Source organism: Balaenoptera physalus (assembly GCF_965194825.1).
Source record: "Balaenoptera physalus genome assembly, chromosome: 17".
Classification (NCBI taxonomy): domain Eukaryota; kingdom Metazoa; phylum Chordata; class Mammalia; order Artiodactyla; family Balaenopteridae; genus Balaenoptera; species Balaenoptera physalus.
In genome coordinates, this window is record NC_138895.1 from 23,890,040 (window position 1) to 24,178,397 (window position 288,358).

General features: G+C 39.6%; 3 protein-coding genes and 1 long non-coding RNA gene across 11 annotated transcripts; 1 reads left to right on the top strand and 3 right to left on the bottom strand.

The window, feature by feature from the left end:
• Positions 1-2,036: 2,036 nt before the first annotated feature.
• MRPS28 (mitochondrial ribosomal protein S28) lies at positions 2,037-103,916 on the bottom strand. 5 transcript variants are annotated; one of them, XR_014255398.1, is made up of 5 exons: positions 101,266-103,916; positions 83,477-83,770; positions 83,180-83,361; positions 81,246-81,581; positions 2,382-2,458 (listed from the first exon to the last, which is right to left on the bottom strand). XR_014255398.1 is itself a non-coding variant. In XM_082432872.1 (5 exons), the coding sequence occupies exons 1-4, from the start codon at positions 101,479-101,481 to the stop codon at positions 75,783-75,785; spliced, it is 765 nt and encodes a 254-aa protein (XP_082288998.1). In that variant the 5' UTR covers positions 101,482-103,916; the 3' UTR covers positions 67,517-69,510; positions 75,748-75,782. The 5 variants fall into 5 exon arrangements, 4 of the variants coding, with proteins under 4 accessions (XP_082288997.1, XP_082289000.1, XP_082288998.1 ...); XM_082432872.1 differs by lacking the exons at positions 2,382-2,458; positions 81,246-81,581 and adding exons at positions 67,517-69,510; positions 75,748-75,855; XM_082432871.1 differs by lacking the exon at positions 81,246-81,581 and having other exon boundaries at positions 2,037-2,458.
• Positions 103,917-104,014: 98 nt separating this feature from the next.
• On the bottom strand, positions 104,015-226,260 carry TPD52 (tumor protein D52). 4 transcript variants are annotated; one of them, XM_082432883.1, is made up of 8 exons: positions 225,868-226,260; positions 133,353-133,468; positions 123,917-124,065; positions 122,239-122,340; positions 121,181-121,207; positions 113,512-113,553; positions 111,042-111,090; positions 104,015-107,383 (listed from the first exon to the last, which is right to left on the bottom strand). In XM_082432883.1, the coding sequence occupies exons 1-8, from the start codon at positions 225,884-225,886 to the stop codon at positions 107,264-107,266; spliced, it is 624 nt and encodes a 207-aa protein (XP_082289009.1). In that variant the 5' UTR covers positions 225,887-226,260; the 3' UTR covers positions 104,015-107,263. The 4 variants fall into 4 exon arrangements, with proteins under 4 accessions (XP_082289009.1, XP_082289006.1, XP_082289008.1 ...); XM_082432880.1 differs by lacking the exon at positions 225,868-226,260 and adding an exon at positions 147,351-147,649; XM_082432882.1 differs by lacking the exons at positions 113,512-113,553; positions 121,181-121,207 and having other exon boundaries at positions 225,868-226,017.
• A 24,575-nt stretch (positions 226,261-250,835) lies between these two features.
• Positions 250,836-252,419, top strand: LOC309646494 (prostaglandin E synthase 3). Its single transcript, XM_082432889.1, has one exon. It carries the CDS (start codon positions 251,049-251,051, stop codon positions 251,529-251,531), a length of 483 nt encoding a protein of 160 aa, XP_082289015.1. The 5' UTR covers positions 250,836-251,048; the 3' UTR covers positions 251,532-252,419.
• A 17,690-nt stretch (positions 252,420-270,109) lies between these two features.
• LOC309646513 lies at positions 270,110-281,567 on the bottom strand. The gene is made up of 3 exons (XR_014255411.1): positions 281,235-281,567; positions 270,916-271,152; positions 270,110-270,248 (listed from the first exon to the last, which is right to left on the bottom strand). It is a non-coding gene; the product is annotated as an uncharacterized lncRNA (long non-coding RNA).
• Positions 281,568-288,358: the final 6,791 nt, after the last annotated feature.

Sequence of the window (288,358 nt, forward strand, 5' to 3'; positions counted from 1 at the left end):
CAATTAAAGGCAATTCAATTCTTCTAGTTGCACAGGCCAAAAACCTTGGAGTCATCCCTCACTCCTCTCTTTATCACACACTCCATATCCAATATGTTAGGAAATACCACGGTCTCTACCTTCGAAATATACCCAGATTGCAATCACTTCTCACCACCTCCACTGCTACTCCACTGGTCCAAGCTACCAGCATCTCTCGCCTGGATTGCTGCAAAGTCTCCTAACATTTTGCTGCTGCCGCCCTTGTTCATCTTCAGTCTACCCAGCTAGTAAGGGATCCAGTGAAATTGTCAGATTATACCCTTCCTCTGCTGAGAATCCTGCAAAGACCCTCCACCCCAATCAGAGTAAATAAACGCCAAAGTTCATACCAGGACCAACAAGACCTCCCTCACTTCTTCAGGTTCATCTCCTATTCCTCTTATGCTCAGTTACGATGGCTTCCTCGCAAGCCCCTTAAATGGGACAAGCACAATCTGGTCCTTTGTAGTAGCTGTTCCCTCTGTTAGAATACTCTTTCCCAGGGACTCATGGGACTAGCTCCTTCAATCCTTCAGTTATTATTCAAGTGAATTCCTGGTAACTACATACAGTGATGGATGTTAACTAGACTTACTGTGGTGATCATTTTGCAATATATATAAATATTGAATCATTCTGTTATATACCTGAAACTAATATACCATTATATGTCAATTATATTTCAATTTTAAAAAAAAGCTCTTTAAAGAGCTTTTTCTAAATACCGTATCAGTGGAAAAATAAAATCTTTTACATCAAAAAAAAAAAAAAAGTAAATTCTTCTGAGGGTTTCTATTGACAGCACAACCTAAATTTCAATCTATCACTCTGATACCTCATAAACCCATTCTTTGCTTTATTTTTTTTAATTGAGATATAATTGAAATACATTAGTTTCAGGTGTACAGAATGATTTGATATTTGTGTATATTGGGAAATGATCACCACAATAAGTCTAGTTAATATCCATCCCTATACATAGTTTAAAATTTTCTTCCTTGTAATGAGAACTTTTAAGATCTACTCTCTTAGCAACTTTCAAATATACGATAGAGTATTATTAACTATAGTCACCATGCTGTACATTACATCCTCATGGCTTATTTATCTTATAGCTGGAAGTTTGTACTTTTTAACCCCTCTCACGCATTTTGCCCCCTCTCCCCATCACCAACCCCTGCCCTGGAACTACCAATCTCTTCCCTGAATCCATGAGCTCTTTTTCTTAGATTCCACATATAAGTGCGATCTTACGATTTTTATCTTTCTCTGACTTATTTCACATTGCACAATGCCTTCAAGGTCAATCCATGCTGTCAAAAATGGCAAGATTTCCTTATTTTTTAATGGCTGAATAATATTCCATTGTGTGTGTGTGTGTGTGTGTGTGTGTGTGTGTGTATCACAGTTTCCTTATCCATTAATCCATTGATGGACACTTAGGTTGCTTCCATACCTTGGCTATTGTAAATAATGCTGCAATGAACATGAGGGTGCATATATTTTTGAGTTAATGTTTTCATTTTCTTTGGAAATACCCATAAGTGGAATTGCTGGATCATGTGATAATTCTAATTGTTTGAGGAACCCCCATACTGTTTGCCATAGTGGCTGCACCAACTGACATTCCTACAAACAGTGCACAAGGGGTCCCTTTTAAAACTCCACATCCTCGCCAACACTTGCTATTTCTTGCCCTTTCATTACAGCCATTCCAACAGGTGTGGGGTGGTATCTCGTGGTTTTGACACGTTTCCCTGACATTGAGCACCTTTTCATGTACCTCTTGGCCATCTGTATGTCTTCTTTGGAAAAATGTCTACTCAGATCCTCTGCCCTTCCTGCTCTATTTCTGTCTTCAGCACACATCCCTGTCTAACATACTATATATCAATATTTTACTTATTTGTTATCAATTTCCCCCAGCCAAAGGTAAGCTCTACTAGGCAAGCAATTTTGTCTAATTTGTTTACTTCTGTTTCTTTAGTATTTAGAACAGTGCCACGCACAAAGAGTGCACTCAAAACATATTTATTGAATGACAGAGTATCTAAGTACAGTTTACACTATTCCAATCAAAGGAAAGAATGGGTATAAAAACAGGGGGAGGAGAGATACACCTAAAGAAAATTCTGACAAATAAGAGCTATAATTATAGCTTGCATTTACTATGTCTTCTCCAATCATTTATTCATAATTGTCTAATGGCATTCGTGATGAATACCTGGGTTCAACAAAAAAGGAGTGAATACACTAAGCAAAGTTCATTTATTTTTCACGACGTTCTTCTTTTGATTTTGAGTCTTTACTCTCCTGGATTCCTAACAGAATTGCGTCAGCCTCTAGGATAGTTGTATCTGTTGTCGCTCCCAAGAACCTAGATGTAAGTTCAAGATCTAACAGCCGCAGCCGGACTCTGGTTCCTTTCTGGTATTTCCTAAACAGTAAGAAAAAAAATTCCATTAATTCTGAATATCACTAAATGAACAACTACTTTAAAGTAAAACCCAAATTCTAATTTTAATTTGTGTTGGCTCAAGATAACAAAATTAACACTAGTATATGAGAAATAGTTGTTTTTGACAGAAAAGTAATTTAGTTGTATCAGAATTTTCATCTTAAAGCTGCCTTTAAAGATTTTATAACCTAAATAAAAACGTATTCCAAACTGAAATTCAAACAAGTTGGTTCTTGAAACTGACATTTATTTTAATGTCAGTTATTTTTAAAGTCAAAAAGTATCAAGGGGAAAAAATGTTTTCAGAAACATTTTGTCTTCTAAAATTAAAATCTTCTTTTAAAGTAAAAGAAATTTTACAAAAACAAAATGGAAAACAGTCTAAGTGCAAAGTACTTAGTACTGGGGATTGATTGAACTGTAACTAAAGTATAATGCTGGCCATAACATGCATGATGGCTCAATTTGGTCAAAAAAATTATTCAAGTATTTCACAATACCAAATGAAAACTGATACTCATCTGTCTTTCTTCCTTGATCAATTATTTTAAGAGTTTAACATCAACATTATGAAAAGGTACGGGAGAGTGAAAATATGGCTACTGAATGAAAACCACAAATCTTTAAAAATCTAAAAATATATACCTCGAGTACTCTAAGTTAGTCTTAAAATTAAAATTAAAACAATTTTATATAAACAGAAAATGAAGAAACAGAGTTCTCCAAAAAAGTCACTGGAAAATGATTTTAGTAGACCATATAATGAACAATGTTTGATTAGGTATTCTGGAGGAATTTATAAGTGGTCCATCAAGTAAACATTTAGGCTATTTGGCTTTTTTTTTTAAAGTTATTTTTCTTTCTGGTTACAGAAGGAAATGTCCTTTTGTAAAATTTGTAAAATCATGATGTAAGTCACATTTCCTAGTCCTTCTATATGTATGTTTATATATATGTACATGGGTGTGTGTATCTGACGGCATAGACCTTACTTTCTGTCTTTGTTTAAAAAAATTAAAGAGATATCCTAGAATATTAAGGCATAGCTTTATATTCTTAGAAAACAGCAATTATAGAACACACTCCGTATGAATTAACCACTGGGAAAACAAGCTAAGTTCACAGACAAGGTAAAGCTGAACACTATTTTCTGCATTACTTGGAGCTGTAACCTGTGTTCTAATGGATTCTTCTCATTTGTCCTTACAGCACTACTCCAGTGATTCATTTAATCAGCTTTGATTCACGTTGACCCCCTTCCCTGCCCCCCACCCTGCAACATCCAATTAGTTATCAAGTTTCGTTCATTTTTTAACAGATATTTCTTGAGCTTAGCCCTTCAGGTCTCATCATCCTTAGCTAAAGCTTGATGTAGGACCTGGTCTTCCCGGAGCCCACCTTCCTAGTCCGCCTCTCACGATGGTTCCATATCTGCTCTGCTTACGTGGAAATGGCCTAACGTCCATTCCCACACACTTCTACTCCTCTGCACCTTTGCTTCTGTTGTAGCACTGCTTGGACTTTCCTTCTAAATAAATCCTATTGATTCCTAAGTATCCAGGTAGAATGCATCAAAGGCAGCTCCTGAGAGCCTCCACAGTCCCCTTATCAGAATGCAGATTCTGTCACTGGAATTCCCAAGGAAGACAGAGGTTTTGCAGTCACAGACTTGGATGCAAATCTGAGCCCTGCTACTTACGAGTTGGGTAACCTTGGGTAACTTGCTTTCTCTGAACCACAATTCCCTCATCTATATAACAGACTTCGACCACTTGGCAGGTTTGCTGGGATGGTTAAATGGGATAATATTATATATTGAAAACGCATAGCCCAGTAAGTGCAAATGTCAGTGCCCTTCACTCACCTGTATTGGTTAACTGTGTAAATCTCTGATTTCTCATTAGATCGAATACTCCCCAAGATCTGGCACTGTATTTCTCTCTGTATCCTTCCAGTGCCAATGCAGCAGGTACTCAAATGTTTGTCAATAAGTTAACAAGACGCTTGCTGGCAAAAGCCACCACCTCACCGACTACCTAGGCTTTCCATTCTCTTGGCTTTAGCAGCTGTGTGGCCTGGCTCATTTACTTAACCTCTCTGAAGTTTGCCTGGCACAGTGCCTAGTGCACAGTAGTTAATAAAGTTAGTTCTCTTCTCCTTCCATTATTCATATCTGGCCTATAAACAACCATGATGAAAGGGAACAGTGACTTTTTATGAAAAGGGATGAACATTCACAAACACTTGGGACACAATTTCTGGGCACAGTCTCACTGAAGGGGAAGCTCTCAGTGTAGATGGTTCTGTGTCATAAAATGCTAGCAATCTCCTGTTAAAAAATAAAATCAGAAATACCATGAGTGCACAGTATGCTTGGTAGTTTATGGAAAGGAAAACTTTTTTTAGGTGTAGTAGCCTTTAATAATATGAAAGTTTTGTCTTCATCTCTAAAAATTATGCAAATTCTAGAAGTTATCCAGTGAGTTGGTAAAGGAGATGAAAAATGAACTGCAGGACTTTACATGTGCTAAATGAATGAAGAATCACCCACATGTACATACCTTGCACTAAACAAAAAAACCTCTAGAAGATTCTCTGACTTCTGCTACCTGGAAGTAGCTGTTTCTACTTTCATGGTACTTAATTTTCACTGTGCATTATTTCTATATGTTATCTTCCCTAGCAGACTACAGGCTCGTCATGGGCAGGGCTTTAATCACATCTGCCTCTCTTACAGTACTGAGATGTATACATTTCATTTAACGTAGCCTTTTGAACAGTGGTTTTTCACTTTCCAGTACATCAGAAGCACCTAGGGTGCTTATTAAAAATGCAAATGAGGGAAGCAACCCCAGAGAGTGAGCTGGCAAATGTAGGGTGGGACTTGGGAATTTCCCTTTTTAACAAGCTCCCCAGGTGATTTGGATGCAGTCTTCTCTGATCAGCATTTGAGAAAAATCTGGCCTAGAATTACCTTTATTGTGTACAAGACACAGCATCCTACACACATACAAAGGGCCAGTAAAATGAGGACCTCTGACAGGAGTTTGTGGCCACCATTAACAGCCTTTGAGGGTAACAGATGTTTTCTATAAGTGATGAAAAAGCCAACAGACTTTAGGGTGAGTAATTTAAACAGATCAAAAAAAAAAAAAAGGTCAGGCAATGACAATATATAATGGAGAAAGGCACCTAACAACAGTCCCTTGAACAAAGCCTCCTGACAGCTGGGGTGGGGCTGCCTCTCCCAGACACAGACTGTCCTTTCTGGGAGACCCCGGACATGGAAAGGTTAGCAAAGTCCTCACTCAACAGGAATACCAGCCATACAATTAATGTGGAGTTTATCCGCGCTTTAACTTGGAAACACTTTATTAAAGGGAAAAGTAAAGAAATAACTAATGTATTTCTGAGAACTCCATTTCTGCCAATGAAATTTGAGGTGAACCTTCAGTACTGCAGTCTTTGACAATCACTTAATACCACTTAGTCTTCCCATGTGGGTTTCCATTGTTCCACATAACAAGATTTAAAATGAAAATGCCAGTAAACTCTTTCCCAAGCTTGTTCACGCAGTTCTTAAATGGTCTATTTATTCAAAGATTTGGGCCTAAGTATAAATATCCAGAAGAGGCAATGTGGTGGGCAAGACTCTAGACTCTGGAGCCAGATGGCCAGATGTGTGCCCAGCTCTATCCATAAATATGCAACTCTGAGCCAGTTACTTCATCTCTCTGTTTCAGTTTCCTCCTTTGTAAAATGGGAATAATTATGCCTTCTAGGTTCCTATGAGCATGAAATGAGTTAACACCTGCCAAGCCCTTATAAATGCTCAATAAATGTTAGCTACCATCATCAATCACCACCACCACCACCACCACCACCACCATCACCATCAAAACAAACCCGGTGACACCTGATGCTCCAGCCTTGGCGTGATGGGGAGTACAAGAGCAGTCCCAGATATAATTCCAAGTAATAATTAAACCAATGAAGGATTTCTGTAGAAGGTATGTTTTGGGGGTGAGTTTTCTTTCAATAATTTGCTTCGATTCAAATCTTACTTATTTTAATGGTATAAGCATTCCTCTCTTAAAATGTATTATATAATATATATAACATGCAATATATATAAATACATTATAAATGTCCTACAAAAAAGAAAACAATTTCTTTTGAAATGAATGCTGAATCTCCTTTGAAGATGTGAGGCAAAATAGCACTGAACAAAAGCAAGTAAAATTCAGAGAACTACACATTTAACAGTCCACACTTCCCAGCATTAACCGCAATATAAATGAAAACAAGTAGAATATATTGTCAGTCATAGTGACTTATCTATTCTAGTATTCTTTTTGACAGTGGTTCAAGGAACACTGAGGATTGAGGGGCAGGTAGAGCTGTCTAATTTTACCTATTTCCTATCACTCTTCCTTAATTCTTGATGGAGTTAAGCCGTCAATGAATCTATTTTTAGCACATACTATTTCTTGGAAGGGGAAGATAATCATTTCAATAGGTTCATTATTTTTTCTTCCAAGAAGCATTTTTTAGCTTCCTTTAAAATTTACCATTTCATGCTGGAGAGGGTGTGGAGAAAAGGGAACCCTCTTGCACTGTTGGTGGGAATGTAAATTGATACAGCCACTGTGGAGAACAGTATGGAGGTTCCTTAAAAAACTAAAAATAGAATTACCATATGATGCAGCAATCCCACTACTGGGCATATACCCAGAGAAAACCATAATTCAAAAAGACACATGCACCCCAATGTTCACAGCAGCACTATTTACAATAGCCAGGTCATGGAAGCAACCTAAATGCCCATCAACAGATGAATGGATAAAGAAGATGTGGTACATATATACAATGGAATATTACTCAGCCATAAAAAGGAATGAAATTGGGTCATTTGTAGAGACGTGGATGGACCTAGAGACTGTCATACAGAGTGAAGTAAGTCAGAAAGAGAAAAAGAAATATCGTATATTAACGCATGTATGTGGAACCTAGAAAAATGGTACAGATGAACCGGTTTACAGGGCAGAAGTTGAGACACAGATGTAGAGAACAAACGTATGGACACCAAGGGGGGAAAGCCGTGGGCGGGGTGGGGATGGTGGTGGTGTGATGAATTGGGAGATTGGGATTGACATGTATACACTGATGTGTATAAAACTGATAACTAATAAGAACCTGCTGTATAAAAAAAATAAATAAAATTCAAAAATTAAAAAAAAATTACCATTTCAATAGTAGACTTAACTTCTAACCTAATCAACCATCCCCCTTCTTTATATACCAGACACTATCTCCTCTATGTCTTCTTCCTATAATGAGGTTTTATTATTTTTAAATTTTAATTAGTTTTTCCTCATTCCTTTGATTACATCAATGGACTTTTCCTTCTAAAAGTGCACAAATACCCATAATTTTGCTACAATTTTAAGAGGTTCACAGATTACCTGAAGGTCATCTACAGACCTATAAGATTAAAAAGTTTTGTGCTAGATTTTAAGTCTGTTTATATTTTTTGAGGTAAAAGAAATGGGTTCTCATTCCATCTACACAACAACATGGCCTTGTGATAATTATGTCTGTTGTTTAATTCCCAATGTGTTTCTTAATGAAACCTAGGACTTCAATGAACAAGCTCACTGGGCCACTGCTCACAGCCACACAGTTGGTAAGTGGTAGACCCAACCTCTACCACGGCCTCATTTTCTAATGGATATAAGACAAAAGTCCATGGCATATATAAAGAAGGAATTTTTCTTTCATTACCCTGGTCACTTCCTTAAGTTTAAAACTATTAGGAATGAATAAGGACAGGTGTTAAAAAGAGAATCATGTCCACAGAAGCATAATATTTTCACTTTAAAAAATATGGAAAAGGGGGGTAAGGGGGGAGGGATAAATTAGGATTTGGGGATTAGCAGATACAAACTACGGTATATAAAATAAATAAACAAGGTCCTGCTGTATAGCACAGGGAACTATATTCAATGCCTTGTAATAAACTATAATGGAAAAGAATATGAAAAAGAGTATATATACATGTATAACTGGATCACTTTGCTGTATACCAGAAACTAATACAACATTGTAAATTAACTATACTTCAATTAAAAAATAAATAAATAAAATAACCATGGAATAAAAAGATAAATCAATAAAATGTATCCAACAAAGGAACAGGCTTGAGATGACTCTTAAGAAGCTGAATGGGTCCCACCATCTTGAATATTTATACCATAAATGTTTGTTTATAGCAAATAATTATACCAAAATGTGTTGGAAATGTTCAGAAGTACTGTACGGTTGTCACAATGATCAGGTTGACATTTAGTAGGGGTGGATGGGATGGAGACATTGTGTAATGCACAGAACTCTTCCATACAACAGAGTTGTCCTGGATCTGTGCTAGACATTGATGTGGGTGAAAAACCTGCTTATAATTATCTAAGCCTAAAACTCTGTCTGCTAAATACAAAGAGTTGGTTTTTTAAAAACAAGAGTTTAAGTATACACTAAATTTCCAAGAATGTGATTACTGTGTAAACTAATGGAAGACTGACTTTGTCGACAATGTTAGCAAGAGTTGCTCACTATTTCAGAAAATCACACTGCCATAACAACACCACCATTTCATTTTTGTGTCTTGCTACATGGGTTAAATGTATCTTCTTTACAGCTTAAACTTTGGCTTATTGTTTGCATTGGGAGGAGATCCATCTCCTCTACACCTGCTGTCTAAAAATATATGATTTATCTTCTCACCTTTCAATGAAATGCATTGATAAAAACTTAACTAAAATACCAATAATACCAAAACACCGTTGCCCAACATAACTTTCTGTAATGACAGAAACATTCCATATAAGGTGGTCACTGAGCACTTGAAATATGACTAATGTGAGTGAGGAACCAAATTTTCAAATTTTATTTAATTTGAATTAAATTTAAATAGCCATTTAGTGCAGTTATAGACAATTTCAAATTGACAATAAAAATAGTAAGCATACTTGTCCTACAATATATAACACTGGAAGAAAGGCTAGTTTTACAGGAAAAATAGAACTCTGAAATTTGTTATAATAAATAGCTATTACTAATTAGATTCCAGCAATAATAAACGATCAGATCCATGTTTGCCATTCTTAAGTCCTCAAATGTTTCTTTCCTTTCTGTTATTTTTTGTATTTTTCCTCAAATCTGTGTGACACTGTACTAGACACACACCAACTGAACTGTCTTTTAGATATTTAGGGTTAAAACAAAATTCTCTGTAAAGAGAGCTTCTTCCATGTTACAGATAGAAAATTAAGATACATGGAAGTCACTTGCCAACACCACAAAGCTGTATAAGAGGATTCACAGATTTTTTTTCTCCTCTTCCTTTTCTTAAGTTCTCAGTTACCTCTGACTTCTTGCAAGAACTGTAAGCTTAAATCGCTTTAGGAGTGATAAGAAGTTACCACTTCATATGGTCTCATAATGTCTTCCCTTTGAAATAAAATGTAAACCATGTTGCTGCCGCCCAACTCATTGTTTTAACTGTTCCCCACTAGAAAAATGGTTACTTTCAGTGGTAACAGATCATAAATTATCAGAAAAAAGTCTCCATGGCTTAATGCAAGGTTGTCTATTTTTCATACCTTTTTTAATTAGAAAAAAAACTTAGGATATTAGTTTTTCAGAAATGCTGTATTTCATATTATCAAACATTGAATACTGCTGTCTTGAAAGCAAATAGGATGTCTCCAGTGAGCATGTTCAAATGAAAATAGCCTGTGTTTTCACTGCTTGGTGTGTTTCTTTAACTTCAAGTGCTTGCCTCCGACTGATCTTTGTGAACTCCAGCCTAAATGGATTCAATGCCAGCCTTCACCATCACTGCTCTCTTCCACTGTGCATTTTCGCAGACCATATGCTGCAGTAAATGAGCCTGCATGTCTGAGCTGTTTAGGAAAAGGGCAATTAAATCTGGTTTTGCATTTCTGTATTAAGGACATGGTTTAAAGACTTTCCTTTGGAGAGGTTTTTGACATTCTTTCCACAGACATTCTTTAACATCTGTCAGTGCATGCTGGTGACGGTTCTCGTAGACTTAAAATAGAGACAGTCTCTCTGACTAGTTCTTTGATATATGTATATTAAATAATACAAAGCCGACAAATACAAGGCTTGGATTGAACCTCAGTATCCAAAGAGAATCTTGTAAGGAATTCTGACTTTGCTAGTCAATTTAGCTGTCTTGCTGTAATCATAGTTCTCAGAGGTTTTAAAAATAGTTCTCTTGAAATCATTAACCATCTATGTTTTCATCCCAGTAAGTTAAAATAGTTTAGAACTTTTTCTGATTTTCTTACAATTCGTTAAAAGTTTTAAGACTTTAGAAGTAAAATTTTGTTTTCTGAAGAGAGGAAGCTAAAATGTTTCTAATGGTTCAGTTACCACCTATTTGTCTTTTCTAATTCATACAAATGTTCACAGTAACGCTGATCTCTATGTGAAGCCCATACTTTGTCCGTGTGTGTGTGCGTGTGTGTGTGAGGGAGAACATTTGCATGTGAGCATGAGGGAATATATGTACTTTGTTCTTCTTTAAATGAACTGTCTGGGCATCAATTTCCTCATCTCTGAAAAGCACAATGTTAGAAGAGACCTAAGGTCTTTTGCAGTTCTGTGATTTTATTCTACTTTTATACAATTTTAAGTGTTTGAAAACAGATATAGTATAGAGAGCTATTAAGTGCAAAATTGATTAAATATACATATAAAATGCAAAATTTTAAGACTTTTATTAGATACATAAAATATTATTATAGTCTTAAATATTCAATTAACAAATGAACTTTTATATGCAGACTCTGTGGTGTATTTCAGATTTGTCTCCCTTTTTCAAAGTACCATCACTGTGTTTCCTTGACAGTGTTTCTAGTCTATTGCTTCTTTCTGTTCAATCTGTAAGATGCCTGTCAAGACTGACTCACCACATACTATCTATACTGTCTTATCAAGCACAGCAGCCATGGTTAACAACATAAAGGTAGAGAGTGCTCATAAAGTTCTGTAGCTCTCCAATAATTCAACTCATTAAAATTTAAAATGTTCATAATACTAAAATGCATTCCCTCAAATTGCTATCATCATGGATAAGAATTTTAATCTTTTTCTGCAACTCTACTATAAACGTATGATTTTGTTTTTCCCTTAAACCAAATTCTTTTTAAACTTGCCCTGCCAGTTAAGTATTTTGTGCCACAAACGGAAGTTTTGTCTCTTGTTCAAACATTGATTTGTTTTATGAAATGTGAAAATGGAACATTTTTAAATGTCCAATAAATAATTTCACTTTTTAATAATGTGGAATATGTATATAATGTAATATATTACATATAGCATCAATAATGATAGTCATAACTTTTTCTTAGAGTTAACAAAATAAGATGTGTCAAGAAATTAGGGAAAGGAAAACCCTATAATCTAATAACTATACCAAGTCTATATTTATTTTTTAAAAAACCAAAATGTTTGTTGCTGGTCAGACTATACATATATCATAAAAAAGAATATACACATATTTATATTTAGAGGGGCCAAAAACTCCCAAGAAAACATAAGGAATAAATGCTTTCAGGCACCTGAGATACGCTGATGACTAACATTAGATCAAAGTTGGAGCCAGAATTACAGCATCTAAGCAAAGAATACATTTTGTAGTATACAAGTTTTGTTTTATGAGAAAAGAAAATATACACATTTATTGCCAGAGATAAGTTTTGTCAGTGTAGAACAGAGGAAAGAATATGGGCTTTAAACAGTTATAGAGGGGTGGAGTCAAGACAGCGGACTAGGAGGACGCAGAATCCGCATCTCTGCACAACTAGGGCACCTACCAGGCACCAGTGGGGGACCACGGACACCTAAGGGGATGGAAGGAATCCCTAGCGACTGGGTAGGATGTGGGGCGTGGGGGGGGAGTGAAGGGGGAGGAGAAGTGGAGGCAGGATGGGACTGGTGCCCTGAGGGGCGGCTGGGGGAGGGGAAGGGGTCCCACGCCCGAAGGGGGAAACTGGGGGAACACTGGGAGGGCAGAGGATCAAAAGGGAGCGTGGTCAGGCTTCCCCCACCCACTTGGGCCCCTGGGAGCCTGCTGAGATCCCAGGCCTGACCCTCTGCCCACCGAGGCCCCCTCCAGCTGCGTGGGTCCTGAGGGAGTGGGAGGGAGGGAAGGGGGAGCAAAAGTAAAGGTCAGACCTATGGACCAGCACCCCTGAGGGGCGGCTGGGGGAAGGGAGTTCCTACACCCAGCGGGACCCACCCATGGTTAGGGGCCCAGCAGCAATGGGGGAGACCCTGGGGGAGACAGTAAGGGAGGGGGGGCATGGAGGAACAGAAGGGAACACGGCCAATGCTTTCCCTGTCCACTTAGGCACCGGGGAGCCTGCTGGGCTCCCGGGCCTAATCCTCTGCCCTCAGAGTCTCCCTCCTGGTGCAGAGGCCAAGCCCCGCCCCTACACCCCCACCCAGGGCCCTACCTCTACACTTGGAGACACCCTCTGAGACACCCTCCGACCACTCTGGGCCTAAACCCCACCCACACACCCTCACCCAGGGCCTTACCTCCAAACTCTGGAACTCCACACTATGTAGGCCCCCCTTTGGACGTGCTGCCTCTCCCCTTCTGCATAGGTCCTAAGCAGAGGCCCCGCCCCACGCTCAAACGTCAACCCCACCCCCACCTAGGCCCCATCCCACCCTAAACCCCACCCCAGCCTAAGAGCCAACCCCACCTAAACTCTGCCCCCCATAGCCAAGGTCTTTTTTTTTTCTTTTCTCTGTTGTAGTTTTGTTTACCTTGCTGCAGTTGTTTCAATTATATTTTCATTTTTCCTAATATATTTTTTATCTTTCTAATTTATTTTTATTTTTTATTCTTTGTTATTGTACTGCTCCTTTTTTCTTTTTTCTTTTTTTGCCACACCATGCAGCATGCGGGATCTTGGTTCCCAGGCCAGAGATTGGGCCCAAGCTCCTGTGGTGGGACACCAAGTCCAAACCACTGGACTAACAGAGAACCTCAGACCCCAGGGAATATTCATCAGAATGAGGCCTCCCAGAGGTCCTCATCTCACCACCAAAACCCGACGCTATCCAACTGCCTGCAAACTCCACTACTGGAGTACTGGCCTCAGGCCAAACAACCACTAAGACAGGAATACAGCCCCACCCATCAAAAATAAAAAATAAAAATAAAAAACGACAAAAAAATGTTACAGACAAAGAGCAAGGTAGAAACCTACAAGACCAAATAAATGAAGACGAAATAGGCAACCTACGTGAAAAAGAATTCAGGGTAATGATAATAATGATGATCCAAAATCTTGGAAACAGAATGGAGAAAATACAAGAAACATTTAACAAGGATCTAGAAGAACTAAAGAGCAAACAAACAGTGATGAACAACACAGTAACTGAAATTAAAAATACTCGAGAAGGAATCAATAGCAGAATAACTGAGGCAGAAGAATGGATAAGTGAGCTGCAAGATAAAATGGTGGAAATAACTGCCGGGGAGCAAAATAAAGAAAAAAGAATGAAAAGAATTGAGGACAGTCTCAGAGACCTCTGGGACAACATTAAACGCACCAACATTCGAATTATAGGGGTCCCAGAAGAAGAAGAGAAAAAGAAAGGGTCTGAGAAAATATTTGAAGAGATTATAGTCAAAAAATTCCCTAACATGGGAAAGGAAATAGTCGATCAAGTCCAGGAAATGCAGAGAGTCTCTTACAGGATAAACCCAAAGAGAAGCACGCCGAGGCACATATTAATCAAGCTATCAAAAATTAAATACAAAGAAAAAATATTAAAAGCAGCAAGGAAAAGCAACAAATTACCTACAAGGGAATCCCCATAGGTTAACAGCTGATCTTTCAGCAGAAACTCTGCAAGCCAGAAGGCAGTGGCAGGACATATTTAAAGTGATGAAAGGGAAAAACCTACAACCAAGATTCTCTACCCGGCAAGGATCTCATTCAGGTTCGATGGAGAAATCAAAAGCTTTACAGGCAAGCAAAAACTACGAGCAAGTTAAAGAATTAACTTAAAGAATATTAGCAAGTTAAAGAATAAAAACAATATGATCATCTCAATAGATGCAGAAAAAGCTTTTGACAAAATTCAACACCCATTTTTGATAAAAACTCTCCAGAAAGTGGGCATAGAGGGAACCTACCTCAACAAAATAAAAGCCATATACGACAAACCCACAGCCAACATCATTCTCAATGGTGAAAATCTGAAAGCATTTCCTCTAAGATCAGGAAAAAGACAAGGATGTCCACTTTTGCCACTATTATTCAACAAAGTATTGGAAGTCCTAGCCACAGCAATTAGAGAAGAAAAAGAAATAAAAGGAATACAAATTGGAAAAGAAGAAGTAAAACTGTCACCATTTGCCAGTGACATGATACTGTACATAGAAAATCTTAAAAGATGCCACCAGAAAACTACTAGAACTAATCAATGAATTTAGTAAGGTTGCAGGATACAAAATTAATGCACAGAAATCTCCTGCATTCCTATATACTATCATAAAGAGAAATTAAGGAAAGAATCCCATTTACCATCACAATAAAAAGAATGAAATACCTAGGAATAAACCTACCTAAGGAGGCAAAAGACCTGTATTCAGAAAAGTATAAAACATTGATGAAAGAAATCAAAGATAACATAAACAGATGGACAGATATACCATGTTCCTGGACTGGAAGAATCAACATTGTGAAAATGACTATGCTACCCAAAGCAATCTACAGATTCAATGCAATCCCTATCAAATTACCAATGGCATTTTTCACAGAACTAGAAGAAGAAATTTTACAATTTGTATGGAAACACAAAAGGCCCCAAATAGCCAAAGCAATCTTAAGAAAGAAAAACGGAGCTGGAGGAATCAGGCTCCCGGACTTCAGACTATACTACAAAGCTACAGTAATCAAGACAGTATGGTACTGGCACGAAAACAGAAATATAGATCAATGGTACAGGATAGAAAGCCCAGAGATAAACCCACACACATATGGTCACCTTATCTTTGACAAAGGAGGCAAGAATATAAAATGGAGAAAAGACAGCCTCTTCAATAAGTGGTGCTGGGAAAACTGGACAGCTACATGTAAAAGAATGAAATTAGAACACTCCCTAACACCACACACAAAAATAAACTCAAAATGGATTAAAGACCTAAATGCGACGCTGGACACTATAAAACTCTTAGAGGAAAACATAGAACACTCTGACATAAATCACAGCAAGATCCTTTTTGACCCACCTCCTAGAGTAATGGAAATAAAAACAAAAATAAACAAATGGGACCTAATGAAACTTCAGAGCTTTTGCACAGCAAAGGAAACTATAAACAAGACGAAAAGACAACCCTCAGAATGGAAGAAAATATTTGCAAACGAAGCAACTGACAAAGGATTAATCTCCAAAATATACAAGCAGCTAATGCAGCTCAATATCAAAAAAACAAACAACCCAATCCAAAAATGGGCAGAAGACCTAAATAGACATTTCTCCAAAGAAGATATACAGATTGCCAACAAACACATGAAAGGATGCTCAATGTCACTAATCATTAGAGAAATGCAAATCAAAACTAAAATGAGGGATCACCTCACACCAGTCAGAATGGCCATCATCAAAAAATCTACAAACAATAATGCTGGAGAGGGTGTGGAGAAAAGGGAACCCTCTTGCACTGTTGGTGGGAATGTAAATTGATATAGCCACTATGGAGAACAGTATGGAGGTTCCTTAAAAAACGAAAAATAGAACTACCATACGACCCAGCAATCCCACTACTGGGCATATACCCTGAGAAAACCATAATTCAAAAAGAGTCATGTACCACAATGTTCACTGTAGCACTATTTACAATAGCCAGGACATGGAAGCAACCTAAGTGTCCATCAACATATGAATGGATGAAGAAGATGTGGCACATATATACAATGGAATATTACTCAGCCATAAAAAGGAATGAAATTGAGTTATTTGTAGTGAAGTGGATGGACCTAGAATCTGTCATACAGAGTGAAGTAAGTCAGAAAGAGAAAAACAAATACCGTATGCTAATGCATATATATGGAATCTAAAAAAGCGGTACTGATGAACCTAGTGGCAGGGGAGGAATAAAGACACAGACTTAGAGAATGGACTTGAAGGCACGCGGGGGAAGGGGAAGCTGGGATGAAGTGAGAGAGTAGCACTGACATATGTACAATGCCGAATGTAAAATGGATGGCTAGTGGGAAGCAGCTGCATAGCACAAAGAGATCAACTCGATGCTCTGTGATGACCTAGAGGGATGGGATAGGGAGGGTAGGAGGGAGGCTCAAGAGGGAGGGGATATGGGGATATGTGTATACATATAGCTGATTCGCTTTGTTGTACGGAGGAAACTAATGCAGCATTGTGGAGCATTTATACTCCAATAAAGATGGGAATTTTAAAAAGTTATAGAAAGGTCTAGATTTGACTGTGACTGAGTACAAGAAACTTACCTCGTATGGACTGTTTACTTATCTGTAAAGCAATACATAACACCTGGCAAGGCTGCTTTGATGCCTAACACATTATAAGGTATGGAAAGTGCCTGTCACATATATACGAACTCAATAAATAGTAGCTATTATGAAATTCACTACGTTGATACTTATATAAAGTATAATAGATAACTGAAAGGATAGTAACTTCAAATATAATTTTATTAAAGATAACTAGAATACTGTTCAAATGGATAAGCCTGACAGCAACCGTCAATATATATAAAAGAAACAAAAGGAAAACAAAACTCATTGAAGGCGTTCTTTAAGTCTGAATTTGGGGCTGAGGGAGGAGGGTAATAAAATCCAGGGGTTACTTTATAAGGACAGACTTGGTGAGTCTGCAGGGAGTCAGAGTTGAGAGGCAAAACACAATCAATTGCCTATGGAAGCTTTTTACAGTGTTTTCTTTTTAAAAAAATACTGATGCCTGGGGTCCAACCCAGACCTACTCCCTCAAAATCAATAGGGTAGAGCTGGAGATTCATGCATATTTGGGGAAAAACTCCTCAAATGGGTCTGGTTCAAAAAGTATTGGTTAAAGTGTTCATAAGTTACATTCTCTGAGTCTGTCTCAATCAAACTCCAAATGAATGGTTCATGGCAGTTTGGGGGCCAAGCTGAATCTTGCTCAATTCAAGCTTTAATTTCCCTAACACGTGCATACAGTACAGACGTTATATAGAAGGTCAAAGTTAGAACTGCACATTTTAAATATCAAATATGAGACGAGCAAAGTTGTTTTTCTATTATGAAAACTGAAGAGATTAATATGTATTTCCATCTATACAAAGGGCTGGATCATTTTAGGTTGGCCATATAAGGATTATTGCAGTTAAGGATATATTTTCACGACCGAAAGATTTTCAAAATCACTTCCATGGCGCTTGAAAACCTAACACTTGCTGGCATATACAACAACTGTCAAATTTAGCTTGAAAATTATCTTATGGCAGATGTCATCTCCTGATCCCATCCCTAAAATGTCCTTAATAATGTCCTTCAATGGCAGAAACTCTGTCTCCAGATTCCTAACTCCTGTAGTTTTGACTACATTAAGAGAACAGAGGACTTCTAAATTCACTGTTACCAACCCATTTTCAGAGTTTCCTTTTTTCTTTTAATCTTGTTTCTGTCTCTCTGAATTAGTTACTTATTAAATAAGTATTACTGAATTTTCAACAAACACCTGCTCAACTGGGGTAAGGGGGTACCAACAAGAAAGAGAGAAACTATCCTGCTCCCTCCCAACCCATGGAGGCAACAATGGAGTGAAAACCCATTTTCCATCAATTCCCTTGGTGGGAGGTAGGACTACTTTAGCAGGTCAGTCCTGATTTCTGTGCCCTTTCAATAAGACATGAGACTTTACCAGATATCTTTTGGAAAGTCAAATACTTAAGAGATTGTTACCTCAGTAGCCTCTGTGGGTTGGCAAGAGTCAGAGAGAAAAACCTTTCATAAAAGAATCAAATACATGCCTGCAGGTTTCATGCAATCCAGAGTGTTTCAAACAGCCTCCTCTGCAGGACAAGACTCAGTGTCTGGGGTTGGCGGGGGGTGGGGGCGGTTAGGGAGGGGGTAGTGGAAGCAGGGAATGGAGCACAAAGACGCCTATCACATGCTGACAAGGCTGAAGTCAGGTTGGTTTTAAGAGAGACCCTTAGGGCTTGGAATAGAGCTTGCGACTTGGCACTTTACAGTCCCGGGTTGATATTTGTCCTCTGCACCCCCATATCTGGGTATATGCATTAAACACTCTGGTTCATGCCCTTTTAAAACTGAGGGCAATGAAGCCTAGAGAAGTTCTGTGAAATTAAAAATAAAACAGAAAACTGACTACATAAGTTCAGAAAAGCAAGTCGTTTAAAGGCATTTCATGTGATAAGGTGCTTTTACATCGCTGAAAGCTCAATAAGAGTCACCAATGTGATTTTGTTCCCCCCAAAGTTAATGTAATTTAGGCTGAATTAGGACAAGTATATATTCCACATTTCCCACATAATAATCCCAATCTCCTTGCACTTTTCTGACCACTCTAGGGAATTGTCACCTGTTTGGAAAGAAGACAGTGAAAGAATCTTGTATTATGTGAATGAAAAATTAAGGGAAGGAGAGCAGTTAACAGGTTGAAAAAAAAGTAGAAAAAGGACCTTATACCTGTCAGAAGAATTTGAAAGGCAAGGATTAGATAATGATATTATTAAAGAGGTCATAATATTTATTTTGTGCATCTACTTTCTATGCCTCCAAAAAGCAGAAATAAGAAAAATGGTTAGAAGTTACAGAATGGCAGATTTAGCAGATTTCAGCTTAATATGAGGAAGAACTTCTAACAGAGTTTGGCTGGAAGAGGAACTGGGTGTTTTGGGCATTCATGGAGGAAATCACAGGGAATTTTCAAGACGGATGAGCACTGTGGCAGTGATGGAGTTGGAATTCAGTAAGGGCTGAATCAGATGACTTCTAAAATTCCTTCCATTTCTAAAATTTTATGATTCTATGACTCAGAATACTTATTAGGTCTTCCACCATTCAGGAAACATGAAAGCTGGAAAGCAAGTTAAAAAAAGAGCAGCCAAACGGTCAGACAGTAGGTCAGATAGGCAGTAAGAAAGTTAAAATCCGATCACTTTTTAGTTTACCTTTCAGCACTTAACTGTTTCAGACCATGTTGGTGCCTTGACTTATTTCTGGATAGCAAGATGCGCTAGGCACGATTAACTTATTCATCCAGCTCAAATCCGAAGCTAAAGATGATTCCTGACACAACTGCTGGCTAGATGACAAACTAAATTTTGTTTCAGATAGAATACACAGTTAACTGACCAGGAAAAACAGATGTTTTACCCCTTCTATTTGTCACTTCCCTAGGTAGGCCATTTCTAAATCACCCTCTGCTTGGATACAAATGAGAAAAGTGACAGGTCAAATATAGCTACCTCTTTCTGTTACTTACGGTGCTCTCTTTAATAAATCTATGTTAATGTGATACTTTTGAACTTGCACTCTGTAGCACTGCACTGCACTAGAAATAATAGGCACCTGATAAACACTGGTGGAAGACTACAGTGAATATACATTCTCATGTGCTACACAAAACTTCTGCAACTGGAGTTGTACACTGGGAGTCTACATTTGACCACAGTGCATTCCACCACTAGACATATGTGCAGCTTACCTGGGTTCCAATCTCAAGGCCACACTGATGTACTTCAAATCCTGAGCAGCAGCCTACATGTTGACAGAGTGTTACAGAATGCTGCCAGTGCTCCCCGATCGCTGGGTCACTCCTATCAGTACAGGAGCGTGACTGCACAGTGACCAGGGGGCTTCTGCTCAGCCAGCTGATGGTTTTTTTTGCTTCTGATTTGAGAAAAGAAATTGTTTCGGAGCAAATTGGTATCTCTAGGGTGACTTTATTCTAAATGCTAATAGAGTAAAATATTGTTAAGAGTCAAATATCTTTGGAATAAAATTCTGCAAAAAAAAAAAGAAATATTACACACTCTGGACTCTCCGAATCAAAATCAAAGCATCTCTTTGTGATTAAAAATTGTAAATAAGAGCTTTTTTTTTTTTTTTTGCTTTTATTTTTATTTAGTAGGAGGTTGTGGCTATTTCCTTGGGATTAGATAATGATATTATTTCAAGGCTTTTACTACCCAGAAACAAGATTCAAAAAATACTAAAATTCCAAAAGAACTGTGTTAGGATAGCATTTTGACTAATATTAGCATCTCTGAATAAATTCTTATGCTTTTAAAGTAAAGCAAAACAGGGAAGAATAGTGATTAAAATTTTTTCCTTCACTACTAAAAAGGGATTAAGAAACTCAACTTTGATGAGCATTCATTTCCCCTCTCAAATTCTACTTTATAGAGGTTATCTGTATATAGCTTTCCTTGCCCATGTAAATGGACTTCCTAAATCAGTGCCTACAAAATGCGGAAAAAAAGCTCAAGATCCTAGAGCTTTTAAACTTGCCAGAAAAGGGTGAATGAACAGCACAATTCTGTTCAAAAAGCATATATCATGTCATATTAATAGCTAAAGAAAGCCATGGTTTATTGGTTTATTGTTTAGTGATAACTAGGACCATGGATAACAAACTGACAGTGTTTAAGAACAATTCTGTTCCCCAATTTACTCGTTTTATGCGAACAACTCTATGACCATTATGTAATCTTGAGCAAGGTTACCTTTATTGTAAAATGGGAATCACCATAGTACCTACCTCCTAGGATTGCTGAGAAGATTGTACAAGAGAATGTACATACAGGACTTAGGAAATGCTCAGTGAAAGTCTAGTCAGGACAGGCCTGGATTTAACAAAGAAGTTTTTCAGGCATGTAACTAGTTCTGTCACAATCAATGTAGGTCTGGCTGTAAGGCTTACTGGGGCTGGCAAACTGACTTGGCAGGCGGTTGATTCCTGTTGGGGATGGACAGAAGTTGACAAAAAAGTTTTCAAAGATCTCCTGTTCAAAGAGATTGGGTTTAACTTTAGATGGCTGTCGATTGCAAATCTACTGGATAAGCAGCTGGACTCTTGACCAAATGTGTTTCTAGACCTAGAGGGCCTTTCTGTTGAAAGTAGGACCCCTGTGACGAAGGATACAGGAACAGAATATGAGCCCTGAGAAAGGTGGGCCCAGCATGAGTGCTTGCCCTGGGTCTGGGGTTCCAACCTGTCAGTTTTTCATTGCTTCATTGCTTCATTCATTCATTTATTCAACAAATATTTCTTAAAGGCCCATCTGTGGCAGGCACTGTTCTAGGTGCTGGAGTAACCAATGTACAAGAAAGACAGGGTTCCAGCACTCAGAGAGCTTACATTGTGGTAGAGAGGAAAAGACAATAAACAAACAAATCAGGTAGGAGGAAGTGCTGTGCAGAAAATTTAAATAAGGTGATATGACAGACAGGGGTGACATTTGACTGGGTGGTGAAGGGAGGCATCTCTGAAGAAGTGACATTTAAGTGGAGCTCTGAATGACAAAAAAGGAGCCAGCTGTGTAAAGATGGGGGCAGGGCATTTCAGGCAGAGGCACAGTTAGTTCAAATACTCAAAGGAACAAGTTGGCATGTTTAAAGAAGCAAGAGAAGGCCAGCTTGGCTGGAGAGCACTGGGTGACAGGGACACTGGGAGGAGTGAGAGGGCAGAGAGGAAGGGAGGAGGCAGGCCACCCATAGTGCTTCAGACCCCAATAGAAATGGTTTGGGGTTTACTTTGGAGAAATGCATGATCAAATTTCTGTTTTTAAGATCACTCTGGCTACTCTCTGGAAAACGAACTGTAGGAAATGATGATGGAAAGACTCTGGGTGGGGAGGATTGAAGTGCTAATTACGACACTTATCCATGGGCAGGGGTGTTGCAGTGAGATATAGCTGTGCTGGCACACCAAATTCCAGGATCAAAGCAGCTGGATTTAATCCTACCGATAATACTGTGTGTCTTGGTTATAATTCATCCAGGATCACAGTAGAGCTGGGCTGAACCTTTTAATATACTGCTTGTATTCTTCTTGTTTTAACAAACAATTTATGCACGTGTAGAACCACCTACTTCCTGTTATAATTGGCAGAGCCTGGCTGTAACGTCCTCTGGGGTGGCAAACTGCCTTGGAAATAGAGTTGGATCTTTATGAAGACAGACAGCAGTTGACAAAGTTTTCAAAGATGCGTGGTGCAATCTGGGGAGGCAAGACTTGAAATTTCCTAAAGCAATGTCTACTCCTACATTTGCTGGTTTATATAAGTGTATTAGTGTGCTTGGGCAGCTATAACAAAACTGGGTGTCTTAAACATCAGAAATTCATTTTCTCATAGCTCTGGAGGCTAGGGATCTGCAGTTCAAGATCAAGGTTCTGGCTGATTTGGCTTCTGGAAGAGACTCTCTCCCAGCTTGCAGACTGCTGCCCTCTCACTATGTCCTCACACGGCCCCTCCTCAGTGCGCACACAGCAAGAGAGTACTCTCATGTCTCTTCTTCCTTTTATAAGGACACCAATCCCAGTGGATTAGGTCCCCACCCTTATGACCTCACTTAACCTTTATTACCTCCTTATATCCCATATAGTCATAATGGGGGTTAGGGCTTCAACATATGAACTTTGAGTGGACACAATCCAGTCCACAACAATGTGTTATTATGAATTCCTACTTGTGTGAGTACAAGCAAATGTTAAATTTATTTGAAACACATATTTATGGCCACTATATAACAATGAGATATTCAGGATATGAAGAATAAATCTGTGATCTCAAGGAGTTTAGAGTCTAGCAGGGGAGATAATTACAGTGAAATGTGGAATACTATACTAGAGGTAGTATATGTAAACACAAAGAATTCTATTAGGGAAAAAAATGTCAGGAAACCATAAGGAGAAGAGCTGACGGTTATGTTAAATTTTATAGAATGAGTGGGAGTTCAACAGTGAGGTAGACAAGAAAATCCAGACCTACCTCAAAACCCAACCTCTATGAAATAGGTCTTCCTTGGACTCCCCCAGCCTGAAGACATATATCCTTTTACTGAGTTTCAAGAATAGTTATTGTTTGCACAGTTCCTTTGGCCATTAAAGTAGTGCTCTGAGATACAGCTTCTACTATTCTCTTGAACTATTTAAGTCTTTTGTTATCAGTAAGTTTTAATGAGTGTATGCCTATGTTTCTTGAAGGTAAGGAACATAGCTGATGAATCCTTCAATAGTAGTAAATGAAGGTTCTTTGATTTGAGGAGACTAAAGGATGTATAAGAGAGAACTTAGATGTGAGAATTAGGAGGGTTATAATCAGGTTCTGACACCTCATTAACAAAGAGAATATTCCAGGTTAATTGCTCTGGGTCTCACTTTTTTCTTTCAAAAGAGACAGCTGACTAGGTATATATGGTCTGACAAGCTCTATGAACATACTAGTTCAATCTCCATGAACCTCCATGAACATACTATGAGAGTTCAATCTCTCATTCAACAACCCTGTCTAGTTAGGGGTTTCTTAAAGGTACCAGTCTTTACTACTTAAAAGAAAAATCTCCTTTCCCTTCTTGTTCAGATTTTATACAAGCAATTAAAAGGCCATAAAAATTCATCCAATATTATATTTAACATAAAAGGGGGGAAGGAAGGAACAACAAAAAATTCAATTATCAATCCTTCAAGTTTAAATGTTAACCTTAAAATACAGTTAACATCTAGGGTAATTGTTCTACTTCAAGTAAACTGTAAGGAAAATCAGGACAGATAATAGTGGCAGGCAAATTAAATACTCACCTTTGCTTTCTAGTGATTAGATTTAAACATATGGTTTAACCATTTCACAATATAGTATTTATATTTAAACAAAAACACACTCTAGCTATACACAAAGAGATTGCTAAAATGTAAAACATGTAAATCGTGCATCTTCTGTTTTATAACAAAATCTCATCCCAAATGAACGAGTGGGTGGAGGAGAAACAACTCAATTAAAAAGATATTTTCTATAACAATTCCGAAATAGACTAGTTTATTAGTAATTATCAAAAAAAGAAATAGTTCCATTTGAAAAGTTGGTTACAGTTCTAACTTTACAGTCACAAACTCTCTTGTCAGATCAAACTAGTGCTTGCAAAAGTAATTCCGATGCCCAAGTATGGGACAGGCTCCATGACCACAAAACTATGCCAGCTCTACCTTTTAAATAGAGTTTGCCAAGATGAGTGTGTTATTAGCCAGGCTTGGCTCAAACAATCCACTGCCCACAAAGCTACTTTAATGTACTGTCTCTATTGAAAATCACAGAGGTCCAACAATACATTACGATACTTTCCCATCACTGCAGCAATTCCCACCACAGGCAACACTTTGTCTCCAACAAAGAAGCCTCACATTCTATGTCTGCACAAACCCCGATCCTGACTAGTACTGTGCGGCTGCCAAGAGGAACATCTGTGTGCTCGACAGTACACAAAACTGGCTCTTTTCTTTTTTCTTTCTCTTACTTTCTGTTTTCTTCTTCTTTTTAATTTCCTAGACAATAAACTATGTGATTGCTGGTAAGGAAACGGTCTTTCATTCCCGTCCTCTTCCCTTTTATTTGTTTGTTTGTTTAAAGTGACAAACAACTACATCTGCCATCTACTATTATTACTTTAAATCCAAATCCTGAAAACACATTAAGTCCAAATCCTGATTCCCTATGAGCTTAGACTTGTGATCATCTGAAGAGTATTGACTTTAAAGATGAAGATCCTTAAAGGTATGTTAATAAAAAGAAGTTATCCAATTCCGAGAATATTCGAGAACTTTACTTATATAGAGAGAGTGAAAAATCCAAATAAAAACTAAAAAATGGTAATATACTCATGAGAATAAAAAACTTGTAAACTATATGTTCCCTGTAGAAAGTTTACAACAAAAGCTATTATTTCCATAAGAATATTACATTTTGGTGTTTCATGCCAAAGAAAGACTTTTATATTATGTTTACCTTCACCTCAAATCAATATTTGGGCTTAAAGAGGTAAAAGAAATTAAGGTGCACCAAGAGACAAATGCACAAAGAATATGACTAGGAATTGACCAGAGGAAAATTACATATTATAGACCCACAATTTCTATCTGCTCCCTAAACAAAAGAAAAAAAAAAAGGCTCAATTTCATTAGTGATCAAATAGATGCAAATTAAACCTAGATACTTTTGCTATCAGTATGGTTAATATTTGAAAACAGACTACACATTTTTGCAAAGGAATGGAATAGCTGGCATTTTAAATGAGTACTACCTTTCTAGAGAGCAATTTGGCAGTATGAGTGTTTATACAAATTGGCCCAGCAATTTCACTTTTCGGATTTTATCCAAAACAAGTGAGAAGAGATGGGCATCCAGATGTTTACTGTAGCTTTATTTAAAATAGAAACAATTTAGAAACAGATAAATATCCAATTATAGAGGCTCTGTTAAATAAATTATGATACAACTCTTCAAGAAGTACTATACAACCAAGAAAAATGAAGTATAAGAGAATATATAATAAAAAATTTCACTACATAGTTAAGTGAAAATAGCAGGTTATAAAATATGATATATAATGGTAATCCACCTTTTAAAAATGTATGCATGCTTAGGAAAAATAAAAAATGTTAACAATAGTATTCTCTCATGGTGGTATAATAATAAATTTCTCTATTTTATAATAAACATGCCCTTAGTTTTAAACCAGAAAAAAGTCCCTGAATTATTTCTTCTTAGAATTGATGGAAAATTTTAATTTATTATCATTAAATAAATAAAGGGTAATTCATTTCTTCTCAAAGATACATTAACATTTTCCCAGGTTTTCAAAAACTGTTCCATTGAAAATCATGTAAAATTTCACATGAAAGCTGTAGCAAGAGACAAACAGGAAGAGGGAATCACTACAATAATTTAAGATTGAGAATGGAAAAATCTCTTAGATTTATCACTTTAAGTAGTAGTTGGCAATCACCCAATTGTAGCTCAAAAAGCTTAATGAAGATAGTTAGAGCTGACACTGATTTCATAGCCTGAAAGACCAGTCCATGTGAAATGTATCTCTAACTTTTAGTAGATTAAAACAATGAAGCAACATAAACAAGAAACAACTGTAATTTTATGTGTGTGTGTGTGTGTACTGATTGGTAGAAATGGAATAAATGGAAAATAATGAAGTTTTCTATTCTTTAAGTCAAAGATAATATGGAGAGCATTTTTTACCTGTCTTACCTTATACTACAAAACTGGATTAATAAGGAAATCACTTTCCAGTTTTATTCTAAAAGGATAAAAGGATTTCTCTACTACTTTCCATTTAATCTGTTCACTCTCCTCTGACATCTTGCACAGGAGCCAGGAAGCTACAAAGAGAAGATCTATGAATTCTGAAAGCAGACAAAGTGTGGGCTTTATCCTTTGAGTTATAACATTCTTTTTCTGCGATACATTCTATAAACCAGTTTTAAATTACATAGCTTGTTTGTGATTCTGCTACAGTAACCTATGTATTTCTTTTGAAAAAAATAAAATTATCTGCTTAAAATGGCCACCAAAAAAAAGTGTTTGCAAAGCAGCTGTTAAATAAATGAGACAGACAGAGCTGTACTCTGTTAATTGACACCACTTTACTACATGGTATTTAAAAACCATCACTGGAAAAGCAATAAAAAGTGTCCTGCTTTGTGATCTGGATTTCCCCTCACTGTACACAAGCAGGGTTTTCATGTGATATTTTTAAAGTGTTATTATTCTAGAAGCTAACTGGTCCATCTGTTCTTTATGTTCACTAGTATATGACCAAATATGTTCATAAATAAAATTAAAGGCAGAACAGTTATCTAGATATGTGAAGACCTGTCAACAAATAATACAACTTTTAAAGGATATACAGATTCCTTCTGGTTTAATTACTGAATAAACATACTGCAGAGGAATGCTTGTCTATCAAGTGAAATGTGAATGCCGTATCACCAAGACGCAGGTGGAAGGTGTGCCACAGAAACAAAGGCCTATGCTGAACACTGGACTTTATTTTAAGTGGAATTTAACTAAGTCTTGTTATTTGCCACGCACTGTACTTCTTGTACTTCTTGTACTTTACATGTTATTTCATTTATTCTCACACAAACAACTTTAGAGGTAGGTGTTACTATCATCATTTTCCAAGTGAAAAAACTTTCCCAAAGTCACACAGCTAGTAAACAGTAGAGCTGGGATTCAGACCCTGATCTCTCTGACTCCAGTCTGTGCTCTTTTTACCACGTTATAGGGTCAAGAGAAGTAGATTGACCGAATGCTGAAATTATGGGACACCTTATGGTTGAAGTTTCAGCAGTGACACCACCAGATCAAAGATACCTTACTTGTTACCAGTGTCGCCCCTCTCCTCAAGACACTGGCAAAGTCCATTTGTTAACACAAGTTAGATCCAAACCAACTGTCTGACATAAGAGGATTTATAGATAACTGGACAATTTTTTTTTTTTGCAAATCTGTCAAAAATGCACAGTAGACTATCAAGTCATAACCTGATTTCTAGGGAAGCTGAACTAAAAGTTCAGTGATATAAATAGGTTTCCTGTTCAAGGAACTTTGATTTGATCACATAAATAAATGAAAAAGAAACAAAATTAATCTTTATATACATTCACAAATATTAAGTAAGTGAAACCAAACACTTAACGTAAAATCTATGAATGGAGGATTCTCTGCCTGTGGAAAGGGGGAGAGAGGTGGCAGGATGTCTGTGGTGACTACTGCTTCCGCTTACAGTTTCTATAGACAGGCACCAGCAATCACAGTTTCAGAGATGCTTACTGAAAGATCGGGGCAGAGTTTCCCTACAAATTCCTTAAGACTGGATTCAGCTACCTGGTTTCACGAATGATTTTCATCCTTCCCTTCAAAGTGATTTTGCTCACATTGAAAAAAACATCTTTTGTGGTCACACCACATTCTTACACATTTCAAAGCGGGTCAATACTCCTTTGACAAAGTCATTGCTTGCTGAGAGGCATATTGATTCCTAAAGTCTCATCATGATGCAGTCATGCAATCAAACATTTTCCATGTCATCAATCAGCCCATTGTTATTTTTTAAATACTTTGCCTGCATGGTGATTTTAAAGCAAAAAGTATAGCTAGTCAGAGTTGCCTACAATACACGTAATTCCTTGCCTTTTTTAGGTCACTGAGACTATAACTGCATTTTAAATTTTATTGTACAAGCAATGTTGTAATAAGAAATAAAACAAAAAACAAAAATACAAACAAAAACAAACAAAAAGCCCAGCCTGGTCTCAGTCGTCATTAAGATGACTTGGTACTTGTCTCAATTTCCCACATGGTTTTAGAAGTAAACCACTTCTGATCTTCTTAGCTGAGAAACCAAAAACTCTTATTAAGAAATATAGGTTAATGAGGGCTGGTGAAGCTCTTTAAGAGGGTTGGAAGTATACAAACATTCATTTTGAGTTAGCGCTTGAAGTAGTTGGGGGACGTGTTGAAGGCTGATTTCTGGGCCTCATCCCCAGATATTCTGATTCTTTACATTTGGGGTGAAATTAAGGGATTACATATTGGGCAGAAAGGTATTAAGAAGAGACCAGGTTTTTACAGAGGTTTTGTGGTCACTGTTTTTAGAATTCCACATTACTTTCAGGTTCTCTGCTCTGTTCTGAAGAGCTGTCATTATAGGAGTCTTATTCTAGATAAATGATTTTTAAAGTTTCTCTTATAAATTTTGCTCTTGACAGCAGTCTTGCAGGATGGGGTATATACTATAAATTTGGAAAGAACAACAGGCAAGTGATTAAGAAGCCCTGCCTTTATGTCACAGCAAAAGAAACTATACAGCAGAATCTTTCTTCTTTCACCGTCTCCAAAGGTGGTGTATAGCTTTCCCACAGTATCAGGTTGCTGGTCTAGGTACACACACAACCTAGGTGATAATTCACTCAGATTTAAACTACTTTTTTCAAAGCCAACTTTCCCAAACAATGCATCATCTACATTTTAAATGATAGGTGAAATTCTACCACCACTCTCAAAAAAAGGGACAAGGAGGTGTATTGTACTGGACAAAAGAAATGGAGAAAAGTATTGACAGTATAAGCAATCTATAGTACCCTTGGGGTAGAAAGAATTGTTGAGAGTTTTCTCACACATGAAGAAAGCAATGAAGCATATAACATTGATTATATTTCATTATTATTTGGACCTAGGTATTGAAATACCTGAAAAGAAGCTATCATTTGTAAGTATGTATAATCCCTTCCCCCCACTAATAGAGAAATCAGTGATATAATCCTATGCTTAAATATAAAATTAAAATGTTAAATCAGATTAGTAGGACATCAGAAAAATATGTGTCTTTAGAAGAGGTAAGACATAATCTTTGGCTGTTACTTTATAAATTTAATCATTTGGCGAAATATATGAAAATCCTCAAATATTCCAGCTCTTCCTAAATTCCAGATGTGGTGGTATAACATCTTGATCCATTGTTCCCTCTATTCTTCCAGATCACCAACTGAAGAAAGATGGTCCAAATAGCACAAAGATGTAACTATTATTCTCCACATCCTCTATTATTCTCTGTATATAAAATATTGAGTTTGTACAATATTTTTTTTAATTGAAGTATAGTTGATTTACAATGTTGTGTTAGTTTCAGGTGTACAGCAAAGTGATTCAGTTATATATATATATATTCAGTTATATATATATTCAGTTATGTATATATTCAGTTTATATACACACACACAAACACACACACACACATATGTTCTTTTCAAGATTATTTTCCATTATACGTTATTACAATATATTGAATTTAGTTCCCTGTGCTATACAGTAGGTCCTTGTTGTTGCATTTGTACAATCTTAAAGCCAGAGACTTTCAACACTCAGTTCCCCACACTAAGCCATTATTGATTAAGAAAGCTATCTGCAGAACAAAACAAACGAAATATAGTATAAAATTTACATTCTTGAAGCTCTCTGAGAAGTCACCCAGTCAAACCTCCTGCTCTTAGCCCTCCTAAATCAACAGGAGCTTGAAATACAGCTCTTCCAAGATTTTAGCCTCAAATTTTTCTTTAGGTCAAACTAGCTAGCATGAACTAATGAGCTAGAAATGAATTTGGAAAGTTTGGTTTTAAATGTTGAAAAGTTAAGTTCATTGTTACTTGCAAAAGAAAGAGAAAACCGTCAACAATTTATTCAGATATAAAGAGAAGATAGATTCATATATCTTCCATTGTACCATCCATCCTAAGAATTTATAACTTGAGTATTGTACAGTAGGGAGAAAGGGATTAAGATGAAAAGTGTTTTTCATATTCATGCTCATGCTAATTACTTTGACCATTGCTATGGAAGAAGGAAAAGCGTAGTATGTTTATTGAACTTAGTTTAATGTGGTCAGGTGGCAAGGAAATTTGTTGAAGTTAGTAAGTAAGCTACATCAGCTAAAGCTCCTGGAGGTCTGAGACTCAACGTAGACCCCCTAGTGCACACAGAGTTTCTTACTGAGGGGACAAGATGTCTGAGAATAGTGAACTTAAAATTTTGGGGTAAAAATGAGAACATTTCTGATTTGCTTGAGGATGTTCTGGGACTGCATTTTAATCCTGTAGGAAAGCGGGTAGAGATATGGTGACAGAGACTGCACTGACTCTCCCTGGCCAGGCCAGGCTGCACTTCAGGAAGCAACACATTTGGAAGATGGGTAAAAATAAAGTCACAATTTCAAGAGAGCCACAAATTGTCACCAGCATGAACTATGCTTTGTGGCTATCTCAGGATGGCTCAGGTTCAAGAACTGACTCTGCTCAAAGTGAAGGCAAGACATCTCTGGGATTTTGAAGATGAGTCTCAAAATCCCGGAATTATCCCCAAATTTCTGGCTAAATAACCAATTCCAGGCAATACTTGTATCCATCTGGTTCTGTGACACTAGTTTCTTTCATGAAATTTCTGTGAACAAAGCTGAGAGGACCAGTACCAGAAGCCTGGAAGTCAGAGTTGTTACGGGTCAATGTGAATTTATCCAAGAGTTCTCAAGAATACCAGCATGTTCACTGACTTCATCAAAACGCATCTCTGGGCAACACTAGGCCACTATTTGTACACTTTTATCACCTGAAGTTAATTAGACTGGTCTTGAGATTGTTTTAAAAATACTAAAAAAATTAATAAATATTTTAAAGTTTCTAACAAGTTATCAATAACTATGGCTAATATAAGATAAAATCTCATGTGCTGTCTACAGATAAAAGGAATTTTGAATATGTGGCCTACTTTTGAATAAAACAAACAGTTGTATGTCCCTGTCCTAAATAACTCAGGAAGGGGAGATTTGGGGGGGAAATAAAAGGCTAGCAGGAAACTCAATGAAAACTACTTCAATATCCTTCCATTAATTATCTATATTTTTAGGAGAAATCAATAGCCCTATTCCATTTGAATTGGCCAAGATCTAAGATTAAAAGACCCACCCCCCCCACCCAGCCCCCGCCAATTGTCTTTTTCATACTTCTGTTAAATTTTGTTGTTAATTTCAAGTGCTATTTCCCCAGCTGTGAAGTCAGGCTAGCAGCTGCCTTAGCAAACCATGCCAACCAACGCTACACCAATACATAAAGACAGCTGCCTTGCCTGTCCTTACAGATGAAAGAAGAGTGCTAAAGGCCTAGAAAAATCTCTAGTACTGGCAATGGCTGTGTAGGCAGCTGCCTGCCTGTCATACTGCTGTAGAGTGTGCTGTGCGACAATAGCTACGAGAACAAGGAAAGGATGAATACAACTAATTTCTACCAATAACGCATTCTGTTTCCAAATTGTTTCCTTTATGAGATATTACATTGTTTTTGATATTTAAAATTTTAGATTCTTCAGCATTCTATGCACAGAGGCAAATCCTCACTATTACATAAACAGTACTGATTTCTACTTTCATTTTAATAAATTAAGCAATAAAGAATCTTAAAGATTTGTGTCCAAAAATTTAAGAGTTACAAACAACAACTGAGTTTTCTAACATTAACACTGTTATAAAGCTTCAAAATAATCTGAGAATCATCCCAGGGTACAACTGAATTTGAGACTGACAATAATTTGATGGGAACTAACATTTGTAAGAGTGTTTCTGTTTCATTAAAATGGCCCTCTTTGAATACATTTAATATGGATTAAAAGTCTAGATAGAGTTTATAAGCAGAACTAATATTTATATTTCCTTTTTAGAAAACATTTTTACTTTAATAAAAATATTGTATACCATACTTGATCATGATGTCTGCAATTTACTTTGAAATATTTAAAATATACTTACATACATTTCAGGGGATGGTCAATTGTAGTCATAATAAAAATCCATATTCTAAAGGTGGCCCCTATAAGTGCCTCTATTATCTGTATTTCAGTGGACAACTGACTTTTTGCTAATCACCCTACTGAATGTCAGAAAAGGTTTCATTGGTGAATATAGTGGCCCATAACTAGCATGATGAATATTAAAAATGGGCTCCCATTTGTGAAATAAAAAGCATTCAAGAAATATGGGCTGGCTGAAGAGTATTTTAACAACTTGTTCCATCCTTTCACGAAAAAAGCCTAGGAACCAACTGGGCATGGATACTTTTCCTTGATGGACGATGTCCTCCTTTAAATCAAACACTCCTCTATCAGCCTGAAACGTGGAGGATTCTGATTGCCTGTTGCTGGTATGAAGGAGACAGAATTCCCCTTTAAGTGACCCCTTTACTGCAAGGTGTTGGGCAGAGCCCCTCGGAGGACTGAGAACAGGGATTTCCTCCTGTTCCAAGTCCTGCCCTGTGCCTGCTTGTTAATACTTAGTTAACAAACCTCTCTATGTGTGTCTTTATGTGCAGCAGAATTGGGTCTGAGATTTGCTTTCATTATAACTTGATAATGATGTTAAAGGAAGTAGCTAGTCCTTAACTGCTTCAAATTTCTTTAGAGGTTACCATTATCTACAGAAGGAACCCAAGAATAGGGCATGACCACACTTGCTTAGGTCAGTGTGGAACAGTAGTAAGATATGTATACTTAAGATTAATCCTATTTAAAGCTACAATCTTGTCAAATACAAAATTTCAAATCAACTAACTATTACTATCAACAAGGGGTGTTTATTAATAATATAGTTAGATTGATTGGCATAGGAACATATGACTTTATACAAAACATATGATAAGTTTCAACAAAGCCAGTATGTAATTTTGGAAAGTCCTAGCATCCTGCTTACATGGAAAGCCATTCAGAGATCTGTTATTGTATTAAAGAAAAATATATATACATAACTGTACAGAGAGAACTACTAAAGGGATGTCGGAAAGAAGCCTACCCAAAAGGCAGTGTGTTTATAAATATAAATTTACTTTCCTAAAATCCCTCAGCAAGAGAACTGAGAAGAATAAATTGTCCTGAAACAAACCTAAGCATACATAGGGAACTTAGTATATAATAGAGAAAACATTTTAATATTGTAAGAAAGAGGAAGGGCCATTCAATAAAATGTATTGGGAAAATTGGTTTACATCTGGAAAAAAAAACTACGTATATCTCCATATCAAACCATACACAAAAATAAGCTGTATAATAGATACAGGGTTTCCTTTTAGAGTGATGAAAATGTTCTGGAAATAAACAGTGATGATGGTTGCATTACAATGTGAACATACTAAATGCCATCCAATTGTATACTTTTAAATGATTAAAATGGTAAATTTTATGTTATATGTATACTATCACAATAAAAACAATGTTACCGATATATTACAGAAACTAAGTGTGAAAAATCAAGCTTTGAATACATTGTACAGAAACAGTGGAAATATCTTTTTGACCTCAGAGTAGAAAAGGCTTTTCCAGATAAGACACACAGAATACAACTATTACAGCTGGATAACAAATTATCCTAAAACAGTGGCTTCGAATAACCACAATCATTTATTTTGCTCAAGAATCTGAAATTTCGGCAGGACTCAGCAGGGATAGCGCACCTCTGCTCCACACCGTGTCTGCTGGGGTGACTGGGCTGGGATACTTCCCAGACGGCTCACTCACAGAGATGGCAAGTTACAACTGACTGCTCGTTGTCGTCCACATGTAACTTTGTGCGGGGCTTGGGCTTCCTCACAGGATGGTGGTTGTATTTCAAAAACATCCCACGAGACAGGAATTGCAAGTTATAAGTTTCTTAAAGCCTGGGCCCCAAAACTGGCACAATGTCACCTCTGCTAATCTATTGTTCAAGGAATCATATAGCCCAGATTCAAGGGGGGGATACAGACCCTCCTTGATGGGAAGAATGTGCAAAGAATGTGTAGGCTGTGTTTTAAGACTGCGAGAGCCATTCCTGAAGGAAAAGATGGGCAGAGCTGACTATACGAAAATTTAAAACCCTTGAGTGACAAAAGTCACTGTGAAAAAGGTACAACATAAGACATTTTGAAAAGAGGTAATTTGTAACATATATAAGAAAGAATATCTAGAATATATAAAAATATATAAATCAGTAGGAAAAGAAGTCAAATAGAAAAATGGATGAAGAATATGAACAGTCAACCCATAGGAAAGGAAACCTGATTGGTCAATATTTAAAAAAGATGTTCAACGTCACTTTATAGTGATGAGGAAAAAGCAAATAAAAATATATCATCTATTAGACTGTCAAAATAAAATAAAGTCTAAAAAATAAACCCCAAAGTTTGATGAATATGAGGGAAAATGGGAACCACCATAAGCTTTGAATTTAAAATGGAATAATAATGTTAGAAAGCAATTTGGCAGTATTTTAATAAAACAGAAAATGTATATACAGTCTTCAATCCAATGATTAAGTTTTCAGATAATATAAGGAAACAAATGCATTTGTCTCTGGAGATATAGATAAGAATGCTAATACTCATAATATTTATAATATTAAAAACTAGAAACCACCTAAAGTTTCATCAATAGGGAAAAGTATAAACAATAATTGAGGTATATCTATAGAGTAGAATCTATATAGCAGATAAAGTGAATGAACTAGATCTCAATGTAGATTCTTGGACAGATGTCAAAAATACAGTGTTGAGTCAAAATGTTACAAGATGATATAAAATAAAACATTTTTTTAAATAAAATAACATGTTTAAAAATACACACAAAAAGCAATATCATATATTCTTTATGGCTACTTACACATAGAGTAAAAATATTAAAAAGTATACATTATATGTTATATATTCAAGATGATAGTTACCCCTGGAGAGAAAGGTAAATGGTATGAGGGAGTTAAACAAAGTAAATATACCAGAGAAAACTGGCTATTCACCACAGATTTCTGAACCCTCTTCATGCTGTTGCTGGGAGGCCAAGGATTATATTCCCAGCACCTTTACGTCGAGGTGGGGGTCATGTGACATTTTCTCACCAATGGAAGGAATATGAGCAGAAATGAGGCTGGTCACACAAAGACCAAGGAACTTAATCAACGGGAATGCCTTCCACAGTTTCTCTTTCCTTTTCCATCAGCTTGATCCACATGAGCACTGTGACCTTGGAACACGTGCTGCAGATGGTGGAGCCATAAAATGGAAGGAGTCTGGGTCTTTACATCGCCAGCCATTACCCATGAACAGTGACATGGCAGTGTTATATGAGTGAGAAATAGTGGTAAGCCATTAGAATTCTGGGGTTTGCTTGGGTTTATCTCAGTTAGCTTCACCCAACTATACAAGAGGGGGTTTCAGTTTTTTTTAACCTATTGATTTGTTTCCTTGATTAAAAAGAAATCTGAAGTAAAACAATAACAAGAAGAACAACCACCACCACCAAAACCAGTGTTTTGTTAATTCTAGGTGGTGGACATTCAGGTAGCTGTTTTATTTCCCATAGTTTTTCAGTTAAAAAGAGGTTTTATTAAGATATACTTAACAAAGTTAACCATTCCTTTACTATTTTACAAGAATGCTGTATTTTTACAGCAGTTTACATTTCCATTGTGGCATATTCTTAAAAGTTACATTCTCCTCTACTGGCTAACCAACTTTTCTCCAGATTTAAATATTGCTTTCATGTCAAGGAGTCAACTCAATGGACATGTGCAGCTCCAGAGCTTTCCTCCTTTACTTCTATGTTACCTGAATAAATATAATACCCCATTAATTGTCAATATAATGAATGACTTCAAATTTTTCAAAATTATATAGAAAGAAACTATACAGTCTAAAAAGGTGGGAGAGAATAAAAGAAAAAGCAAGTCCATACAAGTAATCCTGTGCAAATCAGAAGAAAAACAGCTAACATTTACTGAGCACTTAATATGTGCCCAGTACAATATTCTTAATAAGTCAATATTCTTAATATTAACTTATTAAGTCCTTCAAACAACACTACAAGGTACGTACTGTAAAGCCACATTTTACAATGAGAGTGAAAGAGATTAGTGAGAAATCTTCCTAAGACTACTAAATCTAATTTTTGTTAGGGACCAATCCAAAAAGGTCTAACACAATTTCAAGACCAAATTTTTCTTATCCAAGGTTCTTAAAATAGAAATCTAAAAAGCCTTTTCGACCCCAATGCTCCATTTTAAATATCAATTCCACTGCTTACTATTTTCTAAATATTTCATGAGCCCATTCTTTCCCTTATATACCCAATACCACTGTCCAAAGTTAAATCGTTAAGTCAAAGTTAAATCACACCTTGACTATGGCAATAATCTGTTACCTCTCTTCTGGGCTCATCTCACCCTTGCTTCCACCCGAAAAAAAACTTAGGAAATTCTATGACAATAGTCATGCTTTGATATACTACACTGTGGCATTCTTGGATTACTCTCTTAATATGTGTTTGCTTGAAGTGAAGAAGAAATAGATATTGGAACATAAGCTCTTTCCTACTAATGAAAATACAAACAATCCTCCTAGCCAAAAGAGTCTTACTTTTTTTTGACAGAAATCCAATTTAATATTTACTCCAAGGTTCAAAATCTTATAGGAAGAGAACCAATTTGCCAAAATTATAGCTAGCTTTTAAAAATATCATTCAATACATATTAAAATACACCTTCTCTGTTCAAGATATCCTACTTGGGAAACAAATCCCTAGAATGCAACACACCATTATATTTCCAATGACCACTTGCAAATGACAGGATTCATTTTCTTCTTTCTTTGTTCTTACATAATTTCTAAATTTTCCAGTTACTTTTATAGAAAAGAAAAAAATGTATCAGCAAGTCACTAATCATAGATCTACAAAATGATTACTTTCTAATTAAAATTAGAAGCTTTTCTTAAAAGGCATCATTTCAATTTAAAATTTCAGAATGCTCTCTAAGTATTAAAAAATCAGCTTGATAGGGCTTCCCTGGTGGCGCAGTGGTTGAGAATCTGCCTGCCAATGCAGGGTACACGGGTTCGAGCCCTGGTCTGGGAAGATCCCTCATGCCGCGGAGCAACTAGGCCCGTGAGCCACAACTACTGAGCCTGCGCGTCTGGAGCCTGTGCCCCGCAACAAGAGAGGCCGCGACAGTGAGAGGCCTGCGCACCACGATGAAGAGTGGCCCCCGCTTGCCACAACTAGAAAAAGCCCTCGCATAGAAACGAAGACCCAATACAGCCAAAAAATAAATAAATAAATAAATAAGTCAGGAGCTCTAAAAAAAAAAATCAGCTTAACAGACAAAAAAGAAAACCTGCAACTTGGTACTCTTGTACTTTAATAACAAGAAGTGCCAATGTAGCCAATGTATTTAGAAAACAAAAAGAAACAGAAAAACATAAAAATTGGAAGGGGGTGACACATTTTCATTGTTCACAGTGATGGTTATGCTGTGGAAAACCTAAAATAATCAAAGTAATAAGTATTACAAACTATAAATTTAGTAAAGTGACTAGATACAAAATTAACACACAAAAATCAAGCAGTCATCATAGATACAAACAAAAATTAGTATGAAGACATAGTAGATGAAAAGATATCACTAGCAACAACAACAAAAAGATCAAATATCTAGGAATAAACATAAAACATGTGCAAGATCTCCATGAAAACCAACCAACAAACCCTTTCAAACTTTGATCTATATGTCTCCTCTTATGTCAGTACCATACTGTGTTCATTACTGTAACTTTATAATAAGTACTGAAATCAGATAAGAAGCAATCAAGATTGTTTTGGTTATTTTAGTTCTTTTGCCTTTTCAAATAAATTTAAAAATCAACTCATCAATTTCTTCATAAAAGTCTGCTAGGACTTTGAGATTGCATTGAATTGATAGATTAATTTGCAATACTGATGCCTCCATTTATGTAGGTCTTCTTGAATTTCCTGTTGTGATCTTTTGTGTTTTGGTATGGAGGTTTTGTATATCCATCTTTCATTAAATTTATTCCTAGACATTTTTATGCTATTGCAAATAAAATTTTAAAAATTTCATTTTCTAATTGTTTATTTCTTAGTATACAGAAATATATTGGTTTTTGTATACTGATCTTATATCCTGCAACTTTGCTAAGTTTACTTTTAGTACTACTAGGTTTTTGCTGATTCCTTTGGGTTTTCCACATATATGACAGTGAGTTTTGCAAATAAAGACAGTTTCACTTCTTCCTTTCCAACCTGTATGTCTTGCTTTACTACTCTGACTAGGACCTGCAGTATAATGTTGAATAGAAGGGGTGAAAATGGGGACTTCCCTGGTGGTCCAGTGGTAAAGAATCCACCTTCCAGTGCAGGGGACACGGGTTCAATCCCTGGTTGGGGAACTAAGATCCCACGTGCCGTGGGGCAACTAAGCCCACGCCGCAACTACTGAGCCTGCGTGCCTCAACTAGAGAGCCCACGCGCTCTGGAGCCGGCACGCCATAACTAGAGAGAAGCCCATGCGCTGCAACGAAGAGCCCGCTTGCCAAAACGAAAGATCCCACATGTCACAATGAAGACCCCACGTGCCTCAACAAAGACCCCATGGCAGCCAAAAATAAAAATAGATAAATTAAATAAATATTAAAAAAAATAAAATTACTTTAAAAAAAAAGTGGTGAAAAGGGGACATCCATGGACGTCTGTGTCTTACTTCTGATCTTAGAAAATATTGAGCCTTTCACCATTAAGTTTGATCTTAGTTGTAGGTTTTTCACAGATGCCTGTATTAGGATGAAGAAGTTCCATTCTATTCCTAGTTTGCTGAATGTTAATTAATGAATGTGTGTTGAATTTTGTCAAATGCTCTGTGTCTGATAATATTATTCTATTAATATGATAAATTACACTGAATGAACTTACATTCCCAGAAAAAACTCTACTTGAGTCAGGACGTATTACTCCTTTAAAAAAATTACATTTGGACGCCTAGCCTTTCATTAAGGATTTTTACATCCAAGTTCATGAGATATTGTCTGTAGTTCTCTTTTCTTGTGACACTTTGGTCTAGTTTTGGTAGCTGGTATTTATTTTGTTATCATGAGTTGGTAGAGAGTGGGAAATCAAGTAGCATGGGATGTGTCTGACAATTATTAGTGGAGTAAAGATAATTACATCAATCATACAGCATAAAGTAGTGGTTTGCCTGAACCTTGGAAGCAAAAACAGAGCTCTAAACTTTAACACTTAGAGGGACTGGTGCTGTCACCATGATTATATTTCACTAAATACTATCTTGAATTGTACCTTCCCAGGTATCTCTTATGACCAAATATTATATAGCATAATATGTATATTATAGTTCTTGGCATAATATACCTACTTGAAGGTTGGTTCATAGTAATTGTTGCTCCTCTCACATGACAGAAAATCATTTTTTGTGACTTTGTTGATGGGAAAACGATTTGCCAATAAACACCAAGTCTCCGGGATGCAAGGGAGGCTGGCTTAACAGAATCACCAGCTAAAAATAAGATACTGGATGTGACCATAAAGTTTGACTAGTATTTCCATATTTCATCTTTTAGATCTCACTCCTTCACCCCAAGGGTACAACTAAAAAGGTTTTCATATTTCATACAATACTCTTATATTACCAATAGGACATTTGCTTATCTAATATTTTGGTGTTGATCTTTACTTTTAGGTAGTTTGGATGAAACAGTAACAAAGCCGTTGGTCTTCAGTGGACCCTCTAGCAGCCTTTCTCAACTGGGGTTCAGCCAGAGACAGAAGCCCTACAGACAATGGTTTGAATGACTATTTTATCAATTCTCCCAGGGATCATAAGAAGTTAATTCTTTTTTAACATCTTTATTGGAGTATAACTGCTTTACAATGTTGTGTTAGTTTCTGCTGTATAACAAAGTGAATCAGCTACATGTATAGAAGTTAATTCTTTATATACAATGTGCCTCAGGACATTAGGGCATAATTCCCCTGTACATCCTGGCACACAGGCAGCAATCTCCTGGGGTTGCCCTCCATGGTGAATTAGGGTTGTGGGACCACGGGAAGGGAAGATTAATTTCCTTGCCCCTGGCTTGGGCATCACATTTTCCCTTTGCAGTGAATCCTGCAAATTTTGCAGCCAGACTAGCAGATCCTGACAAGTCTGAATCAGTCATGGTGCTCTCTCCCCCTGTCAATGATTGCTTTGTATCTTGGCATGTGATGAAATTCCAACCAGTAATATACAGACTAATATCTGCAGGGGAATTTCTGGGAAAGTTTTCTTACTCTTAAAAGAGACACAAGGGGACTTCCCTGGTGGCGCAGTGGTTAAGAATCCGCCTGCCAATGCAGGGGACACAGATTCGAGCCCTGGTCCGGGAAGCTCCCACATGCCACGGAGCAACCAAGCCCGTGCGCCACAACTACTGAGCCTGCGCTCTAGAGCCCACGAGCCACAACTACTGAGCCCACACGCCACAACTACTGAAGCCCACGTGCCTAGAGCCCGTGCTCTGCAACAAGAGAAGCCACCTCAATGAGAAGCCGAGTAGCCCCCACCCAAAGCCCGTGCACCGCAACGAAGAGTAGCCCCCGCTCGCCGCAACTAGAGAAAGCCCACATGCAGCAACAAAGACCCAACGTAGCCAATAAATAAACAAACAAACAAAAAAAAAGAGACACAAGAAAGAGATACCCCCTTTTCTACATCTTTGTCAATTCTGGACGTGATACCTGGCATTGTCACCACTATTTTGCAACCATAAAGGGATCAGCCTGAGGACAAACCTATATGGAGAGGAGGGCTAGTCTAGACTAGAGAATTACAAAGAGGAGGACCCAGGGCACTTATCACAACTAAATTACAACTGTCCTACCTCTGAATTCCTTGTTATTTTAGTTAATAAATTTCCTTATTGTTTAAGACAGTTAAAGTGGGTCTTTCTGTTAAATGCAGCTGAAGAATTCTAAGTGCTGAAAACATCTTGGTACATAAGATATTGAACTTTTGGTAGTAATACAGATCTCACAGAACCTATTTTATCAACTTTGGAAAATAACTGCCTATTCCCCTAAGTGAATTTTATGTATTACATTGTCCATATTTTAAATCAAACCATTCAAAAACACCCCCTTTCAAAACTTGCTGGAATATTCTCAGTGGTTTCTAGATCATAGCTAGATAGATAGAAACAATTTTATTCATATAGATCGAGGGATATCATCATGATGGATTTAACATGGTATATTAGAAAGAAACTAACTTTCTAGTAAGCCTATTTTCTTTCCCTTCCTACCCTGGCCTTCCAAAATTAAGCTCATCATCAATGAGCTGTGTACCAAATAAACAGAGAATAGGAACAAACGTATTTCCACTGGGAACAGAAATGTCACTGTATTCTATCTGGCAAAAGAATGACATTAGCTTTCGTGCAGAGGTAGAAATGTTCTTCCTATGAAGCATTCTGGTGCCAAGATCCAAATGGTCTGGAATTTCATCTCCACATAACAAAGCCACCATCGGAGAAAGAGCAACAGCAGATGCACCCCTGTCCTCACTAGCTCAGCTCTTCCTACATCCTTGGATCTGGGTCCTCCACATAGGGAAGGGTCCCACACCCTCAACAGAGTTCCTTATTTCCCATGAGCAGTTTCTCTGCTACAGGGAACCAGCTGTTCAATACGATGGATGACTGGGTGTCTCTTGAGAGCTGCCTAGGTCTGCAAAGCAAATGATCTATTCCTGGATAATAATAAAGAGAAGACTGGATAGTAACATTCACAGTTGGATACATTTGATAAATTTATGTTAGGTAAAGCATCCAAGAGCTTTAGGGACAAAAATTTCATTGGATTTGGGGGAAAATGATAACCGATTACAAAAAAAAAAAAAAAAACCCAGTTAAGACACATGATTACAGCTTTCTCAGAGATAACTTTTGGTAGTGAGAAAATTAATTAAACATTCCTTGGAAGCCATGGAGCTGAAGTCAGTGCACTGACTAACGGAGCAGCTGTCAGTGCGAAGTGGGTTCCTGTCCTAATCCTGTTCTGACCTCAGACTTGAGCCTGAGAACCTGTCAGAAAGGTGCTCTCACAGTGGAAGACATCAAGCAGCAGCTGCTTGCACTCAGCAGGCTGCAGCCGTTTTCGCTTGCTTTAAAAAAATACAATGCCACTCTGCTTGCATATTTCATGACACAAGCGGTGTGCGTAATTCTCCTGCTGCCACAGAGGACAGTAAGGTTTCAATTCCATTAGTACACTGCTGTCCAGTGACAAAAATGCATACACTACTGTCACACTCAGGAATATGGTCATCTCAACAGGCTAGCAAAAGAAGCCAGACCAAAAAAATCACCTACTCTATGATTCCACTTACATAAAGGTAGAAAGCAGCCAAATTAATCTCTGGCATTGGATGTCAGGATGGGGATGACCTGTGTAAAGGAGAGAGGAGGTAGTGATTGGGAGCGGGCACATGTGAGGCACCTGAGGTACCAGTGGTTTCCTATTTCTTTTTTTTCTTTTTGGCCACGCCATGCTGGCATGCAGGATCTTAGTTCCCAGACCAGGGATCGAACCCGGGCCCCCTGCAGTGCAAGCACAGAGTCCTAACCACTGGACCGCCAAGGAAGTCCCTAGTAGTTTCCTATTTCTTAAACTGGGTGATGGTTACATATGTGTGTTCACTTCGTGATAATTGAGCTGTATACATAGGATCGGTACACTTTTCTTTATGAATGGTATTCTTCAATTAAAGGATTGAAACAAGAAAAAAAAAAAGATTAACTGCCAAACAAGACAAAACTCATAACCACTCTGACCAAGCAACTTACCAGCCCCAAACTAGCTAGCAGTTCTCACCCAGGGTTCCCCACATCGCTTCCTCAGACACAGGCATGGCACATGACAATGGATGTGGCTGGGGCCTAAGCTGGGACTGTCACCCAGAATACTACCTACCTTTGGCCTCTCCATGCGGTCTGGGATCCCTCACAGCACGGCAGCTAAATTCCAAAAGAGAAAGCGAGGTAGAATCGTCTTACGACCTAGCCTCAGAAATCATGTCACTTCCTCAGTCACTTCCACCGCATTCCATTTGTGAAAAGTGAGTACTGTAAGGCAAGCCTATATTCAAAAGGAAGGGAATTAGACTCCACCTCTAGATTGGAGGAGCACCAGAGAATTTGTGGATATGTTTAAAAATCACCACAGGCTGATGCTGCCCACAAATTATTTACATTCCCCTCACAAACAAAATACACACATTCCCTCCTCCCAAGATCTCCACAAAGTCTCATTTACTAAGGTGGCATCACGCTAAGGCTCAAAGTCCAAGATCTCATGATCTAAATCAAGTCCAGGTGCAAATGAGACACCTTTAGTGTGGTTCCATGGGAACAGATCCTTTATTGCCATTCCCCTTGATATGAAGCCCTATAAACTAAAAAAACAAAGTACATGCCTCTATACATAAACACCCAACATACACTGGTGGGACAGGCATAAGATAACTGCTCTAGACCCTCTGTCCTAAAAAGGGGGGAAAAAGGAGGCACATAGCAGGTTCTGGCCCATAACAACTCCGAAATCCAGTCAATCTTGCCAGTTGCTTGATTAAGGCTTAGTCCCACTAACTGGGAATGACTCTCTAGGGCTCTTCTCTGCCCTCTGGGTTCTTGGTTCCATCCTCTGAACTATGTTTCCTTTTTCATAAAAGGTAGCCTGCATTTGCAGTGGAATAGTAGTTTTCTCAGCCTGCTTCCTCCCCTTGGAAATCCAGGAGTCCAAATACCTCTTCATTTTAGACAGTCTCTGTCCCTTTTAGTCACAGCTAACAGTGTCTTCTCCAATACAATTCTCTTAAAAATTTTGTGAGTTTTCTGAGTAATACTGGAATTCACTCCATTAGACCAAAGCAAAGTCACACCCACAAATCTTGTTGAGATAAGCCCTTCTCTAAAACTGTTACCAAATAATGTCCTTAAGAATATCAGAAGGTCTATTTAATCTATTTAATGAAAGAAGATCAGTGAGGCACACCCTTTAGATTTTAAGAGGGCCTTTTGTCTATTTGAAAGGGTGTATAAGATACCTCCTTATTAAATCATTCTGAGGTCTGGATAAAGGGTTTTACAGTGACATCTTTGACTTCATCTTTAGACCATGTTTCCCTGACAGCACCCTTGGATTTCACCTTTGCCCATAAGCCATTTCTTAATTTTAGAATCATCTACTATCTGGAGAGGCAAAGAATGAGAAAATAAATTTATTTTTGAACCCAGCAAGTCCTGGCTGATTTTACAGTTAGCATCTTGTATTTTAGCTTATCTCTCCTCTCTTCTTATTTTATTATAAAGGGTAGAAGAAGCCAGGGGGCACCTTTAACCTCTGCCTGGAAAGCTCCTTATCTAGGTCATCTAGTTCATTAGGTACATTTTCAAGTTTCCATATTATTGTGATTATGTTGCCAAATTTCCTCCACTTTACAACAAAGATACCCTTTCCTTCAACTTCCAGTAACATCTAATCCCTCACTGACAGTCTCCTTGATGCCCGTTAGGCTCCTGCTAACATGTCAAGGTTCATACAGCTTCCATCCACTGCCTGGTCCCAAAGCCAAAGTCACATTTTTAGGTTATTTTTATATCAGTATTCTATTTTCAGGTACTAGAATCTATGCCAGTCATCTTTTTCTATGTAAGATACTACTCCAAAACTTAGTGGCTTAAAACAAAAACAGTCATATACTTTATAAATCTATGCTTCTAATCAAATTTCAAAACAAAAGTTTTGGTCGAAACATTTGTTCTATGGGTAAAGTTGACTTTCTATGTGTAAAGATGACAATTTTTCAGTACTTCTTAGTTATTACTGGACAGTATTAGAAATGTTGCTGAAAATTAAGAATAGCTAACATTTACTGAGGGTTACTAAACCTTTCAGCCTCTGATTTTCCAAAGGCAAGTGATATAGGACCAAACCTGTTGGAATGGGACTCAAAGAGTTCTAGCTGTCAGTCCTAGTTTGAACAAAGTTCTCTGGCCCTTGGTCTAAAAAATGAAAGGCTGAACTGAATACTTCCTTTCTGCACTTAAATTGTGATTATAAATTAACAAATTTATAACAAACGAACAGTTTTTAAGAGCTGTTCTTTTGAGAATTTAGCAAAGCCTATCAGGCCCTTGGTACTAGGACCTCTGCCTGCCTTCCTGGCACAGCTGGCCTCATGTGGCAGCTCCCACCACATGAACTCTGACCTCAGATGAGACCTGGGCCACTTGTAGTTCTTGAATTGTCTGGGCTTGTTTTGTTTTTGCTTTGTCCCCTGGGCTTTGGCATGAGCCATTCATTCGCTCTGCCTAGAAGCCTTCATCTCTCTGGCCCGTTGTCTTTTTCCTCCAATTAGACCAAACTCCTATTCTCAAAGAAACTTCCCAAGTGCTTTGAGGTAGACACAGCATTCCCAAAACCCACTCTAGGATGTCGAGTGTGATGACACTGACACACGTTAGGAATGCTTTTGCTTTTGCCTGTCCACCCTCCTAATGGTGAGACTCTGGAGGGTAAAAACTATGCTCTGGTCATCTCTGTGTTTTTAACGTGTAGGACCGTACCTGGAATATAGTAGAAAGTCAACAAATATTTGTTGAATGAATGCATTTTAACTCTGCTGATAATGATGTGGTCCAAGAACACAAAAAGTCTTTTAAATGGTCAACTTTCACGACTGTACAGATTAACTGCTATATTGTGAGTATTATTACAAGCTAGGCTAATGGTTTAGATCACATACAACTTATATTTACTATGCTAAAGTGCGGTACTTTGGGAGAGGTTAACTATAAGCATAGAATATTAATAAATTTTTTATCTACAATATTTCCCATTATTACAGCTTTTTAAAACAGCTTTTGAGCTATAATTTACATATCATAAAATTTACCCATTTAAAGTATACAATTCAGTGATTTTTAGTGTATTCACAGAGTATATTCAGATTTTTAATATATTCACAAAGTATATTCATTTAGTGCCACTACGGTCACACCTAATTTTAGAACATTTTTATCACCCCAAAGAGAAACCCTGCACTCATTAGCAGAAACTCCCCATTTTCCCCTCTCCTGGCCCCTCGCAATGACAAATCTACCTTCTGTCTCTGTGGATTTGCCTATTCTGGACGTTTCATATAAAGAGAATGACACAATATGTGGTCTTTTGCGACTGGCTTCTTTCACTTAGCATAATGTTTTTAGGGTTCATCCATGCTGAATTACAATGTCTTTATCTTTTGCAATATTTTCAAAGCAAGAGCTAGAAGAGAAACATGTTATCATCACTTTTGCAAATCTCCCCCAGATAGCATAATATGAAAAGAGATCCGTGAGTGAAGGAGAAAATGTTGAGATTCAGAGGAACTCAAAGGCTATTTTAAAAATGATTTTTATTGCTAACTAATTTTGATTGGTACACCAACAAGTTTTTAAAGACATTTACAAAAAAAAAAAAAAGGGAGTTCAGAGACTTTGCTGATGGGTGTGTATCAACACAAATTGATGTAGAGAATGGCAGCTGCCCCGCTGCTTCACTCTGTCCACACAGCTAAAACACTCACAAACGGTGACGTGTGCTCAAAACTACAGACACTGGATTCTGCTGGTATAAAAAGTCAGGGTGAATTTTTCTTAGATCTTGTAAGAAATGTTTCAAATTTAACCCCCAAGTATACGCAAACTAGTTTTGATCTGCTCAACTCACTTTAATCAAGCAAATTACACAATTGCAGTTAATAAGGGCTCACTCTAAGCCTTTGTACAACACTGCCTTAAAGATAGATATGGGGTTACAATCTAGTTTGGAGAGTTAAATAAGTAATACAAGCCTATCTATGAATGAGTACCAAAATAAATGTGTGGTATAGAGACAATGGCAGTAGCCCTTTAACAGCTGGAGCTACACACAGATTTTAAAATGAAATTCTTTCCTGTTTTCACATGTGAGCTTATAAAACATTACAGTGTACAGGATTATGTTATTTTAACTGCAGCAAAGATTATTGAACTAATGACATTCTATTGTTAATCTGACTTTAATTGTAAAACCAAATCAGCTCCAAAATACTGTTATTAATATACAAAGACTATAGAAAATGAAAAAAAAATAGAATTGTTACTCCCAGGGGTGTATTCTACCTATTTTAATTTTAATTTTAATTTTATTTTATTATTTTTAAATTTTTTAGCATGTATCAATACTTTATTTTTATTGCTGAAAAACCTATTTTTAATAATTATAGGAAAATTGGCTTTTCTAAATAAAAAGACAACACAGCTTTCTCTAAGATATACAAGACTTTGTTATATTTTTGTTATAGTTAGTTTTCTAAAGTTGGGTTTCACCCTGAAAGATGAAACGGTACAATTCTAAATAAATGGGACAGAAGGAGGTTTCTAATGCAAAGTGGTTTCCCCTATCTGAAATAATTTTGCCTAGAAAATTTTTTTGGCAGAAAGAAATTCAAGCACATTTACAATATGGGTTTTTGGTATAAAGGAAAGATTAGAAGCTTTAGTCCTAAAAGAGTTATGAACCATTCAAATAGCAAATCAATGTATTTTAGCTAAAAAGAGAAGTAGAAAGTATTTAATTACAATCCTTGATAAAGTGTAGATCTGTACACTTCACAAAGCTAGGGTATGTTTTTTAAAATAATACACATTGATAATGATATTTTATTTCAAAGGTTCATAATCTTATGATTAATATTAATTTTATCAATAACAACTACAATAAAACTCTAGTACTTTCTTTTCTTGAAAAAGCACTGAGGCTAAATAAACATTGACTGATTGAAACTTCTCAACATTGCCAAATCTCCCCATGGATCATTCCCAAACCTCAAGTCCTGACAACACCCTGTTTTACAGGGAAGACTGCTTTCCACACGGTGCAGCCTCAGAGAGGTGACAGGGCTTTCCTCAGGGGGTTTAAACTAGCCCCTCCTTGCACGGTGCAAAGCACAGTGCAGTGAACCACTACAGTCTGCTGGATCACAGGTACTCTTGCCTCCTTTTTAAAGAGACAAATACAAAAGGCAAGCTGGATGGGAAAATGCCTGGCTGCTTTTGTCCCTTGTCTGGACAGCCTCTCACTTTCCCACAACAGGTAGGCACAAGCACAGACTGCTGCTGAATGCTCCAGACCTTGCCAAGATGCTGAAACCCACTGGTTTCTGCGGTTGTCCCATTTTCTACTGATCCTGGCTCTTTGCCAGAGCTTAATTAAGCCACTGAAAATGCGGGATGGTTAACCCTCTCTGTACTGCACCCACCTACAATTATTTTCGAAGCACTTTCATATGCTTTCACTCTTCCCAAAGATAAAGATAAGTGCCAGACTGTAGCAGTGCACAGCAGGGTGCGTGGGTGGGTGTGTGCAGGTAACCACGGTACAGTAATTGCTACCAGTACTTACCATAAAGGAGAAACTCAATATCTAAGGCTAGGGTTCAGGAAGCCACTCCAAAATATATGTGGAGTTTGGTTTTATTTGTTAGGGTTTGGAGTAAAGTGCAGAAGACTTCTACAGTTTAATCATGTTTAACCTCAGGGAAATAATTTTCCATTAAGAGAAAGAAAACAAGTATTCGGATCACAATGTCTGTTGTGAATCCTTTTTACCATATGAACAAAACATTATAGAGCTTTTGAAACTCCCAGAGCCACTGCTGTTCATTAAAAAAAGAAAGCACCCTTTTAAGACTTAGGTGCTTTATCTTTTACAAAATGAAAAAGATCAAACATAAAACCTTATTTGTAAGCAAAGCAATAGTGTCTCTGGGTCTCTTGCTAAGATCAACAGCAATGAGGATGAATGAGGGGAAGCAGTGACAATGGTCAAAATGGGTGAAAGGAAGCTCTCTGTTGAGGCCAGCCTTCCCTGATTGCAATCTTTAGACCCAAGCCCATAACTCTGTTTAACTACTATATCCTGAATAAAAAGTTAATTCTGCTCTAATGAGAAGCAAGTGAAGTCGCATGATGAGAGGAAGCCTGAGTAACCTAACTGAGCCCCTACAAACTGATATCAGAGAAGATCTGTATTTGAAGATAGTTTAAGAATATCTGAATTGGATTCAGGAGAAATGCAGGAAATTGATTGGTCAGGCTAATTATTTTCTCTTTTTGACAACAGGGTAACCCACTACACACAACAGATAATTAAGTAATCTTCTCTCATTCTATATTCCGTAGCAATAGACATCTACAGATGTTCAGCTTCCACCTTCCTGATAACAATGAGGCAATTTTAAAGGGATCAAAGTGACAGGAGTCACTTTTCAGCTATCCAGTACCAAATTCATATTCCCATTTTATCCCAATAGTTTTCCCAATTCTTCTTGTGCTTCAGTTACTTGTACTTATAATTCCCATTACTTTGTAGGAAAATAACAGCAAAAGTTGACTGCTTTCCCTAATACCTATCATGGGTACACAGGAATATTCCTATTTGGTGAAGACAGAAAATTTCACACCTATGCAACACCACAATATGGTCAAACAAAAGAGTGGCTTAATTAATTGCTGGCCAAGAGCCATGTTCTTTCCAAATCAAGGCTTCTACAAGATGGCATATGGTTTGTTATTTCTTACAAATATGAAAAGCCTTTTGAAGTGATTACACTTGGTATCTGTCAAAATAATTCTATATATCAAACAGTACTAAAATTTTTTAAATTATTATTTGAAAAACAAAAATTTCATCGTAAGAATTTGAAAATAGTTTTCATTTCTGAGAGTTAAGATAGTGACCAGCATGCATTTTAGTAAATATTTTAATTTCACATAGTGTTGTTCCATGTAGAATATACCAACTTTACTTAGGAACATTAACAGGAAATATAATTTTTAAAGTAAAAAGATTACTTCTTCATTTTTGCCCCACGTTTTCAAATGCAGAATATATTTAGTATTTGATTTTTTATTGTATCATTTATTCTATTAAATTCAATCACAATGCCATTTTTTTTTAAAACTGTGCTTGTATTGAGGATGGTAAAAAAAAAAAAAAAAAGAAGGCATTTAATCTGAGTTCCCTGACTGTAAGAGTTTTCTATTATTCATCGTTATATCTCCAGTACCAGGATACAGGAGGTTGTGACGAATTTCTATCCTCTGAATAACCACCGCAATCTCAAACATCGCGCTGCACCCAGCCCTAACACACTCGGAGCCGTGCACAGCAACGAGGCATGGGTTGAGCCCAGTCCACAGCACTCTGGCTCAAAAGGCAGCATAATCCAAGCGCTTAGGCATCCTGAGTGCTTTCCCCTCAAGGTCCCAACGGGATTTGTAACTACCCACTTAGAGACATACTGCAGCAAAACATTTAGGAGACAGGAAATGTCAAAGCATTAGAAAAACCTCAAAGTTACAACGTCTTAAAACTGTTCTACTCTGTCTCCTGCCTCAGTTCCATCCTGATAGACTTCATAATGCTACTAGTAATAGTGTGAATCAGAAAAACTAAGACACCAGATTTTTATTTTTAAATTGTAACCCAATACCTATCACAGAGTCAGTCACCTACTGGGCTTTTAAATACTGTTAAATAATGAATTACGGAGGGGAATGAAATACAGGTATAGAGTGCTCTCGTGGTAAATGGATCTTCATGGTTGGTGGGAACATATTTCTTAACATTTTTTCTTCTACTAATATAAACGTATTTTGTCTCCAAAGGACATTGAGGATGTGATGTACCAGGACTGATTTATTCATAACTTTGGTTCCTGTGAATACTGAAAGGAACTAGAAAAGACAGCACTTATTAACATAATTAATAGCCATAAAGCCTCAATTCACTCCAATGTACTTGTATTTAGAATCGTACCGATTGGGGAACGTGGACCTCTTGCAAATACTGTCCTATACCAGGGTATCAGGACAGTGAAACACAATGGATAAAACCAGTAGGCAAGCAATCAAGATGAAGTTATCAGAGGTAGACCTTTCAAAGTGACTTAGTATGATGGAATCGTATGGGATGGAAACATAAAAATTATCTTTACCTTACACACCTGAAAAACTAAAAGTGAATGGAGATTACTCAGCCTGGAGTCATGGGAATGCACTGTGTCATCAAAGGAAAATATATGCAAACAGCTGTGGCAGAGGCTATTTTAAAGCACCCACCTTGCAGCTCTTTTAGTCCTCCTAATCCATTATCTGTTTTCAGTTAAAAATCATTAATGTCCAGCATATAAGAACCTAGACACAGACAAAAAACACATATTTTTTTCCTATGGGGGTGGTAACCAGATGTCAATAGCTGCAGCTGTGACTATATAATTACCTGTTTGCATTAACGGAGACCACAGTTTAGATTTAATAGGTCAGATGACAATGCAGCAAAATGCATTTAGCCTATGATTACCCCTTTTCAAACATTCTCTCACTCGCAACTTCGACCCTGGGAACATAGCAGGCACAGACTTAGGTCAATAAGAAACACTGGCCAGCACAATAGGCCTTGCCTCAAACAGCGCTGTTGACAGACACCAGCACAAAGGAAATGAATAGAGTCCCCCTCAGTTCTCACACAGAGCGAAGAATGACTCAGTGTACTGCTGCTTTGGTGCTCTGTTTGTACAGTGTATACAGCTTTTGTCCTCAGCCACTGTTCACAGCTCAATGGGGGCTAAAGAGCTGAGGAAGTGAAGGCGGAAGAATGCTCCACACTCTTCCCTGTGGCCAGCAGTTGTCTCCATAGGCACAGAACAGGTCAAGAGAGAACTGGAAAGTCACTTGCTTAAACTCCTCCTACCCCAACTTACCCAAATAAAGTGATTTTTGCATTAAAATACAAAGAAAGCATTATTTAGAGTGCCTAGAAAAGAGTAGAAAAATCACCATTGGTTTGATATTAATATACTTATTGATTGAATTACCGGGTCTTTTGGAGTTTTGCTTTCTGTCACATTTCTCATATTTCTTTTTCAAAAGCTTATGTTAGGCGCAAAGAGAAATTGGGACTGGCTCACAGTACGGAACTAAAGTAATGCAGGCCTGGACTCACTAGAGACCACAGGAACAGGGCCAAAGAGCAGGTGAGGAGGCAAGATCCAGGTAGGGATCCGAGGCATCAGCCAGGCTGGCAGTGAGCATTTCTTTGCTTGTATATTAACAGCATATTGTCCCAAGTATATACACATCTATCTTTATGCCTACTTCCCAAGGTAATGGGAGTATAACAATAAAGAACCCAGCCCGGGGATAAAACAGAATTCTAAGACAATTCATTGGAGACTATGAATAGACAGTACCATAGGCTTAAGATTGGTTTGCTTGATACTGGCCAAGAAACCTAGCTAAAGTAAGGGACAAGTGCCAAAGATGAATGAAATGTCATTGCCCTGGGCCAAAAACAACCTGGCAGAAATGCATCTGCGTTTATGTACATGTTTTGGGATAGGACTGTGTTCAAAGTCTGGTTCTGCCAATTACTAGCTGTGTGACTTTGTATAACCCCTCCAAATCTTAATTTCTGCATCTGTAAAGTGGGATGTCCCTCCATTTCTCTATCCAAAAAATAATTATTGATATATTAATAGTACCTACACTTCATTGGTTGCTGTGAAGATAAACTACATGGAAAGCACCTAGGACAGGACCTGGTACTATGTGAATACTCAATAAATACTGCCTATACTAAGCGCTAGCTTCTATTGCTATTAGAACCACTACTATAATTCTCTAACTAGTACTAACATCACAAACTCCATTACCACTCCTACAGAGAGAGAACTGCTTTTTCAGGACTCTAGAGAAAATTCTTACCAGATGATTGAGATCGCTAATCCCTGAGTCCAGGAGGATATTTCACATACCCAGAGGCTGTCTGTAGTGGTCTCTAGTAAATAAATTCAAGCTTCATGGATGGTATACATGTGACATAAGCTATCTATAAGACACACAAGCTTATTAATATTAAAACTTTAAAAAAGGTATATGGGGCTTCCCTGGTGGCACAGTGGTTGAGAATCTGCCTGCCAATGCAGGGGACACGGGTTCGAGCCCTGGTCTGGGAAGATCCCACAAGACGCGGAGCAACTGGGCCCGTGAACCACAACTACTGAGCCTGCGCGTCTGGAGCCTGTGCTCCGCAACGGGAGAGGCCGCGATAGTGAGAGGCCTGCGCACCGCGATGAAGAGTGGCCCCCACTTGCCGCAACTAGAGAAAGCCCTCGCACAGAAATGAAGACCCAACACAGCAAAAATAAATAAATAAATAAAAATAAATAAATTTAAAAAAAAAGGTATATGATTTGAATTTTTCCCAAAATCTACATCAATGTACAGCCTAATAATTATTCCTAAAGCAATTATACTCCAATAAAGATGTTTAAAAAAAAAAGATAAAGATACAAAAAAAAAAATTATTCCTAAGAGGGAAAACAATAGCAATTTTAATTAAGTGCTTGCTATTCTTGGGTCCAGATACTCTTCTAAGTGACTTATCTAAGGTACTATTATTTTTACAGTGAAGAAATTAAAGGACAGAGCATTAAGTAACTTGCTTAAGATTACACTGTTAAATAAGTAAACCCAGGCAATATGACTTCCCATCTAGTGCTCATAAACACTACACTGTACCGTTTCATTAATATTCCTATGAAAGCATCTGTAACAACTTGCTAAGTAGTACTATCCTTATTCTTACACTTAGCAAAGGAAAGAAGTCCTTTCAATAGAAGATTCTGGTACAGAATCAAACCATATACCCACAGTAGCCTCATAAATGATAATATACAATTAATTAAAATGTTTAAGGTATATCCTTTTTGAAGAACAGGCATTTGCTGACTACTTCTAGTCTAGTAGGAGTCAAAAAGTAAAATGCTTTGTTTAACTGCTTTCATTACCACACAACCATAATTAGTTTCATGCTTATGAATTTAATCTTACATGTTAATTATATCTGCAATGATTCTGAGAATGCAAAGAAGTTACTTAATGAAAAATAACTGCCTTGAGGATGCTTTAAGCATATAAATGATCACAAAAAGAAAAAAATGTCCCCCATTTCAATAACTTTCAGAATGCCTCCCCACATTTAAATCTCTCTTGGTACTGGTCAATGGAACATCAATACCAAGCAAGAACGATGTCAGAAGTTTAAGTAAAATTTTGCACTTATTTAAAAATTCATTCCATATGTCTCTGATTTAATTTATTCTTCAAAATCTAAACTTGTATAAACATAGACAAATATTCATGAATGACCTTGATTACAATTAAATTAAAAATAAAGGTAACAGACTTCCATATCCAGCGGTATGTTAGGATAAGTAAACTGACCAAAGCTCCTGCTAAAAAGAAATAAACACAGTGGTTAAAATACCAAAAAATGTTTTCTTTAATTGTATCACTGAGTCAGCAATTTAGAACTGATTATAGAAAGGCAGAAAAAGAAAAAAGAGCTGGAACTCAAAGAATAAACAGAGCACTGAAGCTGGGTTTTGCAAAACTTTAGCTTCTTTTAACATTTCTATAGACACAAAGGGTCACTACATAATGGGAAAAAAGGAGAAAATTACCTAGAAGATAAGAAAATTCTAAATTTGTATGAAAGAGGTAAAACAGTCTCAAGTTATATACAGTAAAAATTTAAAGGATTACTAGCAGAAAAGACAAATCTACCATTAAAACTGTTTTGAAAACGGAACATTTACAAAAATTGACCAAATACTGGGCTTAAAAAGGAAGTATTAACAAATTTCAAAAATTTGGTATTTTTCCTCTGGTCACAATACAATTATGCTAGAAATTAATAATAAAACATTCTTACTTGTTTGGAAATTTAAAATACACTTTTATACAACTCATGCCTCAAAGAAGAAATAATGGAACTTAGAAAATAACATGAAAATATATAAATTAGCCAAGTTGTTCAATTGTACTATATAACAACATAATATATACTAATAAAGCACTTTAATTCTTGTAAACTAATTTATTTAATAGCCTGCAGTTTGTTTGGCTTTAGTTTTTTATAATTCATAAGAAAAATACTTGATTAGCACAGTATAATCATGTATGCTAACTATAAAAATGTGACCAATATTTTTTCATTAAAATAAATTATGTTCTTGGTCAAAACAATAAGTGCACCCCAATGTTCACTGCAGCACTGTTTACAATAGCCAAGACATGGAAGCAAATGTCCATTGACAGAGGAATGGATAAAGAAGACGTGGTACATATATACAGTGGAATATTAGCCGTTAAAAAGAATGAAATAATGCCATTTGCAGCAACACTGATGGACCTAGAGATTGTCATACTGAGTGAAGTAAGTCAGACAGAGAAAGAGAAATATATGATATCCCTTATATGCAGAATCTAAAAAGAAATGATACAAATGAACTTATTTACAAAACAGAAGCAGACTCACAGACTTGAGAGAAAGAACTTATGGTTGGGGGGGGAAGGATGGGGGGAAGGGACAGTCAGGGAGTTTGGGATCGACATGTACACAATGCTGTATTTAAAATGGATAACCAACAAGGACTACTGTATAGCACAGGGAACTCTGCTCCATGTTATGTGGCAGCCTGGATGGGAGGGGAGTTTGGGGGAGAAAGGGTACATGTATGTGTATGGCTGAGTCCCTTTGCTGTGCACCTGAAACTATCACAACTTGTTAATCACCTATACTCCAATATAAAATAAAAAGTTTTTAAAAAAAAGTCTGGAAACAATCCAGATGCCCATCAACAGGACACTGATTAATAAACCATGGTACACTTCCCCACCAAAATAAAATAAAATAAAATAAATTATGCTCTATCTTACTTTATATTTATTAGGAAGCTTCCTTGACTAGGCTATCCCAAGGTACTATCTGTTTGAGTTAGTTTGGCATCTTAAAATTTTCCATCTTGAAGATATACATTTATGATTCTTTGAGTCCAATGTAAATGTCCTTTAAAAAAAAACTTTTGACAAATTGCATACATGCATTTAAAGCACCCTTGATTCCTGAACGCTATAGAAAGAATGTTTATGTACCCCCAAAATTCATATGTTAAATCCTAATGCCCAAGATGATGGTATTTGGAGATGGGGCCTTTGGGAGGTGATTAGGTCACAAGGATAGACAGAGCCCTCATGAATGGGGTTAGTGACCTTCTAAAAGAGACCCCAGGGACTTCCCTGGTGGCGCAGTGGTAAAGAATCCACCTGCCAATGCAGGTGACACGCGTTCGAGCCCTGGTCCTGGGAGATCCCACATGCCGCGGAGCAACTAAGCCCGTGCGCCACAACTACTGAGCCTGTGCTCTAGAGCCCCTGAGCCACAACTACTGAAGCCCGCACGCCTAGAGATCACGCTCCGCAACAAGAAAAGCCACCACAATGAGAAGCCCGCGCACCACAAAGAAGAGTAGCCCCCGCTCGCCCCCCCGCTCGCTGCAACTAGAGAAAGCCCGCCCACAGCAACAAATACCCAATGCAACCAAAAAAATTAATTAAATAAAAAAATAAAAAATAAAAGAGACCCCAAAGAGCTCCCCTGAACCTTCTGCCATGTGAGAACAAAACGTGAAGACAGCTGCTATGAACCAGGAAGCAGATCCTCATCAAACACCAAATCTGCTAGTGCCTAGATTATGTGCCTTCCCAGTCTCCAGGGCTGTGAGAAATAAAGGTTTGCTGTTCAAGGCACCTCATGTATGGTATTTTTGTTATAGCAGCCCGAAGAGACTAAGATACTGAATAAATTCCATTTTTCTCTATATTCAAAAACTGGCTATAAAACTCGGCAAGAATCAAAGAATTATTTGAAAAAAGTTAGGAAAAGAACACTAAAAACCAGAACCCTGAAGTATAAGTGTTTAGAGATATACTGGATATGTACTTGGATTTAAAAACTTGTGTTGGAACCCACACCACTGTGTTTCCCACTTTAAATGGCTAATTCTGGTAATGTTCAATCCAAATGCATATGCTGAACTGAAAATATGAAGGCCTGATCTGTATTTTGAATCACTGAATCCAAGGATGTTGTCTGAAAGCCAAATACTTTCAAAAATGGTAGCCTAGTGTGCCTGACAGCACATCCTGGTAGCATATCTTTTAAAAACGAAGAAAGAGAACGAGAACAAGAAGCATTTGATGTGTAGATACTGACTCTTAGCTCCCCAAAACAGAAATTAACTTAAACTAGCTTAAGAAGAAAGAGAAAAAATGAATTCATTATAAGGATATAGGGGTGCCTTCAGAAACCCTGGAGCAGACTTCAAGAAGGGCTGGTCGAGAAACTTTGAGAAGCCATGAGAGACTCAGGCAGTGAACCCTCTCATGATTCTCACCTGTCTTCACTCCACATGTCTGCATAATTCTCTCTTCCTTTGAACCAGCTTTCTGTGTTCTCCAGTCTGCATGGCATAAAATATGGCTACTCAAAGCCTTTGAATTTACAAGTTAAAGCCCCAGATATGTGAAGAGACTAATTACCTTTCCCTTGTTCACAATTCCAAAATCCAGGGGATAGAACTTGGTTTGATTCCAGCTTGGTGCAGGTGCCTACTCTGGTCTAATCAGGTGGAAAAGGCCACACTGCTTCAACATGGCTGCCCACAGACCACTGCTTGGGTGGTCAGGGGTAGCTAAAGGTGCTGTTGTGTTGGAAACTGTAAAAGGCACTCAGCATAAGCAAGAAACAAGTGCTGTGCATGAGCAACATGCTTTCTGATGGAATTTCGTATCGCTCTGTGCCCGGGAGGCAGGTGTCAAGTTGGATAATCAAGGTTGAAGACACTGCCTGAGGTCTTGGGTAGGGGGATGGGATACCAATCCGGCTCAGACAAAGAGGTGGAGGGCAGATTTCCTCAAGTAACAAAAGAGTGTACAGCAGACAGAAGTGTGGCCAGCACTGCCCCAAGAAGCTGACAGGTCATGTTTGAACTTGACCCTCCAGTTTCTCTGCATTTGGCTAGGAGAGAGAGACTAATGACAGAACTGCTAAGCTCCTTCTCCCTGGAGCCTTTACTAAATATTTTGAGTTTTTGTTGCCTATACTAAACAGTCTGCCTGGCCTCAACTCACATAATTTGATACATACTATTTATATCATGTTGACTGCACAGATATTTAAATAAGTAAAAGTTAGTATAGCAAAATGATCTGCTCATCTCTCAGGTAAAGCATAGCTGTCCACCCATTTGCTCAGCCTATAAATCCTGGCATAATCCTCTTTCTCTTCTCTGTCTCCTTCCCGCTTATTTATCTATCGATTCTTACTCTGAATTATCTTTTTAATCAGTACCCTCAATTCCATCTACAATACCATAGTTTTAATTCAAGATCTTTGTTTGTTTGTTTATTTATTTATGGCTGCGTTGGGTCTTCGTTGCTGCATGTGGGCTTTTTCTCTAATTGCGGTGAGCGGGGGCCACTCTTCATTGCAGTGCACGGGCTTCTCATTGCGGCAGCTTCTCTTGTTGCGGAGCACAGACTCTAGGCACATAGGCTTCAGTAGTTGCACAGGCTCAGCAGTTGTGGCTTGCGGGCTCTGGAGCACAGGCTCAGTAGTTGTAGTGCACAGGCTTAGCTGCTCCGCGGCATGTGGGATCTTCCCGGACCAGGGCTCGAACCCATGTTCTCTGCCTTGGCAGGCGGATTCTTAACCACTGTGCCACCAGGGAAGACCCTTAATTCAAGATCTTACTATCTCTTTTCTGAATTTTTAGAAGAGCCTCCTAATTGACCCTTCTGCCTCCAAATGTCCAATATATTTTGTACTAGCTTCAATAATTTCCACTTTAAAGCAAAATCTTGTCCTTGTCACACCCCTGCTTATAAACCGCTAATAGTTCTTCCCAGCAGCAGAGGTCCCAAGCATGTCTGTACATCAGAACCACTTAGATTCCTACCCCTCATCCTAACCTTTCTAAATCAGAATCTCCTAGAATGGGGCTTAGGAATTTGCCTTTTTAACAAACTCCCCTCTTGATTCTAAAGTAACCAGCCCAAAATCAATCTCTGGGTTTGTGTTATGGAAAGTCCAAGACTCTCTGAACGGAATACAAGTCAATTCACAATCTGAGTTCAATCTCTTTCTAGTCTCATCCCCTGCGACTTTCCCTTCCCAGCCTTATTCACAACACACAACCCTTTCATATTACTAGGCATCCATATATTCTGCTTTCTTCTCTACTTAAGGACCTTCTACTCATTCTTTAGGAATCAATTCAAATATGATCTCCTTTGTGAAGCCTTCCTTGACTACCTCTGGCATTTATCCATTCTTGATTATAGAGTTTAAGAGGCAGTCTAGAGGTGGTTAAGAGTATAGGCTCTGCAGTCAGACTCCAAATGTTTGAATCCAGGTTCCGCAAATTACTAATGAGTAAGTGAGTGACACAGGGCCTTGGACAAGTTACTCAACCTCTCTGTGCTCAGCTGCCGACACTATAAAATAGGAATAATAATACTGTAAGGTTAATGAGTTAATACATGTAAAGCATTTGCCTGGATCATAGCAAATGGTCATTAAACATTAGCTTCCTGTTTAGAAGTTATTCCTATCACTTAGACTATGAACCAGACTTTTATATTAAGTCAATCAATTTAAGAGCTCTCTTTCTTAGTTCTGGTACAAAACAACAAAAAAAAGAGGGTAATTTATATATAAACTTCAATGTAACTTCATTTACTTCTCAAAAGGTGACTGAGGATGATGTACTGAACCTATGTAAGGGAAAAGAAGGCATTTATATGGGAAGGATTGTCTTTTGAAGTCATTCACTAGGGAAGCAGAAAAAACTCAGAAATCTTAGATACCTATGTGAATTTCAAAAAAGAAAGCAAATATTTAGCCTACCTTTGGGCCATTATTTTTTAAATATATAGAAAGAGAACTTAAAAATCTGGACTAAAATCTCACACAGCAAAATTTCCATTATTTATAAAACTAAAAATTTAGCCAAAAATATATTTCAAGAAATCCTATAGGTTTTCAAAATAACTAGAAACAGTACAAAAACTTTTTATGAATCCTGCCTTTTCTCTAATTACTAAAGTAATGTCTGAAATGGAAAAGACAGAGTGAGGGAAAAATTTGGTCATCTCCAACAAAGAAAAACAAATTATGGTTATGCAAGGTGAGAAGTAAACAGGAAAACTAAATTTGTGCTCAAATGCATCCTCTGTAATGTTACTAGATGCATTCTCATTTTGTCTTATTTTGCTTCTGAACTATCAGCTATTAAGAAAGGGTAGAAACAAGATACAGTGAAATCTGGAAACAGGATTCAGCTCTTCTTCCACAGAACACATTTCTCCTTGGACCTCTTCATTCATTCAGTAAATATTTACCGAGCACCTACTATTATACATGTTTGGACACAGCAGTAAACCAAAGAGCCAGGCACGTATGATGCCATTCCTATGACGCTTATCATAGGAAGAGCCTCTACATTTCAACAAATCCAGCGCGCCTTATACACTGCAATGAAGAACATATGGCTCCACCTCCAAATTATCACCATTAGTGACCCCAGAAGATAAAATCTACCTTGCTCCCAGACTTCCAGATCATGGATTTTTAACCTAGGTTCATGGGTCCCTAAAGGTTAATGAATGTGTTGGGGGAATCTGTGAACCCTGTACTATTACATGCAAAATGTGTGTATGTATACACGTGTGTGAACTTTCCTAGACATACAATGTGATTTCACTATATTCTCAAGCGGGCCTATGACCCCCAAAGTATAAACCATCACTGTTCTAGGCACAGGAAAATTCCTACAGTTCTGTCCTACTGAAAAGACTGCTGCCATATACCAACACAGACAGCAGTTGGCAAATTCTCACCTGACATTTTATAGCACAATATTCAACAATTTTATTGACAAGTTACATTTTATTCATCTAAATTCCGTCCTCTAATGTTCTGAGTACCAGCAATCTAGTCAGTCTGTTAGACAAAGACTTCTTCCAAAAAAACTGTTTATAGAACTTGGGCTCCAGCAACTCTTGCAATATAATTCTTGTGTATAACTGAACCGCAGAAAAATAACTCCTTAATTTGTGGTTAGAATAACCACTGCAGAACAACCTACGGTGGGTGGCATGAAACTATCACAATTATAAAGTAACCAAGCAAATAATATACTATGTCTATAACAGATAAAATGTTATAAATCCAAAACATACATTGCTATAAATAAAGTCTCTGGTTATTTGCTGAGATACTCTGACTAACATGGCAGTGACAAGGGCTACTCTTAGCTTGTTTTATAAAGGAGCAACTAAAGCTATTTGACAGTAGACTCTGTGGCACCACATGTATTGTCTGGGCTAAGAAATGAAGTGAACTGCACTGTATAGTAACTTTGGGAAAATACTGCCTTTAATATAAACAAACAATGGACTTTCCTTTAGAAGCCATGATAAGGGAGAGGAGGGCAGTGGGATTAGTCCTACAAAATCAGCATGCCTGCAATTTGGGAAACCATGAATAAGAGCACAAATGCCTATTTGTTGACAGCTGTAATCAGATCATTTCCCCCCAAATTAAAATCATAGATTTTAGAGTTGGTAAGGCTGTAAAAAGATCTACAAGATGATGGGACTGAGCACCAAAGACCATGCATGACTTGCTCAAGTTCACAAACCAAAACAGAAACTGAGTGTCCTGACTCCCTTACTCTGCCATTTCTTTTTCGGGAAAGACTACTGTTCTGCGATTGCATTTACTCGGGATTCCAAATAACTTGATTTGGGGAGAGAGGAGGAGCCTCACCTAGCTTTTTGGCAGGTGACATAAGGCTTTTGGGTCCTTTACCTGGCAGGGAGAGTTGGCCAAGTGAGTAATACACTATTTTTATAAAAAAAGCATGGCCAGCATGAAAATCTAACTTTGGGTACAACGTGACTCCTTTTACAAATTGCCCGTTAGGGTAAATCAAAGGGGAACAGGAGGTTAGAAGTGCAAATTCTAACGTGTAGCCCCAGAACCACACCTTGAAAACCAGTAGGGCAATGGAATGTTCTGTTGGCCAGGTGCCCACTGAAATTTATAAGGAATTCCAGAAGACACTGAGTACGGGCAATTCTCATAAGACAATATGGTCTTTTGACCTGGGCTCCCAGAGGCCCTTGCAGAGTACTTATGAGGTGAACACTTGTCGTAACGTCTCTAAGATATTACTTGGACTTTTCCACCATTCTCAAGTAAATACTGGATTTTCTAACTACATAACTGAATGAAAAGAAAGCAGAAGCCTATGAAAACCTAGATTTTTTATTATTATTAAAGAGATCCATGTCAGTTTCTAATGTAATCATGAATCATAATGAAGATGACTGTATTAAAAAAGTAAAATATAATTCACATACCATAAAATTCACCTATTTAAAGTAAGCACTTCAGTGGCTTTAAGTGTACTGTACTCACTAAAAAGAGCTGTGCATCCATTATCACAATCAATTCTTAAACATCGTCATCACTCCAAAAAGAAACTCTACAGACCCTAACCATCAACTCCTTAAGCCCCTCCCCTCATCTTCCCATCCCTAGGCAATGACTAATCTACTTTCTACCTCTAAATATATTTGCCTGTTCTGGACATTTCATGTACATGTAATTATACAATATGTAGTCTTTTGTGACTGGCTTCTTTCACTTAGCATAATGTTTTCAAAGTTCATGCAAGTTGTATCTTCATTACTTTTTATGGCTGAATAATATTCATACACACAGACACACACACACACATACACACATTTTGTTTATCATTTCATCAGTTGGTGGGCATTTGGGTTCTTTCCACTTTTTGGCTATTATGAATAATACTGTTTTGAACATTTGTTTATAAGTTTTTGAGTAGACATATGTTTTCATTTCTTCTGGTTATATACCTGGGAATGGAATTGCTGGGTCATGTGGTAACTCTGTTTAAGTATTTAAGGAACTATCAAACTATTTTCCAAAGTGGCTACAGCATTTTATATTCCCATCCATCAGAAAGTTCTTGCTTTTAAAAATCATAATAATTAAACAGACTGTGAATACAAACTCCTTATTTTCTGCTAATAGGTAACTGAAGAAAAAAATCCAAGTATTGATAAATATGTTTTTTAAAAACCACATACTATTAGCACATGAAATTCAAATGCAGAGTTCACAACACAGAAAGATAGCTTTAAGATGCTATTTTTAAAAAGGGTTACCATGCAGTAAATATTCCCTGTATCATTTAAACCAAATGAAGGTATTATACATGGGCTATAGATACACGTCAAACACTCTAAAATAGTGGGAAACCTTAAACATGAGTTAAAAAGGACAAAGTATATTTTCTCAAAAACCAAATTAGAATTTATCTAATCAAGTGATAGCTCAAACTTTCAGTCATTAGAAGGAAGAAAAACTATCTTTAAGATGGAAAACTGATGGATATTCACAGGGCAAAGTAAAGGTAATACGCTGATTTGGAAAAGAAAATGAAAGCCAGCTTCTACAACCATATAGTAAAGATGATAAAGAGTTAGTGTCCAATGGGTTTGTGGTAAACAATTTGGGAACAACAACTTTATAAACTATGCAGTAAACTGTACATTCTGGATAGTGAGGGGCTTTGCTTCTACATATCGGGTGTGCTTCCTATATAGGAAGGCAAGGCAAGTTAGTATCTATCACTACTAAGTGTGAAGCAGAGCTTAAAAGAAAATTTGGCCAAGCACGACTAACTCCCTTGGGTGTTTCTGCCAAGGAGAAAGTCCACAACATTGGGAACAGCAGCAGGTAGACAAGTGGCCAGGGGGAAAGTATAATTAGGAGCAGAAGAGAGAGTGAAGATCCTCAGAAGATCCAGGTGCACAGAAATCTGAGCTTTTATCCCATTCCAGCACCAGCCACTTTGTCTTTTCTTGTCAGCAGTGGTTACAATCTTCCATAATTGCCTTTAACCTCACCATTATAATCTCTGGACAACGATGGCTGACAAAGTAAGAAACATGGTTTCCATCACAACCCAGCACCCCCATAAAGAGATTACCTTCTACACACACATTAACACATAACTGAAATAAGTTTCCTAAAAGCTGTAATTAGTCTTGCTATATGCAGTGCATTCTAATATCTCCTATTCTATTTTGCTAAAGAAAAAAAATGCTGAGAATGACACAATACATTGTGGTTTACAGTCTATCAAGAACATAGCTCAAAACATAAGTTAATAATATAAACAGTCAAGACTAATTTTGCATACGGGCAGGCAATGACAACTATGTCACAAGTGTCACCTGGACAATAGTGATTTCAAGGAAGTAAGAGAGGTTAAAATTCAAATAAATGTGTCTTAAGAGCAACAAAAGAAGGTAATATGAGCTCAGTGCATATTAGTAATCATTACGGTTGGGGTGGGGGAGTAGGAGTCCTGACTTATTCCAAAATAAATTTTAAATAGTTTAAAAAAAAGACTGAAATATAAAACTATAAAATACTAGAAGGAAACATACGCCAATATTTCCTTGGAGGGAATGGTTTTTCTATGTATGACAACCAAACTAGAAACTATAAAAGAAAAAATACGCAAAATCAATTATATAATAATAGAAAAATGTTGTATGGCAAATGTAACCAACAATAAACTGGTAGTAAATAGTTTTAACAGCATGACAAAGGGTATAAATTAATAAAAAACTGATAAATCCAAAGACTAATGAGCAACTGGAACAGGCCAATGAAACTGGAATACAACATTCATTTCAGAATTAAATAAATGGCAAGATGTTAACCATTGCTAGTCATCAGAAATGCAAATTAAAACAATGACAGTATTTTTGTCTATTAGACTGGCAAACATGAAAAATAAAATGATAACAACTAGTGTTAGGGACAAATAGTTTCTTTGTGGCAAATGGGAAATATGTATAAATTTTTAAGGAATATACATCCTTTCCAGTCTTCCCATTCCAAAGAATTTATTTCAAGGAAATAATCCAATAATCATATCAAGATTTATGCACAGAATTGTCTCTGAAGTGTTTATAAAAATAGTGAAAACTGGAAACAACATCAATATATATAAATAGTTAAATAAATTACAGTAATGGAATGCTATGTATTCCATATATAATGACATATTTAGACACCTAACTATTTAGAGGGAAAACCTAGTTATAAAATAGTATTCAAAAATACAATTTCTTGTTAAGAAATTTTTTTACATTATGTTTTCACTAGATGATCTTTATTTCTGTTAATTTATGTGAATTTATTGTATTTTGCAATAAGCTTTAATTACTTTTGTAATAAAATGATATTTTTTAAATAAAAAGATGAACAACCTTAACTATACCAAGAGCTCATATACATAGATCAGGAAGACACTATAATCTCAAAAAGATAAATAAGCTAAGCAAAGAAACTAACAATTTACAAAAAAGGAAATACTATTAATAAAAAACCTATGAAATGTTCAATCTGTTTGTATAAGCCTGAAAAATATCAATAACCTTTAAGCCTAGTTATTCCACTTAATCTTTCTTCAGGAAATAGTCCTAGAAGTCTTACCCTCAAAGATGTTCATGGCTGTGCCACTTATAAGAGTTAAAACAGTAGAAACAACCTAAATGTCTAATAAACAGGATTGCTTAAAGAAATTGTTATATTTAGTGATATATAAAGCATCCTTCATAATGAAAAAGGCTATGCTACAAAATTGAGAAACTCGTGATTCAAAATTATATAGGGAGATTAAAACCATATACAACCAAAACGAAAACCTGTGTCTAGATGAAAAGACTGAAAGGAAATTCACCAAAATGATTGGTGGATCTATGAAGGTTTTCTTTTTGTTGTTGTTTCTTTTGTTTTTAGAGTTTTAGCAGTACTTTTTTTTTATTGAGTTATAATTGGCATATAACGTTATATTAGTTTCAGGTGAACAACATTATGATTCGATATTTGTATATACTGCGAAATGATCACCACAAGAAGTCTAGTTAACAGCCATCACCATACATAGTTACAAAATTGGACCTATGAAGTTTTAAAATTTTCCTACTTAGGGTATTTCCCATAGCTTTTTTATGAGACTGCATTACTTTTACAAGTTGAAACAAAAAGAAAAAATTAATAACAGAAATTCCAACATAAGTGTAATTTTAGTAATTTGGCTTGATCACTGAAGAATATTAGCTTTGACATTGTGGTGATCAATATATATCAACAGAATAAATAAATGAATTAAAGTTTTAATCTAAAATGAAGAAACCAACAGAATTAATTGGATTTGGTTTGGTCAGTAGCATATTTTTTATAATAAACAAAAGAGTATATAGAAAAGTGGGAAAGAACACTTGCATAAATTGAAATTTATGCATTTTCAGTAACCCATAAATTTTTAATGTAAAAGAACACAGTATTTGATGATATTTACGATTATAGATGTATAAATGCTTCTTTTTTCTACTTTCCTTTTTTAATAATAAAAAAATGCAACTCGAAATATTTTGCTTAATTATCCAATTCAAAAAATGAACCTGAAAAGAGAGAAATGTACACAGAAATGTAGATGGACCACATCACAACGTCATTAGTTAAAAAGACATACTTTGCAATTCAGACTATAAAGGTCAATACGGGAACAGTTCACTTGTTTATTAGTCAGTGATGGTTTACCGTTGACAATGTGGGTGAATTTAGCTTACATGAGATAAATATTACTTGATAACATCTCTGGTAAAGTGATTTGGTACAACAGAAATCAAAAGGTATGGCTTAAGTTAAACTATGGCTTATACTTAATAATGTTTCTTGATTATTTTACAAAAGCTTATTGCAACAAAAAGTTGTTCAAATGTAAAAAGTGATACCTACCATGTTTTATTTGATAAACATGTCATTTAAATATTTTAAAAGAAACAGAACGATCTGTCCTAAGTGAACAGACTGCTGAGGATTCTATCCTCTCAATGCATGGAGCAACAGGTTGGGCTCCAATCCAAACCTACCGTGTACTAGTTCACTGACTGCAGAAGTTTCCTAACTTCTCTAGGCTTAGTCTGCTTGCCTACAAAATGTGGATAATGTTGCCTAGCTCAAAATGTTACTGTATCTTATCCTTCTTTTCTCTACAAAATTCAGTGTAACTTATCTCAAATATTAAAAAGACAAAATAAGAGTAAGTTACAGTTATATATTTGAGGGCTGAATAGAGAATTTGGATTATGACCTTCATTTCACCCACTCCTCATCCCACCCCCATCTCTGAAAAAACAAAACAAAAAAATAAATATGCAGTTTCCAAGAATTGTGACATAACTTTATTCCAGAAAATGAAATCAGTGGATAACCACCCCTTAGGAAATGAGCATAGAACAAACTCATTTACCATGAGCTAAAACATAATAATTAGAACGGAAAGAGGCAAAACCTCACTACCTTAATGATGTATTATGTTTTTTTACTATAGAAAGTTGAAAAATGTTATCAGAAATTCCCTGAAATAAACATATCTTGGTAATCATTTCTAATAGAAAAAGCATTCAGTCGCTAACTTTTGGTTTATATTTTTATTTTAAGATAGGGAGGGACACATAACCTATACCTTCAAAATTCAGCCAGCCTAAAAAGGTAAATAAATTTTTATTCTGAAAAATACAAAATTTCAAGAAGAAAAACTGTGCCTGCATACATAAGTTGGAAAATGGTTATTCAAAATGTTTGTGATGGGGTCTTGATTCTTTGAGAGGCAAGGTAGGAGAAATAGGCTTTGGAGCAAGATACACCTGGGTTAGAATCTCAGCTCTGCCACTGAAGAGTTACTGGATCTTAGGCAAAGCAGCAGGGCCCTCTGGTTAGGTTAACGGGAGGGGAATTACTCCTCCCCTGCAGCCTCCACAACGAAAAGATTAAACGCTGGTTTTCAGAGCTTTCTCTGCAGTTAGGGAGGAGCCATGTTATACAGGTCTGATCAAGGAAACGTAGGCTGAAGTCTGGAAGAGATTTCTAAAAAAGCTTTTGTTTTCCCGATAAAAGGGACAGAGAAGCTGACTGTACCCTCCCCCACTCTCTTCCTCTCTTGAACACAGACATGTAGCCCAGGAGAATCAGCAGCTTTATTGTACCTGTGACGCAAGGAGAAGGCAGCCCTAATGTTGTCAAACTGCTGAAGCAACCCCGGAAGCTCCAGCAGCCAGGATTCTTATGCAAGAAAAATAAGCCTCTATATGTTTAATCCATAAGTCTTCAAGTTCTCTGCTAAGTGTAACTGACACAAGTCTAAATGATTTGGAAAGTCACTTAATTCTCTGGGGCTCACTTTTCTTCCTCTGTAAAGTAGATAGTAAGTAGATAGTAAGATACGTAAGTAAGGTATCGTTATCTGTTTGACACGTAGAAAAGGTAATGTCAGCTGTTCATGATGATGATGACGATGATGACCTTATTTCTCACGCAAGCCATTTGCAGTAATCATTTCATTCATCTATTTTGAAGGCAACAAAATTGAGGCTCCATGAAGTTAAGCAACTTGCCCAAGATCACACAATTAATAAGTAGTACAGCCAGGATTCAAATTCAGGAATTCTTATTTCAGGACCAATGAGCTTAAACCACTACGGTGCTTAGAAAAGTGACTCAACATAATAAGAGCTAAAGCTAATAATCGTTGGCTATTATGATAATGTTAGACAACTATGAAGACAAGAACAAGTACATCCTAATTTTCATTCTGGAAGGTAATAAATTCTCATTAATTCAACATTAATTTTATTTTTCTTCTTAAAATTAGGATGATCTCACTTCTTTACTGAAACAGGAATACTTAATACTCTTCATTGAAGGCAATTTTTTTTCCTTTATAACACCAAAGGGCAACTAATAACAGTATACATCAACCAATAATTGCAACACCTACTGTTAGCTAAATGCTTTTGTGACTCCTGTCTATCAAAAAAGTAAGCAATGAATATTTATGGTGAACTTATAATCTGCAAGGCACTATGCCAGATATTTTAAATTATTTTTGCCAAAAGAAATAGCATATGTTTATTTTCTTAAAGTGACTTAACACCGCTTTAGAGGGAGAATGTCCTAATAGTGCTAAAAATTAGGAAGTGGCTGTTGCTGTTAGCCATCACCAACATCATCAGCACCATTACTAACACACACAGATTTTATACCACAAGCTAGCATATACTAAGCGTTAGATGCCACGTTTGGAACGTTTTCCTTCAAACGTCAGAATGTTTCGTTTCCTTCAGTGAAATAAATGAAACAACGTTAAAAAATTCATGCTGAAGGTGCAGTATTTGAAAAACAAGCAAAATTCAAAATTAAAGTTTCTAAATAAATTACATTCAGCAAACAGGCTAAAATATTGGCAATTGCAATTAAGAAAAGATATTTAGTTCCTGGAAAAGACTGAGATCTCAAGAGTTGATGTGTAGTTGTTAACTTTCAAAAATAGTTTGGCATATATCTTTCTAGTAAATAAAAAATTAATGTAAAGGCCAAAACTAAATGGATGGTGAATAAAGTAGAAGTTTTGAGGTAACGTTAACTCAAAAATGTTAAGTCTCAAAATATGTATGTTCACAGCAATATATTTTTTGGAAGCCAAATAACATATATTCCACACTGAAAGAAGTACAGCTCTCTCCATTATATATCATAACAATAATTGATAACCACATTTTCAAAAAAGTACCGTATATAAAAGAAAATGCTTTCAAGGAAAATACATCAAGGAAAGAATCATTTGCTTAGTAAATTCAAAAATGACACAGGCAATAGCATAAAATCCACATGAACATTATAATATGCTCAATCAGTACTAATTAAGGATCTAATTATACCTATTTAATAGCTAATCTGCATTTTTAAAAGAAACACAAAGTATTCTATTTTAGGTCCAAAATTAAGGTTCTGAATTAAAAATTTAGAAGAAATCTAACTGTAGTATACTTATGGAAAAATCTTTTCTTAAAAATTAAAACAAGCTAAAAGCAAAGCATCATATTTTCAAGTACAGGACTATGTTGAAACTGAATTTACCAAATAAAAGAAGAAGGGATACATATAAACGAAGACGTAAGTGTCATTTACAGGCTTATAAAGTATTTTTCAATTATTATAATGCTGGGGTTTTTTAATAGGGGAGCTCGAAAGCACTCCTTTTTGAACAATTCTCTTGGTTAAATTAGCCTAGGTTTAGACTCTTGGATAAAGGAACTTTAACTGCACACACTGACTGATGTAGGATTAGAACCAAGGCCTCTTGCCCTCCGGGCCCATGTTCTTCCTGATACTTGCCCTGCTCAACTTCCCTGCACATTCCAAGAATGTATCTCCTTCCTACCATTTCATCCTCAAAAATTTTATAAAGCACTTTTAGAGGAGTGTAGAAAAACAACAGGGAAATAGAAGGAGAACCAAGAAAAAGAAGGTATAAGACAATTTCAGAAAAGGGAACAGCCAACAAAGAGTGCTGAATATTACAGAGAGCTTGAGCAAAAACGACTGGGCAGGGGACCAGAAGGTCACTGATGAATTTAAGAGGGTGCTTTCAATTAGTACAATGGTGAGGGCAGAGTCAGGTGGGCTAAACTGAGGAAGAAATGGAAATTTAGAAAATAAGGGCAATTTGGGGGACAGGGAGGAACAGAATAACAGCTTGAAGGGTAAAATGTTTCAAATTTTACAGAATCTAGACAAGATGATACAGAGAAAATTTAAGGTAGAGAATAGGAAAGCCAGGGAGTATTAGGTTGAAGCATTTGAAATTTCAGATATTCAACTATTTTTTACTTTAAAAAACCAGCAATTTCATACAGATTAAACTAATGTATGAACTTAATAAAGAAGAAGATAAGGTGATCTGCTAAGGAGGTGGAAGACAGGAACAAGAGACCTGAGATTGAAAAAGGTAAAGTAATGAAGAATCTACTAGAAATGAGTGAAAGAATTTTCAGAACTCTGGTTGAAGTCATATAATATAAACCTATATTGAATACACCTGGCAAGATATGTTACCTCTCTGAAAGGATCCCATCTGCTATTTCTACATTTGCATTTCACTTTTAGAAACAAAGCTATTCAGCTCCAACAGGATGCCTGAACCTGAACACCACAAGATTTCTTTCTGGGGAAAAAAAAAAATCACTCTCACTTAACGTGGCACAAACACAAATCTGCACTGATGCTGTTGCCTTTCTTTTTTGTTTTGTCGTGTGTTTTGCTGATAAAATCAGAAGATATAGAAACTTAGAGCCCAATATGAAGTTGCTAATTTCAGGTCTACTGTTATTCTACAGCCTAATTTCTCATAAATCCACTTTCACATGGCCAAACATCTACAGAATAACCACATGTCTAAAACTGAGCTCCGGGCTTCCCTGGTGGCACAGCAGTTAAGAATCTGCCTGCCAATTCAGGGGACACGGGTTCGAGCCCTGGTCCGGGAAGATCCCACATGCTGCGGAGCAACTAAGCCCGTGCGCCACAACTACTGAAGCCCACGCGCCTAGAGCCTGTGCTCTGCAACAAGAGAAGCCACCGCAATGAGAGGCCTGCGCACCGCAATGAGGAGTAGCCCCTGCTCTCTGCAACTAGAGAAAGCCCACTTGCAGCAACAAAGACCCAATGCAGCCAAAAATAAATTAATTAATTTTAAAAAATAATAATAAATTAATTTAAAAACCTGAGCTCCATGTCTTGCCCTATGAACAGCAACTCCACCCAACTTCCCTTTTGCTGTGACCTCCATTTTTCTAGTCACTGGGCTGGAAACCTCAAGCCCCAGTCACCAAAGCCTATCAGTCTTTCTTTAAACAGTCTCTCTAAGCTTTCCTTTCCCATCTCTTCTCACTCTAGGCCAGCCCCTAGTAAGCCACTGTCTGGATTACTATGATAGTCTCAGAACTGGCCTTGCCCATCCATTCCATCTCACACATCACTACCAGTGTCATTGTTCAAAAACACCAATCTCCAAATACAACTCCTTTGTATCTCCACCATCACAATTTTTCAGCTTGAATTCAGAATTTTCTATAAGGATCCTTGTCTGTCTAGCAAAGCAAATATTACTCCTTAAAACTTCATCCAAGCCATGGGCTCTTGACCCATGGTGGTCTTAAAATATGTACACATATTATGTATATACCTCCCTCTAAAAGGTGGGGACTGGGGACTAACTCCTCTCCCATTGAGTATGGGTTAGGCTTAGCGACTTGCTTCTAAAAAACAGAATACAGCAGAAGTGACAATGTGTGACTAGGTCATAAAAGACATCACAACGACCTCAAGCTCTCAGATTATTCACTCAGGGGAAAGCTAACTGCTATGTCATGAGGACACTCAAGCAGCCCATGGAGAGGTCATGTGATGAGGCCTGAGGCCTCCTGTCCACAGCCAGCACTAACTTGCCAGGCAAGTGAGGAGCCACCTTGGAAGCAAATTCTGCAGCCCCAGTCAAGCCTTCAGATGACTGCAGCCTGGCCGATATCTTAACTGAAGCTCATAAGAAACCGTGAGCCAGGACTGTCCAGTGAAGACACCCATGGATTCCTGACCCACAGCAATTGTGTGAGATAATACATGTTTATTGTTTTAATCCACTAAATTTTGGAGTAATATGTTACACAGATGTAGATTGTAATACAATCCCCCCAAGCTCATTCTCAATTCTGTGCCATTGCTCATGCCATCTCCCCCACCACTGTTCTCTCATTATCCATCTCCCAGTGCCCCTCCCCCTACCCTTCAGAATCTAGCCAAAGTTCCATCTCCTTGAGAAGCCCTCTTTTTTTGTTCATGAAACCATTTCAACTCTCGCTTCTCCAGTTCTCCTTTGAACACTTCTGTGCTTAACCACACCATTCATTTAGGCATTTACTCATATATTCCTCTGTGTTACTGGGCTCTATGCATCTTTCCTCCTAAAGATGCCATACAGTTCTTCTAAACTGCATTCAGCACACTGTAATTAAGATACTCAATAAATATTTGATGAGAAAATTAGCAAGTCACACATACACACTCACTCTGGAAGTGTGTTTGATGAGTATATATAAAGTAGAGGTTGACAATATGGACTTAGAGCTAACATTCTCACCAGTCTGCTTATTTACTAGCTGCTGACCTTGGGTAATTTACTTAAAATCTCTACAAGCCTTCGTTTCTTCAGTGCTTTTTAATGAGGATTCTAACAGTATCTACCTTAGATTAATAGAAAGATTTTTAAAAAACAGAGGCAAATCTCTTAGCAAAGTGCCTAGCACAGAGTGTTCAACAAATGTTAGCTATTATTGTTCTTATTACTAATCACAAAGTACATGTTGAAATTCTGGGTCCCTGAAAGTGTCTAGATGTTATCAAGTGGCAATCTAAATTAATACGAAATTCTGCAAACTAAAATAGAACTCACAATTTCTATTAAGATAACTTTTAATTTTTCTAAAATCTACTTTTAAGTCAATAGAACTACAGCCTGAATCAATTGTAGGAGTGCAGCCTTGACTTTTTCTCCTCATTGTCCTATTAAGATATTAACTTCAAAGCTTTTGTGGGAACACTTAATTGCTTGCATTCCTTAACAAGCAGCCACCATAGTAGTTTCCAGATTCACTTTTAACCTTTACAGTCCTGGGAAGGCATATACGGCAAACTTACTAGACATGTAAATTTACACAATCTCTGGGTTAATATAGCTGTATGTATGTGAATATGCCACATAAAGTAAATCAATTTTGTACATCAATCAAAGTAGAATCTAATAGAAAAAAATCAATCCAAAAGAGCACTGCTATGCCATATATCCCAGTGGGGAGGGTGGGTGGGAAACTTTAATGCTATTCATTAAAAAAAAATTTTTTTATTGAGGTATAATTGACATTTGACATTATATTAGTTTCAAGGGTACAACATAATGATTCAATATTTGTGTATATTATGAAATAATCACCATAAGTTTAATTAACATCCATCACCATAAATAGCTACAAAAGAAATTTTTTTCTTGTGATGAGAACTTTTTAAGATCTACTCTCTTAGCAACTTTCAGATATGCAACACAGTATTATTACTGTAGTAACCATGCTGTACATTTTATCTCCAGGACTTATTTATTTTATAACTGGAAATTTGTACTTTTTGACCCCCTTCACCATTCCACCCACCCCACAACCTCACCTCTGACAACTACCAATCTGCTCTCTGTATCTATGATCCCCCCCTTTTTTTGTCTAATGTTATTCAGTCTGAATTACATGTGTTTCATGAACTTGTATCATTCCTGAGATATTTTATAATTTTCTTAAGATTTATAGTATTTATAAGAATATTTATAATATTCTTAAGATTTCTTATTAAAAAGTTAAATACAGCAGATGCTGCTTTATCCTAAAAAAATAATCAGAGATCTGTTAAGGAAAACCTAATAAAATGATTTTCAATCACCAATCTATTTAAAAACATGCATACTTTTTAATCATGTCCTCTGGAATAAAAAGAACTACTTAATTCAAATTCTTATTTTCTTTTTCCCCCACCAATACACCTTGAAAACTTTAGTTTTTGAAACATTTAGTATCCATCCCACTCTTTATGTGACCCTATACATCACACAACCTGAAACAGAAACAAAGACTGGGAAATTAGCTTGTTTATTCCACCTTAGTGTCAAACAAAAGTACAAATAATATTCAGTGCACGTGCTAGTTACCTTAGAACTGCCAATCATGCTTGTTTTGAAACCCTTCAATTTTCAGAGCTGTCAATCGTGTGTTGAGAGAGATGTTGAGTGTAGAAATAATGCTTCAAGAGAGGCAATCTTCATGAAACATTAAGAAATCAATGGACTTTGTAAAACTGAACTTTAGGATTTTATAGAAAGGTATACAATTCTTAAAAAAAATCAAAATTAAATATAACATAATGAAATAAAAAGATTTAGAGAATAAGACTCTTTAACCAAAAAGATATGCATGGTTTAACCATAGGGATTTTATATTTCAGTGAAAAAGAGGAATGTTCCTTAACTAATGCTAATCAGAAGTATTATAACCAGGAGTGGGAAAAGGAGAATCAAACTAATCTAAATCTGGGCATTTTAATTTTTATTTTTGAAGCAGGCAAAAGTATCAATATAATACATTTCCCTTCTCCACCTCCCCAATACAACTCAATTTACTATCTACTAGTCATTCATGTCTGAAATCAAACACCATCAGAAACTTTTCCCTCTGATTCACAAGCCACCATTACTCAGTTACCAAGACCTGTTTCTTCTATCTCCTAAATTATTAATAAAAGTCTCCTTTCCTGGCCCCTAGACTTAATTCACATTCTTATCATTTCTTTCCAGAAGCTTCCTTACTGGCCTCCCTAACTCTGGTTTCATTCTTCTAATACATACTCCACACCATACCACAGCCAGAATGATCTCACTGAAACACAAGTGTGGTCCATGTTACCTGTTAGAATACTTTAATGTGTCTTTACCACTTTCAGAATAAAGACCCAATGTTCTAGAATGGTATATAAACCCCTTGAAGATCTGGCTCCTGCCCATCTCCCTACTCTTCCCCCTCACTCCTCCTAAACTTAAGCCAACTAAGCCACTTGAGTTCCCGGAAGAGCCAGGCTCTCTCTCACTGAAAACTCTGTCAAGTACAGCTCCCTCCCATTTTCTGCACTTTGTATCTCCTACCCATCCTTTACAACTCAGTTCAACTGTTAGCTCCTTTGGGAAACCGTCTCTGACACAAGCTGACTCCATCATCGATGCCCTCTTCTCTGTTCCTGTAGGACACAGGAAATAGAACTCATACGGTACTATGTATATCGGTTTACTTCTCTATCCCCCGACTGAATCACTAACTCCCTGAAAGCAGGGATTGTCCTTCATCTGTACATCTCTAGCATAAAACGCAGAGGTGGCACACAAGAGCTGCTCATTAAGTGTTTGCTGACTCAGTGAAAAATTGTACCATGGCGCAGTTTACTTAAAAATAAGATTAATAAAATCAGCGGCTTAGTTCTTGAGACTGGTAAAATGCACGACAGGTACATTCCAAGCCAACCAAACTAATCAATGCCGTAAAGCAATACTTTGCACTTAACAATATTCTTAAGAGATTTACTCATTTACTTACAAATTCACTGTAAGAATTGGCACCATCTCAAGTAGTATTTGAGATCCAATAATACTATCTTATTTTCGCTACCGTTCCCACTGGAGGTGTTAAAGTCTCAACCACGACAACTGCTCTTGTCCAAGACACTCAGCACCTTGATTGGTTCAGCAAACACTTTTCTGATACGTGACAACCCCTATCAAGGGCATCAGTGAACAGGTAGTCAACACAGGCAAGACCCCGACGTGGTTACACTTCACTTATCAGGAAGTCAGTTAGCTGGTGACACCAAGTCTCCACAGAACCCAATGAGGATTAAGCAGAGGAGTTTAGGAGCGGTCAAAATATATGTTGAAGTTCATGTACTAGAGTACATACACTTTACTTACATAAGAGGCCGTGAGGTCCTTACTCAAACTCTAGTTGTTCTTATTTTAAGCACAATTTTGGTGACCAATTTCTCAGGCATCAGATATGAGAGGAAAGTTAGGAAGTCTAAGAAAGCTAAAAATGCAGACACAGATACAACAGTAGAATAAGAAAGATGACACCCAAAGGTGAAACACAAAAACTACAGAACTGGAGGGTTATGTAGCTGAGAAACAATAATTCTATATATTTGAGTTGAGATACAATACAGGAATTAATGTTTATAATTATGACCTTGGGTCATCAAAACAAAGACAAAAAACAGGTTAAACAACTTTAGGTCTAACAAGGTTCAAGAAAATAAATGACATATTTTACAAAATGAATCAATTAAAAATTAAGTGTTACATGCATAGAGTCAACTTTCTACTATTTGTAAAATAAACTTTTTTGAAATATATTATTCCCAAATAACAAGAGGCATCCTGACTCTAAGCTACTAATCATCGTCAGACATTAACCAGTTCCTGTGACTACAGGTCTCACCACAACTATGATTCACATCCATTATGAAACAAAGCCTGGGCCCTCTGGTCATTAGCTTATTGGTGGTAATACTATTCAAATATACTATACCATGGACACCATAACCCAGGATATTAGAACAGGCTACCTACCAGTCTTTAACAGACCTCTCTAGAGCTTCACCACCATACTGTTTTCAGGGTTCCTGGTATAAACCTGGTTCATATGTGAGGCTATTTTAGGACGTTTTTATGACACTTCAGTAGCTATATGTTGTAGGATTTAGAGAGTAGCACAGTACAGTGAAAGAACATTCCTGGGTGATGGATACACACAGCCCTAGGACTGAATCCCTGCCTTGTGAACTATAATTGTATGGCTGCACCACCTTATTTATGCTCAGAGACTCATTTTCTTCATTTGGAAAATGGGGAAAATATCTTCTACTTTCTATGCTTCTTGTGCAGAATAAATCAGACAATGTACAAAAATGCCAACATAAGTTTTTAAAAAATTGGCTATTGGGATTATCAGATATAGAAAGGAAATGATCTTAATCCACTCTAGGACAAATTTTGTGAAATTGTGTGTTGTATTAATAACACACACACAAAAATGTCTAAAGGGAAAAGTGCTTTATATATTTAAGTCACAGTAGAAGCCCTCTGACTCATAGGTTGGTTCATGGAAAAGTAGGTCAAAGTGAGGACTCATTAAAAAAGTATACACATATACTCTAAAGATATTAACTTAGCAATTAATGCAAATATTCTGACACAGAGCCAGGTTTTCTTGCTAAGTAGAGGCTCACTCACTGGAGCTCTGCACTGATCTCCTTAAATAAACCATACCTAGACTGCAATGTCTGCAATTGCCAGTCAGTCACTTTAAAGTAATGCAGGGACAGAAAAGACATTTGGAAAGCAATTCCTTCCAGATTTTTATGATTCCCGCCCCCCGCCCCGCATCTTTATGGTTTACTTGCTCAAACTAATTCAATAGCAATTTCATTAAAAAAAAAACCTATCCTTTATGGAGCCTTTCTAAAACATTAAAATTAGCTTGCATAAGAACAAAAACCCTTTCTGTGCTCATATTTTATTAATTTATGCAATAATCAAATAAATTACCTAGCAATAATACAAATGGGTTTTGGAATAAACACAACTAGCTTTTGCTAAACACATACCTCAAATGAAAGAAGCAAAAGTTCCCAGTTATAGTAGAGGACTACTAATTCCTAACTGTCTAAGTGCTGGTATGAGTCAGTGGGTTTTATAGAAGAGAATCTTGATTAACTTAGCAAGTCAGTTAATTCAATGACAACTGCCAAAGAAATTAATACCAGCGTCACTATGGTTTGTCATAATTTGACTTCTGATTCCAAGTCATAAACTGATATTTAAAAACATATAATGGTTAAAACTTTTGAGGTTGGTACTGTAACAGTTAGGTCCCGTCCACACCTCCAAAATTTCTGAATGTAATTATAATATTTCTATTTTGCAACTCACTCAAAGTAGATCACAATACTACCTTTCATGCTTAAATACTATAGTTTATATTCTAACTGTTACTATTAATATAACATCTTTCTAGACTTAATTTTTCTTTTAAAAGTGTTTTCCAAACTTTTTTTTTTGTGATACAAATACTCACCACCACTCCCCCCCAACACCTTAAAGAAAACACTCCCAGAACTGTAACATATAAAACAATGAATGCAGAGCTGCTCTGAAATAGGGCCTAACTCCCCTCTCTACTCCCAGGGCAATCTTTGAAGTCCTTCTGCATAACTCTATAGTTTCTTGGGTCAAAGACTGAAAACTTGGTTCTTTTAAACAATAATCAAAAATATTAAAACAAAAAAGTTACAGAACTTATTAAAAGGCTGTAACTTAGCTAATTAGAATATTCAGTTAACCAAAACAATTTAGGATTCTTATCAGTTGTTTATCACCTTTTTTAAAAAGAAGCGATCTGGTGGCATTTTAGACTTTTAGCAATAGAAGTAGAGGTCAAAGGCCTTCTCTGACTACTGTTATCTTCTACTCGCCAGGCATCCTGTCACCATACTACCCCTTCTTACTCATTTAATTATCAATTTCTAAAATTGATTTGTACACTAGTTTACTATCTGTTCCTCATTCCCCCAATAGACTAAGTTCTCCCAACTTTATGAGAGCAGAGAGCTAGTCTGTCTTCTTTACCAGCCCGTACAACAGTGCCTGCCAAATCGAAGAGGTCCAGTAAGCGTTTGTTGAATAAATGAAAGAATGAATGAATGAACGACGAACGAACAAATCAATTCCTGCGCCAGTATGGAAAATTCCCTTTTCATGATCCTCAATCATGAATATATTGATTTTGTGAGTTTAAGTGGGAATTCCTGGTGAGAGTGATTGGATACTGGGCAGGTAGATGGAAGCAGTGAAGGTAACTATGGCAGATAACTAGAGAACAAAGAGATATAGGCATTTGATTCTCCTAAGGGAAAAAAAAAGACTTTAATACAGTGACTGCCCCCTATACTAGAGAATTTATTTGCAAAATTATTATGAGCCACTGCTCTCCCCCCACAAACACTTCTGTTAAATAGACTGCTTCACTGGGAGGAGAGAGTACATGTGGAGATAGGGGTTTCAACCATATAGTAATTTCTGTTAATAGGATGTGTGCTTATGTGGTACGTGCATAGTTTTCAATGAACAGTTAATTTAATTTTTTAATTCATTAAACTGAAATTTAATTAAATTAATTAAAATTAATTAATGTTGCAACAGATTCCAGTATTTAAACATTTAGAGCTATACTACACATAAAATAAATTCAAATCATATTATAGAACTGATTAGAGAAAAATCTAGTCAAAAATACTGATATTTAAAATTCTGTGATCTAGTTAATAAGGCATAAGAATCAAATCAGAAATTCTAGACACCTAAAGCATTCTGAAATTTTATGCTCAAGAATATAACATAAAATAGGGGAAGAACGTTTAGATAAAAGAATATCCACAAAGAAATAAATATCCGTGAAAGAAATATCACAAACAAAATTCCATCCACAAATATAAAGAAACATGTATATCACTGGCATTTGCGATTTATAATAAATTTGACTGAGCAGGTGAAATATCCATAATTCAGCAGAGTTATATGTAAAATACATCTCTTTATAAAGCTAATACCTGATGTTCTGGCTGCATGTTAGGTCAGCTTGTAAGAATAAGGATGGCCACTGCAACTGGGAGGCACCCATGGCAGCATGATGTAAAGTTTATCAATTGTAGGGAAGAGAGGAGAGGATTTCTTTATATAAAACAAAGCAGTACTTCATTTTCAAATTACTGATATATTTTCTATTAATGAAAAATGACCTGCTACAGCTCCTGCTGACAGTATGAAAGAGTTTAGGTTGCCTCTCTTGAAGGATAATTTTAGGACCACATATCTTCACAACTTGCCTGGTACATAAACCCTCAATAGAAATTCTTGAGGGATGTCATCATTAGGTCACAAAAACCCTAAATCATCAGGATTTAAAGAATAATAATAGTAGCATCTGTTTACTATATACCAATCACTGTTCTAAATCTTTACATACATTATCTAATTTAATCCCTTCAATACCCCATTACACAATAGATATAGATTACGGTATTAAAATCTAGATGGACACGTCTTACTTAGAAATTTCTTTAGGTTTTACTATTTTTGACTAAGTTTGTATGTTATTTAATATACCAGGGCAAGTCAAGACCTAGCTATTACCTCTCATGCCACATAGCACAGAACCCATTTTCTCTTCCAGGTATCACTGGTTTACATCACTCACCTTGCTGAGACACTGTTTAGCTTCTGACTACCTGCAGTAGGTGTGCTGGAGCCAGACTGCACCAGCTTGTGAAAGCTGACTGTGCACTCATATTTCCAACTCCACATTCAATGACATCACACAGGTAACTTAACATTGGCCGTGGTGGAACTATTTCATACCACAGAAATCGGCAAATCAAGGCCTTTTATTTATTGGAGAGCTGGCTGTTAAGTATCTACTCACATATCACTGATCTGAGAACATGTGTATTCAGTTGAGTTTGTCAGGTCCTATTCAGATTCAGGTAGAAGGAGTTCCTGTCTCCTAACTGAGTGAGGCCAGTTATCAAGAAGACCTTTAGGTATCCAGAGCTCTCAGGAAAGAGGCAACCCATTCTTGTAACTGCTCCCTTAGAGCTAGAGTAGACTCTTTCCTTACTCATATCTATGGTCTGACTCATTCTTAAACATCACAAACTTCTTAATCACTGTAATTCATCTTATCTAAGATGCCATTGATTATGAGTCACCATAATTTATGTACTATTAAGAATTTTTAAATTGCCAATTAAATTGCATCAACTATAAGATGCATCCTGGTATCAGAAATATTAAAATCTAAAAAAAATGGGTACATTAAAAATTGGTGGAAAAAATTCATTTCTATCTTGATGACTACTGTTTTCCAATCTCAGAGTCTTAGTTCCACCTCTCTTTTCACTCTTTATATTCTACTCCCAGGTCTCCCACCTTAGTGGTATTCATAAGGCATATTTATATTAATTATCTTTATCTACACAGACTATAAACAGAATGAATTCTGTTAAGGAAAAATTATATTCCAGAGAGCAGATGCAAAATAGTAAGAAAAGAAAATGATAAAGCATCAGAATTTGCTAAAGTAAGAGAAACGAACATGAAGAAACAGAAAGCAGAGGTTTCTCTGAGAAGCAGATGGAGATTGTGGAAAAGAAGAGGCAAAAAAGTTACACGTAAAATGGCCTGAGCAGCATGTATTATTCCAAAGCTGGTTTTAATTTTATGGCATGAAATGGTTTATTATCAGGATGGACATTCAAATCTTCCCCGAAACTGCTCTCACTGCTTTGAGAAGACATGGATCTGGCCTAACTTGACTAATATGACATGACATGAACTTGGCCTAACTTGACTAACTAGCATGATGAAGAGAAATAAACATATTTTCTGTCTTTTCAAAAAATCACCAATTAAAATCCAGTAATACTTTTGAGGTATTTCAACTTTTATGCACACGCTTAAAGCACTTAGAAATGATTCTACTTACTCTCCATCCACTTCCGGTCTTTTACATACACAAGGAAACTTGCCACCAAAATCTATATAAAGATCATTCTCCACAATATGAAAGATTCGTCCAATGACTAGTTTATCCTTGGCAGGTCCCATCTGTGTAAGAGGAGAATGTCGCAGCATAGAAGCGAAGGATTCCACATCTTTTGGAGAGCCCTAAATATGAAAAGAGATATTTATATGCATATAATTCAATGCTAAGGTGTAATATGGTAGGTACAGTAATGTCTTATAGGGGAAATTTTTAAAAGTCAATTTGCTGTATATTTACATTTGCAGCAATAATAAAAATACTGAAATGGAATTTTGCTTTAAAAAGCCTGGGATGCTCTTCAACTTCCTTTTCCTTCCTTTCCTTCTTGAAGAGGAGCCAGGGAAAAGCAGGCATCTGTGCTTGGTGGGGGATGGCGCAGATGTGGTGGCCCAGGGCGGAATCTGGAATGTGAGCGGGATAAGGAGCGCCCTTAGACAAAGCCTCAGGCCTGGGGCCAGGAGGGGGTAGGGAGGTGAGTGTGCGAGGAGGGCATCCAAGAAGGCAATTGGCTTCATTCCTAGTACTGACCATCTGCAAAAAAAAAATGCCTTCGAATACTGGTTTAATGAAAGTGACTATGCTTTAATACAAATTTAAGTGAGCATTAAGATAAAAATGATTAAGGGTCCTTTAATTAGCAGTCTGAACAGGCGCTCTTGTTACGTAATATTTTCAAATGACTTGACTTTATCATTTTAATGTTGTATTTTAACATTATAATTTTCTTCTTTTTCCTAAAGTAAAATTTTAAAGGAAAGACAGCTTTAATTGTTTTGTGCTACTCACTTTCTAGGAGTCGTTTGACGTACTGAATTTACTTGAGGTAGGGCTGAACATATAATGCAAGCCGATTACTTCTTTTTTTTTTAACTTACCAAAATTTTTTCCAAACACATGCTTTTTCAGAAATCCACGAATACAGATTTGTGCCTTCTACTCATCTTTAATTTGTGTGTGGTGTGGTGTGTGCGCACTTCGGATCAAACTAAGGGAAGCTGAGTTTCTGTTTGTGAGAGCTCATCACAGAAGAATATTAACAATCTGATCTGCCTACGTATATCCTGTATCTGGAATGAATTTTACATTTGTCATTTAAGGGAAAATTACTAAGTGTTTGATAATACACTTACTTTAAAAACTACAAAGCCATATTTATGACAATGTTAATGCATGGGATACTCCAAGGATTACAAAATAATCAAATGCCCAGCCAGGAGCTTACTAAGCAGAAGAATACATGCCAAACTAAAAATATAGCCACTGCTCAGCTCTAGTTGCAGTTGCAATTCAAGTCCAGTGTTGCCACATCTTTTGATTTTCCAAGAAAAGTCAGAAATCCATGTATTAATGTAAAATTTCCAATTTTAAGTGTTTATACATTGAAAAAAAGTCTTTCATTTTATAAATCAGAGCACATTTTGACCTATGAACCAAAAGTTTATGACCTTTGCTTCAAGAAAAAGAAAGTCAAATCATTTGACAGATGCCAAGTCCCTTAGATGTTCGAGGGAGGGTATGGTGATAGATTTGTTTCAGTGGGTTGAAACCCAATGGGAAGGAATCCTTAGCACATAAGGGTTGATCTAAACCAAAGACAAGTCAGTAGACCTAGATGCCAAATAAAGCTGAAAAGGTAGCTAGGAATATTACACTTTGAGCCATAATACTAGTTTTATGATTCTACACAGTATAATATTTAATTCCTTAAACAAGAACCTTTAAAATAGTTCTTTTGCAGACAGCCAAGCATGAAACACATCTTACAGGCTCAACACAGAAACAGCTATGAATTGTCCTCTTGATGCAAAGAGAGTAATACGAAGTACGCTGTCAGAGACAAGTGCAGCTACTATAACCCTCTGCTGGGAACCACTACACCATCCAGAGCAGCTGGGAAGAGCACTGTTCCAGGCAAGACCAGACAGGTTATCAACTTGGGGTTCTCATTCTGCTTACAACCTGGGAAGGTCCTTCTCATTTTCCCCTATAACCTGCTTTCCCATTACTCCACTTCTGTGGTTGATATCTATTCTTCTTCTTCTTCATCTGTTTTTTTTTTTGGCGGGGGGGACAGGGGGCAGGTAGACTTTCAATTAAAGCCATGGTGTCATTAAAACAGCAGAAGATGAAAGGAAGATACAATAGTAGATCAAATACTTGAATATTTATTGAAGATAATTCAGCCATCACTAGGGTCTCTTCCTAAAACAACAATATCCTTTACAACTGTGAAGGGCTGAGATTAGTATGATAGTAAATGGTATTTCCCTCTAGGTTTTAGAAAATAGAGTGTTCTTGACTATTTAATAAGCTCTCTTGAGATTTTTAGTAAATGTGTTGTGAAATATTTACTACATTATAAACTTTATAAAATTATGAATAATTATTTTTAAAGGAGATTTTAAAATCAAGTAAAATAGAATGTTATTGCTTTTTGTTCCATTATTTTTGCCTTCACTTTGTTATATTTTACAATGGAAGTCAATGTGTTTTCAGTGAGTGAAATGATTTTACCACAAGTATAAGACACCTTGATCAATACCTGAATTTGCTTTTAAACTGTATGCTTGCTACACTTTTTTGGAAACTATAACAAATAATTAGACAAAGCCCTCCTTCAAAAAACATGGTCTAGAATCATCTCTGAATTCCTCATTTACTTGTCAAATGGCTTCTAAAAATAATAAATGTAGCACAACCCATGATGACAACCAACACTGTTAGCCCCTCTCATGCTATTGCAGACTGCAAAGACTCCAGGCACACTGTCACCTTCTGGGTGTATCATAGACCTCAGTGTCTAATCCTGGTTATGGAAAATGTTGCTACAAAGTTCATTCATAAAGTTCTCATAGGTAAAGCAGGTGCCTTAGGGTTGACTGCTTCCTTTAAGAATTGGTCGTAAATCTCAGATTTCCTAAGTATTCCTGTTACTCTGTTGTACTGTTTTTTCCCTTTGAAGCCTGAAAGTTGAATAGCACTGTCCAGATAGAACAGGGGAAGGTAAATGAATTACAGATATAGGGAATAGTTCCACTTTCATTCATTCGTTCATCAAATATGTGTTGAATACTGAGTGCCTGTCATGTACCCCAGACTCCATTCTAGCCCTGATATGAAAATATATGAAACAGTTAAATGAACGTGACAAGACATTAGGGTCCAAAAATTGCTGAAAACAATTGCTACCCTCATTCAGGTTGTAAAGAGTCCTATACCAAAGGCTAAGTGGGTTAGACATTATCCTATAAGCAGTGGGAAATTAAAAGAAGTTTTTCATTAATGGGGTGACAGTACTTGTTCTTTGTTTTTAAAAAAAAACTTTGGCAGCAGTATGCAAAATGGACCAGAGAAAGGGGGGAAAAAATGGAAAGGGGGCAAACTGTTGAGAAGCTCCTCCAGTAACTAGAACAGAGATGATAAAGGACCTACACTGAAGCAGTGGCCATAGGAATACAGAAGAAGGGATACAGAGCTATTTACCAAATAGTACAGCAAACACTTGATACCCAATTAGCTGTAGAAAGCAAGGGAAAAGGGGAGCCACTGACGAGGTGGGAGAGCAGTGCAGCAGAAGTAAGAGAGTAAGTTAGTTTCACACTTATTAGGTTTCTGATACCCATAAAATTTTAGGGAACACTGTCTGTCTGGTAGGTAGTTAAAAATAATGGTGCACATTATTTTTTTTTTTGCCACACCACATGACTTATGGGATCTCAGTTCCCCGACCAGGTATTGAACCCAGGCCACGGCAGTGAAAGCACTAAATCCTAACCACTAGACCATCAGGGAACTCCCACGGTGCACATATTCATATACATACTTACATAAATTTACACATGTTTACAGTAATATTATATAGATACAAATTCCTCAAAAGAAATATATCAAATGCTAACTGTAAAAATTTACATATAGAACTTTTTTCTTTATATTATTTATATTAGAAAATCTAGAACACAAAGAATATGTAGTACTTAAAATTTTTTAATATATAAAGCCTATGTACATATGTATGTATGTATAAAACTATCATGCAGGGACTTCCTTGGTGGCACAGTGGTTAAGAACCCACCTGCCAATGCAGGGGACACGAATCCGAGCCCTGGTCCGGGAAGATCCCACATGCCGCGGAGCAACTAAGCCTGTGTGCCATAACTACTGAAGCCCGCACGCCTAGAGCCCGTGCTCCGCAACAAGAGAAGCCACCGCAATGAGAAGCCCGCGCACCGCAACAAAGAGTAGCCCCCACTCGCCACAACTAGAGAAAGCCCACACACAGCAACGAAGACCCAACACAGCCAAAAATAAGTTAATTAATTAATTGATTTAAAAAAAAGAAATAGGGCTTCCCTGGTGGCGCAGTGGTTGAGAGTCTGCCTGCCAATGCAGAGGACGCGGGTTCGAGCCCTGGTCTGGGAAGATCCCACATGCCGCGGAGCAACTGGGCCCGTGAGCCACAATTGCTGAGCCTGCGCGTCTGGAGCCTGTGCTCCACAACAAGAGAGGCCGCGATGGTGAGAGGCCCGCACACCGCGATGAAGAGTGGCCCCCACTTGCCGCAACTAGAGAAAGCCCTCGCACAGAAACGAAGACCCAACACAGCCATAAATAAATTAATTAATTAATTTAATTAAATTAAAAAAAAAATACAAGGTGCTATAGAAGCACTTAAAAAAAAAAAAAAGAAATAAACTTAAAAAAAAACCATAATGCATATGAAGACATTTAATATATAGCTTGGAATCAGAGGCTACTAGCACTAAAGGAAACACAAGATATCAGAGAGTCCAACCACCTCATTTCACACATGATTACCATACCTGCTACTCACAGCCACATGATAGGCTGAACAGTGATTTAAATACAACTGCCTCAAAAGGTGGAAAGTAGAGAGAAACATTATTTTAAAACTTAAAAGTAAGGACATAGTACAGTAGAATAATAGAAATATTTAGGAAATCTGGGTTCTATGACCAACTCAGCCACTAAATAACTAAAAAATCTTGAGTAATAAGTCTTTTAACCTCTCTAGATCTGTCTTCTCAATTGTAAATAAAAAGACTGGATACCTACCAAGTTGAGTAGTAGGAATTCCTAAATATTCTAAAATATAAAAATGTTTTTTTAAAGTAATAAACTATTGAAAAGGGAAGACAAATCCTACCTAGTCCCTTTTTAAACATAAACAATAATAAAAATAATGAAACGCTATATGTACTTTACTTCATATTAGTTAGCAAGAAAAACATTTCATCATGTGTCTTCTCTGACAAGTAACTTAAAAATGACTCCCTTCTATATACAGATTGCCAACAAACACATGAAAGGATGCTCAACATCACTAATCATTAGAGAAATGCAAATCAAAACTACAATGATGGGGCTTCCCTGGTGGCGCAGTGGTTAAGAATCCGCCTGCCAGTGCAGGAGACACTGGTCCGAGCCCTGGTCCAGGAAGATCCCAAATGTCGCGGAACAACTAAGCCCGTGCGCCACAACTACTGAGCCTGTGCTCTAGAGCCCATGGTCCGCAGCAAGAGAAGCCACCGCAGTGAGAAGCCCACGCACCACAACAAAGAGTAGCCCCAGCTCTCCGCAGCTAGAGAAAGCCCACGCACAGCAACAAAGACCCAACGCAGCCAAATAAACAAAAATAAAATAAATTTATATAAAAAAAAACTACAACGAGGTATCACCTCACACCAGTCAGAATGGCCATCATCAAAAAATCTACAAACAATAAATGCTGGAGAGGGTGTGGAGAAAAGGGAACCCTCTTGCACTGTTGGTGGGAATATAAATTGATACAGCTACTATGGAGAACAGTAAGGAGGTTCCTTAAAAAACTAAAAATAGAACTACCATACGACCCAGCAATCCCACTACTGGGCATACACCCTGAGAAAACCATAATTCAAAAACAGTCATGTACCACAATGTTCACTGCAGCTCTATTTGCAATAGCCAGGACATGGAAGCAACCTAAGTGTCCATCGACAGATGAATGGATAAAGAAGATGTGGCACATATATACAATAGAATATTACTCAGCCATAAAAAGAAAGGAAATTGAGTTATTTGTAGTGAGGTGGATGGACCTAGAGTCTGTCATACAGTGTGAAGTAAGTCAGAAAGAGAAAAACAAATACCGTATGCTAACACATATATATGGAATCTAAAAAAAAAAAAAAGAAAAAAAAGATTTTGATGAACCTAGGGGCAGGACAGGAATAAAGACGCAGATGTAGAGAATGGACTTGAGGACATGGGGAAGGGGAAAGGTAAGCAGGAACGAAGTGAGAAAGTGGCATGGACATATATACACTACCAAATGTAGAATAGATAGCTAGTGGGTCGCAGCCGCATAGCACAGGGAGATCAGCTCGGTGCTTTGTGACCACCTAGAAGGGTGGGATAGGGAGGGTGGGAGGGAGATGCAAGAGGGAGGAGATATGGGGATATATGTATATGTATAGCTGATTCACTTCGTTATAAAGCAGAAACTAACACACCAATGTAAAGCGATTATACTCCAATAAAGATGTTAAAAAAAAAAGATACCAGAACGAAATAAATGTTTATGTATTACAAAAAAAAAAAAAAGACTCCCTTCTATTAATTGTGCTGCAACAACTTCAGTTTCCTCAACCCTACCCAGTAAATGTTATGCTCATAACAATGTTCTTTTAGTAAAATTAATGGATTAGTGGTTCAAGATGGCAGAGTGAGTACTTACATTTCTCTCTCCCTCCTGAAATTCCATTCAATGATGGTAAAGAATGAACGAAAAAATTACAAACCCTCAGTATTAAAGAGAAGAAAATGGAGACAAAAAGTATATAAGAGATTTCAACAACTTTTTAGTGGACTGAAAACATGTAGAAGGGTGGTAACTAGTGAAGCAGAGAGAAGGAAACTGCAGCTAAAAACACATGCAGTATGAAAATAAGTCCATCTATTCTGAAGAATCCCATAAAGGTGCTGGACTCCGTCAGGCCAGGAATTGTAGAAAGCTGGAATGATAAGAGAGGCTGAAAACAAAGGGAATAATTAAAAGAATACAGGCAGGGAAGGCAATTTTCTGTCAAGCACAGAACACCTGGCAGAAAGGCCAAGTGCACAATACCTAATAATAAGGCATTTATTGCCCTGGCAAAATAAATACAATAAACTTTTTTTCTCTTCTCTAAAAAAACATTAATAATAATTGAATAAATTGTCTAAAGAAATAAGTTAGGAGGGTTGGTTATGCAGCAATAGGTAACTTAGCCCATCAGGAAAGAAAAGAATCGAAATGACAGGTTTTTGGCAAGGTACGAGCAATTAGTAAGGCCTGGAGTAGGAGGGCAGGCTCCTAAAGGCTCTGAAGTCAGACCACATGGTTCAGGTCCTGGCGGTACCACTTACCAGCTCTGTGGTTGGCGCAGTGCACTTAGACTCTCTGTGCTGTTGTTTACTCACCTATAAAATGGGGTTAATAATTATACCTATTTTACAGGGTTGTTGTGAGGATTAAATAAACACATGACTATATGTAAAGCTCTCAAACTGTGCCTCTGACAGGGCAAACACCTCTTAAAATGTAGCTTTAAACAAAAAATTAATCAATTTCTTATAGACCCAGTCACCACCAAGTTTTATGGATAATCCTAGTAGTTTTCAAACAGAACAATTTTGCCTGCCCTCCCTCTCCCCACCCCCCAAATCCCCCCTCTGCCCTGGGGACATCTGGCAATGCCTGAAGACATGTCTGATTCCCATGACTGGGGATGTTACTGGAATGCACTGGGTAGGGGCCGGGGATGCTGTTAAACACCCTACAACGCACAGGGCAGCCCCCACAGCAAAGAATTATCTGGTCCAAAGTGTCACCAGTGCCAAGACTGAAAAACCCTGCACAAGGCAGACTCAGGAGCACACGGCAGGCCAGGTATAGGAGCAATGTCAGTTGCATTTAGGGAGATCTAGGATGGAAGGCAAGACAAAAGATTAAGGGAGTGAGATTCCAAGATAGAACGGCTGCCAAGTAGTTCCAGACTGAGTATAAAGAAAGGTAGACCCAGAAAAAAAGTTGGTAGACTGGTAGATAAAGGTGTGATTCAGGAAATAGAGAAGGTGAAGAGGGTAAAACTGTGGTCCAAGAGGGCTCAGGAGTTTGAGAACTTGAAGATATCGTTCCAAGTGATAATGAATTTGTATACATACAAATTATGGTATATCTGCAAGTATCAGAAAGTAGAAGTGAAGGTCTAGGAATATGATACTTAGAATACGATGTGCATCTCTGTTGCCCAAGTGTTAGTAAAGCCATCGATGTACATGCTGAAGTCCATGAACATGGCAAGTAAGAAGGGGAAAAGAGAAAAGCTGTGAGTCAAATGCTGAAGAAAAAAACTCAAAGAATTGAGAAGATTTCTATCAAGGAATCTTTCCTTAAATATTTCTAACACAACAGTGGTCTGAAATGGTAGAGAAGCAAGAACCAAAATGACTCCTTTTCTTCTCAGACCCATCTGAGAAGTAGTGTTATCAAGAGAAATCGAGGAAGAAAGCAAGAAACACTTGTGAGAAGCTTAAAGGGAGACCGTGCACAGAAAGATGCAGGAGACTTGGGACCAAGGAATACATATCTAGAGAGCAGGCTGAAGGAAAGAAGGCAAGTAATATGAAAGAACAGTTATCTCCATGATAACCCAGAGAACAAAAGAAGAAACTTCTGGAACTTCTAGTGATGGTTTTTTACTTCACCCTTTAAGCTGTTGTTTTTTGTGAATGCTTTAAAATGTATATAACAAATAGTACTGTAGTACTGTAGTACATAAATCTTTTTAAAGTAAATATTGGGGCTTCCCTCGTGGCGCAGTGGTTAAGAATCCACCTGCCAATGCAGGGGACACGGGTTCGAGCCCTGGTCCGGGAAGATCCCACATGCCATGGAGCAACTAAGCCCGTGTGCCACAGCTACTGAGCTTGCGCTCTACAGCCCGCGAGCCACAACTACTGAAGCCCACGTGCCACAACTACTAAAGCCCGTGTGCCTAGAGTCCGTGCTCTGCAACCAGAGAAGCCACCACAATGAGAAGCCCGCGCACCGCAACGAAGAGAAGCCCCGGCTCGCTGCAACTAGAGAAAGCCTGCACACAGCAACGAAGACCCAACAAAGCCAAAAATAAATAAATAAATAAATAAATAAATAAAGTAAATATTGGAACATGTGTTCAAAAATTTCTTAATGAAGGGGCATTATCAAAAAAAGTTTAGAAACCTTTATAATAGAGGTATATCATAGTAGCAGGAAAATAATTATGCCGGATAGGGAGAAATATAGTTACAAGAGGAGACTGGATAACCAGAATGATTTGCATGATTTTGCTAATTTATATCAACAGAAACTGAGGATATACGTGGGAATGGATCCTAAGGATACCGGATCAGGGTGAGAGGAAGACAGTGTTGCCTTGAGCCAAATTTACCAATATAGGCTCACTAAGCAGAGATTCAGATACAATATATTAGCTTAAATGGCTGAGAGTGATAGACTATACTAGATGAAGCTGAAATACCAGAACTTCCTTAGTATACCACAAAGAAAGGTATCCAAAGGCTTGAAGAGAATGGAATGCTGGAGTGGACTTATTGTTTATGATCTGTTCACCACTCCTTACTATGGCCCCCAAGAGGATCTATAAGATACTCACTTCACCAGGGTTAAGAGAAATACCTGTGTGAAGGGAGCACCAGCATTCCTGAAAGCTGTGTGGTAGCGATTCTCTGTAGGCCAGGACTGACAGTGAGAACTGCTGCCAACAAGAGCTCCCTGAATTCAATGGAGATAATGTGGCAGGAGTCAAGCCAGCACTTACTAGCCAACAACATGGTGGGCATGGTTATCATAATGCAGCAGAGCCTAAAAGCAATCCAACTAATCTGACCTGTAGAGCTCTTTGGTGTTGGCTGGTTGGTTATGGTGTCCTTAGAAATAAAATAGATGGGAAAACTCCAGTTCTAGAGAACAGAAGTCTGACTTGAATCCCACATATGAATATCAAGGCCCCTCAACCAATTCCCAAAGTTGAAGCAATTCTCAGACACCAAGCCTTCTGAATGAAGAGGAGGTTGTGTCCCCTTGAGGGAAGATCCCTCTACAAAACCAAAAATTTATATCACCAATCTTCCTTCTAGCTTTCCCAAAAGGAGCTGTGGCTATTTACCAGAATGACTGTTCACTGAGGAAGGAGAAATCACCAGACCTTTCAGGGATTATCTGAACTGACACTAACTCTTCAAGAACCAACTCAATGCCAGTCAGAACAGGGGCTTACGGAGATCACGTGATAAATGGAGTTTTAGCTCAGCTCTATCCCATGAACCTGCTCTATAGTTCTCTCCCTAGTTCCAGAATGCACAATTGCAATAGGTATACTCAGCAACTGACAGGATCCCCACACTGGTTACCTGATCTGTAGAGTGAAGGCTATTAAGGTACAGAAGGCCAAGTAAAAGATGAATTTGTTTGGTAGGTAGTAGAACTTCCCCTACCTACCAAACAAGTAAATCAAAGGCAATACCACATTCCTAGAGGCATTGCAGTAATTAGTGCCACTATCAAGGACCTGGAAGATGCAGCGTGGTGATTCCTACCACATGCCCATTCAACTTGCCTATGAGGCCTTGCAGAAAACAGACAGGTCTTAGAAAATGACAATTTATTATCATAAACTTAATCAAGTGGTAACTCCAATTTCAGCTATTCCAGATGTCATTTCATGGCTGGAGCAAATCCAATATCCTCCAGCACCTGGTATGCAATAATTATCTAACAAATGCTTTCTTTTTCTAGACCTGCTAGTAAAGACTATATACCTCCAGGTCACATTAATTCTCTAGCTCTATGCCACAGTCTAGTCTACAAAGACTTCGATTGCCACTCCATTCCACTGGACAGCATGCTGCTCCATTTCGTACGCTGATTAGATCTGGAAGCAGAAAGCTGCAACTCCTCCTGACACACGGTAAGACACATATATGCCAGTGGGTGGGAAATAAATCCCACAAAAATACTGGGCCTTAGTGAAATTCCTAGGGAGCCAATGGTCTGGGCTATGTCAAGATATCCTTTCTTACTGCTAAGAAAGAAGCTCAATGCCTAGTGGGTCTCTTTGAATTTTGTAGGCAACAAATACCTCATTTGGACCTGCTTCTTCAACTCTTTTACCAAGTAACCCAAAAAGCTGCCAGTTTTGAGTGGTGCCCAGAACAATATAAGGCTCTGCAAAAGGTCTAGGCTATCAGGTAAGCTCTTCTACTACTTGAGTTTTACAACCCAGCAGATGTGGTAGTGGCAGTATATACACGTAGAATGAGACTTTGACAGACCTCCCTAGGTGAAGTGTAGTGCAGAGCTAGACTACCTTTGAATGACAGCAGTAAAGGACTTTGAGCAGTATACTTGAATGATCATTTTGCCTGGAAAGAGAGATGGCCTAAGGTGAGGATCTATATTGATTTGTGTGAAGTGACTAATGATTTTGCTGGATGGGATTTAGCAGGAACATGATTGGGAAATAGATAACAAGAAGGTCTGGGAAAGAGATAGGAAGATAGAATATAGGACACAGAGTGAGATAGGACACAGAGTGAGAAAATAAATGTGAATAATTTCTTCTGCAGAAAAGAATCTTAATAATCAAGGGATAAGATAACTAGTCATGTGGAGGTCAGTCAACCTCTTTCCCCAGCCACTCCTGCTCACCTCCCCAGTGAGTTCAAGAACAAAGCTGCCACAACAGCAGGGATTGCTTCCGTCTTAGGGGTAGGGGAGGTATCTCACATGTCCCAGAACACTGACCGACGGCATTTTACCAGGTGCAAGCCCCTGAATTTTTGTGAGATGGAGGTTATGCATGGATTCAGGAATACTGACTTCCACTCACCCTGTGAGTAGTGATCTGGCTACAGCCACTGCTAAAAGACCAATCTGCCATGGCAGAAACCAATACTAAGCTTTCAATACAGCATCATTCCCTGGGAGGATCAGCCAGCCGCCTGGTGGCAGGTTGATTACACTGGACCATTCAAAATGGAAAGGACAGTGATATATTATCACTGGAATAGACACTTATTCTGAATATGGGTTTGCCTTCCCTGCCCACAAAGCTTCTACCAAAACCACCATCCATGAATGTATAGACTCTCATATTCATTGTCATGGTATTCCAAACAGCATTGCTTCTAACCAAAGAAATCATTTTACAGCAAATTATGGGATAATGGGATAATGGGCTCATGCTTATGGAATTCACTGGTCTTACTAGTACTGGGCCTGACAGACTAGTGAAATGATCCTTTTCAAAAAAAAATTAAACTTTCTATTTTGAGACCATTGTAAATTCACATGCAATCGTAAGAAACAACACATGGGGAGCTCCTGCACCCTTTACTCAGTTCTCCCAATGGTAACATCTTGTAAAACCATATAGTATAATATTACAACCAGGAAAGTGACATTGATATAATCCACAGATAGTATTCAGATTTCACCAGTTTTAGATATAATCATTTGTGTGTGTGTATTTAGTTCTATACAATATGTGAAGGTTCATGTATACACCGTCGCAGTCAAGTTATAGGAAGTTCCATCACCACAAGGATCCCTTGTGTTTCCTTTTATAACTCCCCATCTCCCTTCTGCCCTATCCTAACTCTTAGCAACCACTGATCTGTTCCCTATCTCTGTAATTTTGTCACTTCAAGAATGTCACATAAATGGAATCACACAATAGGCAACCCTTTGGGACTCGCTTTTTTCATTCAGCATAATTCCCTTGAGAGTTATTCAAGTTGCTGCCTGTATCAACCACTGGTCCCTCTTTATTGTTGAGTAGTATTCCATAGGACAGATATACCACAGTTTGTTTAACCACTGAGCAGTTGAAGGACATCTGGGCTATTTCCCGTTTTGGGCTCTTACAAATAAAGCTGCTATGAACATTTCTGTACAAGTTTTTATATGAACATAAGTTTTCATTTCTCTGGGATAAACACTGCTCCAGTGTGCACTTATCTCCTTTGGGAGGACCTGACCATCTCCACCTAGGTAGCTGGCCACAGGCCAGAGGACTTGTTGAGTCACTGACTCCTGGACTGGGAGTCTATCATTCCTTGTTCGCCAGTTGCCAACAGCAGAGTGCCCAGTGATTTACAAAGACAGGGAAAATACAAACTGAATCGTCATGGTTTAATTTTATTCCCAAATCCCTACAAACCAGGCTCCACTCAAATGTGATAGTTTCCTTTATTTCCTATATTATTTAATGCCTATAGATAAAAACAAACTTAAGAGTTGTAATCACGTTAGAAAAATTAATCAAAAGAGAAAATCTTAATATAACCTTTAAAAGAAAAAACAAAATAAAGCAAAATCCAAACACATTAAAAGAAGGGAGTGAGATGTCTGAGCAAAAATAAGAGTTAAGAAAGATATACAGCTAGTGAAAGCTAATGCTGACTTGAGAAGTCCTAAGAGTCTGATTGCGTATGATCAGAGCATATGACCACCCACAAAACAAAATACATACAAAATATATTCATCATTTCTTTGTAGGAAATGTACAGTATTATTTATAGGTATATTATAGCTGTTGATTAAAAAAACCTACTTTCCCTAGAGATTTATATCTACCTCAATACACTCTTTCATTGTTTTTATATTAGCTGGTCATTTCCTCTAAACCTGCTTTGAAAATGTTAGACTCTACTGTGAAACTAGACATTTCAGAAGGTTTTATTTATCAGTTAGAGATAACTCTCCTAAAATTCTCTAATATAAAAACCAGGGAGCACCATGGTTAAAACCAGAAATATTTTTCATCATTCCTTTACATATTAGTTTTTAAAACATTGGTGTAATTTTTTAAGTTGTCAATATAAAACTAGTGAGAAAACAAAGGGTTAAATAAAGCTGTATAACATTGCTATTTTATGAATTTAGAAGACTTAAAACTTATACTAAAAATAAGAGAATTGAAACAAATCCTTCAAGTAAGCTATTTTTTGGATTTTTCCAGTATTCTGAAAGGACAAAATAGCTGATTTAAATATTCTATCTTCTGGAATATTCCAGCATTTTGAAATAAAAAGTGCCAATAAGAAATATTCATGAAAAAGTAAAAAATAACATTTAAAAATATTTACATAAAATCTGTCTAATATATTGCTAAAATGAAACTATAAAGTATAACATCAGTATTCCACATAAATAAGCTAAAACAATAAAATGCTATTCTCCATCTTAAAAAAATAAAACATTCTGTGTAGCCTCAAAAACTCTTGCAAACCATTTTTTCAATGTGCTGAAAAGTAATATGCCCCCCCCTACTGTTAAGAAACAGTAATATTCAAAAAGCAGAAAACCAATTCTTTGCTCAACTATTGCCACCCTGTGGCTATAAGGTGGACCTTTCACTATACTATAGCTCCCCATTGGCTTAACAGGTTCTACAAATCTCTATCGTCTAAGTGACATAAAAGGGTTAAAGTTTTTAAAATAGTAAAAAAAAAAAAAAAAAGAGAGAAAAGGTATTTGACTTTAAAAATGTATTTAGCAAACATCTACCAGGTCCTGTATTCATAAGTATGTGTTACGTTGGTTACAAAAATGAAAAGGACTTGGTCCCATCCTAAAGAAAAATAAACAAACACTTAAAGAGATACATGCATAAACCAATCTTATAGCTAATGAATCAAGGAAAAGATAATGGATAAGTGAGCATGGATGAGTAAATGGCCTTTCAGGTCATTTAAATTTGAGATTCCTTTAACTGGTAACCTCACTGAAATTTTAGGATAGGGAATTCATGATGAACTGTCCTTGATTAAATTCCTGCCTGCAGGGGAAAGTCCCTTTTAAGGATAACTTGCTTGGCTCTTACTGAATATCACTTATTTCTGAGGTGCACATATAGATACATGTCTGCACTTTGAGAGTAAGAATTAAACCAATGGGTAGGATGTCAACTTTCATTCCTATGTATATGTATATTTTAATCCAATAACACGAGATGTTATTTCTCATTTATAGTTATTCAGACATCAAACTGTGTAAATCTTATTCCAATTCATATCAACAAATATATATTAAATCCCTACTAATGTGTAAGGCATTATGCAAGGAATGAAAAGGGTAAATAAAAAACTACCCCGACCTTCAAGAATTACAATCTAGGAGATGGGATAAAACAAGTTCACAAATGGCTCTAATATAACTTAAGAGTTGTGTGTGTAAAATAAAGGTAGCATAAAACAAAGCCCCAAGACATTCAGAAGGAGTTTCACCTGGTTGGTGAAATGACAAAGGCCTAAAAGAAGAGGTGATTTTTACTATGGAATTTGCAGGCAGGGAAGCTAATTCTAGGGGAAAGAGCAAAGGTAAAGAAATAATGCTTTGTTTAGGGAACAGCAAACTGTTTACCTTCTAAAAACATTTTTTTAAGCAGAAACCATGTTACAAATTAAATCTTACATAGAACCCCAATATATATAACATTAAGTGTAGTATTTTGTTGGTATAAGTGTATTTTATGAGTTCAAATTGATAGCATTTACTTCTTAAGTCAAAAAATGTGAACATGCAGTTATTTTGATAAAAATTACAAACTGGTATCAGAGGTGAGAGATAAACAACTCCAGTTCCCAATTTTTGTATTTTGTTTTGACTGCCCACTACCAAGAAAATCCACTTATAATACCCCACACGTATAAGTGGGTGAGGAAACAGGCACTGTCATGCACTGTAAGTGGAAGTGTGTTGCAGTCTGTATGTATCAAAACTCAAATTGTGTGTACACATTGACCTAGTATATATCCCATAAATAAGCACAAAAATGTAAAATGCTCACTGTACCATTGTCTGTATTAAGGGAAAAAAAACCCAGAAACAACCTAGAAGCTCATTAGTGAAGGCCTGGTTAAATAAATTATGCTATATCCACACCATGGAATACCAAACAAGTACTTTTTCAATGAGATATACAGTCAGACCTCTATATTCAAGGATGCGGGAGCCGCAGAGGGTTACCTGCACCGTTTATATAAGGGACTTGAGCATCCAGGGATTTTGGTATGGCAGAGGGTCCTGGCACCAAACCCCCGTGCATACCTAGGGACAGCAGTAAGTACACTACATTATACATATGTAATGATAAGGAAAAATAGTCAAAGTTATACTTAAGCGAGAATAGCAATTTTCAGCGGCAGCAATGAAAATATACTGAATGCTTATTATCAGGTACTTGTGCTAAGTGTTTAAATAATGAATTCATTTAATCTCATAATAATCCCATGACAGGGTTTCCTTTTATAAAAAAAGGAAAAGAAGATATACGGATATCAAGTAACTTTCCAAGGAAACACAGCCAGTAAATGACAGAAGAATTAGAATTCAAACCAAGTCTGTCTGAATCCAGAGCTTACATTCTTAAACATTAATAATGTAGTTCAAAACTTGTACGTTTTTAAGTATATATATATAATTAGCTTATATTCATATATGCATACATAAAATCTCTAGCAGTATGCATTTATAAAAATACACCTTCCAGCTTTGAGAAAGTGAGGAAAAGAAAAAGGGGGCTTTTATATTTCCCATAGTAACCTTCAGTGCTATTTACATGCCCCTTTTGCAATATTATTTTTATACTTTACAATTTTTTTTCAAAAATCCTGATCACACAATAAAGACGAACTTTATTCATCTTGTAATCTCAGGATACTCTTCAATTAAATAGTTCCAGAAACTTCAAAGAGTGAAGTGAAAGATTTTTCACAAAGTTGAATCTTTACATCAATACCTAACAACTACTCATATTCCTCATGATAAATATGTCACAAAAGTACTGGAAACTTCCAACAAACACTAAAATAAAGCTAATGTGGTATCTTCAGTTTTCTTATTACTCTGACAATTGTTTTTGCTCAGTTATTACTCTGGAGTAGCACATTTAACTCACATGCTCAAGCCTGTCCTATCCTCACTTATACAACCGTTTGCGAGCAGTCACACAAAGATCTCAATTCAAAGACTGCTCAGATTGTTCTGAAGTTCAAGTGTGCACTTTCTGTTCTATTCATTCATTCACGCCTTGGGCAAACACTTACGGAGTGCCCACTAAGAGTCAAGCACTGTGCTAGATGCTGGGCAGTTTTCTATAATCCACGACACTATCCATCGGTAAACTGTTTGCTACTGGTTCCCAAAGCGATGAGTACAGAAATTGAGACAGTTTATTTTTATACAGTTTAATATTGCCAGACATCCAATTTCATGTCCGCTGACTCAAAAAATCTGACTTGTATTTACGCCTATTTCTTCCATTTTATTTATCTAGTAATTCTATCGCATTTTACAAAATTATTGCCTCGGACAGATGGATTTTTAAAAAAAAGGTCATTTACAGAAAAGGAAAGTGAAGCATCGACAGGTTACATTACTTGCTCAAGTTCATAGTGACAGTAATTCTCTGATTCACCTCTCCACTGAATTAAGAAATATTTATGATGAGCCTGGTACGCCAGACACTAAGGTCCACACTGCAGCTGCTGGGTAGAACAAGAGGAGCAGAGGGCCCTGCCTCTCTCAGTGAATCCAACTTTACTCGGAGTCCCAAGAGTCGCCCTAGGCGCGTCACTGGCAACGCTCGCTGCTGGTTTCCCTTCCAGCACTCGCCTGAGGAAGACGCGTGCAAAGGAGTGTGGACAGCGCACGCCCAGCATGTAGATGCAGTACAAAAGTACAACAAACGGAGGAAAAACACCACCACACGCTCTGTTCTAAGTAGCCAGCAGATGGGACAAGCCACACCACCGCCCCCAACTCTACTCCCTACGCCGGGCCCCGCCCCGCCTCTCGGTCCCACCCACCTTGCCGGGCCCACCCCTTACGCCGGGCTCCGTCCCGGCTCCCGGCTCCACCCACAACGGCGGGCCCCGCCCGCCAACGCGTCGCTGGCTTAGCTCCCGCAACTCACTCTCATCCGCCCGAGCTCCGCCTTCCGCTGCAGTTCTGAGTGCCGCTTCAAAGAGTTCGCGAAGCCGCCTAGGCGCGGCCTAGGCTCCGTGGAATCAGAACTCTCGCTTCCGGAGCCACTTTCAGTGCCTGCGTCTCGACAGGGCCGAAAGAAGAGAAGCACTCGCAGAAAATGACTGTCGGCAGTCACGGCACGGGTCCGGCACAGCGCCGCCATGACGGCTCCACAACCTCTGACCTTTGGCTTCTCCGCGAACGTGCAGGTCACGGGGCGGAGCAATGAGAGGCCCGCCCACTTGCGGAGCACTGCGGACCGGCGGGCGTGGCCTAATCGGTGTAAGGGAGAAGTGTGGGTTCAGAGAGACTTAAGCTAAAATTGGGGGACTAAAGGTGGTTAGAAGTCCCCTACTTGCAGCGACCCGCTAAGTTTTGCATGGAAAGGGTTTTGACTCGGAGCAATTTCGCCCTCGCGGGAGCCCTTTGGGCCTCATGCTGCTGTAAATTCTGGTAAGGCGACTCTTGCTGGCCCCGCCGCCTGCGTGTGTGCCCCAGATGGCCTCAAGGCTCTCTGCTCGCCACCGCTCTTCAGGTCTTTGCTCAAATGCGAGGTTCTCCTTGACTATCTTATTTAGAATTGGAATCCCAGACAAGATGCCACGTAGTTTACTTAGTAGTAATTTTGTTTAGCGTCTGCTCTCTCGGTTTGTAAACTCTGAGGGCAGGAATTTTGCTGTTGAATCCCTGACAGCGGGCACATGGTAGGGCTCAAACATTTGTGAAATCCCGGATCTAAGTTTGTCTTTCTTCGCCTATCCTGTGGTCAACCCATCCACGTTACAAAAATATTAACTTGAGACATTTTTGGTCACCTCTTAGCTACAATCCCTTCTCCTAGGGAATTAAGGAATTTCGTAATGCCAAAACATACACCACCAGAGGCCCACTCTCACGCGTTTCTCCCTACCCGTCCCATGTTAATTGCCAGAATTTGCCCACCTTCTTCAAAACCGAGCCTAACTCCGTGCTTGAAGTGTTCATGAATTAAGCTGTCCACCCAACTTCTACCCAGCATTTTTATATTAATGCGCAGTTATTTATCTGGAGGGAGGTAGCAAGCACTTTAACGGCTCATTTGCAAGTACTTGGACAGAAGGAATTTTTATGTATGACCACAGCCCCTAATTTAATAATGCTTTTGACTGAGACTTTTTTTTTTTTTTTTTTTTGGCTGCGCTGCGCAGCTTGTGGGGTCTTAGTTCCCCGAGCAGGGATTGAACCCATGCCCTCAGCAGTGAAAGCGCAGAGTCCTAACCACTGGACCACCAGGGAATTCCCAATAATGCTTTTGACTGTGGATTTTAAAACTCTGATGTTCTCATCAATTGCGTAGACAGTAGAGAGAACCCTAGAACTGCACTAACCTTAGAATGCATGACTTAGGTGCATGACTGTATGAATCACACACAACTTATTACTAGCCACCTGTTCTGCAGTCCTTAAATTCGGTGGAGAGCTTAAGATAAATTCTACTCCAGGTGAGTTCTCCCTTTTGGTACATAAACCGTTTCTTTCCCTTGACCATTAATGAAGTCTTGCCGAAGATATTTTTACATTACTTTTTATGGCTTTTGCTACTTCTGTTTCCCTTCAGGAAAAAGTGTGGTAAATTGTAAAGAGTGTTGACCAGTGTTCTTAGTTCTGGTTCGACCTCCAGTACTGATAGCAGGCAAGCCAATTTAATGTTGCTGATTTGGTTTCCTCACGTAAAACCAAGTTATTAGCCTCTGTCTTAAATTTAAGGAAGTGTTTTGTAAACTTAACTAAATCAGCATCTACAGAACAAATGGGATTACTAATATCCCAGCTCTAAAATTCAGTAGATGTATTATCTTCGTGTCCTACCTCAGCCAGATGATAAATTCCTTCAGTATTGTGGTAACGGATTTGGGGACAAATCCTGATGTTTTTAATGGATAAGAGTAAGTTTGCATCAACTGACTTCAAGTATGCCTAGTTCTCTGCCTTTGGTAGAGCATCAGAATCATCAAATGAGAGAGAGGGTGAAGGACTGAGTGAATCTGCACACTGTCCTTGCCTGTATCAGTGCCAATTGTAAAAACAACCCTAATGGCAGTATTTCAACATCATGGCACTTCTGATCCTGCTCTATGCCTTGAACCACACTTTCCTTCTTGATTTATTAAAAACACAAGCTTCTTTTTTCCCATATAGCTTGCAAATTGTTAGTATGCTTTTTAAAAATATTAGTAATGGCAGATGACAAGTGAATAAAAAAATAATTCAAGTTCTGGCTCCATGTCTGCTGGCTGTGATTTCATCTATAAAATGGTAACAGCACCACATCCTTGAGTGAGGAATTAAAGGAAATGGGTGTGAAATGCCCAACACCTACTAAAAGCTCAATAAATAGTGGCTATTAGTGGCTAGGTGGAGGTGACCAGAAGGTGATTTAGAAGTTCATGCCTCTCAAACATGCATGAAAACCTGGAATAAAGATAGGGCTAGTGATACACCGGAAAGATATGAGTATTACTGTAAAGACAGTCATTTCAACCACAGAGATGAATACAATCATTAAGGAGATTGTGTAGAAGATGACTAGAGATAGGCAATAACATTTAAGGAGTTGGAAGAAGAGAATACCAGAGAATAGTCAAACTGGAAAATGAGAAAAGAAATAATTCTAGAAACCAAGGGGAAAACTTCAAAGCACATTGAGATGAAGCGGGTTAAAGTGAAAGTCACCAAGTAGCGTTTTATTTAAGTGAAATCCTGGCAGGTGATAGGCACATGCAGGCCCTGCCCTCTCAGGGCTCACAAACTAAAAGTTCTTTTGGCTCATTTTGATTCTGGTTCATTTTTATTTCACAGTCAGAAAGTGGAAATTGAAATCTATGGATTGTAGGTTTACTTAAAAGTGATAATGCTTTATTATTAACTATAAACCAATATGGCCTCTATAATTAATCCAATTACAATGGGACAGTCACAAATTAATGGCCAAACATCTCCCCATTATGGGCAAAAATCTGATTTTTCATCTGGGTCTTAAGAGCTATAAAGAAACACATGCGATCCTGATATAGGGCCTTATGCAGCCTCTCTGGCACAAATACAGCAAATAGTCACTTACAAATGTCTTTTTGTAGTCAGCATGTAGCGTTTTTGTTTGATACACTGAGTCCATACAGCTGCTCCTGGTTCTTTCTATACCCAGGATATGAAGGGTCTGGAGAGAAGTTGTATAATTAATGGATTTACCCCCTTTCCTCAGCAGATAGGTAATACAAAAGAACCCATGCCCAAATTATAGAATTTTTATTGTTTTCAAATACTATACAAAAAAAAAAAATAGACAGTAGTATCTCTTCCTTAACAGATCCAGAAGTAGTCCAAATTCAACATGTTTTTTTCTCTATTTCAATAGTTTGAGTTACTACTAGGATAATCCAATGGTTTCTACTCTCTTCCGTTGATTACTTTGGCCTCATAGGTGTAAGAATTCTTGCTTTATTTCCCACAAACTCCATAAATTAAGGAGTTCCTTTGTAAGAAGGGGATAATTTCAGAAATTATTTTCTTCTGTCACACTTCTTGAATCCTTAAATATCTGAGATTTCACTCTTGTTGCTATGTTTTTCCAGTGTCAAACACAAAACACAGTAGAATGACCGGGACCCCTCTCTGCTGTTCTTAGTAATTACTGTGTTCTAAATTGCTTAAATATCTGTGAATTCATAATATTGAATCTTCCACAAAGACTACTTGGAATAATATTTCTAAGTCGATGTTTATTTTTCTAAATTTATCCTCCTTCTACTGTTTTGTTGCTTTTAAGAGGCAGAGTACTCTGCAATAGATTAAATCATTTCTAAATTAAGTGTAGGTAGATGTCTAGAAAAGTGATTCTCCAATTTCTTCTTTTACAACCATCACCAATACCCACATACACCCATCCCACCTTCCAACCCTATTTCTATCATTTCTCTCATAAAGTTAGGAGACTTGAAGATATTTCACTCAACTAAAGAAACTGCCGTCTTCTCCATTTTGCTTTGTTAAAAAGACAACAATAGGGCTGGACATCCAAGAAACAATGTGATGAAAAGAAGATGTGATAAAAACAACTGAAAGACTAATTGGTTGAAAAAAATAATTTAACAGCTATGTTGAGTAACCACAATATTTCTGTAAAAAGACAAATTTCTACATGTCGACTCCTCTAGGACAATGCTTCAACAACCTTTGCCTTAAAGCCTTTTCAAGTAAATAATTTATGGTAGTCTGATACCATGAAGCAGTGATTTAAAGCAGATGGTAAAAAACGGCCTTTTTTTTAAAGCATAGATACCGGTTGATTATGTAATACAACAAGCTGTTTCCAGACCACTGGTCTCATAATAAATATTGAGACCTATACTACTGATGTACAGAATTTATTAAGCTTTTCACATGTAATAGAGCATAGTTTCAGTTGCCTCTGAAATGCTAACAAAAGCTCCAGCAATCAAGAATGGCAGCATGTTATCAATATTTTATAACAATCAACACTTGTAGCTTTTCAGATTTGGATAAGATAATTTATCCCAAAGTAAATCTAGTCATGCTTTTAAAAAATGCTTTAGGTCACTCCAAGCTTGGCAATTAACATTTGGCATAAACAATAATAAAACAATCACAACTTGATAAATAACAAATACAACATTGTAGGCCATAACCATACACAGCATAAGGAAAAGATAGTGGTGATGAGTAACTAGCCATTAGTATTAATAGAGTACCTTGGCCTCCATGCAGATACTTCCAGAGGCTTTGGTTCATTCAGCCCTGACACTCAGTTTTCAAAGCAGGGGGCAATATCTACCGTATCATTTTGTAATTTCTAACACACTGAAAACAAGTAAGTAGAAAATGATGAGTTGATTTTTATTAATGCATTAAATCCTCAGGAGTTATCACCAACCCCTTAGTATAAAATTTTTTCAAGTTATATTAGTCATATGTGTGCTTCTTACTGTAAATGCTGCTAAATGAATTAAATGAAGACAACGTTTCCCCTAATGTGATTGATTTTAGCACTTTTCAGCTACCTAGATCTAAAAATCTTTCAGGCTTTTGAACTGAACGTTTGAGGACAGTGTTCATATTTCAACCTACTGATAATACAATATGCTTGATTCAGAACGTTAACTTACAATCTACTCCAAAACTAAAATTTTAATCTGGTGCAAAATAAGTAGCTATAAGTGGCACAATAACCATGACGCATAATGACCGTGACACTGAAATGGTTACTGTCACAGATGGCGATAAACAAGGATGTGAGGGCTCCACTCTCAAGTCGCCTAGGATTTTGAATTACTGTCTGTACATATTGTCACTTATAAAACTATAATAAATTGAATATTTAGTCTGGTGTCTTCAAACACCCAAGATATACGATAACTTATACCAAAACAATATTTATTCGAAAATATTTTTTGTAGCTGGTAGTTCTTCCCTTGGAGGTAAAGAACACCTTGCCAAAACTTTTAATAACCAGGATACAGAAAATTTTAAAGAACAGTCTTACCTAGGAATCAAATATACAGAGATTCAAAGAGGAAAAAAGAAAATTGTATAGAAGACAAAGATCAAACTGGTATCCCAGATCCAGAGCAATTTTGTAAAGTAGGAAAGCAATTATGATAACCCACAGCTTCTTAGATCATTCTAGTGAGGATCTCCAGGTACTATATGTGTTTTTATAATGATATTTTCTAAATAAAGGGCCTTAAATGCACATAAAAGGGTGTTTCCCAGGAATAGAGGTTAAGATATTTTTACATTGTTCAACCCACAAACTATTTGGTCAAAGGAATATGTAAAGCTCAACAAAAGCACATCTGGTGGAAATTCATGGCAATGAATGTTGACAAGATGTGCTTGGATCTCTCTTGCAGCATCTGGCAGTGAGTAGCAGAACAAAGGTAGGAATCTCACAGGCTCTCCTGTGTCTGTTCTGGAAGAGGCTCCGTGGTGGTGGAACTAGCGTTCGCAGTCGAATTCAAGACTTCTCCAAAATCACCACCAGCAGGCTTGGTTCCTCCTACTTTAGACTTTTAAAAATAAAAGTTCAAAAAGGAAGAGACATTAGGAAACATAAATTTCGCTGACTCTGCATAAAGTAACTCAAATTTTACTTTGAAGAACAAATAAATCAGGAACCTAAGAGCTCAGTGATTATTTGTACAGAATTTAGTACTGTTGTAATGTTCCATGCGGTTTCAAAGAAAAACTTATGCAGTTTCCGTGCTGAAATATTCAAATTGGTAAATTCTACCCCTCCACTTTTTTCCCCTATCTGCTTATTGTTCTTCACAGGGAAAGTTGTCGGAAGAACTCTGTAAGGCCTATTATGCTAAAGTATCTACTGAACTCTCTTTATATTTGGATAACACTTTGTGAAATATTATTGAGTAAAACAAAGGAAAGAAATATATGTATGTTGCCCAGTTACAGCATAAACTTTCTAACCTTTTGCTGATTAAAGAGTGGTACATGGACCTAGAGACTCAACATCACCGGGGAGCTTGTTAGACATTTGGAACCTCAGACTGGCCTCCCCATCTCCGTCTGCAGAATTGAAATCCAGGCTTTAACAAGATCTCCAGGTGCTTCCTATACACATTATAGTTTGTGAAGCACTACTCCAAGTTATCTGGCCTGAAAACTTGTCAATAAACATCTGTTTGAATGAATATATCTGCCCCACATTTGTATACTATTGTATGCTTTTCAAAACCCTTACACATCCTTAATGACATTGATGAATCTATGCTTCCTGCCCACCGTCACCCCCTCTCCTGCACCCATTACATCTCATGACTGACCAACAGGACAGCTGACTACCATTAAGAAACCAGTCAATGATCAAGGATGCAACTCACAGTGGGCTTGCATCTGACCTTGCTCTTAGCTCAGTCTTGACTGGCCACAGATATCATTAACAAGCGGAATCTAGTTGAAACTTTCTCTCTCATTTCTTCTTGGCCTCCCATCCAAAATCTTTGAATTGCATGAAAAATGTGCATGACTTGTATCCACTGTATATTTATTAAATTTATTAAAACATTCCTTAATTACAAGAAAATGTTAAGACCTCTTGCAGTTCACAAGTCTAAAACAACTCCTCCCCACAACTGGTCCCTTCTCTATTCTAAGACCATGAATGTCAGTAGTAACTCCCAGTCAGACTCCTGGAGTTATCCTTGGTCCTTCCCTGTGTTGTTCCACATCCAATCGATCACTAACTTTTTCTCTGTCACTTGTAAAGTCTAAATATCTCTCGACTCTGTCCCACTGGCACTAGCTCAACTCACCACACCGACATCTTTGGCCTGGATTACAATGCCTCCCTCCCACCTTGTCTCCTTCTCCAGTCTCTCTCCCCTTAGCTCTGCAGGGCAGACAGTGAGTGATCTTTCTAAAATGCACAGAAGAATGTGCAACTCGGGTTGTTTAAAATCTTTCAATGGCTTCCCACACTTTTCCTTAACGTGGCCCACCCATCTCTCTAGCTCCATCTCCTGCTCAATACCCCACAGCACAGCAAAGTTCCTGGTGTTCCTCAAAGGGGCCCCAAAGCTTCAAACATTCCCCTCAACCTAAAGGTTTGGTTTCCATTTACATTACTGCATCCTCTGAGAAGCCTGCTCTGACCTTCCCTCCTGCCAAGCATGACAGAAATTCCCATTACTGATCCTCACTGCAGCCTTGACTTCCACTGTCATAGCACCTTACTCTGTGTGTATTTTCATTGGACATTTAATTGTCTAAACATCTTCAGAAAGGGTCTGTGTCTCTATTGCTCACCATGGTATTTCCAGTGCCCAATACTCATCTCCCGGCACATGGCAAATGCTCAATAATCACAGTTAATGACGTGATCCAAAATCTAAATGTAAGTACATGTAGACCCGATGTTTAACTGAATATCAATGTAAGTTAGAAAAACTGCATCCCAAGCACACAATTATATTTTACAGCTTCCTTGGTGATATTTGTCTAATACACTATACTATTAAAAATACATTTTTATTTGAATGGTGCCTAGTCATATTTAAAAAACTGATTTCACTACAATTTAGAGAGTCTGAATATACTCAGGAGGAAAGTACACAGTAAATAACCTGGAAGTTTCTCCTCTTCTTCAGTGTCAAAAGAACTGAGGCTTTCCTGGTTTTCCAGCTAGTCATTTAAAAAACTAATGTTCAGGGTAGATTTCAAGGAGAGGCTATGATATTCCTAAAACATTGAGAACTGAATTAGAGTAAAACCTTGACTTCTTGCAACGTACAGTTTGTTTTCAAACACCTGACTAGGCATTAACGAGGATAAAGCAGGCCTCTGGTACTGACCTAAAAGAATGCCTATGATGTACTTTTTGCTCATCAAACATGTATTAAGTAGCTGTGATATGCCAAGGACTACTCTAGGCCCTGGAGAAGCATCAGTGAGCAAAAAGAACAGGGGCCTGCGTTTGTGGGTTCATTAGAGCATGCGTGCTAGGGGGGTTGAACGAACAAGTTGTAGGACTGTACAGTGTGATTCCTTTTTGAAAAACATTTATACATTTACGTAGAAACAGAAAAGGTGGGTAGTAGCGTTTGTATGCGCAAGAGAAAAGGATTCAGATCATGATACAGTGTTTGGTTTTCTTTCTGTAAGCATAGCCTGATTCTGTAATTTTAAAGAGATATATTTAAAAGCAAGTGACTCAATTACAATTCTAAAAGACAAAGTGTGAATATTTTAAAGCTGATTTATATAAAACATTTTAAGATATTAGTTTTAACCCTTAGAAAATATCCACAGTAACTACCAGAATTTGTTTAGGAAGAAATGACTGTATGGGCTTTGCACTTCTCTGTAGAGAAGGCTGGGCAGTGGATAGGAACAAAACAACATTTTTGGTCACTTGTTATCCTTGATGATTTTATAGTTTGGAATATAATCTTGAAGATAATACAATTTATAAATTAATAAAGCTGATTATTATGGGAAAATGTCCACCTTCACCAATATCAAAGCAATCAAAAAATAAAACAATGAATTATCAATGATGATCACCACGGCATCATCATAATAATAAAAATGTCCAATAATTAAGGATTGAACAAACAATATCCATTATAAGGCTATGGAAGCAGCCATCGAACATAATATTGAAGAAGAATAATGATACAGAAACATGTTTATGATTTATGGTTAATTCTTTTTTTTTTAATTTTTAAATTTAATTTTTTTTTAATTTTTATACAGCAGGTTCTTGGTTAATTCTTTTTTAAAGTGTAACAGCATAGTCCTAAAATATCACTGTCTCTGGGTCGTAGGACCACTTTTTTGTGTTTTATTTTTTGTACTTTTCTGTATTGTTTTTAATTTTCCACAATAAGATTTATATTAAATTTTGTCCAATTACAAAAGTATTTGAATAATGCAAAAAGCAGCACAAACTTCTAAAGTGCTACTGTTTTTTAAAATTATACATTTCTTTTCAGCACTTATGCTGGCCATGCTACAATATACACTCCAAAAAAATTGATTAAAAGAGTATACATCATCTTAAATATCCATTAATAATGTAAAGAAAGTTATTGAAGTTCTTTAACTATTTTTAGAAGGAAATACTAATTTGAATAATTTACCCACACCAAAGAAAGTTACGGCACCAAACAAGATAACACAAAAGATCCTGTTCACTTCTCTACTTGCCTTTAAGTTTTCAACCTTTTCCTCAAACGATTTGAATGTTGGGGAGTTTCTATGGAGAGAAAAGAAAAACAAATAGTAAATTACAAACACTGAACAAAAAAGCCAACAATTTTGAAAACATTATTAGTTGACTGTATTCCTCTTCGCCATTATTCTCAATCAGCAAAAGAACACATATACCATATGTGACACCTGTTCCATAGATGTGCAGGCATACGTACAAACATGTTTTATTATGTGAGATTATCGATTTTGTTCTAAGATTTCTACAACGATGTTTTCGATTCTTTGAACAGAGCCAGTCTTAGACATATAGATAGAGTCAAGTACATGTGTGAAGAGGCGGAACAAAGTCAGGTACAACGTTGGGTCTGTCACTTTCCCAACCAACTTGTCACGGTATAAGAAAATGCCACTGTTAGATCAGTCTGATTCTGGTTAAGGTGCTAGAACTCATGTTTAAATTCACATGTTGCCTGGCAAGATTTCTACATGAACCCACATCACCTAAGCAGGACAAGCAAACCATAGGAGGTTCCACACCAGGGATCCTGGTTCCCAGGAGCAGCATAACCGACAGGGAAAGGAGAGACCAAAAGGAAGGGAGGAGCACAGAAATGTGGCTTTGGCCACTTCACAAAGCTGCCCCAACTGACAGAAGCTCTCTGAGCCCACGGGAAGCCTCTCCTGTGACTTCACGTTCATCCATATGAATTAAGGAGGATCACAGCACCTGTGTCGCTCCCACCTGGGTTTCCAAAGCTTTTATACTATCCACCTGACCTCCAGTATCCTTCCTACTACCATGATGAAAAAGGAGAAGAAGGGAACAAGGGGTGTCCTCCTTCCCATCGTGGGGATGGGCAATCAGTCCCAAAGTGTGGTCCCCAGACCAGCTGTATCAGTAGCTCTTTGGAAGTTGTTAGCAAAGCAAATTCTCAGCCACCCTAGGCCTACAGAATCAGAAACTCAATGTGGGCCCGCTAGGCAGAGGCATTTAATAAGCCCTCCAGGTAGCTCTGAGGTACGCTAAAGTTTAAGCCAAGCATGTATTGTTAAAAATCCTCTGCCTCTATAGAGAGGTCAGGTGAGGTCATAGAATGTGCCACTTGCAAGTGCTTACTGATGAAAGAGGACACTAGAATCAGATCACAGTTGGCTCCAAATGTCACAGTGGGATGAGGGAAGTAGAAATGGGGAGGGTGAAAGGAAAGGGGGGCTTCCCTGGTGGCTCAGTGGTTAAGAATCCACCTGCCAATGCAGGGGACACAGGTTCGAGCCATAGTCTGGGAAGATCCCACATGCTGTGGAGCAACCAAGCCCGTGCGCCACAGTTACTGAGCCTGTACTCTGGAGCCCGTGAGCCACAACTACTGAGCCTGCGTGCCACAACTACTGAAGCCCGCGTGCCTAGAGCCCGTGCTCCGCAACAAGAGAAGCCACCGTAATGAGAAGCCCGTGCACCACAACTACTGAGCCTGCACTCTACAGCCCGTGAGCCACAACTACTGAGCCCGCGTGTCTAGAGCCCGTGCTCTGCAACAAGAGAAGCCACCGTAATGAGAAGCCCATGCACCACAACTACTGAGCCTGCACTCTACAGCCCGTGAGCCACAACTACTGAGCCCGCGCGCCACAACTACTGAAGCCCGCGTGCCTAGAGCCCGTGCTCCGCAACAAGAGAAGCCACCGTAATGAGAAGCCCGTGCACCACAACTACTGAGCCTGCACTCTACAGCCCGTGAGCCACAACTACTGAGCCCGCGCGCCACAACTACTGAAGCCCGCGTGCCTAGAGCCCGTGCTCTGCAACAAGAGAAGCCACCGTAATGAGAAGCCCGTGCACCACAACTACTGAGCCTGCGCTCTACAGCCCATGAGCCACAACTAGTGAGCCCGCGCGCCACAACTACTGAAGCCCACGTGCCTAGAGCCCGTGCTCCACAACAAGGGAAGCCACCGTAATGAGAAGCCCGTGCACCGCAACGAAGAGTAGCCCTCGCTCGCCGCAACTAGAGAAAGCACGCGCACAGCAACGAAGACCCAACGCGGTCAAAACTAAAATTTTTAAAATTAATTAATTAAAAAAAAAAAAGAAAGAAAAGGGGATTGTAACTAAAGCTAATGCAGACGGAGGAGGTGGGACACCTACATCCATGAAAACAGAAGGTTGATTAGATGAGCACTGTTCACTTTTTTTTAATTAAACAGATTCCAGATATGAAACAATTTAACAGGTTTACAAAACAAAGAAGAAATAATAATTCCTTTTTCTAATCGCAAACATTTAATGGATTTCTTACACCAACCTAACATTGTTAGGAAGAGCAACTGAAAACTGGTGACAGTTTTTACAGCTTCTTTAGAGTAGAATTCTAGCTCCTACTTCAGAACAGTTCAAGTTAAACATCTAAGATAAAAAAAATAAGAAAACATCAGAGCAACTACATTTTGTAAAAATATACTTTACCTCATAGCAGGCATGCTAATTGAGTGTTGAATGGAGCGTATACTAAGAGGCAGCATTAAAAAGAGATAGAAATGGAGTTAGTAAAGTGGTGATTAGACATTATAAAAAGCAAACAAAACTTAGTTTTCTAGGAGCTTGTTCTTCTGGCACCATGAAGAATTACCTGCTTTTTGAGGTGGAGGGGATCACAATTATTCAACATAATTGACTTTTATTCATGAGCCAATTTAATTCTAGCAGTTAATAGAGCTAATGATAAACTTTGCATTCTTACAGCACTTTGAAAATTGTCGAGTGCTTTCACCAGTATCTGTAATGAATCTATCATCAAGGCTCAAAAGTTAATAATTTACAGGTCACAGCACAATCGTGAATGGAACTTGGGTCTTTAAGACTCCTAATCCAATGTTCACCACCTCCCCTCAAAAAATGAAGCACACACATACAGGTATACAGACACACACACACACACACACACACACACACACACACAAGCGAGACCACTGAAGGGCTCCTGCAGTCGTTTTTCTCCCACATACTTGTTACCAGAACAGGAAGGTTTCAAAGTCACTATTTGACAACTTCAAGTGACTTTAAAATTACGTATCACTTCTTAGTGGTAGTCATATCCAGTTTTCTAGTAAGAGACACCTGTACTTCATCTCAAACTAAATGTCCTTATAGGTCATTCAAATAACATTTGACCCCCTGTTTTACCAGGACCAGCTTTTTATTCAAGGGCAAAGCAGTTCACTGACCATTCGGGTTCAAGGTTATCTACCTCCAGCCATCTCCCATTGAGACCACCTCACAAGATGAAAGTACCTCAATTCTTGGGCTCACTAAGTCACTGTATGTACCCTGCTGATACTGTTAACATGCTTATTAGCATTTTGACCACTGACACAGCATTTTGGGGTAAGCTGGACAGTCCAAGGTATCAATTCCCAATTATATTTAAATACTGTGTGTGTTTATGATTTAGTTTTCTCCAAGATTCCGTTGTTACAAATGACAATGTGTTTCAATGTAGCTCCTCAAATCTAGTTCTGCATTAGTATGGAGTATGATCTTGATATGAATCAAAAGAAGCTGACAGCTCGTACAGTCAAATAATCAGTAAAATATTAGGACATCTTCGTACTTAATGTTGTACACAATACAGGAAAAGATCCATTGTAGCTCAGCATTCTCTCTTCCTATCACAGTGGTAGATACCTTGGACATAAGACTATATTCTGGGAGGAATTTGCTAATTCTTTTCCTGCTTGATTTATTGCAGTGTGCTGGATCCATATTTTAAAGACAGAGATTAATAAAAATCACCTTTCTTAGTTTATAATACCAGAACTTCAAAAGCTACCTGCCCTTCCTTGGACCCTTCTGAAAAAGCTGCCTCTGTAAGTCACATTCCCAAAGCCACCTTCCACCATCACCAATACAATAACGGGATCAGGAGAGTTCCACCCACCAGAGCTAACCTCCTGGTAATTTACAAATTGTTTAGACCAAATTAAAAAAAAATTTGATTTGAGATAATTAAGATTCCTATCCTGGGATTTTGTAATTAGAACACTAAGCCGCTGGTCAGTTAGTGGTAGGTACTTGAAGCAGAAAGTCATGTAGTCTTCGATGTTGAGGAAGACATTTGGGGGGGACCAGGTACAAGTTTCAAGAATGCAGAGGAAACCAATTCCCAAAGAAAGAACTGCATATAAGCACAGAGAGAGGTAGAGGAAATGAAGGAGAGATGACCATTCAGGCAAGAGGGCTCAGGTGGTAGAGGAATGGGTTTCTTGGTTTTTTGGGGTTCTAGAAGCTACCTTGATTTCTAACAGCTTTTCAATGAGCAGGACTAGTCTGGGTGGGACCTGGGCTTGCTTCCTTTCCCCTCCTTGGATTCCAAAAGAACTTTCATTCTATGCAACACGTTCCCTTTTTAGGTGAGCGAAGTCACATAGTTTTCTATTCTTCCTAACCAAAAGACTTTGCTAGGACATTATGGCAGAAATTACCAAATTCTGGCAAAAGAAGGTGCTTAATGGCTGAATATGTGATAAATTATTTGTCCATAGGACTCACACATTGAATTCAACAGTATCAACAAAATGAGGAAATGGGTGGATAAAGCAAGTATAAATCTCAGAAATGCACTGTTAATTCTAGTCACTGACTCTCCCTAAGCACCTATGTAAAAGATCATTTCCTCCAATGGCCAATTGTGGATACTGTGACCCTTTAAACAGCCTACAAACTAGTTAAAAGGGACTAGGGCAAAGGCAGAGTGAAAAGAATGATCATAAAAGTGAATTGTAGATGCATCAAGTTGACTATCAATTCCACATCCAGGGCACAAATTAATTCAGGATTATCCTACATAAGAAACAAGTCCTGAGGTCCTAAAAGTTGAAAAACTGAATTGTAAAAGTCATGAAGTCACATGGAATTATCAGGGGATGGAGAATTAACACAAGAAGGCAGTGGAGAGCTTATGCATGGCTCATCAAGGGATCTTCCCTGCATTAGGTAGGAGAAGGACGGTTGGTGGAGCGTCAGTGCAAGGGGATATCAGGAGAATGGGGGAAACTGACAAACAGGGTAAACAGTCAGGAGAAGACACTCAATAATGTTGGAAATACAGACAATTTTTAAAAAATATTTTGTTTTTACAGTATTACCATAGGAAAGGACTACCAATACACTTTCAAGAAAACCAAGATAGAAATGATAATTTGGGGCCTTTAAGTTATTAAGTACCTAGAAGGTGCCAACAATGTTGATAATATGACTTAAAGAATGTTAAAAATGAACACTTTGAGAATTCTAAGAAACAGTGCAGCATCTCTTGTAAAGGACTTTAGGGTCTTTACAGGATCATGACAAAATCATCCTTGCTGGTGTTGTGTTTCAATTAGCAGTTAAGGCAAAGAAAGAATTTAAATATTTGAGTACCATGAAGGATACATCCACTAAATACGTTTAAATGGGAATGTATAGGAAAAAGCAAGGAAATGATTATAATAAGGTGTTTATTTTGTGATAAATTGCTGAGTTTAATTTCTGTATGTTTTACATTTCACAATAAGAAAAGATTAAAAATACATCCATTGAACAGAGAATGAAATCAATTAAATTAATACAAAGTCAAGGTGTTCCCACTTTTGAGGTAGCCATTACAGCAGGAAGAACAAGGAGTACATATCAGTTTCATGTCCACCCAGTTATCTGAACTTCTCTACAATCCCTATTTAAATGAAATTCCACTTTGTTGGTGGCTAGTCTGTAATCTAACAATTGGGCAGCTGTCCTTGCATTTCTAGCTTCTCTATGGAAGGTTACACAAGCTTCAGCTTGCCTCAACTTACACATCATCTCCAATATCACTGAAGTTTAAATATAATACGGAAAACTTCAAAAGCACAAAGCCACGTTGCTGCTGGACCAGAACTGTCTCTAACAGATATATTGTGAGGATTTGTTATCATCTATGAAGTTTAAACATAATATGGAAAACTTCAAAAGCACAAAGCCATGTTGCTACTGGACCAGAATTGGCTCTAATAGATATATCGTGAGGATTAGTTAGCATTTATAAAGCAAACTTTATGAAAACTTTTTCCAGTTTGATTTTGGCCCTCAAAGATAGTAACCTATAATCAAAGTAGGAATGTAAGTCTGGGTTCCTCAAAACACTGAGAAAAAAAATCAAAGAGGGCAACCTGATTCTCACTCAGAAAACACAAAGTACTTCGCAATCTAATATTTACTCTTACTTTGGAAAAGTTATTCTTTTAAAAAGCTGAATTGATTTTTTAAAGTTTCCTTGTTTCTTACATAGGTGTTTGATCTTTTCATACCTAATAATAATAAAGGGGGAGGGGTAGAGGGAAAAGAAAAAGGAAGGAGGTAGTAAACAGAAGACAGAGAAAGAAGAGTTAATGGTCAACATGTCTGAAAGCTTATCTGTGTATTACTATTCCCTTTTGCCCTCAAAATAATCTCTTGATCATAGGTGATGAACCAAAGGAACTGCTGGACAGTGCCTGTAGGGCCTAATTCTTAAACTATCATTGCTCTGGGGAGGCAGAACAATGCAGAGGGTAATGCAGGCTCCTGAACCCGGGTGTGCCTGGGTTCAAGTCCTGGCCTTCAGCCACGTCGCTATATGACTTTGAGGAAGTCACTTAACCTCTCTGTGTCTCAGTTTTCCTCATCTGTAAAATCAGAAAAATAATAGCACCTGCTATACATAGTCATGCCTGAAACACAGTTCACCATTATTATTGTTACGGATGGCTTTAACTGAAACACACATTAATATTTATTTAATTTTATATTATTTTCTTTAAAGCTTTCAAATTTCACCCAGCTATTATTTTGGTTGGTAACTTGAACCCTAGAGTCTAGAACAGTGCCTAGCACAAAGCTGTCATTCAATAAATACTTTTAAATGAAAGAATGAATAAATAATTGCAGTAACTAAAATTAGGAAACATGGGCATGAAAGGTAGAAAAGTTCATTAAAGCTTTCCAAATTCAAATCAAAAGGTACTCTATTACAACAAGAGAAAAGAGGTCATTTCTTTTCCTATTAAGTGGTAGACATTTTCAGCAAAATGGAATCTGGAATGACTTTAATGAGTCTGAAACCAACAACAACAAAAAAATATCTAGAGGTTTACATGAAGAAACACACATGTCAAAAGGAGAAATTTCCTTTGAAGATAAAGGCAAAGTTAATTACATTTCCTCCTAAGTATATCAGAAATATTTGACTAATGAGGCTACTGAATTATTAGAGCATGCTATTAATAACATGAAAACTGATGTTTACACTGGCACCAAGTGAAATGAGAAGGCTCTTTTAAAGTTTCTCTCAAAAAAAGTAAAGGCATGAGTCAACGTTTGCCATGTATGTGTAGAAAACAAGCCAACAGGAGAGGAGTGACTATGAACACACCACCTGGGAAAAAGCTGTCTGTCCCCAAAGGGCCTCCTTTGGTCTCCCTGCCGCTGACACCTAATTGTCAGGGCGTCAAAAACAGACATCTCTATCTCTGTCTCTGTCTCTCCCTCTCCCTCCTTCTCTCTCCCCCTCTCTCTCCCCTTCTCCCCTACCCTCCCTTCCTCTTCCTCTTCCTTACTCACTCACCCAAGGCATACGGCAAATATCTATATCACAAGTGCTAACTTATTAATTGATAATGTAGTACAATTAAAACTGTTGTTGACACTATTCAAGTCAGCAAAATATCCGCAATTCCAGCAGGGAGCGAAATCATTGCCACAAGTCTGCTGGGTTAGCATGGACTCGGAACAAAGGGTAGTTAACAAGATTACCCAACTAATTCAAGCAGTTGCAAAAAGGGGCCCCCTGCATCCATCTCCATGGGAGGAAAGGCCTTGCTGCTGGGATGGAAACGCTCAAATCTGCTGCCCAAGCTCCCCTCCTTGCACAGCTCTTGGGGGCACGTGGCCAGTGTTTGCCTCTGTGACTCACTCATCTAAAAGATGTGGGTTTTCCTTATGTTTTCTATTGTATATGTTTTTATATACTTCTGTTATATGTTTCCGTATATTTTCTATTACATATGAACCCATTAAATCAGATTACAATCAGGACATCTTGATCTAGAAATGATTTTTTAAAGTGACTTTACCCAACTTTTAATCTGTAAGAAATAATTCCAAAATTTAGTTCTCAAAAGATAACCTTATATCTCCCATTTCCAAATTACAATATAAAGCCTTACTTTAACCTACATGTATTGATACGCAATATATTATTCATTAACAACCAGACTGAAAATGGTAGCGTATAATCTCAATTGCATTTTTTAAATGAAATGAAAAAAAGTGACTGTGTAAGCAGCTAGAAGAGAGCCACCCAACTCAATTTATTTCTGGTGAATTAAAAAGACAGAATATACTGAGCCATACTTATGTACATCTGCTTAATCTTATCAAAGGTACAGAAAATATCATTCCTCAACAGCACTTACAAAGTTTTATATTTTTGTTTACATCTAACATTGTTTTATAATCAGGTATTAACAGGGCTCTTCCATTCTTAACTCATTCCCAGGCCCTACTTCCCTCCCCCACTCCATCCACTCAAAGATTTCAAGCTCTTTCTGAACAAGAACCGTGTCTGGTCTAGGTTACATCCTTTACACCTGTCCACGATAGGCACCTTAATGTTAGCAGAACGGATTATGTTAGTGAATACATCCTCACACAACTCAAATAACTTTAGATAAAACTGTCGTAACAGTTTCCTAAAGCACTTAGGCCATTTTCAATTGAACACCAAAGATACAGAATCAATTCCTATCACTGATTTCTTGGGTTTTTTAGCACAATTTTAAACTTTAAATAGTTCAACACTTAGGGACTTCCCTGGTGGTGCAGTGGATAAGACTCCATGCTCCCAATGCAGAGGACCCAGGTTCAATCCCTGGTCAGGGAACTAGATCCCACATACATGCCGCAACTAAGAGTTCACATGCCACAACTGGGGAGCCCGCTTGCCACAACTAAGGATATGGAGAGCCGCAACTAAGGAGCCTGTGAGCCACAACTAAGGAGCCCACCTGCCGCAACTAAGACCCAGTACAACCAAATAAATAAATAAATATTTTAAAAAATAGTTCAACACTTAGAGTTTGTTTATCCCCATGATTTACTCTGACTTTCAGGGCTAAGTGTCATTAAGAGAGAGCCTCAGCTATAAGTACCTATGTGATTACTTAAGAAGGCACAATGCTAGGCCACAGCAAGTGACCACTTGAGAAGACAATTCACATTAATAGGAACAGAGATGGAGACTAGTATATTATCCTTCCTGCTTCCATTCAAAAGACCTTCCTCCACCTTAGTTTTCTCTGACTACTAACTGGATACTCAGAGAGCCTGTATGGGAGAGAGAGGAGAGGTTTGCTCAGTATCACAAAGATTCCTTCTATAAGGCATGGTTTGGGCTGACATCTTTTTAATGTACTTTCTTTTTTGGCCTAATATACTTTATTTTTCCTTTTGCAACCATGAAATGTTCTTGTGTGCATAATTATAGAATACAACCAGTGTAAAGAAATAATAAAATAGTAAACACTATAAGCTAATAAAACAAGTACTAAAAAGTGCTGAGTCATGGTATATTTTATCTTAGGCATATTTTACTGCAATAAAAAAAATTTCAGAGTAACCTGTACAGGACAGAAGACTAACATTGTGAGACAGTACATATGCTGTCTATTACAACTGCATAATGGGACCCAGGTGAAGGAAGATTCCAACATCCTGACAAAGGCACCAAAGAAATTAAAGCATCAAAAACAAACAAACAAAGTCAGACATTAAAAGGGAGGAATTCTGCATGCCATGGTAAAGCTGCTTCTTTTTACCAAAAAAAAAAAAAAAGGAAAATGTCAAAATCATTTCCATATCCCTTTGAACCACAGTGTCAAATTATTCTTCTTTTAATGTATCCATTACCCATGGTATACAAGAAACCCTCCCTTGAAAATAGGAATGCACCAGAGAAAAGATATTCCAAAAGGCAAGAAAATTACGTAGTAGACAAACACAGCCATCCAATGTGGCATCATAATGTAAGCACACTTGTCTTAAACGAGAGCTAGGCTGCGGTGATGGTTCAAACTCTCCTTACCTAAAGGAATGTGAAAAGGCTTGCAATCTGCAAGAAGCCAGAGTAAGCATTAAAAAAGAAAGGAAGTTCTGGTAAATCTAAAACAATTAAATAACCTACTTTTTAAAAGTTGTGTAAGGTAATTCTAAAGGGCTACACAATCGAGTCAGCACAGAAAGAAAAGAGAGCACCTAAGAGAAGTATATATAACTGTCAAAAGGGTTTAAGAGAGCTGTGTTGTTTATTACATTGTGTTGAAAATGATAATAGTCCAAATACAATGAGCAAGTCATTTGGTTTTTTTGGTACAAAGTATAATACCAATTAGCCAAACTTATTCAACCAACAAAATTCTGGTTGTAAAATCTACTTTCCCCACAAATGGAAAACACAAAGTCATGCAATCTGAAGGATTTTTTTTTTTAAACACGAATCTTGCATGCCAACAGAAGCACAGACGATTTAATCCACATTTGTCATTTTCAGCACTATTTTAATCCACATGGTGGGTGGCGCAAGGCATGGGTGGACACAAAAGCACTGTGAAGTGGTTTTACCAAAATGGCCAGGAAAATTCTGCAGACGCACTGAAAATATAAATACAAAATAAAAAGCAACAGCTCAAAACAAGATTTGGGCCTCAGCAGGAACATAAATGGTACAAAGCAATGCACAAACGAGCATGTTGTAAGCACACCATGGGATAAAGATGTACCTCCCGGAAGTGAAGGCAGGACTCGGTGCTCCCGGACTCATCCCCATCAGACACCAGGCTCCGCCCACAACCACAGGTTTGCAAACACATACTTACCCGGTGTGATCAAGAACGACTAAAAGGACAAAATTCACAACCAGAATTTTTCAACAACCTTAAATGTATTCACAAGATGATCAGTTTGAAGGCTATGCCTAAAAGAATTTAGGGAAGCATTTCAGGTCCTGGTTTGAAGGAATGCCCTCCCTCACTCAAACAGAGAGGAATCCAGCATCAGTCAGAACCAGGCAGGAAACAAACGCAACCATGATAACAGATTTTAATTTGCCTCAGCTTAATTAAGCCAGGAAAAATGAGGACGTACTTTACATCTTCCAGCTTTTTGGTGATGACTGATCCAACAGATGAAAAAGCAGCGGAAGCCTTCTGTCCAGCCTGAGATAAGGTTTCAGAGGTCTTCTTGTACCTATATTAATTTATAAAAGAACAAAGCAAAGAAAGTAAGCTAACCTTTCCAGTATCAGTTATTTAGAATTCAGTGACGACCACCTCTTGAGAACTCTCAAAAAAAAAATTTAGAATATCTAAAATTCTTCACGACCACCAGGTCAGCATGATCACATCATCTTTTACTTAACCATCATTTCAGATACAACCTTCTGCAGTGCTCTAGGACAGCCAGAAAGATAGAGGCCTATAAAGGCAGGGCCAAAGAAATCCGGGTAAGGGCTAAAAATAGTCATGGAGCCAAGATCAAAATGAGCCATAGGTTGAATGAAATTATATCTCTTTATTTTTTCCCTTTTCCACTTAAGCTAAATAAAACAAAAATGAAATCAAATTCCTCACATGTCTTTCACAACTTTATCTCCTAAAAAGGGGCCAGAAGCAAGGTAGGACCCATGGGTACTTTTTATGATCCAAATCAATTTTGGGGGCATAAAGATTTTTTTTCAATTTTGCATATCTGTTGAGCTACCAAATAAGGACCAGTGTATTCTCAACGGGGTACGTAAAAGGTACAATACTTCAAATGACTTGAGTGGGATATTTGCTATAGCACAAAGGTATAATTTACCATCTCCCTCCTCCCATCTACACAGGGATTAGTGAAGGGAAAAACTAAAACAAAAACGAGAGAATATGGTACTTGCACCAAAGAGGTTAAGATCCCCACATTGTAGAAAGGAATGCTCAGGCATTTTTACTTACCCCGTCAAGATCAAATACTAAAAAACAAAAAAAACCCAGTTTATGATGATACAAAGAATGGTGTCCTGCATGTTTCCCACTGCCTACTTATATGGGTAGAAAGTGGAGGTGGTCACCCTCGTGCTGTCATGTCAGGATGCAGTCAGCCTCACCGCTGCTGGTCACCAGCTCGGCAGATGGGACTGAACACAGTTCAGAGACTGTTACTACAAGCCTGTTCCTCCTTGTGCCGGGAAACAAAACTGCATCATGACAATGTCGTATCAAAACTGTGTGACCAAAAAGACCAAAAGATTAAGGGGTGGTCCTCTGCCACCAGCACACATCACAGACGGTGACCTGAGAGTCTTATGGTATGTATAGAACAGGGTTAAAAAAAAAAAAAAGACTGGCTCTGTACTGGGCCAGACGTGAGTTCAAATTCTGCCTCCATACTTTGAGAGGTTTGTGACCTCAAAACTTATCTGATCCTGTTTCCTTATCTAGGGCTATCTCACTACCCACTCTACTGGGTTATTCTGAGGATTAAGCGACTCATGTATATATCTGGTAAGTCAATATATAACATTTTTAGAGCTTAGATTTTATTTCTGCAACTCACGTATGAGGCTGGTTTTCTTTCTATTCCCTAGAACAGTCTGAAAGACTGAAGTTAGAGAAGGGTCAGATACACTTGAGAATGGGGGGACGGGGGGTGGAACGGGCAGTGCCCTGCACAGTACAGAGAAAAGCTGCAGAAACGTCCTTAGTGCCTTTCGATCCCGTCCCCAGAAAAAAGGGCAAAGTGTCCTTTACAGTTTCTAGAACAATGTAGAATCAAGGGAACGTACGCAGACGTGGCTGTCACATCTTGCCACCCTTTGGCAATGTTCTGTTTTAGTTCCTGTAGCGAATTGATCCCGAGTTTCCGCTTGATCTCCGTTAGGTGCTTCTCTTTTGCTGCTAACACTTGAGACAGAGTCTGGATTTCTTCTTCTACCTGTGAGGAACGGGGTTGGGGTAGGTATACAGTCATTCAAAAAGTTCAGATGGTTAGCACAAAACTATACTCAAATTTCTAGTCATTTTAAAACATTTTTGATTCATTTATCTGCCTCTTTAAAAACAACACATGATATGTTGTTACGTTAACCAGTTACATGTTGATCTCTCCTGTAAAGCTGCTTTTCTCTCTTCTCTGTATTTCCATCTTGAGTCGTCCCCAGCCTTCTCCCCCTCCTTACTCAGTTACCTCACAGAGGCTGAGGGCTCAAACCTCTACACAGATAATATTCAAACTACTCTAACAGCCAGTCTCCCGACTGCTGGGTCTGCATTTCCAGCTGAACACTGCTGCTTGAATGCCCATAAAAACTCACATTTGTGTATTAAGTCAAACTAATCTCCATCCCCACCAAGATACATACAACCATGCCAAATCAAAATCCAACTTTCTTGCGTATTTCATATGAGTTTATACGCTAGTATAAACCGGAGCTCACCCTGTCAGCCTCCGTACCTGCCAAAGTCACAAGCATAAATAAATCACAGTCTCCCCCAGAGAGTCCGGCAGAGGTGTGGACCCTCTGATGCTGACTGACCAGCCTCAGCATGGTGGTTAGAAATGCACTCCCGACCCAAGGTCAGCCAACCCATCAAGTGGCCACCAGCCAGTCTCATTCAGGAACGTAGTTTAAGGGCTTCCCTGGTGGCGCAGTGGTTAAGAATCCGCTTGCCAATGCAGGGGACATGGGGTCAAGACCTGGTGCAGGAAGATCCCACATGCCGCGGAGCAACTAAGCCCATGCGCCACAACTACTGAAGCCTGCGCACCTAGAGCCCGTGCTCCGCAACAAGAGAAGCCACTGCAATGAGAAGCCCGCGCACTGCAACGAAGAGTAGACCCCGCTCACCGGAACTAGAGAAAGCCCATGCGCAGCATCGAAGACCCAATGCAGCCAAAAATAAATAAATAAATAAATTTGTATATATATAAAAAAAAGGAATGTAGTTTGAGAAACTATGATCACATTGAGAGTAGAAGCTTGGATAAAGAAGCCCTGAAGTACAGGTGGGGCTCAGTGAGATTTTGAGATGTTACAGAAGCTTAAATATACTTGAGGGGCCAAAACTATAAACAGAAACTATGAAGAAAAAAAATAAAAAAGACTTACAGAGTAAAGGAAAAGCCTAAGCCAGGAAAACAGAGGGAAAGGGCAGACCCACAGAGAGAAACAGACACCAGGTGGAAAAGACTTTCGTCGCAGGAGGTTGAAAAACTGGGTCCCTAAAGTACAGTTGGCCTTCTGTATCCGCGGGTTCCACATCCACAGATGCAACTAACTGCAGACTGAAAATATTTGGAAAAAAAAAGTTCCAAAAAAACAAAACCTGAACTTGCCATGTGCCAGCAGCTATCTACATAGCATTTACATTGTACTTACATAGCATTTACGTTGTATTAGGTATTATAAGTAATCGAGAGATGATTTAAAGCATATGGAAGGACGTGCATAGGTTATATGCAAATACTGCACCATTTTACATAAGGGACTTGAGCATCTGTGGAATTTGATATCCACAGGGGTCGTGGGATGAACCCCCTGCAGATACCGAGGGACGACCATACATTCATTACTATTCAAGACCCTTAGAAGAATGCTTCTCTTGGCTTGTGGCAAAGCCATATTCTTAGTCTTGACCTACACAACACTTCTATGAGCTCAAAGACAACATGGCCTGTAAAAACAACAGAGTATTGTTAAGCGAACTGACAGTACTCAACAAAAGGAAAGAAGGATAAATCAAATGTGATGTGGCGGCAGCTGCCAAAAAAAAAAAGAATAGCATACTCTCAGATGGCCTTAATTAGAATACAGGCCCAGAACAAAAATAATCCTCTGTGCTTATGAGACAGGACCGCACATATTGTACCCTTTTGGGAAGTCACAGTTTGAGAAGTATATTGACAAAGTGGAATATGAGAAGAAAAGGGCAACAGTGATGAATAAGTTTCAAAATCAAGTAAATTAAATGACTTGCCCTAAGTCACCAAACTAATAATGTAGGAACCAGAATTTTAACTCAGGTTTTCTGACTCCACTTCTCAGTTTACTGGCTAATTCTCATTGCACATTGTTAGCGTTCTAATATTTCTCTTTACCTGAACTCCAAATTTCAGACACTTCAAAGACTAGACTTAAAGGTTAAGTTTTCTACCCCTTGACCCATCCCTGAAGTATTCACTTGCCCTAATGAAAGTCAGAAGGAAAAACCACTGTAAATCTTTCTGAACAATACATGACCCAGTACATTCCCTGCTTTTGTTGTTGATTGTGCTAACATACCTACCTAGCTCAAGCTCAGAATACCACAGCAACAATTCCTTAATTATGGAATAATGAGTGGAAAAGTTACTACAAAGCTATGGTAATTAAGATTGTGTTGTAGAACTAAGAGTCCAGAAATAAACCTGCACATTTACGGTCAACTGATTTTCAACAAAGGTACGAAGATAAGTCAGTGGAAAAGAGTAGTTTTCTTTCCACAAATGGTGCTGGGACAACTGAATTTCCATATGCAAAAGAATGAGGTTGGATCCCTAAGTCAGACCATATATAAAAATTAAGATAGATCAGAAATCTAAATGAAAAAGCTAAACAATAAAACTCTTAGAAGAAAACACAGAGGTAAATCTTAATAACCTTGGATTAGGCAACATCTCTTAGATATGATACCTCAAGCACAAGCAACCAAAGAAAAAATAGATAAATTGACATCATCAAAATTTAAAACTGATGTGCTTCAAAGGACAGCATCATGAAAGTAAAAAGACAACTAACAGAATGGGGAAAATACTTGCAAATTATATATCTGATAAGGGTCTAGTATGCAAAATACATAAAGAGCACTTACAACTCAATCACAGAAAGGCAAATAATCCAATTAAAATGGACAATGGATTTAAATAGACATTCTGCCAAAGAAGATATACAAATGACCAATAATCATATGAAAAGATGGCCAATACCATTCATTAGTAATTAGAGAAGTACAAATGAGATACTACTTCACCCCCACTAGGATGGCTGTAATCAAAAAGACAAACAATAACAAGTGCTGACAAGGATGTAGAGAAATTGGAACCCTCATACATTGCTGGTGGGAATGTAAAATTGTGCAGTTTGGCAGCAAAACAGTTTGACAGTTCCTCAAAAAGTTAAACATGGAGTTACCATATGACCCAGAAATTCCATTCTTAGGTATATAACAAGAGAACTGAAAGCATATGTTCAAACAAAAACCTGTACATGAATGTTCACAGTAGCATTATTCATAATAGCCAAAAAGTAGAAACAATCTAAATATCCAACAACTGATGAATGAATAAACAAAATGTGGTATATACCTATACAACAGAATATTATTCAGCCATAAAAAGGAATGAAGCACTGATATGATTACAACATGGATGAACCTTGGAAACATTATACTAAGTGAAAGAAGCCTGTCACAAAAGACCACATGTTGTTTGATTCCATTTATAGGAAATGGCCAGAATAGACAAATCTATAGAAATAGAAAGTAGATTAGTGGTTACCAGGGACTGGGGAGAGGGAGGATTGGGAGTGAATGCTAATGGGAACAGGGTTCCTTTTTGGGGTGATGAAAATGTTTTGGAATTAGGTAGTAGTGATAGTTGTATAACCTTGTGAATATATATAAATCAAGAACTGTACACTTTAAAAAGGATGAATTTGATGGTATGTAAATTATATCTCAAAAAGGAGTAAAAAAAAACTAATGTTTTTTATCTCCATTTTATTTAATTTCTACAACTATTTCAAGCAGTTACTCTAATGTAAAAACCTGAACATTACCATTTGCTTTAAATGTAAATAATTTTATTATATCTAATTATTATTATCATAATTATGATATCATTATGATTATTATGATAATACTGTGATATCACAATGTCATATATGATATGAGGTAAAGTAATAGTATATCTGCCATATCTCATGGAGTTTTCAGAAAAATTGGATAAACTTCTGATAAAACATGAATACTATACAAATAAAAGGATAAATGCACATGCATCAGAGTTCATGAAGACCTGGACACAAGACCCAGTGCTGCAGTGCACTACCTTATGACCTTAATCTCCATAATCTTGGATTAGGCAATGGTTTCTGACATGTGACAACTAAAGCACAAGTCACCAAAGGAAAAACAGATAAATTCAACTTCATCAAAATTAGAAACTTCTGTGTGTCAAAGGGTGAAAAGGAAGTGAAAAGGAAAACACACAGAATGGGGGAAAACGTTTACATATCATATGTCTGATAACTTCATTTGTTAAATAACATTACATAATCTATTGGGAGATTTAGACCTATATTAAGTGCTATTACTGTTAAGTTAATATTACTGATAATGACATAATTATACTGAAAGCAGGCAAGGATTTGGAAAAACTACTCTCTCACATACTATGAGAAATCTTCTGGATAGCATTTTGGCCTTGTTGGTGTACACGGGAATGACTCTGTGACCTTAAAACCCAGTAGACCCAGGGATTCTACTTCTAGGAATTTATTCTAAAGAACTAATTAAAGAGGTGCCTAAAGGATTATATGTAAGTACTTCCATCAAAATACTGTTCATAATAGCAAAAAAGGAAAACAACTAAATGTTTATAAATAATATGTCCTTTAACTAAAAATGAGCTTGAAGCAATTAAAAAATGGGCTATGCAGCAATTTAAAATGATGTTTTAGAAGATTATTTACTGGCACAAAATTTTTTTTGAAATTCAGTTAAGTGAAGAAAAGTTATAGATGTGTATTCTGATGCCTTCATAAAATACTGAAATATGTTATAGCAATACATACATAGCAAAAAGTCTGGAAATCTGGAAACAGATAATCTAAAACTTTTACGCTGTAGGTAATTTTAATTTTCTTTGATTTTTTTTTTTGTTTCTGCAGTAAACATAAATAACTTGTGGAAAAAGTATTTTTGTTTTCTCTTTTCAAAATAACAATATTAGGCATGTACCACATACTCAATATTTTTAATTCTTACTTTCCTCGTAGGGCTTATCACCAATCTGCCTTACCCATCCTATCCCCACCTAGTTTATAAAAGCTGATGTAAAAAAAGTGGATTGAACAAACAGATAAGTGAAAAGGAAACAGGAAACCTGAACAACACTATAAACCAACTAGAGCTAACAGACATAAATAGAACACCTCACCCCAAAACAGTACATACACCTTCTTCTCAAATGTACACGGAACATTCTCCAGGACAGAGCATATGTTAGGCAACAAAACAAGTCTCAATAAATTTAAAATCATACCAAATATCTTTATCAACCATAATGGAATGAAACTAGAAATCAAAAACAAAATGAAAATTGGAAAATTCATAAATTTATCAAAATTAAACAACACACTCTTAAACCACCAATGAGTCAAAGAAGAAATCACAAAGGAAATTACAAAATACCTTGAGACAAATGAAAACAAACACACAGCATATTAAAACTTATGAGAAGTAGTAGGAGTAGTGCTCAGAGGGAAATTTATAGCTGCAAATGCCTATATTAATAAAGAGGATCTCAAATCAATAACCTAACTCTACACCCTTACAGATCTAGAAAAAGAAGTGCAAACTAAACCCAAATCTAACAAAAGGAAGAGAATAATAAAGATTAAATATAAGCAAAATAGAGAATAGAAAAACAATAGCAAAAAATCAATGACGTCAAAGGCTGTTCCTTGAAAAGATCAACAAAATTGACAAACCTTTAGCTAGACTGACAGAGCAAAAAAAAGAGAAGATGCAAGTAACTAAAATCAGAAATAAAAGTGGTGACACTACTACCAACCTTATAGAAATAAAAAGGATTATAAAAAATATTATGAACAACTGTATGCCAACAAACTAGATAAACTAAATGAAATGGATGCAATCCTAGAAATTCACAAATGGTCAAAACTGACCCAAGAAGAAATAGACAATCTGAACAGATCTATAACATGTAAAGCAATTGCACAAATAATCAAAAATCTTCCAAAAAGAGAAGTCCAAGACCAGAAGGCTTCACTGGTGAATTCTACCAAACAAAGAAGAAATAAGGCCAATTCTTCTCAAATTCTCCCACAAAATAGAAGAGAATGGAAAACTTCCTAACTCATTCCAAGAGGCCAGCCATTACTATGATACAAAAGCCAGGCAAAGATATCACAAGAAAACTTCAAGTCAATCTCTCCCATGAATACAGGTGCAAAAATACTCAGCAAAATACTAGCAAACCAAATCCAGAAGCATATTAAAAGGATTATACACCATGACCTAGAATACATACACCTAGGATAAAGTGGGATTTATCCTAGGAATGCAAGGATGATTCAACATATGAAAATCAATCAATGTAATATACCACATTAACTGAATGAAAGGAAAAAATACATGATCATCTTAATAAGATGCAGAAAAGCATTTGACAAAACCCAACACCCTTTCATGAAAAAAACACTGAACAAACTAGGAATAGAAGGGAACTTCCTCAAAATGAATAAGTGCATTTACAAAAAAATGAAAGCTATCACCATACTGAATGGGGAAATATTGAAAGCATTTCCCCTAAGATTAGGAACAAGACAGGGATGCCCACTGGCACCGCTGCTATTCAACATAGCACTGGAGGTTTCAGCCAGATCAATAGGGAAGAAAAATAAATAAAGGCATCTAAAATGGAAAGGAAGAGTAAAACGACCTTTAATTGCAGATAACATTATCTTACATAGAGAAAATTCTTAAATAATCCACAGAAAATCTATTAGAGCTAATAATCAAATTCAGCAAAGTTGCAGGATACAAGATTAACATGGAAACTTCAGCTGTATTTCTATACAGTAGCAATGAAAAATCTGAAAATTAAGAAAATTCCATTTATAATCACATCAAAAAGAATAAAATACTTCAGAATAAGGGTAACTAAGGAAGTATAAGATTTGTACACTGAAAACTATAAAACATTGCTAAAAGGAATTAAAGAAGACCTAAACAAATGAAAAAACACTCCACATTCATGGAGTGTAAGACTTAATATTGTTAAGGTGGCAATACTCCCCCAAATCAATCCTCATATTCAATAAAAGCCCTATCAAAATCCCAATGGCATTTTTTGTCGGTAGAAAAGTAGATTCTAAATTCATATAGAATTGCAAGAGACCTTAAATAACAATTTTGAAAAAGAAGAAAAAGGTGAAAAAGTCATACTTCTTGATTTCAAAACTTACTGCAGAGCTATAGTAATCAAAAGAGTGTGGTACACTCAGAAAGACAGACATATAGATGAATATATCAGAATTAAGAGTCCAGAAAGAAACCTTTACATCTATGTGAAATGATTTTTGACAAGAATGCCAAGAGCATTCAGTGAGGATAATCTCTCAACAAATGGTGCTAATAAAACTAAAGTCACATGTGAAAGAATGAAGTTGAACCCTACCACAAACCATACACAAAAATTAACTCAAAATGGATCACAGGCTTAAATATAAGAGAGAAGTTTTAGAAGAAAACATAGTGTAAATCTTCATGATTTGAGTTTTGGAAATGGATCCTTAGATACAATGCCAAAAGGGCAAGCAACTAGAGAAAAAATAAATTGGACTTCATCAGACTTTAAAACCTTTGTGCATTAAAACACTATGAAGAGGGACCTCCCTGGTGGTCCAGTGGCTAAGACTCTGTGCCCCCAATGCAGGGGGCCCAGGTTCGATCCCTGGTCAAGGAACTAGATCCCACATCCTGCAACTAAGAGTTTGCATGATGCAACTAAAGATCCCGCGTGCCGCAACTAAGACCCAGTGCAGCCAAATAAATAAATAAATAAATTTTCTTTTGGAAAAAAAAGACACTATGAAGAAAGTACAAGGACAATGTATGGAATGGGAGAAAATGTTTGCAAATTACATTTCTGATCAGGGTCTAGTATCCAGGATATAGGAAGAGCTCTTACATCGCAACAACAAAAAGACAAATAATGTTTTAAGAACGTGGCAGAGGTTTGAATAGACATTTCTCCAAAGAAGGCATATAAACGACTAATAAGCACATGAAAAGATGCTCAATATCATTCATCATTAGTGAAATACAAATCAAAACCACGATGAGATACCACTTTACACTCACTAAGATGGCTATAGTCAAAAAGACAGAAAATAAAAAATGTTGGCAAGGATGTACAGAAGTTGCTGATGGAGATGTGAAACGGTGTCCCTGCTGTGAAAACAGGCTGGCAGGTCTGAAAAAAAAGTTACACATGGAATTACCATGTGATGAGCAATTCCACTTCTGGGTATATCCCAAAGGAATTAGAAATAGGTATTCGAACAAGCAGTTTTCCACAAATATTCCCTAGCTCAGTATCTACAATAGTCAAAAGGTGGAAACCACCCAAATGTCCATCAACAGATGAACGGATAAACAAAATACGGAAGATAAATACAATGGAATATTATTCAGCCACAACAAAGCAGTGAAGTACCAATACAAGCTCAACAACGATGAACCTCAAAAACATTATACTAAAGGATAAAAGCCAGATACCAAAAGTCACATGATATGTGATTCCATTTAAATGAAATATCCAGAATAGGTAAATCCATAGAGAGAGAAAGCAGATTAATTGTCGCCAGGGGCTAAGGAAGGGAAAACTGGGGATGCCAGCTTAGTGAATATGAGGTCTCCTTTGGATGTGCTAAAAATGTTTGGAGCTAGATAGAGATGATAATTGCATAGCATTGTGAATATGCTGAGTGCCACTGAACTGTACACTTTACAATGGTTAATTTTAAGAAAAAAAAAAAGGGAGGGAGGGAGAGAGGAAGGTATGGAAAGAAGGTTCGAAGTACCTCTATCCACAACACTGCCAAGGGGAGAAAAAAGTCAGTGAAGCAGCTGAAGAGCCAAGCACATCGGGGTTAGTGAGGTCACTTAGAAGATATTCACTAGTAGCCCTCATCCATTTCCCACTTCACACCCTACTTCTCAGATCCACTTTACCCGTACGTACCTTCCCTCATATAAAAACCAACTGATCTCACACTCCCTCATCTCTCCCCCACTCAAGATCTCTAGGAGAGTAAACACATGTTGCTTTCTCTGCCCTGAAACTGACTCTACGATATTACTATGTGCTTTAGAAAAACAAATGACAATATATTAACTGCAAAACATGAAGTTCCAGAAGGAGTGCGCCTTTACCTTTGCAAGTTCCCTTCTTAGCTCTTCTCGCTCCTCCTCTGATAGGGTCTCAGTGGCACTGATAGTGGCAGCAACATCTTCTCCTTCCTCGGGTACTGGGTCTGTTCTCAGTAGACCTTGTTGGAGATTAAAAAAAAAAAAAAAAAGTCTGTAAGGTATGAAAGCTAAGTAAAATTCTCCTTTGGGCTCCTCCACTGCCCCAGCCAGAATAAAGCCAATTCGGTTTGAGCCACACCTCATTTTTCTGCACCTTCAAATGATGTGGCTTTCCCAGGAACGCCACCAAAAAAAAAAAGTCTGACCTAACCACTAAAAACCACCAAATGACACCCTACCAAAATATGAATTTAAAAAATACAGCACCCTCTCTGCTTCTGTTCATTTCTCCAGTCACAATATACTTACTGCAAAGCAGAAGAGTTAAGAGGCCAAGAATGGGATCTTCCCAAGACTTTAAATGCTTAACGAGTCAATCAGCATGACTAATAATTCATAGTAACCAAAGGAAGGAGACTGTAAATGTCTTTAGCTTCCTCTACTAATCAGATTCAACTCTTTTTTTTTAAAGAATTATTTATTTTATTGATTGATTGATTGATTGCTATGTTGGGTCTTTGTTTCTGTGCTAGGGCTTTCTCTAGTTGCGGCAAGCGGGGGCCACTCTTCATTGCGGTGCGCGGGCCTCTCACTATCGTGGCCTCTCTTGTTGCGGAGCACAGGCTCCAGACGCGCAGTCTCAGTAGTTGTGGCTCACGGGCCCAGTCGCTCCGCGGCATGTGGGATCTTCCCAGACCAGGGCTCGAACCCGTGTCCCCTGCAGTAGCAGGCAGATTCTCAACCACTGCACCACCAGGGAAGCCCCAGATTCAACTCTTAACAGCCTCAATGAAGAACTGTCTAAAGAAATTTTATTCCATTTCTTTCCCTTGGTTAGTGGAAGTAGGAGACACCTGGATCTTTTTAAAAATATGTATCTCATCCAGATACCCTTTTAAAAATCCTAAATTATATACTCAGAGAAATGACCAACACCCACATAATATTTCTACCAAAACACTATTTATGACCAATCCTGTCACACCCATTGCCCTGGAATAGAGCCAACGTCTACTCATCCATCAGGAAGAACTCGGTATTTTCAGAGAGTAGCCAGGAAGGCACCTGCCTCTCGGCAAGTCTCCCCTCTCTTCTGCCCAACCAACCAAGTACAAGGCTAAGAGCGTGGGCAGTGAGGCCCCTGAACCTTGGGTGTCAAATTTAAGAGGGCACTAAAAAAACTCAATATAAATTATTTTAATATTTTAATGTAATATTTTTTAAAAATCAAAGTTAATTCAAAGAATCCATGGTGAACAAAGTGCCAAATTTTTAAATAGACAGGCTCAGTATGGCTGATTTTTCCTTTTGCCTCAGGCTCCAAAGGTGGCTTTTCACAGCACTGTTACTGATCTTGTCTTTATTTAAAATGTTAGTATGTTGTTCATCATGGATTGCTTCAATTTTAATCTTCTTAAAACACTGCATTAACATAATACTCATCTTGATTGCAGGGCTTTTCGATGCCCCCTTAAATGCTACACCTGAGGCGAGGGCTCGCTCACCTTACCCTGGTCACCGTCCTGCCATCCATTCCCATGCCCCAGCTGTGGGAGTTCACAGTCTCCTCTGGCAACAGCTTTTTTGCACAGGGAACCAGGAAAAGGTCTCCTCCTCTTCCTGCTCTTGGCCTCTTTTCTGCCAGTGAGCATTCCAGGGATCATACTGTTCCCCACCAGCCCTCACATCCACCTCTGGGAAGGGCTGGTTCCACCACAGTGGTGACGTGGCATCCGCCCAAAGCAAGATGCCAGGTGGCAGATGACAGACTTAAGAGGCAGGCAGAGAGGAAGACCGAGAGAGAACAAGCACGCTGTTCGACAAGCAGCCAGCGCCATGGCAAGCCCAGGAGAAGAATACGTACGTACATTGTGTAAAAGGTACAAAGACACTTGCACATGATCTATTGTATATTAACTGCATAAGAGTAGTTGATAATTACAATAACAATAATCAGTAGCATAACAGTGCCTACCTGAAAGGTGTTTACAGAATTGTTAAAGGCATAAAAGTAATACAAAATAAAACAATTCAAAAACCACAAACTAAAGTGGCAAATAAGATCTCCTTCAAGTCCTCTCATGCAAAGACAATGCGTGACAGGTACAATCAGTGGATGGAAAGCCTCAATGAATAGCTGCTTCTGCAGGTCTCCTCTGAAATATTTTCAAGCAGATTGCCCAAGTACTGATAGAAATCTCATCATGTCACGCTGCAGCTTAAAATGGTTCCTTTAGTAGCTCCTTGCTGTTTTCAAAGCAAACTTCAACCCCGTAGTTTAGCACACAAGCCTCACTGGCCTCATCCCCTGCTATCTGGCACTGGAACCTCTTACTCCAGCTTGAGTCATATCAAACTGTGGACACGGTGCTGTGCTATGTACGGCCAGAAACCACTGAGGAGGGTCCATGTGCGCTTGCAAATGTATGCCCTATACCAGATTATTCGACAAAGGAGCGTGAGACTGAGGATGGGATACAAGCATACAGGCAGCAATTGTATGAGGCAAGAGAATAAGAACCACAACAGAGTTCATTACAAACATTATTTTATTTTTAATGTTTTGCTCAGACCCTCTCAAGTTCTCCAACTAGGACAGGACCCAACAAAGTGCAACAAAACTCAGGTGCTGGGACTTCCCTGGTGGTCCATGGTTAAGGATCCGCCTTCCAATGCAGGGGATGTGGGTTTGATCCCTGGTCAGGGAACTAAGATCCCACGTGCCGCAGGGAAACCAAGCCTGTGCACTCTAGAGCCTGCGCACCACAACGGAGAGCCTGGGTGCCGCAACCAAGACCCGATGCAGCCAAATAAACAAACAAACAAACAAAAAACTCAGGTGCTAAACCATGCCTTAAATAGCAAAGCCTCTTTCACGCTTTTTAATAAACACTGTTTTGCAAATCTACTTATGGGGGAAGATGCAATATCTGATTACTAATGATGCTTTATGCGTAACTGCCCAATTCCAGAAAGAATCTAAGAGGATTCTGATATTAATCAAGAATTTAGTTGAGCTACCAGGGAAAATAAGAGTCTCAGAAAAGGGCGTTCTGGGGTTGCCCACAGTTAGCTTTGGGACCTCCAAGATGACCTTGGGATTTTATACTCAGAGTCTAAGAAAGCTAGTAATTACATGTTCTGCTTTTTTCATATTAGCCTGTAGGTGGCAGCAAATTATCAATATTAAAATTTAAAGGCGAGGTTTGTTTTAGGATCATCGACTAGGGAAAAAAATTGGAAAATTAAGGACATGAAGGAAAAACAGAAACACAGATATCGAAATCACCTGCAAAACCTAACAGTCATGACTTAGGAAAATTATTAATAACCATAGCCGCCCCCACAAAGTGCATTCTATTTATATCCAAATCTGAGCTAAGTGGTCCCAATACATTACATCCTTTACTTGCAACACTTCTGTGAGACAAGGATCACCATCACCATTTACAGATGAGGAAACTGAAGCTTGCAGAGGTTAAGCAACTTGCCCATGGTAACATACCTGAATACATGGTGGAGTTAGGACTCTGAACCTGAATATTTTTATTTGAAAATAAAACTTCAAATCATTCATTGTACAAAGCACAAATAAAGACAAGAGTAAGGGGCTGAACGTCAGACTTGGGAGATACCTAGAGCCAATGATAAATAAGACTCTGTAAAAACTGGTAGAGTAGATCAAAAGCAGTCTATTAATCATTTCCAACCATATAGTTTCCTCAAACCTTGTTATGTGTTTCTAGGTATTATCCCATATCTTATATGTTCAGTAAGAGTAGAGTATTTATTGCAGAGGTAGAATCTGGCATGCTGGAAAAAAGATATTAATTTCTCATTCATAACATGAAAGTTGGGACATGGAAATGTATATCAGTATAGATTACTGATAACTAATGAGAACCTACTGTATAGCACAGGGAACTCTATCTACTCAGTGCTCTGTGGTGACCTAAATGGGAAGGAAATCCAAAAAAGAGGGGATATATGTACACATATAGCTTATTCACTTTGCAGTACAGTAGAAATCAACACAACATTGTAAAGCAACTATATTCCAATAAAAATTTTAAAATATAGATTACTAAAAACTATAAATAATTCAAAATTTCTTATTTGATCATTAATTTTAATGCTCCTCCTCAGAGTCTGACAGAAATCTATTTTTAAAAGACAGAGAAGAGGGAGAAAATATGACATATTTATTGAGATCTAATATACCAGCCACCGTGAGGGGAGACACATTTACATATTATCTAAAAAAAAAAAAAAAAGCAAGAATCTTACAACCAACACCCCATGAGCGAAGCCGTATTTGTAGTATTTATTTCCATTAAGAAACTGAGGTTCTCTGAGGTTCAGTAATGTGCCCAGAGTCACAGAAATTAAAACACAGGTCTTTCTGACTCTAAACTCTTGCTCCTTCATGTACACTTTTCGTAGAGAAATTCCAAAGAGCAGGGGGCACAAACAGCAGGTCAGAAGGGAAGCTGGAAGCAGAGGGCTTTTCGTTCCCTGCAAGTGTGAGAACACGCGGGGGTGCCTGGCTTGAAAGTCATAGATACCATTATCGAGCCCAAGTGACTGCAAATCAGTGATAATTCGTTCCATCAGGTTACTAACATTTTAGCCACTTGCTTAATTCTTCTTCTAGTTGTGCAAACAGATTGCCAGCCTGTCTTCAGTTGTAGGCATGGGATCACCCTGAAGAGTTTCATCTGGGGAAGAGAGCCTGGAGCCCACGGACAGGCGAAGGGTTGGTTGCCCAGGTGGGAGACCCACTGCCAAGGGAGCGATGGGGATGAACCAGGAGAACGGTGCCCCTTCAGTCCTGAGACACAATTTTTTCTTCTACATTTTACATCTTTGAACTGGAGATCATTGTACAACCAGCGGCTAAGCAGTCCTTGTGGCATCGCTGTTTGTCACCTGTAACTGTGCCTCAAAATGTGCAAAACGGGTGTCAGTGGCTTAGAAAAATCACAGACCTCTCTTTTAAGAAAGGCTGTATCACAGGCGTTTTGTGAGAGCAAAATAAATAAAACAGACATGGATTATTCCTAACTGAAAGGGAATTCAGATAAGTCAGGCGATGCACGTGAAGATGTTTCAGGAAAACCTGAACTGAGCTGACTTTAAAAAGTATGCAGAGGAGTGTTACGATCAATGTATATGTCTGAATAAATCTGAAAAAATAAGCATAAAATTTTAAGTGACAATTTTACTTAAAATAAAATTTGTTTTCACTTAAGCTAATTTTAAGTGAAAACAAAGCATTGTTTTTTAGTTTAACTTGCAGCAATTTTTTCCCTTAATGAAACGTAAAATAAAGGTACATCTTAAAATCTGTGGTGTCTTTGCTGTGATGAAACATGATACTTTGGACGTCAGAAAATTTGTTAGTACTTTGAGGAAAATGAAGTTCTTAGTGTTTTGTTTCAGTGGAAACATGTCTGAGGAGTGAGAACGGTGGGGAAGAACGAGGAAGAATGGGGAAAAGACTTCAGTCTTGAACAGTCTCCAGTTCTAGAAAACAAGGTCCTGACGTCACACCCTTATCTTTTCACCTCAGGACTCACAGCGCCCAAAATAAAGCAAACGTTCATAAATATTTCATTTGAACTGACTTATTCGCTAAAGATTTGTTCCAACTAAGTTTCTCTCCACCCCCCGCCCCCACTGCCCTCCTCCCACCCCATGCATAGCCATCCATTTGCTACATAGTCCCAAGAATTTCAACCAGGGAAGGAAATAAAGCTTTTTTGCTACATATTTAGAACCTACAATTAAAACTAAGCCACAGTTGAGAGTTTGGTGGGTACCTCCCTGCTCAGGTGTAGTGGGTCAGCCCCTATAGCGGGGCCCTAAACAGTTCTCTCTTCCCTTCAGTTCTTCGTCTTTCACCTTTTTTTTTTTTTTCCAATCAAGGCCAACTATTTCTCAAGACTTTCTATGATTATCAACTAAAAAATTTTTAACCATTTTCATACACTTTTAGATCTGAAAAGAATTTTGGATCATTGAAATCCAAACACTTCACTGCGTAAAGACAGGAAACACAGGGCAGAGATTTTTAAAACTAGATGGTGTTGTGGGTTGACTTGCGTCTCCCCCTCCCCAAAAAAAAGATACCTTCTACTTCCAACTCCCAGGACCCATAAATGTGTCTTTATTTGGAAACCGGGTTGTTGCAGATGTAATCAAGATGATATCATACTGGATTTAGGTGGGCTCTGATCCAATGGCTGATGTCCTTATAAGTAAAAGGAAGTCTGAACACTGGGACCCGGAGAGACCATCATGTAAAGATCCAGAGCACGCAGAGACACAGGGAGCACGCTGTGTGATGCTGGAGGGCAGAGACTGGAGAGGTGCAGCTGCCAGCCAAGGCGAGCCAGGGGTTACCAGCGGGAAGCTAGGAAGAGGCAAGGAAGGATTTCCCTGCAGGTGTCAGAGGGAGCATGGCCCCACTGACACCTTGATTTTGGACTTCCAGCCTCCAAAACCGTAGAGATAATAAATTTCTGTTGTTTTAAGCTGCTCAGTCTGGGGCACTTTGTTATGGTAGCCCCAGGGAACTGAGCCCCAGGAAACTGAGCCCCAAACCCCGTTACCTGTTTAAAAAATAAAAAGGCAATAATCCCACCTAGCTCTCTGGGTTTTTATAAGAATATTTTAAAGGACCATGAAATCAAGCGTGGGCACATACTCAGTGTTCGATAAGGATTTGCTGTTTCACTTTCCCGGATCCTACAAGTCATCCTGGCTATTTCCTCTCTCCTCCTCCACGAAGCTTGATTCACAAGGCTCACTTCCTCACTTCCCATCACTCTCCAACCCCTCCCTCAGCATATGCCCCTTCAACTAAGGACAGTCCTCCGTCACGATCTCATTTGACATCTCTAAGTAGCGCAGACTGAACCTCACTCTGAAGTCTCCGGTCCCGATACGTCCCACTGCCCTCCCTGGGTCTTTTCCTACCTCTCTGAGATGTGGCTCCGTCTCCCTCTCCACTTCACGCTCCACCACCAATCCCACTACTCCCGCCTTAGTCCAGGCTCTTCCCATGTTTTGCTTAGATTCTTGCCCCCAAAGCTCCCTGATGGTCTCTGTCCCCTCCAATCCATTCACCGCCCTGCCACCAGAGTGATCTTTCTAAAACATGACTCTGACCACGGCACTCCTTGCCATACATCCTTGTATGGCTGCCCACCTCCTAGTAAAGCTCAGCTCTTGACAATCTGGAGCCCACCTATTCCATCTCCTGCTACTGTCCTCACGCCCACACCCACCCCAGTGCGCTCACTGCATCTTCCAAACTGCAGTTCCTCTGCAAACATGTTATTTGACGGGTTTTTTTTTTTTTTTAAGGAACGTATTAAAAAGTAAGTTAAAATAAGCTGCCTCCCCTACTTATTTTTCCCATCTGATTTTTTTATTATGGTAAAATATATAACATATCATTTTTGCCATCTTAACCATTTTTAAGCATGAAGGTCAGCGGCATTAATTACATTCACAATGTCGTACAACCACCTTCACCCTCTCTTTCCACATCATGCTCTCCTTCTTTCTGTCTTTGCACATGTTATTCTCTCTTCCTGAAACCCTCTCCTTATTCCCAAGTCCCATTCATTTCAATAAACCAGTAGGAAAAGTCTCCTGCTCTTGGAGGAAATTCTCCGGACCTGGTGACCCGGGCTGCTCTGGGCCTAACACCCTCCGTATGTTGCCTACTGTACTTAGAACACAGCCGGCTGGGCAGTATTTGACCTTAGCACTGCACTCCGAACACGTAGCTTCGGCCCCGCACAGTATCTGGCGCAGAGTGTCTGGCACACAGGAGATACTCGGCAATACTCTCTGAATAAATGAATTGTAGGAAGGCACCCCGTCTCCCATCCTGGTCTACCTTGCCTCTCTTTTTATTTTATGTATTGCATTCTCACTTCACTGCTTTCACCTAAAAAGGTTTACCTTTTTAAAACAGACCTAAAATGTCACTTTTCTGAAGCAATACAACTCTGTCTCATACATAATCTAATAGATTGTTACCATTTGGAGCAGGGCGCCTACCTTCATGTTACAGAGGAGGTGTGTACACAGCAAACGCTCCGTGGTTGAATAGGTGGGGTGCTAATGGTATCAGAGCAGGAAGAATATAACATCAGCCGCTTCCAAGAACATTCAGTTAGGAGGGAAGAAGGTGCCACAAGAGAAGTGTAAGGTATCGGCTACTGAAGTCTGAATGTTAACACTGTCTACCCAAGAGAGAATTTGTAAGAGGATAATCAAAGCCTAGAAGCTTCTCTGGAAAGTAAAACTGTATACACCTCTCTTACAGAGTCTTCAAAGAGGCAACGATGGCTTTAAGACAAGAGGAGGAATAAGAAACTTCGGTCTCTGGGGTTGTTTTCTTTAAGCACATCCAAGAAGAAATATGCGGCCCCTTTTTTTAACCTAGAGATACCAATAAAAAAAAAATATATATATATATATATATATATATAAAACATATAGTTCAAAATATCTTTAGTGGTCATATCCACGAAGATCACACGATAAAAATTTTTCCCCTTAAAAGTCTGTGCTTGGGGCTCCAACTTTCTGTGCCTTGTTCTTTGTTTCCGGATGTAACAAAATCCAGAAGAGGGGGAGTAATACTTGGAGGTGCTCACACCAAAGTGGTTATCCTTAAGAGACCCTAAAAGCAAAGGATCCACTTAAGACGGGGCTTCCCAACTGTGACATGACGGACATTGAGAGCAGGACAGTTCTTGGCAGGGGGTATCCTATGCAGCGTCCCATGGGGCATGCCAGGCATCCACCCACTCGGTGTCTGCACCATCCCCTCCTGCACCCAGTGGTAACAACCAAATCGTCTCGAAATCTCCTCCAGAAGTGGCCAAATGCCCACAGTGGGCCAAAAGTGCCCCACTGACTTCAGGCAAGGGAGCCTCTGACACCTGCTATTTGACTTTGATTATTTTCAGAAGAAAGAGATTCAGGAGCACGGGCCGTGAAACCTTGATACTCCTTAAGGCTGTGATTTTCCCATATTTGCTCATGGTGAGAACAGTAAAACCTCAGGAGAGAAAAATGAGTGGAGTAATTGTCGTGGAGACAGCAAGCAACAAGAAAGCTGAGGAAACTCAAGTCACTCCACCGGGGGGACGACCCAGGAACCCAGGAGATGAACTGGGCAGTGACAGGGTCATCAAAGAGGAAATTCCTGCAAGCCGGGGAGGGGAGGCAGACAGCACCGAGGCAAAAGGGGGAAGAGAGCTCTCTGGCCAGACGGGCCACTGTGCTCCTGGGACTCAACTCTGAACACGGGGCCCGACACAGCAGTCAACTTCCTGCCCAAGAAAAAAGGTCACCCTCCCCGAACTTCACTTCCCAGGAAGAGTGGAGGAGGAAGAAAAGACAACAAAGGGAGAACATATTCTTATTTTCAAATGTTTCATGCGCCTCTCCAGATTTTTTTTTTGGGGGGTCTGCAATATATTGTAAAGATGAATAACTAATTATGGTTAATATAGAAACAGAATTTTAAAGTCCTAATTAACACAAGTGTGTAAGAAACATAATGAAGAACACATTCTTTGTTAATGAGGAAAGAATTTATCTCAAGGCTTTATTTCCCAACACACTTGCTGGAGTTCCAAGAGTTAGAACCAATCCCATAGCATGCAGTTTTCACCATACCAAGAATCTCTAAAATTTGTAGCCAGAATCATATTGATAAAACCGGTTAACCTCTCTCCAGATATTCTTAAACTGACCCTTGAAACTCTTTCATCTTAAAAAAAAAAGAGAGAGGAAAAAAAATCTTTAGGCAATTATTTCAGAGCCATCTGTCCCCACAGCCCCAGTCAAGTGTAAAACTGGTAAAACTGGGGCACTCCATGAAAGGGGGTGAAAGGTCAGCCATGGAGGGATTTGGGGATCCCCAACGGGGAAGTCACTCCATCCTCAAATTTCCTCTGTAGGAATAAGAAGGTTCTACATCTCTTCAATTCTGCTCGGATTTTTATTTTGTAAACCATATATTTGCGATTTAAGACCTTGACAATCCTGAAAAACTTTCAAGAAGTGATAACTCCTTCCCTAAAAAGAAGAGAGAATGGCACAGAGTAGAAATCAAGAAGGGGAATAAAACAGAATGAAAAGGACTCACAGCTAAAGAATTTCAGTTCGAGTTTTTTCCGTGTTTTTAGAGTTTCAAATACGACAGCACGAAACTAAAATGTCAGAGTTTTAAATGGCTCCTATTTCCTGAAACCACTAGAAATAACCAAAGGTTTTTTTTATAAACTAGGGCTGCATCTTTCTGTACGTTAGAAAATCCTTAAGAGAAAGAGTGAGTCTACATAAATAACATTTGGGAAGTTTTCCTTGTAGATGTTCACAGGATGGAAGAGAAAAAGGCAGCCAAGGAAACCAGCTGTGAGACCACTTTGCTGACCGCATGGCAACATGGAAAGTTCAGGTCCAAGCGGCACATTGAGGAATCAATAAACTACCCCACTGTAAGACCCTTGACCAAAGGAAAGGTTATGCCTTGAATGATTAACCTGTTGTATGATATCCGTTACCAGACAGGTGGAGATTTCCTGTGATCAAAAAACAAACAAACCAAAGGGAAAAAAAAAAAACAACACTGGTTTGAGAACTGAGGGTGAGTGTGAGTCCCGACTTAGGCTAAACTTTGTGATTCGGGGACTTCTCAACACCTCTCTTGGCCTCCATGTTCACAACTGTAAAATGAACTGCAGTGTGATTTACTCTTTGCCAGTTTCATTTCATTCATTCATTCACTCACTCATTCATTCAACCAACAATATTTGTTGAACCACAGCTGTCAAGCACTGTTCCAGGTGCTGGGGGAAAAGCAGTGAACAAAAGACTGACACCCCTAATGGAGCCTGTATTCCAGAACCTGAAATCAGTGTTTTTCAAACTATGCACTGTGAAATCCATTTAGCAGTACCAAATGAGCATTTTTAAAAGAAGAAATGGGATAATATAAAATATCAGAGTACATCACACATAGTAAGGATAAGTTCTGTTTCACAGGCTTCTGCTTCAGCTATTGACATTTGTATCTATGACAGTTGTGGATCAAGAAGTATAAGGCATTTCTGAACGTGGGCTGGCTGTATCAAGAGAGTTTTAAAGTCCCTGATAAAAGACCTCTTTTTGTACCAGGCACTGGCCCTCATCCTGTCCTTCACTCAGATTGCTTCTGAGGAACATTCTGCTTACAGATTAAATCTTGTTACCTTCTCATTTGCCCCATGATGGCATTTTGGATAAATATCAAAGAATATGTTTTTCAGATCAGTGTTCCCAGCCTTTCTGAGTATGATTCCTTTTAACATCAGTCCTTTTTGTGCACTACTTGTCTGCTGATTAGGAAAATGCATAGTGGTCAATAGCCACGTGAGCTTTTAAATGGATTTATAATGTAGGTATCCATCCTAGGCACTCCTATCTAGAAATACAAAGGCTGCACACATACAGAAGACACTACTCATTCCATCTACGCCTCACAGTTGATGTTCAAACAGATTTGCAGGCTTCTTGTGCCCCGAGGAGTCCTGGGCACAGAGACTGGAGATCCCCACTTTGATTTGCTTATTTTAGAATCACCATGTTCTTACTAGGTGACTGCTTATGGTGGTTTCTGTTTGTTTTACTGCTCTCTCCACTGTTCCTTTTTTTTTAAATTATCACAAACTAATAAATCTCATGAGCACTGGTGGGTACATGAGTTTGTTTTCAGTTTTTGTTGTTCACTTGCTTTTTTTTTTTTTTTTATCATTCTGTGTCTAATCCCATGAGCCCAGACTCTTACAGACTGCTAGTAGGAACTGGGGAGGTAATTGTTCAAAATTTGCATAGAGACACACTCAACCCTACCCACTGCTTCTGTTTTAACAGAAAACATCCAAAGGCAGCAATTACTACAGCTGGGAAAAGTAAAAGGAGGTGGAACAGAGACATAGAAAGACTGAGAGATACCTCAAACAAGCGGCAGAATCCTCCTGGGAATCTCGAAGCTTTGCACACTGATCACCAAGATCTACCTGAGGTCAGGTCACTACGGTCCCAGCTCCCACGGCCAATGTCACTTAGGCTTTACTCTGTCATTGAGCTCTAACTTCCTACTGTGTGTTGCTCTTGAAGCACCTCCTACACATAGGACTGAGAGTGAGGATGGAGGAGGTCATCCTTTGGGGGCAGGCATAGTGGAGGATGCACTTTCCTGCAGAGGTCCACAGTGGGCCACAGGGCTGGGGAAGGACAGCAAAGGACAGGGCTTCCTGGCAACCCGACTCCCCCAACAGACACCCAGCTGCTGCCTGCCAGTCCCCAACTTCTGGAGATCAGCTCTACCCTGTTACTATCAACATTTTTCCATTCCTGGAAATCCAAACTACACCCCCATAGGTAGCCACGGATTGTGACCAGTGGTGAGAGGCATGCTGCTTTAGCATGTTCCCTAAAATACTTACAACTAGATTTCGTGTTGTAGCCTTTACCATCTTTTTTCTAAATTACCCACTTTTTTTTTTTTTTTTTTAAACTCCGGGTCTCCAAATCTTGTGTTTTCCCCTATACTCTTTTTTTTTTCCTCTTTAATTATTATTTATTTATTTTTGGCTGTGTTGGGTCTTCGTTTCTGTGCGAGGGCTTTCTCTAGTTGCGGCGAGTGGGGGCCACTCTTCATCGCGGTGCGTGGGCCTCTCACTATCGCGGCCTCTCTTGTTGCGGAGCACAGGCTCCAGTCGCGCAGGCTCAGTAGTTGTGGCCCACCGGCCCAGTTGCTCCACGGCATGTGGGATCCTCCCAGACCAGGGCTCGAACCCGTGTCCCCTGCACTGGCAGGCAGATTCTCAACCACTGCGCCACCAGGGAAGCCCCAAATTACCCACTTTTTAAGCTTAAGAAGAGTGACATGTGACCTACTCTTCACTAGTAAGGGAAACATTAACTTCTAGGAAAATCTGCTTACTTCTCTGGCAAGTCACGGAGGTCGTTTAACCGTCTCCAGGTGTTAGCTGTAAAATGAGGGGACTGGCCTGGACGTGGCTGAGGCTGCTTCCAGCTTTGTGCTGCCGGTACCGATAAACTAAGCTCTTCCCTGATGGTGCCTCCTGGCCTGCAGAGCAATCTCATAGCAGCACGTGGGAGGCAATGACTGCTTCCAAAGGTACAGCAGCTTTGAGTTTTTCTCTTAAAATCTCTCACCTGGATAGTTCTGCATGTTGCTCACAGTATTCCAGAACAAAATCCAGGTCCTCCCTTAGCCGAACCTTGAATTTAGTCAGTGCTTCAGATGCTTAAGCCTCATTTTCGCAAAGACAAAATTGGGGGGAGGGGGGGATCTTCATAAATTACATAGGTGACCAGAAGCGTTTGGATTCCCCCATTTTTTGTTATTTATCAGCTCAATGAACTTATAAGGTGATCAGAAGACCGCTAGTGCCCATACAAATAGTTCTACCTTTAAAATCTACTCAATATTCTGTAATATCCTATATGGGAAAAGAATCCAAGAAAGAATAGATATATGTATATGTATAACTGAATCACTCTGCTGTACACCTGAAACTAACACAACATTGTAAATAAACTACACTCCAATACAAAATTAAAAAATAAATAAAATAAAGTTCCCATTTATTTATATATATTTAAATATATAAACATATATTCTAAATATTTAATGAGCCATCTAGCTCTCTGCTTGGAATCTGTAGTAGCTTTACGAACTAGTGGCAACAGAGCAAGATCCTGGTACCTTTTTACACTAAGAATTTTAAGGCCCGGCAAATCCCAAGTTGTGTACAGGTTTCATTACAGCAAATTTAACTTTAGAAAACTAGTAGTTACCAAACTTCTGAAGAGTAGGTGATCCTGGTGGGGATGTATTTCCCCTAGGAGACAAGTAGAGATAGTTTCTGTTCACTCCTGTGTTAAAATCAAACGGCGACTGATAGTCCTCGTAAAAATCCATCTCTCTACCGTCCATTCCAGATGAACGCAGAACGCATAGTTCTATCACCGCCTGCTATTCCTCGGTTGAGCGCTGCTCTGCCCGTATTCCTTTGGATCACTGCACTGGGCAACCTCATGAAAGAAATCAAGCCCAGGTTTCTGAGAGCTTGGCTTCCTGGCCCAGGGGCAGCTGTCACACCCTTGGGACAAGCGGGCTGTTTAATAAATGACTTCTCCCCAGCAACCTGAGGAAAGGCTCTAGTCACCACCTGCTGTTCATTTCAGCCAACAACCAACAACCTGGACAGGAAACAGAGCTTTCTGTAGCTTTCTTCAGTAAACAAAGGAGGACCTGGTGCCGCAACATGGCCCCGATGTACAAACAGTTCAAGCAAATGTCAGACACTGGCAGACTGACAAGAAACTACAATTTATTATTTTTTTAAATCGCTCAGCTGACCACAACTATACCAGGGCAGACTTAATCTTCTAGGACAAGGAAGGATTATCAGCCGGTAATCTCCCACAAATGCCATCTGGGGGCTACTTTTTTTCCACCCTGGATTAGAGTGGAGTCCTGAGAGCCAAGCTTCCTGGTTAAGCGACCAGCTTTCTGTGTGTGGCTTGGTAGAGAAATAAAGCTCCATTTCCAAGACGACTTTATCGAAAGCAACGTCTGGCTTTAGTGTAACAAAAGTGTCAGTCTGACTTGTCCTCCTCTCCTTTCTTTTCCTTCCCTTCCCTTCCCTTTTCTGCAAAGATGGTGTTTCCGTTTCATGTACTGAGAAGAGAAGAAAGCCATGCAGGTGAAGCGCCCAGGTCGGTCCTCCTGCCCCTTCCTTGTTAACCAAGGTCAGGCCTGAAAGGGTGGCAATAGCCTGGGTGAAAATATGCCCTGCACAGCAACCGTCGGGGTTGGCTTATAAAACAAAACTTCTAAGTCACCAGATCCACCTCCCAGCCTCTTCACAGACCCTTTCTGAGCTAACCCTGGCCTTTGCCAGAGTGACAGCATTTACGGTTCAGGCTGCTTTCACCCACGTGGCTCAGCTCATATTAAAGAGGTGAAAATAAAAGCAACCTCTCCCGTAGGTAGGAGATGGTCTGTTACTGCATAACAAAAAAAAGGCCGTGTTCTACCTTTTCAAATCCACCTGATAAAACGGGAACTCAATATATTGTCCCTGGATTGGAAGCAAATATGAAACAAAATATTTTAAGCATGAAAAAAAAAATCTGTGGCTAGTGTATAAAATATATATGCACCAAGACAGTCTATATTCATCTTAAGAGTTATCTTCTATTTTTTTTTCTGTTAGTCTCATGTTGTACTCTATTTTTGGCAAGTCTAAGTTTTTAAAAAGTTTACTTGTAACAACAACAACAAAAAATCAATCTGTATTTTTCTCCTAAGAGATACCAAAATTTGGGCAACTATAAATGCTGTTTATTCTATATTTAGAAATAGAATAAATGGTTTCTTTTTTATTATTGGAAAAAATGAGTTGGCTGGTTTCTTGAAATCCATGGTATCTCTTACCGAGATAGGGCAGGCATCACAGTTATGTTCTTGGACTAGATGTGGTTAATGTGGCCCCCGAGCCTTTCAACACTCTACACGTGGTCACCAAATCACTGGTGGGAAAACACATTTCTCCATTCTCATGCTTCCTCCTTGAGCCACAAGTGTTAGAAAGTGTTACAGGCTGATTGTTTGTGTCTCTTCACAATGCATACGTAGAATCCCTAACCCCCAACATGATGGTATTAGGAGATGATTAGGTTTAGATGAGGCCAAGAGGATTGGGCCCTGATGGGATTAGTGTCTTCCCAAGAAAAGAAGGAGAGCTAACTCGAGCTCTCTCCCCACCACGTGAGGACGCAAGACAGCCATCTGCCAACAGGAAAAGGGCTTCTCACCAGGATCAAATCAACCAACCTTGAACTTCCCAGCCTCCACAACTGTGAGAAACAAATGTCTGTTGTTATAAGCCTTCCAATTCTGTGGTAACTTATTACAGCAGCCGGAACTAAGATCAAAGATATTAGCACCGACACAGGTAACAGAGCAAGCCGCAGCCACCTCTATGCTCCTCAGAACCCTCAAAATTCCCATGTCCTTGATCTTGGTGTGGGCACCTATGCTACACCTTCTGCCTGAAACGCCGCCTTTTTTCTGCCTGCGAAACTCATTCGTCTTTCAAGACTCAGGCAGAAACGCCATCTCTTCTCGGAAGCCCTGCCTTCTCCAGCTCTCCCTTCCGCCAGCAGCACACAGGATGTGATGTGTCCACCTGTCAGTCCCTCTGGGCCTGGACAGCCTCCCCTCCAGGGCAGGGGCTGCATTCTGGACTGCTGTTCTCGCTCTAATCCACGTGGAGTGAAGAAAGGAAATAACAGCTTATGCAGACACTGCATGCCTTATTTATAAACATGAGGATTCCGAATTTAAATGATGTCTCAAATTTTTACTCTACTTGCTTAGGTATCATCTTAGGACAGTTATGTAAAATCTGACTCTTTGAACCAGCTGTAGTTCTCCAGTCAGATCGCAGTCAATACATTCTAGCACGTGAGGAAAATAAGAACAGCGAACCAGAGGTGGGAAAAGCATGGGATACGTTAATGGAATGGCAAAAAAATTCAGTAGGCTCAAGAGTCACATGCTAAGTAGAAGGGAGCGGTAAGATATAAAAAATGGAAGTGTAGCTTAGGGACAGACCACTGAAGACCTTGAGTGACAACCTTGTATACTTAATATAATGTGCAAAAAAAGCCACAGAAGGTGTTTGAGCCAGGGGGAAACAGGATAAAATGTTTTATAAAGATGACTCTGGAAACAGTGTATAGGATGCACTGTAGCTAGAAAGAGGCTAAAAGAGGGGGGATTCAGAGTCTACTGCCACAGTCCAGGCAAGAGGAATCACCTCCACGTATTCCTCCTCTATACTGAAGTGCCACCAAGAGCTCTTCGTCCAACGTGTACACATAATATGCCTTTTTCATCCTTTCCCTCTTTTCGTTCGTCACTGACCACACCGACTTCGGACCTACCTGAAGCGTTCCCGTACAGCCCAGCGCCCCACAGTGTGGCAGACGTCTCCTGTTTGTCTCTTTAGCACCCGCTTCTCCTTGAAGAATCACACTTCACCTGCTCCACAGGGTTCCCAGGGGAGAGCCTTCCATGGTTCCCGCCTCTGCCCCTGGGCACAGGCGTAGGCTAGCGCTTCAGATCTGGCCCATGCAGACATCCCAACCCCGTGCTCACAGGGACTAGTCTAAGGGTACACATCTGACCCCAAAAGCACCAACTACAGGTCTTCCCTGATGCTTACTCAATGAGTAATGGGCGAAAGTGACTCTTCCTATAACCTGAACTGTTGGATGTCCAGCTGGGGGAGCTGAGAGCTCCTTCTGTCCCCATGCCAACAGGCAAGAGAATCAGTGCAGAAACCGGGAAGGGACAGAGGGAGAATCGGTGACAGCAAAGGGATGGAACAAGAGCGTCTGAGTCCCCAGATCCAGCAACCCTGGGGTTCCCAGTTATGAAACAAATAAATTTCGATTCTGCTTCACTTATGGTTGGAGTTGGAGTCTATCAGTTCAATAGAAAGAATCCTACAACACCTACTTTCCAACATCTCGCACTATTACCCCAGCACGTTTCAGCCAAACCTGATTTTCCTATTGCTTGAATACATCCTAAACTTGGCCTAGGCAATTTTCTCGAACTAGTCTCTTTTCCCTATATTTTTACCTGTCAAATTCCTATCCACTTATCAAGTTCAACTTAGTAAGTCACATATGAATGGTATATATACAAGGAATGTCCACTTTAGTGCTATAAAATGGAAAAAATAAACAATACAAATGCTTCCTAAAAGTGGATTATTTAAATGCTAAATAGAACATTCACGTAATATAAAACTATGCAAACATGAACATGATGACGTAGAAATGTATATATTTACAGGGAAAGATATTCTTGATATCAGTAAACAAAGCAGGTTCCAGAACTGTTTGCACTACATGATCCATAATTGTGTGATAATTGGAGAGACCAATCAACCAAAAGAGAAAGTGGGCAGAAGGAGAAATCCCAGAAAAGTGTGTATGCACTGCAGTGCCAGCAGAGGGCACCCATGGGCAGCTCAGAAGTTAATATTCCAGCCAGTAAAGTATACACCACAGAGCAATAAGCCACCGGATGACTCCTGTTAGTGCAAATGGAAATGGAGTTAAGTACTAATGACTACAAAGAATATTAAGTTTCCACCTGCCCATTAACACATCATTCAAATATGTCTAGGTAGGCTCTCCCTAATTTTGAAAGAGTTCAAGAGATAGTCTATGGAAAAGCTATGTAACACACAAAAATTTACTTGGAGGGAGCTTGAAGGGCACACAGACAGACGATGCAATTGCCCAACAGGAGTGGCAGGCCACAGATATCAGAGCCTGTGGACGTGTCATAATGACACAGCAGCCAGCTGGCCAAATATAGGACAATTTGATCACCAACATAATTAAGGATAGCAGTGGATTATAAACCATTAAAAATAGGAGTCCAAGAGTCCATATCCGATGGTTAATTGCATGTGTCAATTTGACTGGATCACGAGGTACCCAGATATTTGATTAAACATTATTGGAGTTGCATCCGTGAAGGTGTTTGTGGACAAGATTAACACTTTAATCGGTAAACTGAGTAAAGCAGATGGCCCTCCCCAAAGTGGATGTGCTTCATCCAATCTGCTGAAGGCCTGAATAGAAGATTCACTCTCTCTGCCTGTCTTCAAGCTGAGATATCAGTCTTCTGTGTCTGGACTTGGACTTGTAATGAAATTTACACCGTCATCTTTCCCGATTCTCAGGCCTTCAGACTCAAACTAGAAGTACAGGAGTGCCCCCCTTATTAGTAAAGAATACGTTTCAAGACCCCCAATGGGGGCAGAAACCATGGGAAATTTTCCTATACATACATACCTATGATAAAGTTTTATTTATAAATTAGGCACGGGAAGAGATTAACAATAATAATAGAATGATTATAAAAATATACTAATAAAAGTTATGTGAATGTGGTCTCTCTTTCTCCAAATACCTTATTATACAAATTTAATGCCTTTTCCACCTTAACTAAGGACTTATGCACTGTGGCTGTAACTTTCGCAGTCTGAGATGCTACAGCAAAACTAGCACGAATTTCTTTTTCCTTCTTCACAATTTCACAAATAGAAGATTCATTCTTACCGTAGATCTTGTCATCCTCAGCATACAATATTTTTCTTTCCTTAATTAGTTGAGAACTTTCATCTTTTCACTTAAAGGAAGCACTTAAAGGCTTCTCTTTGGCAGATCCAAATTGCCAGCATCACTACTCTTGTGCTTTGGGGCCTTTATTAAGTAAAACAAGGGTAACTTGAACACAAGCTCTGTGATACCATGACAGTCAATCTGATAACTGAGATGGCTACCAAGTGACTAGCGGGCAGGATACACTGAACAAAAGGCTGATTCACATCCAAGGTGGGGAGGAGTGAGACGGCAGGAGTTTTCACCACACTACTGAGACCGGTGAACAATTTAAAACTTATGAATTGTTTATTTCTGGAATTTTTCATTTAATATTTTATAACTGCAGGTAACCGAAACCGCAGAAAGTGAAACCACAGATAAGGGGGAATTACCGTATATCATCAACCTTCCTGGGTTTCCAGCTTGTGACTGCTTGGGACTTCTCTGCCTTCATAATTGTGAGGCAATTCTTTACAATAAATCTCTTATTTATAGATATAGATGCAGATATATAGCTATAGATATAGATATCCTATTGGTCTATTTCTCTGAAGAACCCAGACTAACATGTCATACAAATAATAAGTAGATCAATAAAGAGGAAGAAGGAAGCCTCTTACAGAAAAACACTGCATCAACCATCACAGTAAAGACTCAGGCAAGAATCAGGAAGAAAGTTTTAAAAGTGGGATATATACACAGTCTTTTGGGGCCTCCCCACAGATTAATTAGGTGTTGGAATGGAAAATACAGTAACAACACGGGGGAGAAACTGAACACTACCTTTACTGGATGATCAACATTGCTATCACCCGAGAGGCAGGTGGACATGAGTCTTCAAATGTGATACCCTGAATACTTATGAGGTATTCATGCTAAGAATGCAGAACCTGAATCTTACTATGAGGAAACATCAGACAAATCCAAAATGAGAAAGGTTCTTTTTTTTTTTAAAAGAGGAAGAGGCTGCATTGTTCAAAAATGTTGATGTCATAAAAAGCTGTGAAAATGATCCACATAAAAGGAGACTAAAAAGACATAACAACTAGAAATCATACCTAATCCTAGACTGGGTCCTGAACCAAAGAGAAAAAAGAAATTCCATAAAGGACATACTGGGTCAGTTTAAAAAACTGGAATACAATGGCAGATGAGATAAAAGTATTGTATCAATATTGAATTTACTGAAGTTACAACTATACTGTGGTTATGTAAGAGAATATCCCTCTCCTTAGAAAGTACAAATGGAAGGATTTGGGGGCAAAGTGCTATGATGTACGCAACTTTCTCTCTAATGGTTCAGAAAATAAAATACTATGCACGTGAGAATGATAAAGCAGATGGGGTACTGTGTGAGCAGTGGGTGAATGATCTGGGCAGAGTATGGAGCTTTTGTCTATAGTATTCTTATTCTTGCAAACTTTCTGTAAATTTGAAAAGGTATTTTTAAAACTGACTGAAAGAACTCCTCTTTACGGGGTTAAGTAGGCTTGAAGGAGCTGGAGCGGCAAGGAGTAGGCCCTCTCTCCCAGCCACAATGGGACGAAGTGTCACAAAGGGACTGTGTTCCGCTTGGTCACAGATTAGACATACAGACCCCTTCTGGTTCCTGGCCACTGCTGAGACCTGAAAAGGATTCCCTCCACCTTCCCCTGAAGAAGCAGCTGATTGACCCTCCGCGGGAAAAAGAGTCTCACCATCACATCTTTGCTGGTCACATCCTGCCTGAGGAAAACCAGCAGGACCCTGTTCCATGATCAGGATGAGACAGTACAGAGGCCGAGGGGTTAAGAAACACCACTGTCATTTCCCCCCCAGTGCCACTTAAGGAAACCTTGACTCAAAACCAAAACAAAACAACATAGAAAACAAACTTACAGTTACCAAAGGAGATGGTCAGGGGAGATAAATTAGGAGTTTGGGATTAACATATACATACTACTATATATAAAACAGGTAAACAACAAGGACCTACTGTATAGCACAGGGAACTATACTTAATATCTTATAATAACCTAAAATGAAGAAGAATCTGAAAAAGAATATATATACATGTATAAGTAAATCACTTTGCTGTACACCTGAAACCACACAACATTGTAAATTAACAATACCTCAATTTAAAAAAAAGTACCATGAACCAAGCACACAAAAAGTTACTTAGTTTCAAATATGAAATCCAATTTAAAATCACAAGGGTAGAGGCTCCATTATTTACACAATGTCTCGATTAATCCTCGAAAAACCTCTGTGATGTAAGCGCTATGACTGTCCCCATTTTTCAGATGGAAACAAAGCAGAGACAGGGTCTGTAAACATCCATGCCCACGAAAAGCTGGGATTTGAAACCAAATTCCAGGAGCTGGAATTTGAAACGAGGTTGTCTGTCTCCAAGGCCTGTCCCCTTTCTGCACCAGGAGAAAGCTGGACTGCAGTTAAGAAGCAGGTGAGGAACCAGGACCTCACATACCGATCACCTGAGGATCTAATTACGGTGCAGCATCTGCATCACTAACAAGCACCAGACGAGGGGAGGCTGCTGGCAGGGGACCACGCGGAGTAACAAAGTGATGGAGGACCTTGAACAGCAGGCTGAGGAGCACGAACGTGATTTTCATAACAACAAAACAACAATTACTTGTCAGCCTTTACGTCATCCTTACGGCAACGCGGGTTTGGTAAAGTTATCTCCGGTTTCCAGCTTAGTGAGGGTAAGGAACCAAAGGACAGAGCCCAAAAGTCTCGTAGCAGGAACCCTCACACTGCATCTAAGCAAGGGGGAGCTGGGTCAGGCTATTAGAAACGGGAGGGAGATGGTCAGAGCTGTGTTTTAGAACAGGGTCCCCAACCACCGGGCCATGGTCTAGTACCGGTCTGTGTCCTGTTAGGAACTGGGCTGCACAGCAGGAGGTGAGCAGAGGGTGAGCGCCCAAAGCTTCACCTGCCGCTCCCCATCGCTCGCATTTCCGCCTGAACCATCTCCCCCATCGCTCGCATTACTGCCTGAACCCTCCCCGCCCCCAACCCCATCCGTGGAAAAACTGTGTTCTATGAAACCAGTCCCTGGTGCCAAAAAGGTTGGGGACCACTGTTTTAGAAAGATCGTTCCTGCCTCCATATGAACATGGATCACAGAGGGGAGATAGGAAATCAGTGAAACCATCAGCAGCACCAAGGCTGTTATGGACTGAACTGTGTCTCCCACAAAATTCATAGGTTGAAGCCCTAATCCCCAATGTGACTGTATTTTGGATACAGGGCTCTAAGGAGGTAATTAAGGTTAAATAAGGTCATAGGGTGGGGCCTTAATCCAATAGGAATGGTGTCCTTATAAGAAAAGACAAGACACCAGGGAAGCACATGCACAGAGGAAAGGCCCTGTGAGGACACAATGAGAAGGTGGCTGTCCACAAGCCCAGGAGAGAGTCCTCACCAGAAACCAACCCTGTTGGCACCTTGATTTTGGACTTCCAGCCTCTAGAACTGTAAGAAAATAAACTTCTGTTGTTTAAGCCACCCAATGGCAGCCAGAGCAAACTAATACAAAGAGTGTGTTCCAGGGAGCAATAGTGGAAAGAGAAAGGCCAAGACATATTGCAGGACACCACGGAGGGATCTTCAACAGACCCTGGAGCCCAACTGGACGACTGGGGTGTGGGGGAAATAAAGACCAAGCTCTACCTGTGATTCCCCAGCAGGAGCTGTGGAAGTGTGTGACGGCATCAATGAAGATGAAAGGAGGGAAGAGGAGCAGTGGAAGGAGGGAGAGAGGAGACTTTAAAGGACCAGAGAGTGGATTCCATTTGGGCAGGTTGGGTTTAAAATGCTCAGAAAATTATGAATGTAAATGGCCAGCCAGTGGTTAGAAATTAAACTCTGGGGCTCAGGAAAAGGTTAGGGCCAAAGATATCAATGTGGGAAACCCCAAGACTGTCAAGGAAAAGCCCAAAGAGAAGAGAGGTCCTATGAAAGGAAGAAAGAAAAAAGGCAGTGAATACCTGCAAGTAGGAAGCAGGCCAAGGAGCCTGCAAAGAGCAAGAACTGCCCTTTGATGATGATGATGATGGTGGTGATGGTGATTATGGTAGTGGTGGTGGTGGTGATGATGGTGATGGTGGTGGTGGTGGTGGTGACGATGGTGATGATGGTGGTGGTGGTGGTGGTGGGGATGGTGACGATGGTGGTGGTGGTGGTGGTGGTGGTGGTTGTGATGGTGATGGTGGTGGTGGTGGTGGTGGTGGCGATGGTGATGGTGGTGGTGGTGGTGGTGGTGAGGGTGATGGTGATGATGATGAAGACAATGACAATAATGATAACTCACCCCTAAGGAACCCTTACTATGTACCAGATATTCTCCTATGCATGTTACACCAACCGTGTGGGGTAGGTTTTTTCACTACCCCCATTTTATAGATGAGAAAACTGAAGCACCCAAAAGTTAAATAACTTGCCCCAGACACATAACTAGCAAGTGGTGAAGCTAGGATTCAAACTCGGGCAGTCTGGCTCAAGTGCTCTCAAGAGGCAAAACACATGGACAAAAACTTCAGTGACCAACACCACAGGAATAGTGGGAGGAGAGAAAGTGGACAGGACCAAATGCTACAGAGATTTATAAACAAACCACCGGACTCGGTGTCCCAGTGATCTTGCATAGAAATTGTAGTCAGAGCAACGGTAGAAAACAGATAAGGGGGAGCAGAGGCCAGGGGAGGGACGAGAGGCTAGAAGTGAGTGAACAGGAGGTGGGGTTGGTTGGTCTGTATGTTCCTTTGTAGTGTATGCGATGGATGAGATAAAGGAGGCAGTTCAGGACAACATCCCTGGCTCAGGAGCAGGCTTCAATTCCTACACTGCATAATCCTGACTTTCTTTTTTTTTTTTTTTTTTTCTGACTTTCTTTTAAAAGTATGTCAGCCCTCAGATTAAAAATTCTATGTTAGAATTGTAGGAAATACTCCCTATGGGAATGCCATTACTTTCTCCCTTTATTTTCTACCCCAAGGGGAAAAAAATCTATTGTGGTACTGTGTTTTAAGAAAAAACTTTCCCCCTTGGAACCGCCTTCTCCAGAAAAATGCACAAACTAGTGAACATATTCAAATTATTCAGACCTAAATGCAGATCTTTTAAGTGATAAATGAGTTCCAACCAACTCTGTTACTTGACCTATTGACTTGCAAAGAAATTCTCACTTGGCAGGAGCTCTGAACGTTTTGGGTGGAGTGCGTTTCTGCCTTCTCAAAATAACTGAAATTGAGCTCCTGTCCAATAAACAGGCCAGAGGCTTTTTTTTCTTTCCTTTAAGAAATGTTTTTGGAGGTATTAAAGAGCAAGAGTCTTAAGAAAAATCTCAAACAACCTAACCTTACACCTAAAGCAATTAGAGATAGAAGAACAAAAAAACTTCCAAAGTTAGCAGAAGGAAAGGAATCATAAAGATCAGAGCAGAAATAAATGAAAAATAAATGAAGGAAACAATAGCAAAGATCAATAAAACTAAAAGCTGGTTCTTTGAGAAGATAAACAAAATTGATACCACTAGCCAGACTCATCAAGAAAAAAAGGGAGAAGACTCAAATCAATAGAATTAGAAATGAAAAAGGAGAAGTAACAACTAACACTGCAGACATGAAGAATCATGAGAGATTACTTCAAGCAACTATATGCCAATACAATGGACAACCTGGAAGAAATGGAAAAATTCTTAGAAAAGCACAACCTTCCGAGACTGAACCAGGAAGAAACAGAAAGTATAAACGGACCAATCACAAGCACTGAAACTGAAACTGTGATTAAAACTCTTCCAACAAACAAAAGCTCAGGACCAGATGGCTTCACAGGCGAATTCTATCAAACATTTAGAGAAGAGCTAACACCCATCCTTCTCAAACTCTTCCAAAAAATTGCGGAGAAAGGAACACTCCCAAACTCATTCTATGAGGCCACCATCACCCTGATACCAAAACCAGACAAAGATACTACAAAAAAAGAAAATTACAGACCAATATCCCTGATGAATATAGATGCAAAAATCCTCAACAAAATACTAGCAAACAGAATCCAACAACACATTAAAAGGATCATACAGCATGATCAAGTGGTATTTATCCCAGGGATGCAAGGATTCTTCAATATACGCAAATCAATGTGATACACCATATTAACAAACTGAAGAAAAAAACCATATGATCATCTCAGTAGATGCAGAAAAAGCTTTTGACAAAATTCAACACCCATTTCTGATAAAAACTCTCCAGAAAGTGGGCATAGAGGGAACCTACCTCAACATAATGAAGGCCATATACGACAAACCCACAGCAAACATCATTCTCAATGGTGAAAAACTGAAAGCATTTCCTCTAAGATCAGGAACAAGACAAGGATGTCCACTCTCACCACTATTATTCAACATAGTTTTGGAAGTCCTAGCCATGGCAATCAGAGAAGAAAAAGAAATAACAAGAATACAAATTGGAAAAGAAGTAAAACTGTCACTGTGTGCAGATGACATGACACTATACATATAGAATCCTAAAGATGCCACCAGAAAACTACTAGAGCTAATCAATGAATTTGGTAAAGTTGCAGGATACAAACTTAATGCACAGAAATCTCTTGCATTCCTACATACTAATGGTGAAAAATCTGAAAGAGAAATTAAGGAAACACTCCCATTTACCACTGCAACAAAAAGAATAAAATACCTAGGAATAAACCTACCTAGGGAGACAAAAGACCTGTATGCAAAAAACTATAAGACACTGATGAAAGAAATGAAAGATGATACAAACAGATGGAGAGATATACCATGTTTTTGGATTGGAAGAATCAACATTGTGAAAATGACTATACTACCCAAAGCAATCTACAGATTCAATGCAATCTCTGTCAAATTACCACTGGCATTTTTTACAGAACTAGAACAAAAAAATCTTAAAATTTGTATGGATCACAAAAGACCCCGAATAGCCAAAGCGGTCTTTAGGGAAGAAAACGGAGCTGGAGAAATCAGACTCCCTAACTTCAGACTATGCTACTAAGCTACAGTAATCAAGACAATACGGTACTGGCACAAAAACAGAAATATAGATCAGTGGATCAGGATAGAAAGCCCAGATAATCCCATGCACCTATGGTCAACTAATCTATGACAAAGGAGGCAAGGATATACAATGAAGAAAAGACAGTCTCTTCAATAAGTGGTGCTGGGAAAACTGGACAGCTACATGTAAAAGGATGAAATTAGAACACTCCCTAACACCATACACAAAAATAAACTCAAAATGGATTAAAGACCTAAATGTAAGGCCAGACACTATAAAACTCTTAGAGGAAAACATAGGAAGAACACTCTTTGACATAAATCACAGCAAGATCCTTTTTGACCTACCTCCTACAGAAATGGAAATAAAAAAACAAATGCAACCTAATGAAACTTCAAAGCTTTTGCACAGCAAAGGAAACTATAAACAAGATGAAAAGACAACACTCAGAATGGGAGAAAATATTTGCAAATGAAGCAACTGACAAAGGATTAATCTCCAAAATATATAAACAGCTCATGCAGCTCAATATCAAAAAAACAAACAACCCAATCCAAAAATGGGCAGATCTAAATAGACATTTCTCCAAAGAAGATATACAGATTGACAACAAACACATGAAAGGATGCTCAACATCACTAATCATTGGAGAAATGCAAATCAAAACTACAGTGAGATATCATCTCACAGCAGTCAGAATGGCCATCATCAAAAAATCTACAAACAATAATTGCTGGAGAGGGTGTGGAGAAAAGGGAGCCCTCTTGCACTGTTGGTGGGAATGTAAATTGATACAGCCACTATGGAGAACAGTAATGGAGGTTCCTTAAAAAACTAAAAATAGAACTACCACATGACCCAGCAATCCCACTAATGGGCATATACCCTGAGAAAACCATAATTCAAAAAGAGTCATGTACCACAATATTCATTGCAGCACTATTACAATAGCCAGGGCATGGAAGTAACCTACGTGTCCATCGACAGATGAATAGATAAAGAAGATGTGAACATATATACAATGGAATATTACTCAGCCATAAAAGGAAAACGAAATTGAGTTATTTGTAGTGAGGTGGATGGACTTAAAATCTGTCATACAGAGTGAAGATAGAAAAACAAATACCATTTGCTAACACATATATATGGAATCTAAAAAATAATAATAATAATTCTGATGAACCTAGGGGCAGAACAGGAATATAGATGCAGATGTAGAGAATGGACTTGAGGACACGGGGAGGGGTAAGGGTAAGCTGGGACGAAGTAAGAGAGTGGCATGGACATATATACACTACCAAATGTAAAACAGATAGCTAGTGGAAAGCAGCTGCATAGCACAGGGAGATCAGCTCGGGGCTTTGTGACCACCTTGAGGGGTGGGACAGGGAGGGTCAGAGGGAGACGCAAGAGGGAGGGTATATGGGGATATATGTATACGTATAGCTGATTCATTTCGTTATACAGCAGAAACTAACACAACATTGTAAAGCAATTATACTCTAATATAGATGTTAAAAAAATTAATAAAGATACAGAGGATATAAAAAAAACAAAAGAGCAAGAGGCTTCATTCCCTCCCCTCAACCTACCTCCAAACACTTTTTGGTTGAGCCTTGAACTGGGAGAGCCAAAACCTGTCGAGAAATCTCAAGAATGCCTGAATTCTCTATCTCCAGGGAGCCAGGGACTGGATTCTAAAATTGTGCAAAAAGGTCTCTTTCAGTGAGATCATCTCTTACCCATTCGGGATGTGTTCCTGCCACTACTGTCCTCGGACTGAAGAGGTTTCATTAGCACCGCAGGAAATAATAGAATAGATCGATATTCGCCATGTGCTCAGATAGTTAACTACAATACACAAATTTTTCATTTTGTAAATAGAGTTTGAGTTCAAGTGTTATGATCCCCCCTCACATTGATGAGTGGTTTCAGTAATTCAAGGCTCAGGTTGAAGTTTTCCACCAGTGCTTCTCCAACTTTTACATTCACAAACCACCTGGGACCAAGATAAACTACAGATTCTGACCTAACAGATCTGGGATGGGGCCTGAGTTTCTGCCTTCTGGACAAACTCCAAGGTGAGGCCTGATGCTTGCTTTAGATAACAGCTGCTAATCTGCTTTAGGATGAAAGCTTAAGCAAAATCTAATGCTTGTCATTTTACATGGCCTTAGCGCTTTCAAAATAATCTATCTTGGAAAATAAGAGAGATTTTTTAGCCAAAGGGTGTTTGTTTCTTCAGTGATTGTTTTTGTCCTGTTTGTTTCTTCCCACTATCCTAGCAGTTCACAAAGCAAGCAAGTTTAGACGGGGGACAAAATTGGCTATGTCACAACAGGTGTACACTTGCCTGGCCTTTTCAATGTGATAATTACTTAGAGTTTGGAATTATAGTAATATGAAGAGTCTGGAGCAGTTGCTCAGTAATAAGAGAATGGCAGCAGGCCGTCCCGTCTAAGAGTTTTAACGGTGTATTTAAGAGCACAGTGGTCTCTATGGAGAGATTACTGGAAGATAAAGAGGCTTCACCCAAGCTGAATGTTTCCAAGTTGTTGACTGAGCTTAAAGAGGGCTCTGCCGGGGGGCATAAACACACCCGACTGTCAGAGCTCTGAAAGGAATAAATGAACTGGAGGACCAAATTTTAATTTGGAAAAACTTTCACAGTGCTTACACAGCTATTCTCAGCAACTAGAGGCTCATAGGAAACACTTCTGAAGGGACTGAGAGTTCCTGGAGAACAGTAGGCACCTATTTAAAATCAATATTTGGCCATGAATTTCAATCAGCAGCAAGCTGAGGCCGACCAAACATGCTCAAAATACGCTACCGCCAAGTCACACATATAGGGCAGCCAAGCTTGCTTTTTTTTTTTTTTTTAATATAAAGGTTTTTTTTTTAATTTTTTATTTTTGGCTGCGTTGGGTCTTCGTTACTGTGCGCGGGCTTTCTCTAGTTGCGGCGAGCGGGGGCTGATCTTCGTTGCAGCGCGTGGGCTTCTCATTGCAGTGGCTTCTCTTGCTGTGGAGTATGGGCTCTAGGCACACAGGCTTCAGTAGTTGTGGCATGCGGGGGGCTCAGTAGTTGTGGCTCGTGGGCTCAGTAGTTGAGGCGCACGGGCTTAGGTGCTCCGCGGCATGTGGGATCTTCCCGGACCAGGGCTCGAACCTGTGTCCCCTGCATTGGCAGGCGGATTCTTAACCACTGCACCACCAGGGAAGTCCCAAGCTTGCTTTTTAACTATAATTAGTTAATAAAGTGCATCTAGTGGATTGATCACTAAAAAAATATGCAACACAAACATCGCCCATTTCTTCCTAAATATTATTAAGAAGTAGAGTCTCATGCTAAAATGTATAGCATCTCTAAAAACCCACTACTCTGGATAAGAAATGCCATATCCAGATACAAATTTCATGTACTTTTCTTTTTAAAGGCAACAGAGTACCAATGTCACAAGTGAAGAGGAGTCCATTATCCTGAAACTAAATCAAGGGCTAGAAGGCTTCAAAATAGCCTCTTTCCTCTGACAAAAGACAGGGGACCTGACAATTTTTAAATATCTGACTTAATAACAACCACATTTATTATTATTAAGGCTTCTTACTGACTTTTCTCAGTTTTAGAGGCCATCATTATCAAACAGGTATTTGTTGAAACGACACATATTTTTCTTTATTCCAATAAGCTCTCTCAGAAGTAAAATGATAGGATAATTCAAGATGCAATGGGGAACAGGACATGAGGTGAAAAGTTCTTTCCTAAAAAGCACCCAGAACTCTGAAATCATGCAAGTACTGTCCTGTTGTCCCTGAAAGATCAAAATCAAGAGCTACTGTATGATTTAATCATTTACTTAATATGGCTAAGACTACTAACTAATCACAGAACAAATTTCCTCTTATTGTTATGCACACAGCTAGATTCCATTTCCCAGCCTCCCCTGTACTTAGATGTGGCCACGTGACTAAGGTCTGGCCACATGAAAATGATATCTATGTAACATGAGGGACATATAAAGACTGTTGAGAGCCACTGAGATGTTGAGGCCTTTTATGCAGCAAAATTTAGAGGAAGCTGAATGACAAAAATATTTTGCTAAACATAGCTTCAGGTGGATTTTTTTTTTTTGGCTGTGTTGGGTCTTCGTTGCTGCACGCAGGCTTTCTCTAGTTGCAGTGAGCGGGGGCTACTCTTCGTTGCGGTGCGCGGGCTTCTCATTGTAATGGATTCTCTTGTTGCGGAGCACGGGCTCTAGGCGTGCGGGCTTCAGTAGTTGCAGCACTTGGGCTCAGTAGTTGTGACTTGCGAGCTCTAGAGTGCAGGCTCAGTAGTTGTGGCACACGGGCTTAGTTGCTCTGCGGCATGTGGGATCTTCCCGGACCAGGGCTCGCACCCGTGTCCCCTGCATTGGCAGGAGGATTCTTAACCACTGTGCCAGCAGGGAAGTCCCTCAGGTGGATTTTTTAAATTCCTCTTTTAATTTTTTGTCCTCCAGTTTTATTGAGATATAATTGACATACAGCACTTTATAGGTTTAAGGTGTCCAGCATGATTTGATTTACAGACATCATGAAATGATTATCACAACTTTGGGGAAAATCCATCATCTCATACAGATATGAAATTAAAGAAATAAAAAAATATATTTTTCCTTGTGATGAGAACTCAGGATTTACTCTCTTAACAAGCTTCATATATGACATACAGCAGTGTTAATTATATTTATCATGTTAAACATTACATCCTAGTAATTATCTTATAACTGGAAGTTTGTACCTTTTGACTGCCTTCATCCAATTCCCCCTGCCTCTGAAAACCACAAATCTGATCTCTTTTTCTATGAGCTTGTTTGTTTTTGAAGTGTAATTGACCTACAACACTATGTTTGTTTCTGTTACATAACCTGGTGATTCAGTATTTTTATACATTTCAAAATGATCGCCATGATAAGTCCAGTTATGATCTGTCCCCATACAGAGATACTACATAGTTATTGACTATATTCCCCACACTGCACATTTTCATACCTGTGACTCATTTATTTTGCAACTGGAAGTTTGTACCTCTTAATCTCCCTCACCCTTTTCCTTTCTCCTTCCCTCTGGCAACCACCTGTTTGTTCTCTCTATATATAACTCTGTTTCTGTTCTGTTATGTTTGTTCATTTCCCTTGTTTTTTAGATTCCACATATAAGTGATATCATACAGTATTTTTCTTTCTCTGTCTGACTTATTTCACTTGGCATAATACCCTCTAGGTCCATCCATGTTTTTGCAAATGGCAAGATTTCATTCTTTTTTCATGGCTGAGTAATAGACACACCCACACACGCACACACCCACCCCACATCTTCTTTATCCATTCATCTACTGATGGGCACTTAGGTTACTTCCAGATCTTGGCTATTGTAAATAAAGCTGCAATGAACACAGTGGTTCGTGTTAGCTTTTCTAATTAGTGTTTTTGTTTTCTTCAGATAAACACCCAGGAGTGGAACTGCTGTATCATATGGCCGTTCTATTGTTAATCTTTAGAGGAATCTCCATCACTCTGCATCTTTTGATTGGAGCATTTAATCCATTTACATTTCAAGTAATTATTGATAGGTATGTAGTCAGAGCCATTTTGTTCATTGTTTTGAGGTTGTTTTTGCACTTCTTTTTTGTTCCTTTCTTCTTTTTCACTCTTTTCCTTTGTGATTTGATGACTATCTTTAGTGTTATGTTTGGATTCCTCTCTCTTTTGCGTGTGCGTATCTACTATAGATTTTTAGTTTGTGGTTACCATGAGGTTTATATATAGCAATATATATATATAGCTATATATATGTGACTATTTTAAGTTGCTGATCTCAAGTTGAAACACATTTTAACAATGCTACATTTTTATTCCTCCTCCAACCTTTACTGTTTTTGGCAACGTATTTTACATCATTTTGTTTTGTGTATCTCTTAACTACTTATCGTGGATAGAGACGATTTTGCTCCTCTTGTCTTTCAATCTTCCTACTAGCTTCGTGTGTGCATTACTTCCCACCTTCACTGTATGTTTGCCTTTACCAATGAGATTTCTTCTGTCACAATTTTCATGTTTCTGGTTGTGGCCTTTTCTTTTCTGCTTAGAGAAATCCCTTTAACATTTCTTGTAAAACAGGTTTGGTGGTGCTGAACTCTTCTATCTCTTGCTTGTCTGTAAAACTTTTGATCTCTCCACCAAATATGAATAAAAGGCTTGCCATGTAGTATATTCTTGGCTGTAGGTTTTTCACTTTCATCACTTTAAATATACTACTGTGCCACTCCTTCTGGCCTGCAGCAGCTTGGTTACGCTGTCACAGTAGGGAGGTCGTTGTCAGCAAGTGTACAGTCACTGGGGAACAAGAGGGTATCACCAGGCCAATAACCTATTTCAGGTCCTGCAATCATACTCCTAGTTGTTTACCCAAAGGAGCTGAAAACTTACATCTACACAGAATCCTGCACACAGATGTTTATAGCAGCCTTGTTCACAATTGTAAGCAACCAAGATATCCATCAATAGGTGAGTGGATAAACTGTAGTGCATCTAGACAATGGAATATTATTCAGCAATAAAAAGAAATGAGCTATTGAGCCATGAAAAGATATCGAGGAACCTTAAATGTACATTGTTTAGCGAAAGAATCCAGTCTGACAAGGTTACATACTGTATGATTCCAATTGTATCACATTCTGGAAAAGCCAAAACTAGGGCGATAGTAAAAATACCAGTGGTTGCCAAGGGTTCAGCAGGAGGGAGGGATAAAGAGACAGAGCACAGAAGATTTTCAGGGCAGTGAAACTATTCTGCACGATACTTTCCTGGTGGGTACATGACATTATGCATTTGTCAAAACCCAGCAAACAGTATGAAATAAAGAGTAAGCCCTAGTATAAACTATGGACTTTGGTTAATAATAATGTGTCAATATTGCTTAATCCATTACAACATATGTTCCACACAAATGCAAGGTGTTAATAATAGGAGAAACGGGAAGGGGAGGAGGAGGAAATAGGGGAACTCTCTGTACTATCTGCTCAATTTTGGTAAACCTACAACTGTTCTAAAAAATAATTAAACAAACAAACAACATACTTCACCTACTCTGCCACTCTGCCTATGGGAAAGCACCCAGGGCACTGAACCTCATCTGCTTGGGCTACTGTCAAGGCTTCATAAGTATCTGAAGGACCAGCACAGAAAGCATGTTTAGAGCAGGTCTGAGTTCATGATAAAAGAAATGATGACTTAATTATCAAGCTCCATTATTAATGCAAACTAGACATTCAGCTGAGCAGCTCTAAATTCCTCCCATGTATTTTTAAGAAAACAATTGTAGTGGTTTGAGTACCTGCTTCCTAGCTAAAGATGTTGAAAATTTATGGAAGAACATTATCATCTTCAAAGAATCTTCCACCACAAGTGAGGGTGGCTCACAGAACTGGCTAGTGCGCTAATATCTCTCTAGAAGTAACCAGAAACAGATATCTATCTATTCAACATAGAAGTAGGACACCAAGTTCAAGACCTACATTTATCCTTAAGGTCTTTTATTCTTGGCAAAATTCAGTTAAATCTTTTCTGTGGATTTCTAAGAAGACATACATGGCCCCAGCATCTTCAGTAAAGAGTGTTCTAAATATGTAACTGGCATGTTGATCAAAACAGAGAGCAATTCCAAATTTAGATTCTCCATAAGAGGATTTGATTTAGAAAGATAAACCTCTAAAGAAATCTGGCCTCCAAATTTTGAGAACTGGAAATCCAAGGGTGATAACTGCAGAGGGGGAGAATGACACCCAGGAGAAGCTCCCAAAGACCAGAAACCATGGGGATATTTGTCTTAATAGGAATATTATTGCTTTAAATAAGCTGATCCAAGCCCTAATGATTTTTCTGTCACATTGTCTTACTTTTAAACAGAAACAGAAACACTAACCAAAGTGACTTTTCTTTTTAGAGTTGGCTCTGCTGCTTAAGAACAAGCAGAGGGAGAGAAGCAGGAAGACTACGGGGTGTCCCCAGCACTTCCATCTAAAAACCCATACAGTTTTTACAACAGACACTAGAATCTTTATCCCTGGGAAACTACCTGGATCAAGGTCTGTTCTGGCTGCTGGTGGAGGCCCGCTTATCACATGGATGAGTAAAGGACCCCAGACAAGGATGAGTCAGTCCACGGCCCTCAGCCACCTGGCCAGCTGATGTTCACTGAGTGCTCTACTAGTGCTACAGTGACAGACTTGCTAGTAAATAGCACCAGGGACCCAGTCAATAACATGCTCAGTGAGGAGAAAGGGAGCAGAGATGATCTAGATAACAAACAAGCCTAACAAAGGAGTAAATTAGGCAACCAGTGAAATACGCACCTGGGAATAGTGTGGATGACACGGAGGGGCACCAGGATGTCGGGATGAAGGGGTAGAACTCAGAAGTTCATAGTAAAATTGCAAAATGTACTAGTTATCTAAGGCTGTCTAACAAATTACCCCCAAATTCAGTGGCTTAGAACATCAACCATTCATTATCTCACAGTTTCTGAAGGCCAGGTATCAGGAAGCAGCTGAGCCGGGTGGTTCTAACTCAGGGATTCTCATGACGTCGCAGGCAAGGTACCAACTGGGGCCACACATCCAAAGGCTTGACTGGGGCTGGAGGGTTGAGCTCTCTCGCACAGCAGTTAGCAGGAGGCTTTAGTTTCTCCCCACGTGGGCCTCTCCAAAGAGCTGCTCACAACAGGGCAGCGAACTCCCCCAGAGCAAGAGATCAAGAGAGAGAGACAGACAGACAGACAGACAGAAGCCAGTCCTTTAGAACCTCATCTCAGAAGTGACATCATATATCATTTCTGCCATATTCTACACCTGGTACCTTGTTGCAGGAGGTGACTAGACAAAGGTGTGAATACCAGGATCACTGGAAATATCTGGGCATAAAAAGTATCCACTTGCAAGATCAAAAGGCTGAGCAGCTAGAAGCTGATTTCATGGAAGAAGCAAGTGCTCTGGAGTTGGGCAGAGCCGGAGATCCATGACAATTCCACAGCTCACTGGCTGTCTCACCTTTGGCAAGTTTCTTCACCAGCATAAGCCTCAATTTTCTCATCTGTAAAATTGGGTTAATATCTACCTACCCCTTTAGGGTTGCTGCAAACAGCTTAGAACATGCTTAGCATATGCACCCAGTAAACAACGGCATGTGTTACTAAATAAACCACTCTTATCTGGAAAACTGACATTAACTGACCCATATTCTAACAAAAGTCACCAAGCATTATTACTATAGCTTTGCAATTATTAACAATACAGCACACGGGTAAATGAGTCATTCAGGGTATCTATTAAAAATGAAGATTAATGGCCTCACCTTCAGACATTATGATTCAGTAAAAACAAAAACAATTGTGTCTGAAATTAAAGGCTTACGATATGACAAGCAGTGTTCTAAACGCTTCACATGAATTGACATCTGACTCTTGAACAAAGCGGGAGTTAAGGGCGACGGACCCCACACACACAAAAATCTGCCTCAAAAGCAAAGGAAATGAAAATGACTCACCCAAGGCAGGAAGCTGAAACAGTTTAAATAGAATCAGGATTCAAGCCTAGTTCTTTTGATTCCACCTATTGTGATGTCTAATTGAACACAGAGTTCTTCCTCCCACCTAGTTAATTTAAACATCTGTAAAATGAAAATACAGGTACTATATTTATTGAAAAACCCACATATAAGTGGACCTGCACAGTTCAAACCTGTGTTGTTCAACAGTCAACTGTATTTAATTCTCACAATGCTATGAAATAGATATTATCCTTACCATGAGCAATATTCCCACTGTACAGATGAGAAAACTGAGGTACAGAAACATTAAATATCTTGCCTAAGACCGCCCAGCCAAGTAAGAGTCAGATTCAGAATTTGAACCCAAATAGACTAACTCAAGCTTGTGTTCTTAACCATTATCCCCTCTACCTTTCAAGATCAGGCCATGGGCAGGGCCCAGGCATGTTTATTTTTAACTGGTATTCCAAGTGATTCTGATATGAGTAGTCAATAAATACACTTAAAGAAACACTGAACTCCTGGCAATAAACAATAACACTAGTTTCAAAATTGTATCTCTCCTAAATTTAAAAAAACAAAGGAGATTTTATCAGGCTAGTTAACTGATGCACTTCTTTGCTAAGGCAAAAAGATATACCAAGTGAAAAGAAATTCCACCTCCAAACTGATGCATCAAATCAGTTCACACAAGTGATCTTCCTGCCTCCAGACTCTTCGGTCCTTCTCCCCATTCAATGCCATAGGACCTGGATTCCTGGACTCTTCTCTCTAATGTACTAGGTTCTATCATCTGCTGCCTGCTCGCTGAAGCCTACCTTGACCACCTATTTAAAATCACAACTACGCTCTTTCCTAACCCATATACACACATAACCAGTCCCATTATCCTGCTCTATTTAATTTGTCAATAGTATATATTACCTAACATACTATATAATATACTTATTATGCATACTGATTAATGACTCTCTCCCCCACTAGAACATAACTTATACAAGAGCAATATTTTTTTCTTTTTTGGTTTCTTTTGCACATTGTATAGTGTCTGACATGAATAAATATTTGTTGAATGAATGTACAAACAAATGTCACTGCCCAACCCTAAACCTTTCAATAGCTCCCCACTGCTTATCAAATGAAGTCCAAGCATCGTCTCAAAGATTCTGGACACTAACTGACCTCTCCCCATCTTTAACCTCCCTAACTCAGACTCAGAAACCCAGGGAGTCAGCACTTCCTCTGCTTCCTGCTGCCTCTGTTCAGATATCCCCTCTCCGGGGAATGCCTTGTCCTCTACCACACCTCCATCTATAACCTCACACCTGTTGTCAAAGAGACTCCATTCTCCAAGGCCTCTAAAATGGTGTCTTTTTTCAAAGACTTGCCTGAATTCAGACGCATAACAGGGTCCACTCCAAAGGCTTAGTTTTGCCAAGTGCCCAATTTCCTCTACTCCCCTATAGGATGAGTCATGTCTGAGTCACATCTTCTCCACTGATGTGAGTTCATAGAGGGCACTGATAGCATCTGGGGTTAGGGGTGCACCTGCTTCCTACAGAACAGGTGACTGGCTTGCTACGCATTTCACAAGCCAAGTCAAGCAAGGTGCCTGTCACTTATGCTCCCTCTGGTTTTTCAAAATTCCCGTCACATGCACCTTTTCAAGCTGTCAAACTTTTTTAAGCACAGAGCCTGCCCTAGTTTCTCTCACTGGACCCCGCATTTGAAGCCATAGCTGATCGGTTAGGGAGCCTGCCCCAAGTGCAAAGAGAGGCCCATCTGCAGATGGAAGACAAGCTTGACAGAAAATCTCCACCCATCTGGGGTGGCTTACAATGAACAGTGTGACCAGACCAACCAGTCTGATCTTTTTTCTGAACGGGAGGCTAAAATGGAGACAACGAGAGAGTCAGTCATGAGAACAGAGACCACAATGGCATAAAGAAAGATGACAATAAGCAGAGCAATGAGAGCACAGAAGCCAGCAAGCAGAGGAGAAAGATCAAGTCATTTAAGCATCAGAAAAGGTGGAGGGACCATCACGGTGGAACACAGTCTCTAAGGAGACGGTTTCTGGATTTTCTATTCATCTAACCTGCAGAGAACAGACTACAGACTAACTCCTGGACTACCACTATGTTCCAAAGACACAACCTGATTATGTGGTTGATCCTATTCTTCCTATTCTCTATGAATGTTTACAGTAAAACACATCAACCGAGGTAAAGCAAGCATATTGGTTTCTTCAAGCCTAAAAGAGCCTAATTACACAGGAGGCAGCAATGAACAGTGGTTAAGAAAATGAACTTGATACCAAGCCAGAAGCAGAAAGGAAAAGGTGGAAAACTCTGACCACATAAAAATGTCAAACTTCTATACGGCAAAAATGTCCAACAAAGGTAAAAGAAACTACTAATGGGGGAAAAAATACTTAGAAGACATATGTCAAAGTCTAATTTCCTTAATATAACAAAAAACTCGTTAATAACCCAACAAAAAAGTGTAAAGGATATAAAGTTCATTATAGATAAATAAATGTAAATAGCCAATATATGACAAAAAACTTTAACCTCATTAATAAGTATAAATCAAAATAAGATAAAAATGTTCATAAATCATAGGGGCAAATATGAAAAAGTAAGATTATTCTCAGTGCTGGAAAGACTGAAAAGAAACTCTTTCATGCAGACTGGTGAAAATTCTATGAATTTGTTAATATCTATTAATATTGAATATGACAACCCTTTGACCTAGCAAATTCAACACTCAGACACACAATATCACCAAAAATACACCAAAATATATAGAAGGATACTAATTGAGGCATTATTTATAAATGTTAATGGTCATAAATAGGTTATTTATAAAATAGTATGTGGTTGTTAAAAAATTAGTTAGGACTTTATGGAAATTTTTCTAAAATATAAAGCTTTAAAAAGCAAGGCAGAAATAAAACGAGGAATGAAAGAAGGTCATTATTACCAACCATGGAAATACCAATAAAAAGGATTATAAAGAAATACTATGAACTGTATTCCAATAAATTAAATAATTTAGATGAAATGGACAAATACTGGGCTTCCCTGGTGGCGCAGTAGTTAATCAGCCTGCTGATGCAGGGGACACGAGTTTGAGCCCTGGTCCAGGAAGATCCCACATGCCATGGAGCAACTAAGCCCGTGCAGCACAACTACTGAGCCTGAGCTCTAGAGCCCACGAGCCACAACTACTGAAGCCCACGTGCCACAACTACTGAAGCCCGCACGCCTAGAGCCCATACTCTGCAACAAGAGAAGCCACCACAATGAGAAGCCTGTGCACCACAATTAAGAGTAGCCCCCACTCGCCACAACTACAGAAAACCCGCGCACAGCAACAAAGACCCAATGCAGCCAAAAATAAATAAAAAATAAAATAAATTTTTAAAAAAAAAGAAAGAAAGAAATGGACAAATACCTGGAAAAACACAAAATCCTGAAACTGAAGCAAGAATAAATAGAAAGTGTGAGAAGAACTCTTAAAAAGTATAGGGATTGAATTAGTAATCAAAATACTACTACTACAAGGAAAAGCCTAGGCCCAAATGGCTTCATTGGTGAGTTCTACCAAATATCAAAAAGTTGATAATAACAAATGTTGGTGAAGATACAGAATCTTCATACACTGCTAGTCAGAATGTAAGACAGTGTAGTCACTGTAGAAGGCAGACTAGCAGTTCCTCAAAAGGTTAAACACAGAGTTATCAGATGACTCAGCAATTGCCCTCATATATACCCAACAGAAATTAAAACATACATTCACACAACTGTACATGAGTATTCAAAACAGCCAAAAAGTGGAAATAGCCCAAATGCTCATAAACTGATGAATGGATAGATAAAATGTGCTATATCCACACAATGGAATGCTTTTGACAATAAAGAAGTGAGTACTGATACATGCTATACCATGGCTGAATCTTGAAAACATCAGGCTAAGTGAAAGAAGCCACAAAAGAAGTCACAAAAGACCATATATGTATGAATCCATGTATATGGAATGTCCAGAATAGGTAAATATATAGAGACAGAAAGCAGATTAGTGTTGCCTAGGGCTGAAGGCAGGGGGTCGGGGGAGGTGAATAGTAACTGTTAATGGGTAAGGGGTATCTTTTGTGTCGGTATTCTAAAACCGATTGTGATAAACACTGAGTAAGTATAAGAATATACTAAAACCCATTGAATTATACACTACATGGGTGAATTGTATGGTATGAGAATTTTATCTCAATAAAGCCATTACTTTTTTTTTTTTAATTTTTATTTTCAGTACATTAAATTGACTCATAAAAACATTCTAAAAATGCACAATTTTTCCTTTTTAACAAAGTATAATAAAACATAAAAACCCCCAAAACAGAATACTTGACATTTACAATTCAAAATCAAATTAGCAGAATATTAAATATTTATGAAACTGTATCTTTTAAAAATATTTATAAAGTTACATGCAATTTTGTAGAACTGACATAAAAGAATGGCTCAAAAATGGGAGAATTTTCCTTCATTCCAAAAAGAAAATACGTCCAATAGAAGCTGTGATGATTCTTGAGTACACGAGGTCTTTAGTCTCAGTACCAAAGCCTGTCTTTGAGCATCTAAGAACTTTACGCATGTGAGGGGCTTCTTAATACTGGGATGACCTGGCAGGTGCGCCCCTCCCTCCAATAACAGCGTAGTAACATTGACCTTTGGCCTCAACCGGCACAGTAAGTAGTTCGCGAGTGTTGATTAAAGACAACTCACTTTGGTTCAGAACCTCGGAACTTTTCAGTAATTGAGCCTCTTCAGAACCCATGGCTTCAATAAAGCCATCACTTTTTAAAAAGCAAGGTAAAGAATAAAATATAGTATGTATAATACAATCCCATTTGTAAACATTTTTACCCACGGGTAAGTGAATGTACTGCAACATGGATAAACGTTTTCTGGAAAAAAAAAGTGAAAAAATTTAACCGTAATTAACAATGGGAAGGGAGATTATGGTGAATGGGTTAAAGAAAGGAATTTCAATTTTCACTTTATCCCTTGCTGTTCACGTAAAATTTGTCTTACACCATGTAAAAGAAAATGTAACCTTTTTTTTTTAATTTATTTTTGGCTGCATTGGGTCTTAGTTGCAGGGTGAGGGCTCTTCATTGAGGCACGCGGGCTTCTCTCTAGTTGTGGGGCACAGGCTCCAGAGCGCGAGGGCTCTGTAGTTGAGGCACGCGAGGGCTCTGTAGTTGAGGCACGCAAGTTCTCTGGTTGAGACGCGCAGGCTCAATAGTTGTGGCGCATGGGCTTAGTTGCCCCGTGGCATGTGGGACCTTAATTCCCCGACCAAGGATCGAGCCCACATCCCCTGCATTGAAAGGCGGATTGTTAACCACTGAACCACCAGGGAAATCCCGAGCACTTTTCTAAAATTTAAAAACTAGGAGCTTTGTATGGTAATTAAAACCACACAGTACTTCATATATAGAGAGAACAAACCAGTGGTTACCAGTGGGGAGAGGGAGGGTGAGAGGGGCACATTAGAGGAATGGGATTAAGAGTTATGAACTATGAACTACTAGGCATAAAACAGATAAGAAACAAGGGTATATATTGTGCAGCACAGGGAATTATAGCTGTTATCGTATGATAACTTTTAACGGCATGTAATCTGTAAAAATACCGAATCATTAGGCTGTACACCTGAAACTAATATAATATTGTAAATCATGTATAGTTCAAAAAAAAAGTTTATAAACCCGCACATTACTGGCACAAGAATAAACAGATCTTTGCATACAAAGGAATTTAATATATGACAAAGGTCAGTATCAGTGGAGAAAAGATAAACCATTCCTTAACTCAGGCCAGAAATTCCAGATGGAATAAAAAGCTATTTAAACCATGAAAAAATATACTCAGTAAAAATGTTAGAAAAACTATAGGAGATTACCTTCATAATTTGAGTGATGACTTTTCTAAGATATAAAACTCAAAAGTTACTAAAAGACTGACAAATTTGGTTACTACAAATTGAAACTCAGAATAAAACATAAGTTAAAAGACAAGTGATAGCCTGCAAGAAAATTTTGGCAACAGATGGGAATTTACATACTTTGCACCATACATATAATAAGAATTCAACAGATGCATCTTAAACTAACAAAATCAAAATTAAATTAATATTTTTAAATAAAATAATGAATAGATTGAATTACAGGTTGATTCAGTAAAAGATTTTTTTTTTTTACTTTAAACATTTTTTTTTTCATACAGCAGGTTCTTATTAGTCATCCATTTTATACACATCAGTGTATACATGTCAATGCCTATCTCCCAATTCGTCACACCACCACCACCGCCCCGCCGCTTTCCCCCCTTGGTGTCCATACGTTTGTTCTCTACATCTGTGTCTCAACTTCTGCCCTGCAAACTGGTTCATCTGTACCATTTTTCTAGGTTCCACATATACGCGTTAATATACAATATTTGTTTTTCTCTTTCTGACTTATTTCACTCTGTATGACACTCTCTAGATCCAGTCATGTCTCTACAAATGACCCAATTTCATTCCCTTTTATGGCTGAGTAATACTCCATTGTATATATGTACCACATCTTCTTTATCCATTTGCCTGTCGATGGGCATTTGCTTCTTTGGAGAAAGAATGTCTTCTTTGGAGAAATGTCTATTTAGGTCTTCTGTCCATTTTTGGATTGGGTTGTTTGTTTTTTTAATATTGAGCTGCATGAGCTGTTTATATATATTGGAGATTAATCCTTTGTCCGTTGCTTCGTTTGCAAATATTTTCTCCTATTCTGAGGGTTGTCTTTTCGTCTTATTTATGGTTTCCTTTGCTGTGCAAAAGCTCTGAAGTTTCATTAGGTCCCATTTGTTTATTTTTGTTTTTATTTCCATTACACTAGGAGGTGGATCAAAAAATATCTTGCTGTGATTTATATCAAAGAGTGTTCTTCCTAAAAGATATTGATGGAACTTAAACACAACATATATATAGAAGTGAAGAGCAGCTTTAAACTTAAAGATAGTTTGTAGTTTTATTGAAACTGTCATTTGACCTTCTTCAGTGAATACTATAAAACAATGTGTAGATGGTTCAAGATGGCACCAAAGAAAGATCCTGAACTCACCTCCTCCCATGAACCTGCTCCCAAATCTATAACTACAAAGGGAATAATTCCTTCAGAAAGGTACCTGAGAGTGGAGATCAGAGCGTCCACAACAAAGGGTAAGAGGAAAGCACTGAGATGGCTACGAGATGCAGAAATACAAGCTCAAGTATAAACCCACACCCCAGCAGAAATGATCCACCATCAGGAGGGATCACAAAGGTACAGTGCCCTGAGGAGCAAGGGATTTGAGTTCCACATCAGGCACCCCAACACCCTAGATCTTGCACAAGACAGATGACCCTCCCAAACACCTGGCTTTGAAAACCAATGAGGAGGATTAGGAATGAAGATGGCGGAGTAGAAGGACATGCTCTCACTCCCTCTTGCGAGAACACCAGAATCACAGCTAGCTGCTGGACAGTCATCGACAGGAAGACACTGGAACTCACCAAAAAACATACCCCACATCCAAAGACAAAGGAGAAGCCACAATGAGACAGTAGGAGGGGCGCAATCACAGTAAAATCAAATCCCATAACTGGTGGGTGCATGACTCACAGACTGGAGAACACTTATACCACAGAAGTCCACCCACTGGAGTGAAGCTTCTGAGCCCCACGTCAGGCTTCCCAAACTGGGGGTCCGGCAACGGCAGGAGGAATTCCTAGAGAATCAGACTTTGAAGCCTAGTGGGAATTGATTGCAGGACTTCAACAGGACTGGGGGAAACAGAGACTCTACTCTTGGAGGGCACACACAAAGTAGTGTGCACATCGGGACCCAGGGGAAAGAGCAGTGACCCCAGGGGAGACTGAACCAGACCTACCTGCTAGTGTTGGAGGGTCTCCTGCAGAGGTGGGGGGGTGGCTGTGGCTCACCGTGGGGACAAGGACACTGGCAGCAGAAGTTCTGGGAAGTACTCCTTGGTGTGAGCCCTCCCAGAGACTGCCATTAGCCCCACCAAAGAGCCCAGGTAGGTTCCAGTGTTGGGCTGCCTCAGGCCAAACAACCAACAGGGAGGGAACCCAGCCCCACCCATCAGCACTCAAGCAGATTAAAGTTTTACTGAGCTCTGCCCACCAGAGCAACAGTCAGCTCTACCCACCACCAGAGCCTCCCATCAAGCCTCTTAGACAGCCTCATCCACCAGAGGGCAGACAGCAAAAGCAAGAAGAACTACAACCCTGCAGCCTGTGGAACAAAAACCACATTCACAGAAAGACAGACAAGATGAAAAGGCAGAGGGCTATGTACCAGATGAAGGAACAAGATAGAATCCCAGAAAAACAACTAAATGAAGTGGAGATAGGCAACCTTCCAGAAAAAGAAGTCAGAATAATGAGAGTGAAGATGATCCAGGACCTCGGAAAAAGAATGGAGGCAAAGATCGAGACGATGCAAGAAATGTTTAACAAAGACCTAGAAGAATTAAAGAACAAACAAACAGAGATGAACAATGCGATAACTGAAATGAAAAATACACTAGAAGGAATCAATAGCAGAATAACTGAGGCAGAAGAACGGATAAGTGACCTGGAAGACAGAATGGTGGAATTCACTGCTGCGGAACAGAATAAAGAAGAAAGAATGAAAAGAAATGAAGACAGCCTAAGAGACCTCTGGGACAACATTAAACACAACAACATTTGCATTATAGGGGTCCCAGAAGGAGAAGAGAGAGAGAAAGGACCAGAGAAAATATTTGAAGAGATTATAGTCGAAAACCTCCCTAACATGGGAAAGGAAATAGCCACCCAAGTTCAGGAAGTGCAGCGAGTCCCATACAGGATAAACCCAAGGAGAAACACGCCGAGACACATAGTAATCATTGGCAAAAATTAAAGACAAAGAAAAATTATTGAAAGCAGTAGGGGAAAACTGACAAATAACATAAAAGGGAACTTCCATAAGGTTAACAGCTGATTTCTCAGCAGAAACTCTACAAGCCAGAAGGGAGGGGCATGATATACTTAAAGTGATGAAAGGGAAGAACCTACAACCAAGATTACTCTACCTGGCAAGGATCTCATTCAGATTCGATGGAGAAATCAAAAGCTTTACAAACAAGCAAAAGCTAAGAGAATTCAGCACCACCAAACCAGCTCTACAACAAATGCTAAAGGAACTTCTCTAAGTGGGAAACACAAGAGAAGAAAAGGACCTACAAAAACAAACCCAAAACAATTAAGAAAATGGTAATAGGAACATACATATCGATAATTACCTTAAACGTGAATAGAGTAAATGCTCCAACCAAAAGACACAGGCTCGCTGAATGTATACAAGAACAAGACCCATCTATATGCTGTCTACAAGAGACCCACTTCAGACCCAGGGACACATACAGACTGAAAGCGAGGGGATGGAAAAAGATATTCCATGCAAATGGAAATCAGAAGAAAGCTGGAGTAGCAATACTCACATCAGATAAAATAGACTTTAAAATAAAGAGTGTTACAAGAGACAGGAAGGACACTACATAATGATCAAGGGATCAACCCAAGAAGAAGATATAACAATTATAAATATATATGCAACCAACATAGGAGCACCTCAATACATAAGGCAACTGTTAACAGCTATAAAAGAGGAAATTGACAGTAACACAATAACAGTGGGGGACTTTAACACCTCACTGACACCAATGGACAGATCATCCAAAATGAAAATAAATACGGAAACAGAAGCTTTAAATGACACAACAGACCAGATAGATTTAATTGATATTTATAGGACATTGCATCCAAAAACAGCAGATTACACTTTCTTCTCAAGTGCACACAGAACATTCTCCAGGATAGATCACATCTTGGGTCACAAATCAAGCCTCAGTAAATTTAAGAAAATTGAAATCATATCAAGCATCTTTTCTAACCACAATGCTATGAGATTAGAAATGAATTACAGGGAAAAAAACGTAAAAAAACACTAACACATGGAGGCTAAACAATATGTTACTAAATAACCAAGAGATCACTGAAGAAATCAAAGAGGAAATAAAAAAATACCTAGAGACAAATGACAATGAAAACGCGATGATCCAAAACCTATGGGATGCAGTAAAAGCAGTTTTAAGAGGGAAGTTTATAGCTATACAAGCCTACCTCAAGAAACAAGAAAAATCTCAAATAAACAATCTAACCTTACACCTAAAGGAACTAGAGAAAGAAGAACAAACAAAACCCAAGGTTAGCAGAAGTAAAGAAGTCATAAAGATCAGAGCAGAAATAAATGAAATAGAAACAAAAAAACAATAGCAAAGATCAATAAAACTAAAAGCTGGTTCTTTGAGATGATAAACAAAACTGATAAACCATTAGCCAGACTCATCAAGAAAAAGAGGGAGAGGATCAAATCAATAAAATGAAAAATGAAAAAGGAGAAGTTACAACAGACACCACAGAAATACAAAGCATCCTAAGAGACTACTACAAGCAACTCTGTGCCAATAAAATGGAAAATCTGGAAGAAATGAACAGATTCTTACAAAGGTATAACCTTCCAAGACTGAACCAGGAAGAAATAGAAAATATGAACAGACCAATCACAAGTAATGAAATTGAAACTGTGATTAAAAATCTTCCAACAAACAAAAGTCCAGGCCCATATGGCTTCACAGGTGAATTCTATCAAACATTTAGAGAAGAGCTAACACCCATCCTTCTCAAACTCTTCCAAAAAATTGCGGAGGAAGGAACACTCCCAAACTCATTCTATGAGGCCACCATCACCCTGATACGAAAACCAGACAAGGATACTACAGGGCTTCCCTCATGGCGCAGTGGCTGAGAATCTGCCTGCCAATGCAGGGGTCACGGGTTTGAGCCCTGGTCTGGGAAGATCCCACACGCCGCAGAGCAACTAGGCCCATGAGTCAAAACTACTGAGCCTGCGCGTCTGGAGCTTGTGCTCCGCAACAAGAGAGGCCGCGACAGTGAGAGGCCCGCACACCGCGATGATAAGTGGCCCCCGCTCACCGCAACTAGAGAAAGCCCTCGCACAGAAACGAAGACCCAACACAGCCTAAATAAATAAATAAATAAATAAATAAATAAATAGCGATCCCTTTAAAACAACAAAAAAAATGTTACTACAAAAAAAAAAATTACAGACCAATATCCCTGATGAATATAGATGCAAAAATCTTCAACAAAATACTAGCAAACAGAATCCAACAACACATTAAAAGGATCATACACCATGATCAAGTGGGATTTTTCCCAGGGATGCAAGGATTCTTCAATATACGCAAATCAATGTGATACACCATATTAACAAACTGAAGAAGAAAAACCATATGATCATCTCAATAGATGCAGAAAAAGCTTTTGACAAAATTCAACACCCATTTCTCACAAAAACTCTCCAGAAAGTGGGCAGAGAGGGAACCTACCTCAACATAATAAAGGCCATATACCACAAACCCACAGCAAACATCATTCTCAATGGTGAAAAACTGAAAGCATTTCCTCTAAGATCAGGAACAAGACAAGGATGTCCATTCTCACCACTATTATTCAACATAGTTTTGGAAGTCCTAGCCATGGCAATCAGAGAAGAAAAAGAAATAAAAAGAATACAAACTGGAAAAGAAGAAGTCACTGTGTGCAGATGACATGACACTATACATATAGAATCCTAAAGATGCCACCAGAAAACTACTAGAGCTAATCAATGAATTTGGTAAAGTTGTAGGATACAAAATTAATGCACAGAAATCTCTTGCATTCTTATATACTAATGGTGAAAAATCTGAAAGAGAAATTAAGGAAACACTCCCATTTACCACTGCAACAAAAAGAATAAAATACCTAGGAATAAACCTACCTAGGGAGACAAAAGACCTGTATGCAGAATACTATAAGACACTGATGAAAGAAATGAAAGATAATACCAACAGATGGAGAGATATACAATGTTCTTGGATTGGAAGAATCAATATTGTGAAAATGACTATACTACCCAAAGCAATCTATGGATTCAATGCAATCCCTATCAAATTACCAATGGCATTTTTTACAGAACTAGAACCAAAAATCTTAAAATTTGTATGGAGACACAAAAGACCCCGAATAGCCAAAGCAGTCTTGAGGGAAGAAAACGGAGCTGGAGGAATCAGACTCCCTGACTTCAGACTATACCACAAAGCTACAGTAGTCAAGACAATATGGTACTGGCACAAAAACAGAAACATAGATCAATGGAACAAGATAGAAAGCCCAGAGATAAACCCACGCACCTATGGTCAACTAATCTATGACAAAGGAAGCAGGGATATACAATGGAGAAAAGACAGCCTCTTCAATAAATGGTGCTGGGAAAACTAGACAGCTACATGTAAAATAATGAAATTAGAACACTCCTTAACACCATACACAAAAATAACTCAAAATGGATTAGAGACCTAAATGTAAGACTGGACACTCTAAAACTCTTAGAGGAAAACATAGGAAGAACACTCTTTGACATAAATCACAGCAAGATCTTTTTTGATTCACCTCCTAGAGTAATGGAAATAAAAACAAAAATAAACAAATGGGACCTAATGAAACTTAAAAGCTTTTGCACAGCAAAGGAAACCATAAACAAGATGAAAAGACAACCCTCAGAATGGGAGAAAGTATTTGCAAACGAAGCAACGGACAAAAGATTAATCTCCAAAATATATAAACAGCTCATGCAGCTCAATATTAAAAAAACAAACAACCCAATCCAAAAATGGGCAGAAGACCTAAATAGACATTTCTCCAAAGAAGACATACAGATGGCCAAGAAGCACATGAGAAGCTGCTCAACATCACTAATTATTAGAGAAATGCAAATCAAAACTACAATGAGGTATCACCTCACACCAGTCAGAATGTGCATCATCAGAAAATCTACAAACAACAAATGCTGGAGAGGGTGTGGAGAAAGGGGAACCCTCTTGCACTGTTGGTGGGAATGTAAATTGATACAGCCACTATGGAGAACAGTATGGAGGTTCCTTAAAAAACTAAAAATAGAATTACCATATGATCCAGCAATCCCACCACTGGGCATATACCCAGAGAAAACCATAATTCAAAAAGACACATGCACCCCAATGTTCATTGCAGCACTATTTACAATAGCCAGGTCATGGAAGCAACCTAAATGCCCATCGACAGATGAATGGATAAAGAAGATGTGGTACATATATTCAATGGAATATTACTCAGCCATAAAAAGGAATGAAATTGGGTCATTTGTTGAGACGTGGATGGATCTAGAGACTGTCATACAGAGTGAAGTAAGTCAGAAAGAGAAAAACAAATATCGTATATTAACGCATATATGTGGAACCTAGAAAAATGGTACAGATGAACCGGTTTGCAGGGCAGAAATTGAGACACAGATGTAGAGAACAAACGTATGGACACCACGGGGGGAAAGCGGTGGGGGGGGTGGGGGTGGGAGGTGTGATGAATTGGGTGATGGGGACTGACATGTATACACTGATGTGTATAAAATTGATGACTAATAAGATACCTGCTGTATCAAAAAATTTTTTAAATAAGTAAATAAATAAATAATACCAAAAATCTGCACTAAAATAAACATTCAAACTGATTTTTGTTGGTTTTCTCTTCCTCTACCCACACAAATTTGTGAATATACCCAGCCAGGTACAAGATTATTACCAAGATGACTAAAATCAGCACTCTACCATTTTCCACTAGGAACAGATAATCAATTTAAAACTAAGGGTTATTTCAGGTGAACAAGGCAAAACTGCCACCCTTTCATGGCCCCAGAAAAGACAAGATGTGACAGGAGCCCCAAATGCACAAGAGGTGACAGAACCCTTCTCTTCTTTGTGCAGCAGAAGAGGCCACATTATTCAATTCAGTTAAAAGATTATGATCACACAGACTGGGGATTTTGACTGGAGGTTTGTATAAGGAGCTCTCAGAAGGTCTCAGGTTTACTCTTACTTAATGCAGTCATCAATCCTCATGAACACCACACTGCAAAACTAACAAATACACTGTATAAAAGTAGCCAAGCCCGAACAGATCAGCCAAAGGAATCCTCTGAGACCTCAGGAGCCACGGAAAATGTAATACAATTATCTCCCCCAGGAACTCTGTACATTTGTTACGAAGAGCTCCTACTAGCATTTCATTCCAGTACAAATGCCTGAAATTAATTCCAAAACAAATCAAGCCAAGACTTCGTCTTGAAGACACTAAACCTGCATTGGTTGATCACTTTGTCTTCTTGAATTCACACAGGCAGCCAGGATTATAGACAGGGCTTCAGTCTGACTCTTTCCTTTTCTTCTTTCATTTGGAAGATTTTTACTGATTTCCAACTGAGTTCCTAGAGCTATGGATACTAAGTCTTTTTCAATTATTAGTAATTAGAATTAATAATAAATAAATTATGTTTATCATTATTATTTCTACTTTACAAATTTCCCTTGTATTTTCAATACACTATCTCACTTAACGCTTCCAAAAAAAAAAATCCCTGGGCAATTATGTTTTATTACCATTACCATTTTATAGATGAGAAAACTGAAAATCAAATCAATTATTTAATTCGGCTATAATCTCGTGAGAACTAGGAATCAGGTCTCACATCATGACTATGGCTTTCTCTATTACAACCCATTGCATCTCAAAACAACACAAAAATCAGATTAAACCAAGAATGCACAGAGGGAAAAAGGCAATGACCTGGAAGCAGCATTTGGGCTGAATGAATGGCAACAAAAAAGGTCATGACAGTTCTAAGGACAATAAGTAAACTGGTTGATTAGAAAGTAAGGTTTGGGGAACCTTCAGTGCCAGGCTGAGAATTCTGACTTATGCCTATAGGCCAGTGAAGAGCAGGCCAGGAACAAGCATGGCAAGCACAGTGGTCAGGGGCACCATTAAGGTCCTTTGGGCAGGAGGGTACCAGCTGAGACTCAAGAAAGACAATGAGAGTGGGAATGGGAATGGAAAGTAGAGAGGTAACAGTTCAGATCTGCATCTTAAATGAGTCCTTCTGGTGATTACGGAGCAGCAATTTGAGAGGGAGAAGCCCAGAGGCAGGGAGACCAGTTAGGAGACCTGCAGTATCCAAGTGAGGATGAGGTCCTGAGCTAGGGAGGGGCCTGGTGGTTTGTGATAGAGAAAAAGATTAATGCTGAGAAATATTTAGGGCATAAAATTTACAGCCCTTATAAGATGATGGTATATAAAAGAAAGAAGGATGACTCTCAGACTTCTAACACAGAAGACTGGGTAGATGGTGCTGCCACCAGCTAAGAAAAAGAACATGGGAGGTTAAACAGATTTAGAGAAAAATTAATTCCATTTTGGTCAAGTTCATGGGCTATCCAAGTAGATATGTTGCCTGGGCAGTTGGAAATAAGATTATGATACTGATGTAATAATCAAGGAAATAGGTTTACATTAGCATACAATGGTAGCTGAAAATGTGAGAATGTATAAGCTCTCTGAAAGAGAATATGCAAGGGGGCAGGGAAACGTATCTTTAAGAGATGGACAGAGAATCTAGAGTCTTTAAGTCCTGGTCAAGGAGGTAGGAGGAGCTCTGGGAAAGCTCAACACCTAGAAAGAATAGAAAATAGAGTTTCAAGAAAAGGAATGGGCAGCAAAAAAAAAACCAAAACCAAAAACAAACAAAAAAATGCTTATGAAGAACGTAGGGGCAGGACAGGAATAAAGATGCAGATGTAGAGAATGGACTTGAGGACACGGGGTGGGGGAGGGTAAGCAGGGACGAAGTGAGAGAGTGGCATGGACATATATACGCTACCAAATGTAAAATAGATAGCTAGTGGGAAGCAGCCACATAGGCCAGGGAGATCAGCTCAGTGCTTTATGACCACCTAGAGGGGTGGGATAGGGAGGGTGGGAGGGAGATGCAAGAGGGAGGAGATATGGGGATATATATATATGTATAGCTGATTCACTTTGTTATATAGCAGAAACTAACACACCATTGTAAAGCAACTGTACTCCAATAAAGATGTTAAAAAAAAAAAAAAGGAATGGGCAGAGGTGTCTAACGCAACAGAAACACCCAGCAAAATAAGGAAGGAAAAATCAGTAGCAAGCAGGTGGTGACTGGTGATGTCGGCAACAGCACTTCAGGTAAATGATGAAAAGAAGTCTCATTCCATGAGCTGAACAAGACCAAAAGGTGAGGAACTGAAGACTAAGAGAGGGACTTCCCTGCTGGCGCAGTGGATAAGACTCCGAGCTCCCAATGCAGAGGGCCGGGGTTCGATCCCTGGTCGGGGAACTAGATCCCACACACATGCCGTGACTAAGAGTTCACATGCCACAACTAAGGAGCCGGTGAGCCATCAACTAAGGAGCCCGCCTGCCGCAACTAGGGAGCCCACATGCTGCAACTAAGGAGCGGGCAAGCCACAACTAAGGAGCCCATGAACCACAACTAAGAAGCCCGCCTGCCGCAACTAAGACCCAGTGCAATCAAATAAATAAATAAATAAATAAATAGACTATGAAAGCTGCCCTCTCTTTGGTAGAACTTTGCAGGAGAAGCGGAGATAAAACATTAGACAAAACTAGAGAGGGACCTATGGGCAAGGAAGGCGTGCAGGCATGTTTCACATACTGAAACAATGGTTCCCAACCTGGGCCAGACATCAGTCCTTGTTAAAAGGTCCCCTGGTAATTCTAACGTGCAACTGAGTCAAGAACCTCTGGACTCAGCGATATTAGTTTATCAAAAATGGAAGAGTGAAGATTCAAAACAGGGAGAGGCTGAGCAAGGAGCAACAGAGCCTCGGGTAGAGATGAAGATGCAAACCTAGTGCAACCGGAAGGGAGACATGATATGGATATTTCTTTTTCCAAGCAGTGATTAATAAGCAGGCCAAAAGTTCTGAGAGATTTGAAGTCAACATTTTTCAAAATTAATGTCCTTTTGATTAAAAAAAAAAAGATTTCTGCATTTCACCTAATCTCAGATGCCACTGACTATGGTATGTATCCCAATTTTAGAATCAATAAAATACAGTATTTTAAAAATTGTTCATTTCTGTGATGTCATCCCAATTTTAGTTTAAAGACTGCTGAAATGGTTACAAGTTTAAACATGAAATATGACAATACAGCAAGTTTTAAAGGTAATCTATTAAACATCATCCATCTTGCAATAGGGAAGAACAAATCTGACTCCATATTGGATACATTTCTTTTACTCTATCCTTTGTATTCTACTGCTTTTGCTACAAGTTAATCATGAAAAGGATGTTGCCTATAGCTTCAAGTATACATAATGGCCCACCTCCGTGTCTGGGAACTCTGCCTCCCATGCCTGAGTGCTAAGCTAAAATACCTTTGTTCAGCTCACAGGAAACATCCTGACCAGGCCCACCTGTGAATGGCTATAAGAAGGAAGAAATTAACACATCCCCTCTGGAGTCTGGCTGGAACCAGGAAATATTTGCAACAACTTATCACTTTTTTACTTTATGTCCTCACCTCCCCTCTCTTTGTTCTATTAAAAAAACAAACAAACAAACAAAAAACACTAGCATCCAAACATGGGCAAGATGGTTCTTTGGGACACTAGTCCACCATCTTCTTGGTCTGCTGGCTTTCCAAATAAAGTCACTATTCCTTGCCCCAACACCTCACCTCTTGATTTATTGGCCTGTCGTGCAGTGGACAGTACGAACTTGGACTTGTAACAATCTCTAAGGTGATACAGCAAAGTGTCTACATAAAATCACTGATGGCAGTAGGCTCTATTAGTTTAGTTAAGAAATCCCATCCCACCGAATTCCCTGGCGGTCCAGTGGTTAGGACTCTGTGCTTTCACTGTTGGGGCCTGGGTTCAATCCCTGGTCCAGGAACTAGGATCCCACAAGCCACACAGCATGGCCAAAAAAAAGAAAGAAATCCCATCCCAGAATCACCACCCCTGGTCCATGTGAGTATGTCAGAAGGAAATGAGCACTCTTCATTGGCTGTCCTGAATAGTCACACCAAGTAGTATGTATTCACTCTAGGAAATAAAGCCATACATAACTGTGAAGACCACACTAAGTAAACAAAGAGCCAGTATCAATATGGTGACACAAGCATAGATAAGCTGAGTTCTGCACAGTTCTGATAAAATCAAATGCTCACACTCATATTTATAGAATCAAAATTTTCCTACATGTTTGATGTTTGCTTTATTAAACAATTGTATTCTGTTTATTTAGACAATTCTGATATTGCTTCCATTTTGCTCTGATTTCTGAACGCCTGAGTACAAATCTGTACCCATGCACGAGAATATAAATTTTATATTATTTTGAGAAAGGGGAAAATGTGCTATCCAAAATGCCAGAATTCATTATTATTTCAGGGTTTATTCTTCTCTTCCAAAGGGAAAGGGTTTTTCTTTAATTTGTTTTTGTTTTTATTTTGAAACCTTTTGAGATGCTTTTTGCAAACATTCTCTGTTCTTCCCAAATGGATTTTAAATAGTCATTATTTCTCTCTGACTAAAACAATGAAACAATACTTCTGAAAACAAAAGTTTAAAATTTTGCTTTTAAATTCTTCAGAATATTTTCATTCAAGATAGCACATTAAATTTTAAATAAAAGAAATTCATGAGTAGAAACCATTGTCAACTAACTGATTCACCAGCCAACTGTAAATTTAAAGAATCTTTTGATACAACCTGAAACATTTTAATACCCTCCAGCTTTTAATTTCAACTTGATGGCTTGAATGTTTTTGATAGATTACAGTCTTCCTGTTTTTTGCACTTTCACTTTGTTTACGTATATTTTGATAATTTGATAATCATTTTATAAAGGCATGAATATAACTGTAAAATGAAATTGACTGAATGACAAAAAAATTGACAGAATATTCACATCTTCACAAAATCTAATTACTTGTAAACTCAGAAGATGTGTATGACAGCATGGGTACAGAGCTGGTGTGGTTCTTTTTCTCTAATTAGGCAAGTAAAATTCTCTACTCACAAAAAATGGAGCCATGCTAGGGCTGGACACACATTTTATTCAAATCAATTTCAATCTGCTGCAAATAAATTCTTCTAAGCCTATATACATATATTAAAGAAAGTGTCATCAATAACTAAAGATAATTATTTGATTTCATCAGGATAGCTAGCTGCAGAAGCAAAGAAATGACAGTTGAGTCAACAGTTCTTGGGAACAACATGGCAGCCATTAGGAAAAATATATATCATAAAGCTTGATTCCCTACCTCAATAATTCCTTACACTCAAAAATATTCCAGGATTTCCCTGGTGCCACAGTGGTTAAGAATCCGCCTGCCAATGCAGGGGACACGGGTTCTATTCCTGGGCCGGGAAGATCCCATATGCTGCAGAACAACTAAGCCCGTGTGCTCCAACTACTGAGCCTGCACTCTAGAGCCCGTGAGCCACAACTACTGAGCCCTTGTGCCACAACTACTGAAGCCCATGCGCCTAGAGCTCATGCTCCGCAACAAGAGAAGCCACCACAATGAGAAGCACGTGCACCACAACGAAGAGTAGCCCCCACTCACCACAACTAGAGAAAGTCCACGCTCAGCAACGAAGCCCCAATGCAGCCAAAAATAAATAAATAAATAAATTTATTTTAAAAAATATTCTGGATGAAAAAAATATTTGATTGTTCATTTCTTCCATTTACAAAAAAAAAAATCACGAGTGAATTTTTTCCAAAGTTAATCTTGGATTGGAAAGGACTTTCCAAAATGACAGAAAACTCAGCCATAAAAGAAAAGATGGACAAATGATACCTCATGAGGATTTAAAACTTCTATTTGGAAACGTCTACCATAAACAAAGCCAAAAGTCAAATAACAAACCGAGCAGGTATTTGGACTATGTGACAGGTAAAGAGTTAATTTCCTTAATATTAAGATGTCATTTAAACCAGTAACAAAAAGAAAACTTCTACAAGGAAAGTTTGATAATACTGGGATGACAGACAACAGGCACTCTGATTCACTACTGAAGACTTACACTAGTGCACATTTTTTGCTGGTATTTGATGATATCTACAAAAATGTTAAAATATAGCCCTTAAAATTAAAATCCAGCAATTCTACTTCTAGGAGTTTACCCTATTGCTATACTTCCATCATATATGAGGTTATCCTTTATAGCAGGGGTCCCCAGTCCCCGGACCGCACAGCAGGAGCGGCGAGCGAGTGAGCGAAGCTTCATCTGTATTTAGAGCCACTCCCCATCACTCACATTACCACCTGAGCTCCGCCTCCTGTCATATCAGCGGCAGCATTAGATTCTCATAGGAGCGCGAACCCTACTGTGAACTGTGCACACGAGGGATCTAGGTTGTTCGCTGCTTATGAGAATCTAATGCCTGATGCTCTGAGGTGGAGCTGAGGCGGTGATGGTAGCCCTGGGGAGTGGCTGCAAATACAGATTATCATTAGCGGAGAGGTTTGACTGCACAGAGACCATAGTAAATCAATTGCTTGTAGAATCATATCAAAACCCTATCAGTGAGTGGCAAGTGAAAACAAGCTCAGGGTTCCCGCTGATTCTGCACTATGGTGAGTTGTATAATTATTTCATTATATATTACGATATAATAATAATAGAAATAAAGTGCACAGTAAATGTAATGCACTTGAATCATCCTGAAACCAGTCCGTGGAAGAACTGTCTTCCACAAAACTGGTCCCTGGTGCCAGAGAGTTTGAGGACTGCTGCTTTATAGAACTGTTGATTATGAAGGGAGGAAAGAGTGTCCATTATGATACTGCTCTACAAAAGAAAAGTCTGGCTCCATTTTTAAAGTGAGATTGCTGTAAATGTCAATACGAAAACATGTCTCATTACACTGCTAAAATGAAAAAAGCAAAGTGCTATGGCAGACACTTCTATGTGTTTCCTAAATCACATTTCTTTTTCCTCCAGGCCATATGGCCAGACTACATTTCCCAGCCTTCCCTGTGGTTATGTGGGGCATGTGACTAAGACTGGCCAATAGAAAGTGTGTGAAAGTGGTGCCTGCCCCCTTTAGGCCTGGCCCGTAAAAACCTCCTTTGTGATCTCTGGCGTTCTCTCTTTCATATCCCTACAGGTGGGAGTAAAGCTACCAGCTGGAAGAAGCCTGAGTCCCCGAGATTCTGCTTAATACAAAGCTGCCAAGGAGCTCCACTCAACCAAGACACCACACACTTGATTGACCATTATGTGAGAATTAAAATTTTATTGTGAAACCACTGAAATTTTGAGATTACAGGAGTCATCCTATAACCTGTAACCTGACAAACGTGGATCCCATCTGTGACTTCTAAATAAACACACTTGCGTGAGCACGCACACACACAAACACACATATGTTGATATATAATATAAAAATATAAAGGTAAATACTAAACCATTAACAGCTGTTATCTATCAGAAATGGGACTAGGGATCAGCAAAGTAGATAGAGATACTTTCGCTTTTCACCTTATGCGCCTCTGTGCTGTTTGATTCTTTGGTTGCTGCTGTTTTACATTTACTAAAAAGGAGTTCATGAAAATCAGATACCTGCTGCAAATGTCAAAGGTTATCTTAAACAAACTGCCAGCTGTCCACAGTTCTACAGACTGTCTTGTATCACTGTATAAACAGAAGAAACAATTATCTCATAATGTCCTACTATATTTCAGTCTTTATTACTTTACTTGGAATTTGTTCATTTTGTACATATTAGCTTTAGAATTCATAAAATGAATTTTTTTTTACCTTTAGCTTTTATGCTGATTTTTACTTATCTTTATGCCTAGAAGGAAAAGACACGTCATGCCTTATAATGGTAAATTCTGTCCTCAGTAAAATATCTGACTGTGAACTTCAGGTACATTCCATTTCTTCTATCTTACATGAATAGATCATTTGTCATTGAATGTTTCACATTTTCCATCAAAACTTGCAATAATTTTTAAAACATTCATTTTTTCACCTCTTTCATGTTTTATAAATTTCTCCAGATCATTTTCCCATATTGATTTTTTTGGGGGAAGGGTGAATAGAATACTATCAGAATGACGTCATCCTTTGTAATGTTATATTCCAGTTATAAAAAATATAAATTATTGAATCTTTTAAATCTTTAAATCTTTCAGGTTTGCTTGAATGTCTTGGAACTAGCAAGTAAATTTTGGTTGATATGTTCCTTCACTTATTTTCAAGAATGAAAATGTATAAGTAAGATCCCTGTTTGACACGTCCTCATTCTCACCTCCTTATTTATATTGAATATACGTGAGTTTACTACTGATGAAAAGTTCTTGGTTATTCCTACTACTCATATCTGCTTGCCTCAGAACATGAACTCTTAAAAAGAACAATTTCTGCATAATTGCTATTATTTAAAAAAAATCACAACCAGATATAAAATACTGACAAATGTTTAATTATAAAATAACTAAAATAATTAAAGCATATCATTTATATTAAAATTAAACATTATTAAATTAAAAGTTATATAGCCACTAAATCTACATTGAAATTCACACGCCAGCGTTACAAAATCTGCTAAGGCCCAGACAGGAACAAACTCCCCAGCACTGGAAACAGAACGCCAGCCATAGAAATGTCAACATTGGAATCTGTCACTTATATCTAAGTGATCATAGCTTTTCTTTGCTCTTGTGTTCTATCTTCATGTTTTTGGTGATGTTGTCCTACTTTTCCCTAAAGAACCACAATTCACATTTCAGAGTTTACACAGCTGATTTCACTGACTTTAGCAACTAGAAGGGCTGGAAGTGGCAGCATCCCCCCATCCCTCTCAAACCACAATTCTCTGGCTGTAATTCTAAATGATTACCCTGGATTAGAGGACTGTTGGCTCACACACTTCATACTCTGAACAGGGCAAATGAATCAGCTTTAAAGGTAAGCAGCTGGGAGCTCACACCTGACTGGCTCAGATACAGGTGAAAGAAGCAAGAGCATCTTCTCAGAGGAAGACAAGGCAGAGGCTGAATATGGGGCTTGGAAAAACTGTACAAGTTTGGAATAGACATGATAAGAGTGGGAAGAGTGAGCGAGTGAACTAACACAGAGAAAAGCTCATAAAGTCTGTACTATAGGCTGGATGAAACCACTTTTAAAAACTTCTAACTCATTTTGCAACGCCTGATGGCAAAGGCCAGATCATGTCAATGCACAGCGTAAAACCCCACAAAGGCTCCCCAGTGCCCTTAGGACCCAGTTACATGTGGCACTGAAGACCCTTAGCCCCCTAGTTCCCTCTGGTTTCTGCACACCAACCCCATCACATTCCACAAGCTAACCATTCTGTTCAGTGAGTGAGCAGTTCCACATGCTGTTCCCTCCAAAGCCCTCTTCCTGCCCACAGCAGGGATTTGTACTTACACTCTTAAATTGAGATGGACCATATGAAGTCTAGAAATCACAGGTTAACATACTAGAAAAAATTTTGCAAGCTTGTAGCTTAAAGTAACATTCTGTGCTATGAGTTAAACATTAAGATGCAGAGCTACCAGCTGGACGGTGCAGAGATATCTGGTTGAACCTTGCCTGCTCTCAAAATCAGCAGTCACCCTTCATCCAACCCACCAGGAATATTTTCTTCCCAACAAGAGTCTTCAACTCACTACAATGTCAACTAAAGGATGGGAAATAAGTATCTGATTTCACGGTTCCATTAAGGAAAAGATGAGCCACTTTGACATGTTTAAACTGTTTTCACCATTCAAAATAAATGATCATTCAATCCAAGTGCAAAAAAAAAAAAAAAAAATTTAAAAGAGAGATCCAGGAAGAAAGTAGTTTACACAGAAGTTCCCCCAGACTTTTTCCCAAGTCTTTAGAGTTATATTTGTTCCCACTCACATACAGAGTGCCTTCTGGAAATCATTAAAGGGGAAGAAAGGAGTCGCAGTCTTAGGAGTCAGTGACTGAATGGTAATTAAAGCCATGGTCCTGCGCAAGATCACCTAAAGAGAGAGTGTCACTAGAAAGGAAAGGAGGGCCAAGAAGAAAGCTTTGTGTTGCGAGGATGAGGAAGGATCAACAAAGCTGACTCACTGAGATGTCCAAAACGCCTCACCTACCAGAGGGGAAGCAAGTGGCCCAAATGGCCCAGTGATTCCACTCTGCTTGACTGTTTCTCTTCGGTGTTACTAAACTATTATTCTGAGGACAAGAAGTCTACTTTGTTAATCGCAGTATACATAATTCGCAGGAAAATATCTAGCAAAACGGATGCCCTCAAATACTATCTGTACACTGAGGAATACAGATGCCCTTTTAAGTGCTAATCTGATATTCCCTCATATCCAGGTCGAATCCTCTTCCTCTGTCTTCAAAAGATCGGTATGTCTCCTAAACCCTCTACTCCTACGACTCCTGGGCCAGACTCCAGCTGAATTATAGCCCAGAGTGATAGCCAGCACCGTCAGTAAGGTGGCTTTTTAACAAGAGTCGTTGGGCCGATGCTAAACAGTTCATTTCTTCTACCCCCACTCAACAGTGTTGAGATTTGGCCACATGCAGTCTTCTTTGGGGTAGGGTACCCTGCAGTGATCCCTATGAGAGGACTAAACTCTAAAAGACAAGGTACTCAGTGGCCAGTCACAGCCGTACATCTCCTTACAGCTACTCTAGGTAGCCATCACCTATACCAAACGGCATAAGACAAGTTGGCTCATTTTCCCAGCCAATATCCAACAAATTTTACCTCAGTGAACTACCCTATCCTAGACTCCTCACCCTGCCTGTCACTAGGAAGAGCTTTAGTACAGCTCGGATGAAGAGGAAGCCCGAATATAACATTTATGCCCTTGACTGACATTGAGAACCTCTAACTCCTAAGGCATTGACTTTTCAACATTTCTGGTGCTTACATCACAAACACACATACACACGCAATTTACAATTAAAACAATTTTCAGAAAACAATGCTTACCATTACAACACGCAAGGCATTATTATGTTCTACATTTTAACAATAACAACAAAAACAACAAAAACAGCTGGTCAGAATCCACACCCAAGAATGGGTCCCAATAAGCAGTGTGAAAAATACATCCTATGACATACTCCTGAACACTTAGCAACTCCCGGAATCCTCTGAGTTAGAGAGAAAGTAAAAAAGGAAAAGTTGAAATAATAAATTTCACTCAGCCCCAATCACATGTAAGTTCTTAGTTCCACTTGCCCACATTCATAAACTACACAGTAATGCTTGGGCTTCCACCTAACCAAGGACAACCTCAGGCAGTTTTATTCAAATGCAGATAATTACCCAAGCCCTAAAATTCTTCCTCCAGTCCTACAGCTAGTGACTGGAAAATCCACACACGACCCTCATTAAAACTCCCTTATCACCCCTACCAAGTCTGGCTCAAAGGCAAATTTTCAATCTTGTCAAAAATTTTTAAAGGAAGTAGGAAGGCAGCAAAATAAAACATCAGCAAAAAAAACTAAATTTGCTTGGACAGAGGACAGTAAACACATTTTCGTACTTCCACAAAATGGACCACTGGTTGCAATTAAAAAGAGTACAATCAATCTATAGAGACAGAAAGTAGATTAGGGGTTGCCTGGGGGCAGGAATGTGGAGGGACTGCAAATAGGCTCAGGGCAGATGGAAAGGTTCTAAAATTGGGTTGTGGTGATAGTTACACAACTCTAGTTTACTAAAAGTCATGGAATTGTACAATTAAGATGTGAATTTTAAGGTAAACTATATATTACTTATTGCAAGTTATACCACAATAAAGCTGTTTTTAAAAAAAAAATCCATGCATGTTAGATAAGGAAAACCATTCAAAAAAAAAATACATGTTAGTTAAAATAAAGTCTAGACTAATGTGTATGACATGTTCCCATTTGGCTTTTTTAAATGGTTATACACATTACCTGCATGGACATTTCTGGAAGGATATCCAAGGATCTTGATCAAGACAGTCAGTCATCTCTGGGAAATGGGTAGAGGGTGAAAGAGTTTGACTTTAACTGTATATCCCTTTGTACTGCTTGAAATCTTCTGCCTTGAGCAAGTTGGTGAGAAGCCCTCAGAAGCAGGACTCTCACAGGAGTCCTGAGTGAATTATGATGCTAGTTAATATTGCCCTTTGAGGGAGGGGCTTGTTTCATCCTGCAGAAGTTAAATACTTCTCAGTAGAAGACTACGTTAAACAGGAGACGGTCTTTGACAATAAGATACCAAAAGTAACAAAATCTTTTCTCAATTCTTACTGCATAAAACCCAACAGGAAGAGAATCTAAATACGCTTTGAAGAGGAAAATGTGGTTTCCTAAGATTTAGTAGTCAGTCTCCAGTCCTGCTGGAGCAGAACTCAGAGTGGCTTACGCTTTGCAATCGTCAATCTAAAAAGGCATCTGATACCTTCCATATAAGTACAGGACTATACACATCGAGGGAGCTGCAAATATATTCCTCATCAAGATGGATGAAAAATGGACTTCCCTGGTGGCGCAGTGGTTGAGAATCCGCCTGCGAATTCAGGGGACACGGGTTCAAGCCCTGGTCTCGGAAGATCCCACGTGCCACGGAGCAACTGGGCCCGTGAGCCACAACTACTGAGCCTGCGTGTCTGGAGCCTGTGCTCCGCAACAAGAGAGGCCACGACAGTGAAAGGCCTGCGCACCGCGATGAAGAGTGGCCCCCACTCGACGCAACTAGAGAAAGGCCTCGCACAGAAACGAAGACCCAACACACTCAAATAAATAAATAAATAAAAATTACATTAAAAAAAAAGAAAACATGCCTCATTAAAAAAAAAAAAAGATGGATCAAAAATAAGAATACATAAATGGAAAAACTAAAAATGAACCCAAAAAGGCCACTGAACACCACAGTCCCAAAGCTTACAACCAGATCTTAGCTGCTGCCTGGATCGAGGCCCAGGTTCTGCCTTCTGGCCTCACCTCACTTCTTGGCTTTTGTTCGTCCGGGGACCTGATCGGGCTCTTCACCTGACTGCTCAAGAACACTATGTAAATTAAGAACCTGTGGCTCACCACATCTCCCTTTCCCCAACTTCCCAAAACGCAGCCGTCTTCTGGCCTTCAGCCCACTCTATCATCACACGGCTTCCTGAAGGCCAAGGTAACCAGAATCTGGACCATAAAATACCCGCATTCCCAACTCTGAAACACAAGACTCATATGTGACCTGCACCCAAGACCCACATGTGACCTGCACCCAAGACCATTTGTGGCCCCTCCCACCCAGATCCTCACCTGTTTGTGGTGTATCTTCCTCCTTCCACGCCACCCTGAGGAATATCCACCATCACTACCACCTCTTGCCACAAAATGCTCCCTCCCTACAAAGCCTGCTTCTGCAACACACCAGCCCCTCCCCAGGAGCTCCCCGCACTCCCACCCCCCAGCGTTGCACGGCCCCCTGTTGTTTCACCCCCAGCACTGCAGCCCCTGTTTCCACACTCACCTATCTGTGCTTACTTGGATTATTTCAAATACAGTATTCAACCCTGAGTCACCTGTAGGCACTGAACAGCTGCAACGTCCAAGACACTGGTGCGGAGGGGGCGGTGATGGGATTTTTGCAGATAACATTTAGGACAGCATTTTGTTTTGTTTTGTTTTGTTTTTTAATGGCAGCTTTACTGAGACATAATTCACATAACCAAAAAATCCACCCTTTAAAAGGGTACAATTCAGTAGTTTTTAGTCTACAAAGAGTTGTGAAACTATCACCACAATCTAATTTTAGAACATTTCATCAGCCCGAAAAGAAACCCTGTACTCATTTGCATCTAGGAGAGTGCTTTTATGAAAAAAAAAATTTTTGCAGAGTTTCAGACTTGCAAACTTCAGAACATTTAAAATTATAAAACACTCATGCTATCAAAAAACTGTACAGTATGTGATCTAGATTAAGATGGTTAATAATTATCCCCTGTTGGGCATATGTAACTTAAAGGGCAGAGGTAAAGGCTTCCCTTGGGGGAAAACTTCAGTACGACTATTAAAATAACAAGCAGTAATAGAGAGCAGTTTGTATTTGGATAGTGCCTCATGGCTTTTTTCTATCCTCCCAAGCGTCCAGATAGATATATAGTGCATTTACAAGTGGGGAGCCTGAAGTGCAGGGGTGCACACCTGACCCACACAGTCACCAGGGAGGTCCCCCAGGCCAGCTCTTCTCTTTTTCCTGGACCCACACTTTCTCCACTATTCTGCCCCAGGAAGAAGTACACGGCCAGCGCCATGAGCAGGCTCTGTGCGACCATTAAGCAATTCCAATTTTATATCTGCCTGGAAAAAGGAAAAGAAAGGAAGCCTATTTATACTCTCAACACAACAAAACATGCCTTTGTTTTATGCTAAGGCCCTGGAGACTTTGTCAGCCCTGGTCCAGCAGTGGCGCGCACACACACTGGTCCGAAAGCCTCTGCAAATGCTTTCTCCTTGTTTAGCGCTGAGAACGTGAGCCCCCTCCAAAGCCCACGTCCTGGGTTATCCTGAGGTTCCCCCAAAAGTAGGAGTGGAGCTAGCCTGACAAGAAGTACCAGTGCCCTGCCCAAACGGTGGGCCAGATGGGTTGGACATTTTTAATTAAAATGAGGTAAAACTCTAATTACTTAAAATTCTAATTGTCTCCAGAATTACATCATCTCTTACTCACCAAGTGCTTAATATAACCTGAACCACTGGGAACACCGGGGCGCCGGCTGGTTAACGGGAGAAAACAGATTTTCGCTTTTTCCAGGAACATTAACTCTTTTTTCAGACACAACGTAGTATTTAGTGGGTTTACTCATTAGTCACTAAGCCTTTAATGTCCTGAAAGAGATTAACGAATCTCTGGAAAGTAATCTGTTGTAAGTAACCATGGTTATGGCTTCCCCATGGCTACAGAAAACACCCACAGTGTAGGACACCTAAACACTGCCGCCCACTTAGATACACACCACACACACAGACACACACACACACCTCCTACACTTACTCTATTTTTATCTGAATTGGTTACATATGGTAACAAATTCTACACAACCCCACATAAATAAAATCGTTAGCTGCACTGCCTTCTAGGAAATTAAATACTACCACCATCCTCCATGTCTGCACCACTCAAAAACAGAAAAAAGGTGGAGGGGTCAACACCATCACACCACCTAGTGAGGCCACCTCAAATTTAACCTTCAAATCCAGTATTTGTTCTCAATTCTGTCATCCTGGCGGGAAGAATAAACCAAGAGAGGCATTTACAGGGACGACACACGTTATGTCTGTGTGTGTGTAGAGGACCATGGCAGTCCACGGCGTTGTAAGGCACGGATGAACCACACCACCTCAATGTGAGCAACACCTGGACCATTTCCTTCAAACACAAACCCCACCTGCCCTACAAATCTGACTCAGCTCCCCAGCTGGCAGTAACCTCTGAACTCTCACATTTGTGATCTGTACCTCTGTATGCACAGTGGCTTTCCACCTGGGATCACAGTTATGTATAAAATGTAACTCCCCACAAAACTAAGCTGTCTGAAGGTTAATTCCACCTCCCATTCATTCCCCTCGGAGCTCACACAGCATCGACATCAATTTCACCTCCCAGGCATCACTCCCTAGCCCCTAGGTTCCAGCGGCAGAGGCTCTGCACCTTTTCCACACACATCACTCCCCAGGCCACCTCTACCGCGAGCTGCAAGGTGGTTTCCCAGATGGCGGCCAAGGATGGCTGGCAGTCATGCCCTGTGTCGTCCCCTCCCACATGGTACCAGGGATGGTCTGTGTGAACTACAGAACGCAGCTCCTGGGTTCTCTCTAGGATCATTCGCTCTCAGGGAAGCAACGTCACTGGCAGCCTTATGGAGAGGCCCCTGGAGTGAGGAACTGACACCTCCTGCCAAAGACTTGTGAATGTGGGATATTATCAAAGTTGACAAGAGTTTTTTGACCCTCCTGAATAATTATGGTTTATTTTCTATTAGGACGAACTTATTTCCAAAGTATGAATCAATCCTTCATATTTCTTCTGCACTGCTGATTTAAACACAGAATATTTTCACTTTTCTTCTCATTCAAACCCAAAATCAAGCTTTGAGATGACTGAAGCCCAGCCAACAATTTTACTGCCACCTCATGGGAGGCCCTGAGCCAGACCGTGTATCTAGCCAGTCTCAGATTCCCGACCTTCAGAAACTGTGTGAGAAAACAAATGTTTGGGTTTTTTTTTTTTAAGCTGCTAAGTTTTGGGATAATGTCAGGCAGCAATAAATACTAAGGCAATCTCCAGACCACCTTTATCTGGAATGTTCTTTCCTAGGCCCAACTACCCAAATTCTCAAAGTTGAGATCCAATGACGGTGGCTTATCTTTTACAAAAATGCTCTGGACTGCCCCCTCACCAGAATTACTTACTCTTTCTCTCAATTCAAATTGCATGGGTCACTGTTTAACACTGAGGTTACTCTGTCATATGCTGCAGTTAAGGCTCACAAGCCTGCATCCCGTAAGCTCTCTGAGGCACAGATCAGGTCAGGGATTCTCACCCATCCCACACCTGTGTACAGAAAAAACTAGGAAGTAATTCTACCGGACTTTAGTTACAGTTGGGCTGGTTCCCAGTAATAAAGACTTGATTATCCATGCAGAAGCCTGCTCTAGCTGGGACCACAATTTGAAAAATGGGGAGAGTCAGAGAAGAAGGCAGGAAAAGCACAATCAGATTGGTCCTGGGCTGAAGTCAACCTTTCCTTCCCTTCCCTACCCCTATACTTTCCCTGGTAACTCCATCAGAGGAGAGTGAGGCAGGATGAATAACTGATAGAAACATCGAGTCTGCACCTTCACAGGGCAAGTCAGGTAGAGCAGGTAGTCTGGAAGGCAACAGAACACCCCCCTCCGAGTCAGCTGCACTGGCTTCCAGCAGCTGATGGGTGCAGTCACACAGCGTGAACTTGGGAATCAGACCCATGTGGGTTTGCATCTTGATCTCACAATCAGGAACCATAAGACCTAGGAAGAAAGCATCCAGTTCTTGGACCTTCAGACCTCTCACCCGTAAATTATTACAAATTACTAAGGCAACTATAGAAAAGACTAAATGAGATCAACCTACAAGTTTACGTGAAACACCTGGAAGAGTGGGGAATCATCTCACCCACTTCCCTTCCCCTCACTGAAGCCAGACTTCAGGAGAAGCTGTGCCCCAAGTCGGAGGGTCTAAGCTCTAACATGAGGACCCAAGGTCAAGTCATCTCTACTGCCCGTGTTGCTACAAATCCCAAAAGAGGCTCTAGGGTTGGGGAGACAACCCCCAAATTCACTTATATACCTACGTACAGCTCCAATTAAAAAATCTGGTTCCTTCCAAACATACATTTTCTCTTTGACCAGAACTCATTAAAACTTAGCAAAAGGCCACCCATAAGTATATTCTAGGCTTATTACATGTAGTATCACCCCAAAGAACTTATTGTACCTAATTTATATGTTGGCACTCCCCCACCTGACTATACCTTCCTAAGGTGCCAGAGCCATGGATTCATTTCTTATGTGTGTGTGTGTGTGTGTGTGTGTGTACATATGTGTGTTTTAAGCTTCATAATTAGCACAATGTCCACCACTTTAAAAGCAACTAATTTGACCAATCAACTAGAAATTATTATTTCTAGAACTTACAGGTAACACATAACACTACTCTGGGGACTAAAAATGTAGAAACATTAAAAAACCTACTAAGGATTAGACAGTTCAATTTTCAACATAAAGCATGTCTATTAAGATTCTAGTACATTACACTGTATTAAGCACCAAAGGAGACAAAAAGAAGCAAAACACTTTTCAAAAAAATGTTATTTATGGTCTCATAACATTCATGAATTATAAAAATTACATTTTTAGACAATCGCAAAACCCACAATTAATAGTTCATTTGTTGGTTAATCTACAAGGTGAAATCCATGTAAAAGATTCCAAAATTTTAATTATACCTGACAAATTTTGTAATCAGCTTTAAAAAAACGTTCAAGGTATAGTCAGAACCAAACCAGGGCAGTCATGCTTCTTCAAATGAAAAGTAATCCTTGTCAGGCAAGTATATATTGTAATATTTTGTTCTTTCATCTACTATGAAGAATCTCATGATAATATTTCAAACAACTAGTAAGTAAATTACATCTTAATTTACCAACACACAAAACCAGGATTTTGCAACAGGAGGCCAATTCTGACTAAAATAATACAATACTTTTTAAAAAATACTGAACAGTAAAAAATGGTAGACATTTTACAATGTGGGAAACCATAAAGAAATTGATCAACACTCCTCACAATCAACACGGCTCTTCAAGCTGACTGAGGTTAGATGACATTTCACTCCTGCTCCCCTTCCTGAAAGGCCCGAGTGTCTTGTCACACAGCTGACACTAGCACCCATCTCTCCAGAGCAACTGCAGCAAGCCCTGCAGCGCCAGCAAGGGCATCAGATGTCCCCCACCCCTTACATTAAATACTTATTAGCTTTCAGAATAGCGGCCTTCTTGGGGAAGTTCAGGGGATGCACACGTGACTCAGAGCCCACCACTCTTCCTTCAAAGACAATCTTTTTTTTTTTTTTTTTTTTTTTCTGGCCACACCACGCAGCTTGCAGGATCTTAGTTCCCTGACCAGGGATTGACCCCAGGCCCTCAGTGGTGAAAGCACAGAGTCCTAACCACTGGACCACCAGGCAATTCCCCCAAAACATTCTATCAGATTCACTGGAATAAATCCAGAAAGGGAGTGTCCACAACTGGTTCCTTTTGGGTCAGGCAGGCACTGGCCTATCCGTTTTACATGGTATTCAGTGTCTATTTCTTTAAATGGTATTCAGTGCCCATTTTAATCAAACCTAAGGGTTTTCCCATTTTTTAGGTCATCTCTATCCCCTCAAGTACCTCATCCAATAAGTTGTAACAGAAAAAGATTTAATAAAGCACTGTATCTAAAATCTAATAAGCCTCTTAGATCTTGGCTGTTTGGAAAGAATTAACATTGTAATGAGTTACTCTGTGGGTTAGTTTTTAATTTGTTTCCCCACACCCCATGAGGTTCAAAACGCACAACTGTCTCAAGCTCAGCTGAAGTACTCCTGAAAGAGGCTGCCCTGTATTTGGGAAGCCCTCGTGTTAAAATCAGCACAAATTCTGTTGTCACTCATTAGGGTATCTTCATATCCCAAAGCAGAAGCGTAAAAGTAGGTAACAGATACTTAGGTATCCTTAATGACAAAAAAGGATTTTCCTTGCATGAAAAGCAGATTCTCCCAAGAAGCTCAAAGATATGATAGTGATCTTGTTTAAGCCCAGCCTGGGGCCAGAAGTGAGCAATGTGAGTAAAGATTTTGAAGGCAAGAGATCTTGGGCAAGCGTGGCAGCTGTCTCCATAAAAGTTTGAACACATCTTCACGGGAAAGCAGTCTGTGTGCTATAGAAGAAGCCAGACTCTCAGGGAGCTGCTGAAATGTAAGAACTCCTTCCTCTGCTTCTTTCTCTCCGGGACCTCGCTCAGCGCCTGGCATACAGGACCATCCCGCCCGCAGCAGTCCATGGCAGCACCGTGGACAGTCTGACAAACCAGGAAAGCCTAATACAGACATCAAATCTTTGAAAAGACCAGTTTCCTTTACATACTGTAACTCCAGACTAAATCAACATTTCCACTTGTCTGAGACAAAGGAGAAAACAGAAACCATTTTCTCGAAATTGAACTTAAAGGTCATAACCTTTATTCGGCGGTATTCTTGCTGATTTTGGAGGGTGTAGAGGGATGTTAAAAAATCTCATATTTTAATTTTAGAAATGGTGGCTTTTTGTTGGTTGGTTTTAATGACTTGGCAAAACAAGGATTTGAGGACCCAGTGTGAGCTTCCCAGGCCCAATTTTAATTTCACCAATCTATGAAATCCTAAGTATTAGGAATGGTAGTGCTGAGATGTAACAGTCACTTACCCTGCACTTACCTATGACCGCAGCCCCTAGCACCTGCTGACTCACCTAGCACATATCCCTGCCCAGGACAGAACAGAAAAGGAGGAATAACTGGTGTTGAAGGTGGAGGGCATGAGGAATGTGGCATCTGGTTATAAATATAGAGAGTCTGACCCCGGGGAAGAATATCCAAGATTGGAGAAGTCTAACAATGACTTCACATAAAAAGATACATTTGGACCTAAACCCTCTAGAAACCATGTGAGCCATTGTTACTAAGGGCATTTCTTATCCGTCAAGGATATTAAGGGGGGAAAAAACCAGTTGAATATCACTGTTTTGGGAAGTCCACAAAAAATGAAAAAAGACTGGCCAACAGCCTGAAGCTCATTTCAGGCTGAATTTGTAAAGAGCCCAGTCAGCACATTTTTACAATTTTCCTAGCAACTTGGCTTAGTCCCAGATTAGGAGGAGACTAAAACAAATTACCCGGGGCTGGGCATTAATATGGTGAACATCACAGAGAGTCAGGGAGACACCATCATCTATTAGAACAAAAATGAAATAAAAATATACATGCTCAGCAATTTCACTTCTTCATGTTACCCTAGACGAACCTGCTTACATAACACAGGAATTAAAAAAAAAGATGCTCAGTGCAGCATTCGTTTATAATAGTTTTTTAAAAATACTGTAATGAACCAAAATGCCCATTGACAAGTCAAACTAAGGCATATCTACACTCTGGAACACTAATACAGAAGCACGTATGGTATGATAGCGTTTGCTGTTTTAAAAGGCGAGCACATGCACGCACACACACACAAATCAATTCTTTGAGTGCCCACAAAGTGTGGTCCCTGAATCTGGAAACTTGCTCAAAATGCAAATTCTCAGGCCTCCCCCCGCAAGAAGGACTGAATCAGCGATCTGGGTCCAGCAATACATGTTTGTGCAAGCCCTCTGATGCAAGCAAAAGCCAGAGGGCTGCTGTCTACACGCGTCTATCTACACATCCCCAAGAAAGGGAGTGACAGGACTCACAGCAACTGAGGTCTCTGAGCAATCACCTTTATCTACAGTCTCCCCCACACTCTTTTTTTAAACAAGGAGATTGTACTCATGCGTTGCTCCATAAGTTAAAAGTAACTTTTTTCAGATACTACAGGTGGAGATCGGGCAAGAGTTAACTACGCAGCTGCGGTGGAGGGAAAGCTGATGGAATGGGAGAGCGGAAGTTCCCTAAGACCTGCTGAAAGGGGAGGTCACAAACAGGAAGAACAAGCCCAGGAGGAATTTTACTCCAGAACTCTCCACAGAGTTCAGCTGGTCCTACTGGTGTGCCTGTGGAGAGAGTGCAGGACAGTCAACTCTAGTAGGAAGGACAGCTAGCTACCGAAGGAGAAAAAAGAACAATGCAGACATTGTTTTGGAAAAGCTAGACTTTTATAAAGTCTTTTGTTGTCCTGTTTTGTCGATTCTTCAGCATTACACACTGCAGTTGCCAATGCCATGTGCACCCCAGCTGTCATCCTTACATCTGCTGGGACTGTTTTGCAGGTGACAAGAAAGGGAGCTTTTAAATCTAAGTCACAGATCCTAGTGCACACATCTAGCCACTATGCCTCTAACCTTGATCATCCTCCTTCAAGGTAATGGGACCTGGAAACACACATGCACACAAAGACATACACAAGCATTGTACTTTATTTTTTAACTTGACCATCAGAAGAAAATCAACCATTACTGCTAATATTTATAAAGATAAACACACAAGGGTAGTTAGGAATCCTTTTTAAAATAAGGTTTACAGAAATCTATATATTTAAAAATAGGATTAGCTATACTTAATTTTCAGTTGAGAGATGGCAATAAGAGGTGACCTATTAATCTCCATGCTATTACTACAAGTCATGCTCTAACCCAGGGATAAAAATAAATGGTATTTTATAAAGATTTATGAATTTTCCACTTCTAAATTTTTTTAAAAGTGAGAGCTTAGCTGATTTGATATCAAAAGTGCATGGTGTCACCCTTGACAGATACAACAATTTTAACAGCCAACATCTAAAACAGCCTAGATATTCTTACTGAACTTTGCCACAAAAGATCAAGGAAAAATTTCGCTCTATATAACAAGTGCTCTTCAAACTTCACTGAAGAGAAAAAGCTGGATAAAAGTACACTCTCACTCTGGGGTTTTGAGGACATCAGCTACTCCCGTTTAAAGCTTTATTCTCTCGCATATTGCGAGGTCATCACAACCCACTTGTTCTTTGACACAAGCAAAACCCCATGCTCGAAGTGATTGCAGAACTACAAAGAAACAGCTGTATGCCATTCAATTTTCTGGGCCATGTTTCTCCATGGTACAGAGAAAAATAATTTCTTTTTTTAGCCTAAAAGGAAGCACAGTTCTCCTTCTCATCTCCCACCATTCGGCCAATTTTTTTTTTCTTCCTCTAACAAGGCCAAATTTTTAGCTATATCCATGTAAGAAGCTTGGGTTCTTTACCCAGAGAAGATGAAGCAAAAAGTGTTGTGATAACCTCATATAATAGAACTATCCAATTAAAGAAAAAGATTTGCCACTACATCAAGAGTATTAAAGACACAGACGTAGAGAGCAGACCTGTGGTTGCCAAGGGGGAGGTGAGGTGGGGGAGGGAAGGATTGGGAGTTTGGGGTTAGCACGTGCAAACTATTATATATAGAATGGATAAACAACAAGGTCCTACTGTAGAGCACAGAGAACTACAGTCAGTATCCTGTGATAAACCGTAATGGAAAAGAATGTACATATCCATATATGTATAACTGAATCATTTTGCTGTACACCAGAAACTATCACAACATTGTAAATCAACTATACTTCAACAAAATAAAATAAAAAAGAGTATTAAAGAAAAACATACTTTACCTCTAAAGAGAACAGACTTAGGGACTTCCCTGGTGGCACAGTGGTTAAGAATCCGCCTGCCAATGCGGGGGACACGAGTTCGAGCCCTGGTCCAGGAAGATCCCACATGCCACTGAGCAACTAAGCCCGTGCGCCACAACTACTGAGCCCACGTGCTGCGACTACCGAGGCCCATGCGCCTAGAGCCCGTGCTCCGCAGCAAGAGAAGCCACCGCAATGAGAAGCCCGCGCACCGCAACAAAGAGTAGCCCCTGCTCACCGCACCTAGAGAAAGCCTGCACGCAGCGTCGAAGACCCAACACAACCAAAAATAAATAAAATTAAAAAAAGAATTAAAGAGAACAGACTTAAAACTTGAGAAAAAGAGTATAAAAAGAGTAAGGTGTAAGCTATATTACAAGATCATTTTGCACTATGTCTACTGTAATATATCTGTGCCTAAATGAGTTAGGAAGCAAGTTAAGGTAAGAAGCAAGACACAGAACATAACTGCCTTTAGGTCAATATTTGTCAGAGAAGGCCTAAGCATTTACTGATAAGCAGCTTTCAGTATAAACAAGAGCCTGGCACCTCTCTGTTAGTTCAGTAAAAGAGCACTGCAACTCTGGGAAGCTGTGCCTTCCTGGGGTGGGCGGGCTTGAAAGGCACCTTCCAGAACAGACATTGCTGAATGCCCAGTAACAGCGGGAGAAAGGAAGAAGGCTAGCCCTGCCTCTACCTCCCTGCCACAGCCCTCCGACCTCGGGAGCAGGTCAATCCCCAACATCTTTTTCCTCCCCCATCCCGTCTCCATCCTCATCCCCAGCCCCTGCACCCAGAGGCAGAGAGCTGATCCCGAGATGAGGGGCCAGCCATATCCTCAGGGGAGGCTGGAGGAGCCAGGTCCGCCCACCACAGTAAATGACAGAACCGCGTGGGCAGAAATGAGCCGTCCGAGCTCGGATGGGTGACCCAAGACAGCTGCAGTTCCCAGAGGAGGTCCACAACGCTGCTGTGAAAACACCCGTCCTCCTCGACACCCACCCCCACCGAAATGCCCCCTGCATGGAAGACTCAAAACTGTGCCTGGCAAAGCCAGCTTTAAAGCAGATCTCTTATGTGAAAGAAGTCAGGCACAAGCAAGTCTCGGGTTCCCTTTGAACCGAGGAAAACTGACCTCCTGAAGGCCTGCCAAACAAGCAGCCTGTGTTTCAAGTAAACGCTTATGATTAAGAGCCTGAACCCTGACTCGACAGGGTGTGTGCAGGGCAGGGGGGAGGAGGGCAGAGGGGACAAATATGACTGAATAAAGAAAATAAGGCCTGCACCTTGGTTTGTACTTTCATTAGAACATGTTTATGTTTCCGTTAGTATATCTGTCTTTTAATTAACATGTATATTCAAAGACAGAATGATGCTTACACACGAACAAATAAACGTGGGAGAGGAGTGCTTAAGATTATAGGGATCACTAGGTTCTTTATTAAAAGCAGTGTTTTATTACAGTCTATAATTATGTAATATCTTTGAAAAAGAAATGTTTTATTGCTTTGCTTCTCCACTAAAATTATGTTTAACCTATGCCCCCCAAAATGATAAAGAATTACTGCAAAGCATATAAAAATACTAAATATGTTAAGTTGCAGCTGCTTTAACGACACAATGCCCAGTAACTGAAGGAAGTTAACGATGGCCATAGTTGCTTCCAAAAAGCAAAAAAAAAAAAAAAAAAGCCGATGGGACTGCCCCGGGTGGAGGTGGTGGGCTACCCATTGTTTCCCACTGGAATAAGCAGAGGTGTGCTGCCTCAGTAGGAAAAACAAATTCCTCAAAGGGAGCCAAGGTTCCCTGAGGCAGCTGGGCAGGGCTGAGGAGACATTTCCCTCCCAGCTCTTCCACCTCCATCATCGCCTTCGGTCCACAACAGCCATCTCAAGACTGCATTTGATTTGCAGTCCCAAGGATTTTGCCATACTGGCATCAAAACATTTCACTCATCCGTGGTTCCTGCAATGATTCACAGGCAAGATTCCTTACGTTTGAGACTTGGTATTATTAAGTAAATCAGCCCCACTGAGGTAAATCTATGTATATAACAAATTCACTTAAAATAAGATCTCTCTACCTGACTGAGAGGCGGTAAAATATTGCAGATAAACTACACGATCTTAGGGAGCTCTTTTAAGCCCCCTACACGTCAAAGCCCTTCATCAGGAAAATGGAAGAGAAAGAGTACATCTGCCCAGAGCCGATGCGAGTGTCAGATAAGGCATTCGCTGCCCACCACTGCTTGGCTGCAGCCAGGACCCAGGATGCACCGAATAAATGTCTTAGCACCATCACCACATAAAATTCCCTTTTTTTGCACACAGTACTGGTTGAAAACAACTAAGAATTTCACATTTTTCCAAAGCTGAAAGACCAAAACCATCCCCATCTTGCCCTCTGCACCCTTTCATTCACCTTTTCCAAACTCTAAAGAAAAGACGAGCAGAATTGCCATGCTCTCTGTGGCAGGACACGCTGAGAAGGACACAACAACATTTTTCTCTTGTTCAGTGTGGAAACTATGGGTGCAATGTACTGGTATTAATGGGAAAATGAACACACATAAAAAATCCCCCCAATGGCATTTCACTGTCAAAAGCAAAAGGGTGAGGGGACTTCCCTGGTGGCCCAGTGGTTAAGAATCCACCTGTCGATGCAGGGGACATGGGTTCGAGCCCTGGTCTGGGAAGATCCCATATGCCGCGGAGCAACTAAGGCCGTGCACCACAACTACTGAGGCTGCGCTCTAGAGCCCGTGAGCCACAACTACTGAAGCCCACGTGCCACGACTACTGAAGCCCGCAGTGCCTAGAGCCCGTGCTCCACAACAAGAGAAGCCACCACAGTGAGAAGCCCGGGCACCACAACGAAGAGTAGCCCCTGCTCACCGCAACTAGAGAAAGCCTGTGTGCAGCAACGAAGACCCAACGCAGCCAAAAATAAATTAAATAAATAAATAAATAAATAAATAAAATTGAAAAGCAAAAGGGTGGCTAGGCAGACAGGCATCTTGGTCAGGAGAAGGAGAGTCAGCAGGGGAGATTCCTGACGCTCTCCCCAGGCAAGTGCTGGTGACAGCACCAGGAGCCCAGGTGGAAGGGGCCACCCATCCAGCAACCTCTCCCTCAGCTCAGGAAGCTGGAGCATCTGTTGGTTGCCAACGTGTCCAGAGTCCGAGGTGGAAGTGACAGTATGACAGAGGTCCACATCCTGAGACAGCACCTGATTAGAACTGCAACTAACCACTTCCTTCAATTCCTTTATTTTTTAAAATTTATTTTATTGAAGTATAGTTGATTTACAATGCTGTGTTATTTTCTGCTATACAGCAAAGTTATTCAGTTATACATATATATGCATTCTTTTTCATATTCTTTTCCGTTATGGTTAATCACAGGATATTGAATATAGTTCCCTGTGCTTATACAACATGACCTTGTTTATCTATCCTATATATAATAGTTTGCATCTGCTAATCCCAAACTTCTAATTTATCCCTCCCTCACCCCCTTTCCTCTTTGGTAACCATAAGTTTGTCCTCTATGTCTGTGAGTCAGTTTCTGTTTCATGGATAAGTTCATTTGTGTCATATTATAGATTTCACATATAAGTGATAATCACATGATTTTTGTCTTTCTCTTACTTCACTTAGTGTGATAATCTCTAGGTCCATCCATGTTGCTGCAAAGGGCATTATTTCATTCTTTTTTCTGGCTGAGTAATATTCCATTGTGTATATATACCACATCTTCTTTATCCATTCATCTGTCAATGGACATTTAGTTTGTTTCCATGTCTTGGCTATTGTGAAGAGTACTGCTACGAACATAGGGGTGCTAATAAGTTTTAAAAATGATATGGCCTCCAAGTGTCTCTACCTTTGCCCAGAATTCACACAGAGAAACCCAAATAGTTCAACCATTACAGTATAATTTTTGAAAATTCCCAATTAATAACTTGAAATATTTTTTTCTAAGCTTTGAATCATTATACACACACCAAAAAAGGGAGGGGGGGTAGGGAGAGAGAGAGAAGACCTAAATTCGCTTCACAATAGCAATGAAATTAATTAATAATAAACGAACAAACTAGGAAATCTCTTTTCAGGGGGGTTTTTTATTCCTAAAGAAAAAAAAATGAATACTAATAGGAAACATAAAACATATTGAATAAATCCATGAAATCCCTTAAGTAAAAGCAAAACAAAAAGAACAAAAGCAACAAAACTCCTGAGTTCCATTTTATGTCCCCAAATGGGGAAAGATTAAAAAGAGAAAGAAGAAAGTGGAAATTAGGTGGAGTAAAAAGACAAGAAAAGAGAGAAAGGCTAAGGGAAGGAGAAAGGAAAAGCAAAGATGGAGAACAGAAAACTGAAAGAAACAACCGTGCACACACCCAAACTGAGGGGAACGGACAGACTGACGTGGGATCTGAGGTTTATGCATCACTTTGGATTTTAGGGAATTATCAAAGCGACCTAGTGCACTTTGTTCCTCTGTGTTTTATATTGAATGAAAGATTCTTTAAATTCTATAGTGCTTTACAACTTTCAAAAGTTTCACACACATGATTTCATATAATCCCGTAATAACCTTTTTTTCCCTTATCCCTACATTGCCTCTCTCCTATTCCCTCTCCCCAGTGGTAACCACTAGTTTGTTCTCTATATCTGTGTGAGTCTGCTTCTTCTTTGCTTTACTCACTAGTTTGTTGTATTTTTTAGATTCCACATATAATTGATATCATACATATATCTTTCTCTGTCTGCCTTATTTCACTTAGCATAATGCCCTCCAAGTCCATCCATGTTGCTATAAATGGCAAATTTTCATTCTTTTTTATGGCTGAGTAGCATTCCACTGTATATATACACATCTTTTTTATCCATTCATCTGCTGATGGACACTTAGGTTGCTTCCATACCTTGCCAACTGTAAGTAATGATGCCATGAACACTTGGGGACCTAGTACACTTTGAAAAGTTGGTTGTTTCACCAGAGGTCACTGCATTTCAAATTTAACAGCTACAGGTGCCATTGTGAAGAGAATAATCAGACAAGGACAATGTCATCAGACCTTCATGGGTAGTGACCACAGCCCCAGCCAGAGGCCACCTGCAGGGCAGCAAGGCTTCCAGGACTGGAGTCTCTTCTCAGGGCTAAAAAGAGGAAGGAAGTTTGGGAAGAGATTGTAATTCTGGGAAAAATAAAAGCCCCTAAACCAAGAGAAAGCTGTCATGTTATCTTTACTGTTAGTCAAAATCTTCATTGAATTCCTGAAGCAGTCAAAGGTAGCCACCCGCTGAAAAACCACCAGGAGAACCGACTGAAAGGTCAACCGTGATCCAAGGAGAACAGCTGGCTGACTTTCCAGTGGGGGTACTGCCTCTCTGGAGGGAAAATCATTTCTCGAGAGGCTATTTGACAAATTCAGACGCTGCATAAATCAGCCCCGCAGCCGAGACGTTCCACGATGAAAAGGGCGCGCTCACAACTTCAGGTTTGCCCTGAGAAATCCCTGGTTTAAAAAAACATCACAGCTTTACTATGATTTGGCTATAATGTCACCTCGAGGCTAAATTGCTTCTCTGGCTCTCATACCACCCAGAGAATGTATAATGCTTTCGTTTTGCAGATATTTAATAAATACCTATTCTCCGCAAGGCTCTTACACGTTAAAGTGAATTACTGCTTACAGCCTTGAGCGCCTTGAAGGTCAAACTCCAGGACGGGACTATTAAAAAACATTTTGCATTAAAAGCATCTTAACTAAAACCAGTGACATATACAGGAATAGCAAATCCAGTTATTCTCCCTTGCCTCGCTTTCGTCTCTCATTTTACAAACATGCACAGAGATCAAACGAGCACCTCTCTGCGCATGAAAACAAAAAACAACACTCAGTGCAGGCAAGCAAATCACCGATGAAATCCAAATTTCCCTTTAAAACACCACCTTGCTTCTTGAAAGAGCAGTCTCTCAATTTGTGGGGTTTCTTTCTTTTTTTATTTTACCACATTTGACCATTCTCACGGGCCCCAAATCCATGGGTTCTGCCCTCTCCCTTCTCCTCAGCCCCCTCCCAACCCTTGGAGCTTGAATCTCTCAACATTACCCATGACTGGCCCTCATCACCAAAGCCAATATCTACTGTCCCCCCTCGAACTACCTGGCCTCTCCAGGGCCTTTGAAAGTTAAACTCCCTATTCCTGAACCTTCCTCTCTCCCTGCCCTGAAATCTTCAGATTCCATGTTCTGTTCTACTTTTGTTCCTGGGCCATCTCAGCAAGTTAATAGCTTCAAATATCACATGTGCTAATATGTAAGTAATACGCTAATAGTTAATAACTTCAAATGATCACATGTCTCCCAAACCTTGCTCTCCTGCCCAGTTCCTTCTTTATTTTTAAATTTTTGTTATTAAAGTGTAGTTGATTTACCATGTTGTGGCAATCTCAGCTGTACAGCAAAGTGACTCAGTTATACACACAGGGACATTCTTTTTTTCTATTCTTTTCCGTTATGGTTTATCACAGGATATTGAATATAGTTCCCTGTGCTATACAGTAGGACCCTGTTGTTTATCCTTTCTAAACGTAATAGTTTGCACCTACCAGCCACAAACTCCCAGTCCATCCCTCTTCTTCCCTCCCTCCCCCTTGGCAACCACAAGTCTGTTCTCTATGTCCATGATTGTTTCTGTCTCATAGATAGGTTCATTTGTGCCATATTTCAGATTCCACATATAAGTGATATCATATGATATTTGTCTTTCTCTGTCTGACTTACTTCACTCAGTATGAAAATCTCTAGTTGTATCCATGTTGCTGCAAATGGCACTATTTCATTCTTTTTTATGGCTGAGTAGTATTCCACTGTATATATGTACCACATCTTCTTTATCCATTCCTCTGTCAATGGACATTTAGGTTGTCCCAGCTCCTTCTCTTCAAGATCCATAGTTCACCCATGAAACCATCCACACCAACATCCCACAAGGACCTGGTGGTGGTTTTAAAACATGTGCACACATTTATCGTGCGCACACTCTTCCCACCAAAAATGGAGTCTAATTCCCCTCTCCTTGAATCTCGGCCAGTCTTTGTGACGCATTTCTAACAGAATGAGGAGGAAGTGATGCCACGTGACTTCAAGGCTAGGTCACACAAAGCCACACAGCCTCTGCCTGCCTCTCTCTTAGGACCCGCAGGTTGGGGGCCCTGGGGTAACACATAAGAAGCCCAGGCGTACTGAGGCTGTATGCTGCTGGGTCAAGAACATGGTCTCCAACAAAAAACAGTACTCAACACAGGCAAGCAAATCACTGTCCTCCAACAGGTCATGCTGTTTTCACCGGAGACCACGGGGATTGAGCCAGGTGCCCGAGGAGCCCCAGCTGCTGGCATCTCCCCAGTACAGCCACCTTCGTGTCAGCGAGTGAGCCTTCGGATGAGCCCAGCCTCATGCTACAAGCCTCCCAGCTGAGCTGAGTGGAGCAGAGACAAGTTGTCCCCACCAAGCCCTGCCCAAATGACAGATATGTGACCATAAAAAAAAATGCTACGGTTTTAAACCACTAGGTTTTGGGGTGGTCTGTTATGCAGCTTTGGATAAACAGAACAGACCTCAGATGTAACACACTCCAAATGGAATTCCCTTTCTTCTGCCTGCCTCTGCTCTCTTTCCTGTTCCATGTGATCTGAAAGCCCTTGTCTGCTCCTTTTTATTCTCAGATCCCCTCCCCTCACATCTGACTTGTTCTACCCAAAGATCCCTCGGGAATCCAGCACCACCACCTCTGGCGTGGAACACAGTGATATACCCCCTGCCTGTTTTGCTAGTACCTTCTGTGCAGCTGGCAAAATGCTATTCTAAAACTAAACTCCCACCCGCCTACCACCTGCCTATCAGAACAGAAGTCCTGATTCCTGATCCCAGTACACAAGAGTCCTCACACACCCCTAGTGACCGCCCAGAACTCCAGCCACAAGGAATTTCTGAGGATCACCAGCACCTTTTTGCCCTTTCATGCCTCTGCACCTCTGCACATGCTGGACCTTCTTCCCAAATTCCCGTCCTCACCCTTCCTTCTCTCACCTACTTAGCCTTCAAGTCCAAGTTCAAAGGTCACCTGCTAGAAGACTCCTCTCCTGATGACCAGCCGGAGCTGCTCACTTTCTCCTCAGCCTGTCAGGCAGCCCTTACAACCTCCACTTGACTACAGTGACCAAGTTCTTTGTGTGTTTCTCCAGCCTGGCCTGTAAGCCTGAGGGCAGGCATCATATCGTAATTGTCTATAAATAAATGAAATGTTTAATTTGAATGCGGAACCACTGAATTAGCATCTTACAGAAATGCTAACATTCCGTTTCAGAATCAGTATCTATTGAAGTCCAGTGCTAGTCACAGATATTTACTCAATTTTTGCAAATAGTTGAGGTATTATCAGCCTCAAAGAGGTTGAGTGACTGATCCAATGTCTCATCACCAAAAAGTGATGAAGCCAAATTTTGAACCCAGACGTAACTTCAGGTCCAGCATTCTTTGCCCTGAACATTTACAATTAGTTCTGGTGCACGAGGACAGACACATGGCCATAGTCTGGTGTAGATACAAGTCCTAGTGTTCCCTTCCCATGGTAGCTACCATAGCATGGCACCCTTTTGATCACCTTTGAAAGGAAAAGGGAGATGATATAGAACTTTTAGGTAGTATAATATGTTGCATAAGGACATGAACTATATGGCCAAATATTTCAGATTTAAAACCCAGCTCTGTCTGCATCAAGCTATGTGCCCTTGGAGAAGTTATTACTTCATTTTTTTTTAATAAATTTATTTATTTATTTATTTATGGCTGTGTTGGGTCTTTGTTGCTGTGGGTGGGCTTTCTCTAATTGCATTGAGCGGGGGCTACTCTTCGCTTCAGTGCACAGGCTTCTCATTGCGGTGGCTTCTCTTGTTGTAGAGCATGGGCTCTAGGCGCACGGGCTTCAGTAGTTGTGGCTCGTGGGCTCTACAGTGCTGGCTCAGTAGTTGTGGCGCACGGGCTTAGTTGCTCCGCGGCATGTGGGATCTTCCTGGACCAGGGCTCGAGCCTGTGTCCCCTGCATTGGCAGGCCAATTCTTAACCACTGCACCACCAGGGAAGTCTCATTACTTCATTCTTTCATATTTTGTTTCTTCAGTTGGTAAAGCAAGGATATTATGAGTGTGGCTCACAGGTTTGTTACAAAGATTTTCAAAATGAAAAAAAAAAAAGCATTTAGAACAGACCTGGTATATAGAAAACACCCAGCAGATGTTGTTGCTGGCATTAGTGGTAGTAGTGGTATTACTAAATGTGACCCAGTAAAACCCCAGTTGGAAAACTTAGGTCATCATAATGCAGGGCCTGAAGTGGTGTCCCTTCAGATTCCAATTTTGTTTTAATTAGCTGGAAGGAAACATTTCTAAAAAGTACTTAGTGTCCCCAGTCCTTTAAACTGTTTGCAAATGTAGTTTAAATTGTTCTTGGCCACTAGGTTACTGTCTTAGAGACAACAGGTGTGCGACCAAGTTTTTGTAAAACTCTCCACACCTAGTAGAGTAAGAATGGGAAGTCATGGTCACTCAGCTTGTTTCCTCATGTGTGAAATGAAAATGATACCCGTTCTACCACCCTGCAGCACTGAAAGACTGAAATGAAATAATACGAAGAAAAATTAGAAAGAGTTCTGCAAAAACCAGATGGAATCATCATCATCATCATCATCACCATTCTGATTACTAATAAAGTGATACACCGGAAGTGATATACTCAGTATGTACCAAAATGGAAAGTTGGTCATCACTTTGCTAAAATGCCCCAGCCAGCCAAAATGTTTGCATTTTTCCCTCTTTACATAATTTTTCTTCTGGTTAACTAGTAGCAAACCCTTTCCACCACTGTCAGCAACCCCGTTACCCTTCTCAACTGCATTCAAAGAAAACTTCTAAAATGTACTGACACCATCCTTGCCGCCTAAGTTCAGGATACATTAGCATCAAATAACTACCCTCAATAAAACAGTACAGAAAACATATTTATGAAAGTATTTACTGAGCACTACATCCGACATCCTTTGGAGAATAAAAATTTAATCAGCACTGTCTCCTCCTCTATCTGTAAATGTATACACACGCACTCTTACATATATACTTGGGAAGTAAAGTACCAATTTGGCTTCTATTTACAGACCAGATTTTCAGTGATTATATATAAAACTATAAGCACATTTGGAACATGTATTCTTGTCTCCCTGCCAAACAATTATCTTTCCTTAATTCTTAACCTCTTCTATCTAATCCCATCTGATTTTATGTATGTTAGAAATCTTTCTAATGAACGTATGTGCAATGGGACAAATATTTATGGAGTACCTACTACACACACACTCAACTGAGAGCTGGGAATACGAACGTTAAGAACATTCTCCTACTGACACTTCATTTCTAGCCAAGTATAGATCCTAGTGGGGTGGATAAACTACTATCTTTATTCCTACAGCCCTACTGATTGCACCATAAGCTCCTTTTCCACACCACAATGCCTCCAACAAAGCTCAAAATACAAAGGGTGACGTTTAACCCTGTTAATTCTCAATCTGAAACTTTATAAGGTCATGTCTTACATCGTTTTTAAACTGACATTTACATTTGCATAGCTGTAACATGAAACACTTTCACCATGCCTATAAGCCAAGGCATGTAAATTACTAGTCTTGCCTAAAGACACTACTTTTAGTATTGATTACAAAAGCATCAGAAGACACAAAGACACAGAGAAGGAAGTATTGAAAGCAACTCAGAGCCACGCAACTTACTCTATAAACTGTCACCGAGAAAATATCTGCTCTTAATAATGTCTTTTCTTTGTAAAAATAACATAAAAGATCCAACATAACCAAAATAAAAATAAAAATAGAAAAAATAAATACTTGCCACAAAACACAAAGGTTTAATATGAACAGGGGAGTGGGGTGAGGGTGAAAGAAGGCACTAAGATCCCAATTTTAAAATGAAGGAGCAAACAATCTCAAAAGGGGAACACAAATGGCTAATATCATCTACAGCCTTTCTAGCAAGTGGAAGAATTTTAAATGAAAAGAGATGGCATTTTTTTACCTATAAGCTTTATAATTCTTTTTTTTTTTTTTTTAAGGGCAATGACATCTTGCAGAAAAGGAAACAACCAAGAGTGAAAAGGCAATTTACAGAATGGGAGAAAAACATCTGCAAACCATATATCTCATTAGGGCTAAGTATCCAGAATACATAAACAACTCCTACAACTTGACAAAAATATTAATAATAATAATAATCCAAACATAAAATGGGCAAAGGACTTGAATAGACATTTCTCCAAAGAAGACATACAAATGGCCAACAAGCACATGAAAAGATGCTCAACATCACTAATCATCAGGAAAATGCAAATCATAACCACAATGAGATATTATCTCAGACCAGTTAGGTAGGCCACTATCAAAACGAGAAAATAAAAAGTGTAGCTGAGGATGTGGAAAAATTAGAACCCATGCAGGCTCCCTCTCTCTTCAGTTTTTTGGCCCCTACAACCTTCCCTCTTCCCTTTAAAATAACTGTTGGTAGGAATGTAAAATGGTACAGCCATTCAGCCACTATGGAAAACAGTACAGAAGTTTGCAAAAAGAAAAAAAAAAAAACAACCTAGAAATACAACTACCACATATACCAGTAATTTTATTTCTGGGTATTGAAGGGGTTCAGAACAAGTCTCCCTCAAATATACCACTTTGGCATGTAGACTATTTTGAGCTGAAGGCATTCAAGACCCAGCAGATTCAGGAAAAACTTTTACCTCTCCCTTACCTGCCTAAAAGAATTTAGATAGAGGGTCTAGTCCGGGAAGGGAACTATCACAAGAGATAATTACAAAGAGTACAGGTGAGGTGTGGTGAGCTGGGGGCAGCTCAACTGGGCCTAGAGATCAAAGTCCTCCCTGGATCCCACTGTCCTGCGTGGCATGGCAAACATTTGTTTACCAAACCTTTGCTCTTCCCATCTTCCTGTGAATTGTCTTCCTTCTCTTTGAAGACCCAGAACCCTACCCCCTTCTCCGTAACTCAGAATGTCATATAAGTCTCAATTCCCTGAATGCCTGTGGGTCTCATATTCTTGTAAAACCCCCGTACATATGTAACTAAATTTGTTTTTCACCTGTTAATCTGTCCTATGTTAATTTGATTATTAGACCAGCCAAAGAACCCAGAAGGGTAGGGGAAATAAATTTTCCTTTCCTACAGTATATACCCAAAAGAATGGAAAACAGGACTCAGAGTATTTGCACACCCATGCTCACAAAAGCCAAGAGGTGGAAGCAACCTCTGAATGCCCACTGAAGGATGAATAAAGAAAATAAAGTATGATAAAGAAAATGCGGCATACATATATACTGGAAAGTTATACAGCCTCTAAAAAGATAGAAACCCCACAATATGCAACAACATGGATGAATCTTGAAGACACTATGCTAAGTGAAATAAGTCAGTCACAAAAAGACAAATACTGCATGATTCCACTTTAATGATGTAGGTGAAGTAATCAAACTCATAGAAACAGAAAAGAAAATGGTGGTTACCAGGGGCTGTGGGGAGAGAGAAATGTGTGTTGCTCAATGGGTCCATGGTTTCAGTCATCAAAATGAATAAGTTCTAGAGATTTCTTATGCAATAAGGTACATACAGTTAACAATACTTTCCTGTACACTTAAATATAGCTAAGATAATATATTTTATGTCATGCATTTTTTACTACAATAAAAAAAGCAGTAACAATTATGTTTTCCAGAAAGCAATTTAGCAACAGGCATGAAAGGCCTAAACATACTCACATCCTTTGTCCTGTCTCAGGAAGTTTATCTTAAAACAATTTCTCTTTAAAGTATTATAATAGCTAAAATGAAAAGCAATCTATATTCCAGCAAAGAAACAGTTAAATAAACATCAAATGCTGAAAGGGTACAGTCATCAAAAAATATAGTTTGGAGATACTTTTTTAAATGACATGTTAAAATTCTGATTATCTAATAGTATCCAAAATACAACACAAAACTATATATATATTATGTATAGTATGACTATGATGAACATATACTGGGACATTCAATAAAGAAAAAAACCAGGTCTAATAAAAGAAAGAGAAAGGGAAACGGGGGGAGGGAGGGAGAGCAACGGGAGGGAAGAAAGTTATACCGAACGGATTTCTATTGAATCTGCATCCAGACAAGTTGATTCTAATGTTCATTTGGAATAAAATCTGGCAAGAATAGCTAGGAAAAACTCTAGCAATAAGAAGAAAAACAGAGTGAACAGGAGAGACTAGCCCTTCCAGACATTTTTACATATTATGAAGCTACAATAATTTAAACAGTTTAGTTGCTGGGAATGAACAGACAGATCATGGGGAAAGAAAATAATACAGGACTTTAGTACTGACAACAGTAGTATTTCAAATTAGTAAAGGAAAGATCCATTAGTCAGTGAATGGTATTGGACAACTGAGTAGCCAGCTGAGGGGCTGGGGGGCGGTTAAGATTCACAACTCACATTTTTTAATCAAAATAATCTCCAGATGGATGAAAGATTTAACTGCAAAAAATAAAAACATAAACTCAAAGTGAGAATAGCATTTCTAGGAATGATTCAAGAGCTAGAAGCTATAAATGAAAACCACCATCAATTAGTATTTCTGCTTGGAAAAAATCACCAGAAAGTCAAAAAAGGAATGACAAACTAGGAAAAAATATATTAGCAATTCATGTCATGGACAGAGGGCTACATTCTGTAAGTCAAGAAGAAAAAGATAAAACAAAAGAATAATTGGCAAAGTATACGATCAGACATGTCACAGAAAATGCAATATAGATCTCAAACATATCAAAAGAAGTACAACCGCCTTCATATTAAGAAAAATATATAAGAAAACATATACTGAGAAACTCCTTTTCCCCTACAAGATAAGCAAAGATGAAAAAGTGTGACAACACCCTGGGTGCATGATGGAGGGAAGCAGATGCTCACACATTGCTGGTAGAGTATAACTGGCACCACTTCTATGGAGCGGAATTTAGCACATCAAAATTGAACAGTCACATTCTTCTAAGAATTCTTCCTACAGACATACTGGCACATTTATCAAATAACTTGCATACAGATTTATTTGCTGCAGCTTTGCTTTTATAGCAAAATATTAGGGGAAACCTAAATGTCCATCAATAGGGAACAAGTTAAACATCACCTGTTATGGTACATAACATGGTACATCTACAAATAGACATCTACAAATAACCCTGAAAATGAAACAGCTCTATATAACATTACCTTCAATGATCTCTAAAATATACATTGTATTTAAGTGAAAGAAGTTAGACGCTAAATAATTTGCGTGCTACAGCTTATATAATACACACACATACATATATAGTACTTAAATACGTGTGTGTACACCTATATAAGTAGAATCTCTCTGGATGGATGGAGAAGAAACTGTTAATAATGGTGACATCACTACACAAGGGAAATAACCTGGGAGACAGGAGTGGAAGGGAGATTTACATTTTGCAACCTTTTAGTCATTCTGAATGCTGTATCATGTGCATTAATTACCTGGTCACACTAGTCAAAATGATGCTGGAGAAGGGTATTTTAAAAATATATTGAGTTTAAAAAGGGAGGGAGGCAAGATATAAGATGAAATAGTCAATAGGAGATTATTTTGTGATTTGTTTAAAAGGATAGATATATGGATGGATATAAACCAATACGCTAACAGTGATTTTCCAGACTAGGATTATAGGTAATTTTATGTTCTTTTTCTCCATCTGTATTTTCTGACTTTTCTAAAGTGAACAATTACTCTCGGTTACGAAGAAGTATTTTTAATTCAAATGTTTTTTTTAACTTCCACTAAACATTAAATCTCTTGATCCCTTGGACATTTTTCTAATAAAAACACACTGCTAAGATTATGGTTTCTGGACAGCTGGTACCCACTCAGTTTAAATAAAACTTGGGAGAGTCTCAGAAGAGAGATTTTTACAACAGTCAACAATTAAAACAGAAATAATTAACCCCACAAGGAAAATAAAATAATGTGAGCCTCCAACAAACGGACCAGCAGCACAGAAGTTCAGGAGATTCGGGTGTTCTTTTTTGTTTGGAAGCGTGAATGTATTTGTTTTTATTGTGTACGTAGATTATGCCGTTTTGAGATCTTTCTGAAGGATCACAACCCCTCTTACCACTCAGCTTTTCCCTAGGGACTCAGCAGGCTGCTACATAAAAATAAATGCAGGAAGTGAATGGGAGCTAACAGACATTAGCAGCATATGGAAAGTGAGACTTGCCCAAAGACACCAAGAACCTGGGTGGGTCACACCCACAGATTTGTGAGTAGACCCTCAAAACTGTTATCCATTTATCCCTATGTTTGTGTTACCTATAAATAAGCGACACCTTACCTTTCTGTTATTTCTAAGGCATAATTGCCATGCTGAAATTATAGTAACCTATTATTGTGTCACGGTTTTCTTGCAGCTTTCTCCTCCCCCAGTTGTTTCGGCCCCAGCAGCCTTCCCTCACCCCCTTAAAATATAAAGCTTTGGTGGTGGTAGTGTTTTAACTCAAACACAGATAAAATGCTTAGTGGCTAGGTGACTGTCACTTCAATATAATGGTGCTAAACGACAAGTTATTACTAACATAAGAGAGTCCTCGAGTACAATTATCTATTCAGCCCCATAAAAGGCAGTCAGGAGATTTTTTCCACAATGTATTCTCTAGATAGCCGGCCGCACTGCACTTTCAAAGTGGGAAATGGCACACACGTTAAGTGTGCTTTGCTGGGCTGAACGCATAGTAACTCCTGAGAGGCAATATGTGGTTTACGGTAGATTTTAAATTATTTGATGTTGACTGCTCTCAATATAAGTAGAGCATTGTATACAAAGTCTGGGTATAGTAGAGGACAGGAAAAACAGAATCTCAGGCTGATACTAAAAAGCATTCAGAATACAGGGTTGAAAACAAAGGTAAACTGCTCATTTTAAAACTTCATAGCTCTGTTAAAAATCAGTAGCAAAGGATACATTTTGACAACTTCATAAGAAGGAAGGGATAAGGAGACAATTCAACAGAGACATGTATTTAAGACAAGAGGTAGGGCATTTAATTTTGCATCTAGAGGTTTTTTTTTTTTTTAAGGGACAAACACAACAAACTCCACACATACCAAAAAAGTAAGTTAAACAAATTCTAAAATGTTCTCATTTGGTTTTAGATACTTTGAAAAAAATCACAAATTCAAGAGACAATCACAGGGGTTTTTATAAACCTTCTCTCAGCCAACATACTTTGCTGGTGAACCTGCAGGTTTACAAACGCAGGTTCTTCCTTCTCAGTCTCAGCCAGGAGTCTATGGAATCGCTGAAGACTGAGCCATCCCCTCTACTATTTCAAAGACCTGACGGGTAAACTTACCCTCTACGCCCAATGCAGCTTTATCAGCAACTTTCTCCACCCAACCAGACTTCTGCTTCTTTAAAACACAGAGGAAAAAAAGTACAGGAGGAAGTGGGAAGCAAATGACCAACTTAGAGGGACATCGGAGGTTACAGGAACCTGAAGGTACTTGCTCTTGGGCACTTTTCCTTTCATCTGAGGCAGTCAACACACATTTCTGAACACCTACTATGTGCTGTGGGAACATAAAGATGAAAAGGCAAAGGAGACAGGCAGAAGGAAGCAAAAGTATAAGGAAAGGCCATGTGGTTCTAAGATAGCAAAGTTGTGTGGTGAGTCAGCTGACCTTGCCCAGGCGTGTGGCTCGTCTTTCGTTTAGAGCCAAGTCTCCAGACTCTCCACTTTAAGAGGATGGATTTCCCTACCCGTCCAAGAATGACAATTAAAAGCAAGGAATGACATGACTAACAAATATCCTGACCAAAGAAAACATCTGAAAATTAGAGACAGAAAAAGACTCCTCTTATAAACCAAGAGATTTATTAAATATGTCTTAGACACACACACACACAGAAAAAAAAAACTAGTCCTACAAAAACCACACAAAGCGGCTTCCCTTGTGGCGCAGTGGTTAAGAATCCACCTGTCAACGCAGGGGACATGGGTTCGAGCCCTGGTCCGGGAAGATCCCACATGCCGCGGAGCAACTAAGCCAGTGCGCCACAACTACTGAGCCTGCACTCTAGAGCCCGTGAGCCACAACTACTGAGCCCATGTGCCACAACTACTGAAGCCTGCGCGCCTACAGCCTGTGCTCTGTAACAAGACAAGCCACTGCAATGAGAAGCCCGCACACCACAACGAAGAGTAGCCCCCGCTCGCCGCAACTAGAGAGCCTGCGCCCAGCAACAAAGACCCAACTCAGCCAAAAATAAATAAATAAATAAATAAATAAATTTTTAAAAAAAACAAAACACACAAAGTGCATCAGCAAATTGGACTATTACAGAAGTACTAATGGTTGTGACTCTTACCAGCCAAACTAGAATACAAAATCTAAAAAAAATTTGTCACTCCATTCACCTAAGTCAAACACAGCTTTGTCCACTTTGACAAGTACCACATAGAGTTATGTATTCTAAAAACATCATTATGTTAAATATGACAACGTAAGACATACAAATGTTCACATGTTTGACACCCTCATTGCCCCCATTAAAATCCAGATAAAAAAATGCTGGCTTATTTGGTGGCCCCTAGGCCTCCTCCTAACAATACATATAAGACCTGTGAGGGGCTTTTTGACTCAAACATTTAAATACATACCATGTGCAAATCACCAGGCTACCCAACCGTGGACAAAGATGAAGTATATGCTTCTAACCTCAAGACGTATAAAATCTAGACAATATGTGTGCAAGTGTATATATAGTGTATTACGTATGCACTCTATATTACATATTGTATAGCTAGTGGGAAGCAGCTGCATAGCACAGGGAGATCAGCTCATTGCTTTGTGACCACCTAGAGGGGTGGGATAGGGAGGATGGGAGGGAGGCTCAAGAAGGAGGGGATATGGGGATGTATGTATGCATACGGCTGATTCACTTTGTTGTGCAGCGGAAACTAGCACAACATTGTGAAGCAATTATACTCCAATAAAGATGTTAAAAAAGAAAAGAACTGACACTAAAAAAATATATATTGTATAAAATGTTTATAATATACACACCCAGATGTCAGGTGTGAGATTAATTTGAGGGGTGGGGAGAAAGGAAGGGTTGGAAGGCTCCAAAGATTCTATCTTACAACTTATCAGAAGTAAAACACAAAAGAGTATATATGGAATATGGTTTTATTTCAACAAAAACTCACATGCATGAAAGTAAATACTGGAGGGTAAAAAAAAAAATTAATGAAAACTGTTGTATTAGAACTCAAAATAGGAATAATTCCTATCCCCCACTTCCTAAAATTTACCTTAGTATCGTTACTCTTTTTCTTTTTCTTTTTTTTTTTTTTTAGCGTCTATATATCTTTTTAAAAGCGTGCCACGAATCTGTGTTATGGTTAGTGGGTTATTATCAGCAAAGATCTCTAGGATGTGGCAATGCTTAAATCTGAAAACCTTGCCCTACTACTGCCACATCTCTCTTAGACAATGACTCAACTGGAGGCAATTTCACTTGATACACTATTTTCAGAAACATGCATCCAAAGCTAGAGTAATCAGATTAGGGATTTTGTGTTGGGGGGTTTCACCTTGATGGGTAAAAGAGGACCCTTGCCATGAAAAACTACCCGCCTCCAAATAAACCCATAGACACTACTCCACAATTGGGGGATGTTAAATGTTTGCATCCAAAACCATCGCCAGGGGCTCAAACGCCACCCAAAATCCTAACCACGTTAAGGAGAAGAGGGCAGAAAGTCTTCACATGCGGGTGGGGAGGACTTCACGTTCCCATCTTGCTGGGAGAAACAACCCACTGTCCTCTGTCCCTCAGTTTCCACCGGTCACAAGAGCGAGCTGAACAGGACTCCCTGGGTACTGTTTTCTGCCAAAGCGCATCTCGATCTGCAGCCCCGGCTCGGTAAGCCTGGCGCCAGCCCTCCGCCGCCTCCCAGAACCTTCTCTCTTTTTCTTTTTGCTCCGTTTCTCTCTAATACACTCGCACACACGCGCGGCCCCATCCGCCCTCTCCGGCCGCCAGCGCCGCTCCCTGCAGCAGGGCCCCACCAGGACGCCGGATCCGGATCGGTGGATGCAACTCGCGGCGCAGGCACCGAAGGCTCTGCACCTGCTCCGGCGCCAGGCCGCGCGCCGCGCCGGACCCCGACTCGGACCCCAGCGCCGCGCCGGACCCCGCGCCCATGCCGGAGGCGCCGTGCCGGTGGCGTCCGCGCCCTCACCTTGCTCGCCGCGATCCATGTCTCCCGCCCGCCGGCAGCGAGTCCCCGCTCGGCCCGCCCGCCCGCCGCGCTCCTCCCGTCCTCCGCCGGCGGCTCCCGGGAAGTCCCCTCCCCCTGGAGGCGTAGAGCGCGGTGGCGCCGCCCGCGTGCGGTCGGGAGCGCTTCGCCGGGGCGTCACCCAATCACCTGACCCCGCCGGCGGGTGTGCTCCGCCGCGTCGGCGCGGGAGGGGGAACGGACTGAAGGACGGAAGGGCGGGCGGAGAGGGCCGGCTGGGCTCAGGCAGGAACTCGCCCCAGAGGAAGAGGGAAGAGGGGGAGGGCGAAGGCTCGGCGTCACCTTGGAGGCTGCGTGGGGACCGCTTGGGGACCGGGATGGCGTTTACGTCCCACCCTCAAGTTATTTATCATATCAGAAGTTTCCTCGGGGGCACTGAAGATTCCCTTTCTTTGCCTCCGCGAGCACCTACTCTTCTGTACTTATTGAGTGGCAAAAACAGGAAGGTTCTTTCGCCATGCCAGTGGCTCTTTTTCCCTTATATTCTTCATGTTCCCCTACTCCCGAAATAATACCCTATGCTATCTGCCAGACTAGGTCCGGAGCAAGCAAGAGGCGAAAATTGCAAAGAATCTCTCGAAAAACCATGTGGTCCTGTCTTTTAATAGAGAGTGCAGGGTTTTAGGTGGCAAATTAGGAAGATTTTCATGTAATAAAATCTGTTTTGAGTGCAGGATTAAGGACAACACGCTGAGATGAATTAAATGTTGGAAATGAATTAAGTTAACCAAAGGGTAGAATTATCGACAGGGATCTTTTGAAAATATAATTGGAGGCTTCATGTCCATTGATCAACGGACAGTTTGAAGTTCCTGTAATAACACTTTTCGTTATTAGCATTAGCACTCTATTTCCAAAGTGTTCTGCAGTTTCTCATCTTCCGTGAAGTCACTTTGATTACCACATAGTTCTAAGGTGGTAACCCAGTTTCCTAAGCTGTCTGCGGCTACGAGTAAGGCAAGCTTCTTTTTGTGCTACGTGGAGACTCTGGCTTGGCCTTCAGCCCGCAGCGTCGCCTACTACTTCACACACGCTAGGCTTTTGTTAGTATGTTTTTTAATTAGCAGTAGTTACCTGAAGCAACTCCATGTTTTCTGTCCATTGCGCTGCAAGTGTTTCTCTTTCCCACCTGCATTGACAGCGTCTTCTCGTGAGGTTTATTCTGTTTATCTCAATCTATTGAGACCTCTCCTCTTTGATTGCTCCTACTCCCACTGCACTTGGCTTCTCTCCTGAGACACTCACCCCTGGGACTCATCTCCCAGGCCAGCCTGCTACAGCTATAGGTTTGTCTGTTTCACAGCCCTACTAGGTCATAACCTAGCAGCTTATGAGCTTCAGGAGGTCAAGGATCATTTGAGTCATGGTTTCATTGCTTTAATTATGCCATGCATTTAGTCCATATTGTAAGTTTAGCTTTCAGGTTTAAATTTAAAAAGAGGTACATTGTATCTACTAATAATACAGTGTTTGTAACAAAGAGGTGCAATGATAGCTTTTTTTTCTTTTAAATGACCTTTTAAATGTACCAGTAAGGTAAATGTTGGCATTGGCAGGAAGTTCTATAATGTGGTCAAGAATTTTTGACTAGCTGCTGCTCAAATAAATGGCTGGAAAGACAATCTCTCAACCTATGGACTAACTTGTGGACAAAAAAATAGCACTTGAAAATAGTGTTGGTTCAAAATATGATTTATTCTATTCATATCTATTTAACTAGCTATATAGTGATGAACCTGACTGTTATGTATGTTGGGAGAGAAAAATGACTTGTGTTTTGAAGAATTTATATGCTTGTTCGCATCTGTGGCTAATAGCATACAAATGCTAATAGCATACCTCATACCCAGCTTTACCATTTTTCTTCCTAAGAGAACCCAAATATTATTTGAGATAGCGGTGTGTCCAGCTGAAACATGGCCACCTTAACCTCCCTTGCAGCTGTAGGTGGCACTCTGACACATTAATGACCAATGAGATATGAGCAAGAAACCTCCAAGAAATCATTCAGAAAGAAAGACTTGGCTGGACCTAGAGATGATCATACTAAGTGAAGTAAGTCAGCCAGAGAAAGACAAATATTATATGATATCACTTATATGTGGAATCTAAAAAATAATACAAATGAACATATTTACAAAACAGAAACAGACTCACAGATGTAGAAAACAAACTTATGGTTACCAAAGGGGAAAGAGGGGAAGGGATAAATTAGTATGGGATTAACAGATACACACTACTATATATACAATAGATAAACAACAAGGATTTACTGTATAGCACAGGGGACTATATTCAATATCTTGTAATAACCTATAACAGAGGGGAATCTGAAAAAGAATAGATATATATGTATGTATAGCTGAATCACTTTGCTGTACAGCTGAAATTAACACAATATTGTAAATCAACTATACTTCAATTTTAAAAAAAGAAAGACTTGGCAACATTATTTTTTTCTTCAGCTTCCCCCTTCCAGCCTAGAAGGGCAGCAGCCATCTTGAAACATGAGGAAGAAAACCACAGCCAAGTTTGGCAGAGTAGAAAGGCAGAAAGAGCCTGGGTCTTCAGTGGCATCATGGAGCTGCTTCTTACGGGAGAAAAAATAAACGCCTGACTTTTTTAAACCACTGGAGTTGGCTTCCTGTTACACTGAGCCAAAAAAATCCTAACTGATACAACATGCCATTTTAAAATTCCCTTCCTGGCATGTACCAGCATAGGTGTATTCATGCAGCCCTGAACCTTAGACAAATATTAACTTAATTTTCTCTACAAGGCTAAATAAGCACTGTTTATATTATAAACAACCTAGCATGTAATAGTTCCACAAAAGCCTACTTTTCTCTTGTGTCTTCCTTCTACTTAATTTTTTTTCTTGACAAATAGAATCTGTACTTGGTGTACTTACAACTCATGCTGTGTTACGTCTAAAATGAATAGAGCTTATGTTTTAGCACACCGAGGAATCTCTGGAGAATGGCTCACACTTAAACTGAGCATCGGGGTGCATTTAACCGAACCATCCTTTAAAAGGCTCAGTACAGGAGAGAGACACTAGATTTACTTTGCAGGGTTGTTGTTGTTAATGGTGACATGGATTTTTTTTTTTCTTTTTTAGTTTCTTTTTTCAAATATCCATTCATTGGTGAAATTTCTACAAGAAAATGTACCAAGGGAACTCCCTGGCAGTCCAGTGGTTAGGACTTGGTGCTTTTACTGCTGTGGCCCGGGGTTCAGTCCCTGGGTGGGGAACTGAGATCCCACAAGCTGCATGGCATGGCCAAAAAAAAAAAAAAAGAAAGTGTAGCAAAAAGCAGATGAATTGAAGCAAATGAAAATATTAAAGAGGTTAGAAACAGAAGCCATACATTATAAGTGGAAACTATCCACTCTGCCCTCGTTGTACCCATTCCCCATCTGATAGCCAGCAGAAAGCACACAAAATGTGTATATGGCCAGAGGCTCGCTGCAGGCCCACCCTTCACATTTGTGGGACCCAGGGTGAGGGTACAAACAAAGGCCCTGGCCCTTTCTTCTGGCTTGGTCTTTTTACCTAGGACTCTGTCCTACAGTCAGGCTGGCCTGGCATGCTCCTGTGCCCAGGCACCTCAGCCAGAAATCCCATCTCAATCCACCCTTTCCCATCAGCTACCCCTTGGTCACACCTGTAGTTGTAGACTAGGATTGCAGACACCCAGGGCATGGTGTATAAGAGGGTGCAGGAATGGATGGGTGTGTCCATTTGGTGCCAAGGATCCCTTACCCTGAGGAAAAGCACTGGTGGGTGATCTCTAAAGCTCAGGGCCCCGTACGGGGGTCCCCAGTAGCCTGGGTCTAGGATTGCCAGGTAAGATACAGGACACCCAGTTCAATCTGAATTTCAGATAAACAACAAATAATTCTTTAGTATAAGTTTATCCCCTGCAACATTTGTGACACACTTATACCAAAAAAAAGTTATTCATTATTTATCTGAAATTCTTAATGGGGTCCTGTGTTTCTGTTTGCTAGCTCTGTCAACCCAAACTGTTTCTAAGGGCAGTTCTGGCTCTCTGATCAGTCAAGCCACTAAAGGCCTATGATACCACAATTTTGAAAAAGTGATCATATTCCAGCAGAAAGACAGACTCTTGATAGTTGAGCTATGGAAGTAAATGAGGTACATATACTAGGTGAAAGTTAGGAAAGCCAAGAAATCAAGGACAAGTTTTGGAGAAATATTGATTTAGTAACAGGTAATTAACACTTAATTGCTTTAGAAAATATTACAGCCATCTTGTATTCTCTCAGCTATGTAAAAAACTGACTGTGAATATGATATAAACAACTTTAAAATGCATAAAAATGGATATTGGCAGGAAAGAGTACTTAATACTAATGGAAGTTAGACATGTAAATCCCTAAATGTTAACAGGAAGAGATCTCAAGTTATTGATTTTGGCTATGTTAAGAAAAGCCATAGACCACTTAATGTTCCTTGTGTTTTTTTAGCCACTTTGAGTTCTGTGTGTTTATCCAATTACATCATGGGAGCTGGGTGGGGAGGGGAGTGCAGGGAGAGCCACGGTCCCTTTTCTCCTAGAGCCTCAAACATCACTGTTCTCAGTAGTTTCATGTATCTTTAAAACTACTGTCTGATATAAATTGCACTAATTATGTATAGATTCAATAATTAAGTGATTAACAGTATTTGTGCTTTTTTAAAAAATTATTTTATTTTATTTATTCATTTTTGGCTGTGTTGGGTCTTTGTTGCTACGCATGGGCTTTCTCTAGTTGCGGCGAGTGGGGGCTGCTCTTCATTGTGGTGCATGAGCTTCTCATTGTGGTGGCTTCTCTTGTTGCGGAGCATGGGCCGTAGGCGCGGGGGCTTCAGTAGTTGTGGCACGTGGGCTCTGGAGCGCAGGCTCAGTAGTTGTGGCACATGGGCTTAGTTGCTCCATGGCATGTGGGATCTTCCCGGACGAGGGCTCGAACCCGTGTCCCCTGCACTGGCAGACAGATTCTTAACCACTGCGCCACCAGGGAAGCCCATGTGCATTTTTAAACTAGCATTCGACTCAATGACATGCAGGTCATTTCATCCCTGCAGAGATATTTAGTTTTCCAGAGCACCCATGTTCCTCTTCTAGAAATGGTGCAGGCTAGAACAGCAAGTGCCCAGCGTCACGGCTTGAGGAGCCAAAGTCTATGCCACTACCCCAAAATGCAACTCTGCAAGGCCAGATACAACTCAGAAAACCTGAGTAGATTTAGTTGAACAGTAGCTTAAAAGTTGACTTAAGGGACTTCCCTGGTGGCGCAGTGGTTAAGAATTCGCCTGCCAATGCAGGGGACACGGGTTTGAGCCCTGGTCCGGGAAGATTCCCACATGCCACGGAGCAACTAAGCCCGTGCGCCACAACTGCTGAGCCTGCTCTCTAGAGCCTGCGAGCCACAACTACTGAGCCTGTGAGCCACAACTACTGAAGCCCGTGCACCTAGAGCCTGTGCTCCGCAACAAGAGAAGCCACCGCAACAAAGAGTAGCCCCTGCTCACCGCAATTAGAGAAAGCCCGCGCACAGCAACACAGACCCAACACAGCCAAAAATACATTAATTAATTAATTAATTATTTTTTAAAAAGTTGACTTAAGTGAGCTTTGAGATCATTTTAAATCCATCACAATCCTGGGCTTCTCATTTAAGCTTCTCTGGCTCACTGTCCTCTAAAATTAGGAGGCATATGTTGGAATAAGAATGGCATATCACACACATTCATTCATTTTTAAAATTTATTTTATTGAGATATAATTCACATACTATAAAATTCACCCTTTTAAAGTATACAATTCAGTAGTCTGAATGAACATTCATTCATTCTTACTTCCTCCCAATGCTACTAAAATTACAGAAAAGGGGAAAACCCATGAGGACAAAGAGAATGCAAGAGGCCGCATAATCATAACTGACCTGGCAGATCTGAGAAAGCTGACTGCTAAGCTGGCAGTGGGGAAAGCCAAGAAGAACCTAATTTATAATGCAGAACATCTAAAAACCTCGGGACTTAACACCAGGTATCTGCAGATACAGAGAGAAAGTGAGGCTCAAAACAGGAGGGTTGGTTGAAAGGCTACTTAAGGAGTTAGGTTGTAATTCCCTCCCCAGCTCTGCTCAGAAGACTGAAGTGATTTCTCTGGAGAAGGAAACTGGCCAATCTCTTGACTAGAGCACAATAAGTACATTTGAGAGTGATTTCCTACCACAAGCAGAGAAGTTCATTAGCCATTCACATCATGAATGCTGAGATCCCCAACTTCCCTTGGTTCTCAAAATGCAGATAGTTGAAAGTTGGAATACCCTGAAAGTAGGAGATAGAAAGATCCACCTCTCAGGAATTTGACCAAACCAAGAGAAAACAACCCCTAAAATGGTGATCTTGTGTAAGCCAGATCACCTTACCCTCAAGCCCATGGTCCACGAGTCTTGCCCGGGCACCAGGGAGACCAGTCAGCTGCTTAAGGTCCATGACAGGCAGCCATGAACTGACAGAGTGTTCCACAATGGAAGACAGAGACCAAAATAAACACAACAGAAAGGCAACTTACAGGAAACAAACTATACAGGGAGAAGAAAACAGATTTTTCTGCTACAACTTTTGATATAATAACTATCATTATTATATTCAGAGAGAAGTAAAGATATCCTAAACATGAAACAAGTATTTGCTATACAAAACAAAGGAACATTCAGAGAATAAAGAGTTCTCGGAAGTTAAATATATTATAGTAGACATTAAGACACTATAATATAGTGGTAGGCAGACCAAAGATCCCTAAAGATGTCTACATCCTAAGCAAAATGGACTTTACGGATATGATTAAGGTTAGGGATCTCGAAATGAGGAGATCACCCTGGATTATCAAGTGGGCCCAATCTAGTTAAATGAGCCCTTGAAAGCTGAGAACTTCTCTGGCCAGAGGCTGAGAGATGCCACAGTAGAAGGAGAGGAGAGATTAGATGCATGAGAGGGACACCACTCACTGTTGCTGGATTTGAAGATGAAGGAAGGGGACCAGGAGCCAAGCAAGGTGGGTGCTGCTGGAAGCTGGAAGAGCCCCTAGCTGACAGCCATCAGGAAAATGCAGGCTGCAGCCCTACAATCGAATGAAACTGAATTCTGCCAACAACCTGAATAGGCAAAGAAAGATTCTTCCCAAGAGTCTCTGGAAAGGAACATAGCCCTTCAGACTCCTGGACTCTAATCTGTAAGATTCACGTTAGACTTCTAACCCTCAGAACTGTAAGATGATGATACATTTGTGTTTTTTTAAGTCACTTTTTGGAATAGAAAGTCAAGTAAATTTCCTAGAAAGTAGAACAAAACAGAAGGACCTGACAAATAGAGGAGAAAATAGAAGAAAATGAGAAGGCTGATCCCAGAGATCCAATATCCAAAAAAAGAGCTCGAGAGAGATGAAGAAAACAGAAGAAAATCATCAGTGAAATAACTCCCCAAATGGAAGAACATGATTTCCAGATTGAAAGGGCTCACTAAGGGCTGAGAGCATAGCATGTATTTATGAAATTCAGAACACTGAAGATAAAGATCCAGAGATGAAAAAAAAAGGTCACTTTCAAAGTACAAGGGTAAAAATGATTTTTAACTTTTGAACCAGACTAGAGGACAATGGAGCTCTAGCCTTAATTCACTAAAGTGATTTCCCCCTTATTTTCTCCTTGTATTGAGGGGACAGAATGGGAGTGAATGGGAAAGGAAGTTAAGAACAGGTGACAGTGAGGTGTGAATAGAAGGCATAATGCCTCATCTGTCATAGTGGAAAGTTGGTGGATAATGCCAAAAACTGAACAAGTACCCACATATGCACGTTATTTAAAGATAGGAAAGTTTTTTAAAAAATGATTTTAAAGTGATTGCCTTCAGGGAGGCACATACAAAGGGTGCAGGGGGGGACTTCTGGAGTTTTTTGCAACAACTCTTGTTTTCCACTGTAAAATTTGTGCATGTATAAATTTAATAAAAACTAAAACCTGGGAAGTGAAAATAAACCAGAGAAAACAAAAATCAATGACTAAAATGATAAGTTTAATAAATAAAGTGGCATGAACACATTTAGTAGTCCAAAGTTTGTTTAAAGAGAGCTGTTTTGTATTTCCCTTGAATTGTATTAGACTTAAAATAGCCAGTGAAACGTCTGTATTTGTTCTGTGCCGAGAGCTCTCAAGTCCTTCACATTTCCAGCAGGATATAAGGGCCCTAATGACTCTATTTCCAATCTCCCTTTCAGCTCTAAAGATCTGTGGCGCCTAAGGAGATGGACAAAATATATTGTGGGAGATCCAAATATATCACAAGGCAGATTGCAACCACATTTTTGGAAAAGTGTATTTGAGTATTGGATCGTATGCATAGCAAGATACCTAGGAAGATATTGATCAAGCATTAATAACGTTTGTTTTTTTATGGTAGGCTCAAATTGTTTGTATTATCCTCTGTTGTTTCTTGTTATTTTTTTAACACTAAGCTTGTGAAAAGCAACAAAGGTATTTTTTTTTAAGGAAAAAAATCTAAGGAGTCAACGACCAAAATATTTTGTATTAACTCTTTCTATCCCACAGGCGTCTTGGAACTTGCAATCTTAGAAATACTAATCTTCGAACACCCAACTTCCCAGCACTTTTTTAGTCACTTTGTTTTTACCTTTAGCAATCTCTATTTGCACAACGCCAAGTTCTTTGGAATCATCTGGTATTTCTGCCTGCTCTCCTTTCCCCAAACCCAACTTTTTAGAATGAAGAGAAACAAAAACTACAGTATCAGGTCAAGAGTTATCCATGTTGTTTAATAGATACAGAGTTTCAGTTTGGGATGAAGTTCTGGAGATGGATTGTGGAGATGGTTGATCAACAGTGTTAATGGTTAAAATGGTAAATTTTATGTACTGTATATTTTTCCACAATTAAAGAATTATCCAATACTTGCCCTTTATTCACTTCTAATCATCATTATAAATAATAGTTGACTATTTAGGAGGGACAGAAAAAATGTGGAATAAGATTGAGAAAGATGCTAAGTGCTGTAAAATTTCTTAACCAATTCATGTTTTCTGAAGGCAGTCCTTGATGTGAACTTCAAAGTTTCTATTGTGAAATGTTTTTTGTTGTTCTTCCATTAGGGAAATTAAGAGACGTTTGATTCTGAAGAGGGGAATGAGAAAAGGAGAGTAATATGGTTCCTTTATGCAAAATGTTTTGGTCGTTGTTACAGATTCCCCAAGAAATAGATTGTTGAGATGGAGATTTGTGTGCAGGAAGCTTATTGGTGAGTCCTCCGGGGATCTAACCTGTGGGGCAGAGAAGCAAGCAAGATAAGGCTGAGAAGAGGGAACTTTGAGACAGTCACAACAAAGGCCTCATCCCTTCCCTCTGGGAGCTCTGGAGCTGGGATGCTCCTTCAGTATTGCCCCAAATTGAAGCAAGGAGCCCTGCCTTAATACCCCTATGTTGACCCATCCTAGGATGTGGGCTGCCCTCAGGAAATAATCTTGGGCAAGGTGGCTTTCTCCTGATGAGGGCAATTCTCCCAGAGAAACTAAGCTGAAAGCCACCAGCTGCCAACACTGTCAGTCCTGAAGGGAGGGTCTGGGTAATACCACTCAGCATCCTCTCAATCATCTTCTACAAACTTCTAGGGCATCTCTACCCACTTTATAAATTAGTAATATAAATCAGAACAGAAGTAAGAAGTGTCAAACAAAGAAAGAAGAACTAAACTTACCTTCTAATGACATGGGAATTTAAGAAAAATGTCCCGCTGCCCAAGTGATAGGTGCTTGACCAGAACCTTCCCCTTCCTCAAAGGGCCAAAATGTACTCCTGATGACCTTATAATGATGTACTATGACATTATCAGTAAAATGTTTTCAAAAAGCTCCAGAGAAAGCTTCGCTCATGGTGCATTTTGACCCCAGTTCTCATAGTCAAGGGAAAGAAAGAAAGAAAGAAAGAAAGAAAGAAAGAAAGAAAGAAAGAAAGAAAGAAAGAAAGAAAGAAAGAAAGAAAGAAAGAAAGGAGGGAGGGAGGGAGGGAGGGAGGGAGGGAGGGAGGGAGGGAGGAAGGGAGGGAAGGAAGGAAGGAAGGAAGAAAGGAAAGAAAGAAAGGAAGGAAGGAAGGAAAGAGGGAAGGAAGGAAGAAAGAAGGGACAAAGGAAAGAAGGAAAGGAAGGAAGGAAAGGAGAAAGGGAGGAAAGAAAAGATTAGAAAAGAAAAAAAGGAAGAATTTTAAGCCATTTCGTGAACTCAGTCCTAAAGCCCAAGATACACAGTAGGATAAGCGCCCTTCCTCCACAAACATTCCAAAATTAAAATGATGAATCGCTAAAGAGAATCTCTCTTTCCCTCACTTATCTTCTCTCTTGCTTCCTCCTCAGGGAAAATGCCAAAGAAGCATGAGACTTCTAAAGTAAACCATTAGATGCAGATGTGAAATTACTTACCAGAGAGCTACTACTTCTGACACAGGAAAGAAAAATATTCTCTCTTCAATCTCCACTAATAAACCACCTGAGGGTTCCCATTAGTTAAGTGGTTTATGGAATCCCACTTGCTGGCTTATGAATGAACTGTCTGAAAAGTATTTCCCATGGTTCTCAACGTTTTTTAAGTTTTAAACTCTGCATTGAAAAACAAATTGAGCTATTTTTTCCAATTCCCTTTTCATTATATTCAATTCTGAAATTTTAATGGAACCAAAAATCAATGTGAGGTCACATACTAATACTCTTATTTTCCCAAAAACATTGAGGTGAGAGAATGACATCTTGCAAATGAGGACACTGAGACACAAAGATGTTAAGAAACTTACTCAAAATCTCACACCTCCTAAATGTCAGAGCTATAACTCCCTTTGGGTTTAGAGAACTTTCCACTACACCATGACAGCAAAACAGCTCTGAGGATGAATTAATGCACTGACACAGCTTCATTCAGGGAAGAAACACACACACACACAAGTGAACATTTCCTATTTGACCCACCAGCCTGGTGCCATCCCAGTGGAGAGAACTAGGATCAAATAAAAATTATAGAATAATCACGTGACTCTGGGCTGGAAACTACTTCAAGTGAACATCTGGTTTGGTCCTTTGCCTTCAGGGAAATAAAACCTTATCATTATGTCCATTTTAGTTGAGTTACAGAGAGGATGAGTACGCACCCCAGATGTATAGTTATTAATGAAGGGACAGACAGAACCCAGGTTTTCTCTACTTCCCCAGGTGAACTAGATCTGCAGGTTGAGTCTTCACAATCACTTTGTGGACAGGCAACAGTCAGACTATTTTAAACAGATATTGGTCATATTTGGGGCAGCCAGTCTCCCTAGAGCTGGGGTGGACATCTGTCTACACAATATAATTTAAGGTGTCTCTGATTACTACTGAGAGACTGAATATACAAACAGACAGTGGCCAGACCAGATATGACAATAGAACTCTCACCCACAACCTGCAGAAAGCAGTCCAGGAAGCCAAGCCACAACCTCTGCAGTGATGAACCCAGAACAGTCGGGATTTGGTCACTGACTGCCAGCCTTCGTATTTTGGGGCCACCTTTTCAACTCAGGGTCAACCAGAGAAAGCCAAATATGTTCCCCAAACCAATCACATAAGATTCTCACTGCTAATCGGCCTACCTGCAGCTTCCTCATGCCAACAACCTCCAGTCAGAACATACCTGAAGCCTCCCCTTTTTTTCCACTACGATCATCCCTCAGTATCCACGGCAGGGGTTGGGGAGAGGTTTGGTTCCAGGACCAAGACCCAAAATCCAAGGATGCTCAAGTCCCTTGAATAAAATAGTATAGTATTTGCATATAACCTACACAATTATCCAGTTTAATTTATCTCTAGATTACTTATAATACCTAATACAATATAAATACTATGCAGATAGTTGCCAGTGCACAGCAAATTCAAGTTTTGACTTTGGAACTTTCTGTAATTTTTTTCAAATATTTTTGACCCCCAGTTGGTTGAATCTGTGGATATAGAACCCACGGATATGGAAGGCTGACCGTATAAATCTTCCCACTCTCCTGTCTGCCACAACTAGAGAAAGGCCGTGTGCAGCAATGAAGACCCAACGCAGACAAAAATAAAATATAAATTAATTAAATAATTTAAAAAAAAAAAGAAGAAAAAGCTGACTGGTCTGACCCAGAAAGGGATCTAGAGGATTCCTCTTTCCACAGTAAATCTGAGAGTCAAAAAATGGTCCCAAAAGTAGGGCAAATCCCCCTAAGAGACAAACCTGAAATAATTCTTATTAAATCAATTGGATCATAACTCAAACATGCAAACAAACAAAAAAATAAAATTATAGGTGATTCGGGGATAATCTAGAAAATAACTTTCAGCAACATTTGTAAATTTAAGGTTACATAACAGTGGCATGAGTAATCTAGACAAACCCTTAGAGTTTTAACTCAACTTCACAAGAACAATTATCACCCATTGCTTATTAGAGCTGCATCTCTGACCTGGTTGTAAAGTCATATCCCCCTTACTTCAGGGCAGTAGCTTCCAGGCAAAACTGTCAGTGCTTCTGCTGAAACAGTTCTAGGTTCCCTACTTGGCCTTGTATTTCCTCATGCAATCCAGACATTACTACCTAATGAGAAGAGACAACTCTTTCACCCAGCCAATTAACCCACTCTCTCCCTCTCACATCACTATTCACCATTGCAACACCCTGATTCCAGCCACTCCCTGACTCTAGCAAAAGAAGGGGAACCCCATGGTTGACTTACCTCAGTTAGGGAACTCTCCTTACCTTACTCAAATGTATTAGAAACTCCTGTTGAGAACACTGACCTAATATTACTTGTAAACAGATTATACCTCAGAATCGAAACTGGAGTGCAAGCAGGATATTTACCTACTAATTTAAGCTTTTCTTTAGAAGATAGTCCTCTACCTGAGGTAAAATCAGCCCTGATGACAGAAATTTTACACTTAGTAGAGTTTGCCAATTATCCAAAGACCAGAAAGTCAACGTATACACAGAGAACAGGTATGCTTTTGGAGTAGGACATTTTTTGACATGCTATGGAAACAAAGGGGGCTTCTCACCTCTGCTGGAAACTCCATCCAACATGGACAAAAAGTTAAGGAACTTTTAGATGCCCTCCTACTTCTTGGAGAGATGGCTCTCACAAAGGTTGAGGCCAAGCAAGAAGACAAAATATGGAAGCTGAAGAAACGTTCTAGCAGCACTTCCAAACCAAAAGACCTAACCAAGGTTATGATCCTAGCTATGCCCCCTAAAGATAAATCTCTGGAGAGATTCAATGAGGCCATTACAAAATATCAGTCTGTGGTCCCTGGTTTTGAAAGGGAAGGATGGGGAAGATCTGGCTGCGCCCTTCATATAGATAATCTCTGATGCCCCCAAGAGAGCTGCTTTGTGGCACCAGATGATTTCAAAGGTATATTAGCTAAATTTTCCCATGAAACTACTCATGATGGTGCAGAAAATTTGGTTACCAGCTTAAACCAACATTCCTGGGGATTTCTCAGGGTATATGCCCAGTAGTGGGATTGCTGGGTCGTATGGTAGTTCTATTTTTTGTTTTTTAAGGAACCTCCATAGAAAACCATAATTCAAAAAGAGTCATGTAGTTTCATGCCTGTCTTGGTGCAGCTTGTGAGGAAGGGAAATGTGAACTTCCCAAAGCAGAAAGATCCGGTAATGTTTTCAGACTGCTGGCTACAGAGCCTAATCACGGTGAACTCCTTCTTGGCCACTTGCTGAAAAAAAAAAAAAAAGAGTCATGTACCAGAATGTTCATTGCAGCTCTATTTACAATAGCCAGGACATGGAAGCAACCTAAGTGTCCATCGACAGGTGAATGAATAAAGAAGATGTGGCACATATATACAATGGAATATTACTCAGCCATAAAAAGAAACGAAATGGAGTTATTTGTAGTGAGGTGGATGGACCTAGAGTCTGTCATACAGAGTAAAGTAAGTCAGAAAGAGAAAATCAAATACCGCATGCTAACACATATATATGGAATCTTAAAAAAAAAAAAAAAAGGTTCTGAAAAACATAGGGTCAGGACAGGAATAAAGATGCAGACATAGAGAATGGTCTTGAGGACACAGGGAGGGGCAAGGGTAAGCTGGGACGAAGTGAGAGAGTGGCATGGACATATATACACTACCAAATGTAAAATAGATAGCTAGTGGGAGGCAGCCACATAGCACAGGGAGATCAGCTCGGTGCTTTGTGACCACCTAGAGGGGTGGGATAGGGAGGGTGGGAGGGAGACGCAAGAGGGAGGGGATATGGGGATATATGTATATGTATAGCTGGTTCACTTTGTTATAAAGCAGAAACTAACACACCATTGTAAAGCAATTATACTCCAACAAAGATGTTAAAAAAAAATTGCTGGGGAAACTTTTAAAAGACAGCTGGGGTTATTGTCAGGTGTGTGGTTTGTCAACAACTAATCCTGAGAAAACTGTAAATGTGGGGGATAGCCAGGATCAGATGACTCACAGGCCCTTTGAATACCTTTAGGTGGATTTTCTTTTCCTGCATTTATTTCATTCTCCCCAAGGGAGTTGCATTTGTTTTAGTTATTGAACGTCTATTTTCGAGAGGAGTTGAAGTATTTCCTTGCTGAAAAGCTACAGTTCTTAGAGTTGCTAAAGAGCTACTTGATTTTGTGTTCCCAACCTGGGGTACACCAAGTTTTATATCACATAACTGAGTCCCACACTTTAGGGGAACTATTATAAAAGAACTGTGTAAGGCATTACCCCTTACCCAAAAATGACATGCCCTTTACCACCCACAATCTTCTAGAAAAGTTGAAAGCAAAATTTTCCGAAACCCTTGAGCTCCCTTGGCCAAAAGTGTTCTCACTAGCCTGAGGGCCCATGCATTTACAGATTTCACTTCTACCACCAGCTCGGCCTTGCTGCAAGCAGATATTGCAAAACATTGCAACAGACTCATGTACTACATTAAGTCCTATTACCAATGGATTAAGATCACCTTCCCACATCTTCTGAAACAGCCTCTTCTTCATCCTCAACCAAGAGATCTGTTTATTGGGAGGAACATCAGAGTAAACTGCTCTTAAACTTCATCAGAAGAAATCTTATCAGGTACTGTTAGCATCAAATAGAGCAGTCCAGAATTCCACACTAAAAAAGCAATCCAGAATTTCACACACAATCAGCAAGTTACCCAACAGGGAAACTCAAAGTGAGGATTGTCAGAGATCCACTGAAAGCAGTAGATCTTGTGGAAGTAGGCAGCTGAACCAAGACCTCTGAAACAAGCTGATAACCTCAGAGAGTGGACAGCTTCCATCCAAGATGTTGAGCCAAGATCCCTGTCTAATTCCTGTTTTGTTTTTTATCTGCTTGTTTATGACCACTCTTCTTCTCATTTTCTACAGACCTCTGGCTGTCATCTACCCATAAAGGCCCTTCTTTCTTTTATTTCCTCTTTATTATAATTGTTAGGTCAGAGGGCAGACAGCAGAAGCAAGAAGAACTACAATCCTGCAGCCTGTGGAACAAAAACCACATTCACAGAAAAATACACAAGATGAAAAGGCAGAGGGCTATGTACCAGCTGAAGGAACAAGATAAAACCCCAGAAAAACAACTAAATGAAGTGGAGATAGGCAACTTTCCAGAAAAAGAATTCAGAATAATGACAGTGAAGATGATCCAGGACCTCAGAAAAAGAATGAAGCAAAGATTGAGAAGATGAAAGAAATGTTTAACAAAGATCTGGAAGAATTAAAGAACAAACAAACAGAGATGAACAATACAATAACTGAAATGAAAAATACACTAGAAGGAATCAATAGCAGAATAACTGAGGCAGAAGAACAGATAAGTGACCTGGAAGACAGAATGATGGAATTCACTGCTGTGGAACAGAATAAAGAAAAAAGAATGAAAAGAAATGAAGACAGCCTAAGAGACCTCTGGGACAACATTATATGCAACAACATTCACATTATCGGGGTCCCAGAAGGAGAAGAGAGAGAGAAAGGACCCGAGAAAATATTTGAAGAGATTATAGCTGAAAACTTCCCTAACATGGGAAAGGAAATAGCCACCCAAGTCCAGGAAGCGCAGAGAGTCCCATACAGGATAAACCCAAGGAGAAACACGCTGAGACACATAGTGATCAAAATAGCAAAAATTAAAGACAAAGAAAAATTATTGAAAGCATCAAGGAAAAACAACAAATAACATACAAGGGAGCTCCCATAAGGTTAACAGCTGATTTCTCAGCAGAAACTCTACAAGCCAGAAGGGAGTGGCATTATATACTTAAAGTGATGAAAGGAAAGAACCTACAACCAAGATTACTCTACCTGGCAAGGATCTCATTCAGATTCAATGGAGAAATCAAAAGCTTTACAGACAAGCAAAAGCTAAGAGAATTCAGCACCACCAAACCAGCTCTACAATAAATGCTAAAGGAACTTCTCTAAGTGGGAAACACAAGAGAAGAAAAGGACCTACAAAAACAAACCCAAAACAATTAAGAAAATGGTAATAGGAACATCCATATCGATAATAACCTTAAACATGAATGGAGTAAATGCTCCAACCAAAAGACACAGGTTTGCTGAATGGATACAAAAACAAGACCCATCTATATGCTGTCTACAAGAGACCCAGTTCAGACCTAGGGACACATACAGACTGAAAGTGAGATTTTTACAAAAAACTTCAAAAAAAAAATTGTTAGGTCAGAACACACTCATTCTAATGCCATTCTTAGATTATTCTGAACAGGAGCCACTGGCCTGAATCTCACTGACTCCTGAATAAGCCATCCATCACTGAACCCCCATGATAAAAACCTCTGGACAGTTGTAGTCTCATGAAATAAAACCACAGGGAATTACAGCCGACGGCATCTCCACTTGCACCTACATGGTAAAAGAACCTTAAACAAGTCAACCTGTGACTTTGTTAGGTCCCTTTCACCCAAAACAAATAAACAAGCAAACCCACAAAAAAACAATTATTACAATCTATCGATCAGACCCTCTAAATTTGAATTCTACAAACTTCATGTAATAGGGAAGAAACTTTTGTATTCTACTACAAGTTAATCACTAAAGGAATGTTGCCTATAAGCTTAAATTATACATAATGGCCCATCTCTGGGAACCCTGCTTCCCAGGTAATGAGCATTAAGCTAAAATACCTTTGTTTAGCTCACAGGAAACACCCTGACCAGGCCCACCTGTGAATAGCTGCAGGAAGGAAGAAATTAACACATCCCCTCTGGAGGCTGATGGGAACCAGGAAGTGTTCGACTTTACTCCCTCCCCTTTTAGTATAAAAGGAGCCTGAATTCTAACTCAGGCAAGATGGTTCTTTGGGACACAAGTCCACCATCGTCTCAGTTTGCCAGCTTTCCGAATAAAGTCACTATTCCTTGCCCCAACACCTTGTCTCTCTATTATTGGCCTGCAGTACGAGCTTAGACTTGGTAACATTCATAGAGCAATAAACCAAATCTTTGCTGCCTGGAAGAGACTAACAGAAATCCAAATTCCAATCTTGTGAGCAATTCTTTTTTCCTAGATCTCCATGTGCCAATCCCAGATACTATTTCCTCTGTGGGAAAGATGCCTGATCCTGTTTCCCTCAGAGTAGCACCTCATGCACTTCACAGATAATGTTCCAAGGCTTGTCTGGAGCAGAGACCCTAATCCTACTAATCACCAAAGCTGGAAACTCTAACTCAGACCTGAACTCAAAACATGGCACACTTGATTACTGAGGCACTATATCTTGAGGAATTACTGACTCACTGCTTATATAAACAATCAGAACAATATTTCCAACAGTAGGAATCATACCAATAAAAAAGACTGTAGGAAGCATATCACTAACTCTGGCAGAAGTTATTAACAAGACAACTCTTTGGCACAAGTAGAAACAGACGATAGCGTAGCTCCGGATTCCCTGTTGGCTGGTCATGGGAGCATTTGTATCCTTGCTAGTACTTCTTGCTGTGCTTAGATCAATGAAGCAGGCAAGATAAACAAACTATGTACCTTATGAAGAAATAAAGCTACTTGGCTTCCTAAGCTTGGTCCTCAAGGTCAATGGGTTTGTTCTCTGGTCCTGGGTTGGGCAGTTGGGGTTCCTGGTTTTGAAGCATCTTACAGGTAATATTAATTGTTCTTGTTTTTGTCAGAGTGGTCGTGATTCTGGTGCACTGTATTCTCACTCTAGAGTTTTCATTGCGTCTGCTTAGTCACCCTGTTACCAGATGATCACCATGATGAAAAAACAAAAAGTCAAGATCTCTCAATACACGTGGCTATGGAAACAAGTAGACAATCCCCAAGAGGTAAAGATCTGAAACTCAAGCATTCCCTGAGTTGGTCAACTTCTCAGAAGTGACAGAATGACCAAAAGAGGGGCCTGAGAGACTAACTATAGAAGTGGATAATAGTCAGATCATATATGGCAATAGAACTCTGAATCATAGCCAGTTCAGGAAGCCAAATCGCAACCTCTGCAGTAAACAGCCCTGAACAGTCAGGACTTGGTCACTGACTGCCAGCTTCTCTATTTTTCATCCCTGTTTCCAACTTAGGACCAACCAGAGAAAGCCAAATATGCTGACCATATCACTCATGTGATTAAAATACTTCACTTGTGACCACACATGACTTTCAACGTTTAAACCATACTTCTTAGCATATCTTGTAAGTTTCTACTATATTCATCAGCACTCTTTTGACTCAAATGATAGAAACCCAACTCAAGGTAGCTTAAGTAAAAAAGAGAATTACTGGCTCACATAACTGGAAATAACAGGAGTGAAGTAGAATTCAGGCATAACTGGGTTTAGACTAAGCTAATGGGATTCAGGCATAGAAAAGAAGCTAAAGTGATCTTCTGGGTGGGACCCTTTGGGCCATTCAAAGTATTTTTGTTGTGCTTTCCACTGATGATATGTAAGTGGGATTGATGTTTCGTATGCTTACACCATGAATGATCATAAAGTTCAGAAAGGATTATCTTCATGGAGAAGATCCAGAAGTGCGAGTTCCCTTGGAGCTTCACAACCCTAATAACAACTTTGAGCTTTAAGTCTCTTTGACTGATTGTTTCGCAAGTTGGAGCCTTTGACAAAGGAAGGTAGCCTCTGTGTGGAGTCAACCTTTGAGCTTTCGGAATTGTCACCTCCGAAAAGTAGCAGCTAGAAGCAAATACTGGGCTCTTATAGAAACTGAATTCCTGACCTAGCTAGGCCTTGTGACTCTTCTTCCTGACATTCCCATTTTGAAGGACTGCCAACATGAACTCAAGGACTAACAATATAGAAAGGGCCCAAGAAGCCTCACTGGTCAAACGCAAATGGTGTATTTTAGCATGCAGCCAGCCTGGCCTCAGAGGTACCTTGACTGTACATGAAAAACTGGCAGCTATCCCTTTGGGTATACATGACCTAGATCATAAAGATAATGACCACTTGTTTGAGTACACTGCCCATCGAGTCCCCCTACATTAGAGAGGTGGGCCAGAGTAGGAGACATACTGGGTCTCGGTCAGCTTTGTAAAAATGTGCGTGTAATGGGGGAGGCTGTATACGTGTGAGGGTAGGAGGCACGTGGGAAATCTCTATACATTTCTCTCAATTTTGCTGCAAACTTAAAACTGCTCTTAAAAAAAATGTTCTAAAAGAAATATTCAACAGGGCTTCCGTGGTGGTGCAGTGGTTAAGAATCCACCTGCCAATGCAGGGGACACGGGTTCGAGCCCTGGTCTGGGAAGATCCCACATGCTGTGGAACAACTAAACCCGTGTGCCGTAACTACTGAACCTGTGCTCTAGAGCTCACAAGCCACAGCTGCTGAGCCCGCGTGCCACAACTACTGAAGCTCTCGCACCCTAGAGCCCGTGCTCCGCAACGAGAAGCCACCGCAATGAGAAGCCCGCGCACTGCAATGAAGAGTAGCCCCTGCTCGCCGCAGCTAGAGAAAGTCCACACGCAGCAATGAAGACCCAATGCAGACAAAAATAAATAAAATAAATAAATTTTTAAAAAGAAAAAAAAGAAATATTCGATAAATAAATATTTCCTAAAAAAAAAAAAAAGTTCTTATCCCTCTTGCAACCTGACTGTCTTGGACAAAAGGTCTAGATGCAGAGGATGATTGGAAAAAAAGGTGAAGTTATGGCAGTGGAGGGAACACCTTAAGATCCAAAAGGCATGGGAGAGGGAGAGGAAAGGACATTAATGGTCTTCATCTTTTATTCAGCTATTTATTTATTTATTTATGTTTGGCCGTGCCGTGCAGCATGTGGGATCCTAGTTCCCTGACCAGGTATCTGAACCGTGCTCCCTTCAGTGGAAGCGCAGAGTCTTAACCACTGGACCGCCAGGGAAGTCCCAGTCTTTATCTTTTACAACTGCACTTGGAGCTACTTCACAAAACCTCTCCCAAACTATTGCAAATGCCTTAAATTTAATTGACTGTTGGATGGGAGGGATAGATTAGGAGTTTGGGGTTAACAGATACTCACTACCATATATAAAATAGATAAACAACAAGGATCTACTGTATAGCATAGGGAACTATATTCATTATCTTATAACTTATGATGGAAAAGAATCTGAAAAAGCATATATAACTGAATCACTTTGCTGTACACCTGAAGCTAACACAACATTGTAAATCAGCTGTACCTCAGTTAAAAAAAAATTTAATTGACTGTTGAGTCTAACATTCTCCATCTCTATTTGATTACCATTCCCTTCAATGCTGTCAAGAAGTCTATTGGGGCTTCCCTGGTGGCGCAGTGGTTGAGAATCTGCCTGCCAATGCAGGGGACACGGGTTCGAGCCCTGGTCTGGGAAGATCCCACATGCCGCGGAGCAACTAGGCCCGTGAGCCACAACTACTGAGCCTGCGCGTCTGGAACCTGTGCTCCGCAACAAGAGAGGCCGCGACAGTGAGAGGCCCGCGCACCGCGATGAAGAGTGGCCCCCGCTTGCTGCAGCTAGAGAAAGCCCTTGCACAGAAACGAAGACCCAACACAGCCAAAAATAAATAAATAAATAATTAAAAAAAAAAAAAAGAAGTCTATTGGAAATAGCAGGGAATGGCCTTAGCTTCTGTACCTCCCAGGCAAGAAACAACTGTCAACTCCACTGGATGTCTTCTCCCCACTCCCATTCTATAGTCATCACTCCGTCACTCAGTGGGGCAGATGAATGCCACTTGGCTGGTTGTATGGATAGATTAGACAGGCTGGACTGACTGCCCTTAGGCCATCCCTCCAAAATATAAGGTCTAGACTCAATTATTCAAACTGACCTGGGAACCCCAAAACCCACCCACCAGTCAGGAGACTACACTGGATACACTGTCAGACTGTGCTCTCTGACTGATGTCAGTCCCACTTGGGGGCCTCAGCAACTATAAAGAACACTTTCTTTCTGGGGGCACCATGTGTACTTCCTGTGTGGAAACTGGGCATTAACTTGCCTCTCTCCCCAAAACATGTTGCCTTAACACATTAGAGGTGGCCATAAGGACCTTCAAGTATTTAAGAAAATACCACAAGTAGATCATGTAGCCCTTAGACAAGAACAGAGATCTCTCCCAAATGAGGCTTTGCTACTTTGGGAAGCTTTCCAGTGGGATAACTGATGTGCACCCTGTAGACAGTTTTCCCTAATGGTGCAATTCATCCAATTAGAAAAGATGATTTATCTTGTACAGCAAACCCTGACTTGTCTTTTTAACCCCCAAAATATGCCTTCAGTAGCTATTGAATCTGCCACTATCACAATGAGTTACTTGCATTTATTCCAAATAATCTCGTTTACTCTCAAATGTATGCGAATTGTATAAGGTTTCTTATGCCCAAGCTTGAAAAATGATTTCCCAGTAGACGAGGTGGCTGGCCGTCCTAAAATCATGGTATTTATTTACATGGAGAGATCTTACCAGAACCCTCTGCTTGAATCCGTTCCAACACCCCGGCAACTGCGAGCTAGGCAGAGACCGCCGAGTGGAGCGGAGACCTGGTGAGGGCATCGTTGGTGGGGTTTTGCCCTTGATTTACTGGGTTGGGGCCGGGTGCTGCTGACCCTCCTTCTAAAGTTCAATGCAAAAGGGACAGCGTCTATATGCAGCGTTTTTTTGGTTGTTGTTGTTTTAATTTTTTTTGCTTATGTTTTTCTTTGCAGTTATTAAATCTGTATGTATGGAATTTAAAACCTCTGCCATAGGTATATCCACCGATGGGCCTTATTACCATGTCATGTAGAGGGTTGGTTGTGTCACGCAACACTCAGAATGCTGTGTTTAGCTTTGTTATTCCAGAGTTGTGTTTTTTCAGTCATTTCTTCAAGGGAAAGTAAATGATTTCGTTGGAGCAAAAAAAAAGACAAAGATGATTTAAAATTTGTCCCTGACTTTAGCTGACGTGATCAATGATACCACCTTGGCCCTGGAAGGTGTTCAGATCATCTTCAATTCACTGGTCAGGGTTGTTGATAGAATTGCCCGGATGTCTTCTACGTAGACCAAGGCAGAGTCTGTGCAATCTCCAATCCATCCCTCTATAACTGTATTAACACCTCAGGCCAAGAAGAAAAGTCAATACAGAAGCTAAAGGAGAAAGGCATCTGGCTACCTAAGAGAGACTCTGTTGGCTCCTGGAATTTGTTCAGCAAAGTATGTTCAGGATCCTGGGCGGGCGGGCTGGAGGGTGGGGTATGGCTGTGGTCAGTACTCCAGGTTGGCCTCATCCTGCTGCGCTTGGAGTGCTGTTGATAGTAGCCTTAATGAACTGTTGTATGAGACAGATGAAACGGATTCAGTCCCAGCCTCTGTAAGTCAGATTAATCAGAGTGGCCAACAGTGGCATACTCATGGGAAATTTCTTCATAGGTTTCTCACGTTTGTTTACATCTTGGGAACAGGGCCATTGATAATCTTTATTCCGGACTGTCTTTTCCAGGATGAACGCTCTTGAAGGATAGAGATAGTGTTTCCTCTGGAGCAAAGGGCAGGTTTGCTTATAGCCTTGTAAGATAAATACTGTTTCCCTCCTAGGCAAAAGTCAGGCAGGGTAACTTCCCATTATAAAATATTCAGCTGCCCTAAACTCAGGTTCTCTCTCCTGTAACGCCACCCACTGTACATGCAGGCTCTCTACATCATCTGGTGGGAATTGGAACTCAGGCTACTGCTGCAAGAAAGTGTCAATACTATGGCTACTGCTTTTGCTGTGAGTAATCAAGCCCTCTGTCTCTGATCCAGGAATACTGTGACAGGAAATCCAGTATTGGGACACAGATCCATGAACCTGTAGCAGGCTTACTTGTTAGCTTGCAGATAGGATAAAGTCTTAACCATTATTCCTTCTCCTGCATTCAGTAACGATTCTCATGGAGATGGTCAGTGGTAAGGAAGGTATTATTTATCTGTTGAATTGGGTGTCCACATGGAGATGACCAAAAGAGACTGGGTTATTGTGGTGTTTGGCCTACAAATAGTATTAAAGACATGGGCTAGGAAAAAGTTCCTGGGAAGAACACATAACATAAATGGTGCACTGAAGTCAGCTCACACCTGCTCACAAGAGCCAATTTTGTGCATATTTTCCCAATTCTATGTTCAGTGACTTCATGTTAGTAGCTAAGTGGGCCATACTGAGAGTATTTACACCATGGAAGTGAGCAACTGCTACACATCAAAGCTTCCCCCCACTGCTGGGAGAGCTAGCTGTTATCAGCATGCCCCAGACTATGGTGTAGCTCATAAGAAATGAGGGCAGCTTCCTTAATCTATTTTCTTCTTCTGTGAAATGTGGAGAATACGTGTATCAAGGGATTGCTTAGAGGATTAAATTGGAGAATTCATAAAACATATAGAATAGTGTTGGTACATATTGCATTAGTTGAATCTAACATGCTCCCAAATTGAAGATACAGCCTAATTTTACATCATATTGCCAAGAAAAAAAAAACACTTGTAATTAAACTATGATTTATTACCACATTGATTGTAAGACACATCTCAATCTCAGAGATGGTAAAATGTAAAATATGTCTGTCTTAGAATGAATGAAGTACAGTAGCATGTTTATAATATACTTCACTAATTGTATATATCACTGTGACTAGCTAAAATGTGTGTATGTGTGATAAAAAATTATTTGTCTTGTTCTACTATTTTAATTATCAATTTATTCAAATTTCTAACAAGAATGCTGACAAAGATAGCTTGTAATAATGAATGCACAGCATATAAATAGGAGAGGATGACTATTTTTTCATAATAAAACCAAACACAAAATTCAATGAGTTTTGAATTTCAAAACAGTATTTTATATATAAAAAAAAAAAGATTTAAACATACAAGAAACATCTGTGGGACCATAAAATAACACTTGCAATCATAAACAAGTGAATGCAAAATTAGGAGTTCTCTGAACAATTCATGCACATTTTAGAAAAACATGTAAACTTACATGAAAAGTGAGGGGAGTACTAAGTATATTTATGTCCTCAGAAAAGGATTGGGAACTGGAGAATAATTACAAAGGAAGGGATTTGTCTAAGGTGTAATTATCTCAAGGCTGTGGGAATGAATTTATATTGTATAAAGTAAAATTCCTGGAAACAAGTGAATACAGGCTACCAAACTTGGAGAGAGAAGAGAAACTACTATGTTTGCACAAAAGAGCTTCAAAGAGAAATACGGTTTATTTTCTTTTTTACACCATTGCAACTAAAAATAAAATATAGCTCACCACCCCTCGCTCGCACGCACGCACGTTCGTTCTCCGTCCTCGCGCCCCTTTTCCTACACTTTCCTCTTCTTCCCGACCGGAGGAGTCGCTCTCCCCGCGCGGTGCATTCTGGGGACCCAGGTCGAGCCCGCCGCTGCCCTCGCTTGAGGGAAGCGAGAAGAGGCCGCTGCCGGGGAGAAGACGCCGGAGTCGCCATCGGAGAGGAGTCGCCTGCCCAGGAGCTGCCGCCGGAGACGCCCGCCACCCGTTCGCCCGTCCCCCTGCCCCGTTCACGATGCAGCCTGCTTCTGCAAAGTGGTACGATCGAAGGGACTATGTCTTCATTGAATTTTGTGTTGAAGACAGTAAAGATGTTAATGTACATTTTGAAAAATCCAAACTTACGTTCAGTTGTCTTGGAGGAAGTGATAATTTTAAACATTTAAATGAAATTGATCTTTTTCACTGTATTGATCCAAATGATTCCAAGCATAAAAGAACGGACAGATCAATTTTATGTTGTTTACGAAAAGGAGAATCTGGCCAGTCATGGCCAAGGTTAACAAAAGAAAGGGCAAAGCTTAATTGGCCTAGTGTGGACTTCAATAATTGGAAAGACTGGGAAGATGATTCAGATGAAGGCATGTCTAATTTTGATCGTTTCTCTGAGATGATGAACAACATGGGTGGTGATGAGGATGTAGATTTACCAGAAGTAGATGGAGCAGATGATGATTCACAAGACAGTGATGATGAAAAAATGCCAGATCTGGAGTAAGGAATGTTGTCATCGCTGGATTTTGAGAAAGAAAAATAACTTCTGCAAGATTTCATTAATTGAGAGAATTCCTAAGTTGATAGCTCTAAAGGCAGATTCTGTATTTGCCTCCTTTAACCCATTTTTCAACCTGTTTGTTTTTTTAAAGGCTTCACTAAGGGTTGATATGTACCATTGTATGGGGCAATTTTAAGTCAGCTAAGGCAATAACCTTATGCATGAACATTTCCCAGATTTCCATGATGCTGTTGAGGTCCTAGGCAATTGATAAAGCAGTTGTGATAAATAAAAAACATTTTACCTAAGTCTCCTTTACTTCATAACATAGATACTGACATGATTGGAAGCTTTTGGCTTAGGGAAAGTAAATTTTAGATTTTAGAACATGGACTCAAAGTGGCTGAAACAAATTGGTTGATACTTTAAACTGGTAACATGTTGTTCCTCTGGTATATCCTTCAGGATTGTTCCACTAAAGTTTTATTTTTCAAAAAATTTACTTCACATTATTATACGTAAGTGATCACTTGTCAGTGTTCCAGATGTATCTTAGCTAAAACTAGTGAATGCCCTAACTTAGATGGTTTTGAAGCCTGTACATTTGGTATTGTTTGACCCTTAAACTTTTACATCTCTTAGCATGGAGGACGAAGAAAGGCTGTACATTGTCGCTTGAGAGTCTGTACATTTAGACCAAATTTGTATTTGCACTGTCAGTATGGCAAATGAGTTAAAAAAATGTTAATACACTATTGGATTTTTTATTTTATTATTATTTTTTTGATTCAGCTTGTACCTGGGCTGAAAACCTCAATTTATGTTCATGACAGTGGGGAGTTTTTTTAATGTCTACATTCTTTCTAATAAACTGTTGGAAGACTTCTTGGCTATCCTTTCAAGTGTCTGGTTTACTGTAATTTCATGTATTGCCATTTACTGGAATTGAGTTTTTATTTTTGCTTGAGGAAGAATTTGGGAATATTCCTCTGTTTGGGGAAAAAAAAAGAGGCTTGCTGTAATGTCACAGAAAACCTTTTAAAAGTGGATCTGTAATAGAAAATTGTAGATGCACTTTGCAACAGTTGGAAAAGAAAGTGTTGTGATTTGATTGAAATAAAACTAAATGTGTTGTCCTCCTCTAAAAAAATAAAAAATAAATAAAATAAAATATAAGAGCCAACCATAACCATGTGAAGAGTTTACAGCTATTACACAGAATACAGAGTTTGAGCAGGCTATAAAACACAATGACCTTCAGTAAAACTTGACTCCAAGCCCCTTAGAAGCAATCTCTAATTCCCTCCGTGGAAGTCTAATGTGCAGCATACGAAGAGCTGGCTTTTGACCTCAAAATAACTCCAGGGCTCAGCACACTGTGTCCGGACTCATCTGCCTAAATGCATACTTGCCAGCTGACCACAACTTAGGTGCTCTGCTGGAAGTCATTTGCAAATCACTTTTCCGACCATGATGGGAAGGACAGTCCCAAAGATCAATGTAATAGAAATTTTGAATCAGGAGACTCATTTCTGGCATGTCATTTAGACATGTGCCTTAGGCAAAGCAGCTTGTGATCCTCGAGTTCTTATCAGCAGAAGGGAATCGTAAAACTTGCCTTCCAGGGGTCATTAGACTCCCCTGCCCCCATGCCCCACCCCAGTATAAGGACCCAGTGATTACACTGCACCCACCAAGAGTCATGAGGCTCCTGGAAGAACCAAAACATATATTTAAAAAGTGTTTATATATCTTTAAGCTGTAAAAGTGCTTTACAAATGTAATAAATGAATTATTAATTAGTGCTGCCATTATCACTCTTATTACTACACTACTGCAGAGTTGGCAAAGTGGCAGTCACCATATCACTGTATTATGAACTTGGGACAGAATTCTGTACAAAATGATAATTTGATAATGAAGATATATTAAGATGTCTTCTTAAAAAACTAAAGTGTTTCAAGATAGATATTTCACTACACTTTCTATTATAAAATCTGAAGGAAGGCCAGAACTTTTAATTCAGACAGACAGGGATTTGGATCTGGATTTAATATCTTACTAGCTGTGTGATGGTGGGCAGGTTACTTAACCTCTCTGAGTTTAGGAAGCCCCACTTCCCAAGTTTGTTGTGAGCATTCCATCATGGGAAGTGCCTAGCTCAATAAATTCTAGCTTCCTCCTTCTGCTCTTAAATACTTTATCTTTTTTTTTTTTCTTTACATGTTGTAGGGAGCTTTGGAAGAGCTCAAGGGGGTTATAGGTGATGCTTTATAGATCAATAACAGCATTTATTCCACTCTTTCTATGTATCAGGCACCATGTTAAATCTTTACATAACAGTTTCCATTTAATCCTTACATAACCCTGTATTAGTTTCTTATTGTTACTGTAACAAACACCCATAAATTTAGTGGCTTAAAGCTACACAAACCTATTCTCTCATGGTTCTGGAAATCAGAAATCTAAAATGGGGGACTTCCCTGGTGGCGCAGTGGATAGGACTCCAAACTCCCAATGCAGGGGGCCTGGGTTCTTTCCCTGGTCAGGGAACTAGATCCCACATGCATGCCGCAACTAAGAGTTCGCATGCCACAATAAGGAGCCCACATGCAGCAACTAAGGAGCCCATGAGCTGCAACTAAGGAGACCGCCTGCTGCAACTAAGACCTGGCTCAACCAGATAAATAAATAAATATTTTTTTAAAAAGAAAGAAATTTAAAATAGGTCTGCAGGGCTGCATTCCTTCTGGAGACTCTAGGGGGTATCCATTTCCTTGCCTTTTCCAGCTTCTAGAGAACACTCACCTTCCTTGGCTCATGGCATCATTCTGACCTCTGCCTCTGTTGTCACATCACCTCTCACTTTCCCGCCTCCCTCTTTCCTGGATAAGGACCTTTGTGATTACATTGCACCCACCTGGATAATCCAGGATAAACTCCCCATCTCAAGATCCTTAATCACAACTGAAAAATCCTGTTTGCCATGCAAGGGAACATATTGACAATTTTCAGGGACTAGGACGTGGGCATCTTCCGGGAGTCATCGTTCTGCATCCGCGCGTGCCTAGTTAACACATGAGGGAGTTGAGGCTTCTCAGGTGATGCACTTTGTGAACCAGAACCCAAGTTCTGAGTCTCGATGGCAACCTCCACCCTCTATTGCGTACCCAGAAGCAATGCTGCCATTTGATATGAACTGATGTGTTTCATTGTGGGCGTGGTTATTACATGGATTGTGGTGACGACACGATCAGTAAGGATCAGACAGGAATTTATTTTGTGCGTTGTCTTGCGTCCAGCAGCCGTATTTACTATCTACCATCAAACTGATCATCTAAAAGATAAATTTAGTATCTAGTTGGCGTTGCATCAGTTGTTACACAGAATTCAACAAAGACCCAATTCAGTGTCCCTGAGGGAGTTTCCAAGACAAATAGCATAAAAGTACAAAAGTACATGTGTCAAACTGAAGACCAGTGGGGATTGCTGCACAAACTGGGAAGCACAATTAGCAAGCACATTCATTAATTTGGAATTGTCTTGTGGGTCTTTTGTAATCGAGTTCGTGACTTACCTCAGTTACTCTCTTTTTTTTTTTTTAAATCTTACCCAGTTTAGTGAAATGTTCCATTCCTTTTTATTTGTTTATTTATTTATTTATGGCTGAGTTGGGTCTTTGTTGCTGCACGCGGGCTTTCTCTAGTTGCGGCGAGCGGGGGCTGCTCTTCCTTACCGTGCGCGGGCTTCTCATTGTGGTGGCTTCTCTTGTTGTGGAGCACAGCCTCTAGGCGTGCAGGCTTCAGTAGTTGTGGCTCGCAGGCTCTAGGTGTGCGGGCTTCAGTAGTTGTGGCGCGCGGGCTTAGTTGCTCCGTGGCTCGAACCTGGGTCCCCTGCATTAGCAGGCGGATTCTCAACCACTGCACCACCAGGGAAGCCCCGCTGCCCCATTTTTGCTCTCGCACTACTTTGGGGGGATTTGAAAAACACTGTGTCTCAGAGGTGGGAGGGGTCAGGGAAAGCCATATGTGAAAAAGAAGTACTCCATCTGTGTTCAGTACAAATAATGAGGCCATTATTTGTTCATCTGGTGGCATTTGAAGCTTCACTCTCTCTGTGGCTTTCCTTCTCCAGTTCGTCCATGTCTGTGGTTTTGAAAAGAACTAATGTCCTGATTCCAACTCCACCACGAGCCTTCTGTTTATCTACATTCCACACTGCAATTCTATATGCACAATTCAATTAAGGTATTTATGTCTGGTAAAATTTTTTCTCAGCTCTTCATAGAATTCAGTAGTAAAATATTGTCTACCTAAAAATAGAGAAGTGAGATAACAAGCAGTTTTACTTTGGATGATTACCTCCTGTATCTTGCCAGATCTTAAATGTCTATCATCTTTCAGTCTCTTCTCTATATGAGTAGGATGAAGTGTTCTAGGAGCATTAGCTAATGGACCACCAGCTTCACTTAATTTCCTTTGAGAAGATTTATCTTTATTTATGTCAGTACCAGCAACCCGGCAGCAGCACACTTATGGCTTGTAAAGCACTCTTCTCTTTAGTCCCATAAACACAATGAGTGAAGAACAAAACATTATCATTTTTCTCGCATGCATCACTGCCCAAAATGAAATATATGTTAGGTATTTTCTGAATTTTTTTTTTTTTACGGACAAAAATCATAAGCTATGGAAATTTAATAATGAATAAAGTTTTCGCAGGAGAAGTTTTTTATGTTTTTTGGGGGTGGGGGATTTTTAGCCATGCCGCGTGGCTTGTGGGATCTTAGTCCCCCAACCAGGGATTGAACCCGTGCCCCCTGCAATGGAAGTGCAGAGTCCTAACCACTGGACTGCCAGGGAAGTCCCCGAAGGAGAATTTTTTGAAAAAATATTTTTGCTATTAGGTTTATTGACATTTAGTCAGGAGCGAGAGCTTTTCAATCTAACTGTTGACCTGGTCCTCTGAGCTGACTCACAAACAGGTTAGCCACTAGGAGGAATCTTCCAAGGGCTGGTGAGGGGCATGGGGGCTTGTCTCCTCCTCTGTGGCAGAGAAAGAACCTTCAGCATGACTCTTTTCCATCATTTTGTCTCCTCAGGAAGTTTTCTAGAAGTAAAATCATAAGGTAACCACCATTTTGAGGTCTACAGTGGGCCAAACTGCCCTAGACCCTGTACATAAGTTTTTCGATCCATTCTTTATATCAACTTTCTGAGGTGAAAAATATCCCAGTTTTACTTGTAAGTGATACATTCAGGCCTCACCAGTCTTTGATTATAAATAGGGTTGTGGTTTTATTTATTTATTTATTTTATTTTTGGCTGTGTTGGGTCTTCGTTTCTGTGCAAGGGCTTCCTCTAGTTGCGGCAAGCGGGGGCCACTCTTCATCGCGGTGCGCGGGCCTCTCACTATCGCGGCCTCTCTTGTTGCGGAGCACAGGCTCCAGACGCGCAGGCTCAGTAATTGTGGCTCACGGGCCCAGTTTCTCCGCGTCATGTGGGATCTTCCCAGACTAGGGCTCGAACCCGTGTCCCCTGCATTGGCAGGCAGACTCTCAACCACTGCGCCACCAGGGAAGCCCAGGATTGTGGTTTTAAATCGTCAAGTTAGGACACTTTGAAGTCCCTCTGACTGAGGACAAGAAATGACCTGTCCCAGTAACTGGCGAGCATCTTAGGTGAGTGTCTTGGCCCTGGAGCAGCTCCTGCTCCTCCACTTCAGCTCCTTGTAAAGTCGCCAACCCAGGCCCCTGCTGCCGCCGCCTGGGCCCCGGAGGAGCCTGAGTGGGGAGAAGACAGGAGAAGAAGGAAGGAAAGAAACGGTCCCCTTCACTGAACTTTCATGTGTGTCAGGTGACATGCTGTATACTCTGCCCACATTACCCATTTGTCCTCACAACAACCCTCTGAAATAAATCCTATTATTATCTCCATTTTATGGGGTGAAGGAAGAAAGGGGATCTCTGAGAGGCTAGGGAACACGTTCGGCTAGCAGGTGGCAGGCAGCTGTCACACGTGTAGGTTTGTCTCCTCCCATGAACTCTAACTGCTGGGCTAGAGCTAGAATTATGAGATTGCCACTAGATTGTAGTAATAGATTTACTGCCAAGTTCGTGCTCTTAAAAGTAAATGCATGTTTTATTTAATTCTTCCACAGAATAGAAAAGCCCATACAAATCCTATTCAGCATGACTGTCTTAGGCTCCTCTGGCTACTGAAACAAAATATTACAGACTGAGTGGCTTAAAGTACAGACTTTTATTTCTCACGGTTCTGGAGGCTGGGAAGTCCAAGATCGAGGTGCTGGCCCATTTGGTCCCTCATGAAGGCCTACTTCCTGAATCATAGATAGCTGTCTTCTCTCTGTGTCCTCCTATGGCAGAGAGAGAAAGAGAGAGAGAGAGGTGGTGGGGAGCTCTCTTTTTCTCTTCTTATAAGGACACTAATCCCATCGTAAAGGCTTCACCCTCATGACCTAATGACCTCCCAAAGGCCCTACTTCCAAGTACCATTGCTTTGGAGGGGGGTGGTGGTTAGGGGTTCAACATATAAATTTTTGGAGGACACATTCAGTCCGTAACAACAATGAATATAGAAAACTATTTAATAAGAGATGTGTGTGTCTTCTTTCACATCAGAACTATCTGTCCTATATGTTCTTACATATGGGTATGCTATTACATACCTTAAATATTACAGAAATGAATTTGCTCTAGGGTGATCATATGCCATGGTCTCCCCAGTAAAGTCTGGGTTTACGCCTGTTGTCCTGGTGGAGTTATTATAACACCTCCTTTCACAGTCAAAAATGTCCTAGTCTGGGTAATAAATTACACGATCACCACTCTTAGTACCAATATTTCAAAAACATATTTGTAGCTTGGAAAGTTTTGTTAATTTTTGAAGCTGCATGATAGGTGTGTAGGGGTTTAACTTCCATAATAAAAAATCTGAAATATACATATTTATAGTTAAGTTTTTTTCTAGTTATGGTTTAAACAAATATGGAGTAATAACTTATTTGTGTTCAAGTGATTATCTCTCTCTCAAATATGAAAACATTATCACTGGGGCAATAACTTAGAGTTCTCTTTTCATGTATAGAAGTGTGTTCTTGAAGAATTGTTGTAACTGAAAAGCATGCAAACTGAACTAGTATAATTGAAAGGTTTTGAATGACCTAGGAGTATTTGTTACATTAAAAGACTAGAGGGAATCCTGTCACTCAAAAGAATCTTTTTGTAAAAGGATCATTAATGTCCTTATTTTCCTTCTGCAAACAAATATATTTCATATAGCCCAAGGGGGAACATGGTTTACACAGTTTTCTCAACTGTAAAACAAGAAAAATACTACTACTTACCTAGAAAGTTGTTGTGAGGGTGAATTCTTAAATTTCATGTGAAGAATACAGCTCCCTGCTTGGCACAGAGTAAGAACTCGATAGATGTTACTATTTATATCAGCTATTGCCAACATTTTTCTTTATAGAGAGGTGATGTATTGTATCAAGTAAAGTGTTAAATGACAGCAGCAACAAAACACTCTTGGAACTCCTTACTGTTTATTACCCTACTGATGTTTTGTAATTGAAAACAGAGAGTGAACATATTTAATGTGCCCCAGTGGGCAATGCTGGAGTAAAAATTATATCAAAAAGATAGTTAGGGGACTTCCCTGGTGGCGCAGTGGTTAAGAATCTGCCCGCCAATGCAGGAGACACGGGTTCGAGCCCTGGTCCGGGAAGATCCCGCATGCCGCGGAGCAACTAAGCCCGTGCGCCACAACTACTGAGCCCACGCGCCTAGGGCCCGTGCTCTGCAACAAGAGAAGCAACCGCAATGAGAAGCCCGCACACCGCAACGAAGAGTAGCCCCCGCTCACCGCAATTAGAGAAAGCCTGCGTGCAGCAACAAAGACCCAACGCAGCTAAAAGTAAAAATTAATAAATTAATTTTTAAAAAAGATAGTTAAACGAATTTTACAGTCTCCCATTAATCCATGCAGCCAGCCAGCTAGTCATGAACTATTTACTGGATGTCCAGCATGTGCAAGCCAGGACCTGAGCTACTGGGCGTGGCAAAGCGTGTGACCTGCGGGCAAGTGACGCTGGAGCACCGAACAGTCATGATGTTAGTTTGTTTAGTTTGGTGGAATTAAGAAATCCTGGTTCAATTGTAAATCTTCTCAGTAATCAATACTATACCTTTCCACTCTGGCCAGAGAGTTATTTTCCACAGGCTTTAGCAAGGAGCAAAGATGTCTCTGATGTGCTTTTCCCTTGTACATTTTCTATGCCTGGAGGCTTAATACAGTCTATGAAAAATCGTTCTTTCATTCTTTTCATTCTCTCTCAAAGCTTCAAGCCTCAGGGCCTTTGAAATAAATCAATACTGAATTCATTGACTTGGGCATTCCAACAGAACAAAGGGAACTTCAGAGACTAGGCAAAGCATTAAAAACATTTGGAATTTTTTTTTCCCCAAAGTGCCCACATTTTTCTGATTGGAATAGCAACAGTTAACAGTATTCTCGCAGCAGGATTGCCATTGCTTTGCTTGCAAACAAACTAAAAACCTTGTCAATCTTCCCCTTCCCAAATTCATTTTCTAAATAACAAAGTTAGCGTGTCACCATTTAAACAATAACCACTCATTTTAAAAAGAGAGTGTAATGATAAAATGCATAATTTTATATAACCTACCTTCACCCTACTTTATGAATAGTTTTCAAACAATATATGTACTCAAGTATACTTCAAGTTAAATAACGTCTTTGTAATTAAAATAATAAGTTTTCCTGAGTATGCAAAACAAACACTTTCATCTATTTCTGGAAAGCTTACAGCATTGCAGAAAGCAAAATCAGGAGACAATAAGCATACAACGGTGGTATTATAGATTCAATAGCTTTGGGCTGCTAAATATTCTCTTTGGGTTTCTAGATCAATAAAGAGCAGAAAGCTCTGGCTTCTATTAGCATGTTTCCAGTTGTAAGACAGAGAGACCAGTTCAAACCAGTTAACAATAACTAGAACTGGTTAACAATAACAATAGCTAATTTAAAGATAGGGCAGCCTGAATTTAGCAGCTCTGTGATATCAGAAGAACCCAGTTAGGGAGAAGACCAAAATGTCACACTTTTTCCTTAACACACTAATTTCTTTTCTAGAATCTTACTGTCATAATATATACAATCCCGCCGTGATACATCTGGCTAGTACTGAGGCTACCAATAGATAGTATGATTCCAACAAACCCTCAAACACTGTAGCCTCAAAAATCTCACTAACCTACCATTCTTTAGAATAATACTGACTTCACAATACCTTGTTTAAAGATATTCTGCATAGGGGCTTCCCTGGTGGCACAGTGGTTGAGAATCTGCCTGCCAATGCAGGGGACGCGGGCTCAAGCCCTGGTCTGGGAAGATCCCACATGCCGTGGAGCAACTGGGCCCGTGAGCCACAATTACTGAGCCTGCGCGTCTGGAGCCTGTGCTCCGCAACGGGAGGGGCCGCGATAGTGAGAGGCCCGCGCACCGCGATGAAGAGTGGCCCCCGCTTGCCACAACTAGAGAAAGCCCTCGCACAGAAACGAAGACCCAACACAGCCATACATACATACATAAAAAGAATGTAAGCAGACAAGAATCTCATTAAAATATTAAAAAAACCCACCTAATTAAAAAAAAAAAAAAAAGATATTCTGCATAGTAATGGGAGCCAAGAATTTGTTATCAGAGGATTACTGCTACTACCTTGCATAATTATGAGACTTACAGCAAGCTATTAATCCTGATGATTTTCAGTTTCCTAATCTGTAAAATGGAGCTTACAAATAATGTGCTTCTAGACTTTATGGAGAGTATCTAACAAAACCCCACAGCAAACGTGTTACTGAACGATAATGCCTTAGGAGCCTTCCTTCAATGTCTGCAGCAAGCCATTCATTTACCTCTTGCCTGTGGCTGCTTTGGTGCTACTTTGGCAGGGTAGCTGCGACAGAGAGGATAGACCTCTCGAACCTAAAATATTTAATCATATGATACTGCTTATATGTGGAATCTGAAAAAAAAAAAGATATAAATGAACTTACAAAACAGAAATAGACCCACAGACATAGAAAACAAACCAACGGGGAAAGCGGGGGGAGGGATAAATTGGGAGGATGGGATTAACATATACACACTACTATATATAAAACAGATAACCAACAAGGACTTACCGTATAGCACAGGGAACTATACTCAATATTTTGTAATAACCTATAAGGGGAAAGAATCTGAAAAATAATAGATATATATGTATGTATAACTGAATCACTGTGCTGTACACCTGAAATTACCATGACACTGTAAATCAACTATGCTTCAATTTTTTTTTAAAAAAGCCTAAAATATTTACTATCTGCCCTTTATGGAAAAAGTTTGCCAAGCCCCGAGATGGAGAAGGAAGGCTTTAATACCAGAGATGTAACTTCACAAGGAGTCTTGTTTTTCTGGATGATTTCTGGATCATGGGAAATAGGAAGAACAATTTAGGATCATGCATATTTTTATCCAAGAAGTGTCTGCCAGAGTCCCAACAAGAAACCGATGGCCTCAGGTAACTTGAGGAGGGTTTATTTACAAAGGTGTGAATTTAAGAGCTGGGGCTCACCACTGGAAAGGGTAAGGAGAGGGAATATCTGCCAGGATCACAGAGAATAGGACTCTGTACAGTTAGTGGCCCCAAGAAAAATGGGGATTTCCTGTTGAGGGTTACAGCCAACTCAATGAGACCTCTTGGGGAGGGAGGAAGGGGGATAAATACCCTGACTTAGCTTGCTTTCCTCTTCCTTCATTTTTCTTACTGGGACTCCTCACTGGCTGAACCCAACCAGAGTGACAGAGGACTTTAGAACAGATCATTGAATCCATACCATACAGGCTCCTGGCAGAGAGCAGAGTGGAGACATGCACTTTAACGAAACTTTTTACCCATGCATTTTAATTTCATCATTTCATATAATCATATAAAACTATACAATCATAATTTTATATCACTTAACTTCCACATTTCAACCTTTTATCTAATTGGCTTTCAGCATCATTGTCATTCTAAATGTTTCAACTTTACTTGATTTTATTTTTAATATAAGTTTTTTTCAGATTAAAAAATTTGTGGTTAATATAAAAATAAAAATTTTACTGAAATGTATAACATAGAAAGCCATCATCCCCAAATCCCCTCAGCAGGGATAATCACGATGAATAACTGATGTATATTCATCTAGATTTGGGCGCATATATACATATACATAAAAGATATTTTATTGATATTAGTAGTAAGATAAATGGTACTTGACTTTATACACCATTTTTAAACTTTCCCCTTTATTCAGTTAATAAGTCCTGGGAAATAAAACAGGATATCAAAAAGATATCTGGGAGTTCCCTGGTGGCCTAGTGGTTAGGATTCCAGGCTTTCATTGCCATGGCCTGGGTTTAATCCCTGGTCAGGGAACTGAGACCCCGCAAGCTGCATAGCTCGGCCAAAGAAGAAAAAAAAAGATATCTGCACTCGCATGTTTATTGCAGCATTATTCACAATAGCCAAGACATGGAAACAACCTAAATGTCCCTCAGTGGATGAATGGATAATGATACCGTGATATATTTATTGGAATGGAATACTATTCAGCCATGAAAAAGAAGGAAATCCTGCCATTTGCAACAACATGGACAGACCTTGAAGGTACTATGCTAAGTGAAATAAGTCAGAGAGAGAAAGACAAACACTGTATAATGTCACTTATATGTGAGAATCTAAAAAAGCTAAACTTGTAGAAACAGAGTAGAATGGTAGATACCAGGAGCTGGGGGTAGAGGAATTGGAGAGATGTTGGTCAAAGGTTATAAACTCACAATTAAAAGATGAGTAAGTTCTGGAGATCTAATGCCCAGCCTTGTGATTATAGTCAACAATACTGCGTATATACTTCAAAGTTGCTAAGAGACTAGACCTTAAATGTTCTCACTACGAAAAAGAAGTGATGTGACGTGGTAGAGGTGTTAGCTAAAGCTATGGTGGTAATCATATTGCAATACATAAAAGTATCAAATCAACAAATCGTATACTTTAAACTAGCACAATGTTATATGTCACTTATACCTCAATAACAAATATATTTTGAAAACTTTTCATGCATTCATTCAAATATTATATATAATATGAATACAAATGTATACTAAGATATTTGTATTAATATTAATGGGGCTTGATTGTACATATTATTTTTTTAATTTTTATTTTATATTGGAGTATAGTTGATTAACAGTGTTGTGTTAGTTTCAGGTATACAGTAAAGTGATTCAGTTATACATATACATGTATCTTCTTTTTCAAATTCTTTTCCCATTCAGGTTATTACAGAGTATTGAGCAGAGCTCCCTGTGCTATACAGTAGATCCTTGTTGGTTATCTATTTTAAATATAGCAGTGTTGTGCATATCATTTTGAAGCTTGCTTTTTCTTTCAGTTAAATATGTATCTTAAGAAAATTTCCAGCATTTATTCATTCATTCATCCAAAAAATATTAACACCTATTATGTGGCAGGCTTTGTTCTAGGTGCTAAAGAGGCAGCAGTGAAATAGATGATGTCCCTAACCTCAATGTAAGTGAGTAGAAGGGGAAAAAAGAGAGCAAACAATTAAATAAATAAGTTGTAAGTAAAGGGGTACCTGGAAAGGGGGTAGAGATAACAAGAGAAGTTTTATTCTTGGTTGGTCATGAGGGAATCTCCTCAAGAAGATGAACTAGAGCAGATAACTAAAGAATAAGAAGGTCAGACCACATGATGATCTGGAGAAGTGCTTTCCAGGTAGAGGGAAGAGCAGGTGCTCAGTTCCAGGGATGGGAGCAAACTTGGCTTGTTCAAGGAACCCAGAGAAGACCAGTTGGGGTTGGGATGGAGCTAGCAGGAAGGGAGAGTGGTGGCTGGTATGAGAGGTCCTTAGTGTCCTGGTAAGAGGTTTGCAATTTATTCTAAGTGCAACAGAAAGCCATGAAAGATTTAAGCAGGGATGTGATATGAATTTATCTAAGATCTTACAAGATCAATCTAGCTGCTAAGTAGCTAATGGACTGTTTGGAGGGCAAGAACAAAAGCAGAGTGACCAGGTAGGAATCCATTTCTGAGAAAAGCTGTGACTCACTGAGGTTCTAGGAATATAGTGAGGAGTGCTCAGATTCAGGGTGTATATTGAATAGAGAATTCATGGGATATGCTGATGGATTGAATGGGGCAGAAGGGCGATGGTGAGGGAGACAAAAATCAAGAACAACTCTAGGCTTTTGGCAGGAGTCATCCCTATCATTTGTACATTTATCTTTATACATTTATGTGACTTACGGAAGGATAAATTCTGAGAAGTATTTTTCTTGGTCAAAAGTTATGACTAGTTTAAATTTTATTAGATATTGGAACATTCCCTCTCCAAATATTTTTCTTTTTTTTTTTAGCTGCACCGTGTGGCATGTGGGATCTTAGTTCCCTGACCAGGGATCAAAACCATGCCCCCTGCAGTGGAAGTATGGATTCTTAACCACTGGACCGCCAGGCAAGTCCTAATATTTCATTTTTTTTAATTCCTAAAGTTGGAAATATTAGCTCTAACCATCTAACCTCCTGTCTTTTTAGTCCCTTATAGGTCCTGTTTTAGACATTATCGATTTTATCTATTTAATTTCTTTCCCCTCTTTTATACTGCTTCATTCCCCTTTTGTTTTTCCTATATTCCCTTATGATGACTCATCCTTGTACTGTCTGGCCAGAATCTGGGCCTGGAGGAGCGTGAACCATGGAGGGTTTACATTGTAAACAGGAAACTCTCTCCCAGCTGCTCAGGCACCTGCTCCCTTGGCCTCCTGTGAAAGCAAATTCCCAGGGCAGTTAGCAAGTCTCTCTCCAAAGAATTTGTTCTGAGGGGACTTTGCAAACTCCAGGGTTAAGTCTCTCCAGGGCCATAAATTCCACAGTGAGAATAACACGGTTGATGTGCCTAAAAAGTGTTACTTATCAACAAGTTACGCGATTTGATGTTTACATTTTAAAAATCTCTTAGGGCTTCCCTGGTGGCGCAGTGGTTGGGAATCTGCCTGCCAATGCAGGGGACACGGGTTCGAGCCCTGGTCTGGGAGGACCCCACATGCCGCGGAGCAACTAGGCCCGTGAGCCACAACTACTGAGCCTGCGCGTCTGGAGCCTGTGCTCCGCAACAAGAGAGGCCGCGACAGTGAGAAGCCCGCGCACCGCGATGAAGAGTGGCCCCCGCTTGCCGCAACTAGAGAAAGCCCTCGCACAGAAACGAAGACCCAACACAGCCAAAAAAATAAATAAAATAAAAATTAAAAAAAAAAAATCTCTTAAGGGGGAATTCCCTGGTGGTCCAGTTGTTAGGACTCAGTGCTTTCACTGCCATGGCCCGGGTTCAATCCCTGGTTGGGGAACTAAGATCCCACAAGACACTTGCCAAGGCCAAAAAAAAGTCTCTTGTGGTAAAACCCATGGACTCCAGTTGTATTTTAGGCCAACTGTCAATATTAAACCACAAGACAGAAGGTGGTGATGGCATGGGGGAGGGACGTTCAGGTAGTGGCCTGGGTTTGGTCAAGAAGTAGGTGATGGTAAACCTGAGAGACTCTGAAAGGAGGTGGCACAGAAGTTTAGCAGCCAAGTTATTGGTACCACTTCTAAACCCGCTGTTTAGCGGGAGGTGGTTCAGACGTCTTGTCCTGCTCTGGTTGCTGCTGATGGTATTTATGCTAATTCCCTTGCAGACCACAGTGGTCCCTTTCCTCCACGTCAACCTCTGTGAAAGATCCTCCACGCTGGCCTGAGCTCTGCAACCACCCTGACGCCCCACACCACTGTCTACTTCCCTGTCCCAGGGTCTGCCAGGCCACACACGTGCTGCTGGCTGAGCAGGGCCAGAGCTGGAAGGAGGAGGTGGTGACCAAGGAGACTCAGCTGCAGTGCCCACTCAAGGCCTCCTAACTGTACGGGCAACTCCCCAATTCCCGAATGGAGACCTCACCCTGTACCAGTCCAATGCCATCCTGCTCCCTGAGGCTGTGTGGGAAGGACCAGCGGGAGGCAGCCCTGGTGGACGTGGGCAACTACAGCGTGGAGGCCCTCCCCTGCCAATACGCCACCCTGATTTACACCAACCCCGAGGTGGGCAAGGAGGACGATGGGAAGGCACTGCCCGGGCACCTGAAGCCTTTTGAGCCCTGCTGTCCCAGGACCAGAGAAGCCCGACCGCATTATGGGCAAGCAGACCTCCTTCACAGGCTACAAGCTGCTGGACTGGCTGTGGACTCACCAGGTCCTGGCCCTGCCACACTGCCTTCCCACCACGCACAGCAAGTACACCGCCCCATTCAACAGGAAGCAGTGAGGGCTTGTGGCACTCTCTGCAGAGGAAGAAAGGGAGCTGCCTGCTTCCCTTTCCCCAGGACCAATCAAACTTCCAAGAGGTTCTCCACACTGAAACCAGCTTTCAGATGCACTTGAAGAATCTTTTCCTTAGGGCTCAAGCTGGCCACCAGGTCACCCAAACCAAGTTTGTTCCACATGTGGCCCCTCTCAGACCCAGAACCAATAACAAGTCCCTTTTCCCTCTGGACTATGATACAGAAGACAGCGCACCTGTCCTGCCTTCTCCTATCCTAACGGTAAGTTATCCCTCCAGGATTTTATCATCCTTTTCCAGCTCTCTGCCTAGCCTGGTCTAGATTTCTTTTCAAAACTTTGGCCCTCAAAGATAAAGTGTGTGTGGGTGTATGTGTGTGTGTGTGTCTGTGTCTGTGTTTATAAGGGCGCAGCAGGACTTTCTCAAACGTGGGTCTTTGATCACAAACATTGTTGTACTATTTTCCATCACCTGGGGAATAGATATTATTGGATTATTTGAGATTTGAGTTTTCTTGGCCTGGGCGTTTGACTTTGGGTTTCACAGCACGTGCTCCAGTTAGAGAACCATTCGTTGATTCTTATGTAGAACTGGAACTACACTATGATTGTGAGATTTGGGATCAAAGAAGGGAGCTTCTTGAGGAGGTCCTAAGACTTCCCAATGAGTTAATGAAGAAATGTGTTTTCTCCCTCCTTCCCTTTCTCCTAATTCCTTATTTTTTAAGCCAGTTGTGAATAGACTGATAGGAGTTTTAGATGAGCTGGTGGCCTGCCTCTAAAGAGACCAGAAAGACTGGTGTCCTTTTATTACAAATACTACCTTGAAGTAGGAGTACCCTGAACAGATAACTGGCCTACCGGGTAATTGTGCCCAGAGAGGAGCACTTGTTCTTGCTCTCCGTTGTCTCAATTATTATTGCTTCACTTTTAACTGGTTTATAAATACAGTAACAATTTCTTTTTTTTTTTTAATATTTATTTATTTATTTATTTATTTATTTATTTATTTATTTATTTATGGCTGTGTTGGGTCTTCGTTTCTGTGCCAGGGCTTTCTCTAGTTGCAGCGAGCGGGGGCCACTCTTCATTGCGGTGCGCGGGCCTCTCACTATCGTGGCCTCTCTTGTTGCGGAGCACAGGCTCCAGACGCGCAGGCTCAGTAATTGTGGCTCACGGGCCTAGTTGCTCCGTGGCATGTGGGATCTTCCCAGACCAGGGCTCAAACCCGTGTCGCCTGCATTGGCAGGCAGATTCTCAACCACTGTGCCACCAGGGAAGCCCAGTAACAATTTCTTGTAACAAGTTTCCTCATTTATCTATCTTGGAGTCCATTTTGTAAGGAGTTGATGGTGAAAGAAATGTCAGCAAGTACCATTACTCAGTGCAGGGTATTGGATGAATAGGCTTACTGAAAACGATTTGTTTTTGCTGTTGACAAGGAGGTTTGGATACAGCGGCTTTAAAAATTGCCCAGGCTAAAAATATGGGGTAGAACTCTGGGGACTGGCTGCTTATTCTTTTGTGCAATGGATGTGGTTTGGCCTCGTAAGACCTGATTCCCTAGTCAGCCTTCACAAAGGGACACAACTCTATCTTCAGACTATCTCCTGGCAAAATCAAGTCTCAGTAGAGCAGATACTTGCCGGTATCTGTAGGGCAGGCACCAGCTCATTATCTCCCAGTGGCTGAGAGCATCAGTATTCTCGTTATGGGTACTTGAAGGAAACACAGTCCCTTCACTCTTATCAGAGTCTAAAATCTATGCCCGGGACTTCCCTGGTGGCCCAGTGGTTAAGAATCCGCCTGCCAATGCAGGGGACCCAGGTTCGAGCCCTGGTCCGGGAAGATCTCACATGCCGTGGAGCAACTAAGCCCGTGCGCCACAACTACTGAGCCTGCGCTCTAGAGACCATGAGCCACAACTACTGAAGCCCACATGCCTAGAGCCCGTGCTCTGCAACGAGAAGCCACCGCAGTGAGAAGCCCGCACACCACAATGAGGAGTAGCTCCCGCTCACCACAACTAGAGAAAGCCCGCGTGCAGCAACGGAGACCCAACGCAGCCATAAATAAATAAATAAATAAATTTATTAAAAACAAATAACATAAAATAAAGTCTATGCCTGGACCAAGCCAGACCAAAAGAGAGCGAAGCCCCAGCAGGTCCACTGACCTAGGGCATTCGAGGCTGTTACACAGGAGATCCCGAACCCAGATTTGATGTCAGTGGGGCTTTCCAGAGAAAGTGATGTGTAACGCAAGACCTGGAAGATAAGTAGGCATAGTAGCAGGCAAAGAAAGCTGATGTAAAAGAGAGCCAAGAGATGAGAGAGAGAGCACAGCACGTTGAAGGAACTGAGAGCACCAGTTCAGTGTGCCTGGCGCACAGAGCATAAGGGAGGACGTGGCAAAAGGTCAGCCAGGCTGGCAGGAGCCAGATTATGCAGAAACGTGAAAACTGTTAAAAGGTCTGAACTTTGTCCTCACAGCAACAGGAAGCCACTGAAAAGTTTTATGCAAAGGAGGTGACAAGCTGAGATGTACCTTTGTGAGAAATCACTCTGGTTGCACTGCAGTGATGGAGGGCATGACTGGAAACAGGAAGCTGGGGGACCACTTGGGGAACGGTCCTGGTAGGAGATGTCAGCAGATGGGGAGAAGCCGTTCTGTCTATCACCAGGCATGCCACCTGGGTGTCACGAAACTCCTACAGTCACACCCTCTCGCTTGGTTTTCATATTCCCCGGTTGCACCTGCTTTTTTTTTTTTTTTTAAAGGATCACTCAGAGTGGCCTTAAAAAAAAACAACAAAGCACAGTACTCAGAGACCACACAAGTTACAGGCAACTTAATTTTTTTGTTGGGAGATTTTTGAGAAATAAAACATTCTCCTCTCTCATTTTATTTTAGTTTATTTTATTTTTTAAATTTTATTTATTTATTTTTTATTTTTGGCTGTGTTGGGCCTTCGTTGCTGCACGCGGGCTTTCTCTAGTTGTGGTGAGCAGGGGCTACTCTTCGATGCAGTGCACGTGCTTCTCATTGCGGTGGCTTCTCTTGTTGCGGAGCATAGGCTTTAGGCGCGTGGGCTCAGTAGTTGTGGCGCATGGGCTTAGTTGCTCCGTGGCATGTGGGATCTTCCTGGACCAGTGATTGAACCCGTGTCCCCTGCATTGGCAGGCAGATTCTTAACCACTGAGCCACGAGGGAAGTCCCTCATTTTATTTTTTTTAAAATTGGCTCACCTTTATTCAATATCTGCAACATACTCAAAATATAGACAAGTTCCATATTACGAGAAATTAGGAGCCATCTTTGATTCCTGTCTCTCTTTTATCCCTCATATCTAAAGAATCACCAGGTCCTGTTAGACTCTGCTTTGGAAGTTTCTCACAGTCATTCCACTTTTTTTTTTTTTTTTTTGGCCACCATCATTCTCTGGGTCACATCACCTTTCATCTCAAAAGCCCCCTAACTGGTTTTCCTTTCTTTGGTGTTGCACACACCTATCCACTGCCTACTCTACAGCCAGAGGGATTCTTGTGCGTGTAAAATGATCATGCCTCCAAGGCTCCCATCATTCTTTCAGTGCCCGCAATGACTCCTCATTGTCTTTGAGATAAAAAGCAGGCCCGATCTTGCCTTTTTACTCTACTCAAATTTTACCTCTCTTTTCTTGCACTCTCTACTACAGCTTTTCTGAACTTTGTTCCGTCTTTTTACAGCCATGCCTTGACCCCAGGGTTCACAAAAGCTATTCCTTGGAATGGCTTAGAATGCGGTATATTCTCTCTTCTTCTGGTTATCTCTTATTCCTTCCCCCAGCGTTCAGTCTGACCCTTGTTTCCTCAGTCAGTCTTGCACAATTACCAGATTTGGCTAAGACTCCCTGTTATGTTTTTGTAAGTATCTATAATTCTCCTACCTTAATCTCCACCATACATTGTTGTGTTGTGGTCGTTGTTGTTGTTTTTGGGCCGCACTGCGAGGCATGCAGGATCTTAGTTCCCTGACCAGGAATCGAACCCAGGCCCCGGCATTGAAAGCTCCAAGTCCTACCCACTGAACCACCAGGGAATTCTCCATCATATATTGTTAATTCTTCTTTAAACACATCTCTCTCCTGGCTGAGCATTCTTGTCTTGTTCCCTTCACATATTCCCTGGTATACAGAAGATAAAAAACATGCTTCAAATTAAAATGAATTATGAAACCAACCTGAAAAAGAATTAAGTTGGAGAGCCCACACTTCCCAATTCCAAAACTTACTACAAAGTAATGATAATTAAGACTGTGTGGTAGTGACATAGGGATAGACATACAGTTCAAAGGAATACAGTTGAGAGTCCAGAAATAAACCCATCAATTGATTTTTTTGACAAGGGTGCTAGACTATTCAATGGGCAAAATAGTCTTTTCAACAAATGGGGTTAACACAAGAAGATATCCACACACAAAAGAATGAATTTAAAACTTCTGCCTCACATTGTAAATAAAAATTCACTAAAATAGATCAAAGATCTAAATACAAGAGCTAAAACTATAACACTCTTAGAAGAAAATATAAGAGTAAATCCTTATGACCTTGGATTTGGCAATGATTTCTTATATGACACCAAAAGCAAGCAACAAAAGAAAAAATAATAATTAGGACTTCTTAAAAACTAAACACTTTTTGCTTCAAAAGACACTATCAAGAAAGTAAAAAGATGACCCACAAAATGGGAGAAGATTTTTCCAAATTGTATTTCTGATAAGAGATTTGTATCTAGAATATATATATTTTAAAACTTCTTATAACTCTATACTAAAAAAGACAACCCAGTTGAAAACTGGGCAAAGTATCTGAAAACACATTTCCCCAAAGAAGATATGAAAATGGTTAATAAGCACATGGAAAGATGCTCACTGTCATTAGTGTCAGAGAAATGCAAATCAAAACCATAATGAAATACCATTTCACACCCACTAGGATGGCTATAATTAAAAAGACAGATAAGTGCTGGTGAGGATGTGGCGAAATCAACACCCTCATACACTGCTGATGGGAATGTAAAGTTGTGGAGACACTTTGCAAAACAGGCTGACAGTTCCTCAAAAAAGTTTAACATAGAGTTATCATATGATCCAGCAATTCCACTCCAATAGAAATGAAAATATACAACCTCACAAAAACTTGTGCATGAATGTTCATAACAGCATTATTCCTAATAGCCAAGACACAACACAAATATCCATTAACTGATAAACACAAACAAAATTGGTATATCCATATAATGAAGTATTATTTGGCCATAAAAAGAAATGAAGCTCTGATTAATACCACAATGTAAATGACCCTTGAAAACATTACACAAAGTGCTAAGTGAAAGAAGCCAGTCACAAAAGACCACATATTATACGATCCCATTTACACGAAATTTCCATAATATGCAAATCTGTAGAAACAGAAATTAGATTAGTGTTTGCCTGGGGCTGGGAGAAATGGGCGGATCAGAGAGCAATGGCTAAAGGGCAGAGAGTTTCTTTGGGGATGATAAAAATATTCTAAAGTTGGTTGCGGTGATGGTTGCACAACTTCATGAATATAGTAAAAACCATTGAAATGTTCACTTTAAATGTGTGAATTGTGTAGTATGTGAATTATATCTCAGTAAAGCTGGTACAAAATATGAATTATAAGTGGGAAAATGAAAATAACTTATGGAAAGGAGGTTGAAAGAGGTCAGAGGGAAAAGGGGAAAAGACAGGAAAAAATGAGAAAGAGGAAGAAAAGTGCAAGAAATGAAAAGTCAGGAGTGAAAGAAAAATAACACCAAGAGGCAAGTTGGAAAAAAGAGAACAGGAAAGTACTTGGAAGAAAATAATTGAACAGAAGGGAGAGAAATTAATTTAGCTTTTAAAGCCCTGATGGGGAGTTCCCTGGTGGCGCAGTGGTTAAGAATCTGCCTACCAATGCAGAGGACACAGGTTCGAGCCCTGGTCTGGGAAGATCCCACATACTGCAGAGCAACTAAGCCCGTATGCCACAACTACTGAGCCTTAGCTCTAGAGCCCGCATGCCACAACTACTGAAGCCAGTGTGCTTAGAGCCCGTGCTCCGCAACAAGAGAAGCCACCGCAATGAGAAGCCCACGCACCGCAACGAAGAGTAGCCCCCGCTCGCTGCAACTAGAGAAAGCCAGTGCGCAGCAACGAAGACCCAACGCAGCCAAAAATAAATGAATAAAATAAATAAATTTTTAAAAAAATTATAAAAAAAAAGAAATGTAAATGAATACATTTACAGATAAACCCAAACTGATACAGTTTATTGTCAGCAGATCTCACTGAAAAAATGCTGAAAGAAGTTCTTTAGCCCAAAGGGAATTGACATCAAACATAAACTCCACCTACAGGGAGAAAAGAATGAAGAATATGGGAAAGTGTTAGTGGGTGGGTAAATGTGCCCTCCTGTTTACTCTTTCCTGCCCATTCACCAACCCTTTGATATATGCACACACACATATACACATATACCCATATACAAACATATTCCTCTCTTAATTTCTATAGAAGACATGAATGAATATTCTACAGCATTTTTATAATTTACCCTGTTGATGAACAGTTTGATTATTTAAAGTTTGGGGCCATTATGAAAAAAACTATTAACATTCTTATACAAGTCTTTGTGAAGACTTTTTTTTCAATTCTCCTGGATAAATACATAAGAGCAAGGTGTTGGGTTGTGTAAGTGTATGTTGAACTTTATTAGAAACTGCCAAAGTGTTTTCCAATATGTCTGTACTATTTGCAAAGCATGAGAGCTCCAGGCACTCCGCATCCTCCGCCAAACTTGGTATCATCAACCTTTTTAGCTACACCAGTGTGTGCGCAGTGGCATTTCATTTCGGTTTTAATTTGCATTTCCCAAACATGCAAATACTAAGTACACTAAACACCTTTTCATATGCTTGTTGACTTACTTGTTATCCATATATTGCCTTTGGTGGAGTGTCTATTCAAATCTGCCGATTTATTATCAAGGTTTTTTGTTTGTTTTTATTGAGCTCTAAGCACTCTTTATATTCTGCGTTCAAATTCTCTATTATACATATGTTTTGCAAAGATTTTCTCCCAGCTTTGGCTTACCTTTTAATTTTTCATCAGTGACTTTTGAAGAGCAAAAGTTTTTATTTTGATGAAATTCAAATTATCAACTTTTTCTTTTTGCTTTATGCTTTTCTTATTTAAGAAATTCTTGCCTTACCCAATGTTGCTGAGATTTTCTCTTATACTTTTATCTAAAAAGTCTTAGAATTTTTGCTTTACATGGAGGTCTATGACCCATTTCAGGTTAGTTTTTAGCACATGGTATGAAATAAAGATTGAGGTTCATTTTTTTTTTTAATTAATTAATTTATTTATTTTTGGCTGTGTTGGGTCTTCGTTGAGGTGCACAGGCTTCTCACTGCAGTGGCTTCTCTTGTTGCAGAGCATGGGCTCTGGGGACGTGGGCTTCAGTAGTTGTGGCACATAGGCTCAGTAGTTGTGGTGCATGGGCTTAGTTGCTCTGCAGCATGTGGGATCTTCCCAGACCAGGGTTCGAACCCGTGTCCCCTGCACTGGCACGTGGATTCTTAACCACTGCACCACCAGGGAAGTCCCACATGACTAAAATTTTAATTTCGTTTTAAAACATGAAAATAATGATGTGTCTCTTTCTGAACCACTGGAGTTGAAATTTTATACATGGATGAGTTCCACTGACTTCACATGCTTAATTGCTCATTAAGATGGTTACCCTAGCAACTGCTACATCAAATAATAGCTTTTACAATTCTGACATGCAGAGAACCTTCTTAAAGTAACTCAATAGCATTAAGTAAAAAGTGATACATTTACAAGCTATTAAGATGTTTATATATCAAATAAAAACTGCCTATCAAGTATGAAATTGTCAAAACTGTAGACATGAAATGCACAACATATAATTATCCTTTATTACAGCTGAGTGGGCTTCGCTTATGAATTGTGGTACAATATCCAGATTTTTTTTTAATTTTTATTTATTATTTATTTATTATGTTTATTTTTGGCTGCGTTGGGTCTTCGTTTCTGTGCGAGGGCTTTCTCCAGTTGCGGCGAGCGGGGGCCACTCTTCATCGCGGTGCGCGGGCCTCTCACTATCGCGGCCTCTCTTGTTGCGGAGCAGAGGCTCCAGATGCTCAGGCTCAGTAGTTGTGGCTCACGGGCCCAGTTGCTCCGCGGCATGTGGGGTCTTCCCAGACCAGGGCTCGAACCTGTGTCCCCTGCATTGGCAGGCAGATTCTCAACCACTGCGCCACCAGGGAAGCCCTATCCAGATTTTTTATCTGACCTTTTCTGAACAACAGGCAAAAGGATTCTGGTGACATAAATGTCCAAATTAAACTTCTTTTTTTTTTTTTTTTTAAATTTTATTTATTTATTTATTTATTTATGGCTGTGTTGGGTCTTCGTTTCTGTGTGAGGGCTTCCTCTAGTTGCGGCAAGTGGGGGCCACTCTTCATCGCGGTGCGCAGGCCTCTCACTATCGTGGCCTCTCCCGTTGCGGAGCGCAGGCTCCAGACGCGCAGGCTCAGCAATTGTGGCTCACGGGCTTAGTCGCTCCGTGGCATGTGGGATCTTCCCAGACCAGGGCTCGAACCCGTGTCCCCTGCATTGGCAGGCAGATTCTCAACCACTGCGCCACCAGGGAAGCCCCAAATTAAACTTCTATAGCTATGCTCTCAATGCAACAAATCCATTTCAATAAACATTTATTTTACCAATACACTGCTAGAATTTTGAGATATAAAACTGAGTAAAACATCATCCAGCACCTTGAGAAGTTTGCAGTCAGGTAGGAACCAGTCACTTATTCATTTGTTCATTCATTCATTCACTCAACAAATATTATAAAGCACCTGTATTGTGCCAGGTAATTTTCTAACAGATGGGGGTAGGGAGGGATGCACAATGAATGAAACAAACAAAAATCTCTGTCCTGATGGAAATTTGCACTATAATGGAAAAAACAGGTTATAAAAAGGGCTACTGAGAAAAACAAAGCAGAGGAGGGGAATAGAGGTGTTGGGGGTGGGGAGTAAGGCACAGCTATAATTTTTTTCTTGGATCACAGGAAACCTTAATTAATATATTTAAAACAGATGTGCTGGACTCCATTTAAATGATCCCAGTTTCGGTGACCACATTTAAAGCATGATGGTAGGTCTAGTCTACCATGGTAGGTCTATGTCTTCTTCCTTCCTCAATGTGTTGACCTTGGCCATATCAGAGTAGCAGAGCTTCTTCACAGCTCGCTGGATCTGCCCTTGACAACCACAGTGAGCACATGTGTTGTTGTTCTCTATTTCTCTGGGACCCACTCGGAAATCAGGGGGAACCTAAGGGTGGCCCAGTGGTCAAGCTTATTCTTCCTGGATGCACTCTTCTGAAGGTACATGCCCTGCCTTCAGAGTTTCAGTGTCCTGAGCCACAGGAAGACGGGAGATGTATGGATCTTTTTCTTCTTTAATATGTTGACCTCTTTCTGCGTGGCCTTCTTTGCTTGTAAACCTTCTCTTTTGCTTCAGTTTTGGAATAGGCTTCTTCTTTCCTTTCTGAATCACCTTAGAAAGGGACAGTTGTGAGAATTCCCTGGTGGTCCAGTGGTTAAGACTCCACGCTCCCAATGCAGGGGGCCGGGGTTTGATCCCTGGTCGGGGAACTAGATGCCGCATGCCGCAACTAAGACCCAGCACAGTCAAATAAATAAATAAATAGATATTTTTAAAAAAAGGACAGTTGTAATTTCTAGTAAGGTAGTCAAGGAAGGCTTCTAGAGAATGTACTATTTAAACAAAGAGTTGAGGAAGTGAGAGAGCTAGGCATGCAAATATATGGGGCAAGTGCAAAGGCCCTGGGGTAGGAGTGTGCCTGGTGTGTTAAAGGCAGGTGAGGCAGACGTAAAAACACACTGCTGTAAACAGTACTTGTGGTAAAAAGTACTCCCAAGAAAGGAATGCTTAAATTTTACTTTGTATAACTAACCCATAAAAAGTACTTCTACTTTAAGGATCTCAAATAGATTTGTAAACAGTGACTACTTAACCAAGATGATAATAAGTAGACATGTTTATTATGTCTGCTTCATCCATCTGGGAGAGAGAAGATAAAGAAGAAAAGTTTGGCGATATGAATAAGAGGATGAACGTGGAAACTATTTTGCCTGAGTTAAAAATCCCAACTTTGCTCTGGGCAAGTTACTTAACTTCTCTTCCCACAGTTTCCTACTTTAAGATGGAGATAATAATATACCTCTGTTACAGGATGGTTACGGAGATTAAATAAGGTAATACATAGACTCTACTACGTGCCTCTGAAACTTTAAATTGCAGCTTCTGAGTCAGTAGGTCTGGGGTGCCCCTGAGATTCTGCATGTCTAACAAGCTCCTGGTGCTGTTGCTGGTTCACAGACCACGCTATTATATCAAGGTTGTAAAGCATTTAGAACAGTGCCTGGCACACAGAATGCACTGAATAAATTTAGCTCTTATTACGCTTTCACACAGTTGACTTGGCAGGGAGACTAGATTAAAAAGCCAACAATTTTCCTCCTTCTCTATCAGATGTTTCCTGACAATACTGCATCTTTGAATAGAATTCGATTGCATTATGAGTTCACATGATGAATGTGCATACAGATAATATGGTTTTCATTTTTAAAATCCATCCACAGCAGTGCTCGGCACTCTCTTTGGATTTATGGTTTTAGGCTATATCAAAATTCTCAATACCTTGTGCATAGTAGGCATTCAATAAATACTTATTGGATGAAAGCAAGGTCCAGACTGTCTAAATAAATCATTCCTCTAAGAATTAACAGTGCTCTTGGGGTTTGGTTTTATTTTAATACAGTGGCACGTGTGCCAAATCATTGTTTCAAGAATGTGGCAATTGTGTTCCAAAAACCGAAGTATGTTTTTCTAGTCTGATTGCATTAGATTCTAATGCAGTGCAGACTCTAACCGAACTACTTCCTTCTTCCTTTGCCCTTCAGCAATGCAGTCTCTAACCCAAACTTTACATGCTCACAGCGCCCTCTACTGTTCAGGAACAAGTCTGTGCCCCCCAATTCCAATCCCTAGAACTCAAAATCAGACTACTGTGTTCACTTACCACAGGAAGGTAGTTTGCATCTGCCTTTAAAGAAGAGAGGGTGGCCGTCTAGTAGCTGAACATGCCAGGAGGAGCTGGTCTCTAGGGGGGCTGCTGGGTCGCTCCCACGTGAAACCGACCAGGATCTCCGGAGAGAAGAGAAAAGCTGGTTACGGTTTGTTGCCCCTTCCTTCCCTCAAGAGCACTAACTTGCTCTACTAACCTCCTTTTTTCCACGCTAACCTGACCGTCACCCTTCATCCTCCTCCTCCTTAGGGTTAATTGCGTTGTCAGTCCTTTCCACCTGCCCCTTATTCCACCTGCCCAACCTTGGTTCTCCTTTGGAGAAATCTGGGAAAACAAGTCCTTGGGTTAAAGCCCCTCGCCCTCTAAGCTCGAGCAACTCTCCCTTCACTGTGATTAGATCCTCTCCTTTGTAGCATCATGTTAACTTTTTTTGCAGTGCTTTTTAGCATATTCACAGAGTTGTGCAACCATCACCATAATCTAATTTCAGAACATTTTCATCACCTCAAAAAGAAATTCCATACCCATTAGCAATCACTCCCGTTTCTCCCACCCCACTTCAGCCCTAGGCAACCATCAATCTACTTGCTGTCTATAAATTCGACTATTCTAGACATTTCATAGAAACGGAATCATACAATTTGTGGTCCCTTATGAATGACTTGTCTCACTAACATGTTTTCAAGTTGTAGCATATATCAGTACTTAATTCCCTTTCATTGCTGGATTATATTCCATTGCATGGATATACCATATTTTACTTGTCCATTCACCAGTTTATGGACATTTGAGTTGCTTCCACTTTTTAGCTATAATAATGCCACTATGCATATACAAATTTTTGTGTGGACATATATTTTCATTTCTCCTGGGTAGATACCTAGGAATGGAATTACTGGGTCTTACGGTAATTCTATGCTTAACATCTTGAGGGACTGCCAGCCTGTTCACATCCCTTTACCTTTAGGGGGAACTTCATGACCCACCCCCACCTAAGAATGAAGAAAGATTAATAAGGAGGAAAATATTGTTATTCTGATGACCGCTGAATAGCATATTACCAGAATTATGATCAGGAGGTTTCTAACATGCAAATGAGTCAGACTTGATTCTTCAAGAGCAAACGCCCAGGTCTTGACCCAGAGAATTATTCCTTTATACTATTAACCTTTTGAGACTCTCTGACCTTTTCTTTCTTGACAGTTCTAAATGTGACCACCAGCAGAAATGTTTTCACATTCCTCTGAAGCACAGGTTTCTGACCTACGTCTTAGAGTTAGTCCCACTCCGACTTTTATGATTTCTGAGGCTTCTTAGAAGCTGGCAGAGCAGTCATCCCTCTCAGATGATTTGTGAAGTTTAGTTTTTTAAGGCCATAATATTCAATTACTCAAATTATTAAGTATCTCTTGAGCATTTACTCCTCAGGCGGGAAAGCGAGGACAACAGAAGAGAAATGACAGAGTTCCTCTCTTGGATGAGTTTATAGTCCAGTTGGGGAAGCAAATAAAATTACAACTCAAAATATCACACAAGTGTCCAAATATCTTTAGCAACTCATGCCTATAGAGCAGTGACAGCCAACCATTTCCAAGTCATGGCAAATACGGATTATGATAATATCTCCATGGACAGTGGGATAAACAAAGGAGCCTGCTGAGTAGAAGCCCCTGGCCTGGGACCTCCAGGACCTCCCACCCCCCAGCCTCCCTGAAGTGGGTCAATACCTCCACTCACTTCTAACCCATTGGCTTATACCAGTGTGACCGCATACTTGTGGGAAACTCTTGCCCACAGGATCAATTGCAACATTTTTTATGCTTGGTCTTCAAGGCCCTCAGCAAACTGGTCTGAATTTACCTTTCCAACTATTTCTCCTATGAGCCCTCAATATCTAACAGTGTGGTTAGCTTACGGTCCTCAGCGTACCCTGGGGACACTCCCTAGAATGCGTTCCTCTCCAAAATGAGGTAGATATTGATTGACTGATTCTCACCCCTACATAATTCATGCCAACCACTCAGGAGTTCCTCATCCCTTCAAGTCCCCACCAGTTCCCCTGTCCTTTAAGAGATCTTCCTCGACGCCTCCAGCCCACAGGGGTTGCTTCTTTCTGTGCTCGCCCGTGTCTCTTAGTATTTGACCTACATGTTTGACTTGTAGACTTGTGACAATACACTGCTTCAAAGTTATTACATTGTCAAGCATATAGCTGTGCTTGGCCCAGCTGGGGCCTAGACCGGCTCCTTCCTGCTCCCAACTGGGTATACCCTCGGGAACCCTGGTTTGGAAAAGCATGAATGAAGTAAAGCCGGCCCAGAAGGGGGCTTATGCCGTGCTACCACATTGTCATACAATCTGCTTTCCATCTATTACCTAGTGCTTTAGTACTTAGATATTTCTAGGCCTCTCAGAATCCTTAAGCAAAAACAAAAACACGACCTTGAAGGAACAGTATAAATTGAGACTACTTTGGACTGAACCAGGGCATAAGGTGACCCTTTAAATCCACTGAAGGGGCAGACCACAGATTAACGGGCCCTTCCACCAGCTCTGCAGAGCCTGACACAAAGAGGACGAAGGGGAGGGAGGAGGAGGTAAGGGAGGAAGAGGAGAAGGCGGAAGTGTACAGTGCAATCAGCCTAAGACGCATCCCTGAGTTCACAGGCCTCATTCCTCTTCTTCAGAGCTCGGTTTCTGCGCGGGATACTAAAATATCCCTGCGGATGTAATGAGAAAATGGAAACCATATTTGCCAGAACTGCTTTTAGAGAGCGCCCTGGGGGTGTTGGAAGGAATTCCTTCATAAACTGCTTGGGGAGGGGCGGGGTGGGAGTGAGGCCCTCATGGGACAAGCTTAAGAAACGACAAATTATCACCAAGCTGCCTTCGAAAAATATCCCCAGACTGCAAGGCTTTGTTTTCCCGGGAGGCGTAGGGAAGCTTGCCCTCCAAGGAGGGTGTGGTCACTGCCCCCAGAAAGGCTCCTTCTCGGTCCTTCCTAACACCCAGCATCAAATCTATAAGTGTCCGGGTGCCTAAAGATTAACCTGCCTTGTGCCCAGGTCGCCGTTCGGCGAACGGGCTCGTTGTCAGTATCCGACCTCCTGCTTCCAGTCCTCGCCCCGGGCTCTGCTTAATGCCCTGGAGGCGCTCCTGGGTTCCAGGCACCGAGGAGCGAGTGTGGGGGTGACGCGGTGGCACCGCAGCGCCCCCGCGCGGCACTCAGCGGAAGGCCCGGCCGCGCAGCCGCGGAAGCCTCTCCCGCTCCGGGCCCAGCTCGCCCGCCGCCTGGGGTCTCCGCCGGCTCGTCCCACCTGCCGCAGGCGGCCCGGCTCTTCTGCTCCGTCCCGCTCTGTGCGGGGTTCTGCCCAGGCTGCGGCGTGCGGTCAGGTAACGCCGGAGATTCTCCAGCATCACTCTTTGCAGAGACCTACCGTAGTGAGCTCTGGTCTCAGATGCCTTCTGGATCACTTCCCTCTTTGTTCCATCAAGGTTTTTAGGTGGGAATGAGTCTTAAAGACATTACTGTGTCCAGTCAAAGGAAGCTTCAGCTAAGGATGAGGAGAAAATAAAGCAAAAACACAGACAGGAAAAAAAAAAATCTGGCATTAAAAATCAACATTAGGGCTTCCCTGGTGGCGCAGTGGTTAAGAATCCGCCTGCCAATGCAGGAGACACGGGTTCGAGCCCTGGTCCCGGAAGATTCCCACATGCTGCGAAGCAACTAAGCCTGCAAGCCACAACTACTGAGCCCGCGTGCCACAACTACTAAAGCCCGTGCGCCAGAGGACATGCTCTGCAACAAGATAAGCCACCACAATGAGAAGCCCGTGCACCGCAATGAAGAGTAGCCCCCGCTCACTGCAACTAGAGAAAGCCTGCGCGCAGCAACGAAGACCCAATGCAGACAAAAACAAAAAACAAACAAACAAAAAACAACATTAAACAGCAACTCATCCTTCATAAGATGACAGGATTCCTTCCAAGGCTCACGTTTGTCAGTAAGGCCAGGGAATGTAGTGGAGTTGGACAGACAGAGGAAATCAAAGAGAGAGACTACGTGTCCATTAAATACCAATTCTTTGCATATAGGATTGTTTTATATCTGTACATCCATTCCAATAAACCTTAAAACACCTGAATGGGCTTAGAGTTGATTTCTGAAAATCGTACTTTAAATTTGAATATGGATGTATAAAAATTACTATCCTCTCATGATCATCTTTTCCCCAAGACTTTTTCCCTTCTTCAATTACAGATTTTTTCCCTCGTTTTCTATTTTTTTGTGTGTGCCTGCTACAATTTACTATGTCCTTGTTAAAGGATAACCCTTTCTTCTAGAACCCAGAGGTCTTCAAATTATATTTTGATTTCTTTCAGTTCCTCCTTCACTTAAGTTGCTATCTACATCTTTGGATTTGATACCTCTCATCTTTATTTGCAAATCAGTACCGCAAACTCTTTGTCAGCTTTGCACATCCCTGAATTTCCACCAAAGTGTTGGTCATAATTAGATACTCTCATTGAAGAGAAAGTAAAGTGTGTGATCTAAATTGTTTTCGCTGCGTTTTTGACTCTTAAAGCCTGGAAACCAAGATGTTTGTATTCCACTTAAAAACCGTTTGACTCTCTCCCTGGCTCTCTTGGGTCATACAGATCTGACTTCACTTCTGTCCATGTCACCTCATAATTTATGATAATCAGAAAAAGGACCCGTAGAAGTGTCCCTATTCCTAATGAGCTGGGGAACACTCTTTGCCTGAGCTGAAATTAACATCACTTCAGTAGAAAATCATAGTGAAATGCAAAGGGAAGACAGGATTTTAAAAATATGCCTTTGCTGTCGAAATTCAGACAGTAATGTATCGACAGATGGAGAGCCACGGGCGTCAGTGAGAGGAGAATTAGTCAAAATCACTGCTGTGCAAGGGGCTGGAACATAAACTGCAGCCTTTCACATTGGGGATTTAAACAATGAACAATCTTTACAGACTGGTGTATTTTGTTTTCTCTAATTAACATCTAATTAAATGTCTATTCCATTGCACATCTAATTTTTCAATTTTCTCAGAATTTCCCAAAAACCATATAGCTGCTTATACCAAATAAATCTAAGTATTGATTCAGGTTATACATATATATTCCTATGCTTTACATATTCCACTATTTAGGATGCAAGGATGATTTTGAAAAGGAGCTTGTAAGCAAAGTGTATAAACTGAAAATGTACAGTTAATGAATACATGGATATATGGAGGCTGTAGAAGAGGCACCAATTATAACATAAATCTTCTGATGTGCCACAATCACATTCTTGCTAATGACAGGGCATTTTATTTTTTAATTTTATTTTTTTAAATTTTTGGCTGTGTTGGGTCTTCATTGCTGCACACAGGCTTTCTCTAGTTGTGGTGAGCAGAGGCTACTCTTGGTTGTGGTGCTTGGGCTTCTCATTGCGGTGGCTTCTCTTGTTGTGGTGCACAGGCTTAGTTGCTCCGCGGCATGTGGGATCTTCCCAGACCAGGGCTCGAACCAGTGTCCCCTGCATTGGCAGGTGGATTCTCAACCACTGCGCCACCAGGGAAGTCCAACAGGGCATATTATTTTTAAATCTAAAGTGAAGAATAAAAAGTAAAGCTAATAATAATAAATAAGAAGGCTATACTTCAATAAAAAGTTGTCTATTTTGAAAAAAGAAAAAATAAAATAGAGGGATTCCTCCTCCCAATCAATCAATCAATCAATCAATAAGAGGGCAGGAGAAAACTTTTAGAGGTGATGGAAAGGTTTATGGCATAGAATGCAGTGACGGTCTCACAGGTGTGTACTTGTCTCCAAGCTCTTCAAGTTGCATACATTAACTATATACAGTTTTTTGTATGTCAAGAAATTTTTAAAAAGTAAAATTTTTAAAAATTAGAAAAACTTTTTTTAACCCCCCCTAAAAAGTAAAGTGATTGTGTGTGTGTGTGTGTGTGTGTGTGTGTGTGTGTGTGTGTGTGTGTGTGTCTAAAATTCCCAGGAGTCTAATAGGACTTTTGGTTAGTAATCAAAGGCATGGGGCATTCTGTTGACTTGTGTGGCTATTAAAGCAAGTTTACCTATGTCCCGGGTACCCTCTCCTCACTTCGTTTTCTTTGTTGTTTATTTTTGGCTGCGTTGGGTCTTTGTTGCTGCGCGCGGGCTTTCTCTAGTTGCACCAAGCGGGGGCTACTCTTCGTTGCGGTGCGTGGGCTACTCATTGCGGTGGCTTCTCTTGTTGCGGAGCATGGGCTCTAGGCGCACGGGCTTCAGTAGTTGTGGCTCATGGGCTCAGTAGTTGTGGTTCGCGGGCTCTAGAGCGCAGGCTCAGTAGTGGTGCACGGACTTAGTTGCTTCACGGCATGTGGGATCTTCCCGGACCAGGGCTCGAACCCATGTGCCCTGCATTGGCAGGCGGATTCTTTTTTTTTTTTTTTTTTTTTTTTTTTTTTTTTGGCAGGCGGATTCTTAACCACTGCGCCACCAGGGAAGTCCCCTCCTCTCCTCACTTCTTACCATTCCTCAGTGTACCTCCCACTCCTGCCTTACTGAATTACAGTGCTTACATTTCTCCAAACTTGACATGCCTCCAAATCCTTCCTTAAACTCCTTCCTCTGTTCAAAATACAAAACAGTGCTTTCGTTACTCCAAACTGGGCATGCCTGCAAGACTTCCTCCAACTGTTCTTTCCCCTGTCTTGTTCACCTGGCCTACTTACCCCAGGTTTCTGAACCACTACTGGCTTTGTGCCGCCAGCTCTCCAAAAACCCTGGCTGAATAAACGAAACTTCTCAGTAAGAACTTATTGTCATTGGAATTAGCAATAAATTTCTGTAGCTCAAGACATTGAGATAGCAAGGTACTAAGTTCCTAAGAGATCTACATTAAAAGATCCATGATGATAAAATGACAGAGAAACTAAAAGCTGTAGTCATTTGGAAACACTGTAAATGTGAAGACAGCTGGAGGACCTTACGAGGAAGGGGAAAGAAAGTGCCATTTCCCAGGGGTTATGTTCATGAACATCCTGGGTTGCTTGCTATACCTAATGCAAAACCCAGTGATAAAGAAATTATTTAAAAACAGGAGGGAACTCTCAGTCCTGGGGTTGAAGGGGATGGAAATCGTGCAAAAGCACAATCCACCAAGCTTTGCACGGGAAAGATCTTATCGGGGAGCCCCATGTGAGGCCAGGCTGTAACTCGGTTTTGCCTCAGTAACATTTTATGGACCAGTTTCCTCAAGGATAACAGCAGGACGCAAACAGATAACCCTGAAGGATGCAGGGAAGGCTGGTAAAGTGAAGTGTTGGCATTATCGGCTCATGTCATTTTTAAAAAGCACTTTAGAGTCTGCTCTGGTTATTTTATGTTTCCTGATGGGTTATTTTTTCAAAATGCTTGTAGCCATTTTCAAATTCAATAAAAGCCCATTAATAGCATCATGCTTTGGGGAAGGAAAGCAGCCAGCAGGGATAATGAGTGGGAGGCTGGGAGGACAGAGGCAGTGGCCGCATCTGTACTGGTCATTGTTGTCCATAATGACACCGCTGCTCCCAGGGCCTGTGTATTAACAACGCGGTTCCTACTTGTTATCTGTGAGCCCGAGAAGAGCAAGGTTTTAAAGTCAGCTGGCAGCTGGGCTTGTCAAACCAAGCAACTCCTTTCTGCTGAAGCCCAATTGTAGGATGTACAGTCATCTTCGGTGGTCGGAAACTACCATAAATTCTTCACAACGTAATTTGAATTGAAGTGGTTTCAGCCACTCCGCTCACTAGCAGCCCACAAACCTGCGCCCGCCCTTGGAGGAGGAAAGCAGTAGGAGTGAGGAAACACATGTCTTTTCCGGCTTCCGAGGGGAGTGAGGAAGCAACAAGCTGTCCGAGAGGGTCTCTGACAATGTGAAGACCCTGCTGTGGACATTCAGAGGAGATGGCAACATCCTTCCGACCTCAGTCACAAAGGGCAGCCTCTTCCTCTAGGGAGGTAACCCAATATTCCCTGTCCTACGGATGACTTGGCAAGACCCACACCACAGAACTCTCTCCCTAGCTTCTCTTCCCATCTTCTTGGAAATGACGGTTTACTGTGAAAGCACAAGGAAGACCACACATCCTCTAACGTGATGAGATTCGTATAATAAAAAAAACTAAAAAAGAATTCTTGAATGTACCAAGATCAGTTTAAGCCTTGTGGACAAATACACTGCCTCACATGGCAAGAACTGAAGGGTCTTTGCTTGCTTTTTCCCTCTTCAGTGTGTTCTGAAAAATCAAGGACCGGGACGTCCCTGGTGGCGCAGAGGATAAGACTCCATGCTCCCAATGCAGGAGGCCTGGGTTTGATCCCTAGATCCCACATGCATTCCACAACTAAGAGTTCACATGTCACAACTAAGGAGCTGGCGAGCCGCAACTAAGACCCGGTGCAACCAAATAAATAAATAAATATTAAGGAAAAAAAAAGATCAAGGACCATCAGATTCTGAGAATCCACGTGAATACCCATGCTTGCACCCCGCTAGAGACACTTGGGTATTGTAAACAACTCTTACAGTGAAATATATTGATTGACATAACATACCAACTAGGACATCCTGAGCTGATTGTCCATCTTGCCTCTTTTCCTGGGCAGCCTCGTGAGTGATGAGAGACAGGCTTTGGATTCAGAAAGGCAGAGAAGTAAATCCTAGCCAGCTTGATTTCTCACTCTCTCCCTGAGGACTGAATTCAACAGACTTCGGGCTAAATACTTTACCTCTCAGAGCCCATAGAATGGGAGTGATAATATTATCTCATAAGATGATTGGTAGTTTTAAATGATGTGATCACTCTTCCCCCAGTTTCTGGTTTTATTTTCTTGACATCGATTCTCACTGTCTGAAATTACCGGAGTACTTGTTTATTTTCTATCCATCGCTCCTCCTCCCCCAGGCAAGCTTCTGAAGAGCGAGAACCGGGACCACTGCCTTTGTTCAGTGTTGTTTTCCCATTGTCTGGGAGCAGTGCTCGGCACATAGTAACTGCTCAGCAAATATTTACTGAATGAATGAATGTGAAATGAATGCATTGGTGAAGCACAAAATAGAGACTCAATAACTGTTAGTTTTATTTCTCCTTTAAGAGTATGAGTTTACCTCTGCGTTCATTGTTGCCATGTGTAGCGTGGAAATGAGCTAGACTACAGGCCATGGAATCCAGCAAAGTCCTCATTGTTCAGGCCAAGCAGATCTTTTCTAGATTTTTTTTTTTAATTAAAAAAATTTCTTTTTTAAACTTTATTCTATAAATTTATTTATTTATTTATGGCTGTGTTGGGTCTTCGTTGCTGTGCACAGGCTTCCTCTAGTTGTGGTGAATGGGGGCTACTCTTCGCTACAGTGCATGGGCTTCTCATTGCGGTGGCTTCTCTTGCTGTGGAGCACAAGCTGTAGGCACACGGGCTACAGTAGTTGTGGCACACAGGCTCAGTAGTTGTGGCACACGGGCTTAGTTGCTCCGCGGCATGTGGGATCTTCCCGGACCACGGCTCGAACCCATGTCCCCTGCATTGGCAGGCGGATTCTTAACCACTGTGCCACCAGGGAAGTCCCTCTAGATTCTGTAACTTCTTATGTAGAAGACTTTCTGAGCTATTACCATCTGCATGGTCTGGAGAAGAACTTAGCTTTAGGTTCAAGATCATTTGTTGGTAAATTGACTTTCTCATTGTAGGTCCATTTCTGAAGCCGTTTTGTCCCCTCTCCTGCTGTCTTGGCTGTCCTGGAGGAAATTCTCGGGTTATGGTGATGGTCACTCAGTAGGTGGCGCTCTCTCCCAGAACACCGTCCTTCTTCACAGCCCAGACGACTTTACCGATAAACCATTAGACTACAGTTAGATGAATAGCAGAGTCACAACTACAAAATAGTCATGCTGATTATTTTGCAACTTTTCTTTCTTTTCCATACACCACATCCCACTCCCTGTTCTTGTCTTCTCAGTTCCTTTAGTACTTCACTAATGTTCTCTGACCTTGAACTTAGGGAAGTCATGTGGGCCTTTTCCTAAGAGGAGTAGGGGACAAAAAAAAGACATCCATGCTAACTTCTGGGCTTGAAGTTCAGTTTGGATTATTTTTTTAATTCATTCACTCATTCATTCATTTATTCACCA

What these genes read in the sequence shown, in the direction of transcription:
- MRPS28 (XM_082432871.1), bottom strand. Translation starts at nt 101,481, where the DNA reads ATGGCGGCGCTGTGCCGGACCCGTGCCGTGACTGCCGACAGTCATTTT. An exon ending in CGGAGCTCGGGCGGATGAGA is followed by an intron (nt 83,771 to 101,265) that starts GTGAGTTGCGGG and finishes TTTTTTTTGCAG; the next exon opens with ATGGTCAGTACTAGGAATGA. An exon ending in AGACCGGAAGTGGATGGAGA is followed by an intron (nt 2,459 to 83,179) that starts GTAAGTAGAATC and finishes CTTACTGTTTAG; the next exon opens with GAAATACCAGAAAGGAACCA.
- TPD52 (XM_082432880.1), bottom strand. Translation starts at nt 147,489, where the DNA reads ATGGACGGTAGAGAGATGGATTTTTACGAGGACTATCAGTCGCCGTTT. An exon ending in ACCTACTCTTCAGAAGTTTG is followed by an intron (nt 133,469 to 147,350) that starts GTAACTACTAGT and finishes ATCTCCAACAAG; the next exon opens with GTCTACTGAGAACAGACCCA. An exon ending in TAAGAAGGGAACTTGCAAAG is followed by an intron (nt 124,066 to 133,352) that starts GTAAAGGCGCAC and finishes CGTTCCTCACAG; the next exon opens with GTAGAAGAAGAAATCCAGAC.
- LOC309646494 (XM_082432889.1), top strand. Translation starts at nt 251,049, where the DNA reads ATGCAGCCTGCTTCTGCAAAGTGGTACGATCGAAGGGACTATGTCTTC.